Source organism: Pieris brassicae, chromosome 3 (assembly GCF_905147105.1).
Source record: "Pieris brassicae chromosome 3, ilPieBrab1.1, whole genome shotgun sequence".
Taxonomy (NCBI): Eukaryota; Metazoa; Arthropoda; class Insecta; order Lepidoptera; family Pieridae; genus Pieris; species Pieris brassicae.
In genome coordinates, this window is record NC_059667.1 from 16,131,211 (window position 1) to 16,419,568 (window position 288,358).

At 33.1% G+C, this 288,358-nt stretch overlaps 3 protein-coding genes and 1 non-coding gene across 7 annotated transcripts; 2 read left to right on the forward strand and 2 right to left on the reverse strand.

Moving 5' to 3' along the window:
• Positions 1–360: 360 nt before the first annotated feature.
• LOC123707339 (secretory carrier-associated membrane protein 5B) lies at positions 361–7,639 on the reverse strand. The gene is made up of 8 exons (XM_045657331.1): positions 7,430–7,639; positions 7,254–7,355; positions 6,689–6,820; positions 5,011–5,215; positions 3,258–3,522; positions 2,510–2,627; positions 2,056–2,217; positions 361–600 (listed from the first exon to the last, which is right to left on the reverse strand). The coding sequence occupies exons 1-7, from the start codon at positions 7,484–7,486 to the stop codon at positions 2,059–2,061; spliced, it is 1,038 nt and encodes a 345-aa protein (XP_045513287.1). The 5' UTR covers positions 7,487–7,639; the 3' UTR covers positions 361–600; positions 2,056–2,058.
• Positions 7,640–8,686: 1,047 nt separating this feature from the next.
• Positions 8,687–167,180, forward strand: LOC123707716 (furin-like protease 2). 2 transcript variants are annotated; one of them, XM_045658001.1, is made up of 14 exons: positions 8,687–9,005; positions 116,310–116,561; positions 150,024–150,128; positions 158,518–158,688; positions 158,881–159,015; positions 159,118–159,425; positions 159,498–161,294; positions 161,376–161,609; positions 161,848–162,006; positions 162,240–162,379; positions 163,223–163,478; positions 163,712–163,812; positions 164,122–164,285; positions 165,940–167,180. In XM_045658001.1, the coding sequence occupies exons 2-14, from the start codon at positions 116,400–116,402 to the stop codon at positions 166,117–166,119; spliced, it is 3,912 nt and encodes a 1,303-aa protein (XP_045513957.1). In that variant the 5' UTR covers positions 8,687–9,005; positions 116,310–116,399; the 3' UTR covers positions 166,120–167,180. The 2 variants fall into 2 exon arrangements, with proteins under 2 accessions (XP_045513957.1, XP_045513958.1); XM_045658002.1 differs by lacking the exon at positions 8,687–9,005 and adding an exon at positions 99,470–99,518.
• Trnag-gcc lies at positions 111,186–111,256 on the forward strand. Its single transcript has one exon. It is a non-coding gene; the product is annotated as a tRNA-Gly (tRNA).
• Positions 167,181–218,540: 51,360 nt separating the features above from the next.
• On the reverse strand, positions 218,541–222,132 carry LOC123707488 (probable bifunctional methylenetetrahydrofolate dehydrogenase/cyclohydrolase 2). 3 transcript variants are annotated; one of them, XM_045657575.1, is made up of 6 exons: positions 221,970–222,132; positions 221,198–221,295; positions 220,409–220,864; positions 219,897–220,105; positions 219,559–219,681; positions 218,541–219,333 (listed from the first exon to the last, which is right to left on the reverse strand). In XM_045657575.1, exons 2-6 carry the CDS (start codon positions 221,287–221,289, stop codon positions 219,206–219,208), a joined length of 1,008 nt encoding a protein of 335 aa, XP_045513531.1. In that variant the 5' UTR covers positions 221,290–221,295; positions 221,970–222,132; the 3' UTR covers positions 218,541–219,205. The 3 variants fall into 3 exon arrangements, with proteins under 3 accessions (XP_045513531.1, XP_045513533.1, XP_045513532.1); XM_045657577.1 differs by lacking the exon at positions 221,198–221,295 and having other exon boundaries at positions 222,047–222,070; XM_045657576.1 differs by lacking the exon at positions 221,198–221,295 and having other exon boundaries at positions 218,542–219,333; positions 221,970–222,131.
• Between the last annotated feature and the right edge of the window lie 66,226 nt (positions 222,133–288,358).

A 288,358-nucleotide genomic window follows, 5' to 3' on the forward strand; every position in this document is an offset into this window, starting at 1 on the left:
TTAAATAATATATTTTAGATATTAATTCTATAATATGGTTATGCTTCAGAAATGCAGGAATATTTGGGAGTTCTTAAATATTTAAAGCGTCCGTAAGCTCATGTGTTTTAAAACAAATATAGCGATAAGTAATTCCAGTTTTCTTTGCGCAATATATGAAATACTTTATACATTATTAAATAATAGCATAATTAAATACAACAATTGGCAACATATTTCGATAGTTAAAATAATTTTAAATTAAATTGGACAAGCGTGCTTAAAATTGTCTTAAATATAATAACAAGCTTGTCATACATGTTTTTATTACTAACACTCAGATTTAAACAATAGGATGTTGAAGGCCAATCCCAAAACATATCTCAAGATAGTCAACTTGATGATAGATCTTGAACCTAGGCTTGATTCACGTTCTGAATTACGGGCTTCTGCGTGGACTGATGTCTTAAGAAAAAATATAACGTTCACGCCTAGATGACATGAATTTCTACTTTGACACTGGCCACATAATCTTAATACATACTCAGACCGAAACATGTTTTAAATTTACAATTTCATAATTACATTATGTACTTACTCGCCGTGGTCCTTGTCGAAAAACTGAAAATAAAAATTATTAAAGAGCCTTTGAGTCTTTTGTTAACATAGCTTTTACACATTGAAAGAAAACAATTTTTTGATTTTTTAACCGGATTAAAACTATTTGTATTATGATAAACTTATAATTATTTTACATAATTTTAAATTTCATTTTTTATGACGTTTCGCGTGCTTTACAGCGTGCGTAATCACGGTGACCACGCACGGTGACGGAGCCTTTGAGTGCTGAAACTTAGTCTTCGATCTTACTGATATAGTGATTTGAAAAATAAACAAACAAATGTACCTTTTTCTCTCCTCAATCCTCGGAATTAGATTATTATTTTTTAAAGCCTTTAAAGTCCGCTGCTTTATTATGATTGAAGCTTTAACCATTAATTTGAATCCGACGTACATAAAATATAATCATTATTTGAAAGAAGAAGCGCGACTTTGGTTTTTTAATTAGTTGGATCGTTTCAGTGATTTTTTTACAAATTTTAAAATCTGTTTACAATTGACTTACACCAATTTTATTGTAGTTATACATATAAAGTTATTAGACAAACACTAAATGTCAAATGTATTAAAGAAAAGCTGTATAAAAAGGCTTACTAAAAAGTTAACTATTATCTATTTAATAAAAGGGCCTGGGAGTAGTGCTAGACAGGCTACTTCTAATTAATTTGTGATATTTGTTTTAAAATAAGTGTTGTTTGATGATTTGCTATTTTAAAAGAGTACCGAGAGTTTTTTACGCCTGCTTTTTTCTCGGCCTGCCTTATTTGTCGATGAGTAGGGATGTCTATTTATTTAAATTTAATGACGTGGAATAAGTGATACTTGTATCTTATGTTCCACAATAAACATATTTTTTATATTTTTAAGAAAAAAGTAAAATTTGAACTCGAAAAGTTATCTGAATCAAAAGAAAATTCCTTGACTCAGATAAACTTGTATTATTTTTATTAAGCGTTCATACATAATAAGGTATTTTAATCAAGACAACATACCAAGCATATTCAAAATAAATTTAAGATATACATTTACATGAGGTCGTATGGAGTGTAGACTATAGCCAGTAATGTATCCAACTTTGTTTGTCTATGGTGGGATACAACAAGGTAAGGTCTTCTTTAATCACATTATATTTTTTTAAGGTCCTCAGAGGTAAAATATATAATGCGGAAATGTTGGAGAGACTGGGGCAGCGTGTGCCAAATAACCACTCTCGGCGTGGTTATGGCAAATCGATCGCAATTGCTGGCAGTGCCTCGGGCGCGTACGAACTTACTCAGACCATTTACTAGTGTTTAAAATTGCCTAAATATTATTGCTTGCGCACTATTTTATTTGCACAATGGCTGAATTCACAAAAAAATCATTATTTATAATTACTTTTTAGTTTAGTTTTCTATTGTATTGGTATTAAGTTACTGTAAAAATAGGAATTAAGGAAATAAAAAATATATTTACCCGTTAATATCTGTTAGCATTAGCGTTAATCTGAGCGTTGACGGCGGCTGCGGCGGCGTTAGAAGCAGCGGTTTGCACGTGTTGGTTGCGTAAAATTTCCGTCGTGAATTCTGCTTGGGCCTTTGCTAACGACGCTCCCGTTGAACGATAGATACGGTGGACCTGGATTATTTATAATACTTAATATATATGTCACCGTAAAATTGTAAATAACGTTAGTTTGTAATCTATCTAGCGAGATTATCAACTGTCGAAAGATTGTGAACCTCAACGTAATCCTTACAATTTAACGTATTATTCGGTAGATTGTAATCTATCAAAGTGAAACTGTCAAATTACAATCTTAAAATTGTCAACTGTCCGAAGGCTGTCCCTGATTGGTCGGCTTTATAGTAGACATACTTTACATTAGGTGAAATTTTTTATCATTAAAGTATAGAAAATGCAAACTTACTTTAGTGATGAGCAAAATATCAGCTACGACGCAGGTGATAAAGCCAATAGTGACAATGAGAGTGACGATTCCCACGCCCACATTCTCACCAAATGTTTCGAGGCTTACGATCAGTCCACTGAAATATTATAAACATTCAAACATCGTCCCTCATCATAATAACAAAAACAGAGGCGCTACATCAAGATTTTTTTCTAATAGGATTTTTTTAATAATAATTCTCCTTCTTGTATTTTTTTTTGTATTGCATCGCAATTCATGAATCCGTAAGATTAAAAGAAAACAATTTTTTAACCGGATTAAAAATTTTAAATGTTTCCGACGTTTCGCTTGCTTTACAGCGTGCGTGGTCACGGCGACTGAAGACAAAAGGTGTTGAATGTCAAAAGTATCACAGCTGTAGAGAAAGTTGTGTTATCTGTATCATATCATTTCATAACTTTAATCCGGTTAAAAAATTGTTTTGTTTTAATGTGTAAAAGCTATGTGAACCAAAGACAACACTATCCGTAAGATTAGCTTTTCAGTTTTTTGTAATATTTTATTAAGGTTCGTGATTGTATATTTATTACATAATTTGGTTAAGTACTTGCACTTTACCCATCATATTTTTTTTGTCGTTTTTTTTAGTTGGGTTGACTGGAAGAGATCGCCTGCTAGCGATAAGGCCGCCAATTGCAACCCTTATAATTTCTATGCATTACTTTATTTGTTTGTAACAAAGTGTAAATTAATACAAATTACTCACCACGAGCCTCCATTTATTATTCCAATAGATTGTACCAAAGTGATAATTATTTGAAAAAGGAATATAAAGAAGAACACCATAAAATTAAAAGAGGAGTCACTTCTAAAAGCTTTGTATATTGGTCTGTACCAACATATAAAGCTAAATGGTGTTAGAAGAATGAAGTACAGAATTGATAATCCAAAAAGGGTTATTCCTCCCTTAATTCCGGCAATCATCATAGCCATTCCGCCAATTATGTTCAAGGCGAGTACAAGGGAATGAACTGAAATAAAAATATATATGATTGATATTTAAAATATAAATACCATGAATAATTATTAGATCAAATTCAAAATTTTATTAACTTTATTAATGAAAGATATATTATTGAGCTTCAGAATAAAGGATTCTTAGAGCTCATTTTGTACTGGTGTCGATTATAAACATGTCAAAATTATCAGCAATAAAGATTAATTAGCGCAGCTAACACAACTACATCAACCTATCAATCGAATTTATCTATTCCAAAAATTTTCAAATTACAAGAAGGGCTATGATAACAAATCGATACTCTTGTAAAACTTTATTACTATAGATAACAATGATATATGCTGAAACTTATATTGAGTCAATAAAATTGTGATTCAGGCGGTATTTCGGAAGTTGAGCCCACAGTTACTATATTGTTATGCATTAAAGAGTTCAGTATTAGTAAATTATTTTAGAAAGCAGAAGTCAAGAATTCTCATCAACAACAGATTTGGAGCTTCATATTTATCAATATTGTTACGAAGACGAGTTGACTGAAATGTGATTTATGGCCGTTTCAGGACAGGCTCTATAACATATTCGAAAATTGGAATTTGCTCATATATTTTCAGGAGGCTCTAACATTTTTTTTAAGCAGTTTTAGAACATGTGCAGACGAGTGGTACAATTTTCAGGAAACCCGATTTCAGAAATACTTATCTTTAATGAAGGAAAAGTCTAGACCGAATTTTCTAGGTGTGGGACAAGGATGGACTAATACGCGAGAGAGAGAGGAAAGATCGGAACCTTCTCGAAGCCAGACACTCTAGACTGTGCTAGGACTAGGACGGAGCAAAGTGCAAAAGAGTTAAAGAGTACGTTCTAGAATTGTGCAATCGCTACTCAGCAGTAATCCTGCCTAGAGAGTTCTCGAATACACTTCTAGATTATTCCAGGGCTATATAAGGGTGCCGAAACGCGACCAAATAATTCAGACTACGATTCCGAGAAATTAACATAAAAGAGATATAAGTGCGAACAGTGAAGACAAGTAACAAAGTACTGTGTGAAGCGAGCGTAATTGAAGTAACGGTCACTATACCGTATATTGTGTAATTTTCGGCTTTATAGTATAAACAAAATTCTCGTTGCTTTATTTGAAAATAAACCTTAGAAGAGATATATGGCGTTTTCAACCCAATCCCCTAGCTCATAATAAAAATACATATTTAGTTAGAAATAAAGCATCTCAGTGCACAAAATTAGGTCTTTGGTATTGTCTGTCTCTGTCGTAAGTTGTAAATTTGTTTGTAACTTTCTAGTGGACAGAAACAGATACAGTCTCTATCTAGTTTATTTTACTATGATTTTAAAAATAATAACATATTACATTATATACAAAACTACAGGTCTTAAGAGCTTTACACCGAAAGTTTTTTGATTATTTGGACAAATCTAGTTATGTAAATAATAGAAATAACTATAAGAGTTTATCCAAGAAAATCAATAATCAAAAACTTACACATCCACAAGTGATATAGATGCCTCACAATCCTTTGAAATTCTAGTGGAATGTCCACATTTATGTCCTGATAGAAGCAGGGTTGTACTGGACAGAAAGATGGCAATGGAGGCCAGTTATTTCTTCTGCCTGCGGAGCCAGCACGTAATTCAGCCTCACGTCTTGCTAGTTCTTCTGCTTTTCTCTCTAACTCCTCTTGTCGTCTCTGAAATTTTTGGATAAAGAATTTTATTATGATATTATAATTACTATATCAGAGAGATAAATTGAAAATAGGTTGATTTTAACACAATATAGAATTTGTAAATAACATTAACACATATAAATTAATTACGAATTTTCAAATTAGTTATTTACATGAAAAAATCTAGTAATAAGTAATGTCAAAATACAGTCATTTCACCGAACAGGCTCCTATGTAATACTACATACATAAGTATTTAATTAAACCAGTATAAACAAAGCAATATGTAGGATCTACCATAACCGTAAAAGCAAGACTGGCACAATATCATTTAAAATAAGTGTCTATCGAAAGTCAATATGAAGAGCAAGATATGGGCAGACAATATAAAGAGAATAGGACGCACAACTTGGATAAGAGGAGCTTACATTAAAAAAGAATGGAAGGTCTATGTATGGAAGGTATGTAACTTAAATAAATGTTTATAAATATTATACTGGGTGTCAGCAACAAAAGCTTAAGAATAATAATAAAGTGTCCATCATAATAGACACCAGTTAAAAAGACACTATTACAATTAATCTCTATATATATAAAATTCTTGAGTCACAATGTTTCGTTTTCGAAACGTGTTGTGTTTTCGTTTCGGAGGAGTATGGGTGCTCCGAATGGCTTGATCAATGCTTATGATTTTTTATGCATATTCAGTAAGTCTGAGAATTGGATACTGTCTCTTTTTCAAACCCTTAAGAGATAAGGTGTATCCACACCAAAAAAAATATTACAATAATACATACAACCCTTAATTGTCACCCCTCTATAATCAACCCCTATTTTTTTTATTATAGTAGATGGGTATTTTTATGGAACTAAAAAAAATGTTTCTTGGAAACAATATAAACGGCAAAACAATGTTTGCCGGGTCAGCTAGTAAGAGTATAATAGTAATTTTGAAACAGTCTTGCCAATAGTGATTATGATAAAGTATGGGAATCATTAAAATGTGCATTACCTTCAATTCCTTGTGTTGTGCAAGAATATAAGAATTAAATTATTATTCTAATAAAAGCATGCTATTTATTTTTGTGCTAAATTTAGGGTGAGGTTTATGTGCAATTATTTTTTATTCTTTTATAGGTCTCTTTGACAAATTGTCACTTTGAATGTTTTTTAATACTTCTATTGTGCAAAACCACTAGGTGCTATTGTAAAGCAATGCTATATATTTTATAAGTTATTGAAACTCGTCATAATATTGACATCTATAATGATAATATAAAGCTAACAGTAGTTTTGTTGAAAAGTTTATGTATTGAGGACAGATATAACATCATATAATAACATAAATAAACTATAACAATTAAAAAATAAATATAAATTTATTAGAAAGTTATTACTACATAGAATATGGCTATGTTTAATATTCACATTGGATTTGACTAGTAGATGTCATAATGAACATGAATTACTTTAGGGCATTTGCTTATATCATACCTGAAAGTCAGCCGTTGTAAAGTTTGAAGGTGGAGCTTGAGATTGGGTTGCTGGCCCAGGTCTAGTATATTGACCAGTTGCAGGTGGTGAAACAGCTTGCATAATGGCAGGCTGAGTTGGTTGTTGTGGAGGCTAAAAAAGTGTATTCACAAATAACACCTATATCATATGTTATACAAAATTATATTCATTTTAAAATATTTAATATGACTGATCTAAATAGCAATATATCACAGATTCAGTAATGCAGGGCTATATTATACTACATAATACGTAATAGTGAAAATTAAAGGATTAATTTTATATTATAAAGAATATAAAATTAAAAAAAAGTGATGGCTATAATTTATTATACAATAAATCAAATAAATGCTTTATATATATACACGCATCAAATTATAATATTATCCCATATTATTATAACATCATTGTTAAGTCTCTACGAATAAATTATACTTTCTCGTAAATAACTTTCATGTTTTTTACATCACACATCGATGAGCATGAGACTGATTAAATCAGTGTATCAACCCACGAATTTAATAAAAAACTGGAATCTATTTACCGTAGATTGATTTACATTTTGTTGACCATCAAACGGGTTATAGTCGTCAAGCCCTTGAGTGACAGCACTGGTATTCCTAGCAACTTGCTGCACTGCAGGGTCCTAAAATAATATATTTATGATAAATACAAAATAGATAGGTACAATTTCTATAATTTTGTGTCTAGATTACTCACAGCAAAAGGATTGTCAATGGCGGGATCACTAAACGGGTTGTCCTCGAAGTTAGACATATTGTTTAATTTATTTACGCCAGTTTAATTATTTATCAATACGCCCCACAAAAACTAATACTTTAATTTTAAACGAAACAGTTTATTTTTAGAAAAATCTGCGATAAATACAATGAAGTCGCTATGAAAATGACAGTTTGTGATTTGCCGATTGATCATTGAGTTGAGTTTGATGAATGGTGACGAATTGACATTGACAGTGTTGCTTGCTAAAACAGATTACTAATATATTCCTTACCTGTAAAAAGATAGCTTTGTATGATTTCAGATTTTTTCGGTAGTAGTATAATTAAAAATATGTTTAAATAGCACTAGAATGATTTAAAAAACCTTAAATATATAGACATGCCAACATTCGTTTAAAAAAAAACCAAGTCGTCAAGTAAATATATATGTATATAGGTTTTTTCTTGTAGATAGTCCTACGTTTTTTTTTCTTTCTGGTACATACACTTCTTCAAAAATGCTGCAATCTGTTATATTATAAATATGCAGGTACACTGATTCAATTTAATATGCTGTTATTATATTTACAAAGCTGGATCTAAATTGCAAATATATACAAAAAATATTTGATTTATACACTCACCATTTATTTAATTCTAAGTTTTAGGCTTATAAGTCTGTTAATAGTGCCTTAGAATTTTGATGATTGGTCTGACTGGTTGACCGGTTGGTGAGTGTCAATGTTTTTAAATGAATGAAAAAAATCTCTTCTAGTTTTATCCATAAATGGTCTGAACTGTTTCGAGGATAGTATAGCATTTCCGCTTTTTTATTGACTTAGCGAGGACACTGCCGTGCCCCCAGATACTACCTAGTCATCTTGAATTAAAACTTTACTTTTAAAGGGAAGGGAAGGGAAGTTGTGTTAGATTTACAAAAATAAAACAAAAACATTTTCATATTTCCAATAATATTAATGTGATAATATATCTTAAAAAATATCTTGAGAGCAAATATGTTTTGTTTTAAAATAGCAGGAACCCCTGCTCAAAAAGAAATATTTATATTTGTTGTTAATAAAATATTACGTACAAATAAGAAATTGTATTTCTGCACTGTAATTCTTCTGCACATGATAGTTTTATCGCAATAAAACTATCATGTGCAGAAGAATTAGTCTCTTACATTGACACGTTGCCGTTCACTCGGTTGCTAATTTAGATCTTTTGAATCATTGTCAGTGTGTCAGCTGTCTTTGTTCCGAGATGTCAGTTTATTCGGCGAAGCTGTCAAAGTAGGCGGCTGTTTACGTTTTTGTAGTTATTTTGCGATTGTTTCGATCGTTTTACTATAATTTATTGTAAATAGAAAAACTTTTAGTACACAAGTTTCTTAGTGGATTTTAATTGTGATATCTTATTTATTAAATCATGTCAGATGTCAAGGGGTGAAAAAATCTGTGTTTTGTGTTTTATCGTGTGAGTGCCAGATTTTATATTGTTTAGAATTCCATGTGATAAACATACGGTGTATTAATACTTAGTTTATTGGAACCTCTCATCTCTTGATACAGGTAAGTCATTATATTACTTATAAAAATATTATCGTAGCCTGAACTAGTATAGATTTTTATTACTTTAAATAAAAAAATATTAAAAGGTGTTGGTAATTGGAATGTCCAGTTAATGTTTCAAGACTTGCGCAATTTTGTATGAAATTCGTAACGCGTCTCGGTAAGCTTGCTTGCGCGAGCTACGGAACAGCCTGAGGTCGACGTTGAACACTAGGCGAAAGTTGTTGCTCTTGAAAAGGAATAAAAAGTAATGCTCCGAATTACTTAACATCTAGGAACAATTTCTTTTACAGTTATATTTAATTGGTATTAACTACCATGACACTATTAATGTAACACTGATTAAAACTAACCCTTTTTATTATTAGTTGTCTATTTCAAAACTGAGTAAGTACAAAACACTTCTGTGTGTTTATAAGTATATTTTGTAGTTTAAATAGTATCTTTTGGAATCGAATAACCATCAAATATAAAAATACAATGTTTACTATGCTAGTGAGTTTATACCAGTGAAACAATAAAATATCATTTAAAGTTTTGGTTCCATATTCACCAATTTACTTAAACAGGTATGATTAATTATTATATAATATAATGAGCAAAAGTGTAATGTTTTAGCACACCCAACATTTACTTTCACTGCATATTAATTCAGTACTAGGTTGTATTACTTGACCAAAAGTGAAATTGAATGCTAAATTGTATTGTTGGTAGATGTAGACCAGATAGCGATACATGAAAATATTTTATCAACAGTTGTATGCTTTATGGTTGGCTTTTGTTGTTTTTGTCAGTGATCATTATTTAAATCTGCAGTATAAGGTATAAATCATAACATTTTTTATTAAATGTATTTAAGGTGCTTGGTTTACTAATTTTAGGGTATATTCAGAAACAAGACTTAGCATTAAGTGTGACTCCAATATGTCAAGAATGTATTTTGCACTGGTTATTTTGGCTGTGAAATACTCATCTAAGTTTGAATCTTATACTTGTTTGAGCTTGGAGTATAATACTTGCACTTACATTGTAGTGTCAATATGCAGTTAGACCTGTATATATGTATAAGTAAAATATTAATTTTATCAAAAGCTTACCTGTAAAACATAAATAGAACACTAATTTCAGGTTGGATAAACATGTTTAGACAGATTTTGTAGTTAGGATTAATTTTAAAATATATATTGTATCATCAAGCTTATTAAATTTATTATTTAGAACCTAAAAGATAAAAATAAAGTTATTATATATACTTTATATGAATATTGTTTCCTAAAAACAAGTCTTTTATGGGGTGTTAAACTTTTGTATCAATGAATTAAGTTAGTTCACGAGTCAAGAGCTAGCAAATTGTTGTTTGCAAGTAATTTTCACGTTACCAACAAGTTTCAATGTGGGGGTGGGGGAAATGTTTGGTGAAAATATTTCAACCCCCACATCGCATGAAGCAATACTTTTTGTTGTTATATCGTACCTCTAATAGATGGCGCGAGAATAGAAAGAGACTTAAGTAGAGAGGTAAAGACAAATAAATAATATTTCTATTATCTCACAAACTAATCTACACTAATGTTATAAAGAAAAGATTTGAATGTTTGTTTGTTTGCATATCTATAGAAAAAAAGTTAAGGTATCCGTATGAAAACTACGATAATAGAATACGTACGCTGCGGAAACTCTTGAAATTAGAGCAAAGTGATGTAATAGAGTTTTATAGAGGACATCAATATCTACAATAAAGTCCAAGGTGTCATATGTCTATTACATATTTTATAAAATAAATGTTTAACCGTGCGATGCTGGGATGAAACGCTTCAAATGTAAATTGACTATGGCTTGATACTGGTATTATATCAGGATCTTTAATTTTGGCCATTAAATGCATAGGAATATGATCATGATTTAAATATATTATCAAACATTTCGTTATTCATTTTAACGAGCAAGTTTTTCCAATGGTACAGTTTTCGTCAAATACCTTGTATATGTCGGCGTCGCTGTGGCTATGTTAAATTCTATCGGAAATACAAATCTCATCGTGTTAAATGAACTAAAACAGATTAAAGGCAAAAAACGATTGATTGTTAGTCATACATATTATGACCCAATATGTATGACTAACAACTTGTGATTTTGACTTAGAATATTAAATAAAAATTAATCAAGTCTGAAATTTTAACTAAACCAATATTGTCAGTAAATACTTAAACTAACTTCAGTTAGATAATGTTACTACACGGCTACGGAAAAGTCGACATGAACTTGACCAAATTTCATAATTAAGCAGCACCTGCTTCGGTTTAGTTTCTCCATGGACCGTTTTATTGACCGTGACCTATGTTGAGTTACGTTTTGACCCATAAAGCCTTGTAAATAAAAAAAACCTATTTTACATGTAGATATATATAGCGATTATAAACGATTGGTTATTAAAGTACGTGATTAACGTAATGCGGATGTAAGTACCTTTTACGAAACCTTCCTGTTTTAATGTGAAAGGTAACCTTGCCTGAACCTAATTTTCATACATAATCAAGGTTCTAGTTTTTACAATCTATGACCTTAGGTTTATATACGTTTCTCTTGTTACCGCTATTTCTTTACCAAATATTTGAAGACATTGTAAAAACATATATAATTATTTTATTATTCATATACCAGATACCAGTCAACGGTAATAGACAACATTTGTTAACAGGAAGAATTCTACGTTATCTAAGAATACGAATCTTTTTCATTGTTGATTATACTATGTTTTTTATCTTCGTCAAAGTATTAAATGCTCGGCCCCGGTGGTTTATAGAAAGCGATTAAATAATTATGTCGTCATATTTAGTTTATTGCTGCGGCCCGACTGTCCAGGCTATAATCACTGGCAGTTTTCGTTTCGTGCAGATTTACGGGCTTTTCTGACATCACAACTTTGCGAATTGCGCCATTAAAGTTATTTGTGTTGGTTCGACTGTAACTGTAGTAGGTTCGAGTTTATGTAATGATAAAGGGATGTTAATGATGTTTCAATTGCTAGGAAAAATGGAAGTATCTTTCTTCTTCATATTAAGTATAGTGTAGGTTTATTAAATTGTGTTTACACTGTAGTGAAGACAGCTCAGCGAATCTTATAAAGTATATGTTACTTATATTTATAAAGTAGAGACAGACAGTATACACTTGTTCGTGAAATGTACCCATTTGTCTTTATTCTAATCGTGGGACACATTTAAAATTACCTGGAAAATTATTGTTAGAATATGTGTGTCTATTGACTTGGAATATATTTTTCGTAGTTAATTCATATAGGCGAATAAGATATAAGCCGTTTGAAGGCCAGTAAATGGTGATTATTTTATAAATTAATATAACCAATTTTGTAATAAAGCACGTTGAATGCTTTATTACAAAATTCTAAATGGGAATTACACAGGTATTATGCGATGTTAATTAATTTTAGTTATGCGAAACCGTTCCAATAGAAACAAAACTAAAACTAATTAGTAACCTCGAAACTGACTTTATTACGGATGCGCTCGCTTGACCGTAGTAATATTTCTGTTAAAAGAGGAAGGCGGCAAAAATGTTATTGTTTAGTTCTTAAAAAATAATTTTAAATCCCACAAGCATGTATGGGTTTGGTTTCCTATAAGTCACTTTCTGGAGGTCACTTGATACGTCATGTTATTGAGTTCATTTCACCAATCACAATCGAACGCAATGTTTCGTCTTGCGTCTTTTGTTTAATATTCTTAACTTCTTGTGATATAGGATATTATAGAATATTTAAGTTGTTTGCCACTATTTGGTCCATAAACACTTATCTAGGACATTCCATTCCTATTGCATTGTAATATTTCAAAAACTTATTGGAATTTATAAACGAGAGTTATACTTATCTTGCCAAACTTATAATGGGTTGTTGGTAGTGATTGGACTAATTATCATAATAGACAACAGAAATTTAATATATATATATATATTATATTATTAATTGAAACAACAGATACTAACGATATGTTTTGACTAAAGAAAATTTGTAAAAACTGCAATTCTCTTTTATCATAGTACGTATTTATTCATGGCACGTATCATTTAAGTTTAAAGTCTTGTGTATACTTTCAAACAATACATTAATAATTTCCATGAATACCTAGTAAAAGAGTGAAGGATAAAGATATACTTAGAAAAATCATGATGCAAGTTTTGTGAAAATTTAATTCACAAATCAAATTGGTTTTGTTTATTCCAATTTTACTATTAAACTAGTTTTTTTTAATGCGAAATGAAATATTGAAATATATTTTTTACTATAATGTAACGTCTTTACAATTGTTATATTATAGATGTGTTTTTCGATAAAAACACATTCGACTCGATAGTCAAATGTTTTTAAGAAAATAGAGGTTTGGAAATCAGAATTTGATAAACCTCACCAATTAGTTTTCCGGTCTCTAGTCCAGTCTCTAGTTTAGGTTTATATTTTTTAAATGTTTAAATTATTTATGATACATGTATTACTACACTATTAGTGTGTTATGTTATACCACAAAACTTTATAATTATTACGCTTGTGGTAATGAAACCAGTAACGTTTTTAACTATTATTTTTCTTCTTATTCAGAAGCAATTTATTTTCATAGAGCTTAGCCGTCTATCAAACATTTTATTTGTTTTATGAGTCTTAATTCATCGCGACAAAAGTAAACGAACAAAAATTTGTTATTTAATATATTTGAAAAAATCCTTGTACTTAAGATAATACAAAATAAGAAGTTTACGTATGATAGTAATTTTTGAAAGTAAGTTCTTGAAACTATTCTACAAAAATAATTTACTACGTATATTATATAACTTGTCATAGAAAGAATTACTATTTCATAATTATAAACACGAGAGTTATGAACGCATGTTCTATGATAATACCTACTGTATACTTCAATGCAATATCATTATCGTAAATGAATAATTGCTATGACCTCAATTACGACATGCAAATGCATCTCATTATGCTGCGAATCTTATGATAATTATTCATAAAACTTATAAGACACCCGACACACATTCGGCTGTGTGACTGAAGAAAATTCTTTGATCATAGAATCTTATTAGATAGTTTATTGTGTGTTTATTTTATGTTCACAATATATGATCGTAGTAGTAGCATCATGGAAAGTAATTATAATCAAAAACACCAGCAAGTATCTAGTTAGTAACGTGATAGTATCTCTACTATAACTTGGTTAACTGCAAACCCGATAGGCCTCATTTTGTTTGCCACTAATTGGTCCATAAACACTTATCTAGGACGTTCCATTCCTATTTCATTGCCACTCAGAGCCAAATGGGTACAAAACAATTCAAGAGTTATGGACCCATAACTGCTATCAAATTACACTACGTCTCTTCGATGAAAACGAGCAATATTCTCTAGCCCATGTTGAAAAAAACCCACATAATTTTATATTCCGCAGCCCATTTACGAAGGATGCAATATAGGAATTGCATCGAAATTGGTTCGCCTTTATGATGTTATTGTACGTATATTGTTATTATTTTGAACAAAATATAACGGAGATAGCTGCGCGAATGACCTCAGAAACTGGAGCGGAGCGTTGAAACATATCATAAATTCTACAATATAAGGTTTCCCCACAGCTAGTTGCCTTTTCGAGTGAACTTCCTTTCGAGGCTGGGAATATGTTCTTTGTTTTGTTGTGTTTGCGAGTTAGCGACGGCAAATTGTAGGATTACAGAACTCCTAAGTTGCACGGTCAACATTACCGTTGAATCTTCTTAGAAAACGGATTTCGGAGCGCTCTTCTGTTTTTTCATTGGCGTAATGTTTATTTTCTAAATGTGGGGGAAACAAGGCGCTAACAATATAATTTGAATACAGTTTTGTTGTTGTTGTAAATTAGCGGTTTTGTTGTTTTCGCACAGGCATTACTTTCAAATCGCTGACAGTAAGAAGTATTACATTACGTTTAAGAACTTGTTTACGTAAAGTTTGTTTTTAAAAAACAATATTTTAGACGATTGCCGTAGAGTAGTGATTTACGTTTGTTTCCTTTTGGGTATCCGTCGGACTTCCTCCTACTGGCGCCGTGTAAATAAGGTGCCGGCATTTGGTTTGCTGGTTTAAAGGCTGTAAATTGTGCCGCAAAAACTGGCCGGTGACTGCCATACGTTAGCGAGGCCACCGATTCTTACATATTTATGAGATCGCATAAGAAATATCTTAGCGTTGGACAAGTTGGTAACCGTTGCAACATTAACTTAATTTTCTAAACATTTGTGTTTTTGCGATATTGCTAATGTCCTAGATTTATATTGCGTGGTTCTGCTAACAATATTTTAAAGTTACGGAATGACTTAAGTAATTTTATAATTCAATTCGTTCTGCAGAAAGACAGTTTTTCCTTAATATATGTTAAATAAAAATATTGAAGTATATTTGTTTACATTTGCGTGTTTTAAAAGTATTCTTCCGTACAAGAAAGACGTAGGTGTCACGTTGTAGCTGAATTAAAAATAATAATTTATTTCTTTAAAAATGATATGTTGATATAATTGTAATGATATTTTATTATAGCTTAGCATTATGGCTTCGGTTATGTACAAGAAGCACAAAAGTAGTTTTTATTTCTAATTGATTCAGCGGTAACATTTTAAACAACTTTCACTAAAAATATAAATATGAGTAATTAAAATATTAAGCATTTAAAAGTTAAACATAAAATACCCACGTATCGTACTCGAGTGTATAATAATTGTAAAGTTATATTATTACTTCCCGATACAGTGTAAATTCTAGCTGGTTGCCGGAAGCAATACCCACCTTTGTTTCCCTCAATTTATACCGCACGATGGAGGAATGTGGCGGGAATGCCTTGCTGTAATCCTGTTCAACAATTTTGCTGTAAATTGTTTTATTACTCACAGAATTCAATTTGAAATACGTGAATATAGGAAGTATGTAATGATCTTATGTATTTTTCAAGTAATGTCTGGTCATAAAAGGGGCATGCCCAAGTAGGATCCTTGTTAGCGCAGTGTTTTTTCGTCCCAATAGTCGTGTCAAGTCTAACATAACAAGAGCTGATGCTTTGCTGTGTTGAGCATTTTTAATTTGAATAGTGGTTGTGACCGTGATTCTCAATCCTCAGGCTGTACGATCCAACTCCTGCTATACACTTGATTCCTTTAAAAAAATAACTTGCACTGGAAGAGAAGATTAAAAAAAAACGATATAATGTATATTCGTGGTTTGTCTTCTATTCACAAAAATGTTATAATAATAGATGTGGGATAGTCAAAAAGCCTGTTGGAGGCTCAGCTAATCAATAACTTATTTGCAAGAAACGAAGAAGGTATCAAATAGCCATTTCTTCTTTGTAGCTGTATCCTTTTGCTTATTATTATTGTTTAGCTTATTAGTCTCACTCAAAAACCACTGAGAATAAAAAAAATTAATAACTAATTTTGGTTAAATGATAAACATACAAAATACAGTAAACGTTACACTTACGCACTGCGAACATACATTTTAACACTAACTAATGACATCTAATTAAAAGATATTGTACCTAAATCAGATTTTGCCCAAATTTTAGGCAACCCTAGTCATAGATACCACAAATATATGTTCCAATCGGAGTCCCTATTTGAATGTATTATTCTATTATTTACTTGTTTGAATTGCAAATGAATAACCCGCATGTCAAAAGCAAGAGCAATGATTTAGTGTTAATGTACGAGTGTATCATTAAATATGCATTAGCGGTTAAATTATAGCCGCCCATGAATTTGATCACTGTTAAAATAAATGGAAATCGTTTCTTAGGATGTGTCGGTAAGAAGAAATAAGTTGTATTGAATGTCAAATTATTTCGAAATGGTAATTCAAATAAAGCTAATATATACCATACATAAGATGTAGACATTCGGCCAGTCGAAGGAGTTATATAAAAGGAAAACTATGTGTGGTTGTTGAGTAATATTACAAAGAGTACGTATTAACTCACCTTGCGACCGGTTCGTTGGTCGTCGATATTCACGTGACTTAAAGAAACGTGAGCAATGTTGGCCTAGTGGCTTCAGCGTGCGACTCTCACCCCTGAGGTCGTAAGTTCGAACATGGTGAACATGGTGCACACCAATGGACTGTATTTCTATGTGCGCATTTAACATTAGCTCGAACAGTGAAGGAAAACATCGTGACAAAACCGGCTTGCCTTAGACCCAAAAAGTCGACGGCGTGTCAGGTACAGAAGGATGATCACCTACTTGCCTATTTGATTGACAAATGATCATGAAACAGATACAGAAATCTGAGGCCCAGACCTACAAAGGTTGTAGCGCCATTGATTTTTTTTGCAGAAACTTGAATGTGGAGGCATTTTATTTGTCTGTGATAGGTTGCTAGAGTAGGCTTAATCACGCACGGTATAATTTTAAATAACCATACATTTTCATTGGAATAAATTAATTATTATTTGATATTATTGTCATTGCTATATATAATTAATGTATTGGTTTACCCCACGAGAACTTTGGATATATTGGACATGATTTTTCCGCATAAGCTTTTGCCGTACATGTAACAGATGTGTATATTACACAATGGTTTTAAGAAGCAATTATGTTATATGTTATACCCTAATATTATTACTATTTTAAAAATGCAAACGTTGAAACTGAAATCCCTAACACTCATAATCGTATATTCTTCCTAACACTACAAATCCACCTCGAGGTTGCACTAATACCGTATTGTCATAGACAAGACAATAAACGGCTAACAGGACATTTGCCCAGTTCCATTTTAAAGGTTACATAACGTGCACTCGGTGCCTTAACGTCTTACCTAGGTATCCAAGGGATGACAAAGAACATATGACAGTCTAGCCTTCAGCTGATATAGCCTGTCAGAAGCAAATGGTCTCAGTAGGAATACTGACGATGTCGTTTTGAATGCAGTGAAGGTTCTGTTTATAGTTTCCGAGGTTCATCTCGGCATACAAATGACAAGAACTTTCTAATTTCACTACGTAACTGGTGTTTTGATGATAATACACTTACAACGAATATAAATAAATGTAAACAATTGTAATGTATTATATATTTAATGTTACGAAATTGTTTATGCTGGATGACTTCGGTAGCAAAGCGCAAGATAGTTTTTATAGAACAGGGGACAAACGGGCAGGAGGCAAACCTGAAGGGAAGTGATACCGCCGGTTGGTTCGGAAATACTTCAGCTGGTTCGACACAGTGGTGGTCCGCGTCAAGAAGCAGAGAGATCTAATATCTCTACACAACGCCAAGGGATTAAGCCGCTCGGTAAAACATTGCTCGTCGATGATTCGATATTATATAAATAATATAATAAATCATACTAAACATATTCTTCTCTGCGTTAATACAGCATAATTTGTTATGAAATTATTATAATTACTAGTCTAACTCCAAAACCTAGCGTGCGCTAATGTATTTAGGTAATGCAGCCACGCAAGGATACAGTTGAAATCATAGGTTAAATGTCTCAGAAAGTGTTTCAAAGCAGTTTGATGTAGGCACTTAGCGTTTAGCACTGCGTGAAATGTGCAATACGTGTTCGAGTAGGTTTTACGTGACATTTTCGCGACTGTTAATAATTTATTTTGTTAATATTGGACGTGAGTTCAACTGTATAATGAGAGCGCGCAATTATAGTGTTTTTTTTAATTAACGCCTGTTTTATGTGTTGCGAAGGTAATTGAATAATTATTGCATCTATAAAGAGCAGTAATTAAAATTTTCATAGATTTTTAAGTTTCGTAAATTTAATGCATATTTTTATTGAACTGAATTCAGTTTAGAATGTCTTTTAATATGTAATTTATAAATTAAACATCTAAGTGTAGGGAATTACTACATGATTATAAATGGAAAAGACAAAGAATTCAGTTCATTTATACCAACATTCTCTGACGGCAATGGATTTGACAGGAAGTCGGGAGAAATGGAACACAGACATGTTCGAAATAGACTTGTCCGTTTGCAGAAAATGTTATTTTGATTTCATTTTTACCTTAACGTGTTTCCTATCGTGTGCTTTATATAAATAAATTTTTAGTTGAAATAAAGATTCTTTAACGCATTAAGATATCGTTGCAGAGAATTGATTTTGCTGTTTTATTACTGGGCATGGTTAATCTCATGTTGAGAGTTCCTGTCAAGTTTTTTGGAGTCGTGTAGCAATATGTTGGTATCGAGCTGAACGCCATAGGACCTTTAACGTATACCTACTTTGGCGTCCTTTCTTCACTCTCTATAAACATTCTCACGCTATTTAAACAATTAAACCAAGATTCGCGTCCGCGTTACTTTCACTAAGAATTTAATGTGGGAATAAAACCATTAATTTATGAACTGTGCTATAGGTATTACAACAAAAGGAAGTAATAAAAAAAGAAATGTCAGCTTCCACCAAATTCACATTGCTTTTCTCGCCAGTTGAAGCAACTTACCAGTTTTAAACCAGATATGATTCAGTGAATATATACAAGCACGACGCCCATGAATGCTAGTTTCTAAAGAGCAAGAGTATCCTTAATGTCAGCAACATTAACATTGCCACAGACAATTTATTAGGTCACCTAGACGATGAATACGTTAATTTATAAGTAGCATTAAACAAATTTAAGATCTGTCAAACTATGTTTTTCTATGTGAAGTTTGACATTTGACAGTGCTCAAATCAATATTCTGACTTGAAATAAATACGATTTTCCTCCGATTTGACATACGGGAGTCGTATTTAGCGTTAAGCTGCGAATAAATACAAAACATAGCAGGCAGTTGTACTTTTCACGCAAATCATTTGCCTTCCACTAGCTAAAACTAAGCAATTTATAACAATTAGAATTAGCTCAAACATGGGCGAACTGGAGCGTATTGCGGTCGCCGCATTAAATATCTCATTTAGTAAGAGCAGAGGACTGAGGAACTAAGCTAATATCGTCGAGTTAGCGTTATACGATCATTGCGAGCTTTACTCGCTGAATAGCGTTGGATTACTGCTCGTTCTAATGCACTTGAAACTTGTAGTTGCGAATGTACTACCGCAACTGCCTACAGTGTCTAAACGTAAACGCAGTAAGGATAATACAATGTCTAATACAGTCTTAGCTTGGTACGTTGATTTTGCTTTGAGGCTGAATTTCACAACTGCTAGTAGTGAATTCGCTACGCTGATACATTGTAAAATATTATAAGCCTACATTGTAATCCGTTGTAACGTTAATGAGAGTTGTCTAATAGTTCGTAACTTCAGCTTTTATTGTTTTCTACCATAAAGGGACTTTGTTCAAAACAGCTTTCAATTAATTGGCAAATTAAGTTCCATATAGGCTTATTATATGTTAGCTCTGATTAATTCAATATTTTTTGTTAAATTTTGTATCAGGCAAACATTAGTTTAAGAAATGCCTCTGTATTTTCCTTTTAAGGTAATATAATTGATTAGAATCACTTTTCATCAAACATGATATGAATGTTGTGTACACGACGTTGTTTTAATTATCTTTCCATTTTCGTCGCGTTTGTTACCTTTCATTGTCGTATATTCAGAATTTTGTAATACTTCCCTTTTAATCAAACTCATACGCCTGAATTATACAAAGTTTGACGTGTTACAGACAGCCTAATACATGATATTAGCTTTCAGATGGGAGATGTTGATTAAATATTTTTCATAAATTATATTATTTGCCGGCATAATACAGGCAGAACTGCCTATTACCTTTACATTATGCGAAAACGAATTGTGTATTTGGTAATGAATAAGGAAATAGTAATATGTAAGCTATTCGGTAATATATAAACTATTTCGAAAATATAAACAGATAAATTATCTTTGATTTCTCTCGTCCAGCTGTTTAAAAACAGAGCTTCCTCAAAGGCTCTGGCACCCACTAAAATGAGTGTCCATGGGCTGTGATGACGCCCGTTTTGGGCGTCCCGTAGGCTTGTGATTCTCCTTTTTATTTAGCTTTGTCGTTAGAAAAACGAAAATTCTCGTCGTATTTCTAAAAGTACAACGGTATAAATTATTATAAAAGTGTTCTCAATATGACCGCAATTAAGTGTGTGACATTTGCCTGGTTTATTTGGCGATAAAATTGTCGTATGAAGGCGCGACGCCTGTTGTGTACCCTTACGGGTTATCATTATGATTTACTTCCTATGGGCGTATGATATACGTTAATGTATTGTGTACATTTGATAGGACAACGTTACAATTGACACGGGAAATGTGTGAAATTCATAGTCTCGCTTGATGGAGGGTGAAAGATTATATTTTGTCCCGTCGTGATTCACACGGCCTTCCTTCAAAATGTATATTTTTTATTTCGTACTTCTACTCCCAAGTAAAATTATATGTACAAAAAAACTTGCTAAATATATGGCCAAAGATGAAAAAAATATATATACAAAAAGGTTTATACATTTACGAAACTTATGAACAAAATTACGTTTGATAAAATTGAGTATACCTTATTTGGGTGTGTTATGTGATAAGTCTAGGTATGTACCTGAGTATGTATGTGCGCTTTGCTCACGATGCAGATTATTTAGAGCTATAGACAATCTTAATACTTATTTTAAGCATATTTATAAATCTATTGTAAATTTAAGATCCTTTTGACATACGGCGCCATCATATTTGAAATAAATATAGAAAATATATTCAACATTTGTCTTTGGTTTTAAAAACTTGTTTCTTAATAAGTTGTATATATATCGGTAAACTAAAGCACGTACTATATATTTCTTCTTTAAATCAATGCATATTAAATTGAATGCACAGATTATACATTATAATTTATTATTGCAGGTACGTAATGCGTGCACATTGTCTATGTAAACACGACCGTGTGATGTTGACACTAGATGAGAATCGACGCGTGAGAAGAGACGGAAACAATTGCAACTCATTGTGGTACGGTAGGTGATGACATTGTTTTATTTTCGTCACGTACCACTTAATTAAGGTAATCCATGGACCGCGCGTGATCTATTATGAAATGCCGCTTTGGTCAGACTTCTTGTTTGTGACAATTAGTTTAGCTTCCAACTAGAGGACTCTAAGTATATCTGATGATAATAAAAGTCTATCTTTTGTAAAACTACAAGCATTAAACACTCGACCTATATTTTAGTTGTATTTTTAATAACAACAATTTGTTTCGCATATCGGTTACGTGGCTTTAAATTCTTAAATCTTTAAAAAACAATAAAAATCCAGAGATTATAGAATATACTAGAATTGAAAAGATGGTACAAACAATCATATATAGAATCGACCGAGACTTCAAACGGAAGTACTCGAGTCAGGAGCGTCACGACTCACGATGCAACCTACCTTACTAAGCCTATACAATTATAGACAATTTCAAATAATTATATGTAGCAGCTGTAATCATATTATACATACAATGCAGTTATTGATTTTATAACGCAAAAGTAGTTGAATTTATTACACACATAACAATGATCATTATAGCATACGGTTAATTGCTGTGTCTATAAAAATAGAGGCTGTCGAATACACTATGTAGCAAATTCTGCGATTCATAACAGTTATGATGGTCCTTTTCGACATGAAAAACGTATATATAATAAAATAAGAAATTTTAATACACAGCCCTAAGCAAGTTGATTATGCTCACGAGGCGTGCCTAGTTAGAATTGACATTTGATGCCATTCTAAACGATGAGACGGGATAATGCAGAATGAAATCATCCGCAGGCCTTTGTCTATTCGTACCAGAGACAAAGCACTTGACGTCATACGGGCCTGAATGCGTTTATTGAAACTGAATTCAAGTAAATGTGTCATCAAACGGCGTTAAGTTATTTAAACAAAGACTCCTTTATAAATTAAGTTGGAATGATATAATCTATATCAAAAATAGAAATCTAAAAGCTTATATTTGCACTTAACAACTGAATCCGAAATGGCTCGTGAGTCGTGACTAGCGAAGCGTACACGTAATAAAGTAACATTAAGGGAATATTTTTCAAGTGTCAGCCAGTATTGCAATCTTGCTTTCAAAATAAAGCTAGACTGCAATGATAGTGACACTTACCTGCAGTTTGCGCTTTTAGCCCGGTTCAGGGGTTTGAATCGCATCGTTTTAAATCTTCGAGATATGGCCAGAGATTTAACTGAGAAGGCGACTAATGGGTGCTCATTCCTGTTCTATTATATTTATTGTTGCGTTCTCCAGCGTTGTCTTTTGTTTCACGAGAAGCGCAATAACTACCTATGGTATGTGTGGAAAGGATCATGTAAGATGTCGCTATGTCGTTGCATAGTTTGCAATTCGAAATATTTCGACGAATTCTTTAGATTAAAATTTGAATCGAAAGAAAATTGTGGGGGATTTTTCTTCCGTGTTTTACATGGGTTTATGAAAATGCAAATGTTTTAATGGAAGATTCTTATAGGCTTTTGGTGGTAATGCAGTTTTTTTGGCGTACAATTTCTGTTGATTTTGTGTAATCAATGTCAATCTAGAAGATCAGTGGTGATTTATGGCGTAATTTTTTTCTTATGTATAGGTGCAACGAGCCCTTTACCAAAAAGTCAAAAGCGGTCCCGTGAAAGGTTTCATGTAACCATACCTTAACATCCACGGGATTTCGTTTTAACGATAGCCTGCGGGTAAATCTGTGGTTTCGTTAATTCAAAACATGTTCATTTCGTTGGCTTATCGTGAAATATTGTGTTAACGAATTCGTATTTTTCTTTAGGGATTTTCCTTTCTGTACTAATTAAGAGATGAATTTAACGCTGTCACGGTATAACCGTATTTTCGTAGTTATGTTATTAGAACCAAATCCTGTTCAATTTGATAAGAAAAAAAAGCAAACCGTCATTAATAACAAGTTTAGAAGTCACCAATAATGTTAAATAATGTTTGATGTTTGTGGATTTCTACGGCCTTGACATTTTACATAATTTAGTTCTTATTACTTTTAGCATTGTTAAAAAATCTTACATTTATAATTAATAAAAAAACATATTTTTTTTGCCTACGAGACTTCCGTCTGATGCTTGATGTTTATAGTTCGACCCATTTATTTCATTTTTTCAATTCATTAAAAATGCTTCCTGGGAAAGAAAATAATTCTCGGACAACTTGGGCAGTGTACAAAGCACTGCAGGAGACTACTGTAGTTGCTTTTGGACCTATTTTTATTGAAATAGCAACCCTGAGATGTCAGAGCACGCCTGTTAATTCTAAACTGTATAACACATGCAAACGTATTCATGTATCATATAGAGCGTAAGCAACGAAGTATTTCCGTTAGTAAGTTTCCGAGTAGAGGCAAGTTCCGCTATTAAACGCTTGTCAAACATTCCGATAACGTCACGGGTGATGTATCTCGGGGTTATAATGTAACACTTTAGCTTAACTCTATGTCGCAGCTCATGTATGTGATGGATGATACAAAAGTATCTAGGCGTAGTTTCAAGTTTACGGACTTTTACTGACATTGTCTTAACGACTGGCTTGGTGATTGATAATAAAGGCAATGGACGGTTGTCGAGCTGTGTCATAGCGTCACCCGTTCTTTCTTTAAATAATAAATAAGTAGTTTATTTGCAAACAGTGTGGTATATTTAGATCGATTAATTATAAAAACAGATCGGCACAATCAGCAACCTAGTTTTACCATGTAAATATTAATTTTCATATAGTCATATAATAAGAATATTAACATAATGTCATAATAATAAATTAAGTTATTTATAATGTTTGTCAAACTTATGTTCTAAATACTCGCCCACACTGTAAAGGCACCTTTCTTATAAAACATTTATCACCTTCAAAGCATTACACGGCCGCGATCCATATCTTCTAGGAAGATGATTATATAGTTTGCACACAGTTAACAATTTTTTGAATACATCATCATGCAGCATGCTGCCTGCATGCTTATGTGGTGAAAGCATCTTACCCATAAATATAAAACTTATCAACAAATCTATCGATAGACCATCAGTACATCATCACCCAAAAGGGAATTGAATTATGTATTATGAATGTTGGACATCCTGTCCCATCCATTTCATGTATGATTGGTTGACTGTTGGGAATATTATATAATATGTATTTCAATATAATAAACACCTTAGTTTTACCAATAATTTGTATACTCTAATCACGTAGTACTTGGTAAGTTATAAAAACAAACTTACAAGTAGAACGAAGAAAGTACGTTACCCACAAATGGAATTTCAACGTACTCTTTTGCGCTACGCAAGGATTACGTGATTTTTCCGATTATATAAAAATGTACATGCAAATTGTGCAATGGATTACCACAATTTAAATAATTGTACGTGCTAAAGTTCCTGATGCTGTACTCATTAATGTGCATTCAAGCAATATATGAATATTTAAATATTTTTACCAAACTTCATTTTTGTAAACGTGGTTTTAATTTCGTCTATCTTTTTAACCAGGACAGTGTTGGCCTAGTGGCTTTAGCGTGCGACTCTCATACCAGAGACAGGTTAGATACCTGGCTGTATTTCTATTCGCTCGAACGGTGAAGGAAAACATCACGAGGAAACCGGCTTGCTTTATTTCCAAAAAGTTGACGGCGTTTGCCACGCACAGGAGGCTGATCACCTACTTGCCTATTCGATTGACAAATGATCATTGAACAGATACAGAAATTTGAGGCCCAGACCTAAAAATGTAGCGCCACTGATTTATTTCATACCTTTAACAGTTTTGTTTCAAATAAATAATCCAGTTACACTACAAGCCTATCTGGCCTCAGATTGCATTGGTTTCATTGATTATTTTGTTTTACAGATAAGTAGGCTGCACTTGTCGTCGATGCCAATGTAAGACATGTCGGTTTCCTTAGACAGTGAAAAGGGTTTGACCGCAGGTTCTCAAGGTTTATAAGTCGCAAGCCACTATTTTCTAGCTATATATAATCCAGTATATACCTGCAGAATATATACAGAGTCAGAACGGGAATAATCCAACAAATTACGTAATAAATAAGTGAAGCATCTGTACGGTATAGAGATGGAGGATTGTAGCTACCGCATCTTACTGAAAGGTGTTGAGTTGGTCTTTTACAATGAAATTCCTGGGGGCGATACAAAACGGGGCCTCATTACCATTTGGTGATAATGAAACAATATCAGAGCGGATTCTCCTCTGCAAATGACAAATCAATATTATATCATACATCAATATTATTTGTTTCTTTGTATCTTTTATAGACTGTTTACTAATAATTAAATAAATGATTGAGGTTGATTTTGATTACTTAGTACACAAGTTTCTGTACAAAAAGTAATTGATGTGCAAGCTGTGCTTTTGATAAAGTACTACATGGCATCGGTTCACAATTTTATTCAAGCTGTATTCGTAAAAAGATACTGTTAGTACGCGTTCAGTAAACTCTGTTAAGTGATTGCATATAAAGTTGTTTTTATGTTGAAATATAATACTGTGTAATCGCCTTAAACTTTACAAAGCCGTATTAGTTAATACATTGAGGTTGAAAGGTCGCGTGTGACTATAGCGTGAGCAATTTGCCCACAACACTATTATGGCGATCGCCTAATAGCTCCGAATAAAGTGTGCGTTGTATAAAATTGGAAGGTCAGTGTGATATAATCGTGTGTTATTTTGGAGAGGGGCCTATAGGTCCTTTCTAAAGAATATATAGAACCCGTTTAAGACGATCACATTTAATACGATTTCCCGCATAATACGTCACTTTACGCCAGGCTCTGTAACTGGAGACATATTTTCATACATTTCTTAACGCTTAATACGATTCGTCATCCCGTTTAATACGCCCGAGCCCGAGCCGAGAGGTCTAACCGAAGGCGCTGTAACGCGAGCCCCCAGAAAGGACTCCCCCCGCCCGCTCTTGAAGAACCCCAGATACTGCGGGGTTTTCCCGGATATTTTTCCATTGATGACAATGTAGCACCGTACGATTCTAACAATCAATTGAAGATCTTATTGAGAATGTGAATATAACACATAAAACGAGGCCCTAAGTGATAATGACGAAGACGAACATGCACTGCAAAAGTTGAATTATGTTAAAAATCTTTTAATTACTAATGCATCAAAATCTTTCTGTCAAAACAAAATAAATAATTATTTTAAATAATGTAATTATAATAACAATAAGTATTTAATGTTATTCATAAATGTATAATTTAATACCTATATGTACCAAAATTAGAACTTAATACATAATAATATATAGTAAGTATCCCGCATAATACGCTTTCCCGCTTAAGACGCGGTTTTGGTAGGGTCCCTGAGACATCGTCATAAGCGGGTTTTACTGTATATAGTTAATGTTCGATCACAATAAACATAGGTATTTAAGTACTGAGGAACTTAATCGCCTAGTTCTATATATACTACATAATCTTGATAGAATCATTGTTAGCGGTAAGTCGACTCTTAATCTGAGGGTTAAAGGTATACATTTAAATACTTGTTTCGAGGGATTTAATTTGCAACAACAGCTTTTGTTTTCAGTTAAAATATGGCGATAAATAAATGGTTCGCTACTTGTTATTAGTGAGAGCAGTGTTGGCCTAGTGGCTTCAGCGTGCGATGCTCATCCCTGAGGTCGTAGGTTCGATCCCCGGCTGTGCACCAATGGATTTTCTTTCTATGTGCGCTTTTAACATTAGCTCGAACGGTGAAGGAAAACATCGCGAGGACTTGCCTTAGATACAAAAGGTCGACGACTTGTGTCAGGCACAGAAGGCTGATCACCTACTTGCCTATTCAATTTACATATGATCATGAAACAGATATAGAAATCTGAGGCCCTGACCTCAAAAGGTTGTAGCGCCATTGATTTATTTTTATTTTTTTTACTAATTAATAGTGTTACTATTACTGTTAATTAAGCGTTAAACTGAACAAAACATTTTTTCAATTAACAGAAAATGAAGTATCAAAAGTTCGTTCAAAAATTAATTTACATCAAGTCATTGTATTTTGCAATTAACCTGCACTGATTGATTAATTAAAATGAAGTGGTATCGTTCGAAGTAGATTGTAATTTAATAACACAGAGAGTAATATTTTGTAACAGCATGTATCTATATCAAAGATTTATAATAAGATTACCTGTTTTTGAGTTTATCGCGACAGACAAATAGACACGGCGGAAGCCTTTTTTTTATAATATAAAAGTTAGAATCTGTCTCTGTCTAGAACCCAATCATATATCATCGTTAAGGTAGCGTTTTTTTTTTCATTCGAACGTCTTTTCTCTTACTTTGCAAATCCGAAGTTTTAATTTTTCGAGTTAATCTAGCCTATCACTATATATCACTGAGATATTACCCCCTGCAACCTCATAACTTTTTGTTAAAATTGTTAAAGATTTCAAACGAACGAACGATTCCACCAATCAACGTGCGTACTTTGTTTATTAAGAATAATATTTTACTATGTTGGTTTCTAGGCGTTTTTATGTTCCTTGTTGCTGATAGTTTTATATTACTTAACTTACAGTAGTTTCAATGTAGTACGACGAAATAGATTTAATAGATAACATTATTCTATTGGTTTTCAAGATATTTGCCAGTGAAAGGGTTGAGTCATTTTGTCGAAGTGAAATATGCATTTAGTATAATCATGAATAATTTCAGGCGAAGTTAATAAGTATTAATAAGAAATATAATAATTATTATCCCACGATCTACGGACGAAGTTGGGTTTAATTAATGACATAAAAATATTAGCTCCAACATATTTCATAATTAAAACCATCTGATATTGAGTTGTTAAAATAGATCGTAAAGTCAGAAACGAGCAATTTTGTAGTGTAAATAGCTCGTTATATTTTTGTTATACATTTTATGAACCTCTAAAAATGAAATGAGTTCATCTTGTTTAGCGAAATTTGTATTAGTGAAGTTTATTCTTGGCGTTTGCTTTGTATGATTTAATTTCGACATGAAAAAAGTAGGTTAATTTATTCGTTTATTTCGGAGATGTGGTTGACGAAATACCATACTTGAATTAATGTTTATGATGATTGTGTTTGTAAAGTTCGCTATTATTAGATTTAGTAAAATATTATAAAACTTCGATTTCGAATGGGAAGTAAATTATTGTTACGAACGTTAGTTAAAAAGTGATTTTGTAATATTTAATAATGAACCTACGCAGTTTTTGTATCACACACGTAAGCATACGATTAGTTTTTTCTCTTCCTCCGTTATGAATAAATAAATTTTGATTTTATTTGAAATGGTAACAAATATAAACCCACTTTTAAATATTTTTGAATTAACTTAAAACTTAAATAACGTGATTTTTAGTCTCTTGGTGGGGCAGTGGATAGTTGTGATTTCAAATGTATTTATAAGAAACGAAGTTTAAGTCTGTAACAAATGTGATATTATATAGATAAAACATGATATTTTTGACATATTCATTTCAACATATTTTATTTATATTTTTCGGTAGTAATTCCACTTATTTACAATTCACAGCAGGCTTTATTTAATGCAATTTGAATCACAAAACAGAATTCCTTTTAAATGCCATTCAAATTGTTTCAAGCGATATTTCGGAAATGATGATAATTCGGTCGTTTTCAACGTTAACAACACCGTGATTTTATTCATGATTACATATTTGCGTGTAGCTTATGACCACAACACGAGCCATTTCTCAATGGGCTTAGGAATGAGGAAAATTTTAGGCTTTCTTAGAAATAAGAGGTTGTATTATATGAAGTAGAGTGATTTATAAACGGCTAATTAGAAGGTAATATTCAAAACTATTTCTCAAGTTTAATGTGTTAGGTAATTGAGTTGACCTTACAATTTTAGTAGTATTTTTTGCTTATAAGTTGTTTAATGTATGTTAATAATTGATGAAAACGTTAAGCGTATCTTTGCAGGCCTTTCAGGTCAGGCTAATTAAATAGCTATCGGCACTTCAATATACGTAACTCAATTAATTCGGTATGGGATAGCCCATTTTGTTCGATGATTCGCGTGGCTGGTTGCGGATAACCACTATCGAGGGTGGGATAAAGTGGCGTGTTACGCGAGCCTCCGTGACTTGGCGGTACAACACAGCTTGGAGCCAGTCCAACGGCTGATGACGTGTGCACTAAATTGATATTGGCACTTACACGCCATTCAGCATGCGATCGGTTTAAAGTTTTTTCAGGTGTGAAATAACTAACGAAAAAATGCAGAGCAAATTCCGGTTCGAGCTTCGAATTTTTTGCTTCACTGCAAAATAACACAAAAGGAATCTGCAATAATTAGAAGGCCTTCTCGTCAGCAACTGATGTTTTTCAAGGAAATATGCCATTCGTTTTATATTTATAGTTGTTGTTACCTGTAGTAGAAACTAGCATAATTAAGAACCTAGTTCCTAGCGGAAAATAACGCATCAGCGACAATCATTAGTACATGGGTGTATGAAATACTGCTGAAATGAATTGGAGCTCAGCGACTGTAAACAGTTTCGATCGCGATTCACTCTATAGAAGTTTGATGTTGACGTCAGCACGAAATTGATATTGCCACTTAAACGCTGTTCTCGTTGCGGTCACCATTCATAGTTTCAGGGATGGAAAATGTTTCACTGATTGAAAAGTCCGTGGCAGTGACGTTTGGCACTTAATTGAAAGGGGCTCTTCGACATAACTAAAGTCGCGCGTGTGTATACAAAAGGTAGAAATAACATGGTCTACTTCTGTTTTTGAATAAGCGTATTGTTAGGCTAATATAACCGGACGAGATTTCCCATTCGCCAAAACTAATCTATAATTGTATACTATATGTTTGCATTTAGTACATTTATCTATATTAAAATTAGTCGGTGCAACATTCTTGTGTACAACGCATTCGGAATCTATAAACAATTCAGCTAAAATACAGTGTACAAGGAAGGTGTAAACACCTGTCGAATCATGCACTGTAACAGCATACAGACATTGCTGTTAAATTCTAGTAATTTTTTTACCGAATCTAGTTCACCTCGTTCACTTCCTCATCACCCAATGCCATTGTAGACACGTTTTTATTAACATAACGTATGCTCCGCAGATATTTTATGTAATACAGTAATGATGCTTCGTGAGCCGACTGCAAAGGTCACGGTTCGATTGCGCAATTTTTAAGCACGATTCACAGCGTACACTGGTAATCTGCTTCTATTTATAGTACGCTTTAATCGGATTTTCTGTTTTGCTTCCAAGTTTATACTTTCTAGCTGCCATCCTTTTAGCCAGATAAGCGACATTGTTTAAGTTGCGATAAAAATTTAATCAACCGAAAAGTACCATACCATAGTATTTTTCGATTTCTTTTAGCATTTTTTTTAAATTTATACAGCTGTAACTCATTTAAAGACTGAAAATTTTATCAGTTATGCACATTCCATTAGCGAGAATGAATTTATTTTTTTTCATCTTCCGACATTCTTATCAAGCGTCGAAAATTTTAGTAGTAGCCGGGTCATGTTCTGGAGGCTTGCCAACCGGTATAGTTGTGGCAGGTCAGTAAATTAATTTCAACCTGATCCAACCCTCACGGTGGAAAGTGCATATATTCGCTATAAAAATGGGTAAATCATATTCCTCATAGTTATCATAGTTAACTTCTAATGCATAAAATTATCATTGGCACTATTTGGATACAGGGTTTATTGAAAGGGACTGTAATTTATTTCTCGACGTAGTATAATGTTCGTAATGGTCCATATTTACGTAGATAGCCCCGGTCATATATATACTTAAACAATCGCTTATCATTTAATAAGTGCAGTCAATGTACGAACTATTACATAACTATGTCAACACATTCACTGGCTATTAAAAGATATCGGTTATCACGTTATGAAATAATTCATATGTTAAATACGATAGGTAAACTGTGTTGAGTGAATTTGGCTTTTTCAGTCCGAAATACGGCTTACATTTCGTGTGGGATGTAAAGGTCCATTCTCCATAGGGCTGAGTGCACAGTTGATTAGACTCGGCACGCAATCAGCTGCCAGAGGTCGGGCTACCTCAATTCGTTATATTCGCTTTTTGCTTACTCATACCTATGAACACGTAGAAATTCCTTTATTGTCTTTTTTTACAATATGATACGTCAAAATATACGATTCCTGATTCTCATGTAAGATAATGTTATTTTTTGAAGTGAAACTTCTTTATCGGCGTTATATATAAATAAATTTACCGTCTCATTTTTCGGTTACGCGTCATCATTTGTCTTGTCCCTACCACGGTTGATTCAAAGAGTACTTTAGCGGAGTAGGGATAGCATGTCGTTTAACAATGATAGTAATAATTCTATTACAATGAATGAAATTCGGTAATAATCTTAGTAGTAATAAAGTAAAATGAAATATTTGTATTTATGTCTATGATAATAAAAGCCTTTTGTTAAACTTTATCTAATTTAACTTTATTTAACTAAATTCTGTAAAGATGCATATAGTAGATCATTTTTCGAAAAATAAGGTAGTAAAGAAGTTTCACTTCTTACGTGTGTACACTAGTACACGCACACATTTTTTATTTAGATTCTCTTGGGAACTAGAAGAATAGGTTACATAAACTATTTACTTTTCATTCCTCTTTATAAACAGTATGTTATTTTTCATAAAAACGACAATCTCAATTTTAGAAAACAAGGTTTTATCATCAAAATAAAAGAAAAGTCTTTCGCCAATGCATCGCAGCAATAAATAAAAATCCCTGTTCAAACGTAATCAGATTTGAAGTATCAAACGATACAGTTATTAAGTAAACGAGGCATAAGTGCAAATGTCGATTAAAGGCAACAAAGAGATAGGAAAGGGCCAATCAAGTAATTGCACATGGACCGGCGCCAATCGCCTGATACTCGCGAATTTGAACTTCCTATCGGCACTAACTGACTATGCTCGCTTTTGATGGTCTTGTAGACTTGTTAATGTAATAAGCAGTTGCCAATTTGGAACGGAGATAAAAAAAAATGTATCGTAATACGATTCTTTATGTCGCGTCATAATTTACATAAGGAGTGTTGGCCTAGTGGCTTCAGCGTGCGATTCTCATGGGTTAGGTCTAGAGGCGTAATTTTTTTTGGAATCTCGCTGTTGGTATAAAGGTCTCGGCCTGAATGGGCCTCTCTCGTCTGAAAGTCGGACCTCGGCTTGGGCTACGCGGCCAACGAAAAAAACATTCTAAGCGAAATGGTCACCTTTGGCTTTAATCTGTTTGGCCACGAATCTTTGGATCTACGTACTGTTTCCAAGGGAAATTTCGCCACTGCTTGCGCCAAAGATTTTTTTTGGAGACTCAATGTCGCCGTGTCGTTTAGAGCATATGGCATGCTCTAAAACTAACCATAATTTGAAGTCTTAAGGTGTGAGGTCCGGACTAGATGAGGGCTAGTCTTCAGCTCTTATAAAGTCCAGAACGTTGGCTTCAAGCCAGGCTTGGGTAGTTCGTGCCTTGTGGTCAATGAATTCTGGCTTTAACAGCATATTATGCTGTTAAAGCCAAGCCTTTATAGTTCTAACAGAACGAGGCCGCCCCGATCTTTTCTGGTCTTCGACAGACGAAGTGTTGTTGTATCTGTTGATGGTACGATATACGAACTTACGGCTGATACCGAGCTTGAAGTATCTGGAATATGACCGACGGCTCTATACTTTGTGCCAGGCGATCACTGCAATCTTAATTTCTTAAAACACCCCATTTTGATTTGACAATAACCGCATACCACCAATATCGAAGGAAGTATTTGAAATAATGTACGTGTTGCAAATTGAAAATAATTAATAAATTTGGAAAAAAAAATTGAAACAGTATTTATGGCCAGACCATTTAATTGTTGTAATCATTCAGTGATATACAGTTTACGAAATCAGATATGTGATATATAAACATTTATCATTTCGCTTAGAACCTAGACTAGTTTCGATTATTTACAATAAGATGTTCTTTGTTTATTTTCTTAAGTTTGAAATTTTATATTTAAGATGTGTGTACAACGTCTATCGGGTCCACTAGTTTTACATATATTAAGATCAATATTATATTATAAACGAATTTGTTGGGTTTATATCTGACGAAATAAAAAAACATGTTTTAGATTTGTAGGATTTATTTATTTTATTTAAAAGAGAACTAATAAAACACATGTAGTAATGTGTCATAGAAAAAGTTGGCAGATATATTGAAAAATATATTGTATATAGTAATTTATATGTTACGATATTATTTATAACCTTCACATATAGAGTATAATAATGTTTGCATTTATAACTACAATACGCCTTTACACGCATCGCTCTAATAATTTTGTATTAAACGCAATATTAATTTTATGAAATTTATATTGTATAGTTTTGTGGTATAATTTGCGTTAATATTTGTATCGTTTTGTCCTTATATTTTCATATCTCTACAAAAACTTACCGAATATGTCCGATTGGAGTACCCAATTGGAAATAAACCTGATTGTGTTAATTGAATCAAATTATCCTTTTAATACTCGTTGAAATAGTAACTTAAAGCATTTTATCCAACGCATAGAAAACAATATGACAGGCAAGAATTATTACAACTGGATTTACAAAATGTAACAAAAAACAACAAATACATAATTTTTTGAAGAATGTGATTTGACTCATTTGATTTCATAAATTTATTGTTAACCAATTTATATATTTACAGTAAAATTCTATCGTAATTTTAAAGAATTATGTTTCAATTTAATATACATACTAATGTTTGGAAGCGGAATTTAATTTCCAAAGTGCAGCAACAAAGGAGCGGAGCTTAATAAAAATCCTTTAATAAATCTTGTACGTAATGAGTGTTCGAGCGAATATAAGGTCTAGTTGGGTGAGTGGCAGAGCGGGGTCAAGCGTTTTAGTCAGCCATATACCTGAAATACTAAGCAATAAATGTAAGAACTATGAAAGTTTATAAAGTGTTGTAAGTCTTTATAGAGAGTTAAGTTACTTTACCGTACATTTTTGGAAATTACGGGTTTAATATCAGATTGTAACCATGTCACTTTTAAAGTACATTATGAATAGTAATATGGACTATACTTTTTTTTTTGATAAGACCTTGCCTGAAGTCCTCTTTCAGAAAATATGTAATAGAGAATTAGTATATATACTATATATATACTACCAATGGCGCTACGAGGCTTCTTTTAGCCTGGGCCTGATATTTCAGTATCTGTTCTGTGATCACTTCTAATATCAAAGTAGTAATATAAACTTTCTGTGCCTGATACACACCGTCGACTTTTTTGGTCTGAGGCACTGTGTTTTCCTTCACCGTACAAGCGAGACAAAAATTCATTAGTGTACAGCCGGGGAGCATATCTACGACTCCAGGGATCGCACCTTAAAACCTGTTGGTCAACAATGCTCGATAATAAGTATACTGAGTTTATTAAATTAATTAATTAATTCTCGCTCTTAACTTGACTATGTAACAAAGTTAATTTTGAGCACTTAGTTTCTCAATAGAAACCGTTGTTTAAATTTACCACTTACGAACCAATAAGTGTCCGTTAGGGCGTCAAGAGCAGGGTCAAGTGGTTGGCTGAGCTCGCAATATTGAACTACCCTCTTTGATACAACGCGGCTGAGTTCGTATACACGTGTCTGAAACTAGTTAATAGCCGTCTCGTATACCGCTGGGCGCTTAGTCACCACTTGGTGAATTCATTAAGGCAAGTATTGCACAGGTACGGCTGATTGGCCAACGGTAGTTACTGTCTAACCTGCAAATTTTGATAGAGAATATTTGGAATTAAGTGTTCTTTATTTATAATTAGAATGATAAATCGTCTGTGTTAGTCTTATAGCATAACTATTCTCAATCCTGGAGACGTGTTCGAACCCGCATTATATCGTAAGGAAAACGACTTCGACCAACAATTGGTGTTAACACAACACACAACTTGATAAAAATTAATAATATTGCTGAAATGTATGGGCTAAGTGTCCGTTACGTATGTATGTATGTATGTAAGTTATACCGCCGCCCATAGACACTCAAATTGGCAGAGTGTTCGCAATTGCGTTGCCGGAATAAATAGTTCCTATAATAACTAATGATGCATAGGATTAATTAATTTATTTGCCAGTGGCTGTCTGTATGTTGTGTAGACCAAAACTTTGCGGTTTTGATTAGCGCTAAACACAATGACATCACTCAATTATTCGTTTAGTTGAATTATATTGTAATTATTTTCAATCTTTTTAATAAACTTTAGTCCGTGAATAATGTAGGTGTAGTTCATTATTTCTTTAGATATTTTTGATTATAATTAAGCTAAAAAATACGCCAGTGTTGGCAGGAGCTTGAGCTTGTGCCTCGTACACTGAGGTCGCACGTTCCAATCACGACCCGATGGATTTTTCTCTCTAAGTGCGCATTTAACATTCGCTCGTACGGTGATGGAAAATGGTGAGGTAACCGGCATGCCTGTACCAAAATTCGACGACGTAATTCAGGCACGGAAGGCTGATCACCGACTCATACACGAAATAGATGTAGAAATCAGAGGCCCAGACCGAAAAGGTTGTGGCGTCATAATTAATGTGCAAGTATTTTTTTTCACAAAGTATTATCATGATTATTATTTGAACAGTATTCATATGTTATATGTTTTTTTTATGTTAATGCTAGTATATGATCTCATGTGTATATAATCTAATAGCTAGCTAGTTATCTTAGTAACTGAACAGCACTCAGGCCCTTAGCAAATGCTCAGTGATCCCTACATTGCGCTTGGCTTGTCTGAAATCAATCGTCACGTAGTGCATACGACACGAGGACGTAACGGTTGCGTGAATCGATTATTGGAGCGTGAACATCTAGCAGACGTTTCAAGGTTGACCGTTTTACCATCGGGTTATGGTTCTCCCACGGTTTTATATGAGACCTTTGTGCTGTGGAATACCATCCAAATGCTTCAATATGAAATTATGGTCACATACTTGAATGCATTTTATGCTTTAAGTTAGTGGAGTGGCTTCAGCTAGAAGAACAAGATGTCGTTTTTACAGAACATAAGGCAAACGGATAGGAGGCTCACCTGATGTTAAGTGATACCGCCGCCTATGGACACTCAGAATGCCAGATGAAATTCGTTGAAATTTGTTTCTGTATGCTTCGGTTTTATGAGACCTTCGTGCTGTGGCACATAAGTAGGAAGATATGTGTGACCTTTTAAATCCTTAAAGTGAAATTGCTGTCTAAATATTTAATATATTATATGCGTTAAAGTTGGCGAATGGCGGGCTTTAGTTGGAAGATAAAGTCGTAGTTTTTTTTAAATAGGGGGCAAACAGACATGAGGCTGAACCGATTTTAAGTAATACCGATATGTACATATTGACACATACAATACAAGAAGAAATTTGTTAAAATAACTTGATAATTGACACGAGTGTCGTCATGGTACATGGACAGACTAGTACTTAAAATTATAACGGTAGAGAATATAATAGTAATACTATATTGTTTTTAAGTAATACTGAATTCATATTATTAGTAAGATTTCGCAGATTATTACGGCAAAATCTGTTGATTAATGTTAAAGTTATACAATATTGTATTAAATATGAAGCAACACATAAAAAACGTCACTAATTTCATATAATTATAACAAGTTCTTTCCTCGTCGCATTATTATTTATCTTGTATTATTCCATAAAATATTTTCCTGTTTTGCTAATTGGTTTGTTCCTAGAAATAACATATATTACGTGATATATATAGTGCTTGATTGGTTATATATCACAACCATTGTTTTCTGAAAAACGTACTTGAAGGGAGTTCATTCCCTTATTATATTTTAGTTTGTAAAACATAACTTGATTTACTATTAATAGTTTTTTTGATATTCCGTATATTATTCTGATATAATGGGTTCCGTTTTCAACCGAAATCCCAAAAAGGTTACCAATTCGATGTGTTTTTCGTTTAGTAGGTCTGGACGATCGAGGTGTCTAATGATTCAAAATTGCAGAAATCAAAATTTTATTTATTTATTCCACATCAATATGATAAGAATTATAATTATAGTTCCAGCGAAATAGAGGATTGTCTTACAAAACCATATTTTACAAAAATTACAACAGAGTTTTAAAACTGTTCAACACAACACACACACATGTTTTTAAAACTCTTCTTTTATAATGTAAATGTATCTAAAATCATCTTAATAAAGTAACTAAGTCGCTCTCATATCTAAAAATTGTATGTTGTGTCAAATTATCCCGTTGCTTAAAAAAATGCGCCTCGCAATTGTTTCTTTACCCGTGAAAACATAATAAAAACAGTCTCTAAAACTTATGAGTTTCTAGTTAATACGGCTTTTTATATTAGCTTGTTAACGATAATGTATTCTTGATCGACGTCTATATAAACTCTGAAAGATAATGTAATTTGATAACGTACGAGACTGGCTGTATTGAAGGAGTAATTTGAAACGATGAAAGGCGATATTTTATTAAGTAAGAGTGGTATTGTGCATGCTTTATTTAATTCGTGTGAGATACGTTTAATAATTTGGGACAACTCCATCTTTGTTCGTTTGCAAAGCTCTTAATGATTAAAGTGAAATAAGATAAACCATCTCGTTATAATTTTCAAAGAAATAAATGCTCACTTTTTCTCTTGAGAATATTGTGCAGAGGAAACGATTATAACTATACGACACTTCGTTTTGAAAAGCTTGGGCCTTTTACTTAAGTTTTTCTGTAAAGTAACTAAATATACTAATTTAATGGCGTATTTTTATTGGGTTTCTTACTTCACAAACAGGAACAGGTTTTTTATTACAGGCCCAAAGGTATTAAAAAATGTAAATATACATTTTTACTATCAATTGTATTATCTTCTAGGAGAAAAAGAAAAATAGATGTATGGATATGTGGTGTTGGGGGCGGATGCTAAGGGTTTTCTGGACAGCTATGGAAATAAACGTTTTTATTCTAAGCCGATTACAGGTACAAAATTGTCTTTCGACACATTGTTACCAACGCATCCTAATTTTTGGACATGTAACACGCACAGATCCAGAAAGTCTTGAAACTCTCATCGTGACTGAATAGTATAAAAGAGTCCTAATCAAAACGCTGTACAGCTTGGAAGATGGAAATAATTATAATAGAAATTGTAACTTTGCCATTTGAAACGGAAGCGTGAGTATCAACGCAGGAGAACCGTACAAAGCAACACATTCCAATTAGTCTCCTCTATAATTTTGTCAAAGTTACCGGTGCCGTAAATTCGACGTGTAAAGTGCGAACAAATGAAGAGGATGCCTTTCAAAGCATTCACCTCATATCGCAAAGGCGTCAACAGTTTAGCTGATATTGAGGCGGCCCGCATCCCACGTTATATGTACAACTTTATCAATTATCGAGTAATGTGGGGAACTTTCTAAACACCCGAATACTTTACTCGGTTCAGGGCTGACTGCCTTCTCTACAATAGTGGAATATTAGATAATTTTGTGTAGAATTATGTTCAACGTTAGATGGGTTGTGTACGTTGGAGCTTAATGAACGTTAGGACGGTATTGCGAGAGATTTAATATGTCAGATTTCTTCATTACCTAAGTGAAATATTTTGTGTTTGGCAAATCTTTTGAGTGAAATAAACTGTGTTAGCATTACGAGTGGTGAAGAATAGATGTTTAAAAAACTTTATTTAATATTTGTTCTTGACAATTTCTTAAGTATTCCATTAAGGCTTTATAAAGATGGGCACGTATGATGTGTAACTGATTTTATAACCATAACATAAATATAAAGTTGTAACGATTTGTTAAAGTCTGGACCTCAGATCTTTGTATATTTTTCACTATGATTTGTCAATCTAATAGGCTAGAGGTGACCTGTGCGTTACACACACCGTCGATTTTTTCTGTTTTAGGCAAGCCGGTTTCCTTATGATATTTTCCTACACTTTTCAAGCGAATGTTAAATGCGCGCACATAGAAAGTCCATTGTTACACAGCCGGGGATCGACCTCAGTGATGAGAGTCGCCCTCTGAAGCCACTAGGCCAACACTGCTTTATAATAACATACGTGCATCTTTATGGAGATGATTATAAAAATCATCTTTTATTTTTTGTTTTCGATACCCCTAAAAGGTAGTAATATAAGAAATGTTCCACCCATTCCGCACTTTTGGGATTAACGCGGATTGTTCACGAAATCTCTACTTCTTACTTATTAATAGCGAAGTTGGAAACTTGTTCCTATATTTTTCAAGTTGCGGTTTATGTGTTGTTACTTGTACTTTCCTGTCGTGTCTGTATTTTCTTGGATTGCCTTCACAGATTACGATGTGGTTAGTGCCAGCTTCACCTCAGCAAGGAATACGTGTTCTTCTTTATGTTTTTTCTTTAATTTCTAGATCTAGTGGTCTTAGCTGAGTTAATTGGAATGCGCGCAGTTTTAAATTGGATTAAAATCGTTAACTTTCTTATGTCCGAAAGTAATTGGTTACTTTCACTGTCCATTACGTCGATCCCGCGTGATTCGTGAATCTATACAATTATATTGTCTGTTTATATAGGCTTTATTTTAGTACTTTTACTTTCTATATTTAAGATAATATTATTACTTTGAATTCTTGTAATTTTTACGATTGTATTAAGATGCAGCTTTCATAAGTCATCTTATCAGTCAGCGAAGTAAGACAGAGGGCAAAAGATCACGTGGCCGTTCACCACGTGGACCGATCAAGTGAAACACTCATCGTCCACAAAACTATACTCTGTTATAAGAGAGTTCCTGATTGTTTCCTGTGGTATTCGAGATGAAAATGCATTACCTGCCTCTAAAAGTTGTAGCAGTGTGTGGGACTTCACCAGGCTCTCTGCTAATCAGAGACTTGGTGACAGTTGTAGAGGCTCTAGCATGGTTCTCCAGCGTGGACATACACGGTATTTAACGTTCAAAAGCGTAGGATGAATATATTCTCCTATTTAATCCTAATAATTATTATATTATTCGCGCTTCCTCTCTCGTTCTGTTGTCTCCTTCAAGGAGGCACTTCCTTCTTCTTCTAATCTGTAGCATTACTTGCTCGTAGAAGGATATGACTAAATATAAGAGAGGCTCTGGACAGAAACCAGTGGCCGGCCTGGACGCTTAGACATGAGCTACCGACTAAAGAGAGTCTTCAGTTATGGTAAATGACGTTATCAAGTTGATGTAACATAATCACCATTCTGTGCCTTTTAATACGAAACAGTTGTTTCATCGAGAATCGAACCCCGATAACGTCGTGACGGAAGTACGTATACAATACACCTATATAAAGCAAAGTCCTGTTACTGTGTATGTGCTTAAGTTTGAAAAACAGCAAACTATAAATTGCCAGGTGCTGTTAGAATCACATGTGCAGCAATCTGGAGGTGGCCATCGTTAATCAACGTCACTTGGTGGCGGAAAACTCTTTCCTCTCATATTTAAGTTGTGAAATATTGTCTTGGTTCAAGATTTATTAATCATATAAACTATTTAAAACATGTACGTTTTTTTTAATGTAAGCCTCAAATTATTACATGGCAGTATTACAAATACGAGCTAAATTAAATCTATCTATATACCCCAAACAAACTGTAAGTAAATTTGTTATCGAATTATATATAATATCGAAAAGAATAAGGTCTTGCGAAAATTATTGAAAAGCAAACCTAACGTCGACTTATTCAAATAAAGTAATTAAGTCGCGTTTATATCAGACGCAGAATGTTTAAACGCTACCATAAATATGCTGCTATGTATAGGATAATGTGTCGGCAAATGACACGCATTTTAGTGGCTGCGTTGACGGACTTCGAGGAAGGAGAATGTCCTTACTGCGTATATATATGTTAATCCCTTTTCTATTATATTCTATTTCTGAATACTGTAGATAAATCTTGTTAATTTGAGGGAACAGTTTATCGTATAGACGGGATGAACCCATGATAAATTTTGTATTAGCATTTCATTTTTCTATTTCGTCAATATTCCAATGTTTTTCTGCTATTCGGAACGGAGACAAATACAACAAATCAAAAACTATGAAACTCATTCCGGCTCTTCTCAAGATATAAGTGTCCCAACAATCCCCGTTACTCAATGAAACCAATACCTATTTGAAAAAAGTGTTTCCATGGTATGAAATCATACAATCTTCAAATTCAAATTCATTTATTCATATAGGTGTTACCTGCACACTTATGAACGTCAAAAATAGAAATGTATATAATTTTACATTTACTGCCAGTTCTCAAATCAAGGGCGTTGAACGGAAGGGAAGAACTGGTAATAAACTCTCCGCCATTCTTTTAAATCGCCAAGTAGTTTTACACAAGGTTTGTAAGGAGCTGCAACTATTACACCTTGTTCCACATCTTAAGTAATTAATAATAATAAAATAATTTAAAAACGAAGATTTGTCCTCTATCAGCAGGAGGCATGGTGAAATAGAAGTACACAAATCGTAATCATTATCTGTATTGAAAATTAGTAAGATTATGCTTGCTTGTCTTGCGTAACTATTAAAAAAAAGGTTTGTTTCTAATTTTAAGTTCCTTAGTACCTATATATTGTTAAAATTTGTCAAAGACTGAAGTTGGTTATGAGCTATGAACGCGTTGCTAGTATTCTTCGTATATTTAAATAATATTTAACACTATCAATGTTTATATAGACACTATTGTGTTATCTTTCTTTGTTATGAATGATTTCTATTCTACGAATTGGAACGATAGATATATTGTTACTCATGACTACTCATGCGGGAATTACTTTTGAGACGTTCTAGTCTTTTTTAATTCCATTTCCGACACGGGACATACAATTGCCCATGGGTAAAATATTTTTTTTTTAGATATTGATATATCCTATAATACTGTAAAACATTTTGTTGTTTTGTCATCAATAGTTACACGCGACAGTTTTTTTAATAGTAATTTTTTCACATCTTGGGTTATATTATTGCATTTTTATTAGAATCCCTATTTTTTTGAAAATATAATATAGCCTATGTCAGTCAATGAAAAAGCAGCTTTCTGATGGTGAAAGAATTTTCTAAATCGGTCCAGTAGTTTTTGTGTGAAAACATTACAAACATACAAAAACACAAATATTTCCTCTTTATAATATTAGTATAGATATCGAGTTTCGGTTTAGAAGGCAGCAGCTAATTACGTACTTTGGTTACAACTTCCAAAGTAGACACTAGGCAACAGGTTTATTTCTTTGTAACTTAAAGAAATTGGAAATAGTTACTCTTGTTGTTTAAACAATGACATTCATTATTTTGAAATCAATATAAAATAAATAATTGTTTAAATGATATGATTCTAAGAAGCGGTAATAATTAAATAACACATATGTTCGTGGCTCTACGTCCTGTAATTGACATATAATTCAAACTAAATATAGCAAACTTGTGAGCTTATTCCTGTTAATTTCAAGTTACGTTAGTTTGGAACTTGTGCGTGTCGATTGCAGAAATCTCTTGTGAATTGTACCGGCAACTGATAAATATATGATTAGTATTATAATAGATAGATAGATGAATAAATTAATCATGTTTCGTCTCGTTTATTTGCTATGTAAAGAGTGATCAGGTATTTAAAGTTTGTATTAATTTTACAGGGTATGAATGCTTTTATACATTGAGGATACATTACTTATGTTTGGGAGTAGCACTAAAACTTAGATTTTTACATGAATTTTGAACAAATTTACAATTTTAAGATGAATTTTGATTATAAAATTGTCTTGATGTTTCGAATGGTAATCTCTTTTTATTATTTTACTGAGATTTTTTTTTAATTAACGGGGCCAACGGACAGGAAGCTCACCTGATGTGATACCACCGCCCATGGACACTCTCAATGCCAGAGGGCTCGCGAGTGCGTTGCCGGCCTTTTGATAATTGATTGGCTCTTTTCTTCAAGGAGTATAGGAAGATAAAATTGTTTTAGCTTTGAGCTTGTTGCATGTCGCTCTGGATCTTACCTTAGGGGCTAGGCATACACAAGGGAAAAGCAGTTGCTATTGCCATTATTGATCTTTGACATACGTCTTTGAGTCTTCACAGCACGTCATATGTCCGAAGGGAATCAAACACGATAGCCAATCAACACAAGTTAAGTGTTTACGCTTACACACTAAGTAAGCGAAAGTACACGTTTAACAGTTGTTTTTATTTGTCTCCGCACACAGACATTATTTAACATTACGATCTAGCCTAACTTATCACTAAGTAATTTAAGTCTAACCTAATTTACTAAAAAGGATATTTAACATAAGAAGGTGACCAATAACAAACACTACTTACAGTCTCTATTAAGGAGTTCTCTGTACTTGTGTACTGTTGTTTCCACTTACCACTGTTTAGCACTTCCTACTATTCATCTTTAAAATCCATTTTTGTCTAGTTTTTTGTAATTTTTTTTTTTTTTGATTATTAATTGTTTTGTTTAATAATAATGATCTCTACGTGTATGTCATGTTTGCCTGTAATTGCTTGTCACATTAAAAATTGTTTTTTGTGGTTATTTTACCAATGTATCAGTGTACCGAGCGTTGGTAAGCTTTTATATATATATATATATATATATAATACTGACGTGCACTCACACTAATTCAAATGGTTTTGTTTTTAATAATTTGTGTGTGCCGCAGTGGTCTCAGTTACGTCTTAATCTTTGTTTTGTCGTGGGTAGTAACCTTGCTTTGCCTTGTGTTGTACAAAAAATGGTCGGCAGTGACGAGGTATGGAATGCAGTGGTATCCTTCTGTGAGCTTGTTATGCTACAGAAGGAGACAGCAGAACGAGAGAGGGAGCGCTTTAGGACGAATGCTAAGGGTAGAAGACGGGGAGTAAATAGGAGAAGATATGCCCATCTTCTACTTCCTATGTAGTGTGTACTGCACAGTAGGTTTTTGAGTGTAACATGCCGTTGAGGATCCGGTAGAATGCAGTAATGCGGCTTTGTAGGAAGTACTCGAGGTGGTTTTAGTGGGTATTGTTCACTCAGTCTTTGAATAGCCGAGATTTTGGCGTGGGTCGAGTCCCACATATCCTGCAACCTTTGAGGGCAGGGTCAGGGTAATGCGCAAATGCATTTCCACCTGAGATAAAAAAAAGGCCCATGGTGTCAAGAAGTTGAAAAGCCTCGACAATCATGGAGCCCACGAACAAAGTTGGGGCGGGGCTCCAGCAATCTTTTCGATTGTTGTAGTAACGTCCTTTACATTAAGGTCCCAATGGAGGTCGTCATTGCAAATGTACCAGCATAAACAGTATTGGGTATTTTAAAAGTAGTCCATAGGCGGTGGTGTTTCTTATTAGATCGCAAACTTATATAGATTATTACTTATATAGAACCTCCTGACTTATTTAGAACCTCCATTATCCAAAAATACGTAGTATTATTTAATAGCATAATACATTTCGTATATACATAAATACTGTATATTTTAAAGTATGTAAAATTTAATGAATTTCATTATAAGACCGCGGATTTCCGTTGAATATTAAATAGATTTTTTACATAACACGCATTTTGATGAGAATCATTGCGGATTAAATACAAACCGAAACAGAGCTAAATCGGTGACGATAAAGCCGCAGTATGAAAGATTTAAATATTCATGCAGTACTTTTTAATAAATCAGGTAAAATAAACGCCTGGTTTGTAGTTATTTGTATTGTACGTTGTAAGAAGTTTTCACAGCGAAACATTTAACACGTAGATTATTTAAAGTTTTAACCGAAACAAGTAAATTGTCGCTGTAATAGTTTACTAATTAAACGCCTAAAGATTATTATTATATTTGTATATTAATAAGACATAGTGCCTCAGTTTGCATCCATTTCTTAGATAATTTTAATTTTATAGACAAGTAGGTGGACTGTATTGTGTCTGAAACATGTCATCGATATGAGCGTTTGCGGCAGTTTCTCCACGATATTTGCTGTCATCGCAGGAGCAAGTGCAAGCTCATATAGAAAGAAAATTCGCTGCATAGCCCTGATTCGAAGTACGAACTGAGGGATGAGGGTCTAACGCTATAAAAATTAGTTTTATTTAATATAAAATTGTGTGCTAAATGTAAAATTTCTTTTGTCGTTGTGGAAATGCAGAACGTACTTCATTTAAGTTATCTTACGGAATCTTCACCTTGCACTAATTGAATTTAACGACATGTCTCCTATGCACTAACTCAAGCGTTTTGTCATATGAAAGCTTCAAATGCTTGAAATGAACGTTCGCCCGAGGACAATTTGCTCGTAAAAGGCGCTGTGTGCCAATTACAACACTGATTGAGTGCCTGAGTGCATGCGACAGTGATTAAAGCAAATCGGGAAATAGGACATTGGCTCTACGGTGCAGTGTTTATCACAATATGTTTGCCCCCTTGTTATCAATAGCCTTTTGTTACTATTTAACTTCTGGCTGACCTCGTTTCTATCCGACACAATAGACTTGTTTTCTAATAGATTGTGTTTTGTTCAAACTAATATTATTGTCTACCTTAAACTGTGAAATAGTATATATATACTATATAGATATAATTCTTATCATGACAACCACCTAATTTTATAGAAAGTTACAGTATTATCGGTGTGTGTATGATGTCGCATTCTATTATCTATCTATTATTATCTAGGTAGGAAGCAGAAATATTTATGTTTCTATTTTCTTTATGCGCAAACTGTGATGTGCATTCAATGCTATCCGATCCTAACAAATGTTTTGCCAAGAGTCGACTTGAATATACGCGCTAACTGCTCGATTGCTAAGCCACACAGTTTATAGTAAAAAGCTATTATAATGATTATCTGTAGGCGTTTTCATACCCGAAGCTAGAACATAATAGATCGTTTGTATCGAGGATTACCTTGTTTTGTGCTAACCAATATGATGAGTTGTACTTACTGACCTGAAACGCTTCATAGTCGTTCCAATATGATACAATACAGCCAAAGACGTGATAGCACGGGCCACGGCCAAAGCGAACTATCGTATAATTTAACGGTAACTAAACTGGATGAAAGGTAACCTATCTTTCGGTTATTCAGGTATAAAATTGCGATTCGACCCCGATCTCGGTTTTATTGAGCGATAGTCGAACCTAAATTATACCTTCCATTTCATAACGGGTAAAGTTTTTGTTTCATTAATAAGAGATGCTTATTTCCAGCTCAGTTTGAGAGATTAATTTAGCGTTACATAATTTGAAGACTGACTATTGTTATCACTCTTGAGGAAAGTACATGGATGTTACCGTAATGATTTCTTGTAAGAACAAGTTAGCGAAGCCACATGCAAAATTTAACGTATGTTCTCGGTATGAGCTAATTAATCAAGATCGAGCATAGGATCTTAATTAGAAACACCTGAGCTACAGCGAGCTGGTTAATTATCGCGTAATCGAGACCTACTTTACGTTGTGCCTCGCTTAATTAGCGAGACTTGGGGCTAGGTTTTGTCTATAGTTGCTTAGACGAAGGTCAGGCACTTGATTATAGATCTAAGGTTTGAGAATTTAGGAAAATTAATTAGAATAATTAACACTGACATTTTTATGAAATGTAGTTCAGAGTTAATTGAGTTTTATAAATTTGATCGTATGTATTCTTTGCTAATATTTGCAGCTTGTTTCCGCTAAAAAAAAGCAACCTTTTTTTAAGACGGTTTTTGCCGGACACCAACTCTATGTGGAAACAGCCCACCAAAGTATTTCGGAACCAATTGGAAAGCCCCTCGCCCCACTTGCCCTCATTGATTGAGTGTCTATGGGCGGCGGTATTACTTTACGTCAGACAAGCCTCCTGCCCGTTTGTTCCCTGAAAAAAAAAAAAAACATTCGACAGTTCTTAGATTTCTGTCTTTTTTGTAATTTTTGACATCTTGATTAAATGCCGCGTAATTTGATATTTCTAAAAATACAGTATAATGAAGATAAATAATTAACACATTTCAACAGTTTCTTAAACATGTTAAATGATCTCACTAAAGAGGTCGTTGACTCAATTTGTTGACATTGTACAAATGGTAATTAATCTTTGGTAATACCCTGAGATATGACGCTTCAACACAATAGTCTCTTAAGAGCTACTTATAAGGGTTATTACGCTGTCTCTGCTTACACAAAGACTGAAATATTAATTCAAAAAGGATTATCGTAATTTCAAGGGCATAAAATCTTCTTACTAATAATTTTTTTTCAGTAAATTCAAATAGATTTGATTTTAGAAACGAGAACTATGTACACAGCCGAGTTAACAGTTTTCTTTATATAGCATAGTGTAATTTAATCTAATTGCCAGAAGAGCAAATAATTTCTCGTTGCTCTTCAAATAATTGAAGTTTTCTGTAATGCATAGAATGTTAAATATTTTTAAAGTAGCGTTATTAACACTGATAAGCGTATAATTTTATAAGCATTTTTACCAGAGAATCTTGCAGGATCCGTTGTGTTACTTTTCTATTCAGCCGTCGGTGCCTATCTGGCAAGCGGATATTACATCTGAGGCTGCACATGGCACTCTATTGACGTCCACTGGTGTGCTCAGCCAATTATCTACAGCTAAGAGGATTATATAATATTCCCTCCAACTTAATATCTCGCTAGTCAGCTATGCTAAGTAGGTATTATATCTTTTTCACGTTGAATGGAACGTTTTATTGTAGGAAGCGATTCTATGGAATTCATCTTGCAAGTAATGCTGATAGTGTTCGAGCTTAATACTCTGGATTTAATTTCTATTTACGGGGTCTTAAATACGAAGTAGTTTCAGTAATTAATAGTCTTGATGCGACAAATATTTGAATGTATAAAGTTCACGTCTATTAATTTATTAATGATATATTAATAATGCTATGCATATTATATTATTACGAAGATGTTTACGGCGTTGGTGATATGAGTCTGATGCTAGTGGTATTATTAGTGTGTACGTGTGTTTTAATCCATGTAATAATAATAAAAAATCTTGTTACAGGTACTGCTTTGAATATTGTTCACCAATTTAAAGGTTAGGATATATATTTGCTTTCGTTGTATGTTTGTTAAGCTTTAAGATTACTTCAGACAACTGAAGTCACATAAGGTAGATTAAAAATGAAAACTTAATATTGGCAAAATAACAACAAGTTCATAATACTTAACGTTAAGTTATATAACCTCAAATACATTGTCCCTCGGGTCATACTGATTTATAGCTTAATACAAGAGCGCATTGTGAAGAAATAAAGTCTATTTCCGAACCGGTAAGTAGGTAATTGAAGCGGACAGGCCCAATCTCGTGCGGCAATCCCGACGGATGAGAGGTCGATGCAATAAGTGCTGCCATCTATGTCGCGTTAACGCCAAAATAAAATAGAAAGTACGGCTTTGCACCGATTGAAGTCCGACGATTGTCTGGAAATGGTCGAAATTGCCTTTGTATTTTAGGTTTTGTCCGAATCTTCGCTTGAAATGCAATAAATTTATCGGCTTTATATTAAATTTACAACATCATTAAATTATAATTGTTAATTTGGTTACTACTTTAAAACATCAATAAGGATCAAATATTTTTTAATAACTTGAATATATTTTTCTGAAATATGGCTGTTTGTGATTTAAAGTTTAAACGTGATCGTATTGACACGTGTCCAAGAAACGCGTACGAGTGCAGGAGTATCTGGACTTGACTACGAACACATTCTATTATTGAAAATGTTATAGTGTTGTTGTTGCTGCTGGGTGTTGTAGTATAATATAACAGAATTGTCTACGAAGTCTCGCATTCGGCATTATATTATAGAAAAGACTACAAAAAATTACTCTATTTAATCCAATGAAAGTTAAAAATAAAATCCAACACTATCAGGTCCGAAACGACACGGATTTTAATAACATGCGCTTTGAATATTCAGCAGAACCGATGAGGCATCTGACAGTCTTTGCGAATATATTTATAAGTTCTGATGCAATTTTATTATGACCCGTTTTCGGTGACGTAGTTTGCTCAGTGAAAGTGATAGTGAATCAAGTTTGCGAATTTGACACTTCAAGCTATAAGGATTGAACTTGTTGGAAGGAAATTCTTTGTCAAAGAAAACTCTTTTTAACGTATTGAAGCTATGTATTATTATAAACTTATAATTAGTTAAAATTATGTAAAATAATTATAAGTTTATATACATAGCTTCAATTCGTTAAAAAGGCGTTAAGTTATGTTAATAAAAGACAATATTATAATTCTTTGTTATTCAAACTACAAATTGTAAAGTGGGTATGTCGTACGTAGTAAGGTGTCTATGATACATCAAACTTTGAACGGTTTCGATTGGTTATTAAAACAGTGTTATCATTAAAAAGCAATTCAGCAAAAATGAAATCGAACCAATAAAAAAGCAACCCTACATACTATCATTAATTTTCCATTAGCAACTGAAGAGGTACATGCTTCAAATAAATAATTTATGCACTGATATTAACGGCCGGTGCGTGTGCTTCGAGTGGTTTATTTTATCTCAAGTTCCGTGTACATTTTAGTACAAAAACCTTTCACTTTCACTTCGCCTTAGGTGCTTTGGTCCTTGAGTTACTGATTTGGTGTAAGATTATATTGCTAACAGAAACAGCGGTGGCAAACATTTGTTATCGCTTGTGTCCATTTAAAATTGAGAAACCTATATTTATTTGTTAGATATTTAGTTTGAGATTGTGACTAACGGTACACAGATGCTTAATTAAACATTGTCGCAGGAGTCCAAATAGGAATTAATTATGAAATCCCATCCGTCATATCTGTCAGGGTTGACAATCGATGTTCTAATACCAAACGGATCCACTCTGACGCGTGAATCTGACCCAAGGGAAGGCAAGGTAATACATTCCGTTTATTAGGACATGAATATTCGTCCTTTGAGGCCATCGCACAATAGTGTCAGTTAGCTGACACCTTGTTAAGGAACTCCTTTTAGATCTTGTTCTTTGTTGAGATGGGTCGCCGTTGATTTTGTTGCAAACGCCTTTTGCTTCCTTGAGACAAATGAGACGTGTAATATTCAATTTGACAACCCTAGTCCAATGTGATGCATATTTATAGAATTACAACGGTAATTTTTAATATTACGGCTAGTGTTGTATGTTGCGTTTATTTAATAACATAGTATTAATGTTGAGAAAATTACATACGTTTTAGTTATTTTGAGATTGGTTTACATTCAAGGTAAGGCAAGCTGCTGTAATATTGACGAATATTAAAATTAGTATGCCATTTTTTTCATTGTTCGTTCATTCGTTCCAATATTTTGATTTTGGAAAAAACAAAATATTGAAACTATTTAATATTGTATCGTATGTAATTAAATTTGATTCAGCTATTTATAAACAAATGAGTCGGAAATCACTGTAGTCTAGCCGAACAGAGCATATTCAGTAACAATTAAGAACTAAGATTTATAATACTAAATCAGCGGTTGTGTTGTCAATTGATCAACGTCGTGGGCGCCGGTGGTGGGACGTCTCGCCGCAACAAAGGAACGCGTGCGATTTTTCTCCGAGAAATGCAATTAAATCCGACATATTTCAACTTGCACGTACAAGTACCGATGTTGCGGTTTTCATTAATAAAGTTTTCTATTCGATAAGTTGCGATATTAATTTTGAAAGATTTATCGATGCGATAAATGGGAAGTTTTGATGTGTTCGTAATTCATGTCATGTACGACTTTTTTCTTTTGAGATTCAATGGGTGGCGATATACTCCAGATAGTACAAGATTGACACGTAGTCTGGAATACTGGTCGCTCAGTAAACTTCTTAGGTTCGGGACGGAGGCTGGCTTAATTAGCGAGGACTTAACGCACAACGGACCAAATGGGCGTCTAAGTGTGGAAACTAAGTCATCACTATACATATACATAGCACAAGGTTGGCGATTTTCACTTGTTTTTTATATGACATGTACGCTTCCATACTTCTTATGAAGTCATTAGAAATACGGAACCTTGCCTTGGTTATCATATTCAATTTATCGCTAATATTATCCGTAAATGAAAATTTTCTACTATGAAGACGTAATATTTCTTCAATATCTAGCCTTTTGCAAAGTAAAAACGGGCTAAGAGTCATTTTTTACTTTTTGTTAATGCTCAGATGATTTCCGTAGAATTTTCAATTATCGCAACTATTTCTTTAAGATTAGCCTCCGTGAATTGACTCGTTTTACAAGGGAATTCCTAGATCTTACTACTTTAAACATCTTTTTACAGACTCGATTTTAATTACAGTTGCCTTAAAATTCCTTGTGTTTTTAGTTCTTTTATTACAGACACGGAGCTATATATTTTATCTAGAGCTTAGACGTAAATAACGTTTATCAGTTGATATATTCTGATCTAACATATGATTACTGTGTACTTAATAAACTTGTATATATTAATAGAAATTAACTCAACGATATATGATTCCAAATTACTTGTAAAATAAAATATATTACGTTTATAATTTCAGTATTCAGAATTCCGGTTCCGGTTTATCCTTCATGGCACTTTAAATATCATTTCTATAAATATATTTTTGAAATAAAATTTATTGACTAGTAGCATGCGTATTCGTGTTGCATAATTTTGGATATTGGATTGCCCAATAGTTCGCAGAAATGTTGAAAATGTTTGGCAATCGCTCTGATCACTGATGGAATTGTGAGGCAAAAAATCGATTAACCAACGGTATATGTACTTTACGTTAGCGTTTGAAGTTTGAACGCTCAAAGGTGTCGATATTCTGTATTTGATAGACCTGTTGAAAATACCTGTGGGCGTATAGTTGAAAATTTACTATGGTATGTACTGTGAACTCGATATAGATTACTTTCTTGTGTAACTTCCATCTGCAGGGTAAAATAAATATGATTTTAAACTAAATATGAGATCGTAACGTGCTCCAATTGAGAGGCACGTTACTAAATCAAGGCACAGATCTAGGAATAGTAGTTAATGTATTAAGTGAAATGACGTAGCTCGCGGTGTCAAGTTAAAACACAAACACACTGTAAACAAAATTCGTCGTTCCTATACTACTAGAAGAAGTTACTTTTCGCAGTAAGGCCGCCTATTACATCTTTTTTCTTTATTTTTTTCTATTCTTTTCCCGTTTGGTGTTATTGTGATGTTAATAAAGTGTTGTTATTATTATTACACCGTTTCCAAATGGAGTAACGTTGTCTGTGAGAATCGTGTTTGACACTTGTCCTTTTCTATGTAGCACCTATGTAAATACATTCAGTATAATTCATTAAAACATTTCTAGGGTTTTAAGAATTCTTCTTGGTTTAAATATTTAAAAATTTGTTCGAAACTCAGCACACGATAACTTATTACCTAATAGCAACGCTGGAATTTACGAGTGTCGCAAAACGCTCGCATCGCTATGATTTGTTAAGCACACTAGACAACTGACTTGCAGTTTCTTTTGATATTTTTCATGCACTTCAGCATAAATGTGATAATGAAAATTATGATATGCATGATTGATTGTTAGTATAGGTCCACTGAATATCAGTGTTGATGGTGATAGCAACTTAAAGCTGAATTGGGTCTATTTTTGATTTAAGTGACTGTGTTTTTTTTATATGTCAATCTCTTTAATAAAATAAATCTTTTTTCTTTCTTATAGTGGAATATGATAATCGAATTTTAACACACGTTATATGGATCGAAACAGTTGACATATGTTTTTCGTATAGGTCCGAAAAGTTATAAAATCTTTATTCAGTTTCCAGTAGAACACGTACATATTTCGAGAACTAACGTGCTAGGGGTGTGGCAACATATCATTAGCCTTATTATTAATTATTGCTATTACATCAACTTTTCACCAACTAAAACTTCGTTGTAGATAAAATTTGAAGTCTGCATCCATTTACTAAAGAGCAACTGTATAAACACGGTATATTTCAAATTTCATTGGAACCAGTAGATTAATAATTATAACTCGTAATTATTTTTATATTGGCACTCACTGACTGATCATCAAAACTCCAAGGCACTTCTAGCTTCTAGAAGTGCCAAATTTAGTTAGCTAATTACGTAATAACTTAAGGCAGAAGGTCCGTTAAGTAGTGACTGATTAAGTTAACCGACTTGGTATTACATGGATATCACAACTTTTTACGGTAGAAGAACTGCGTTACGAGACTTGTTTTTTTTTACAAGTTATTCTTTTGATAGTATAACCTTTTTTTACGAGCACAAGACATGCTACTTAGAGGAAAGAAAGTAGCGTGTTTCTATTGCATAGAGTTTAAAGTATGCTGAAGTTGTGTGTAAGACATGAGTGTTGAAAGTTTTATTAGTCTACAAATGAGTGCTAGAATGAAAATATACCGATTCATTAATGCCCATATCCTTCAATGTACAACGCTAAATTCATTATCAGATAAATGTACACACCAATATTGATACACGTGCAATAAATAAAGTAATTAGTATGGATTGGTTGCTGGCTTCAATATCGATTTGTTTGTCCACAAATTTCGTTGTGTATCAATTTTTCGGGACGAGCAGCTGATGTATTTGGACGTTTTAAATACTGGGTCCTTACATATTATAATTAAGTCCCCTGGCTGCGTCTTTTTATATGAAAGCAATTGAATTAAAAAGCGCCGGTCGGATTCGTAGTTTTCACCAATAGGTAATGTGGGTTTATTTGGGATGACGGTTTTATGTAAATTGTCTGATTGAGGGGGTCGCAAATAATCTCCCCAAAATACACGAAATGTACGCAGGTGAATCTGCGAGTAAATGTATTATATATTATTTTATGTTAGTTTATAAATGAACGTTTTGAGTTTATTATATTATAACAACATTACGTAAAATCGTTTGTATAATATTATAAGAATGTAGCATATTCACTTAGAATCAGTAAAAACCTAACAAAATATACTATTATTGTTATTCTTGAGGATGCCTCAAGGTTCAATACAAGTTTTTGTTAAAATTAAAAAAAATATCATACTTAAGTCTCTTAGTAGTTGTGTCGTTCCCGGCTTTGTTATTGTTTACATCGATAGAAATATCATATTGTAAGTTATATTAAAATATTTTTAGAGTCACGGCTATCCGGATGGTACACTGAAAAGTTCTTGTTTGTGTATAGAGAAAAAATAATGATTTTTTTTTTGTAAACAGTAAGTAATAAATTTACGTTTGTTTACAGTATCTTTTACAAATTAAATTCCACGCAGCAAATCCATTCAAGCTTTTGAATAATGTAAACGGCGTATTGGCAAACGAATGCTTTATGAGTTCTATTATTTTTTACTGGACATGTCTAAACAATTAATTCGGTTTGTTACGACATTCTGTAATTGTGCTCGGCTGATGAATAGCCCTGCTTTGTTTTGTTAATGTCCGTAGGTTATTGTTATGCGTTTATATGACGTGTTAAACATTTGTATTGTCTTCGATTACGACAGTCAATATTTTTATTAATGGAGTTCGTTAATAAAATCTAAACATTGATAGGTTTTATGCTTAAAAACTACATGAAATAGATGCGCACCGCCACTATGTGGAACCAGCTAACCACTTAGGTTCCTTCAAGAAAAAGCGCTCTAATTCGTAAAAGGCCGGCAACCCCATTGCGAGACTTCTGTCAGTGTGAGTGTTCATGGACGGTATCAAATAAGGTGAGCCGACTGCCCGTTCACCCCCCTGTTCTATAAAAAACTGTTTTTTTTCTGGACGTGAACATAATTGATATATATGTAATAATATTTATTTAATTTAAGCAGGATAGGATAATAAAACAATCTACATATATAACTATTTAATGCTAATTTATCAGTATCGTTGTCATCGTTAACATTTCTATTCACGCGTATAATTACCTCAAACGCATTGCGACAATTTCAATCTAGAGTACAAAGCTTGTTAACAGCTAGTTAAGTCCTCGCCCCGGTCTATTGGTTACTTATGTATGATAAATTGTTATATGTCTGAACAAGAGTTGAATCATATTTGTATTTTAAAAAATCAGACATATTGTATTGCATTTGTTGCTTATTATACAAGTCCGGTTCATTTTATATGCAAAAACGAAAAAAAATTTTTCGAGAGTTATCTAGGGACTTGCGTAACAATAATCTACATAAATTGCTATAGAATCTTAATAGCAATGGAATGCTAAATATTTTTAAAATGTAGCTCATTAAAAATACTATCTTAATAATTAATTACTTTAATTAGATATAAAATAAATGAGTTAGATTAGGATATATTAATACGTGTAACTAAGAAAACTTTATTTCTAATACAACTGTTAATATGTATTTCCTGGTTCATATATATGAATTAGTATAGACGTTTAATCTTACTTATTTACACTTAATTTAGCTCAAGCGTAAATCATACGTATAAGGAATCAAATGAATCGCAAGCGCCATTAAAAGTAACTATGATCTGGTTGCGCTCAGTTTTTGCGTCTCCTAGGAGTGTTCTGTAAGTGGGACATATTGTTTTACATAAGCCGTGTCCTGCTTTCCGAAATTGTGCAAGAACAAGATACAGGTTTTGTAATTTTTATGTAACTGGCCTTCATATTTACGAGTTATTTAGCGATGCGTTTATTGTTGGCGTGTGTATGAGATTTAAGGTATTTCAAATGTTAAATGCAATATTTGGGGTCTTATGTGGTTTTTTTATCAGGTGGTAATCGGTCAAGTGGCCTGATGATAAGTGCGTTGCCGCCCTTTTAATTTAAACTTTACATTTTCCTTGTACACAAAAACTTGGTGATTGTCAATTGTACTCGCCCGCTTCACGTCCTTGATTTTGGAATTCGTAGGAAATGTAAATTTAGATTTTCTAATATTGACTTAACTTATCAATGTGCTTAAATAAAATTTTGATTTGACTGAATGAAATATTTTTAAATAAAACATTTCTTCTTCGGTGTAGATCTTTCTTCTTTGGTGTAGATTTATTAAGCATCTTATATTTAAGCATTTATTATGCATATTAATAAAGCATATTTCAGGTCGTGTAAAGAGAAAATGAACAAATTAATGGGAAAGTCAACAGCCGGTTATATTTTACGCTTCTTCGGTTGTAATCGTAAATTAAATGTGAATAATCTTTTGTTGATGAGCTAGGTCTATATATATATATATATATATCCATAGCTTTCCTAACACTTTTAAATCAAATTTCCTTTAATTTTTATATGTACCAATATCGGAATGCAAATAAGTAAATTATTGTATGTGAATAAAATTGTTATTAAAATAAAATTCTACGTATAGCGTGTTGTTAGTTTTTTGTCATTACATTTTTGCCTATTCAAATGTGAGTTCATACGAACGTGTCAGTCGGGGAATCGATTTTTTATTTATTTACGTTTCCATTTCATCGGAGCGGGAAATAAATCGTTGTGTAAAATATTTTGCTGTTACAACTGTACTACTAATTCATGAATATGTTAGACACGTGTGTGATTTGGTAGACCAAAGATATTGAGATTGTTTTTGTTTAAATGTAGGTAACATACATTGATTGATTACTATCAGCTACCTTCCACTCGCACTGCGTGTATTTCGTGTGTAGTTCATTTACGACTTTATAACAATTGTTATATTATAGTCATTTTGTGTAAAACCATAATTAATTATAAACATCTATGAAATCTGTAACCATTTTCTTTGTCTGCAATTCCACTATCTATTAAAAAAACCGTTCAAGAATCTGTTTTATATTTTATTTATTCGCTTTCATGAATTACCACTTCGAAGGATAGGATAGTTGGGTTATAATCAAGCTTCTATAATGTAGGCTTCAAGTACAACCTCTAGAAACGAGTTTTAATATCATATTTATATTACTTGCGAAAATTTGTTAATTACTTACATAATATTAGTAATAAGCTATCCTAGAAACCCATATACCTACCAATTGGAGCGTTACTATTCAACATATATCAGTATGAACAAACAAAGATTTTAACTAATTCGCAATTATTGTTATACGTTCGGTTTGACGTTTGTTTGTTGGTGCGTAACTATTATAATTGCGATCTGCGGTTAGTGTTGTTTGTACAGATTCAATTGGTATGCTTTTGTGTCGTTTTAGTTGTTACCAGTAATGTACATGTCAGCTTTGACAGTACAGAGTAGAATATCGTATATATTAATGTTCCAATTAATGTCGGGACACATTCGCTGTATCAATCATACAGATTAATTTTATTTTTTGACTACAGACTTCATAACTAACTAAACTGAACTGTTGGTTATAAATACTCAAGGCTAATTTAATATAACGCCACCTTCGACAATTTCCTGATAATCTCATTCGCAAATTGTGTTACCGAGGCACGTAACTACATTTAAAATAATTTATAGTGAATTCTCACGAAAGTATAACACAATAAAAAAGATTGATAGCCATGTCGAAGAATTATGTTTGTTATTAAGAAACATAAAATAATGGGCTGAAACAAGCTGGTTATCCTTCATAGATTTCCATCAGCGTGAAAAGGTATCGTGTACAAAATTGCCTCGTAGGAAACGCTGGCGTAAAAAATGAAAATAAGGCGACATCCGGCCAGGCCGACGGTCATTACGTTAATGCGAGACTAAACTTGATTGATGACAAGCTGTGAATCCTCTGCTCTTCACCTCGTCCCTCCATTGGGGTGGGGGGCATCATTGCGAGCGATGTCTCGGAAACAGCCGGAATTTCCGCGTGTAATATAATCGTCTTATAGCAGTAAACTTTCACCAAATGGTTTAAGTGATCTGCACTTTGATGAGCCGGACAAACATGATTTTATGTGCGGCTGTTAATAAGCTTTATGGTTGGGCATGGGTTAATGCCTTTCTTGAGTTTAGTATCAAATATTTTGTGAAGTCTTTCTGTGTAGAGAAATCTTGATTTCCATTAAATGTTAAGTACTGCGGCGTTGGCGTTGTTTTAATGTTGCGTAATTTAATTTAACAGTAGTTAAACAACATTAAAAAGTGCGTGTGTAATGCCATTAGTATTAATAAACGCACGTTATAAATAATATTATAAAACTACATTATTATTTAATTTGCTTACGTTTTGTTTATACCGGGTCTAGGTCATTTTAGATCTTTGGAAAATCAGTGTTACCTGTTTGTATTCAAATGGTTTGAACTGTCTACGTCATTAACAGGTCAGTTTATCGCTATCCCGGGAATTATCCTAATTAGTACATGAAGTGACGCAGTAATGGAGCATTCGTGTCGCCCTCTATATGGCGACGAATGAGCTTCCGCTGTTCGAATGGAATTGATGTGTTTATTGTGTTGAATAATGGTCAATAATTGTGAATAATGCGTATAAGGTAAGAACGGAGCCATGAACTCTGGTAAAGGTTAACCCGGTGGGACTGATTGACCACTTTACGTTCATAAAAATAAAATAAGAATTGTCACATTTAGGTTGGGTTTAATTTACAGATTTTACTGAAGTATTTCCGAAACAATTAGACTTGGGGTCCTTCAACAAATGCGTTCCAATTCTTAAGGGACTGGCAGCAAACTTATGAGCCTACTGGCAATGAGAGTGACTACGGGCGGTGGTATCACTTCAGAAGAGCCTCATATGACCCCCAGATGACCTCATCTTTGCATGGTAAAAAACAAAGTCATTCTCAGCCTACAGTACGCTTAGATCTAATAAACTATCAGGAAAACCTATTGCCACGCGAATGAGGAGGGGCTGACTAGTTCCAATATAAAAACTTACTAAGTTAAAATGTATTGAATATGCGCAAAGTGGATTCTAGAATGCGATGTAGATGTCCTTGCTCCACTCGCTTGAATGTGATCGGACAGGATATAAATGATCATGTAAATCGCTAGTTATGTAACTGTTATGTGTTTTGACTGTAGTACATTACCTGTTTTATATGTGACTTGTTTATATCTGTTTACAAGAATTTGTTGGTTTTGTAAATCAATTACTTTTGCGACTCTTCGAAGGGAACTCAACCACATCACTGACAGGCTATAGAGTTGATACCCCGAGGAAATCCTGACACGTGACTAACCCTTAACAATCCTGGCGTCGTTCAGCTGTGGCCTAGGTACCAACCATGACGTGGCTCTCGTGGGATATAAAAAATAATTCAATTGTGTTCGTATGGTAGTTATGCGTTGTATTCCAGGGGACGTGATATGGAAAGTTTATTTTCGAAGAACGTCCTGAGACACGTTATATGAGCACAAGGTTGATCTCCTAGTAAAATAAATAAGCTATATATTTACTAAATTAAATAAATTGGGTCAATAGATTATTTATCAGTATTGTGTTTGACCCATATTAGGTGTTTATTCATATAATGTATTAGAACATTCAAACAATTAAATCAAAATACTTCATATATTTCATAGAAACCTTTTCAGTCGAGTAGAAGGACATTTCAAAGAAATATATTTCTCGTACGTATACTCGTCGTAAGAATGTACACCGATAGGAGATACCTTAATTAATTTGTTTGATATTATAAGGTTTTATTAACAGTTGCAAAATACAAGAAATGTTTCTACTGAATTAGTTTTTCCTCGGCAAAAAAGGTCAGGTTTTATTTAATTAGATATCAGCGATGCCCGCCTCCCAACTTGCTATATGTACAAGTAAAAGAGACTGGGGTTTTTCTTGGAAAATTCTTTGTTGGGATTTAACCTTTGTGAAAAAGAATTACGTGTGCCTCTGGTGTTTGAGGAAATGGGTGACGTGATGTGAATAAAACCTCGGATATTCTTTAAGAACAGCAATTTTTATTTTTGGCTCGCAACTGCGATGTCATCTTTGACGACAATGTTTCCCTGCGTTGTGAATAGGTTTCTTGACTAAAACACAGTTTTATTCCTAAATATACAATAAACCTCAATGAGCTTAACAATGTTTTGTAAATTTATTTTTTGCTAAGAGTAAAAAACAGAACGTTCATTTGCGGGTTGTTTTACGTTTGTGATAGATCTTTTTTTCTTTCTCTGTGTCATTTCTCTCTCACAGTTAATAATGTAGTTTTTGTAAAAGCCGGCAAGGCACTTTTTATTTTTACAGAGCAGGAGGCTCATTTGTTGTTAAGTGATACCGCCGCCCATGGACACTCTCAATGCCAATGTTCGCGAGTGCATTGCCGTTCTTTTAAGAATAGGTACGCTCTTTTCTTGAAGGACCCTAAGTCGAATTGGTTCGAAAATACTTCAGTGGGCAGCTGGTTCCATATAGTAGTGGTGCGCGGCAAAAACTGCCTTGAAAAAGGCTCAGTTGTGGAACGGCAGACGTCGAGGTGATATTGAGAGTGTCCATGAACCGCAGTGTAACTTAATATCAGGTAATGTAATTTTAACAATTCTCGGCATTATTTTGTTAATCTTTTAATATAGTTATTAATTGTGTATAATATATATGTAAAATTTTCCTATGTTTGTATTTTCCGATGTATAAACCCGTGTTATATTAACATTTATTATCTGCAATATTTACACAGGACTCGGAAAATGTTATGTGTTTTGTATCAAATTGAATTGTAATTTCGCCAAGTTTATTTCCATATGCGAGTGAGTTAATTCAGATTCCAGACTTGAGGCGTGATTGAACAACAAACAAACCAACAAGTTTGAACAATATTAGCATAGTATAAGGATTTGAAAGTGAAAGGATGAGTGATTTACATCCGCAATTTATTTCCACAGTTCGCGAAATGTTTTCTTATGCGGATAAAGTTTCAATGACTTCCAATTGGGGGACTGTGTGTATCCGTCCGGAATTGTTGAGTTTATTTTATTTCCTTGGATTTTTTATGCAATTTTAATAGATTTCAATGGAATATAAGTCATCGTTTACTCTAATGTTTTATTCAAAATCTTAGTGCAAGCACTTTAATTAAAGTTTAGTTTTTTCTTTTGAAGAATGGGTAAACGGACAGGTCATCAAGATATAATTGTTAATGTCCCATAATTAATAATAACTGTATGTAAAAAAATCTATATAATATATTGATGTAGATTTGGCGTTTTGTTTATAAGAGAGCATTAAATTATAAAATAGCTTATTATTTTAAATTAGATTTGTTTGACATTTGTCTGACATTTTGACCAAAACACTGTGAAATTTATACTTACAGTTTATTACCATATTTTTATAACCGATGTTTGGTTAAATTAATTAAACATACATAATCCTCATATTTCAAATATATGTGGGTCATAATAATGATAAGGAGAATTTGACGGCCGTCGTATTGATTTTGTAAAGCAGTAAAATTTATAGAGTCCCACTGCTATTTGTTGTTCTCCCTTGCCTTTAATAATAAATAATAGGCATTCGTGATTTATTGCTTCTTTGCGTAAGCACGAACTGTTACGAAGTATTCGCATTTCGTCGAGATTTAAACAATAAAATTTGGATCATGTAAATGAAAATAAATATTTACGACTTGAAACGTGTTTACGTAATTTAATATGGAAAATGTTATCGAGGCGCGCAGTACAGTACAGCAGTCTAGTACTATCTACGCGTTGGAATATTCAAGAACAATCGATATAGTTCCATGCCACTATTATGGAATTATAAAATTCAATATTGGCAAAAAGTTCTATTCATAAAGAACTTAAAGTGAAATATTTCTCGATATTCAAATAAGACACTTCAGTGAGACGACGATTTGTAATAACGACACTATCGAGCATAATATTTATGCCAGTAAACTGAAATATTTCAACTTCTCTTACAAATATATTTCGCTAGAGAGATGCACTTTTGCATCGACGAAAATTCTGAGCATTTGAGGGTGCAGTGTCGTTTGGTTGAGCGAGTTCGGGAAATAATACTCCTAAAGCTGGTTATCTATTGTTTTCCTGTATACGAAATGGATAGTATTGATATTGCACGTAAATATTTTATATTGTGTAAATCATGCATAATATTAATAATAGTCCAGATACTTTTATACTTATATACATTTATCATCGCATTCTTTTGCTAAGGGCTCCTCTAGATCTCTGCATTCCTGTCTGCACTGTTCCACTCTTTGCCATGTATCAACTGCTTCCTTAATATTGTCTATCAATCTTTAAAATTATCTCCCTCTTTTTCCTGTACCTTGGGCACCAGTTTAGATTTTTTTTGCTCCACTTTTCTGTTTTTCTGTGCCCCGTCCATTTCACTTAAGTTTTTTTTATTGTAACATCTGCTACCTTAGTTGTTCTTCTAAATGATGTATTCTTTATTTTATCTATTATTTCCTTCCCTATCGATCCATCTATATTTGACACAGCTGTAGCTTTGTATTCTGCGTTTTAGTGGACATATACAGATTCTATCTATAGTTAACGTCTGTTAGTATTATGAAAAAGATTGGTACAAATGTTAAATTAACAATAACATAAAGAAGTATTTCTCGTACAATCCTTATGCTAATTACTAAGTAAAGAAAAGCGTAACCGTCGGACGTTTCATAAATGAACTGAATTAGCAATCCACTCGCGAACAATAGTTAGATAGCGACTCGAATATAATTCATTTTGTCGCAGAATTTATTTCACTTGCGCCATGTATTTGCAAATGTTCCACGATTAGTTTAGTGTCACACTATTGCGGTACGAAGCTTCGGTGAAATTATGTGTTCTGTAACAGTAGGGCTGCGATTCAGAGAGTTGCTGATTTATCGTTCGGCGCGCTGCATTTGTTTGCGTGGATGTCGTTGCTGAAATTTTATTCATTTGTCAATTTTATATTAAGTTATGGAGCACAGTGGCTATATTTTTTGTTATTTAAGCCATTCTTTCATAACTCAGCGTTTCTTAAGGCAGTTTTTGCCAACAATATGTGAAGACAACTGCACATTGAAGTTTATCCGAACCGATAGACTTAGGGTCCTTCTAGAAAAGAGCGTACCAGTTCTTAAAAGGCCGACAACGCACTTGCGAACCTTCGATGTCTGTGACTGTAAAATAAAGATGGCTAGAATGTTTGCACGTAGCTCAATCAATTTTTCATAGATTTATAAGTGATTTTCTAAATCCGCAGTTTGAATCCGACAGAAGTCGCTGACACTCTGGACCATAACATTTTTATAATTTCATAGCATATTTTAGCATTAATTTATTCGCTCTGCTGTACGGATGTGATAATAAACACATCCTTGACCCAGGAAGCGTACAATATTTCTCATATACTTTTAAATAACAATGACATACCGACGCAAATATGTGTCTGCTTTTGTTACAGGTGCCGATTAGCCTTTTGTATCTTTTATGGTTTTGCTAGAGCTAGGATCCTGGCCATTGTTCCGGGCTCTATGTTCTAAATCTACGTTGTATCATTGTTTAATAAAAACACGTTTACGTTATTTATCCATATTTGTTTTACGTGCTTTCTAAGCCATAGAAAAAATAGGTTTGAATGAAAATCGTGAAAATGTAATGTCGTCTGGATACTGTTATAATTTGTGAATGTCATCTATTAGTTGTCACACAACTTGTGGCGTACTGAGTGCCCGCGATGTTTCGTTAACCCCACAGTCAACCATTACGCGGAATTGACTCGCATTTGGTTATGTTACTGTTTGTTTAACTAAATTCAAATCTCTGTTTTCTGTCTCATCTCTAGAGTTAAAATAGTAAAAATCATGAATCATTTTAGCAAGCGACGTTTTTGTATGGAAGTTTATTAAAATAATTAAAATTTAATAAAATTAAAACAAACCAGTGGCGCTGCAACATTTTAGGTCTGGGCCTCAGATTTCTGTATGTCTTTCGTAGCCTATCACACGCCGCCGACTTTTTGGGTCACGATGTTTTATCCGTACGAGCCGGTATTAAATGGGCACGTATAAAGCCATTGATGCACAGATAGGGTTCGAACCTACAACCTCTGGGATGAAAAGTTGAATTCACAAGGTCAACACTGCGAAATATAGTATATGTATAATAATAAAAATAATCAATGGCGCTTCAACCTTTTTTTTAGGTCTGGGCCTCAGATTTCTGTATCTGTTTCATGATAATTTGTTAATCGAGTAGGCAAGTAGGTGTTCATCCTTCTGTGCCTGACATACGCCGTCGACTTTTTGTGTCTAAGGCAAGCCGGTTTCCTCACGATGTTTTCCTTCACCGTTCGATTTAATGTTAAATGCGCACATAGAAAGAAAATCCATTGGTGCACAGCCGGGGATCGAACCTACGACCTCAGGGATGAGAGTCGCACGCTGGAGCCACTAGGCCAACACTGCTCGTATAGTATATCTTTAGTCCTTCAAATATCCGTTGCGCTAACATTAGCGCGGATGGGGCCATCCCCATGGTCTCAGTACCAAACGCATTGAAGTGGAGATCACTGTTGCTATTGAAAGTTTCAGAGTACCAGTATTGTTCTTATGTATCTATTTTTCGTGCATATATCACCACATGTCAGTAATAAAATAGAACATCAGTTCTGTATCGATCAACACTCGAAAAAAATTTGACTAATACATTGTCCAAGTACATAAGAACAAAATGGATGTAATAGCATTGTTAATATATTTGGTTCATTTAGAGAACTGCAGTAAGGTGGTAAGTGGATAAAGTTTGTGGCTGGTTGCTCTAATGTGACCTGCCTTGATAGATACAATGTACTCCTTACCGGCTCACTTATATTTAGTTAGATTTAGTGAGTAATATGTATGTACTAATTGTGCAAATGTAAACTGTTACGAGTAGAATACGGACAATATAATCAGCTATAAACCAATCGTTGAACACAGATTTGCATTCGTAATAATTTTCTTTCATATAATTGTCTGTCATCTTCTGCATCATCGTAATTCTACAAGTTTAAACTATTTCCTTTAACATTGAAAATTACATTTCCATTTATATTAAACGTGAGTTGTGCAGAATTTTTAGCTCGAGTTAGTATTGAAAGAGGAGCGGACAGCTGAGCGATATATCACTCTTATATCGAGTGATTGATGAATAGAGGAATGAAATCCTTCTATTAAATAACATGTCGAATGGCATTGCTTTGTTTTGTTTCTTTTGATATATCGTTAGATTTTGGGCCCCTTGTGTTTGTTGCTTCAGCCATCATACTTTAGTGGTGTTCTTAAACGGTTTTTTTTAATTTTCTGGTAATTCTAGTAATTTTATTTTGACTTCTGTTGACGGGTTGATTTGATATTTGTTAGAAATAAGATCATTAAAAAAATAAAGTCTTATGAAAACACTTTGAAACTGGATAGCTAACTGGATAGCTAACTGGATAACTGGATAACTGGACTTTAATACTTTGCAATATGAGCTTTTAACTAACATAAAATTAGGAGTAGTGGGATTGCTACGCTTACAAAAACTACCTTGGCTTATCTGAGGGTTCATAAATCTAAATTACATTTATGTTATTGGACATTATCGAAACGACAATATATATGTATCATAACTATTGTTAGGTTACATAACTCGTTTGTGAAATTTGTATCAAGTCACCCGCTATATCATTATAGATGCTATTGACATATTTACGCGGCTACACGGGCCCTACGATTTTAGGTTTGTCTGATCAATTTCCTAGGTGAGTCTGAGGTGTGTGTGTCAATGAGGAGAGTGGTATGATGATGGGACCTCGGTCCTACAGAATTATTTTTTTTATCTTGAAATATTTGTGGAAGTTCAGGGAATGTTCAATCGTATGATATATTTATATGAGAAAAATATGTAATATATAATAAAAAACAAAAACATAACCTTAAAACCTTAACTAATTTATTTTACCAATACAATTCGTTTCTAGCTTCAAAACATTCTATGTCTTTTTTGTAATTTATTAGCAATCTTTATGTATTATACACAGCAAAAAGTGATTTAACAGTAACATATGTAGGTGGTACTAAGTTCACCGGGTCATCTACTGTAATATGAAATCGGGGAAAGCTTTATCGGCCTACCAGCCTCACGTGAAATGGATTAAACGATTTGTATGATTGTTGGTAGAACGTAGGCCAATATAGTGCATCAAATCTCTTTCAAAACAAATATATTTATAAAAATCTTCTTAGGTAAACTGAATGCAGGTATGATAATAAATATTTTTAACAGTTTTATTAAAATACAAATAATTCGTAAAAAACAACTAACATTTTTTTTCTTTAGCAACCAGTTTTATGGTTGGGTTGTCTTCGGACATGGGTCACATCGGTTTTTTGACCATTCTGTTCTATCTAGGACAAGTTACACCACCTTTTCTCGAGAGACGAGTTAGACCTGCTTCACAAAACATCAGGTACCTAATAGAGTCATTACAGAATAGTGCGAAGAAAGAGTTTATATATAGACCTGACTTTAGACGTAACAAACCATGCAATACAATTGACATTGCATACTCGTAAATTATAATATATCAATGTTATTAAGAAAATTTTGTGACAACTTATTATGAACAAAATTATCAATGGCGTCCAAACATATGGAATCATATCGTTACATAATATACATCAGAAAATGTATATGAAAGTGATTGTTAAAAAGGCAGAATTTCACGCCGAGATGACCGCATACGAACCCCAAGAATACCTTGTAAGGATGTTCGTAAAGCTGATAGAACTAAGCCCTACATTATCCAGTAAATCCTAACATCAGAGTTCCATACGTGTCGAACTGACGCGGAGCCAAACGGCACTCGAACAAAAACGTATCGGCGATTAAACATGATGAACGATCGGAGTGCCCGCTACACTAACGACCTATCGAATACACCATACTATCTAACTTTCGATGCTTCGTTTAATGGTTGATGATCCTAACATTTGATTGAGTGGTTAATAATAATAGCTGCGATGTATGACATTTTATATATCGATTTACTGGCGTTATTCTAAAATTCTAATACAAATAATTTAATAAGCAAATCGTAGTCTCCGTTTAGAAATAGTGAAAATCTTTTATAAACAGTGCTAAATGTAAAAACATATGTAAATCAAATTACAACATAAATAGCTTAATGGCAAGCAACGAAAACTTAAAAGCAACAGAGTAGCATAAACAAAAAGAAAAACGAATAAGCTCCGGGTATAATATTTTTCTTTCCGACAAAACTCTTAATGAGCTTGGTAAAATAATTGTTGTAACACTACGGGAGTACAGAAGCGAGCAGCATTAATTAAAAACAGCACCTCGGCTCGCGGACTGAGGGAAATGTTTCATAAATAATAACATAAGGCCAGGGTAGGGTCTCGTAACGAAATGAGAGGCGCAAACTTTTGGATATCCCTTTCATAACTTTTCGGGCATCCTTTTTCCCGGCCATTATTTCATTTCGCCTCATTTGACTAAAAGAAAGTCCGCGGTGTCCTAGCAAGTATGTATTTTTCATTTCAAGTATGCATGGAGTTTCGCCCTTCTGGCGTCGTAAATAAAATAACCCTTGTAGTTTACAAGTTACAAATTGAATTTGTCTGGTCGAATCTTAGCGCTGTATGAAACTTGTCCAGAGGAACTATGACAGCCCATTTATAACTGACATTGCTTGTAGGGGAAACACTTCTTCACCCAACATTTCCATAGCGAAATTGAACATTATGAATTGGAATAATTAAAGAGACAATGTATATTCAAAGATTTTGTATAGAAGGTTGCATTATATAATAATGTTTTTCAATTAAGTTGATTGGCGTAACCAAATTTACGTACAATAATAATTGATTGAGGGAAGTATCAATCAAAATAAATTGATCACGGGTAAAACAGGATAATGTGATTGACGAACCTGATGATACATTATGTCATTATATAATTATCGATAACGAGGAACTCTTATCAGTTTTGGCTATCTACTTCTTTATTTGTTCGGACAACCTTATGAATGAATATAAAATCTTATTATTACTTTTTTACATAGTATAAAGTCCCTTAGGCTGTACCCCCTAGATTTTATAATAAATACACTTTCGTGTTTCCACGTGAAAGAATTCGTGCAGGGTATTAAAGGCTGCAAAGGCTGTAGCTCTGCCTGCCATAATAACAATTTTACTAAAGAAAAGCATGAAAATTTTGTTTTGTACCGACGATAATTTTAGTTCAAACAGTGATTTATGATGTGGAAATTAAACAAATTAACCATAATGTATTTTGAGAATTCATTTTGATTTAGTGATAATGATGAGCAATAGATAATTTTTAATTACATTTATAAGTGCAATGTTAAAAAAAACACATATTACACATATACACGGATAAAGTGTAGACAGTAAGTACAAGTGAAAGCGCAAAATTTTTTAAAGAAATAATCTGTGACCGAAAGTGTTTGTGAAAGTCATAACCTCCTTCAGTACTTACTGAAAATCAAAGTGACATACAATATTAAAGGCGATATTGTATATTATTCTGATTTTCAGTTATATTATGCCGAGACATACGCTCATTTAATTATTACTTTAGTAATTTTTTAATTAGTTCTACCGGTCAGATATTAGTGCGCCTTTACACAACAGTGTCTATAGAAATGGAACCGAGCTCACTAAATATTATTTTCAATCCTCCAAGTACTAAATGCTATTCAATATATCTTACTAAAATATGTAGTCTTTTACGATATACTGAACACATATATATATATATAACATGATATTTGGTCTTCAATAATATAAAAAAATTGAACATGCATGTCCAAATTTCTTTTAAATAAGGTGACATGATAATTTTTATTAAATGAATACGATAATCTTTATAAAACCTTATTTTATTGGAATTCTTCTGGGAATACGACATGAAAATTCCACGAATTCATTACAAATAGTCGCCTCTGAATGAAACTAAAATTGTATCTAATATTTCGTCTGAGAAATGCTAAAGCTTTATATGCCTTGGTTTCCATCGTAACGTTCCTAAGACGAATATAGGAAATAGCCTTTTACTTGCGCTATTAAATGTCGAGCTTTAAAGACGAATAATAATGTTATCTTAATTTGTAGAAGCAGATTTCCCGGGAGACTTCTCCGTAAGACTTTACCTAGTTCAAGATGTTTAATGTTAGCGAAGTCGAAATAATTGGCTAGTTACGAAAATTGATTTCATAATTGATAGCATCGCCTCGAGTCGTTTCCTATTCAAAGTTTATTTTATATCTTAACTATGTATATTCTATGTGTGTTTATACATGTCGACCTGTCATGTTTATTACTACTTTTAAACTACAAAGAAACAAAATCACTTTAAAATTACTAAGAATACTAATCTGTGGTAGATTGTATTACATTATTCAACACCAATTAGATAATATTTGTATAGCTCAAATAAAAACAATAATTTTAGCTTTTTCTGTAAATGATGGGCCTCTAAAATACTGGTTTCAAAAAAAAAAATAAGTGACCCAAATCTTTAGTTAGGCAAAATATATGTGTTCGGAAGTCTCACAGCGTCTGATATCGTTAGGATTAGGCTGAAGGACGAGGGAAGCGGTAATAAGGTGATTTTTCTTTTAAAAGCTCCTAACATTTCTTGAGCTCTCTTGCGGGTTATCTTATCTCGATATAATCTTTATTAATTGATGGTACAACTTACCAAACATATAACTGTAGTTAATGCCATAGTGATAGACTGGTCACAATTGTTTTAGATTGCATATGCACTTAAATCTAGGTGAAACCTAATAAAAAGCTTCTAAGGGCCTAGAGATTGATGGCTTCTGACTGAGCGAGTTAGATGCTAATAATATGTAGTGTAAGAAGTTTAATATCTGATGTGATAGAACTACATAATTCAGATTTTAATTATAAAAATTAATCTGTTACAAAATGTAACAAATAGGTAAACATGTTGTGAACAAAATCTTCAAGTTAAATTTAACGCAAATTAAAATCAGTTTTAATACTTACAAAGCGCTGTATATGGTTTATTTTTATCGTATCAAGCCTAGAGCAGCTTAAGTTTGTGCATATTTTAGTATGCAAATTGCTTGTAACGTTGATTTTTTAATTATTTCAAATAATATTTTTTATACTTGCACCCATTTTACTTTTATTGATTGTTTTATATAGTTTTTAGTGAAAAAATTTCGGATATTAAAGGTTAAGAGTACTTTTGACTCAGTTGCTACGATATTGCTGCGAAGTCCTTGTTATACGTACATAGCAATGGCTACGAAGCGCTACAAAGTAACATGTACTTAAATCCCTAATACTTGAATATTTTATATCCATGAAAATGTTATTTCATAAGTTGTAAAGATATGTCTGCACATTTTTATATTTTTTTTTATTGTAACTTATCACAAAAAAAAAAACTAATCAAAAGGAAGAATATTTGATACAGTAACGGTAGTCGTAATTAACCTCAATGTGTTGAGGAAAAAGAGGGTTTTTCGATCCTCTTCCGTTGGCTGGCACCTGTCCGCTGTATATTTGTATTCAAGTTTTTCTAGGTATAATATATAAGTGTAACATAGTCTGTGATATTTAACAAATAATTCTTACACTTACTATCAAAATTACTTGAACGAATTTTCTTTCAATTTTAATGAGACACAATGCATTGTTGACATAAATAAAAACTGTTTCTTCAGAGTTGTAACTAACCACGTTTCTCTTTGCAGGTAAGACATCGTTACTGGTATTGTTTGCAGGCCTCCTCATTATTCGTGAGTTCATTCTATAAACGTCAAAGATACAGCTTTGTGGGTAGACAGCATACAAATCCCGTAACTTGTATTCAATTCCTGCGTTTTGCTCGGATCCAAGAATAGCATTGTGGTAACTGAATATAATTTTGCCGATACTCGATAAGATACCTACCGATGTGAGATTTAAATAAAAAATGTGGAGATGCAATCTCTGCTATCTAAATTATTCAGCTGAAGTCTTCATATTTAAAGGAATTATATATTTATTTATTAACACTTCTTTACATATAATATAAAAAGTGAACATAATAAAATTAAAAGGAGGGCAACTGGCGGCCTTATCGCTTTCAAGCGATCTCTTCCAGGCGACCACTGTGAGAAGAGAATTTTTTTTATTAAATTAGATAAGGTAGACAAGAAGTGCAAAAATACATATTAAAATTGATAGTCTAAAAATCCTAATTTAGTACATTGTTAACGAAACCAAACATTGGAATTTATTGTATATTTAATAGTGTCCGACTGAAGTTCACAAAAGCATTGTATTGTCGGTCACAAATGACAGTTATAATAATTAAATGTATAAAAATATCGTATTATCCAGTTATTTCTAGCTAATTAAATTATTTCTGTTGCACAATAATGCTTTATGAAAACATTTTACAGGGCGTTAAGCTGGCAGCTGTAATTTTACGTGAATAATTACGATAGTGCAGTATCTACGAAAAATTATGCCCAGTTGAAAATAAAGGTTTATTTTTAAGAGAGCATTATTAACCTCATTAAAATTTATCGCGACGATTACGTACGCCGCGTTAATCGTAAAATCGATTAACTTCGCCTATTAATTGCCTCCACTATTAATGCGACCCGTGAACAAACATTGTTCAATTTTAATGATAATTTATGTTACCATAACACTGTCGTTTAAGTAGATTCTAATAAATATTGATATTAACTTTTATAAATCACATATCTAGTGAGCCTTAACTTAAAGTGTGACATCGTTCTTTGGAATCAGATATTTTGTAAAACTCGTACAGCAGTTTTAGACCTACATATAAAAGGTGATGGTAAATTTTTCCACCGTGAAGATTGACACAGGATTTTCTTACAATCGAAGTGTCTTGATTAAATGCTCAGCTTGGTTCTGGATTAATTTTGCCTATGTCTTACGGGACTTTGACAAAATAGTGTATTTAATTTATAGATGGTACGCCTGGGGATATTGGATATTTATGATATAGTTTAGATTGGAATTTTGTTATTAATAACGCAGCACAATGTATTACGTTAATTTACATATTTCAAGGATAACGTTTTGAAATTGACATTTTGAGGAGATTATGAGGTTTTGTATAACACAATTTTCTAATTATTGTAATAAAGTTAGAAATTGATTATATTTTTCCCACTTTTTTAATAGATGGTGCAAGAAGAGATAAGAGCAAGAAGTATCCATTGTAATATTCACAGGTAACACTGAAAATGTTTAGAAATAAAAAACGGCTTATTGTACAAAGTTGGCAATATTTTTATTGTTTTTCGAAGGAATCTCCGTTCCTCTCTAGACATCGTCGCATTTGATGGAACCACTGAAAAAGGTAGTGGGCCCTTTCTTCCTTAGGGGTCTCTTCTGTGGCATTTTCCTACGCTTTAACCGCATCCGTAATGCGAATACCTTGAATTTTATTTTTTTACTTACCCCTTTATTCACCTTAGCTGGCGGATCCTGGGAAGAAAACACCCACTGATTGTCTTTTGATTTCGTCAACTGTGACGATGTCAAATACAGCATTTGAGTCACCGCTGTTGAACTTATTTAACATTTGGCGACACCAGTCCATGCAAAGGTGTTTCTGGTCTTCTCCTATCCTATCCTATCTCCTAATAGGTCACTCTCTTATCTTCCTCTATCATGCGTCGCACAGCACTGATGTTATCTTCAATAGTCGCTGTTAAAGGACGTCCCTCACGTGGATCATCATTGAGATTGCTACGTCCATGCTTTAACTCGTTAAACCAATTGTAAATAGTGCCACGAGATTTGGCTTCATTAAACAATGCTAATCGCAGCCTATCATAGCTTTGTTATTGCGTACATCAAGACCTAAACGAAAGTCCGATTGACCGAAAATTCCGGTTCATTTTCAAGTGTAACAAGAGTTTTAGATTTGCCGCCAATTTGGCAACAAAAACAAATGACAAATGATTGCAATATACTACATTACGTTACCATTTTAGAGTTCTAAAATTGAAATTCAAAAAAGTTTTCATTAGCAATGTTTCTAACTGGCCAGTTCTAAAAATTTTCAGTGTTACCCACGTAATAGTAAAAATTAAACACCATCAGTAGATGGTGCTGCTCATGTATTTCTTAACAGGCTGGCTAAACACATACAATTTTTTACATGCAAATTTTGATACACAAAAAGTTGTTAATCTTATTTAATCATATGGCGGTTTGATGTGACAGTGACGATTTAAGCCTAGAGTGAGTGCAAATTAGATCTGTTACAGCGTCAGCTCTGTCTAATTTACATGCTAATATCAATATATTAATATGTGCATGAATATTCAATATTGTCATACGTTACGAAATTATAATAAAGCCATAAATCATGAACCGATTGACTTGTGATTGGCTTTTATACGAGGTGATAGTTTTTTGTTTTATAAATAAACTTGCTTAGTGTAATCACTTACTAAAGTTTGGCAGAGCGATCAGGCGGTTTTTATGTATTATAAAATGGTAAGAAATGATTAATGCTTTGATGGCTGAGGTTTAAAATAATCTTATAAAAATATTTTAATTTATAAATGTATTTTACGTACAAAAAGTTGTTATTCTCTCAGCTTGGGAGGTTCATTGTTCATTGTACGGCGTTGTCATTATTTCCTTAATTATCGATTCTCAACGTAGTCGATGTCGGGTTATTGACCTTTATTTATTTAAATACAAATTTACAGTAAACTGACGTTTCAGTTCCGTTGAATCTATATAATCAATTTAAAAAATCAAATATCTATATATATGTAATGAATAACTATTTCCCTTGGTCACGGCATCACGCGTGAAGACCGACTTCGCTAATTACTTTTATGTTGTGTTTGTTGTTGTCAGGAGAAGGTTCTTATAAAAGCAAATAGCGCGGAAATAAGAAAATTTAAGAATACCTAACTACCATATTTTTATGTAATAGGAGGCTCACCTGATGTTAAGTGATACCGCCGCCCATGGACACTCACATTGCCAGAAGGATTGCAAGTGCGTTGCCGGCCTTATAAAATTATTAAGTAATCATTAAGAGTAATGCTTCGATCGGAGTTATTATATTGATAAAATACATATAAAATAATTACATTTGCTAATTGTTTGTGGAATTCATGTTGAAAATCCATGTTTTTCACATGACCAGTTATATGTCGCCTATTGCCGTGTCGGAATACCAACAAAACTATTTACATACGCGCCAGAAAAACAATCAAAGAATGTTGTATAGCATATAGCATTTTTAGTTAATTATACCAAATCAACATTCATAGTTAAGACAGGACAACGTCTGTTGGGTCCGCTAGTATGTATAAATACAAATTTTTAACAAATGTTTGTCCCGTTTCAATGTAGAGATATAAGTTTACAATACCCTATTAAATTATTATAGGTAACGTCTTAATCTCAAAAGTCATAATTTTTCCGTGCAATTACTGATTTCAAAAAAAAAACGGTTAATATTATATTGTATTATTCCATGTTAATTGATGATTGTTTAAACAAATTTTAATACAACATGAGACTGCTGTCTAGTTATTAGCTCTGGTTTACACATTAAAGAGTTAGCGTTTTTGAATATGTATGGTGTGGATATGATTCATAGATTGTAGTTTCCAATAGAATAATTTATTTGAGTACAGTCAAAAGTTTATTCTTAAGTTCGACGGGTACTTATTTCTTAAGTCGGTTATTGCTTCGCTAAGCACAAAGTGCAAGTCATAAAACGAACATGCAGGGCTTAGTCGATGTTCCAGCAGCACCCATTTGCTCGCCGAAACACGAATGTTCTCGCTGAAATATTGTAGGAACATTTATTTCTAAATGCAATTTCGCGAAGTCAACGTAACTGCACTAAAAATTTACGTCTTGCGCTAAATCAAATTACGCTAAAGAAATCAAGCTTCTAAAGCTCTTAATCAGTCGAGGATCTCGCAAATTGTGGTCAAAAGGAGCGCAGTTTGTTACTTTGATATTATTTATTTATATTAATAATAATAACCTTAGCTTGATAAATGATACACCTTGATAAAGATTTTAAACATGAAAATGTTACTGTTTTTTTTATTCTTCAGGGAACGTCAAACACTTGTTAGACACTGATATTTTGGTAATAAATCAAACTTTATTAATAAAAGGGAGCCAGTAAGATAGCTGAGATTATAAATGATACATGTTAATTATCGAACAGGGGACAAACGGACAGGAGGCTCGGCTCACCTGATGTTAAGTTATTCCATGGACACTCATAAAGACCCTATGTCGATGGGTTTTTGTTTTTATAAAAATAACGAAATTCTTTATTGTCTTGAACTTTCAAAGTATAGAGCTACAAACAAACAGGCCGGATATCACCCAGCACTTGAATATGTATGGACATGCATACGGAGACTGCGTTCCTTGCGTTGATTTATTCAGATCAATTTCAAGTGGACGCCCGCAATCATGACGTGTGGACAGTAACTAGAATTGCATATCAATGTTGTATACGTTATTTATGTTAACATTGTACTGGCTAGGTGAATTTAATGTTTGGATTCGCAGGTAATTATCGTATGAGTTTTGGGCTCTCATATATATATAAAATTCTCGTGTCACAATGTTCGTTACCATGCTCCTACCAACTTACTAAGCTGCGGTGGCGTTATCTATTTTTTATTAACAGCATTTTTAAGACGTAGAATAATAATATATCTCTATCGCCTAGAGAAGGCTTTTCCAATTGTAAATAATAAAATTATTAAAAATGGCTTTTATTTTGCCAATTGGGAATAAACAAAACTGTACTTCCCAAGATTTCTGTATAATATATATAATACATGTCCCTCATCGATTTAAGTCTCGAAGCTTATCTAAAGTTTCTAAGATTTTATTCTTCTCCATTAATTTATCACTTTGAAATTATAGAATACATTAATCGCAAAGCCTTTCATTAGAGTCAACTTAGTTACGATTTTAGTATCCTTCACCACCATAGTTACAATGATAGGTACACTTGTCACTTCTTCTCCTAGTATATTAATAAAAGAGTCACATACATTAATATATTACAAATGGAAGATTCCCGTAAATAATTTGTAATCCCGTAACAATTATTATTTATTTTCCAAACATTTTTTTCAGTACTTCTATTTTATCGTATGAGTTCCTGACTTAGATTTTATATATATAGTTCCATAATATTTGGTAAAGTATACCTAAATGTGTTTAGTAAAACTTATCCACACATCAGTAACTCAATTTCGATAGCTTTGCCAATACAATCTCCCAAAATGGTTAGATATACAGCGTAATTGTCTATGCAAGCATTGGCTAGGCTATTTATCAAAATCCATACAAATGTAATGGGAGGGTAAACGATTGGTAGTTAGTTTATCAGGATCCAGGTTATATGGTCAGACTAGGAGCCTTGTGGTCGGCTTATCGGATCTTACAGTCGTGTCGGGAACATTGCGGCCCCAAAGAGCTTCCCAACTTCTTATTGGCGGATATTCGAACATGAAGTCGTAAAACGCTGTAAAGCTAACATATTGCTGCTTGAAGATAGAGTTGAGAGAAGTGTTGAACGCAAACGCAACTGAAATTTCAAAGGATTAGATATAATTTAATTTTATTTTAGTTTACGGGTATAGTAGACGTAAAGGTTTTTGAATTTTTTTTTATCAATGAAACTCGTGCATATATCCAATGTGTAAATTTTGTGTTTTTTAACTTCTTATTTTTTAACTTTAACTTTTTATTTTATAGAGATTTACCTATTTGTTTTGTTTCCTAAATAAAGAAATAAAATAGCTGAAGTATATAAGCTTTTAATAGAGCATTAGTACGCAAAATGTGCGTGATTTTTTTATAGCCAGTTTTAAATAAAAAAGCCAACCTTAATAGCAAATCTTATAACTTAACAGAATCATGAAATGGCGATACTTTTTTAGTATTTTAAAAATATTCAGCTGCTTTAGCCTACAACCTCCATCGTCAGCGAAGCTTAATCGTATCCGTCGAAAAGCATATAAATATGTACATACATACTCTTGTATAGTGAAACTAAACGAAACAATCCAGGTACGAAAATACGTTTTCATATACATATAACACTCACCAATGGTGCTTATGATAAGTTGCTAATGTTCATAATAACATTCCCGAATGACATATATCAGAATTCGTCTAACAAGCAAAGTCACGCGATGTGTCGTGTTTGGTGTGAGTTGTGACAGAAACACAGGTGTAATTACAACACCGATCTCGGTCAAAGATAGCTTCCTTGCCAGAAATATTGCTTGTATACTAGAAAGGTAAAGCTTTTATTTTTTTATATCATATAATTTATAAACAGTTGGAACGCGAATACTTAAGCAATTGTTTATTTTATGTCAAAAGTGTCACGCTGTCACGTATTGTCAGTTGTCATTGCAGCGATAGTCAAAGTGTTGCCAGCGTCGCGGTAATGCTATTAGCCCGATTGAATTGAATTGGCTTACAGTGTCATTTTTAATATTATTTTATCATATGATTATATAATGTAATCTAAAAATATTGTATGATAAATTATTATTTTTTCTTTCCATCTTAGTCTTACTTTTTATTTTTAGTATTATAATTATATTCGCTTTCAATCCATCTTTCAAGCCGGCTGGTCACTGAGGAAGATTATGACCAAAACCCTCCAAAGGTAAAAAAAAAACAAAATCAAAACTAAAATTTACCACAAAAATACCTACCCCGACTACCACTACTAACCACCACTACTAAGACTACAACATCAGGAAACCTCTACATATTAACATACAATGTTAAAAATAGCTGGTTCCAACTAGATTCAAGTAGCCCAATCTAAAGAGGACTGGCATTCTTTGGAGGAGGCCTTCACCTACAGAGGAGTTCTTACAGAATGAAGAATAATAGTTGTACCCTATACAAGGATATAAGGAAAAACTAACACAAGTAAATTTAGGATACAAACTTGTGTGATGTAAGTCACAAAACTAATAATTGTATGTAAGTTTACTAACTTAATCTAACTTCTTGTTTTGTAAGCTCTAAGAATTAAAAGCCTTTTTTATTTATTTTAATTATATTTTACTGTAATTCGTAAATCGTTAAACAAGAGAAGTTGACACAAGTGATAAAGAAGGGTGTAAAGTGACACTTAATTTACCGTGTAAAGTGAAGATTTAAGCAATTTTGGCGCATTCAAGTGTGAGAGCGCATAGGGGTGTCAAAGCCTCTTGAAAATAAACTCCTAACGGTTATAGGTTATATTCAGTACTTTAAACTCCGATTTTTTGTTTATTTATGGTATTGATACCGCGTACAGTGGCTTAGTAATTAGTTGTATAGGGCTTGCTTTATTCAATGTGTTAGGTCCGGAGGTCTTGGGTTTCCAGTAAAACAATAAGACGTTTCCAGTAAGTACAGGAAGATGATATGATGAAAGTGTTGCCTTAAAATCTGATAAAGAAAACGACGTATCTATCGATCGATTATATTAATATTAATACAATATTAAAATAACACAACATATTGTGAAAAAAGTGCCCCAATGTGGACGGTGTGATTCCTGATTTTCACAGACGATAGAGAAATAAACATGATTTAGTTTTAAATAAGTAAATTTATACGCCATTGGGGGAATTTAAATAAATTGTTTTTGATAACATCTATTTTTTGTATAATTTGTTTCAAATTTTTGCAAATCACTGCGGTCGACATATATCATGTATTGAAATGGACGTCAACAAATCTTTTATTGTTAGTGCTTCGAAGCCTCATAGCAGTATATGCTGAAGTGTTACGAGTTATATAAAATTTCACTTTGTATAGTTAAATATTTTTTAAAAACCAGCATTCGTTGAGAGCTCGTAGACAGCTCTCTCCACGTCTCGAGGGCACCTCTCGTCTCCTTTTGTATTTCATTTGGTCTTATTCCTCTATAACACTCCTAGACTTCAATTCACCTCTATTTAGCTCTTAAATTATTTTATTAATATCTTGTATTCCGTACATAGATTCAATACGGCTGAGTTGTTTTTATTGTTCTGTAATCGTAGCATATGCACGTACTGCAGCCTCCGAAAGCATAAGGTACAAATTTCGCATTGTGTTGTTACGTATAATAAAGAAAAAGGAAAAGTAAGTCTTTTAGACACACCTTACGCAGAGTTGGAGATGCTCCTGTGACCTATTATCACATGCCCCCACACACTTACTCATCCATTCATTTGCCCCAACACACTTACTCATTCATGACATGCCCCCATACACTTATTCATTCATATGCACCCACACGCTCACTCATGCACTCACGCTAGTTCTAAACAGTTATAAAAAGTACTATTAAGTTTTTTACGGAAGAGCTGGGAACCCTGACTGATACAGCAACCTGTATTTTTTACTTAAATGGGCTCCCAAATGTTACACATTATAATTAATTGTTTTAAATGAATAAACAAATTTTATTTATAATTATCGTAGAGTGAGTAGCATTATTCCGTTCTACGGATTACTCGGATTTAAATAAAGGGACAACTGTTTCTAAATATTGAATCACAATGCAATAGCCATCAGACTGCAAAATATATGATAATTAATCTTTTCAACCATAATAAGACAGCTCCAAAACACTGTATGTTTTGACCTATAAAACTACGGGTTACAAGGATTGATGAGTCCATCGACATACACTCAATTGACACCCGCCTATACTCGCGTGACTACAAAATTCCGCTGTCGAATAAATATTCCATTTTGGTTATCATTAATCTTGCCCAGTGCGGGCAACCCATTCAATTGGCCCGATATTTACATGAGGTAAATTATGAAGTTCGATTACTGTACACCCCGCGTCGATAAGGCACGTGATATATGGTCACCGGTGCGGGTAGTTTAATTTCCTAGTTTTTTATTCATTTCAAAAGCACTTTCGGGAAGTAATCGAATGGAATCGATAAAATCAATACATTTTCATTGATTCAGTTTTTTAACAAACGTTTGTAACTATATATGTTCGATTGAAATTCTTCAGAAGTAATGTTTTAGATCGACATTATACGATTGAATGAAGATGACATTAGCGTGGTGAGATAATCTCTAAAGTAAAAGACAACCTCTTACTTTGTAAATGCACGTTTTTTGTTTAATATATTCAGAATATAACTATGTGTTTAAGACAGTTGACATACTGCACTTAAGATGAGCTTTCAGTTCATGCCTGAAAGTTTGAAGCTTTAATTATTTTACAACTAATTTCACGTGCAACAAACTTAAAACAATATCGTTAAAACTTTTTTAAGTTGGCAACATAAACTATGCTTTATCGCTGTTTGAAATTATTTCAGGCATTAGTGTCGGTTTGGATGTCAGGGGGCACAATTAAAAGTTGCCTGTGGTTACTTACACCTAGCAAGTTACCTCATTAAAACTTCGCTAACAATAATTGCTACACTTTCTTGTGTGTAACGAAATACTACTTACGACTTCACGTAAGGATTGCTGGCCCTTTGAAATTTACTTTTTAATGAGACCATTTTATTTGTCACTTGCAGAATGAATTTGAATTTCGAATTCATTAAGATACGCGCAATGAATACTTAACAGTATTCTTTGTAACGTTCGAACATTATAGTAGCTTTAGAATTACTAAGCTGAAAGCGTCAAGGACACGCAGCTATCCTATGAAAGGCTTCGTACAGTGCTGAGGGCACTAAAGGAATGCAGGTGTTACCACTAAAGCGGCGTAAGCTCGAAGGGTTCATTCTTCTCATTTTTGCGGCGCTCTTAAAAGAAACACCGCGAAAGGATCAGAGAGCGTTGCGGTATAGGGCCACAGGTGGTTGTATTTTTTGTTCCTTACGGTTGTGTTGAGAGTTTAAATGAACGGAAATGGAGGCTGCTCTCCCGTCTGTGTGAGGTTTTTGCGGTGTCTATTTGGTGTTTGGTTTTTTCAGTTTTTATGTACAGTTCCTATTGAAAAACTTGCTTAACTACGCGGTGAAAGTAAGTTTAAATGTGGAGTTAAACGGTTTTGTAAGATTGACGTACGTGTGTAGTACGTAGTCTAAGGTGGTAAAGTTATTGTTACTTTGTATATTTATCTAGTAAGTGATAAATATTACGTAGTCACAGCTCAATTTGTTATAGTGAACACAAGCACAGATATTAATAGACACCGTTTTACTCTAAATCTAATCCGGTATTTAGCAAATTCGGAAAACTGCTATTCCTTAGTTGCACGAAATACATAACTGTGATACATGCTTGCAATGTATTGGATTTTGTTTGGAACTAAATAAAAGTGTTGCTAAAGTTTGTCCACAAAGCAATTTGGGTGAAAGCAAGCGTGCTGAGCCGGCAGTGGAGCGAGTAATCGTTGAGTATGTTTGCTCAGAGCAACTCATACTCGGACACGCGCCAAACTTACTTTGAAACTTATACTTGACCGTTTTCATACTCAACATCGGTGGAACTTAATACAGCCGGGGTAGGGGACGCGCGCGACGGACGTTAATTAGTTGAATTCGGTGATAAATGCTTCAAAGAGATGTCGACGGTAAGTATATTAATGAGATCAAAATAGGCTATTGTGACTTTAATTAAATTAATCTGAAGGGCGAATGGTCTTGGAACTTCAGCGAGGAAGTTGTATAATTTTCATTGAATTGCTGTAGAAAAATTATTCTAGTAGAGATCGAAACGTGTGTGAGTAAGTTATTATTATCTAATAAGAATTGTAATATATTTAAATCTCAATATAACATATATTTTATATCAAAATATGTCTTATCAATAGCGTCCAAAAACCTTGAAAACCTTAAACATTTTTACTTAGAGTTTTGTGCAACGTTTCTTTAAAACATTTTTTCCATTTACATTACTCTTATTTCGGAAAGACTAACGGGCGCGAGTTTTGGCACCAGCAAAGATTTATGTGTGCGGACATCAAATGCACTCATAAACATTCTAACTGCTGTAAAACTTTGCAACGGTTTTATATTTCGAATTTCAGTAAATTTAATTAAATAATATCTAACTTTATTTTAACAAAATAGATTACTCCAGTTCGTGTAAAGCTTACAGTCGAACATTTTTCTACGTTAAAAAACAATTTGTTAACCCTACTCCAATTAAACACTGTTGTAATATCACTTTGTAAGTGTTCACAGTCCGATGTACTTCTACATTTTGGGATTTTTTTGAAAACAGAAGATACTGACTGTATTTGGTAATTCTGAGCAAATAATTAACCATTACGATAAAATGCAAAGGTCTATGATTGCTACCTTGGGTAACACCGGAATTCACATAGCATGACTCCGAATGAACGCTATTAAATTCTACATACTGGTTCCCGTCTCTTAGGTATTAAGCCCAAAATTTACAAAATAATTTATTAACAATTTTGTTAAGAAAAAAGTTGCATCTATACAAAATTTTATTATTTATATGCTAAACTTGTACTTGATAAATACATTATCAAAAGTCAAATCAAGAATCTCTCATCATCAAAGCAAATAAATGGTATGAACACACCAATTTTACATAATTCCAAAGATCGGAATTCAAATTTGCAAAGTTCATCAAAACTTTATGAAATGACCTAAAATTATTAATCTTCCAATAAGCGAAGTCAGCGTTTACATTAGATTGACGTGCAATTAATGAAAAGCTGATTCGGGAAAATGTCCCAAAGATAAGACTTGCGAATTAGGTGTCGGAGTCAAAGATATCTATCGCTCTCATTTATATTTCTAATGTAGACGCTCTAATATAATTAGGAAGATTTTATCGATAATTGCGTCCTTTTTCCTTTTCTATTTTCAACTCCGAGTCGGGTCGGAATTGAATATAAGGTTGCGTGAGATGTGTTTAATTAGATTGTTTGCTAATAAAGTTTATTCTTAGCTTTGTTTCTTGTTTGTATTGTCTGAATCGTTATGTTTTATTCGGTTATGGCGATTTTCCTCTTTCCTGTATAAGTACTTTATGTATATACTTAATATTAGTATTCTCCTTAATGTAGATATCTACTGAAACGATGTACCAGAAAGATAGTATGCCATTTAGATAAATATTATAATTAGTTTTTAGGTGTGTGTGGTTTCGGTCACCTAGTTAAGGAATGTGTAGGAAATTAAACACACTCAGTAGCTAATATTTTATTGGGCGCTAGAAGAACGATCAGTTACCACACACTCTCGCTATACAAAGTGTGGTATACATAAAACTCTACAAATTTCTATAGCCACGACAATACGTTTTAACTCGTGGTATGTTGTGTAACTGTCAAAGTTTCGAATATGCAAAAAAGATAGTAAACATTCATAATTAAACCTCATTTATTCCTTGAAAAAATACTATTTGCAATGCATAAAAGATACTGGCCATATAAATAAAAACAAGAAATTTAATTGGTATAATTTTTAAAGTGAAACATATATTTTTGACAATTTTGGACGAACGCGATGCTAGTAGTGAAATTTGTCTTCAGAAATGAATAAAAAATAAACTCTTCTATCAATCAGCACAAGCGCTGATTAAAATGAAACAATTGGCGATCAATCTCATTCTTATAAACAGGGTTTCATTAAAAACGTATTTAACCGAGCGTCAATGCACCATGATTAAAAAATATAAAGCATTCTCACAGCTATCGTTTATTTATTCGACTCTACAGTTTATGTAGCTCATTTCCCTCAGTTTCGAGCCGTTTCGAGCAGTTTCGAGCAGTTACGATCAAGGTTTTCATTACAAAATTTCCACAACGCTAGTCTTAATTTACCCCTTTATTTCAATCTTGGTACTTAAATAAACCCGCGCGAATGAAACGACTATGTTTCAAAACGTTGAGTTCGTTTGCTCTAGATGTATTTGGAATAATGAAATTTCAAACAAAATTAAAGTAATTTACTTCGATCTCTCTTGATATCTCTTATTATTTACATTTGGTAAGTTTATATGCAACGCTAAGGATGCTAGAGTCTAAATATGTTATATGTTAATGTTTAAATGGCTCATAGTATCAAGATTTAAGGAGTAGCAAACAAATCAACAATTCTAACTTTGTTAGAACTTAATCATTTCTATGTTATATAACTGTACTATGTTTAAAAAAAGGTAGCCTTGGAACCTTTATTTATGTTGAATGTATCTCAAATTAAAGTGACGAAACAATGCTTAATAAGGCTTATACTATGTACCTTTAAGAGTAAGGCAGGTCTTAACATGTTAAAAATATAAACAAGTAGACGCCAAACTATCAAATTGTTATAGATTTTTCATGAATGCTTACTGTTCTAAAAGTTGTCTTTGAATGCTTCCCTTATACAGCAAGATTGTACAAGTTAAAAACTCGTATTTATTCAACTTACGTAACTGAGATGCAAAGTATATTGACGTAATACAATAAATGCAGGATAATATTACTTGACATACATTCAGACTCCTACTTGTTTTATTTATATGATAATGTTTATTTGTAGATTCACTTGGTGAACATGATGACACGACGGCTGTTTATAATATCCGTGACAATAAATAAAAAATAAATCAGTGGCGCTACTAGCTTTTTAGCTCTAGGCCTCAGATTTCTGTATCTGTTTCATAATCATTTGTAAATAAGTAGGTGATCAGACCTCTGTGCCTGACACACGCCGTCGACTTTTTGGGTCTAAGGCAAGCCGGTTTTCTCACGATGATTTCCTTCACCGTTCGAGCGAATTTTAAATGCGCGTATAGAAAGAATGTACATTGGTGCTCAGCGGGGGATCGAACCTAGGACCTCAAGGATGAGAGTTGTTTCGTAAAATTTGCGTAGAATATATAATTTTTGGTTCAATATCAACATTGCACTTAAAAATAGTATTACATTGTCTACAAAGAATAAGAATCATTACAATACCTTTTGACAAAAGGAGCCGTTAAAAATAAATAAGGTATGTCCCCAGACACTGTACTTATAGACAACCTGCCGTTAGGGTACAGTTTAGCTCGTAAGGCGGCGGCCGCTCGTTGTACGACAGTCATTAATGTTGGATGACGGTGTACTTTTGCTATTATTATCTGGAAAGGCGTGAAAAGAACGAGGACCGTCATTAGATCTCGACTATAACCGTAAAGCTGGAGAAACGCTGGTAAAGGGTGACTTTGTCACATTTCAGTGTAATTTGAAAACCTTTAAAGTACAGTGGTCGGGCGTTTTCGATGTAAAATGAAAGTATTTACAAATTGCTAGTTATGAAGAGAAAAAACAGTAAATTAATTTTCTTTTAATTATATTATAAATGAATAAAATACATTGTCGTCGGATAAAAAAGAATTTAACAAAAAGGCATCGCCAGGAATTAATAATTTATTTATTTATTACAAAAACTATATATTTGAACTATGCTGTTACTGTGTTTAAATTTACGTTATGATTACAAAAAGTATCTGATTTAAGGATTAACTTTTAATACTATTTGTAACATTACGTACGCCGTAACTTGAAACAATTGACCCAAATGCAACGACAATTTCAAAAGTGTGTTTTGTATTTTACGTTCACTTTAGTATTTAATTTTTAAAGGCAAGATAGTTTTTCCTCCCAAGCTCACACTTTGTTAAATAAATACGACCTAGTGGAGTACTTCTTAAAACTGTTTAGTTTAAAGTCTAGTCTCTTGAGCGTTTTTTAAAATTATCTTCCCGTTCTCGTTTATTTCACTTTTGCTTGAATTCATTTAGTCTGTGATTTTAAAATCACGTATTTAACAAAAACTCTAGTTTTACTGTTATTAACAATCTACATATAAGGATAAAAAATTGCGCCTTCGACAATTTACACGTCGGTAAGAATTCTTTTGTCGATGTTTTCTATGTATAATTAAGATTTTCATATTTGCTAAAGACGTTAGTGACCGTTGTTATACCTGCAAGTTATCTGTGGAAACAGGTAATGTTTCCTAAAAGTCACCGACAATATCGAGTTACATTAACGAGTGCAATGGCAGTAATTGAGTATCGCATTAATGTCGCGTAATTAGCCGTTTGTCGTATCTAATTGCATTGGCATGCTTCTGAGCGTCGCGGTGATTCATTGCACCTCTTCCTAGTTCACGTTATGCTCTAACGATTCTAATGGCGTTACGATTCTTGATTAAACGGACTCTGGCTTAGGTAAGCTTTCAGCCGAAGCTAAATTAAATATAAATGAGAAATAGTAATCAGTTTATGTTTGTTTCGACTAGAGACGCAAGGACGAGAGAAGTACTTTTTATAGGAGAATGTAATTATATGAATTGATTTTGTTTCTATATAATATATGTAACTTTTCAACCGCTTAACCAATAAGCAACTTGTATGGTTAATGTTATTCCGAATCAATACGTCATCGTGGGCGTAATGTTTTCTATTCGAACCTCTTCTATTGTATTGTTCCTCTGTTAGTAGAATTATTTCTTTATCAAATTTTAGAAATAATAAACTGTAGCAGAAGCTATGTAGTTAGGAAAAATGCTACATTCCGTTCTCCGTAATTTGTTGTTAGTTTGAGTGTCAGAAAACATCGTTATTATCGCACAGTAAAGTATCTCCCTTTAATCTTTGCCCCAATAACGTGTGGTGATAAATTATAACCGACGCGGATGGCTCTCCCATATAGATGCAGTAACGATCCAGAAATTGCTATAGTCATATGTCACTAAGCAAACGAATGTGTTCGTATTGCACGATGTTTTCCGGCGTTATATCACAGATTTTCCTTTGAAATGCTTTTGATTTATCATTTGATTGCGTGAAAATCACACTAGATGAATAGAGAACGATTACTGTTGGTATTTAAAGATATATCCGAAGGCCAATGAAAAAGTCAGGTACCCTTTGTATGTCCCCTCTGCAAGGCTTATTGAGTGAATTATCTATATGTAAACATTATTAATTAACAAAATCATCAGTCAGCAACCGGCGAATGCAACAAAAAAATCTGTAAAGTGATATTTAAAAACCCTTCTATAGACTTTAAACATTTATATAAATGTGTTCTGTATAATCGAATTATGACTTTACCTTTGAGACGGCGGCTGTTTGCATTTCGTCTAACAAACCAAACCGTAGGTTAGTCGAGGGACTTCTAATTGGAGCCTAGTTCAAATTGATCACGTACTAAGCACACTGTTTGGCTATTGTAGTGTGATTACGTTTGCAATTTGAACTTGAGCCAGTAACGTTAGGTCGTTACACGTGGTTTTATAATGAAGACAAGTTTAGGAGGTTGCTGCATTACGTTGACCGCAAATGTTTGTTAAATTTTAATTTGAATGTAATGACGCCGATAAATTTGTGTAGTTTAGCCGGTGTCGTGTCGTGAAGTGCTTGTGTTGTTTTTTGTTAGTTTTGAAGATTATTTGTTTAATCGCTTCCTTTTTGGTCATTTAAGTGTTACAGAGTAAGTTTAATTGCCGTGCAGTCATTAATATTTTAGGTGTTTTTCGTGTTGCTTCTTGATTATTAACAAAATTTCATCATTATTGATGAAAAACTGGGGCTAGCGTATTACCCGAAAGCTCCTGATTTTATTATTGGCAAAACGAATCATAATAAATAGTTATGATAGGGGCCGAACGAGCTTACGAAACAGCTATAAAGGCAGCTCATGGACACCCATGTTAGTGGATGAGATTTCGGTTTTTTAAAGAGATCATGTATATTTTTTTTTAAATTTGGAGGTCGTATTACCCAGTGAACACCTCCACTGGAAGCCGATTCCACATCTCGCTAGTTTGCAATTAGAAAGGTCTAGAAAACCGGTCTGTAGAAATCTTCTAGCCATCGAGGTGAAATCTGGAATTATTTCAAACAATTCATCAGAGCATTCTCCATAACATTAATGTGTCGGAGTGGTACTTAAAGTTATCTACTTAGTACTTACTATTTAAATATCAATGAACAGTCCCAGGATATGTGTCTGATCAATAATCTAAGCTATAACAAAGTAAGACTACTAAGCTGGTTTCCAAAAGAACTCAGGTCCAAAGAACTAATCGTATGACGAAAACGTTGAATCCCACTGTCACCGGCGTAGCTTACATTCTTCAGCATTTCAGTCGGGCTAAAGCGATTCAATTTTAAACGTCAGCTCGTAAGTATGCGGACCATTCCCATACCAAGCTAACTGCAATGAAATGGTCGAGGATTTTCATTTTGGCACACCAGTTGTAAACTAACGGACGCGATCTAGCTGAAATCTGAACGGCCGAAACGCTGATCGTGATTGGACTGGGAAGAAATTGCTATTGTTCCAGTTTTTATTCAGAACGATGTAATCTGGATTTAGATTTACATTTCTTTCATTTAAAGAGTGTGTCTAGAAATATACTTTAGGACTATTTTTTATAACATAGAGGGGAAAACAATCCTATGGGACGCCTCAGAAGGACAGTAATCGCAGCCATTTTATTATTTATGGTGGATTGTCGGTCTACTATATATAATATTTTCAAATAAAATATAAATTAAAACGCCGTGATATGAGATTTCAATGTCAATGGATTTTTTTATATAAAATATCTGTTTGTTCTAACGGTTGGGTATGTTTTTACTTAATTTTGCAGTTTTTGCATTGCACATAAAATGGCCTTGTGAAATACTGTCCTTGGCACTATTTTTAACGAGCGTATTCAATAGCTAGTTATTAAGTATAAGTCTCTTACTATATTTTGTTTTCTATAAACGCACCAGTTTTACTTAGCATCACAATTTTTTTCATAAAAACCTTATAAAAAACTGCTATAAGCAGTAGACGAGAACGCCCATTTACATAGTTTGTCTTCATTTATTTATTTTTCTACTGTTTAGTGTTATTTTGATGTAAATGTATTATTAGACCTCTTAATTATGTTTTACGTAAATCATATAGCTTAGTTTTTCTAAACAATACACTACTTAAAATAGTTTAATAGAGGTTTAACCAAAAACAAACATGTTCTATATCACTGGACAACACAGATATATACTCCACAAACTCGCATTCATTAAACTCATAACATGATTTGGCTTGGACCACGGAATGTATAACCGGTTCCGCAATTAAAAGTTCCATGCGAGGGATATTGCGTTACATTTTGATTTAAAGTTCTCGGATTTGACATGGGCGTGAGTTTTTAGGTGGTGTCGAATTAGATCGGACTTTCGGCAGCTTAATTGGCACTAGTGAATTGGCTTCAGCGAAAAATCTAAAACGAAATGGAATGTTAATAAACCTGTATGGCCCAATATAGGATATTGCTTAGGCTGTCAAAACAAATCAGTGAAATAGGTTACTATGCGCAAGTCTAGATCGGTGTTCTGTGCTTTTCAATTAGAGTTAATAAAAATGCGGACAAAATTCGTAGAATTCATTGCTGGACCTCCGGCTTAAAAAGTTGAATAACAGACGCAGTGAGCAGAATTACGGGGGCTATAAAGTATTTTAAAGTACCTTTATTTATGAAGTCGCAAAAGATGGTCGTAAAAAATAGCAATTAATGACGCGTAATAATATTCCATTGTTCCACTAAAATCTTTAGATTTATTTGAAAATTTTAAACGTGTTTAGGTTTTAATTTTAGTACTCCCAGCATTCAAAATATACTATTTGTTCAAATGTGGCAGAGTGATATCGCGTTCAAATATGCCAACCATTATCGCAGAGTAGTTTGCTTTTAGTAATGTCTGAACTAATGGACTATTGAGCTCAATATGGACCTAATGAAAACAGTAAATGTTCTCTATTTATAATTGTTGAAATGTGTTTCCAAAAATTGCTTTTGACAGTAATGTAGTCACATTTCGGTTGCCAAATAAAATCCTTCTTTTATCAGCATTAAATATTATTGAATTCTTATATATGCACTGCCTCATTTTTCCTTTATTACTACTCATGTGTTATTGCACTTTGATATTAAGTTCTTAATAACTAGATCCTAGGGTTTCCTAATATAAACTCAATGAATGGAAACTGGAATACGTAATGTTACACAAGTGTTTCATGTGTCAAAGTTTTCACTTCACGTCCTCTGCGTTCGGATAATATTTCGGACTTGCTGATATGAGTTTGTTGAGTAAGGCTGTTTCTACTATGATGTAATAATTTACGATTATATATAGAAAATTAAAATACTCGATTTTCTACCCATTAACCCCAAGGTTTATACAATAGTATCATTGAATTTAATTATACTAAGAATATTTCATACTTTATGATATTAATTTGCTCGTACCGTTTTCTTAACAACTTATAATGTTGGAACAACTAAACGAATTAAAAACAATTTTGTAGCTTAATTGACCTATATTTTCTTAAACAAAGCGTTTATTACTTATAAAACCAATAATCTTGAGATAAATATAATAATTTGATAGTGGTAATGCAAACAAGATTAGATCAGTATTTCGCTAAAGTAATATCGAAATATGTAAAAAGGAAATAAATATTGATAATTAATGATTACTAAAGATTATTATATGTATAGTATACGTTGGGCGTGCCACGTGCATGAGTCCTTACAAATCTCGGTTAACACGTATTGAACGTTAAGTTTAAATCTACAATGATGAATGAGGCTTTAGAACTCACGTAGCTTTAGTTTCAGTTAGTGTTATAACATTTTGGGACAATGGTTGAACATTCAACTCTTAACCCCGAGATCGTGTGTTTTTAAGCTTTGACGAATTACGACAAGGGATTGTTTTTAAAATGTGTGACGTCGACTTTTCGTTCAACTAAACAAACCAACTCTACACGTTACATGTTATATGTTAGGCCAGGTTCACTGCACGTTTTTTGCAGTATACGTCTTAACGAATAAATAGAGGCGCATACAGTGTACATAGAACCATTAAAACATCGTTTGTACTGCAAAAAATCGTAAACCGCTTATACGAATTCTCGCCGGATTTGTCAAGCAAATCTCATGAACTTTAAAGTATTCGATTTGCAGTGGCGTATATGGCGAATAGCCGTAGTTTCAACACACTGTTCGTTATAAAACGAAATCAAAATAACGTGCAGGACAATTCCCTGTGAACCTGGCCTTAGGGGCTTTAAAAAAAAAGCGTACCATAAACCGAAAGGTCGGCACCATACCCGCCAGCCCCAGGCCATGCAGGTGTCCATGGGCGGCAGTTATAACTTTATTAAAAGTGAAAAAAAATTTCATTAAAAATCGTCTTGACGAACGAACGAATGAACGAGCGCGTTTCCAGTACATTTTCAAAGGCAACTAATAGAAACATGCTTTGTACAAAGAAACCTTGAGACGTTGTTTTTCTTCGTAGTAAATGAGAAATGCTTCCTTCCCTGTGACATATGACGACGCCGTCCACACTCACCAAGTGGCTGGGAAAAACAAAGAGTTATTTGACAATCTGTTTGCGCTACTTTATGTCTTGAAATTATTTGAGATTACGTATGGTGAGATGTATTCAAAGTGCTTGAGTATAATATTGATGGCGTTATTTATTAAGGACATGTTATGAAAAATTAAATGGAAATCGGATTGTATTGATCAAATATATGTAACTGTTTATTTTTGTTATGTTTGCATTTTAAAGAAATCATAATGTTAAAATTAACTACTTTCAAGTATCAAAGTTGGACACCGTGATTAATTTTGGTCATATTAATGACCATTGACTGTCTTTTGATAATGTGAGTAGTAGGGGTTCATTTTTTTTAAATGTAATAGCAGGCAAACGGTGCAAGAGGCTCACCTGATGTTAAGCGATATCGCCGCCCATGGACACTCACATTGCCAGAAGGTGCCGCAAGTGCGTTGCCGGCCTTTCAAGAATTGGTATGCTATTTTCTTGAAGAACCCTGGAGGAGTAGGAGTCCAATTGGTTCGGAAATACTTCAGTGGGCATCTGGTTCCACATAGTGGTGGTGCGCGGCAAAAACTGCCTTAAAAAAACGCTCAGTTGTGGAACGACGGACGTCGACGTGATACGGATGGTATTTTGGATTTTGCCTTGACGGAACATTGTTAAAACCGCTTCTCACATTCGCTTAAATTGCAGTTGACCGTTTCGGGTTATTGTTTTGACAGTCAATTGTTTTGCGGATACGACACAGTTACCTCTTTCCTCAAGGTCAACAAGCTTGTTGCTCAAACTTTTAGAACATTTGTAAATGGCGTCAACTTTAGCAGACCTCTTTGACGACGATTCCCATTTCAGTATTGGGTTTTTGCACAGCCTTAATGTAAGTTCGAAATTGGGATTTGTCAATTACATCTACATTACTAATTCTTGAGCAGTGTTGGTCTAGTGGCCTCAGCGTGCGACGCTCATCCCTGAGGTCGTAGGTTCGATCCCCGGCTGTGCACCATTGGATTTTCTCTCTATGTGCGCATTTAACATTCGCTTGAACGGTGAAGGAAAACATCGTGAGGAAACCGGCTTGCCTTAGACCCAAAAAAGTCGACGGCGGGCGTCAGGCACAGAAGGCTGATCACCTACTTGCCTAATCAATTTACAAATGATCATGAATCAGAAATCTGAGGCCCTAATAGGTAAATATAATGAAGACAAATAGGTTTTTTTTCTTCTTATTTTTAGTTAGGTCAAAACTTCTAATGAAATATATAGTCAATAGCTGTAATTGTTTGTTTAACTGGCTGATTATTTTATTTTAATTTTTAGATTTATTTTTATTCACATCGCCCTGAGAGGGAATTGTGACGAAACTTATATCATCCTGTTGTGTTATTTTACCTGCATTTTACTGTGGAGAGCGGATGGTGAAAGGGTCTTGACGAGCCGGCCTGTAGGCCCTAGTTGCTCTGATCAAGAAGTTGTATATATCATTAACGGAAGAAATAGCGTGTAGCGCGTTTCGGCGTTGCGTTGTAGGCGCAGATAGTGAGTGTACCATAGACGTTTTTGAATAATATTATGTGTATGTAACATACATTTAGTTCATTGGCTGACCAATGACCTCGGCGTCATTAGGCAGATCGCTTGTATAGGCTTTTATGCTAAGCTAATTCGGCTTAGTGGTGAAGCGTTTTAGCTTGATGTGGAATGGCTTAAGTGCTTATAACGTGACTAGCTAATTATGGTAATGTATTGTGACTGATCGATTTAGTGTAGCTATTCGGTAATAACGTTTAGTGTAAGATATCTATTTATTTACCCGCTAAAATTTGCCCAAAGGAATTATAAAAATATTTTATATTTTTTTATATTGAAAAGCTTGAAAAGATAATATCTGGCATGATGTGAAGGCCATCTTTTAAATATTTTGGTTCAGGGCTGTCTCCTACTCATAGCTTCGCAAAGTTTTAAAATATCTTATCATTAAGATATCGCTTTTTGAATCACATATTCATAGTTTGCATGTGTTTGCCGGTTAAAGGGTGTACGAATAGTTTAGGCAAACCTTTTTTAACTAAATAAATATTATGTTTAAATAAAAACACTACAGTGTTTCTCTAAATAATATTAATATACGCTCGTTCATAATAATGTTTAAAAGTAATTAAATGGCTCTAATAATCCATCCATATGTATATATGTAGGACAGCTATTCCGACAAATGGTAACTGCCGCCCGGGGCGTAGCCAGCGATAACATTTATGTAAAAGCTATGACCTACGGTCGCATAGATCAGTAATTTATGTTATTATCCCGAAGTGGGGTGAGGGTGTAATGCAAATTGCGTGCAAGTGTTTTTATCTGATTTACATATTCATGTACAGTATTTATTTCTACGAAAGCTCTTTGAAGTTATCAAAAACAAATGAGTTGCGGGAATATTGTCTACGCGAATACAACACATTTTAATGGATATAAACGAGAATTTATTATTTAATTGACATGTCAATTGAAGTGGGAGTGCTCCCTACAATTTTAGTTTTGTTTAGTTTTTTCGGTTTTTTTTTTATAATAGACATGGGAAGCATCTACTATTAATGAGAGACATTCATAATATCAGAAGGCATTATGTTTTATTGATATTATTAAGAAATGGGAGCTAAGAATTAGACTTTTAAAATAGTGTTATGAAGTGTGTTAACAGTTAAGCCCTTATCTTGTTATGTAACAGAATATGACACGTAGAATGTTGCTCGCTACTAAACGCTACTACGAGCCATTGACAAGAGGTTGGACGGGTTCAAACATAATGTTGCCAGGTTAAATAGTTCACTATGATTATGATTTGCAGTTGAATAACTATTTATGGTCTAATTTATTTTTTGTCGTGTGTGTTTATTTGTTGTGACATGAAATTAATGAATGATAAGAATGGTAAATTTATTAAATTCTAGTTGTTTCTTATTTATCAAAGAGCTGCGAGACTGAGAGAAAACATTTTTTTTAACCGGATTAAAGCTATTTGTATTATTATTACTTATTACTACTAGTCTTAAAACAAGGTCTTTACCAGGCGTATGTTTGCCATTACCCATTTAAAGGTTACGGGAGTTTCGACATGTCTTATAACATGTCATGGTTCTTAAGAATTGGTAGCCATGCTAACGGATTTGCATACAAGTATGAATAAATTTCTAACTAACTCTGGTTGGAACATAAGTTGTCTTCATTATATTTCCTTAAAACAAAACAAGCTCATGGCTTTAAAATCTACTTGGCTATGCTAATTGATGCAAACTATCTGAAAAGTCAAGTCTAGTCACTCAATTTTGAGACTAATAAATTAATTGTATATATGATCAAGTGAACTGCTAAATTGTCAGTAGGTTAATGTAATAGAAGCAAAGGGTCGGTGCACTCTCATAATTTCAAGTTATTTACCCGGTTTTAAGAGGGGACTCCCGCCGCCTCGTATTGTATGCAAATATATGCTAATATACTTAGCTTTTCATTATACAGCTCTATCACATATTGATACTAAAGACATATATGAGTATATTACTGTAGCTGGTCACCGTGGGAGTACCGGACCAAAAACCCTTAAACTTGACTTTACGTCAGTAGGGCGACTACGATAACAGGGATATTAGAAAGAATAACAAAAGTGGGGACCACGTGTTAATGTATGTGGTATGTCAGTATGTTTTTCTATCTTAATAAATTTACCGAAGTTTAGTGGTATCTAAAATTATTTCTACTAACTTACAAACGATATATACGCAATAATCATGCATTAGTATTTAGTATGTGTTCGCGGCCAAAAGCTTTTTAAACACTTGTTGTTAAGTTCTAAGCTCCACAGATATATAACTATTAATTTATACAGAGGTCTCAAAAAATGCTTGTTGTAAATAATAAAGTGAAAGGAATTTTAGCCAAAAAAACAGAATGATCTTGCAAACAATATTAATGTCATACTAACTACAGGCTAGTACTTCGTTAGACATCCATTAATTTAAGAAAAGCTAAAGTTACAGAAAAATAATGATCGTCTATTATTCGTTATTTGAAAAATTCTTGGAAATCTGCAAACAAGGTATTTCGGTTTGAAGCGGTTGAAACTAGAATTCCGCTGTATAGTGAAAACAATAATTGTGTGGGGTCCACACTAGTTTGCTTGTTTGGAAACTACTCGTTAGGAACTTTTGGGTACCTGTTGTCAAAACTAGAAGGCATCGTTATGGTTGTTCATAAAAGTTTTAGTTATGCCGACTTTAAATCATTGAAATTATATTTATGAACATCGGTGGACGTTTCTTCTCTTTTAAATTTTGTTGTTTTGTCATATAAATATTATTACATTATTTTATTAGAGTAATTAGATCATAAGTTTTGACTACAACTATAAATATCTTAACTGTTTTTATTATTATAACATTAATATTATTAATATGACATTTGTATGCCTTTTTTATATGGCTGATTGTACAGTTTTTTTAATAATTAATTAATCTGAATGTACTACTTTCTTTACAAATAAACGATTTATTTTTATTATTAGAAGAATAATTATCTGTTTAAGATGTCTTTAATTATAATAAAATTATCAAACAATATTTTCTGTTAAATTGTCCACCTCGATTGAACCATTTGTGCGTAATATCGAAGTTTTGATCAAAAATCGCTTTTGTATAAATCTTGGCTCTTGACTTATGAAATAGAATGAGAACAAAGGTATTATAATGAAGTGCTAACGCCATAATTCCCCGTCAAACACAGAACTGTGAGATTGACGTAAAGCTTTCAACCAGGAGCACAAGTCAACGCGCATCGCTTTGTGTGGGGTATTAAATTATAACCGAAATTTGCTCTCGACAAACTGATTTACGTCGATATTCAAATGAACCAGGGAAAGTCTTCGTCAACTGTGATAAGTGCTCGCAAATTACCATTAGATTATCTTAGCGGCAAGATTTTGTGCCGTTTTTACAATAGTGGATTTTTATTCACTTATGTACATAGCTTGTTATCGTAATAATTCCCTCAAATATGGTTTAGTATGGCTGGCTCACACGTCATGGCTGTGAACAGGTGCCGCTGCCGGAAAATGGACTGCGAGGTTTCCGTTCAGTTTTATAATTTAATACAAATAATGAGCGGACCTCCCTCTGGTTCTTTGTCTGGTGGTTTTGGTATCTCCGTCCTTTCCGGTTTCTTCTATTTATGTTTGACGCAGTCATTTTGTATGATGGTTTTATATTTTAAAAAAGTATCGAGAGTGACGCCATCTTTTTATCTCGGCCTACACCCTTTGTCTTCTTTGCCGATGAGTAGGGTATGTCTACGATACCTGTATCTTATATTCCATATTTTATTTTTATTTGGCTAATAAGCTACATCCTAATATACCCCCTTCATTATAAAATAATGTATTTAAATTAGATAACGCTAATTTTAGTTAGTAAATACAACTTAAAGACTTTTAGTACCAATTCTAACAACAAATAAAAATGAATTAAATGTGAAATACAGGCTATACACGGTATACACTTGTCTCCCAGAGAAGACAAGCGACTGCCAAACAATTTGCGACTGAGTACAGTCATCTATTGTAATAATAAATATAAGACCCTAAAACAGAAAGTTGTATGCAATTACTAGACTATTAACACATCGAGCATCGGCTAATCCAATACATAACTGATAATTTAAAATTATTATACACATGTTTGTAACAACGACAAAATCTCTCGCGTCAAGGTAAATATTTGGTCTACACATCACCTGTCATCCAACTGAAAATACTGGAAAAGTGCTTTTGAAGGATGCATATACCGTGCACCCTGGGAATTGAACCCATCGGGGAACTTCCACCCATAACCTAGACCAATACAGGTCTAAATATCAGACGGCCTAAGATTTTAGTAAAAGCTGATATTCTATTAAAACATTTTTTTTTCATGATTTCTATTATAATTTCTATATTTATAGAAGACTGAGCTCCAAGTTTTCGCCTAACATCCTGTTGTCATCTATCGGGTGGCGCAATAGAACGTGCATTTATTAAGTATATGCTACAAAAATAATTACAAAAGGTGTAGTTTAAATAAAATAAATGATGATTAGGTAATTAAATGTAGTTTATTTTTTTAGAACTGAATGACGAATGAGAATGACGACCCCCTCGAAGCCGGCACTCCCCTAAACGCGAACACAGATTTGTGAAATCTCTGTATATACAATATATGAGACATCTATACGTTTTCACCGTCTATTTGGAAGAAATTGAATTACACCTACACGGATTTTATATCTATTAGAGGAGCGTTCAGGGGCTCGGTTGAGGATTTAGATGGCGATAACTTTCTCATTTCCTTCGGGCAACGGACACGACACGTCCGCGTAATCCTGGTTAGAACGTCCTGTTAGCTGTCTGCTTCAAGGGGCTTGATGTACTAGGTTTTATTTGGCTACCTTGCCACAAAATTATTTTACCCAAGTGAATATATTATCGCGATATAAATTCTATATATATTGCAATTATAGTTGGTTTCATGTAGAATTTTGGATTTAAAATCTCAAGGGAATCCTAATGTAGGGTCTAGCGCATTATCTCATTTTATTATGTGTAATAATGTTTTCTTTCTTTCTATTTATTGTCTGACTTTAGTTTCGAAGATTTAAAGACTATATGTGATTAACACTATCATCTAACAAACGTCATATACGTCATATGATCTAAAAGTGTCCTTCTTACGTCAATATAATTTCTACAGAAAAATGTGGCCTTCACCAAGTGTTGATGATTCCGGTGCAACCATGGTATGAAAATAAATATGATTATTGTAAGAGCTCCGGCTGGTACTATCAAGATTATATTCTACTTTAATAAAAAGTATGTACGTAGTGTGAATGATTCTGATTACACATACATAAAAGCGTGTCTCCGGTGACACGCTCCAGATCGCGGTCCGATTGAACCATCAATCTTTTACCTGACATCTACTTAAACATTTATTAGCTCGGCCCGGTTTCCAATTTCACGATTTTTTAATGTGTTCTGTTTTTTTAATTAAAATTATATCTTTGTGAATATCAGTATTAATATTAATGTTTTTCTTTTATTTCAGGTAAATGATTGCAGTCGAGTTTATGTGGTTGTCTACCTAATAAAAAAATTGTTTGAAGGTAAAGCATTTATAAACTTAACCTCTTATTTTTCTTGTCATAAGTTTATTTTTACAGAACAGGAGGCTCATCTGATGTTATTAATAAAGGTTCTTCAATCTGGAAATAGCTGTAAAATTTTAATGAAAAATTATCACAAACTACGTTGTACATAAATAAGCTTTAATTAAAGTAAAAAGGATCGGGATATAAATATTATTTATAAATTAAATAAATAAAGCTTTTATTATTTGACCGTTAGTGACAAATAAATAATTGGTGAGAAAAAACTTTGTAGCCCATTCTGCTCTGTCCTGGGATAGCCTACTCCATCTCATCAGCAGACCATCTACATATTATTTTGTCCATTTTCTTTTTGTAAAACGCCATTTACAAAAAAAAAATTCTTTGGCATTGTCTTTTGCCGTATTTTTGTAGTTCGTCCTGTCGTATATTGTATCTTCAGCATTACCGTTACTTTTTCATACTTTTTCACCGTCGCTGGCCAAGTTTGACGCCCATAAGTTAGATACTGAAACACTGATATGTTATACGATTTGCTTGTTACTGTTATGGAATTGTGTTGTTTTAAATTATACATATATTTTAAGATCGTTGAAGCCCGTGAATTTATCAAGAAAACGGGAATACTTATAGGACATATTGTTACATAATCTATTGCGTACATAAAAAATATTTTTAATAATTAATTAAATAAACGGAAACAGAAGTAAACCGTAAAGTTATATTGGTTACATTGTTGCTGTTTCAAATAGGAAATCACGAGAGCCCGAAGGAATGCCCGTGGCGCTCGCTAAACTTGGCACTTTAATGTGTTTCGGATTAAACAGTTTTACCGCAGCGTGTGATAAACAAGACGTTGCACTTACGACCTAGTCACTCTGTGTTACTACGATATTTGGTATTTATAGCATCTTGGTTTATAATTGATATACTTAACTGAAGAGATTTAGTTATTTAAAAAATGGATAAACCCTATAAATAATAATAATAGAGAAGTGTTGGCCTAGTGGCTACAGCGTACGACCCTCATCCCTGAGGTCGTAGGTTCGAGCGTCAGCTTTGCACCTTCTTAGCTTCTTCCTTTTGACCATTTTGAACTGCTCCAGGGCTGTCCAGGGCTTGTCGTATTGTCTATAGTCAATCGCCAATGTATTACTGATTGGCTTGGTTCTCTTCGTCTTTACTATGTAGAAACATTGCGCCATTATGTGTCTTCTACAAAGTGTGTTGTACTATGCATTGTGTTCCGAAGAGTTGATTGGGTTGCCTCGTTTCATTATTGTAGGAGCCGTATTAACTTCAGATTTCATCCGCATCACCTTGATGGCTGGAAATCTTTTACGGTCCGCTTGACTAGGCATTCTTCATGACTAGGTCTTCCCTGGGTGATACGACGATCATTTGCTTAAAAAAGAGAGCATACAAGGAGTATGTAATGGCCTGGCACCCACTAAAATTAGTGTTCATGCTCTATGACTACCCTGAGGCGTTCCATAGGCATCCCTTTCGTTTCCCTACCGCTGAACTTTATAAAACCAGTTCTGTACTTACAGTTCGACAGCTGTTTATCTTATACACTGTTCTTAAGCAACATTCGCTGTTCTTCTTCGATACCGCTATATTGGACAAACGTCGCAAATATAGCGTTTGTGAAACCCCATCATTTTCTAAATTTTCTCAGCGATCGTTCTCTGTTTCTGGGTTGTTACTTGTATAACAAACTTAACAAAATTTATATCCTAAAACTAAAAAATGTGTAAAGCAAACAGTTCATGCATTTTTACTTACTTTGAACTATGAAAATCTGCTAGATGTATTAAAATATTTTTCACATATGTCCTCAGGCGTGTGCCTGACATACACACACCCTTCTAACACTCACTCACACACGCGTACATTCACATACACATACTTACATACACACACTCTGATACACACACCCAAACATTGACTCATACAATTTTATTTCCACTAACTCCTAACTAGTTGACAGCTTTGTTTTGTTTTACTTTCCTTTTTTAAAACGTTAAATTTGTTTGCCTACCCATATACGTATGTACTTTTTGTTACCACTCAATATGACTTTGCTGTGAATGGAAGCCTGGTTATCCATATAACAGGTTCTTACCTAGTTTGGAAACCAGTCTCCCAATACCTTCTCAACTGTAATCTTATTTATTGTTATATGGGAGAAAATAAATATATGCTGCTATAATTTCTCATTTTGTAAGTAAGACTTCAGTATAATTAGTGTATGAAACGGCCTCAAGGATAACTTATAATAATATTTCATCAATATAGTATATCACTCAATCTTCAATAATAACGTTGTGCCTTTAATCATGAAAGCGCTTATTACGACTGATCTTATCTGAACCAAATTACGCCGACATTTACGTAATAAAAGGCCTGGTACGTAGACAAAGAAAATTTAATCCTGGCTTAAAGCGGGAGACGAAAATCCTTGATAATCCACCTTGTATCGTGTGCTGTGAAACTGCCGCGAAGTATACTAGGTTTATAATTAATTGCCGAGGGAGGCTGGAAAGATCAATTTTCTGGATACAACATTATTTGCGATATTTCTTGAACTACTAAAACGACGAGAAATAAGATTTTTTGTCATAATATTAAATGTGTAAGTAAAGAGAAATGTTGCAAAAAGCTGCTCTTAATATATACCAAAGTTAGTGTACTGTTATTGCATATCACAAGTGACCATTGTTTATGGCTAGTCGCGCGTTGAATTTTAACAACGCTTAAAGCTCCGCCCGTCTAATCCCGCCGCCTCGACACTTTGTGTAAAGTTTTCCATTATTGGAGGCTACTATTCCACTTATTGGGCTACGATATAAATAATACGATTTTTTGCCAAAGGACTAAGTTACGCAACACGTATTTCATATTTTCTTTTTAAGTCGAACAGGACAAACGGGCTGGAAACTCACCTATATAAAGTGCTACCGTTGCTCATGGATTACTATTCATTTAGTAAATGGAAGTAGATAGTATTGCCTTTGGTTAACACAGCTTTAACACATTGAAAGAAAATAATTTTTCGTCGATACCAACTCTGGAGAAATAAATACAGATAACACAACTTTCTCTACAGCTGCGATACTTTTGACATTCAACACCTTTTGTCTTCAGTCACCGCGACCACGCACGCTGTAAAGCAAGCGAAACATCGGAAAAATTTAAATTTAAAATTATGTAAAATTTATATATTATTTAATAAGTTTATAATAATATAAATAGCTTTAATCCGGTTAAAAAATTGTTATCTTTTAAATGGAAGTAGGCTCGCGATTGTCGGTCTTTTAAGAATTCGTACGCTTTGTTCTCGAAGGACCATAAACCCTATTATTTCTTATAAGATATAATCATATGCATTAGTTGCGTTTGTATAATAAATTTTGTTCATTCTAAAACGACGTACATGCCTAATTAGGTCAAGTCCACATGGTAAGTAATTCAGGTTCTACTTTTAAAGTAGAAATTGTGAAAGTTGCCAGCCTTCTTTAAATAACAGCAGTGGCGTAGCAACCTAGATCTAGGCCTCAAATTTCTGTATGAATCGTGATCATATTGATATCTTAATAGAAAAGTCGGTGATGCCTGACGCCGTAGACTTATGTCTTACAGCGAATTTAAAAGCGTACTTTGACAGAAAGTCTATTGGTGCAAAGCCGGCGATCGAAACTACATCCTCGGGGTTAGAATTGGAATTAGGCCAAAAATATTCATTTTATCGTAAACGAGATTAATTTCTCAGAATGTAGTAAAAAATTGAAATGTGTAGAACGACGAGATGGATGTTTTTTAAACAAACGTATTAATAAAAAAATCTTAATTGCTTTAATTTATGAGGGTAGAATTATTATAAATATAACGTTACACCAGAAAAACACGTTTTCCGTTTGAGTTAGTCAGCTTAAGCTAATTCAATTTCAGGTCTGGTATACATCCAGTCCTTTTAATAGCGATCCATAAAGCGAAGAATAATATTACAGTGCAATCATTTGTCTTTCTCGAACCTACATACATATATTCATTTCTGTTCAACACTGCCTTAAGATTGATATGAAATTTAGCCGCCGGTACTGGAATATTTACTGCATTTGGATAAATATCTCGTATAAGACACATTGCTAAGCAACACAACGGCTATGCACTTACGATCCTTCTGACAGTATAAACTTTTAGCATTCGGTGAATCGGCTATTTGCCAATTTGGCTATTTTAAAAAGGGATCTTATATATTATAGCTTTGTGTGTAGTAAGACAGTTAAAAGGAGAGTGCAGTTCACAAACTAGAACAAATGGGAGACGCTCGGATATCGTTACTGCGACTGTTATTGTAACGGATGTAACTTTGGATAAATGTCAACCGTACTTGAATTTACTGCGGCACCCAGCTCGCTTTTATTAGCTCGTTTTGCATACATTACGTTACTCCGATACAACGCGACGTGTATAGCTTCACTTATACAGACAATGTACTTCGAACCGCTACGCTTGCAATTATATTGCCTCTATAAAGACACTACGTGTTACGAGGATTCGTTTGTCTTGAGATATTTTCTACGATATCAATAATACTGTAAATTAAATTTGTATGAATTAGTTTAATTAGAATGAATAGTGCTTGTTAAAAAAAAAGATAAGTATATCATATTCTCGTGCAGACATTGGGTATATGATGCTGTATTGGAACTTTTTAAGTTAAGAGTTGCCGTGTCTTTCGCTACAAAACCTAAAACAGTACCAGTATACCAAAGCTACGAGTTAAAGAAAAAAAGTTAGACTACAAAATAATTTAGTCTCATGTCTGTCAAAGGATAAAGTTATAATGAAGATCAGAAAAACAGGAAATTAAAGATTGTTTAGATAACTTCATACTTTCGAGTTGCATGCAAAGCTTGGCTAAGTTGTGATTGCTTAAAAGAGCTGCACAAACTTCTCCCACTAATTAAAACTTGAGCCTCGAAAAAGAGTATTAAATCAGTGGATGTTAAAACAGTTGCTTCGGTGTAGGGTAACCAGACTGTTCAAAAATTAAACACATTTTCTTGTACTAAATTGAGGAAGTGAGCCCTGCTCCGGTGGCGACTTTGACGTTCTAGAGTTTTATTTTCTCCTATAATTAAACTATGAGTCAGGTTTGTTAAATAATTTTGTATCTGTCATTTACAAGCTGTCAGTAGAATAAAGGCATCTTTTAGCCTCTGTATTCAGTACTCGGTACAACTGGTTCAGAATAAACAATACTGAACTAAATATATATGTATGCCCTATGCTCCTCTGGAGCTTACGAGACTATATTAAGGTAATATAGAGAAAAATCGCTAACGTACACTATGCATTGCAAAGAATATAACTGCTTAGTAAAAACGTTATGTTAAAAATCCAACATAGTATTTAAAATATTTTCGACTGTCTCTCTGAAAGGTAAGATATAAAAAAGTGTTGTCTTTAAATGTATAAAAGTTATGTTAGTAAAAGACAATACTAAGTGAGATATATATTTTATTTGCATAACACAAAAGCATGGCTTCCCCACTTTGAAGCGATAAAGTTGAATAATTTTTACGTTCGATTAGAAATTAAATTACCTTTTAAAAGCTTTCGAGGAGTTCCGCAACTGGAAGTTTGCTGCTCTTGTAATCGCCTGCAGTTCATTAGGTCACTCCGCTTGAGTTTTAATCAATAACTTAGTTATATGATTAAGTTCGAAAAGTACTTAGAACTTAATGTTCGCATAATCGAAGACACTTGCAGGGAATTTTAGTTTGTTTAAATCACATATGTATATGTCGCTGTAACATAGTGTATCAATGTATCTTGTTTTTATTTTGAAAAATAAAAAAAGTCCCTGGACACTGGTGTTATTAATTTTAAAAAAAAGATCAGGAATTGATTTCAATGATGTTAGCGATTAATAGCTACAATGAGCAGTGGTTGCCTAGTTGGTTGTGACTCATACCGAGAGGTCGTAGGTTCGAGTTCAGGCTGTGTACAAGTGGAGATTTCTAACTTATCAAAAAATTAATCGTTAATATTCAAAGTATATACAAGAAGTAACTTTTCCTTGCCTACCATCTACCTCAATGCCATACAGCAAAAGTTCATGCCGTAGGTCTTTTTTTAAAATAATTATTCGGGGATGGGTTTAGATATTAGATATAATCCGATGGAAGGGATAAATATTCACAAAATAGAAAAGATCAGCCAATGTATGATACACAAAATATACGTGTTTCACGTAAAAAAAGAATAAATTGGTGTTCCAACTAAATTGGGCAAACACAAAACGACAATTGATTACAGGAAATGTGTTATACGAGAAACATAGCTAGTTAAATTCACGAACGTTTACAAATTGGTACAGTAACTATGAATTTAATTTGAAGGTACTACAACAATAGTAAATAATGTAATGTAAAAACCGTTTGTAGACTTTGGTCAATCATAACCCCACATTACTCGACATTTCATGAGCCAAAGTAAATATTCTTTTATAGAACTGGTGGAAACGAGCAGGCACCTGATGATAAATGACATATACACCGCAATAAGGCTTGCATTTTGCAGGACTTTTAACTTTACACTCTGTTCTTGAAATATCCTAAGTCGAATAGGTTCGAAATCCTTAGGGGGGGGGGGGGGGGGGTCTTAAGAGTGCCTAAAATATAAATTGTATATATTTAATACTATCTTCTAAAATATCCGGTTGACGAGTTTATTTAGTGAAAGTTAATAAAGGGCGAGCGTATACGTGTACTTTTGTCTCGGATGAACAAATAAATAGCCAATATATCGCCATCATGAACATATTGGTATTAAACGAAGCTTATTATTTTTCCTTTTTATTAACGTCCGTATTTATATACGTATGTCCGTATTTGTATTCGAGCGTAGACAAAGTCAAAATATCTATCTCTGTAAGTTTTTAGTATTGCAAGTATTAAAAAAACCAGGGTTTCAGGTTTCTGTATCTGTTTCGTGTTATTTTGTTTAATAGGCAAGTAGGTAATCAGCCTTCTATGCCTTACACGTGTTTTTTGACTCTAAAGGCATGCTTGCTTGTACGGTAAAGGAAAACAGTACCTCATGATGTTTTACTTCGAAGTGTGTTAAAGATTATAAGGTGGTTTTTTTGCATATTTTTGTATTTAATTACTTGGAAATTAGTTATGCTGCTTTTAAATTTACTATAATTTTTATCTAGTTAGATAAGCGAACATCGTGAAGAACTTGAATGTATATAGAAGTTTATTAAAGTACAGCTGTGATTCGATCGTAGGACCTCATGGTTAAGAGGAACTTTCTTAAGCAATTAGGTCAACAATACTCTAAACTAATCGTTCCTGAGCGTTCCTGGCTAAAAAGTTTTTAAAAACTTACTTAATTCTCATTTTCCCGACACTTTAGGCGGGACAGGCAAATAGAATCACTTGATGCCACCAACAGACCGTACTTATGTATAAAAAATTAACATCTAAGCTATTTTCCAACAGTATAAGGTTGTTTTTCCTTTGGCAGTGGTGAGTGTCTAGTGAACAAGGACTAGTACAATAGCGCCGCCGGGGCGCGACCGTGCTTCAGCATAATAAGCCTTCTTACCAATTCCTTTTAAATGCTGTTCGCCTAAATGCACATTTTAAAAATATATTTTGGCATTTAAAAGACTTACTGCCTGTAGAATTAGACTTGATAAGTATTACTACTAATGTATGTGTACCTTAATGAATTTCTTAATAAACTTTGCGTTGTAATACAATACATTTTGTTAGATTAAAATAAACACCTAAAAGTATTATATATAGTATAAACAATCGTATTATGAGCTTAGAGTGTTGGCCTAGTGGCTCTCACCGTGCGACTCTCATCCATGAGATCGTAGGTTCCATCTCGGCTGTGCACCAATGGACATTCGCTCGAACGGTGAAGGAAAACATCGTGAGGAAACCGGTTTGCCTTGAACCCAAACAGTGAACAGCGTGTGTCAGGCACAGGAAGCCGATGACCTACATGCCTATTAGATTAACAAATGATCATGAAACAGATACAGAAATCTGCGGACGTGACCTAAAAAGCTTGTAGCGCTAATGATTTATTTTATGTGTTTTAAAAAATGAGACACATTTTATCGAACCTATTGTATGTTAGGCATTTTTTGTAATAATATGAAGAAAGAATCCTATGTTTAACTACCAAGGTTCGCTCAGGCTCATAATAACAACTTGGACGTGATTAATGGGCCCCTAATGACCTTTATAAAGGGACAAACAATAGTCGTAAGAGTATCCAACGGATACAAAGAGTGCTAACTGCCAGTCGGACTGTTTTCTCTTTATTTTCGCGAAACTTTTGCACAAAGTTCTCGTACTCTCATCGGAAACAAATTATTTTATCTCTCTGTGATTTTGGCGCTATGAGATTGGCGATATTAATAGTGTCGAAATTAAAAGATTAATTGCGTATAGCTTTAACTGTTTACTATAGAAAATAATTGACAAGAAAACTTAAAAATCTTAAACTACTTCTGATGGTCGTGTTCGTGACGCAGAACAATTTCCTCCACTCCCACTGTCTTCGGTAAGCGTAGCGCCTGTGCAACGGTAAGACCTGTATGGGTCTTGATCGGTCCAGCGGTCCTGGAGATCAAGTGCCCTCCATACTGCCAGACACAAAAAGTTTTTCTAAATTTGCTAGACGTGTTTTACCCATTAGAAAAATGTCATTGGACTTCGGTTTCCTTCCATGTTGATCATGGATATACCTGCTGAATAATTAATTGCTCGATCAAAAGGGAATTGTATTTTTTTTTAATTTTCTTAATGTTTAAAATGGTAAAATTTTAACAATGATAGAAACGTCGTTCATACTTGACAGTTTGAAAGTGTGAATTAGACCGCGCGCACATTTCATTGCCCGACGGGGTCGAACGTGCCAGCGTTCTGTCGTCAATACAAAGTTCTGGTCCAATGAACACATAGTAATGGAGGTTCCTTTTAACCGTATTTTCCTATTGTTATTTTATGATCGCTGCCATTCCAAGCACTTACCTGAACGTCGCTACGTGGTTGACATCGCAATATTTAGTCCGCCCGGAGACGTTTTCTTACTTCATACGGATATTGCTATAAAGACTAGCTTTCATATTGGAAATGTGACACATTTCACGTATATTTCTCTTATTTCCCTTTATCCGATGAGTCGATTGACGGTTTGATGTTTTAGATCTGATCGAACGCGATCTGTAGTATAAAAGAAATGTGGGTTATGATTTACTAGTTATTTTAACATATATCTTAGTATATATATATCTTAATATATATAAATCTCCTGTCACGATGTTTGTCCGCGATGGACTCCTAAACTACTTAACCGATTTTAAATTAAATTGGCACATCGTAAGCAGTCTGGTCCAACTATCAGGAGATAGGATAGCTTAGATCTTCAATTATAGTCGCAATTTTATTTTATTGCAAATTATTTGTCTATAATTACTTGACAGTCACAATTATCTATTAACTCCAAGAGACTCTAACAGATGTCGATACTTTTCGACTGGATTGAGTAAGTAATCAATCTATGGTAAACCGACAAACGTGTCATATAAGCTACCACGTGTTATTGACGCTAAAGTATAAATTAAATTTATTTTGTACCAAACCGTGAAATTCAATTATTTCTACTTTTTTTAATTTTTGGTGTTAGCATAGCCACCCACGTGTTACTTAGACCGAAGTGTAAATCAAATTCAAATTATAGTGACGATAATACAGTGAAACTATTTTTTTGTGTCACGGTATTAAGGGTAGCTAAAGCCACATTAAGGAGAAACGAAGTTCGCGGGGCCAGCTAGTAGTTTATGTATATTGATTAAGTTCCATTATTTCCATACATACAACAATTTACGACTACAACCTGGAGAAGCTCATGATTGGCAACACCGAAGGCAAAAGATCGCGTGGACGTTCGCCAACGAGATAGACTGATCAAAGCCTTCTCGTCATCAAAACTATACACTGTTGTAAAAAAGGGCAAGACGGAAATTGGTGGACGGTAATTGTCCGCGTAAGATTTTACTATACGAGTGTGATACTCAGACATATCACATGAGGTACCCACCCAGATATATTAATTAAACATTAAAAAAATACACAAATATCGGCAAAAAGAACACTCAGCCGATAACTGAATGTTCTCTTATACTAAATACATTAGTTTCTTGTTACAAACAATAAAGACAAACTCGCATTCGATATTAATAATGAAGTACAAATATTTATTCAGCGCTCCGCTCGAAACTGCTCATTTAATTGCAACTCGATTATACAGCATGCACTTATATAATTAATTAAACCGCAGTCGCAACCAAAACTGTAATTAATCCTATTATTAGCGCTCGACGATTGTCGTGTCAACGTTTGCAAACGTCTTATTTGAACTCTGTCACGCTGTCTGAAGTTGTAGCAGTGCTTGCCAACCTTTTTGTTCTAAAATTCTTATGCACCCCCCTATGTAACATAAATAATTTTTTAACGTACAAAAATCGTTAGTGTTCTATTTTCTTAAGAATCTTAAATTATAGGTTTTAGGAAGAATTGTTTTAACTAAACGCTGTGTGTAAAAAAGTGGTTGCCTGGAAGAGATCGCTCGAAAGCGATAAGGCCGCCAGTTTGCCTTCCTTTTGCTTTAATTATGTTCCATTTTTTTTATATTGTAATGTAACGAAGTGTTAATAAATAAATAAATTTTCAAAATCTGATATTCAAATTCCAAATATTAAAAAAAAAACAAATAGCCCTTAACATAATAATCAAATTGATTAACACTCTATAGGTAAGGATATATTACTGCTGCTGTTTGCGCGCTTGTTGCTGCGGCTGTTTAAGGATATATAAGGTTAAGGTATAGGATTGACAACTGGCTTAGTTTTTTTCCAGGCTACGTACTCAACTCAATACTAAATGATTTTAAAAGCTGGACTCGTGGAGCTATCAATTATTTAAACACTTTACACGTGGTTAATACTCGTACTAAGAGACGAATGAGTTATTAAAACAGCGACGCACGCAGACGCTTTTATTTTAGAAAAATGATATAAATATTCTGAAAACATTTATATAAATCTATAATCTATTTCTATACAAAATCTTGTCGACCACGTAGATTGAAATTCGAATTTGGAACAGTAATTTCCTGCTAAAGTGATACTATCTTTTGTTTAACCTTACCTCGACATCTGCAATCTTCGATCAGTGACGTTACGTATTGAGAGATATTCTGGGATCAAGCGGTCTGGAGATGTCGATACAGCTTCAATTCTGTGAAGTATGTTTTATTCATGCCGCGACGGCTCACCGGTTTGTAATTATTAAGCTGTACGGTGAGATTTCGCCTCGAGGGTTCCCGGATATCTTCCAAGTTGATCACGGTTACAGATTTACATTTATCCTAGCACTGATTTATGATGAAAGAATAATTCATTGATCGATCCAAAGAGTGCTTATAACTTTGAACTGTAAACATTAAGTGATCTATATTTCATAAAAAAAAAACATTTTTTCAAATTAAACCGAATTTGCCGAGTGTTGAATGAAGATTAGGTAAAGGTAAAATGTAATGATAAATTTTGTTATTGTATATCAAGCATCGGTGGTTCAGTGGTAGAATGCTCGCCTGCCACGCGGGCGGCCCGGGTTCGATTCCCGGCCGATGCATTCCCTTTTATTTTTTATTTTCGATAATCTATTATGTCTATTAAAAATTGTAATGTAAAGAATTTTGTTTTAACGGTTTTGACTAAGTAATTAATTTTACTGCTGTGTTACGATTCTCTATAATTAGCTATAAACCACCCCGGACTTGTGAAGTAAAAAAATATAGGTACATTTGCAGTGACTACTTATTAGTTCCTTAAATATTATCACAAATCCTGTTCATATACCTACTATATGGAAACTTATTAATAAGGTGCCAACTTTTCTTACTACTCTACTTTCTACAACGGAAGTCAACATAATATTTAAGTTCCTATACTCTGTATGTATTAAATTAATCAGATTACTATTACTATTTTAGTTTAGTATCATTAAATTTAGCGCAATTTGTTATCTCCTCAGTATTAATGAAAACGTCTCTTGGCTGTCAGCTTAATATAACTCAACTCCAAAGCCTTAGTCTTTCTATTAAACGTCCCGTTTACGGATATCCTTGAATAAATTATAATAATTGGTTTATCTACTCGTTAAGGATTTGGAATTAATCCGGTTGGAAGCACTGAGTGTTAAACAATAAATGTTGATAACACCAAACCAGACTTCTTTAGTGAATTTTTTACTCAAAACTAAAGCGCCATTAGCAGTTGACCTAGCAAACTTTTTATCTTTAAATGCGTCTTGACGAAAATTACTGCCTTTTATGTCAAAAATGTTTACACTTAGACATATTTATATTGCTATATCATTATTTTTATGTATATGTGTCCTTGTTTTTATGCCCTTTTGTTGGCAAAGACCTCCTCCCGCCATTCCTGTCCGGCTGTTTCCTTAATTTGGTGTTTCCACCCTCTGTGTCTTTCTCTTTTTCGTTTATTGTTGCATTGCTTATATAACTGTCTAAAAATGACTCCATATTATCACTACTAAATAAGCTAATGGAGCAGTGTTGGCCTAGTGGCTTAAGCGTGCAACTCTCATCCCTGAGGTCGTAGGTTCGATCCCCGGCTGTGCACCAATGGATTTTATTTCTATGTGCGCATTTAACATTAGCTTGAAAGAAAGAAGCAGTGAAGGAAAACTACGTGAGGAAACCGGCCTGCATTAGACCCAAAAAGTCGACGGCGTGTGTCAGGCACCTACTTGCCTATTCGATTTACAATTGATCTTGAAACAGATACAGAAATCTGAGGCCCAGACCTAAAGAGGTTGTAGCGCCATTGGTTTATTTTTTTAAATAAGCCAATGCAAAACTACAGCATTTTTCTGTGCAATAAAGATGTACAAGCCTAAACATTTTCACATTTCAAATAAATATTTTAAAATAAATGAGAAAAAATTAAATATGAACGGAAAAATGGTCCTCTTAATTCTCGGTTAGGGAAGCACAAAGTTACGTACTGCCTTATAAATTATATTTTTATTGATATAAAACTAATAGTATAAACGGAGTGTGTTCAAAGAATAAAAATATCTAAATGGCAACTGTTGTGGGATATTTGAATTGCATTATTCCTTAAGCAGGATCTCCGGACTCATATGGTGAATTGGTCAAATCCGGTCTCAGATTAAACAACAATTTGGCCCGGCTATTCGAGTATGTTCGATTCGAGTTCGTTCGGAGAAATATGCCATAGAATCACTTTGATTTAACTCCACCTCTAAAACCTTTTGGAACTCTTAAATCGGGATTTATTAAATTTGATAAGATTACAAACAATTTAATGGTTTTGACCGATTTTAATGAAGGTAATTGGTAAATTCTTAACGTATTTTCTCCTTTTATAAGGACTGGGTAAAAATGCTATTTTTTTAACGGTTTTATCTAAGTATTTTTTAGGCTGTCGTACGACAATCACGTAAGCTATTCTTAACCAGCTCAGAGTGTTGAAGTAAACAATGCCTCAATGCCGTAGCTTACTTAAGCTCTACAGCGATTTAAAAAAAAATATCCTAATTCTTCAACTATATCCTCAGTTGTACATAGGAGTATATATTTATGTAAAATGTACATCGTAGAGATTTTCAGTTGTGAAACTGAAACCTTCTTAAATTTTTTTGGTAAATGATGTTTCGATTGATAAATTAGTGACACCTAACGCATTGTTACAAATGATACTTTTCATTAGTCATACGCCAATAGATGGCAATAGTTGTGACATACAAACTATGTAAAGCGTGTAGTAAGGGCATGAACAAATTCTTAAGGTTTGCGTGTTTTCTCCTTGTAATTAATAACACACACAATTATGTAAAGACTGATTTTAAATAGATTGTATTATATAAATATAGGTAGATTAGGTATTAAGACGAAAGTAAAAATATAAAAACTTTCCTTATTGTCTTCGATTGATCAATAAAAAGTATGCCTACTAAAATGTACATTTTTCAAATCTGAATAAAAACTGTATTCAAGATAAACGCGGATATGAAATATAATATTCTTTCAATAAAACCGTATAAAAATCCTTTGAATTTCCAATTGAAATTTATGTACGTATATGGGAATGGAATTTTTACTGTTAACGAAATTCGGGCCGTTATTATGTCATAAACATTTCTGCACCTCGACCCAAGCTAATGGATTTATACCTTCGATCGCTTTTAATTAATTTCTCTACCCTTTTAGATTGTGGTTTCTTCGTCAAATATCACACAGATAATTAATGATTTAATAGTAAATACACTATACATGTACGCTTCGTTACTCGATGTTATGAGAAAGCTTTATTTAATAAACCAGTGAAGCGAACATTTGTTTACAAAATAGATAAATTCTTTGATGTTTTAAAAATTAAAAATCTAAATACACTTTAATATAGGATACAAAATTATACATGAATAATATAAATTTTAATGCACCGTTTCGAAACGGGTGAGGGTAACCTACTAAAGTGTTTTGTCTGGCAGAATTTACGAGATGCTCCAGAAGTATTGTTGATGAAGAAGCGGGCATTCCTTGTTTATTTCGTGGAAGCTCTTTGACGTAACCTAACTTAACTCGAAGCAATATTTCCCAGTGCTTTAGATAGACAGCGTTGAAGACAAGCTTATGTGTAATATTTATGTCCTCATATTTGTTAATTCATCCGCTCGTTATTAAATTCCGCAAATATTTTCAACGTTATTTCATTGGAGGATCGTTCTTACAGAAAAGATTTCGTACATTACCATCTATGTATATCACGCAAATTAAATAATGTTAATTTACGCCCGAGATATTCAATATAGCAGTACCTTGTTCGAAGGCGCGTGTAAATTCACTTATATGGTCATAGATCGTAGAGTAATTTACTAAATGGTCGGTAGTTATAGATAGAAGCGAAACTAAATATAAATATATAAAATTGGTTTTTGTTTTGACGACTAAATGGATTGAATACATAAGGGCAAAAAGTTTTCCTCTAGTTTTCCTCACGACGTTTGCTTTCATTGTTCGAGCGAGTGATAATTGCGCACATAGACAGAAAGTCCATTGGTGCACAGCTGTGGTTCAAACCTACGAACTCAGAAATGAAAATCGCAAGCCTGATCCATTGGGCCAATACTGTACTATTCTATTAATGAAAAAGGAAATTTCAATTCATTTCGTGAGTTGTATTAAATTGTAAATGCAGTAAATAAATGTTTGAAATATACTTTCAATAGGTTGCATGTTATTGTTAGTTGGAGATAATTAACTTACATAGGATGGCGTGGCTAGTAAATGATATATAATTTTATAAATATTTTCATATATTCACGGTCAGACCTTTTATACAATGCTGTCGTGGCTTATCTGGATAATCTCGGGATTCCCGCGGATTTTTTTTCGCGTCCGCTTTATTCGTATCTGACGTACGTTAAGCCACTGCAAATATGTTTGTGACCTTTTCCATCCTTAACGTATTAAATTTACCCTTGCAAAGGGTGCGTGACCTAAAATCTAAATTTATGTATCTGTCCTACCCTTTATGTTACATGAGAAGCTATAATTACGAGATTTATACGCGAATATCAATTTTCGTTGTATTTTTTTTTGTAATAACAGATACGTTCAATGTTCAGTTTTTAGCAGTTCTGTTTGAAGCATATCTCCGCTGCTGTGGACCGATCGATCGGTATTGTCAATTGTCACGTACACTACGTGATATATATATGATTTTCATACCCCGTATATAAATAAATAAATGATTGTTTGAAACATTCAATTTTCTTCGTAATTCAAGACCAATCGGTATAAATAAGAAATTTTGTTATTAAATATATTTTTAGGGCATATGGAAGCCGCTTTATTTCTAAAAGCTTAAAAACTTTTAAAGTTTTCGTTATACTTAGTTAAGTTACCTTAAAGTTTCAGTGGGTATATAAATAATTTCCAAAATAATATAATTTTTTATCTATACTAATATTAAGAAGAAAGTTTGGCATTTTGAATTTTATTTAAGCTAAAAATCCCTGGACTGAATAAAAACCAATATTTCATTACCTACTTGAAATCAAGAATATTTCAATACCTGTAAAGTATTTTTCAATTTACAAATGTCGGACATTCTACGTAAATGATGTTACGAATTTAAAAATTTATTAGATATATATTCGTTGTAAAGTAAAATCAGTATATTGGTTAGATTATGAATGTAAGTATGTATCTAATACCTTGACAGGAACTAATAAAATACTAAGAATACTAAGTATACCTTATTTAGTTAAGTAAACTTTTATGATAACAAAAATATATCTTAGTCCATTGAAATGTTACATTTGCTGAACATTTGATAGAGGACGCAATTTTATTTATGGGACATGTAGGGGGGGGTGTCAATACTAGCTTAACCTCAAGTTTGTAGGGTTGGCGATCTTGTCCCCCGGCCGCGTTGTTGGAAAAAGGGGTGAAAACACGTTTTTGGCTATATCTCCTAAACTATCTATCGTACATAAAATTTGTAAATACACATTTTGTAGCAAATCGCTATGCCTACAATTATGTCTATTTAACTTTTTAACTTCGGATCGACATCTACGCGAGTGAACCCCGCGGGGCAGTATAAAGCTAATGCTTAATTTCTTTTTCCAGGCGCTTCAGGGAATGAGAACTAGTAATGAAACAGTGCTAACATAACAAGTGTTCTGTGGTCGCGGTAGCGGCTGATGTGATCGTGTTACAATGATGATGACATGGCGCTGGCTGGCTCTGATAGCCGCGCTTGGTGCATGCTGGTCCCTTCCGGAGACATACTACCACAACCACTTTGCCATCCAAGTTCTAGACGGACCAGAACATGTAGATGACATCGCTATAAGACACGGCTTTGATAATCATGGCCAGGTGAGTTAAAAAAAACTATTAAAATGCTTCTAAGGATTATAATTATAATTAACCTGAAATAGTTTTAAACTTTTATTGTGATTAAAGAATTACATAGAAAAATACATTTACAACGAAAGACATTGTGTCAAAGACACATTACAGTTTTGGAATCATTAACATACTTTAACATTACTAGAAGCGTATTTGTATTCAAACCACAATGTTCGCTAGAAACGAAGTGATCTTGCTTAATATCAGTTAATGCAGCTTATTTCTCGTGTCTGTTGGAAGGCGGCGTCCAATTAAGCCTTCTAGTTGATTAATGGCCATTACTCGCAAAGGTTTACTTTTCAACTACGCCTTTTCACTCGGAAAATCTCGGCATGCATAAGTAATAACTTGAAAGAAATATAGAACGCGATCATTAATTTTAAATGGTGTTGACGAAAGGATCAGTATTCAGAAACGTACCCGAGGGAGTCAAGATTGTTTTAAATATATATATATTTTTTATATTGAAGAAATAGTAAATGTATTTTCCAGTTCTGTAGGGTTGTGACTAAAAGAGATAGTATTTAGAAATTTCGTAACTAGTCTGGCCATAAGTTCTGTAAACAATTGAAAATGAATTTTAATTATTTTCCATTGCGCCATTGCACATATTATTTCGTGTTAATTATCAAATTACAATACGGAATGGGGTGTTAAAGAAAACAAGATTGCAGTGATTGCCTTGCACAAAGTGGGTATGGAGCCTTCGGTCACATTGCAGACATATCAAAAGCTAGGTCGTATGTTCGTATATCCTACTATCAACAGATACAACAACACTGTCAAAGACCGGATAAAATCGGAGTGACCGCGTGCTGATAGAACTACAAAACCTGTTATGCTGTTAAAGCCAGAATTCGTCGAAACCCTATTAGGAAGCAAAAAATCTTATCACGAAAAATGAAGATTTCCGCTAGGAGTCTGTCGTGTATTATAAAACAAGACCTGAAAGCTCGGTGCTTAACGTCAATATACAGAACATGCCGTGGTCATCGTTGCGTCAGTGATGGCTTGGTGTGGTTTGGCGGTGTGGTGTGCGTGTGTCAGACTGGCTGGACTAGGAAGTAACGTCATAACTAACTTTTGTCTGTAAATATTAAAAATCACACATACTTCTCAAATTATCGTTGTTGTCTTGATGGTCATAAAAATCATGTTTAGTAAATACGTTATAATTATTATTATTTAATAAAATACACATTAATTATGAAACGTTTTCTAAACATGTGTAAATTGTCTGTTCAAAATGATTATATTTTGATACTGTAAATGAACCTATGATATATTAGATAATTTTGATAGTAAATGAAATTTACAGATTATACTTTAATTAACGTTAATATAATATGTATGAAATCATTTAGCTCATTTACAAATATATCATCAGTGCGATTTTTTGTTTATTCAATAAAATCTCTTTTTCATAGTAAATAATTTGTATGTTATACTGAAAGGTTTAAATAATATTTCAATTTTGTCAACATACTATTAAGTTCACATATTAGTAAATTATGTATTGCAAAAGAAGGAACATTAATTACATATCTTGCCTGTGTCCGCACTTGGCTACAAAATAGAATAGGTCAAATGCAACGCCCTTTCACCTTTGTATAGAGATATTGCACGATCATCTTTCCTCGACGTCCAATAGGAGCGAATAAAGCTTAATTAACCTGGCAAAGACTGACAATTTTGTAATTATTATATATAAGAAGTGCCTCTTTGAGTATAGTAAACCTGGTTAATGAATCTTGGGTATTGGTTAAGTTAAACCACCACATCATTGTTCGTGTTTAATGTGCTGAAAGGAGACTGCACTATTAGAGTTATTTCTAAAAACAAGAGGGCTTCAACAATTTCACAATTTATTCTCATTCGTGCACTGATCCGAGTTCTGAAATTAGTCTACGGTTTTTCTTGTAAATATATTCATTAGTAGTCGCAGTTTGAGTAACAGATTGAAATTAAACAATAATTCTATGAATTAGTCAAATAAAACGCGTTTTAGAATTGATTACGGACATTCAGTGTGTTTAGCCTTTGATCGCTCAGGCCTATGCATAGTTACTCCCCGTTTAACATATTAATGATGTTTAGTTACACAGCCGGTAGCTCATTAATTATGTTTGTATTTAACTAATGTTGTATTAGGTATTGGAACATTCAAAGATATTCAGTAGCAAATTGAAACTCTTTGTTTAATCAACGCTCTTGACCTGAAGGTTTATTTGATTTAGAGGAATAATTAATATAGATATATCACCACAGACAGAGATAACGCATTACATTTATCTTGATCGCGTAATATTATTTTTAATAAAAAAACAACTGATGATGCCAAAGCAAGCGTCAAAATTATTTCCATTTAAAATACATACTTGTATTTGCCAACGCATTAGTACTTAGTATTAGACGAATGTCTACAAAATGTAAAGAATTTGGAAATAAACAAAGTTTATCGATGAATACAACATCGCTCCCGTTTCGCAAATATATTTGGGACACTTCAAGGAATCGGTATCTCGATCGTAGTCTAAACTAAAAGGCGCTCGAACCTCGACTGGGAATAAACCGAAGGATTTCATGAATCACATTTGAAACATTCCCTGTCGTATTATCTACTGCTCGCTCTTAAAAGTGAAATATTAAACCGTTTGAATAGAGAAACGCCAGATTTCAGATGTTCAGAGTGACTTTGAAAATTAATGATTGAGGACGTATTGATATTTTATGGTGCCTTATTTTTATATAATGCATTTTATTACAATAAATGTATAGTAATACTATAAAAAAATACAAGTTACAATAAGAGAAACATCTTTAAATTGTTAAAAAAATGTTATTGTAAGAGTATTACAACTAAGCCGAACGAAAATATACTAATAATAGGTATATTATCAATTCATCAAAATATAAATAAAGCAATTAAGGAACAATTTTGGAATAATATCGCGCTCGTGTTTGTTTTTAAAGTGAATTTCGCGTTTTATTACATGTAATACATGGAGTCTTGCCTTCTTTAAGCCCAAGGTAGACTATGTAAGTGTTCTGATTTTAAAAATAATCTTGACATCTGGAATACCCTCGCTAAAAGTAAATTTAGTTAAATAAAAAAAAATGAATTAGAAACATGAAAACTAACAGTGTAATATAACGTATCTATTACCATCAAGTTATCTTAAGTCCTTAGAGGTGGGCCATTACCATAACATCTGACTGCTTGCGACTACAGCAGTAATAACTGAAATAGCCAAGCATACATGTTATTTTATATAACGAGGAGTCGACGCTCTATACAAAGTTATTAACGAAGATTGTCTCGTCTTGTAATAGGAGAGATGCTATTACGATCGAATGACATTCTCTTTGTTTGAATTTATATTTTTAATCTTGAAGCAGTTTTGTAATAGGTTATTAATAATAGCAATAAGGGTTTGCCAAAATAAAATAATATTTGTGATGTTTATGATTTTTGTATTACTTTACTTCTGGAAACACCGTTGTTTTAGTTTTATATCATGTATTTATATTAAAAATATTATTACTAAAACCTAGCTTTATCATTATGTCATATGTAGTTTTTTTAAACGTATTCTTATACAGTAATTTTAACATTTCAATACAATTTTCTGTCGTATATTCCCAACTGTGACCAGTCGAAGTAGAAATGACTAGTACAAGAGAAATATAACAAAATAGCAGCTTCAAAAAGGTCCAGCGTACAAATGCAAAAGATTTTCGGATTACATTTCGAGAGTAGCATTATGTGCATCTTTCGACTACATCTCGCTTTTGACCGTAAGAATTCTTTGAAACTCAAAACGCTGAATAGTTCGACTGTTAACTGAATCCATTTAATATATCCAATACTACGATTTCTATAGAAACTTTTAAAGTACGTGACGCGTTTGTCGTAATCATAGTCTCCTTTAGCAGACATTTCTACGTGCCATACGGCGGGTCATCAGCAAACTCCTTTTCCTGTTCAACATAGAAAAATCGTTTTGTACATGAAATGAGTATTATAAATATATTATGAATATCCATAGAGAAAAATCACCTACATCATGAGCAAAACCCACATACACACCTTCACGTAAACGGTCACTTTTACATCGTCACACAATACAACCAAATTAAGTATTACTTAGTGTATGCATGTAAATATATTGAATATTTTTTCCCTTTTGTAAATGTTTGAACCTTTTTGTAAATATTATGTATTCCATATTTATAGTGTAATTGTTTGTTTTTATATATAACTGTTAGCTGTGGATTAGGAATTAAGTAAATAAATTAATATATATATTCGACTATTGAGTACTTTCCAGAAGTAAACGGGCAATGTGTTCAGTGCCGTGTCGTGCATCAAATAGCTTCAATTAACGCAGAGATATTGTATTGTACATAACTTAAAGATCATATGGTCTTAAACGCTTGATGATATGAAATATGTGCTTCACTTCCATATCAAACATTGATGTCTCGAGGCACAAGATTCTGAGAGCTTACCCACACCTCTGTGTTGCTTGAGTGTTGATTTTGGCTGAATTAACCCTCTTGAGCTGTTTCGCTTGTTGGTGTACAGGTACGTTGATTAACATCTCGCGTCGGCACTGTTTGCCTAAGCGCTAAGTGATTATGTAAAGAGGATTCGCTTATTATACAGTTTTGAGGTGCTTATTTGTTTTCCTTTACAATATCCAAGGCGGTATAAGTTGCTACAAAATTATGATTGAAATATTAATTTAAAAAAAAAACATTTTTTTTTTAAAATTAATATTGTGTTGGCCTGGTTTGTTCCTGCGTCTCTCATCCCTGAGGTCGTAGGTTCGATCTGCGGACTTTCTTTTCATCCGCATCTAACATTCACTGAAACGGTGAAGGAAAACATCGTGAGGAAACCGGTTTGTTTGCCTTAGACCCAAAAAGTCGACGGCATTGCCAGGCACAGAATGCTTATCACCTACTTGCCTATTAGATTGACAAATGATGATGCAACAGACCAGAAATCTGAGGACCAGATCTAAAAAAGTTGAAGCGCCACTGAACAAATCTGTTCAACACTGAGCAAATAAAATTAGATGAACATTTTAGAGTTAGCTATTCGTAATAGATATGAGTTTCATATTTCTGCTTATTGGTGTAGATTGTCACAGTACGATATTGTGCGTTTCCTTCAACTTTCGTTTCTCCTCACGTACGCTCGATGCCTCTCTGAGGAGGTTCAGTTTGAACGCTTTGCAAGTGCTGTGTTGTGGGACTGAGAGATATCGTTAACATTAAAAAAAATGTGATATCATATTTACGTTCAATGTTCAATATGAAGTTTGAATCTTTGTACAAAAAATATCACAAATAAGAAATAGTTTATTGGTTTAAATATAAAGACAAACAATAACAAAAAAAATGATAACTCAGTGTGAAAGGTGTCTAAAAGGTACTTTAATATAAATGAATCTGGAAAAATTATTTTACTACATAGAAATCGTTTAAAAGATATAATAAGTCTTACATTAATATGTCACGGATAACAGACAAACTATATTTCTTAATAAGCCTTGGTGGAACTAACAAATCTACGATATACTTACTAAGGGGAAACGAAATTGTATACTGTTGATTATATATATGCGATATCTTAGCCTATTGCAAACGGCTTTAGTGGCGACTCGAAGCGGATAACAGGCAGTTTATCGCTCGTCACATGCAACCGGCTTATTGGATGCTGTACTTGCTTGTGGCCCACATCTCATACTCCAGACTGATGCATCTATGTTTCTGAAGATATTGATCTATTACTCTGCATTGTCCTGCCAATGCACGTACTATTCGCACCAAAAACACACACGTTACGGTTTTTTTTAAAGTTTGTTGAAAATATATAATCTATATATTATCTATCTTTGCTCGCTCAACCGTAACCCGTAAATCTTACAAAAAATTTAAACCTAAAATGTTGCGTACCCAATAACAGTAACCAGAATCTGACCATAAAAACCTTAATCAAAGAATAAATAAAACAATCACTCGAATCTGCCGTTGTCGAGTTTTGAAGTTAGCAACATATTTTGCTATTTATTCTTATTAATATATTATTAGTAGTAATTTTAGGTAGTTTTGGTTCAGCCTGGGCCACCAGGAATAACTAGTTTTGTTTGTTTCCACACATATTCGTTCGTATTCATATTGTAAATATATATATATAATTTAAAAAAAATATTTGGGTTTTGAAAAAATAACAATCGAGTTACATACCGGCTCGGTCTTGTGTTAAAATATTTAATGCATTGTTTTTACAACTAGTTATTTACGTACTTATTAAGTTTTATTAATATTATAGTTATAGCAATATTATGATCGTGGTGATGGCCCACAATTTTACAACAGGAGTGTAATGAAACTGATATCTATGCCTTATATGCAATTTTGCCTTTGCTATTACAGTTCTATGCAATCGAAATCAAGATATGTTTCCACACAATCTGTGCTCTGCGGTTCCATCCACATTAATTTGGTCCTAGCATTATGTTCTTTAGCCTACGCTTTCCTCGGTAAATAGAATTTTAACAGCAAAATATTTGTTAGAGTTGATGTATACGTATTTCTCTTGATGTCTTCTATAAAAGTCTATATGTAATTTTGCTCTATATGTCAATAGTTTTCGCAGCGTACGTGATTTAGGAACTTTTATTGGAAAACCAGAACCCTAACTTTTTTTAAATCATCGTCCTAATAATCATCATTTTCATCGGGGATAACGTAGGGTTCTAATGGTGACATAATTGTTGGAATGGATCCTGTAGTCTTTAATGGAAACAATGAAATCTTTCCTCTTTATAAAATTAGTGTAAAGTGAAAAATGTATCACATTTATCCTTATATAATAATAGCATAATGTCGGTTACCAGCGTGCCTCTTTATATAACCCCTTGGCTTGGCAGCAAAAATGCCAATAAATAAACGTTTGAGTTAATAAAGCAAAATATCTGAGATGTTAACATTTCGACGTAATAAAAATAACATCGGTTTAATTTCAGTTTCACTGAGATTCATTTGCTCTGACATGAATATTCTGATAAATTCTCTGGAATCACACCATGTTTAATTCGACGTATTGAAGCGAAATTTAATTCACTCTTTGCTCAGGGATAAAAAGCCATAAAAAGTTTCGAATGATAATTTGTGTATTGAAAGACATTTTCGTTGGATTTTCATATTTGAGATATGATTAAAGACTGCGGTTGAAGTTCAATGAGAATGAATTTTGTTTTACAATAACATCATCTACATATAAAAGTACATAATAGTTCCATTTTAATTCGTACTTTGTAATGTATTATTGTAAATTAGTTCATCTAAGTACAAACGCCTTAATAAATGAGCACCCGGCGCGAGTTACAATGTTATTTAACTTGAAACAGTAGGTCTGAACCTACCCATTACTTTGCAATAAAGAACTTGCGTCGCCATAATGTAGAGCAATGGCATTTTAAAATAATTATGGAATTAAATAAATGGAAATATTAAAGGGAGTATAAACGATGTAATAAGCGCTTTAGTAAGTTAAATAAATTATTAATTTAATTTAAGTAAGTACACATAAAAAAAAATGTTTTGGGGACTGAATCGAGGTGAAATATTTGTAAACACTATTAGGTAGAAAGATTCTTTTCATTTACGCGATTATTTCTGACGCTGTACCTCTCTGACGCTGTAGTTGCGTACAGCTTGGAACAAAGCTGGCTACACGTATTGTGCTATTGATGCTGTTTTCACGTAGAAACAATAGTACATTTACGACTCACTCATACCACGTGACCTAAACGGTCTGTCGCGCGAATTTAATATCTAGCGTATTGTACAGAGTTTCTGAAGTCAAATTTTGGAAAAAAAGTCGCTGGAAATTTCATTAGTTGTTTATTTATGAAGAAATCCTAAAAAGTATTTCAATAGCATAGGAATTTTTAATAACATTCACATTTCCGATACAAACATCACGTCTTGATTCGAATAATTTAATATTCTTATGAAAACCAGGCAGATGGGAACGTACTCGAATAGCGTTCTGAAAGTGGGTCTAGGATTATTATATTACGTAATACGTATAACGCCGAAACATGTCAAGCAATAAACGCGCAAATGGATCGGATTCTTTGTGTACTGAAAGCCTCGCACAGCAGATGCGCGAAGAAAATTTACATTACATTCTTCATGGGTTTATTATGTGCTCTTTCTTCGTAAATATGATTTCACTGTAGTTAATAAAGTCGTGACATAAACGTCGGGACGGAAGGAAGAGCGGACCTTTCCTTTCCCGAGGGACACAAATGTGGAGAGATTTTAAGAAGATACGAATGCTAATTGAGCTGCAAGCGAACCGAACTAATGGTTAAAATTGCTTATTCAACAAAAATACGCTTTAATGCGGAGAAAGCTTTGTTCTTCGCACAAAATGAGATTTGGACGGAAATATGAGATGGACCGGATAATTTTGCGGGTCGCAAAGTTTGAAACAGTGTACAATTTTTAATTACAAGCTTTGGGCACAGAAGTATGTTGGGGCTTTGAAATAAACTTGTGTCGCTTTAAGGGAAAGGTGGATCGTATAAGTGAAATAGGTATTTCGAAATTAAACTTTTATTTAATTAAACAACGGCGGTTTATAAGCTGCAAATTTTAAAAGCTCGTGTATTTGACTAGATATGGGTTTAATGAAGCTTATTTACATTTTACAACCCGCAGTATCCCTGGCTTTGCAATTTACATGATTGCTTGGGTGAAGCACCACGAGATAATCTTTTATACTCTTTAGCGGGGGAAATTTTTGATGTCAATTTTTGTGTGCGACAATATGATCATCAGTTTCGTCCTTGACTTGTACGTCGAGTCGTACGGTATTCGTGCCCCTAAAACAAGTTAACGGAAGACTTCTACTCATATCCCCAAATTCGTTAGGCACGTCTAAGCGACGCGAAACGCATGAAATTATACGTGATAAGAGCACGTACCCTTAGCTGGGGGCACATTATAACAAAGTATGAAATCTGATTAGCCGCCTCTGAACTAAACAAAGCCTCGGGCGGTGGCGGTTATAATGTCGGAGCGTCGTCTAATTAATCGGATTTGCGGAATGTTGTATTGGTCTGCCAGTTTCCACGTCACTGCAGTGTTCCGTAACTGGTGACGGACGGAAATGTCGTCCGGAATGAGACTCTTATTTGTAGTGCTTGTTTGTTCCGGATTTGAACTAGGTTTATACGTGTACTGTTGCGTTTGTACTGTTTTAGAATTGCTGTTCAGCGATGTGATCTATTGAATGTCAATGATGTTATTAGTTTTGTTGTTACAGCGGAATAGTACAAAACGCTCGTGGGATTTCGTTAATAATAGGTATATTTTTAAATAAATAAACTGCTTTTGTTGACCTTAATAGTATACTTGTTATTTTAGGTAATTAGAATTTATTATTTATTGAATTTACGATTTTAAAACAAATGGTGACTTATACCAGTATACCAGGCTCCAGAAGTTAAAGCACTCCTTATATGGAAATTGTATTCGTTTTTACAACAAACTACCAAGGGAAATTAGAGAATTATCTCTAAATAAATTCAAAGACCTCGTTAAACGTGAATTAATCAATAAAGCTTTTTATAAGTTTGACGAATACTTAAATGATCCTAATCCTTGGGATTGATTTGCTCCAGTTCAAACAATGACTCAATACTTGGCGATTAAAGAGTGGCGGAAAGTTTCTTGCCAGTTCTTCTTACCCGCTCTACGCCCTTGACTTGCGAACTGGTAGTAAATGTAAATTTACAATTAATTTGACTTATTTTTGACGTTCATAAGTGTACTTGTTTACCTATATGAATAAAGATATTTTGAGTTTGAGTTTAAGTATGGTACAGTAGGTACTCTTAGTCAAATGTGCTTATTAGATAGAATTACTTTTAGTAATTTAATGTTACTTATAATTTAAATGATTTTGCAGACAAAACATTTTACAAGTAACCATTTTATTCGATGTAGGCTTTAGAGCTCACGCCTGAAGAAAATTAATCGAGGGGCCCTAAAGATATAAGTGTCCCATCTACCTACTTGGCGTTCAGAAGTTTTGCCTAATTGAATTGAATTTAGGCTCAACCCGGGGTGGCGCGTAACCGTAATTTTTTCTACGAGACTGTCATTTGTTCTTACACCTTTTCCGATCCCTCGGGCAGTTGGGATACCGTGTTCGGACGTGTACTTTAATCTACCCTTGCTTTTTAAAAATAGGGGAAATGTATTAAAATAAATAAATAATAATATATAAAAATAATAAAGCAAACGGGCAGGAGGCTCACCTGATGTTAAGTGATACCGCCGCCCATGGACACTCTCAATGCCAAAGGGCTCGCGAGTGTGTTTATTTAACAATTTCTTGACATTCTAGTTGTCGTTATGAAAATATATCCTTATAGTTTAGTAATATATATATATATATATATATATATATATATATATACTTATAGCTTGTCTTGACCAACTCGACTACTAGGCTATCCAGCCAAATCCAATAAATAATACGCGTGTCTAGTATTCATGCTTATAATCCTTGATTATTACGCCAGGGTATCAAGATAAACGATCCACCCTTCTAATATTAATCCAAGGTTTTAAGGTGGATAAAATGTATTAAGATAATGCCAAGAATGTCGAGGTGAATTCTTGAGATGGGAGAATATGTGTTAATTCAAATTGCTTACCATAATTTCAGCCCCATGATAAAACCGACCACTGAACAGCGTTATTTATTCACACCCCTGTGTAGGGATACCATATATAGGGTTATATACGAACATAATTAGTTTTATGAAGATTTCTTCGAGATGTTCGTTCTAATAAATAGTAGTGTATGTAAAATATTGCTAGCGTAATTACATTTGTTATATGCATTGTTCTTGCTGGTGTAGGGTTGTAGTCCGCGAAAGAGGTTAATGTGGTTTAAGTGCGCTGTGTAACCCAATTCTGTCTGCAACTTTTTAAGTATGTATCCAGTTAAGCAGTGTAAGTTTAGGTCCATATGTTACATTAAGCCCGGGTCCCTTGGGTAGAATGCCTGGTGAACCCCGAGGGCCCATCTTAAGGGCGTGTGAAGGGCTGAGGTATTTTTAGTGTGTAGGGCCTCGCTACCCCTCTTAATAGAGGGATTTGAGTGAAGACCCAGCCCCACAGTCCCCGCGTCAGCTCGACATCCTTGACGCGGGCTTGCGTGCTTTTTTTATTGAAGGGAAAATGCAACCGAAAAAGGCCCATATGTTATGTAAACTTTTACAATAAAAATAAAGAAATTAATAAACTAAATACCTAATTTATTACTAATACTACAGATAATTAACAGTTTCTCTCAATAAAGGTCTCTCTCAAATGACGCAATTTTGATATGTCTCTTGATTTTCTTTTCCCGCCATTCTTATAATAATACAAATGCTTCATGAGTCTACAATGCTTCTCTTTCCAGGATACCTGTTAAGTTCTTTTAATAAATAATATATAAATACATAAAATAAAATTTAATAAATTGCATAAAAAATATTAAATATTTTTTTAATAAATAACGATATGGTAACCCTACGAACTCTAGTATTATGTGAAACAACAGATGCTTAGCTTCGTACGCGTACACGCGACTAATACTTCGTAACGTGATACGCAACAATGTGTTCAGACGCTCTTTATGTATTCAATTGAAATGTGAAAGAAATTACGGATATCGAGATAATATAAAACGGAAATATATAATTTTATGTTTGTAAAAAAGTAGACTAAGAAAAAAAAAACATATTAGGCGTCATTTCGCCTTATGATTTTTTTCTCTGCTTTCAGCTCACGGGGGCAGGTGATGGTTAATTATGACACTTGGTTTGATAATTTTCAATCTAATAGGCGGTGAGGGGGGTACTATCATGTGGCTGACAAACACCGTCAAGGCGAATGTTAATTGCGCAAATAAAAAAAGTACATTGGTGCTTAAGCAGGGTTGAATTAACCTCAGGGATGAGAGACGCACGCTTTAGTCACAAGGCCAATACTGTTTCTCACGCTGATGAACGAGAACTCACGAACGCTAATCATCTACCCATACAAAATCAACCAAACAAACAGAAATTTATCTTGTTGTCCCTCATAAATAAACCAAAATGATTATGTAAATATAGGTAAGTAGGAGCATTACGTGTTTATACTGTAATTAGTTTTTATCGCCTTCGAGTATACGACCGGAACATGCATTGCGTGTAACACGTCAATTATAATTGTGGTCTCGTCAACGTTGCTTTTTGAAAATTATCTGCAAGCTTTAATTATACTAGCTATTGATGCTATCTAAGGCTACTGTATCAATTATTTTAATGTTCTGTCGAAGGTAATTTGATAAATTGATACGATAAAGGGTGGGATAATGACTGCCGTACGTTTTCAAGTATTTAAACAGTTTTTATGTTAGCGCAAAGTTAATCAGTGAAATATTAAAAATTTATTGTATGAGCATTACGATAACACAAACATTGCCTTTGTAGGCTTTCAATCGTTAAACTTTAATATGTTTATTATGTCTGTCGTTTATTCCCCGGTAGAATAAAGAGAGTAAAGAGAGGATAGAAGAGAGAAAGAATAAAGAAACAGAGAGCGATCCCGGAGTCTCTGAAATTTGTAGGATCAATTATTGTAATGTTCTACTACTTGACGTGGTTTTAGGAGATATTTCTCACCCGGTCTCTGGACAAAAGAGATTCTGGTGTGAGTGGAGTCAGGAGATGCGCAAATGCCATTCCACCACGGAAAAAGAAGAATGTTTATTATGACGTCTGATTGATGACAGACAGTGAAGCTAAGAAATAATCAAAACACCCAGACAACCTAACAATTTCGCGTGATTTTATAATGAGGTCCATCTTTCACTTGTTAATTCCTCCTTTTAAAACTTTTGCTGCAGTTTTAATTTACTTTTATTTATAATAAAAAAAACTTGAAGATTTTCCTCTCGCTTATAAACGTAGGTTTTATCATGAAAGTTAAAGAAAATAGTTTCACATCCTCATTCCATCTTCGCCGCAAGAATTCGTCTGAAAAATATTTTGTTCGAGATATACGCTTCACAAATTTGAAGGTTCATTTTATTAAAAACGAGTTTCGCCAAAAAGAGTTTTATTGTGAAGCGTTTATGGCTAAAAGTACTCCGAAATGTAATAACGCAAATTCAAAGCTCTGATTATGTTAATACCACTTAAAATACATAGTAAACACAATAAACGTAAAAGATTCGCTTATACAATCCCGCTAAAGCTCTTCAAACAACGCGAGTCATTACGCTACATCGCTGTCGAGAAACAAAATTTTCTTCAATTTAATTTAGGCGGACTGCCTTTTGGAGACTCTTCGTATACATTCGTTGTGCGGACCTTTCGAATATATTAAATACATTTGGGAGTTTTATACTTTGAAACTTTTTCATATATGTACTTATGAGACTGAATAGGTACGGTATATCACATTAAAGAGGATCCTAAATGCTAAATACACAAAACATTTTTTAAGAAACGTATGTAGAAAAATTTCACAATCATTGGCTGCCACTGTGCAGTTGCTCAAATTTTCAATTCATTGAATTCTTTTGTTCAGTTTTTAGTAATCAATGATGGTTCTCCGCGTTAAAAATTGATCTGCGTCAGCTCCAAAGGTCTATTCTATTCTAGAACTTTGGACTTCTCTTTGTTTACAAATTGTATTTCTAATTTCTGAAGTCTTGTGTAGCGAAAAGTCACGCGGAAGGACGTGCAGAGTCCCCAGGGCATTGTGTCTAACATTAGAGGTTATTTTTGCTTTAGCCCCCCATAATGTGATATTCATTTATTTTATTTCCCGCCGGATGAGCGCGCCGGGCACGCTCGCAGGAAACAAAGCCATTTCCGAGATATACCGGCAGCTTGGGGAGGTGACGCGTGGACTGTTTGTACACGCTTTCATCGTCTTAAATAAACAGATCTTGTTCAGTTACTCTATATTTTGCGATAATGGTTTAATTGAAGCTTAAGACAGTTGATGTTCTAAGAATATTAAGGCTAATGTTATTTATTGATTAAGATTTTAAGCGCCTGAGACAGTTGATACTTTAAACGGACCGATTCTGAAGAAATTTTAACGCCGAGGCGCGTGTGATACGAGCCTTAAATTTCCTCAATACATTTAGGATCGCATAAAGCGCTCGCGTAGAAACGCCTTATTTAAGCTCGGAGGGAACTAGCCCGGCGTCGATTTAGCGCCCCCGAGTGTATTTGACAGGCAAAATGTTTATTGGCCTCCTTTCTTGGAATCTTTTCGCTGAGAATAATTCATGCAATTTGACACAATGCATATTTATTAGGCGGGCCCGCGTAACCTGACGGCGGAAATTTTTGACGTATTTTCCTAAGGAATATCTTGTTTGTTGTTTACCCGCGTATTATATTAGAACTGGTTGCGCTTGGAAAATTGAGGCTGTGTTTGTTAAGAAAATAGCTCTCAATATATGTGGCTTTATGTTTTAATAACTGTTATTATTTATGAAATATTTTTACGTTTATTATTAAACTTAATAGGTATTTTTATAATATAAATTGTCGTAGTAGATAGATGAGTAGATATATGAATGATGTTTTGTTTATTAGCTTTTAAATGCAATAGAATTGAAACATTGTGTTCCTGTTTTATTTCTCTCACTACTTGTATCATTACGAGATTTATGTAAGCCTATATACGAGACAGCTTCAGTCAAAATATATAAATCCTGTAACTATGATGAATCTGACAAATTACGACGGCTATGTCAAACATTTGCCTGAAAGAACATATTTTTAAGCTCACCTTAACTCTGTGTAAACAACTAATCGTTAGTCTTTCTTCCAACTTCGATTTTATTCCCTTTGGAGTAGAGACTCTTGCGCCGTGGGGTTCAAGTTTACAGGCGCTAATTAAAGATGTAAGTTGGCGCCTTGTAAATAGTACCGGTGACCAGAGAGCTGGTGCTTTCTTCGCTCAACGAATAAGTAACGCAATACAGCGAGGAAGCCAGCGTTAAAGTTACACAGTCACAGGAGCCAAACTTTTCAAATTTGTTTTAATTTTCTTTTTGATAATTTTTATTATTACTTTGTAGGTTAAAAAAATGGTAAATACTGTATATTTAGTGATATATTTAGGTTTGAATAAACATTTATTAAAATAAAATAAAAAATCGTGATGAAAGTAATTTTCTGTCTGAAATCCTAAATCAAATATTGTGGAGCTTTTTACCGAACAAAGCAATCGAACTCGCAATGTTTTAATGAAATCGCGTCGTCTTACCTTGCCTCATTCATATTCTAAAGAAGTATTGTAATTATTCACGAGTTCGGTACATAATCAAGTGTGTGTGTGATCATAGTGCTAGCTGCAAGCGGTATAAATGCTTAATTGCAGTTCACAAAGGAAGTTTTTTATAAATCCCATCCTTGAGGTCGAGGATCTTCGATCCCCGGCTGTGCACCAATGGACTTTCTTCCTATGTGCGCATTTAATATTTGCTCGAACGGTGAAGGAACACATCGTGATGAAACCGGCATGCCTTAGACCCAATAATTCGACAGCCTGTCACAGAAGACTGATCACCTACTTGCCTATTAGATTGACAGCTAATCGGCTGATCATGAAACAGATTCAGGAATTTTCGAGGCCCAAACCTACCAGATGTAGTGCCACTGATTTATAATTTTTATTTTATATTTCAAATCACTAGTTTCTCAGAACGACGACTGTCGTGAATTGCGCTTCCATTAAATGTAGAATATCATTATTAGCGACAATAAGCCCATCTGGTTATTGTTGACGCGACGTCACTTAATGTTAAGGACTTATGTACTTTTAAAAGCTCTCGGTTTTTGTATTTTTGGAAGCTTGTAATTGGATTTTCTTATTTACATGTCTGCTTTGTTTAACTAAGCTGAGATTTACCAATGTTTACCAGTTTGTTTAACTGGGATTATTAGGTTTGACTCTAATTCACTCTCATTTTTGTGTATTTTTGGCGAGATTCTTTAGTTGTGTACAATTTCGCGTCCACATATTATAACAAAATATTTAGAAAATAAAATTATGATTTTATTTTTTAGCATAAGAAAGTAGAATTGCCTAGGATTACGCCCTGAAAAGAATGTAGATTCATATTTTGTACATTCCCTTAAATAGTTCAAGGTCTACGATTTCGATCTTCTATTCTAAGTGGTATAAAATTATGCAACAGATTAATTTCAGTGTTAAATGAACTCTTTACGAATACTCATAGCTTCTCTTGCCTCAACCAAATTGTTTATCATCCAACAATTTGCATAGTATTTTCAAAATTCGTTATTAAATTACTACGAGGAAAACAGTTGAAGACGCAAATATATAAAGATTGTAGATATTAAAATTATTTTTAAAAAATGTGTGAATCCAGCTGGGGGATACAACATTTACATAATTTTTCTACTCGCTGGTATGTTTAAGGAAAACTGCATAACGTCTGGGACCCAAAACATACAGTCTGTTGTTTTTGATATTGATGCTCCAATTGTCTCATTTGATTTAATTCAATCACATTAAAATCATCATTCTCATTAAAAGATCGAAGAGACAAAAATCTGTTATTCATACGAATGATATTTATTATCAAAGCAAACGTGGCGTATGTCATCAATACAAAAGATAATGACAATATATGGAAGTTGGAACAGCTATTTACACAGCGTTCGACATATTATAATTTAAGATAACATCACGTATTCGTACGCTCGTCGAGCACATTCAAGCGGTTAGCAATCAATGACAGGCCCCTATAGCCGGCGAGATTATCTTAATGGCAGCGGTGTTGAACACGAATTATGTATTCGTGAGGCACAATCGGACCCAAATGAGAGGCCAATCAGCCTCATGCCATTCGACGGTAAACGGCCATGACGTGATGGCAAACCGAATCGATAATTGTTTGGGTAAATACTTGTCGATTATTTGTATACAACTTAAGTATTTTAAATATCGAATACGCTTTGCTGTAACCATATTGTTTTGATTAGCATGATTTGCGGTTCTAACATGTTTGTATATTTGAACTATGCTCCTCAGCTTAAAATAAACAGTCGAGTTTTCCTTAGCTTAGTTACGGTAACAATGTAATGAGGAACAATGAAGTGATCTATTAAAGTTTTATTATCGCTAGAAGAAATAGGGACTTGACAATCCCCAAAAAAGATTAGAGGCCGTTAAACCTACTTCCTAAACGAATTCGACCGTCCCCAAAAGTTTTTCTATGAAAAGTTTTTACGGCGTCCGCATTAGCATGTGGGCGTTTATGTGCCACATTCCACCGATAAAACTCGGGCTGGGTCTGAAAAGCCGCATACGGGCACTTAATGTGTTAAAGTACGCCCCTATTACTGCCTTTCATAGGGGTCTTTTTGACCGTTTTGTCCTAACTATTTCCAGATAAAGTTTGTTCTTAGTGTTTAATTATCTCTAGAACTAGGTGGTTACTCTGTGTATGTTATAAAAGAACGAGTATTTTTACCTTACTACTCGGCAAAATCTATACTGGTTTATATATTTAATGTTAAGTATAATTGTTTCGGTATATTTATTATCAGTCATCATTTAAGATTTGATATTCATTTTGGCAACGGCATTTTATAATAAGTCTTGGTAAGGAATAGAAAAGTTCGATAAGGTGTATATAAAAAGTAAATAAAAAAGCGAACAAACTATGAACGTAACATTTATGTTGGGAAGCTAATTCAGATTGCGTAGAATACGTTATCTAAATCACTGCGGGTATGACGCCTGAGTTTTATCTCGACTCAACACCTGCCTACCCTTGAATTATGGCCCAACAGTGTCCTAGGCTAAGAGATAACATTATTTTTGATTATTTTGAGATAAAAATTAACACTCAGTTGCATTAATTAACAAGGATTGTATTATTTATGATTTATTATAAAAAAGTATACGTTTCACGGGTTCATGTTTTGCTTAAATGTAATATTATGTTCTTTGTTTTAATTTTATATTAATGAGTTTGCTATGGTATTGGTATTAAGTTACTGTACTGACACTGAAGAAATAAATAAATTTATTAAAAAAACAAAGTAATATTGAAGTATGCCTAAGGCCAGTGTTTCCCAACGTGGGGCGCAATTTAATTGTTAATGAGTGCAATCGAAACGCTGGTCATAACAAAACGTGGAGACTCGTGCAGAATATAAAAATCTCTTTGCAGCAAGGATGTCAACAAAATTAATTAATATTGAAAAGTTAAAATTGGAATTTGATTTCAGTTTTTCAAATGTTTTGGAAATTTAGTTCCTAGTATTTTTTTCCTAAAATCTATCATTTGAGTTTCTTAATTCAAGGTTTTTTTAAAAATTAAATATGTTACGTTGGTGCTTAAGAATTTTAGTAAGATTAAGGCGAGGCATGGCACAAAAACGATTGGGATACATTGCCTTAGGCGATAAGGTGTCATTGAAGAAATTTTTGAGAAAATTGTTTTTTAAATGTAATTCATGGTGTCATCGTGGCATGCTTCATATAGGCTGAATCCAGGTGGTCTCTAACAAGAAAGTTCTTAATCATGTTGGAATGTCGAATCTTATGTAGAACATCAAATAATAGAAAGATAGACCTGGGACACCAGTTGCGTCATGACCGCTATCATCCCTTCAATTAATTATAAAGGGTACAATCCAGGATAAACAACGTGTTGGTAGAAGGAAAAAATCATCGTATTGCGTTTGCAGAAGAGTGACAGAAGACTAACGGCTAACCTGGTAATGGAAAGACACCAAAAGAAGAAGAAGAATTTTGTTAATTCCATGCTTTGTTGTTTATGAAATATCGTCCCTCTTTAATATTCAGCTCTTAGATTTCTTCCTATCGTGAGTGAGTTTTTCACGTGTCTCGCGGACCGGCTTCGGCACACCTGCTCCTTCTCAATATTTATTGTGCTCTGAAGAGAAAGCCACATAATATCCCTTTGTACACAGATTTTTCCTGTAAGGGCACGTTTTAAGGAAAACTTTGATTTGAATATATTTATAGTATTTTAGTTATTTCTTTATATATATATATATATATATATATATATATATATATATATATATATATAGGTTAAGAGGCAATATATATTAACAACAATGCAACGCTTCCTCTAATTCTTTAATAAATTATATAAGTAGCCGTTATCATATTTAAAGACTCTGAGTACCGCCGTGAGTTTATTTCTTTCAAATAGTGTCAATTAATTATTTGTTTAGGTAAAAAAAGTTAATGTTCTGTCTCTCTCTCTAATTTTCACTAATTTATCTCTTTTCATCACAGCGTAAACATAATTTGAGAGAGAAAGACGAAAGAGTAGTTAATTGTGCAATTCTATTTTTTTATTAGGGTTAGTATCTAAAGCATTTAACTTTAGACCTTTCCTTAAGAACTCATTAACCTAACATATTAGAGAAAAGAGAATTCTTTATTTAGTTGTCTTTGTACAATTGTGAATTTTTGCCTAATGTTACGTTTCACGAATGTGATGTTTTTATTATAAAGACGTGTCGGGACTGGAAAAATATTTACGTATGTCGCCGAAACGTGTGCTGATGTATGGACGTAGTTTGCGTTTGAATCGCACTATTTGTTCACGCACATTCTCTATGGTAGTTGTTATGCGGGGGATTGATGACGTAACCTATGGGGTAGAAAATGTAATTCGAGAGGATAGTGTACTCGTATAAGGTAGTAGGTTTTTGAAGTGCAAACTGAAATTTCAAAATAAATATCGACATTCAATTAATAATTAAGGTACATTCAGCATTCACATTTATTCATTACTAGCGGACCGGACAGACGTTGACAGGACAACTATGAATATTAATTTAGAATTGGTATAATAATATATATCGTTTTTGTGCCATGCCTCGCCTTAATCTTACTAAAATTAAGGTACATTCAGCATTCAGATTTATTCATTACTAGCGGACCGGACAGACGTTGACAGGACAACTATGAATTAGTATAATAACTAAAAAATATTTCAGAAACAAAGTATTTATTATTCTTGTGCTTTATGATAAACAACATTTTTTGTTTGTTTTTTCGCGCGTATATAAATAGTTTTGTTGGTATTCATAAGAACCTTCTCCTGACAATAACAAACACAACAAAAAAAGAATTAGCGAAATCGGTCCAGCCGTTCACGCCTGACGCCGTGACCAAGGGGAATAGGGATTCATTTATATATATATATATATACAGTCGTGGTCAACTAATTAGGGACACTCTTTGGTTAAAGCGAATTGTGAATTTATTTTTTATTTTCCAACGAGTCTAAACCATATTCCATATCTCTTACATGTAAGTATAATTAGTCATTTATGTGCCCGATTATACAAACAATAACAACTTCTTGAACATTAAACCTCTTTACAGTATAGCTGATAGATTATCGTAGTGCTATTTGCTCAAATAATGCTGGCTGGCCATTTAATTAGGGACACTGAGATATTGCGTTCTATTTTCAAAATTTGAATCTCAATACTTTTTTACTTCTTCTCTTATTGTTTCGTGGTAGTTTTGGCGGCAATCCCGATATTTATTTTAAGTTTTGAAAATATTTTTAAGAAAAATGGGTAAAAACAAAAGTTGCGATCCAACACTACGAAAAATTATCATGAAGATTGTTTTCGAGCATGGTTGGCCATACCGAAGGATAGCAGAACATTTAATGTGTTCAAAAACTATGGTATACAATGCAGTGCAACATGTCAGACGCAATAACACAGATTTAAATGTGCCCAGAATAAAAAGATCGAGAAAAACAACTCCGCAAGAAGATAGAACGATAACCAGGTTAGCTAAGAAAGATCCGTTTCTAGGCTCTATTTGAATTAAACACGAAGTGTTTGGGACAGACGAAAGAGCTGGTGTCTCAGCGAGGACCGTTCGACGACGTCTGGTAGAAGCAGGGTTGTTCGGAAGAGTGGCTCGCAAAGTACCGTTGTTGAAGAAAGAACATAGAAAAGCTCGTTTGGCGTTTGCACGTAAATATGGACATTGGACCTACGCCCAATGGCAACATGTATTATTCTCTGACGAGACCAAGGTTAATTTGATTCCTTCAGATGGAAGGCAATACGTACGGCGTCCAGTAAAAGCGGAAATGAATCCAAGATTCACAAAAAAGCAGGTGAAACATGGCGGTGGAAACATTAAAATGTGGGGTTCATTTTCTGGACGTGGAGTGGGACCTGTGAGGAAAGTTCAGGGTAACTTAGACCAACATCAATACAAGGCAATATTGGAGTAAACGATGCTTCCCTATGCTGAGGAGCATCTCCCTATTATATGGATGTTTCAGCATGATAAAGACCCGAAACATACCGTCCGTTCAATCAAGTCGTTTCTTACCAGTCAGTCAGTATCGGTGCTAGATTGGCCAGCAAATAGCCCGGACCTTAACCCAATCGAGCACCTTTGGCACGAAATCAAGAAAAAAGTAGCCACTTATCGTACCACAACTTTAGATGAACTTAATGAAGCTTTTTGTGAGGCATGGGCAAACATTCCTGTCGAAACATGCCAGAAACTGATAATGTCTATGCCACATCGGTGTCAAGCGGTAATTACTAACAAAGGTTTTGCTACTGGGTACTGATTTTACACGTAATAAAATGGAGCTGTTAAAGATATTATAATACTGCAGATTATTAGTTTTGTTTAACTCTATTTTTCATTATAGTTTACTGTCCTTAATTAAATGTCCAGCTACAGAATTATACCTTAAAATTGAATACATATTCAACCTTTGATATTAAATACTTTTTTCTATTTATTTATTCTTTTATTTACAGCCATTTAAAGCATAATAATTGGACCAAATTATGCAAATAATAGTTACTGAGAAATCAATAGGGTTTTATATTTGTATGTACATAACCGGTTATTGTTCTTCACTATCTTGCATGTCCCTAATTAGTTGACCACGACTGTATATGGATGTGAACTGTACCAGCCATATAAAAATAGGCATGCAAATGTCATAATAATAAGATCAGTTAATTTATAAAGGTTGTCAAAACTTATGGTTTAAATACTCTCCGCGCGGGAGATTAAAGCCTTTAAATCTTTAAGAATTTATTTTCTTAAAATGACTAAATTACATATCAGAAAATACATCTTAATGTAGGTAATTCATATAACGTATTGTACACTTATGAATGATAAAATGAGTTTAAATTTAAATTTACTGTCAGTTATCAAATCGAGGACGTAGAACGGACGAGAAGAACTGCCGAAATGTTCCAGTTCCAGTTTCACTGTTTCAAATCGCGTAGGTTTTTTTATATAAAATGTTTGTAAGCACTCTGAAACCATTAGTTACATCATGCTCCTCATCACTTGTCAAAATTTCAAAAGTGTTTGTAATACAGATTGATATTTGAATGATAAAAAATCTTCCGCTAGATATTTGTCAAACGCTAAAGCCTTACAGGTTTCCATAATATATCGAAGGATTTAAAAACATCTTACATATACTTTATTAAGGGATAATTTTCACGCTTTTACACTGCTTTACAATTCTTTACTGTTTAGTTTTATTATGGTTGCCTGGAAGAGGTCGCTTAGAAACGATATAATATTATAAATGTGCAATAAAGTGTATTTTATAAATAATATCGATTATACGATTATATGTCAAATTATATGTCCAGTAATGTATCCTTTAATTTGTGATTTCTAAATCTAATCACTCTACTAATAACTGTAATGACTACAGCATCCATTTGCAATCAGAATTATTGTTTGCATCCAATCGCGTTCTATGCACATAATACCATTTTGCCTTTAAAATCGCGTTATCAAAACTCAGGATTTTCCTAATTAAACTGGAGTTTGCTTTAAAGTTTCTTTATAAGAAAGCGAAGGCACTATTAAGAGGTGCAGGCATAATGAACAGTGAAACAATGAAGGTTTTCAGTTTCACCCTTGGTACACTTTTCTTAATGGATTTCAAATTTTAATAATTGCTTATGAAAAGGTGATTCATTCATTCTAACAAAGGTTTAAATCGTTGACTTTTAAAAAGATGGTAGAAATTTGAAAAATAACCTATATACTTCAATACTGACTAAGAAAATGTAGCTTAGGGAACCTGGCCAGCTCTAAGACCTTAGTGTTTGCATATATATGTATATTTTTATGGGTGCAAACGGACAGGAGGCTCACTTGATGTTAAGTTACTGCCGTCCATGGACATTCAATGGGCTCGTGAGTACGTTGCCGGCCTTTAAAGAATTGCTACGCTCTTTTTGTGGTGTGTGTGGGCAAAATCTGGCTTAAAAAACGACGGACATCGAGGTGATAAGGCTAGGATTTTGTATTCTGCCTCGACGTCCGATGATGAAGCTGCAGGATTGAATTTAATCAGAACAACTCCTCTAAACACTTTACAGCGTACTTGCAACGCTAAAGGATGAAGCTCCTTGGAAAGGGATTGGTCGTCAACGATTCAAACCGCTCTTTGTTAACATATCGTTGCAACATTGATATGCAGAAGAATCAGGGTCGGAGATAGGACACAGCCTTGTGGGATCCTAGCGATCTCGGGTGTAAGGCCAAGTATCGACCTTGATGCTCCGATCGGCCAGAAAGCTGGAGATCCAGTCGCATAATTTCTCAGGAAGGCTGTATAAAATTTACATCAGTCTGGGAATATTTTATGATGTAATCGTTTTCATTTCGCTAAGTACACTAACTGCTCCCGGCTCGGCTAAAGGCGCCCGCTTTTAATAAATGAATACATGAGGATGGAGTTTAAAATTACTTTCACGTTGACGTGGCTATTTAGTTTATTGTCTATTGTTTTAACAGTGGCAAATTCAAATTATGTGTGCTTTTGTGTGGAGCACACATAATGAGTGCTACGAGACTAAGTTTTTTTGTCAAAATTATGAGTAATATGATATTTTATGGGATTAAATTTATAAAATATCATAATAGGAACTCGTGTTTTTAAATACTAATTTCATAAGTAAGACTAACGGATACTCAGTCTTTCCCTCCGATAACAGTTATGGAGGCTGTCAACTGTCGTACTGTCGCACCCTGTGCGCTTCAATGTCTCTTTATCTGTGTTCGCAACCATTTTCTTGTAAGGCAAAGAAACTATCGTGAAGATAATGATATTCTGGTTAGTAAGAAATAAAACGATTTTTAATAATAGTTGTGTACTTCATGAACCATATCTTAAATCTTAATACTTATTAGGTAATTTCCTATTGTTTTTGTTGATAAAACTATACAGCTAATTTCATAGTCGCGTGCAAATGTATATGCTATTTGGACAAACGTTACATAATATTTCAATATTCCTTGCTCCTAATGCTTCGGAACATTAAGCTCAGATTATCGAAGTCTTAGCCGAAGTACTGCGCTCAAATAGTACCAACTATATGCCGTTCATAGAAGATAAGCGATTTTCAAGTTAGATAGAATGATTACAGATCACACAACACTAGACAAATTTGTATTAGATCAACTCAAAAATTGAATGTGAGCAACAGTTATATACGTACAAATGGCGGCAAAACTTGATTTACACAGAAGTGGAGGATTTATTGGCTTTTATTATATAAAATTACACAAACACACATAATCACTGTACCATTCCCACAGTATACGTATTTATTTATCACCATTTAAGTTACAGAAGAGCTCCCCTGGCACAAGTAATTTGGATTAACTTATACATTGAATTTAATTTTATTAATTATTACGAAATTAAATGCAGTACTCACAAAGATACGGTACTATATATAATCAAGTAAATAAAAAATAGGCTTTCGTATGACGGTAACGCCGCAATTATATTTCCAGACTCAGAAGTTTTCCATCAATCATCGCCAATGTTCTAAAAATTCTTGCCTTCATTAGAAAATTTGGTTAGCAGTTGCAAATTGCGTTATTTATAGCTAAAATCCTCAAAGCTTTGAATGATAAATTGCAGCTAAAACACTTTTCAAATTCAAACATTTTCATTTGTATTTCCAAATTGCACTTTTATTTCTGTCCGTTCGGACTTTGATCGGATTTGGTACTTTTACAATACTAGGAATTTGCCGAGCGTTCGTTGCACCTGCGCTACCTTTTTTCTATGGCTTTCGTTATTCATGGTTAATACCAGCCTTTGAATATATTACAACGTGGTCACATTTACGTACTTTTATTTGATTTTTTACTACAGAGTTCTTAAATTAAGTGTACGTTTTTTTAAAAGAAATCTGTTTATTTAGGTTTTAATATCTGTAAAATAAAGTATATTGGCAATAGGATAAAGCGCCACCATTAACCCTAAATATCTCTATTACGAGAATATTGTATAATATTAATTGTAATATTCAATTATAGTATTAAAATCAATATTTGATCACGAAAATATATTATATTCTAATTCGAAACACCTTGGTAATTAATTGTCTTTTACAATTCTTTATTTTACCCGCTCTAACAAGTAGTAGACGTGTAATGTAGAAATACAACACCGTAGGTGCTTGAAAGGAACTCAATGGTAACATAAACTGAAATTGTACCCTACGTTTTAATCCAACGAGCAAAAGAGAACTTTGTGTGTTTGAGAGCTTTTCAAGCACTGGTTGAGGTAAATAGTTACTCTTCGCTCGAGACCTTAAAACATTTTACACTGGCTCACGATATCAATTGTATAGGACTGAGATATTTCCATTAAAATACTAAAATAGTAGTTGTATATAAAATAATACAAGACTATTCTGGGCGAGTTAGTGTCTACTGTCTCTACGCCGTAGACGTATACAAAGCTCGTAGCAACCGTAGCTTACAATTCCGCCGTTAAATAATTATTACTTTATTTGATATTTCAGAAATGGTATAATTAATTAGATATTAAACACAATAAAAGTTCTAATTATATATATATATATAAAATGAAAATATCGTTTCATGGTTTTCAGTTTTAAATTTTTAACTCGACAAGCGCTAGTAGGATAACCTATTTATGTAGAAATATAAATTCGAGCGTCACTATTTATTTGTCAAATATTTGCAAAAAATCAAAACAACGAAGTGGAATACATCGTTTTTGTTTGTTTTTCAAGCTTGGTTGGAGGCTTGTTTTGCTTTCGGGTCGTCAATTTTTTATAGAACGGAATATTGTATAAAATTGTAATGTATATAAAGTGTTGTTTTATTTTATATACTAGCTGTGCCTTGCTGTTTCTAGCATTAAATAAGTCGTAGCCGAATATAAGATATATATATATATATATATATATATATATATATATATATATATATATATATATATATATATATATTACAGCCTCAATTAATGGACTATCTAACACAAGGCCCTCTCTCTCTACGCCCTTGACTTGCGAACTGGTAGTAAATGTAAATTAACAATTAATTTAACTTCTTTTTGACGTTCATAAGTGTACTTGTTTACCTATATGAATAAAAATATTTTGAGTTTGAGTTTGAACAATATTCTTTCCATTCGAACAAGTACGTCCCGAAATTATAACTTTAACCAAACAAACTCCTCTTCTTTAATATTAAGTATTGATGTAAAACCGTTTACTTGCTTGGTTATTACTATCTTAATTGTAATATTGAGAGATAATGAAACACAACTATACACTTTTTAGAAAATGATGTTGTCTATGACTATACATATTTATTTATTTATTAAAGTATACCATATCATACATAGTACTAAATCTACTGCATATTTTACAAAATCTTCCATCTAAAATGTATGACATATGAAGGAAACAGAAGTGTTTAAAAAAAAATTAAAAATACAACAAAAATATATACAAGATAAAATTTTATTAGACCTAGAGTAAGGGACGAAAATTTTAGGGTCACTGCTCTGTATATGATTATTTAGCAGTTTATATAAGAAGGTTAAACCGGCTAAAGTTCTTCGATCGTACAGTGATATCATGATCAGTTTTAAAGTCGCTGATGGTACGGGTGTCTAGGTTAAAATCCTCTGCTTATAAAAGTTAGTTGAAGATATATACATACAAGGTCAGCATACGGTCGACATCACAAATATGTAATCAGCAGAATATGCAGTTGCATTTAAGTAAAGCGAGGCTCATAACAAGAGGGTTTTGTCTAAACTAAACACAAAGAGCATTTAATTCAGCTCGGTTTGTGAGGCAGGTAACAAATAATTCCGCTTAGTAACTGTTGGACTAGTCGAGTAACTATTACGAATTGCGATCGTTTGAATGAGTGAGATGGTATGCACCTGCTTTCACTACGCAGGGCACTAAGTGTATGTATTAAGTATTGTATGTAGATTTTTATTGGGAATTAGTTTTATTATTGAAAGACTCAATTCTATGTTGTAGTGAAACTTCTTTATCGGCGTTGGAAAAAAAATTACCGACACATTTTTCGGTTAAGCGCCATCTTTTTCTTGTCCCTACCACGGTTGATTCGAAAAGATTCGAAGCCATTAATATCAAAATATATAATGACGATAACAATGATAGTAATAATTCTATTACAATTAATGAAATTCTGTAATAATCTTAGTAGTAATGAGGTAAAATGAAATAATTGTATTATTTGTATTCATGTCTATGATAATAAAAGCCTTTTGTTAAACTTTATCTAATTTAACTTCATTTAAACAATTTCTGTAAAGCTGCATATAGTAGATAATTTTTCGAAAAATAAGGTCATAAAGAAGTTTCACTTCTTACGCGTGTACACTAGTACATACACACATTTTTTAAAGTATAAATTGGCTCATTATTTTGTTTCTGTAAGTAAATTTGGCAGTTGTGTGGTTGTTAACAAAATAAATAAGCTGCCTACTGAAGTAGGTATTTCCAAACCAATTCAAATTCAAATTTTCTAAAAACAACTTGTGTCCATGGGCGGCCATTACTTAATATCAAACCCTACCCCCGTTTGCCATCTGTTCTATAAAAAAATATTATTATTATTACCTTGTTAAAAAGTTGTATAAAACTAGATCTCATTAATATATTTGTGAATGTATGTATATTAAGTTACTTATTTCCCTAAGACACTTAGAAATTCAAGTAACAATTTATAATTAATTGCTTTCTCCAAGCACATTTTCAACGTTAAACAGTAAAATTCCTTAGATATTCGCGCAATTTTCTTGTAATCATTTTTAGTACATTCCTTTTGCTGATAATATGAACAAAGTTCGCTTGCTGACAAGGGTCCAAATCAGAGATATTAATTTGTAGGGTGCGTTGTAAATTAACCGTCGTGAGTTAGTACGCAGCCGAGTTACCCTGGGTAATTTGTAAGACCGGCAAGCAATAATTTTCGACTCCGGGTACCGTGCGCCCGGATTAAAGTAATACCCGGATTAGCTGTGCGTGTGTTGCTTTAAAAAAAGGGTAATTGCAATGTCTATGCTATATGATTCGAAAATGTGTATTTGAAATTGGAATTTTGTATTGAACGTTTTAGTTTGAAAACAATTTGCAATAACGATTGATGAAGTGATTGTTGCGCGTTCAATTTATTTTCATCTGTTATTACGGTTAAAAATAGCTCATCGCGGAATGGATTTCAAGTTTGAATAGCGATTCGTCCCTTCATAACCAGTGGCCGTAATTTCATAGGCGGTAGAACTTAGTTGCCACTATTGGCAATGCTGTATTATTTTATTATAAGTTATGTTATGGGTTCTTAACATTAAATAAAACAAACATATTAGGATATTTATAGAAGGAACCTCAAACAATTAAACTAGAAAAATACAAAACTAAAATATATTAAAGTAAATCTTATCATTAACTTAACTAAATAGATGTGGGCGCCAGGAGGATTTTGGTTTATCCTACCAAACCTATTATATGTGGTAATCTTTACCACATAAACAAATTTGGTAATTTGTCATTCAATAATGAACATCTACTGTGAGGGCGTTTTCCGAAGCTAAAAAGGAAGAAAACATTTCAGAAAGCTTCACAACAAAATAAAACCAAATCTTAAAATAATAATTAGAATAAACCTACCCCTCAACACAGTTATTTCCGAAATAAGTCAAAATTATACATCACACCAGGTACAATTTTTTCTCCCCACCCTCATCCTATTATAGTTATTAACAAAACCCTACCACAACCTACTTTGAATGTGCTATTATTATTGAATTATAATTATGCTATAAAATTGTGGTAACAACATTAGACTTAAGCATTTGGTTATAACTTTAATAGGAAAAACGCAATTTCAGAAAAGAGGCATAAAATTATGACTTCATTTACATTTATTTAAATGTACCTTAACTACGCTGGTTGAAGCACCCTTTGCACATTCAACACACGAGTCGTATGTTAACTATGAATAGGTGAATAAAAAAATGAATAACATAAAACGGTGGGATATGTAAAGCCAAGAGATAAAGCCAATTTTGTTCAGACTTCAGGAACACATGGTTTTCAAGTGGAGTTGTAAACTTGGCTAGCGGCTATATATTTAATGTTTGCTGTGCTTTATATATAATAAAGCGTAAACCATGCCTCCTGCTGATAGAGGATATTGGACAATCTGAGACAAATCTTGGTTTTTAATTTATTTTATTATTATTTATTACTTAAGATGTCATGTGCAACATGGTGTAATGGTTGCAGCTCCCTACAAACGTTGTATAAAACAAAATATTTGGCGATTAAAAAGTGTGGCGGAGTTATTACAAACTAGAGGATTATATTCAAGATAAGAATGCTTGGAAACATCCTGCTCCATTGGACAATTATAGAGCCTTGACTAAATCAAATTGGTTGCTGATCTTATATATTTTTTATTATTTTATAATACTACAAATTGTTATTATTTTATTTTTATCTCACACCCTGTTTTATTGTTTTTTTTATTACTCTTTAATGTATAATATTTATATGTTTAATATTTCTACGGTTTTGATATTTCTATATATGAGAGTAACAAGTATACTAACAATTCAATCATTGACCTCGACAGTAGTTTTATCTAGGAGTACATTGTCTTCACATATAATAATTATTTAACTAATGTATACAGATATTGTAAATCCTATTTTAAAAGAGTAAGTGTGGAGTTTCTTATCCATTTTTCTCCACGTTTTGTAAGGGACAACTAGAATAATCTTTATATTTTATTTAACGTTCAAAAGTACAATACTATATTAATTAATGTTTAATTTTTTTGTTAATTTAGGTGGTCTAATTCTAATAAATGATTTGATTTGAGAGTTTATTGCCAGTTCCTCTCTTCGGATATTACGCCCTTGATTTGAGAACTGGCAGTAAATGTAAAATTAGAAGCATTTAATGTAATTTTGACGTTCATAAGTGTACATTGTGTTACTTACCTATAATATATGTATTGCTAAGGATAGGGATAAGGATAGATATAAGGAGGAAGCTATATCTCTTACATGCATTTTGAATATTAGTAAAAGTATAGGCTAATTAAACTTTAAATAGTAATAACAATGTAATATGAAAGCTAATACGATTTGGAACTAATTAAAGTTAGTACGACTTAATAATATTATTTATATAATAATTCATATTTTAATAATACAGTTATGAAAGCGACTATGTGGTTACACGTGCAGCTGACCTAATATATGAGGACTACACGTGTCTAGTGATCGATCACTTCACAAAATATTTATTAGTCGATTCAGTTGAAATCAGTTTTTTTACTTTGTATTTTATCTTGTTAATGGTGCAATTGGGAACTAAGGTAATGCTTTCTAATTATGGCTGGCACCAATTATGATTAACACGTGCTAATACGGTGAAGGAAACCATCCATCCATGCAGGGTCCTTCAAGAAAAGAGCGTACCAGTTCTTAAAAGACCGCTCAACTTGCCAAACGCCAATCACTTAACATCAGGTGAGCCTCCTGCCCGTTTGCTCGCTATTCTGTAAGAAAACGAAATCTACGTTCCTATAAATAATTACTATTTGAAGCTATAATAGTTATACTCTTGTCTATCATCAGCTAAGGTAGCAAGAGACAGGTAGAATTTTAGAATGCTTTTGTGACCCCTAATGTCCTTAATATGACGGTGAAGGTGTACAGTTAATAGGACTGTTATAGCGTGTTACACACACTAAGAGAAAACTTCCTTTGCGTTGCTGAAGGCGTCCTTCTACTATTCAACTTAAATACTTTGGTATTACGAATATTGTATTCTCCAAATAGTTGTGATTTTATAGCATCAATGAAAGCGTAGTAAAATGAAGACCAGTGCTGCGTAAATTCTCAGGTCAACGAGCAATGCGCTAGTTTATTTCTTTCATTCACCCGTGAACCACAGAGTAGAGCTAGTGATGTCATACATCCTAATGTTGGTTACTGCCGTGTGTAGCTATTTAGAAGCAGTGGCGGATTTACTAGCAGTCTAAATAGGATTTTTGGAAATATTTTTTTTTGCTATCTCATAGAAATCAAACATTATAACGTTTTTTGATGTTTTCCAGGTAGAGTCTGCAACCAGGTAGAGTTTGCCGATAACTTTTAACTCTCACTTGTCATTGTACATTTGGTGTAGCAAACTACCATATTCTAGAGTAAAACAGCTAGTACGCCGCCCCATAACCAGTAATCCAGATCTGCGCTCTCAGCTCACGCTTTGTAAAAGTGAAAAGAGTGAAATTGCAGAAAATGCACTTCCCTCTTCCCTTCACCCCCTATCAACTTATTCAACTCAGTCCTACTACTGGTTGGCAGCTTCAAAATTTTACATTAACAGTATAGGTTAATGTAAAATTTTCTGCTCAAAAATCAAAACAAAAAATTGTTTGATTATAAAAATAATCTAGGACGTAACAATTGTAGAGGCGAGGGCGGTACATATTTCACAGTACCTCTAGTCCACTCTACCTTGAAAATTTGTAAATCTGTCACTGTTAAGAAGCTACTGAAAAGCAACTGTATTAGTGTCGTTCTAAATGTATAATTACTATTTACATAAACTGATTTTATAGTAAATTTTGAAATTCAATATCTGAAACTATTCCCCTTATAGTTAAGTTCATAGCTACAAGTTTTTATTGAACCGAAAAAAAATATTGTCCTACAAGTGATATATTATATTATATAGATCTTACCATAAGTAAACATAATATACACTACTCGATCCAGTTCAGATTTTTACCTTATATTTTATTTAAAGTCTTGTTATTCCGGGCCCACATCATTGATGTATTTACACTTGCACTAATGAAGGAATGTCGTATATAACATCAAGGGCCAGAACTAGTCTGTTGCTGTTGTCAGCAACAAAGTCGTTGCGCCTACTGAATGCTGTCACAGACACTATCGAGATCTTTATATCTTCGCAGAGTGAATTCACAATAGCGATATTGTGTAGCCTATGTATTTATTATTTAATACGATATATCTTAATTTCGACATTATCGTGCTGTACTAAAATCGGTGATTAACTATTGTTAATTGTGTTACATGTACTTATCTTTTCTTCGTCTTTCCAGGTATCTTAAATTAAAACCAGCACACAATGCCACTCTATAATTACAATTGCGATTTATATCAGTATTGACTGTAAATCTATAACAATAACCATTTTGCATCTTTATCAGTAGAAACAGCTATTCTGAAAAATACCTCCATTGTTGTGGGTATAACGATATTACGTCAATAAGTCGGCGCCCTGAGCTTGGTCTGAGAGAATCGGATCCAGCACAATCTAATTTATTAATAGCAAATAAAAGCTTTGTAATATAGTCCGATGCGCCTCGATGTTGTTCCCTATGATTGGTGGATATCAGAGCCAATTGTTCTCCTCTATTGAATTTCCACTTTTCCAATGAACTCAGGCGTTCAGACGTTTTTCATTACGATAGTAATGAGTACAATACCTTCTGGGAGAATGCAAGAAAACTTGTTTTGTTTTAATTATAATGCCTTGAGATAGAAAATCCTTAATGGAAAAATATATCGTGAAAGGTCATTGAACTTATGTTCAACATTATGATTTACAATTACATAACCGAGTCGACATGTCTTTTTATTAGTGCTATCACGATTATATTTGTACGCAAATTTAAAGAAAACAAAACAACGAAAATACGCAGAAACAGACAAAACGGTATCTTAGATATATAAAAATAAATCAGTGGCGCTACAACCTTTTAGGTCTGGGCCTCAGATTTCTGTATCGACTACGGTATGCCGGTTTCCATACGATTTACCTTTATCTTATGATCGTGTGTTTAACACAAACTCAAAAATATACATAAGTAGTCAATATTTCATGAAATACCTTAATAATTTAATTTGTTCTATTTCAGATTGGATCGTTAAAGGGATTCTACCTATTTTCACATCACAAGGTGCATAAGAGATCTCTGGAGCCCAGTCATGAACATCACAAGAAGCTTAACGACGAACCACAGGTATAAATATAATTAATTATATAAAGCTATGAAGGTTCTTTGTCCAATTAAGTTATACATTTTTTTAATGTAAGCATCAAAGATAGTCTTTTGTAGTCGCATTTATCATTTCTTAAGGTCTTGTTAGTGACGTCGCATAATTTCCGGTAATTCAGCACCTGGGTGATGGTAAGACTTGTAAGGACTTTGATCGTTCCAGCGAGTACTCTGGTCACAATAGATTGTTATGGGTTTTTAACATGAAATAAAACAAATTAGCACATATTAGGATATTTATAAAATCCTACCTAGAACCTCAAACAATTAAACTAGAAAAATACAAAACTAAAATATATTAAACTAAATCTTATCATTAACTTAACTAAATAGATGTGGGCGCCAGGAGGATTTTGGTTTATCCTACCAAACCTATTATATGTGGTAACGTTTATCACATAAACAAATTTGTTAATTTATCATTCAATAATGAACATCTAATTTGAGGGCGTTTCCCAAAGCTGAAAAGGAAGAAAACATTTCAGATAGCTTTACAACAAACTAAAACCAAATCTTAAAAGAATAATTAGAAAAAACAAACCCCTCAACACACTTATTTCCGAAATAATTCAAAATTATACATCACACCAGATACAATTTATGTCTTTAAAGTGTCGAAAACACGGCTATCACCGCCCATGCCTCTCGTTTTCTCCCTGCGCTCATCCTATTATAAGATTTTTCTATATTTTTTGGAACTCTACGTGCATGTACCTAAAAAACTACTACGATAGTAACTAAGTGTCGAAAGACAATAAGAAAGAGGAACGTAAATAATATAGACATATAATGTATCAAAATCGACCAAGTTTTTCTTTTTTGCAACGAAATGGTTTAATGCTAGCAGTATGTGGGATATATGTAAAACAAATATCGTTCGGTATCTCATTTCAGCTCAGATATTATTGGGCCCGATAGTAATAAACATTTATGAGATGATACTTCGAAACAGAAATGCCTCAGACTTGAATAAAATCATAATATCAAAGTTTCACGACATCAAAGTGACGATTCCTATTCTGACATTTTGCTTTTCTAGATTTGACCCCACGTTAGTAAAGGCACTTGTTTCCTAATGAATGTTTGCCACAGAATTCTGGAAATGATTATCTGTAATATTTGAAGATACCTTGCCTCGAAAACTCTTTCGTGTTACTAAAACTTTAGTGTTAGCGAAATTCAAGTTAGTGATTTCAGTAAATAACTATAATTATCTGACGGTACAAAATAATAATTTGGCGACTTCATCTTTAGATTGATATTGTAATATAGTCTTACTATGTTAGTTGGAAGAGATTAATAGAGAGCTATAACTATAGCGAGACAGGTCAAATCTAAGTGTAATTCAAAGCAATTACGGCGTGATGGAGTAGCAAATGGCATTACGCAGTGCATTGCCTTCAATTAAGGCTACAAGGATAATACCGCGGCCTGACCGCCAAATGAGCATTGCACTTGTGGCTAAGTGCGACCCGGTTATTATATTTATAACTAGAAATATTGTTCTGATGTTAGGCAAGGATCCAGCAACGTTACTGTTGTCTAACGATGTCTGTCTGTCTTGGCTAAATGCGTTTTAGTGATCCATGTCTACCAAAATTATCTGTCAAGCTTTGGGTTGTATCGGGACGAAACTTATATATACCGTGCTTATAGTTAATGAAAGAATTGTTAAAATAAAATTTCCGATTTTTATCTCACCTATAAATATTACGTATTTAACGTTGACAAAGAAATAAAATCATGGCGAAAAGTAACGTATGTCTTCTTTATAAAGGAAAGAAGGTGGATATATCATATTAAGGAAACATCAGGTATATATGGCAGACAATGGCACAGCGCTGACAGAAATGGCGGGATTTAGAGGAGGCATTTGCCAAACATGGGCACACAGATATTTAGAAAGAAGAAAGATGATAGAAATATAAATGTGTATAAGTGTAAAAGTAACTGATTAAATATGAGTTATTCCTTAAAAATGTTTCAGAGATATAGATGAAAGAGTACATAATAGTACTTATTTTTTTCTTTTTAATTATTTAAACAGCCTTTATATAGTATATAGTATATACATAAAAATATATTTTAACTTCTGGCATCAGAGAGCACATTAACTGAGCAAAACTTTTAGTTGAGAATGTCTATCAATGACGTGTCGGATATAAAACGTCCAGTTACAATAGTTCAGCGATCGGATTGCAAAGACGAAAAGTTCGGCCCGCGCCATACCGATTTTCTTTTGTCCGATAACTTTGTAAACCTTTGTGCGGACCGACAATGTTGACTAACGCTTAGTTTCCGATGCGCTTTTTAAATGTCGAATTCAGTTGTCTAGAATTTCCAATCTCTTCCAGTTTTATGAACTTTGACGTAAAGATTAGGAGGTAACAATCCGAATGTATTTTAAAGTTCTTGTTGAAGCTTATGTATAAAGCATTATTTAACTTTTATACACATCACAGTACATTGAAAAACAAAATATTTCCGATGAACCAGTAGTTCCTGATATAAGCGCGTTAAAAAAAAGACTCTTTAGCTTTTAAATAAAATGGAACAGAAATGAATGTTGACCTGTTGTACCATGCAGTTGAAATAATTGTTTCGCTTGGTATGGAATTCAAAATTGTAAATTAATTCTATTGTTATTGGTATACGGGAAACATTATCGATGTATTAAAAAATAATTGACCAGGATTTCTTTAGGGTACAGTGTAACAAAATCTTTACCGACTTGGCTATGCCAACCGACTAATAAAACTAACGTTCCATTGCCAGCCTTTCTCATGTTGATCAGTACCACCCTCACTACATCATATACATGTCTCATCCCGCTTTGAAACTAGTTTTCACCGGTTTTTAGTTAGAATTCGTTAAATTTCTCATTCTGTACAAAACACCCGGTTTTTCTAGTATGGAATAAATAATGTATTCGAAAGTGTTTTATTTCTTGAATTATAAGGTTTATAATATATCTATTGATTTCTATTGGTTTGAGGCCGTGTTAAATGAATAAATGTGATTAAAGTGTAAGATCTAGTTGATATAGTTCTTAACCTTCAAGCGGGCGCGCGGTCTTTTGTAACGGGAGCAGGCGCGCGTAACCGAAAAGACCTATGGGATGAATAAGAGAAATATATTATAATTGTATTTAAGTCTGATTTGTCAACAAAAGTAATTAAAATTATGAAAAAGGAACATATTTTTCAAGTCCTGTCGGAAAAGACATTTTCCTCGAAAGCCAACCATCATCTCATCAATTACAACGTACTCCCACTGGATATGGCAAAAGAGATATGTAAACATATAATCTTCCCTTATTGGCGAAGCTTTTTCAAGAGTACCACGAGCTTATTGCGTAGTAGCCGCAACCGCCATGAATTCACTAGAAATTTTACTCTTTTCCCTGATATTATAGTAGGAACAATAGCTGTGCCTGTCCCATCACTTGAATATAAATCATCGATATTGGCGTGTGATGTCTTCAAGGATCCCACTATGTACCGTAATTCGAAAAGTACTCGAATTTCCACCGCGTCTGTCGGTTTCTAGTCACGCATTCTCTTATATGATGGCGTTTTTTTTTGAATAAATTCGTTGGTATATCTAACAACTTTTTCAATAATATTCTCTTAAATGAATAAACTCCAGGCTATGGCAAACTACCATTTCTACGGGCCCGCTTCAGTTCAAAATACTCTCATCTTCCGTGAGAATATTTTGAACTTGACGCCTCACTCTGTTATTGTTATATTTTTACCTACTTTATCGCGCCCTGTAAAACAGCTACTTATTTCTGAAATTGACAAATCATTCTCTTCTGAGGCCGAGTGGTTTGATTCCTCAGCTGATCGAGGTTCCTCTGCAACGATGTGGTCGGAACTTTCAGAGGCTTGGTCGCTGAGCTCTGATTCACTCTTTTCTTCGCCTTTTGTTAGTAATTCCCCGAGTATTGCACTTTGTGGTAACCTAACTAACACTGACTTAACATAAACTGGATAGCTTCAAACTTATAGCAAGGAATTGGCCGTGCGTCTGTGACACAACTTCTTTTATAATTTATTACCTACTCCGTCGCGACAATCCTACCAGGGCAGATGGTGGAACATCTGGTGGTCAATTCATAACAATTCATATAAAACCGAACCAGTCAAATGAGGCACCTGGGCACTTATAGCAAGATTCTTAAGAATATGTTTCATAAAAATATTAAGAATTTAATTAAATATATATTAAAAGGTAACAAAGTATATTGTTTTGGTTTTTTAATATAACAAGCCACATGCTTGTATTTTTACTTAATTTAATTAAAACCAGCCTAACAAAATAATTGTCTAATAGTTAGACGTAATGTGGAAGTTTTTAACTAAAGGGGTTAAACTAAACGAAATTCGTTAACAGCATGTGAGTACAAAAACCTTTGTTGTTTACGAAATTTAAATAAAGGCGTTGCCGTCGCTTGTTCTATAACAGTGTAAACGAGCCATTGTGGGTACCATTGTCCCCGTCCCTTAAACCTTTTCTTTCAGTGTTAGTGATGGGCCGTATTAGTTTAGGACCATCTCAAATTATGGATAAATTTTTACACACACAACTATAAAGAAAACATGTTATAACTTAGTTAAGATAATATTGTTTTAGGCTATTGTTAAACGAAAGTATATAGATGTTAAATGTTTTAAATTGTGGCTTATGTCAGGGTAGAATTAATTTGTTCCTCATAAAGTATTGAATGTCTCGGACTTTATACGGCGAAACCTACAGCGGCTTTGAAACAAAACACTGCGAGATATGAGCGGTACGCCGTGATTAAGACGAAATGCTAAACTTCATAAATATTTGGGAATTACCACTGTCGAGGAAGACAGTATAAGATCAACCGAACACCACAAACGGAGCCTTCAGCACAGCGTCAATCCTCAAGCTTCGAGACTCTTCGAAAATGTTTCAGGTGAGAAGGGCGAGACTTGCCGCAGTTTGATAGTTATGGAGAGAAAACAAATTATTGGATTTGCATTCACTAATTGCCTCAAAATAATCATGGCATTAAATCTGATAAAAGCCAAAGACTCTTTGTAGATAGGTATAAATAAAGTAATAAAAAAAGGATGTAGCTAGTAACTAGATATAAACCATATTAAACATGGAAAATATGATGTTCTTTCACTTCAAAATCCAAAGTAGAATTTATAAATACACAAACTAAATATAAAGACAATACCTTTTTTTCATTATTAGATTGCTCATTTTTTTTTAATAAATCCATTTCATATCACAGTATTCGAATAAAACCCTTTTTGTATTTAATTGATTATATGTATTAAGTTGTGAGTATACCTATGATGTGAGATTGTATGTTTCCTTAGTAACCATTATTCTCCGTGGGAAAATGACGTAACCATGGCAACGAACGGGCCTCTATTTTGTAATAAGGCCGATTAAGGATTAAGCTAAATAAATCTTGTTCGTTATTCGCCGTTTTTCATACAGCATAAATATTAACTATATTTGACCCCGGCGTTTGCTCAGCTGGACGCGCTAACAAGCGACGGCAAAACAATATGCCCGGGTTTTGTTTATGTAAAAAGTTTATCTGGGAAAGATAAATCGGCGTACGTTTAGTTGGAGAATCTAAAATATTTGCATTTAAAGTTTTATTTTAGTTGGAAACGGGCGATTTGTGTATACGGAAATCCCTGAAGTATAAACAGTTTCTTGGAATAGAAATATTTTTAAAATAAAATTCGCAGAATATTTACGATTTTAACTTGTATCTGATTGTCTAAAGTAAATTAAAAATATCGCCACCAATCATTATACCTGCAATTTGCTAATGATCCTGGCCGCCATTTTGTCATCATGACGCGATCAGTTATTGCATGTGAACTCAGAATATGCACTTTTATTTTTGTTTTACGTTATTTGGTCCGGCTATCCCACTATTTATATTATTTTCGATTTATTGAAACAAATTATGAGTGAAATATGTCTGCCTATGTCACAATGAAAGGTTACGAGTACTTCATACATGTAATTCAATAAGATGAACTTTTTTAATCAATCAAATACCGATCTATTAGAACAATTCAATTGTAATTTATGAAGTTTAGTCAGTTTGAAAGTCATCTCCGAAAACTGAATAACGTATATAACGTATCTCTGTTACGGGTATTTATTATATTTAAATACATAAATAGTGTTTATGTAACAGGAGACTGGCATCACCATCTGTTTGGTTGAATTTGGGAGCTTCAAGTACAGAGAGTTCAATCCCTGGGGAAACAAAATCAGTCTTGGAAATCAAACACCTGCGAAATACGCGTGATTTTTTGAATATTATTATTACTGTTTATAGATTGTCAATTAAATAACAATGGGAACGAATATTTTTATTCCTTTATATTACACACCCATATCATTTTTATGTTAAAATATGTCCTTCATCTTAGATTTCTCTTATAAAGCCAGACAAAATAGGAATAAAAGCGAGGCGAGGGATTTTATTAAATTACTGTATTATTATTTATTTTCTGAAGTTACCCAGAGGGCAGAGACTAAACGGGACATAGGCGATTTACACGTAGTCGTAATAAATACTGATTTTTCGTATATTGGTTAAATTTTACCGAGCCATATCCGCCACTTTCGCTATCAATAACGTAAAAAAAATCCCTAAATATTTAAGGGTTATACAAATTAAATATTTATTACTCGTCAACATAATTAAAACAGTTGAATGTTTAAAACTAAACAAAGGAATCTATTTGACAGAAGTTTAAATTTCGAACAAGTTTCAAAGGAAATTAACTTTAAGTAGTCAGAAGTTGGGAAATGACTAAATTTTTGCAACTTACCTCGTTGCTTAAAAATTATTTTCCCTCGCAATGAAATACATAGCAGCATGTCGGCCTTTCTCATGCTAATACGAGTTCGTGCTATTTTCTCGCTGTCTGTTGCTTTCCAACAACTGTGAAATTGCTCCGTCCGAACCGTACATAAAATGTCTTGTTTAGCGAGAGCGCAAAGAATTGTTCCAGTTTACCCGCTGTTCTTATAGATACGGTTCTAGGTATACAATTATAAGTTATTGTTATTTAAATAAATTTTGCGATTTTTATCGCCTTGCATTTTCAATATGGGATATAATTTTAACGTCTGTGTGTGTGTGTGTGATAATTGATACGAAATACTTTTTGATATCTACTTTGTCGGCATTAGGTATTGCTATTAGTCAAAATAATCAAGTTATAAATGACGCCTTTACTAGATTAAGATTATTCGTACATTTCATAGCAATAAGGCATCCTCTACCTATCTTATTGTATAAAATAAATTATAATAGGATGTATAATTTTTAATTATTTCGGAAATAACTTGTTGAGGGGTATGTTTTTTCTAATTATTATTTTAAGATTTGGTTTTATTTTGTTGTGAAGCTATCTGAAATGCGTTCTTCCTTATTAGCTCCGACGTCCGACGTTCCACGACTGAGCGTTTCTCAAGGCAATTTTTGCCGCGCACCACCGCTATGTGGAACCAGCTGCCCACTGAAGTATTTCCGAACCAATTCGACTTAGGGTCCTTCAAGAAAAGAGCGTACAAATTCTTAAAAGGCCGGCAACGCACTCGCGAGCCCTCTGGCATTGAGAGTGTCCATGGGCGGCGGTATCACTTAACATCAGGTGAGCCTCCTGCCCGTTTGCCCCCTATTTTATAAAAAAAAAAAAAAAAAATAGCTTCGGGAAATGCCCTCAAATTAGATGTTCATTATTAAATGATAAATTAACAAATTTCTTTATGTGGTGTAAACATTACCACATATAATAGGTTCGGTAGGATAAACCAAAATCCTCCTAGCGGCCACATCTATTTAGTTAAGTTAATGATAAGATTTAGTTTAATATATTTTAGTTTTGTATTTTTCTAGTTTAATTGTTTGAGTTTTAGTTTAATTGCATGAAAGTCATGAATATCCTAATATGTTCTAATTTGTTTTATTTAATGTTAAAAACCCGTAACAAAATAAATCAGTGGCGCGACAACCTTTTTAGGCCTGTGCCTCAGATTTCTGTATCTGTTTCACGATCATTTGTCACTCTAATAGGCAAGAATGATCGGTGATAGGTGATCAGCCTCCTGTGCCTGACACACGTCGACTTTTTGGGTCTAAGGCAAGGCGGTTTCCTCACTATGTTTGTCTTTCCCCGTTCGTTATATCTAATGTATACCTAGCTTAACAATGCCAAATAATGTTCATGTGATCCTTACGTTACTTCTTTTTACGTTAATAAGGCTTCTCTAATATACTTCTATGTTTCAAATATGCTGCATATTTGACTGTATTGTTTGTTATTAGGTGCGGTGGTTTGAGCAACAACGAGAGAGACGTAGAGTTAAAAGAGATTATAAGCCGTATGAAGGTCTATGGTCTCAAGTAGCGAGGCGACCAGCATCACATCGTACACGACATCGTGCTATAACACCATCCCTTTTCCCTGATCCATTGTTCAAAGAACAGTGGTATTTAGTAAGTTTTTTAATACGTTTTCTGGTAATAATTAAGTCTTGAAAATTTATTAGTGGTTTATAATTTCAAAGAAAATATTCAAAAGCCAAGTCTTGAAAATGTATATAATTTTAAACCTATTTAAAATGAATGCCAGATTTTTAGTATCTATTCCAACTTGCAACATTTACTTGATTGAAAATTTGTCTTTAGAATGGCGGAGCAAAGGATGGATTAGACATGAATGTAGCACCGGCGTGGCAAAAAGGTTATACAGGGAAAGGGGTAGTGGTCTCCATTCTGGACGATGGCATTCAAACTAATCATCCGGATCTTAAGCAGAATTATGTGAGTTCTTTAAATACGGTTGAATTTATTTTGAATACTGCTATTAATGTCTAATGTATAACTCCTTTTCCATATTTGCTAGCTAAATTTATAATGTTTTAGGACGCTCTTGCATCAACTGATATCAACGGTAATGACGATGACCCCATGCCTCAAGATAATGGAGATAACAAACACGGTACTCGATGCGCAGGGGAAGTAGCAGCAGTTGCTTATAACCAATACTGCGGTGTTGGTATAGCTTACAACGCAAGTATAGGCGGTGTTAGAATGTTAGACGGTATTGTCAATGACGCTGTAGAAGCCAGAGCTCTAGGTTTAAATCCTGATCACATTGACATCTACAGTGCCTCATGGGGCCCTGAAGATGATGGCAAAACCGTTGATGGTCCAGGACCTCTTGCAAGAAGGTATAATTTTAAATATTCTTAAAGCATAATAAAAGAGAAATGACATATTAAATGTGTGACCTATGTTTACAGAGCATTTATCTATGGCGTGACAAGCGGCAGAAGGGGCAAGGGAAGCATATTTGTTTGGGCTTCCGGCAACGGAGGCCGGCATACAGATTCCTGTAACTGTGATGGATATACAAACAGTATATTTACTTTATCAATATCTAGTGCTACTCAGGGTGGTTATAAGCCATGGTATTTAGAAGAGTGTTCATCTACATTAGCCACTACATACAGTTCAGGAACTCCTGGTCATGACAAGAGTGTTGCTACGGTTGACATGGATGCCAGATTGCGACCAGATCGTATCTGTACTGTAGAACATACCGGTACATCTGCTTCAGCGCCATTAGCGGCTGGTATATGCGCGTTAGCTTTAGAAGCAAATCCAGACTTAACATGGAGAGATATGCAATATCTTGTAGTTATGACATCTAAACCTCAACCACTTGAGAAAGAAAGTGGTTGGATTGTTAATGGAATAAAAAGAAAAGTAAGTCACAAATTTGGTTATGGCTTAATGGATGCTTCTGAAATGGTAAATTTAGCAGAACAGTGGATATCGGTCCCACCACAACATATTTGTAAATCACAAGAAATAAACGAAGACAAAGCAATAGATTCTTCCTATGGATACACTTTAAAAGCACATATGGACGTTACGGGGTGCAGTGGAACTGTAAATGAAGTTCGATTTTTAGAACATGTGCAGTGCAAGATATCTTTGAGATTTTTCCCTAGGGGTAACTTGCGTATCCTACTCACATCTCCTATGGGTACAACATCGACGTTATTATTTGAACGACCTCGAGATGTAGTAAGTTCTAATTTTGATGATTGGCCTTTCTTAAGTGTACATTTCTGGGGTGAGCGAGCAGAAGGTAGATGGACCCTTCAAATTGTAAACGCTGGTAATAGACATGTTAACCAGCCTGGTATTTTAAAGAAATGGCAGTTAATATTCTATGGAACTAATGTTGATCCTGTACGATTAAGTACGAAACGACCGTCGGCTTTGGGTCCTCCTTTCGGTTTCCCAACTGGAGTAGATGGCTACGATACAGTCGGGGATTCTTTTTATAATACTGACGCGTTTACCAATTACCAGAACTTCCCTTCATTATTTGCTGCTGGATCAGATCCAGAAAAAGCAATAGCCCGTCTTGACGGACATAATATCCCTTCAACGCATGGGGAGAATGTCCTCGCTGATAGTAATGATAAGCGTGTCATGCATGACTGTGATCCCGAATGCGATGCCCAAGGATGCTATGGAAAAGGACCTACACAATGTATCGCCTGCAAGCACTATAGACTTGACGATGCTTGTGTTTCTCGATGCCCACCCAGAAGTTTTGCAAACCAAGGAGGAGTGTGCTGGCCATGTCACGAGTCTTGTGAAACTTGCATTGGACCTGGACAAGATTCTTGTTTGACTTGTGCACCCGCACATTTATTGGTTGCAGATTTAGCCGTCTGTTTGCAACAATGCCCTGACGGATACTATGAAGATAGTGATGCATCTGTTTGTCGTGCATGCGCTATGCATTGTTCGACATGTTCTGATAGAGCCGATGCTTGCATCTCATGTGAACATCACCTTGTTTTATTCAATGGTACTTGTGTTGCGTCTTGTCCACCCACATCATATGAAACTGAAGATTATTCTTGCGCTAATTGTCATATGTCGTGCGACACATGTATGGGACCAGGACCAGTTCAGTGCATAACTTGTCATCCATCAAATTACATCCTCGACGGACGCTGCGTTAACTCTTGCCCGAGTGGATATTACGCTGATAAAAAACGGAAAGAATGTTTAAAGTGAGTTTAACTTAAATTACTTAATGTCAATAGTAATATCAAAATGTTTATAAATAAAACATTATTTACTTTTTCTTGTAGATGTCCAGTTGGTTGTTCCAATTGCTTAAGTTCATTTTGCTTAAGTTGCGACACTAATTGGGAATTAAATAAAAAGGGTAAATGTCTCCCCGTCGGTAATGATCGTTGCAGTGCTGGTGAATTTTCTTCTAGCAACATTTGTCAAAACTGTAATGAAGCGTGTGATACGTGCTATGGCGAAGACGAAAAGAATTGCTTAACTTGCCCCGCGCCAAATCTCTTGCAGAACTACAAGTAAGATTAAATACTTTATTAAAAACATAACAAGTACATGTAATTTCTTCCATATACATTAAATTTGTTAGCATTCATGTCAAATTTACGTCACTTTTAATTTGCACGTCAAAAATAGGACCGCATGCCACAATAACCTCTGCCTAGTCTAAATCAAACTTGATTCCCACTGTCTAACGGATTCAATCAATATACTATCGGCGTTTTAAGAATTTTTTGTCCTAACAATTTTTTTTAGATGCGTGTCAGAATGTGGCCATGGGTACTATCCAGAAGCGGGTAGATGTGCGAAATGCGTTCATGGGTGTTCCCAATGTGCATCAAGACTTAATTGCACTAGCTGCGAAGGATCCTTGCGATTACAATCAGGTGCTTGTCGGACTTCGTGCGCTGAAGGGTAAGAAATATATTAAAAGTTGAAAAATATTTTCATAAAGGAGTAAATATAGAAAATATATTACAAGGCAATCAAATATCAATCATTCAAAGATATTGGTGTTTCTTTGTGAGAGCCGTACGATATCAATTCAATTTAGCTACATGTACATATGAAAATTCTGTATGTATCCTTTTTATATTGAATGCCAAGCTTTAGGACGAGGTAAACTAAAACCCAATATATTATGGCAGATACTACGCGGACCGTGGAGTATGTTCTAAGTGCTACCTGTCATGTCGAACCTGTAGCGGTCCAAGACGGGATCAGTGCGCTTCTTGCCCGTCTGGGTGGAGGCTAGCAGCTGGAGAATGTTACCCTGAGTGCCCACAAGGTATTTAACATGTCTATATAAATAGTAAAGTCTATTTTCGGATATAGACTAAACTACGACTTCGTATGTTTTTTTATAAACAAAGTATGGAGGTGGATTTTTTATAAACTACTAGCTGCCCCCGCGAACTTCGTTTCTCCTTAATGTGGTTTTAGTTAGCCTTAATACCGGGACACGAAAGAATAATTTCACTGTATTATCGTCACTATAATTTGAATTTGATTTACACTTCGGTCTAAGTAACACGTGGTTGGCTATGCTAACACCAAAAATTAAAAAGTAGAAATAATTGAATTTCACGGTATTTCGTTTACTACAAAATAAATTTAATTTATACTTTAGCCCCAATAACACGTGGTAATCATGATATTGAATTGTAGCTTATATGACACATTTGTCGGTTTACCATAGCAGTGCTATCTATTGATTACTTACTCAATCCAGTCCAAAAGTATCGACATCTGTTATAATCTTTTGGAGTTAACAGATAATTGTGACTGTAAATTAATTATAGACAAATAATTTGCAATAAAATAAAATTGCGACTATAATTAAAGATCTAAGTTATCCTATCTCTTAAGTTGGACCAGACTGCTCACGGTGAGCCAATTTAATTTAAAATCGGTTATGTAGTTTAGGAGTCCATCGCGGACAAACATCGTGACAGGAGATTTATATATATTAAGATTTTGCTTGTTATTGAAATGTAATTTTAAAGTAACTACTAAACAGAAAGTTATGATCTCTGATTTGGGAAAAAAATTATTTATTAAAAAAAATTAATTATAATGTGTAATAGAAATAATTTGCAACTTTATTAATTTAAGTGACATGTATTACCAGGTTTCTATAAAACAGAAGACGGTTGCCGCCACTGCCACCACTATTGCCGTGAATGTGATGGCTCTGGGCCACTCCATTGCAAATCGTGTCCCACTGGCTTTATGTTAGATGGCGGTCTTTGTATGGAGTGTCTCGGCTCACAGTACTACGACAAAAGCAGTGGAACGTGTCATAGCTGTCACGATTCGTGTAGAACGTGTTCTGGGCCGGGACAGTTCAGTTGTACCGGGTGCTCGCGACCTTTGAGGTTTGACAGGTCAGAATTTCCGTGTAATTTACTGTACATTATATTTTGTTATCAAGTGTTTTGAAATATAAAACATGGATTTGTCTATGCCACATTAAAATATTCCTTTGTTTGCTGTGACTTTAACTTTAAGGTAAATAAAAACACGTGATAAACTTTAATTATGCTATCTAAGACAGCATTTTGATTTTTTTTTCTTGCTATATAATTAAAAATGAAACGATGTCACTTGTTGGTTATAGATTAAACAACCAATGTGTACCGTGTTGTTCTGAGTCTAATCAAGCTGCTAACTCAACCCCCGCATCGACACCAGACTGCTGTCACTGTCATCCTGACACTGGTAAGAAAAAACATGTGTTATTAAAAAATATTACATAACTCGCCATTGTGAATGTAAACGTCAACAAGAGTCTGTGACGCAACTTCGCGGTTCCGTTAAAAACGATTTGTATAAACACTCGCCAGACAATAAACAAAATACTACACACAATGACTAAACCAAAGTAACAAACAAAATAAAACTAAAGCATGAATGTACCCCTACATATATTCACGTTATACGCGTGTGTTAAACGTGTTTAAATAAAATTGATTTTGAAAACAGGGTAAATTCATAATTATTAGGCAATTATGTTAATTACACGTTCAGGTGACTGTATAAACTCATCCGTGGCGGGAAAACGGCGTATAGCAGAGTGGGGTGCCCTACAAAGCTCCAAAGATATACCAGCAAAAACACCTCTCAATCCAGGAATGATGTTGCTGGTATTTATCGCTGCTGGAACTATTGTGGTCGGGCTTATGGCTGTACAGGTAATTGTTCATTTGTTTTTAACGATGTGGAGTCCAAATTACATGAGATCTTGTAAATAAATATTTCGAAAACTAGTAATAAATTTTTTTACTGTAATAAATATATATTGAATATCTTTTATAAATTAAAGTATTTTTAATATATAAAAAAATCAGTGGCGCAACAACTTTATTACGTCTGTTAATCTAGTAGGTGAAAAGTAGGTGATCAGCCTCCTGTGCCTGAAACACGTCGTCGACTTTTTCGGTCTAAGGCAAGCCTCCTCCAAGTTTCCTCACGATGTTTGCCTTCACCGTTCGAGCGACTGTTAAATTCGCATATAGAAAGAAAGTCCATTGGTGCACAGCCAGGGATCGAACCTACGACCGCAGGAATGAGGGTCATACGCTGAAGCCACTAAGCCATCACTGCTCTTTATTTTTAAAAAAATAAAGAGCAGCTTTAAAATATTAAAAAAAAAAATACTCGTCGATCACACTCCGCTTTCGGTTTTTTCAGTTCGATTTTTTAATCCGTTATCGTGCATTTGGTTATGGTATGCTCTGGCATTGGCCTGAGTTGGATTTCTGGAGAAAGAATACATTAAAAACCTCACCTAACAATTAGTAAAATATACGATATGAATCTGTATCACTGAGGGATTATGCTTGTTTTTAATTAGTACTAAACAGACTAAGCAACATTATGAGTATAAGTTATTAATAATTATGAAAACCTGACTAGTAAACGTAAAAAGCCCTCACGTGAAAGCATATCTTCGTTAATATGCTTCCATAAAGCTTCAGGCTTCAAAATTGAAAATCCCCCGAGTAGATTATAACGCATTTATCTCAGTTTGCGTGATGTCTGTCATTTCTTGCTTTCCATCTCATTTAGTGATTACAACTCTCCCTGGTCTCAAAGGGATACACGTCTATTTGTAACTTTTTAACATTCTTCCTGATAAAACATGTTTATGCAAGATTCTATTTTTTGGAGGTTTTGTTCAATTGTCCTGTGTTTCCCTAAGCCGATGTCTTCATAAAAAATATTGCGTAAAGTATGTCTAATTACTCAAGAACTGGATTGATTTCATAAAATCGAAAGTTCTAATGATTCAATAAACTTGACATTTGGTGTAATATTTCAAAATAGAATTATATTGTTAACATAGCTTTTACACATTAAGAAAACACTTTTTAAACGAATTAAAGCTATGTATTATTATTATAAACTTATAATTATTTACATAATTTTAAATTTAAATTTTTCCGACGTTTCGCGTGCTTTACAGCATGCGTTGTCACGGTGACTGAAGACAAAAGGTGTTGAATGTCAAAAGTATCACAGCTGTAGAGAAAGTTGTGTTATCTGTATTTATTTCCCGGAGTTGGTATCGACTAAAAGATGACGGGTTTTTGCAGAAATGACTCACTTACTCACTGACTTGGGGTTTTGATAATTTTAGGCCGTCTTCTTTATTGAAATTGGGGTGTTTTTTTTATTTCAATGGCTTCGCGTATCAATCTTGGGAAGAATCTTTTTTCCTTCGCAATTACTTTCGATTGGTCAAACCGTATGTAGTGATTAGGACTATCTAGTCTGTGTTCACAGACTGCTGATTTTGTGTGTCGTCTATGTCTTATGTCCGCAATACAATAAATTTTTTTTCAGTTGAAGTGGACGAAGCGGCAACGTCGCGACAGCAAGCAGGGGGCGATTTATTCGCCGCTCGCTTGCAGTGATGACGGTGACGTCACGGTCTTTGCGTCCAGTACTGCCGTCCCAGTGTGCGAGCGGGACAGCGAATGTCTCGATCACGAACAGGAATCACTTCTAGAACATTCCACATAGCGCGCGCTGTGATGTTAGCTGTAAGTTATATTTTAGAAACAGCTGGCTATCAATTAATGTTTGCATAACGTATGCAATAGTGACAGTTCAAACTCAGTTTTGTCTGACATCTGACAGAGTGACACAGAATATTAAGTAACAATTCGAAGGACTGAGTGAATGATTTGGGTTTAGATTCAGCTTTATAATGCACGAAAAGTTAGTTTCTGTAGCTAATGATCCTCTTCGATTTTATCAATTTATAAAACTGTTATTCTAGGCCAGTTGTTTCGCATAGTTTTTTGTGTCATATGTATCTACAGCTATCAACTGTCAGCGCTAAGGTACCTACTAACGTCAGAGATTTAACAATTGACATTGAAATGTCATCACTCGAATATATTTTTACCGAACCTTCCTTTACATTATAATGTTTGAATCTAGATAGAATATGAATACCAATTAGGCCAATATAAGTACTCAAATATAGATAGGATGAAAAACTGTGTACAGGTAGAAAATTAATATTTTGATAATCCTCTGAGTGATGACGTAACAAATTTAATGGAAATAAGATGTTATATTTTATTCGTAATTAGGTGTAAATTGTTAATGAACAAAATGTTCTAAGCGACAGGGCATTGCCCTCTGCCGTCTACAATGTGATATAAGCGCTTAAGAGGTGAATACGTATAATCACTACTGTTATTATTAAAAAGTTGAAATATATTTAAAATACTGTCAAATACAAACAGAGTTAATTGTCATTTCCGATAGTCAATCCTCATTGTAATGCGAAATTTGAAGAGCACTTGCTCACTAGTTCAGAAAACTATTAATCAATATTTAAAAAAGAAATGTTATTTCTAAAACCTCAAAGTTAATACAGGAATATAATATAGTTTGAACACAGAACAAACAAACAAGTCACAAACATAAGTTCCGAACTCGCACACAAAACGGTGTCAAACATTGCAGATACGAAAATTCGCTTGCGGTCAAACTTTGGGGGCAGTAAATTTAAATTATGGCCCGCACCGAATCTGCTTACTGTGTCTTGTACCCTCAAGTCAATAGTTAAACACCAGAAACTACGCAACTTTGTTAGGCAAGATTCCACACTGGACGGACTTGGTGCCTTTGGAGCCCCACAATTGATGTCAATCTATTTAACAGCTATGCAATATTTTTGCCTTACCTTTTGAGCTAGAATTTCCAAAATTTATTCAAATAATAAATCGATTTTAAATTCCCAATCTGTTTGTTGCTCTCCGTTGGTTTTCACATACAGTTTTATATTATAGAAGTCCAAGCTATGAAGTTTTTTAAGAATCTAAACTGTATACGATCTATCTAATATTGGACCTTTGTTGTTCGTTGTGCAAAAGTTTTTAATTAACTTTGCACAATATTATAATTGACATTAATACAAGTAGATTGTCATTGTAGCGGTCTAATATTTAATTAAACTATTATTCATTAATTGGTCTTCAATGGGGCCCCTAAATTAATGAAGGGTCGTGTCGACACTTGATAACTTAGACATAGTTTACACAAGAACGGTTCACGTAACAGTGACTCTAGAGTTTATATTTTGTGTTGCCAACTTAACGGATAAATTCGAAATAATCAGACAAATAAATTAATAAGAAATTTAATTAGAATTGAACGTTAAAATATAAAAATATATAGTTATAATAAAGAAATTACTTACATGAAATAAGCTATAGGAATGAACATGTACTCATTTAAAACAGACACGAAAAATATTACAATTTGTCGATGGGGACACGACTATTTGGAATTAATGAAAATAATACTGTTGACATTTTAATGATAACAGCAGTCAATGAATATTAATTAAACACGGTATCTGATACTATATTAATAACAATATCATGCCATATCGATGCCAGATACGTATTTCGCTCTATAGTGACGCAATTAAAATAATTATAAGGATTCGTAGGAAATAGGACCAATAGTTACCATACCGTACAATATCCGTACATTCCGTACATTAAGAAACATTTTGTCGCTTAAATTCTGGAATGTTTCTTCACTAGATTTTTTTGCACTTATTTAGGGGCGTGTCTTTTAATATCCAAATGATGTGATGTTGCGAATACATAGACAGTCCAGTATGATCGGACTTTTCTATTAGATTCTGTAACCTTTTGTTGTAAGTAGGAAAACAAGCTTTCGCTTTTTAGAATGTTGAAGATTTAATATGGGTTTTTCTCAGTTAAGTTTTATCTTTTTACGCGTCTATGTCTCAAAATTTTTCTAAGTCTTTTATACCAGGTATTGTTACCATTTACATTTACCATCACAAATTAGATAGGTCGTTAAAATTATATTACCTATAAATAATCAATTGGTAAAATTTATATGTAGGAAATTTATTTTCTTGTTTGGGACTATTTGTGTACTTATTTAATCGGAAATCTTGACATCTGATTTATATTTTTTACAAAATATGCATAATCTTTTATAGTTAGAAAAATTTCATATCAATTTTCAATTTAATTTTTATGTGTGTACGTTTTTTTACTTTGTTTTAGTGATTATTTTTAATTAAATTGTATTTTTGTATGAAATGTTTCGTGGAATTCGTATTTATAATTAAAAAATATGTCAAAATGCTTGTTTTTTTTACGCGTCCTTTACCTATAGATATACCTATTTTATTTCTAGAAGTGTTCGTTATTATTAATACGTCAGTAAACAGATCTTTAGATACTAGGATAAGCTAAAATCTAATTTTCGAAATTTTAAATATAGCCTTGGTTTGTTTTGTCATATTGATTTTTTTTTTGCAAGTAACACGAAATGATAAGGAACTTACATTTATATGAACACAAAAAAACATGTATACGTTTAAAAATAAAGCATCTAAATATAAATAACCTGACATAAGGAAAAAAAGGAAAAAGGCGTTTATACTTTACATATGACGTGTCTACAACTGAAGATTGTGGCCACAGAAACGTCTACGCCTCCAAGCGTGTCATCTCTACAACTTTGAATATGAAATTAAGTACATTGACTATTTAGAAGCGTAACTAAAACTTTGACTGGAAGTGGAACCGACACACGCGAGGATGGTGAAAATACAATCGTTGGCAAAATGACGTGTGCTTTGTCTACGAGTGCTTGACGAAAGATATTGACCAATCACAATCGAACGAAACGCGCCATCGCTTTGTCGTTCGTACAGACGGCTCTTGAGTATTTTTTCCTTTAATAGTTAAAACACTGAAAATACCTAAACCTGAAATAAATTAGCTAAGTGTAGCAATGAATGCAGTTGTAAGTTGCACTAACTTCCTCGGTTTCTTAAGAAGTTTCCAGTGCTCCTGAGAAATTATTGCGCCGTGTATGTAAATAACTGCGTCTTAAAACTTTATACTGTTGTTTAAGATAACATTTAAATATATTTACAATTATGTTAGGAATTATGATAAGTGCACTGGCGGTATTGTATCGTAAGTATCTTTTTGTATTAAGTCCGAGTGGGGGCTGGAGTCAGGACTTTTCATCGCCTTTTATTACAGATGTCTCCTAAATATCATGTCTCTGTTTTGGGAAGAAATTAGCTCGTGCCTTAGTTACTACATTGCGCCAGAACTGTTAGTTATTTTAAATACAAATATAAAATCGCTAATTAATGCGATGAATCATAACGGTTTCATTCATAAACAATAAAATTGGGTATTTTCCACGTTTCCATTTCCATGTCACAATATAATTTTATAAGACCAAAGTAAAAGCCTTTGTAACACAAAAATATAGAGAAAATGGATAAAGATAAGAGCTGTCACTAAAGTTTCAGATTTTAGAGTAGAAGTTAAAGCGAACTTTTGCTCAAAAACTGATATGGCATTGGGCTGGCCATGTAGCGAGAATGTCTTGCAGAAGGTGGACCAAACGAGTTATCCAATGGAAAGGACCACCAGGCAAGAGGCTGGAGAGACCCTTAGATCGCTAGGAAGTTGATCTGAAAAGATCAGTTGGCGTAAACCATAGCACAAGACAAAGACAAAAGTGGGCATCTTTGGAGGAGGCCTTTACCAAAACCGGGGTTCCTGTTAATTCATAAATAAATAATATATATATTAATTACTAACGTAATCTAAGCTAACCTACTAATGAAAATCAATATTTTAATAGGTAACTGAAATATAGAATATAGCAACTACCAACTATTGTAAAACAGGAAATAAAAAGGCTCATTATTTTGTCAAGTTTATAAACATATATCTTTCTTTCTAGTCATATTATATGAGAAAGGGCTAAATAGAAAACAAATACAACTAAAAAGGTAAGTTTACAGACCATTCAATCCAAACGGTTTATGTTAATATGCCTGAAACGATTAGAAGTATAAAATGTATAGGTTGCAAATTCCCAACTCTCAAAATGTTCCGATATCCAAGCAATTGTTTCACGAGCGGTGAATCCAATTTACTAAATTCATTCTTCTATTATTCTTTCAATCAAAGCCGTAAAGCCTCAAACAACTGTATTTTTCTTTCCATGATGGATACCGGTTTATTGAAGATCTTATTTTATTTCAGATTTGAATCAAAACATTCGTTTTACGTTTTACGCAATTTTTTGCTACTAATAATCAATACAAAAGGTTATTTTGGGATGCTTTTGTAAGGCAAGTCTATATTTTATCAGATGTTAATCAGTCTCTTTTTATACAATACGTATGTTGTATACAAAATGTAGGATTTAAAAATATAGAATTAGCCCTTTATTTACTGTCCTTCTCGTTTGAAAAGATAAATTAAGGACCCTGACGGGCTCTGACCACCAGAGCGGTAAATTTTTAGTAAGGTTTTCTATAAACGAACGTAAAATACAATGCGTTTTATAAATAATTTTTAATATGCATTATATTAACGTAAGAAAGATGTAGGTACCTATCTAACTGGATATGTTATATTATAACATTACTATAATTAAATGAATGAAGGTGGGCTGGCGAATAGCGATATCTTGAAAACCGTTAAATGTACATATTAAATCTCTTTTATAATTTCTTTTGCTATGCAAAGTATTTACTTTAAAATATTATACATTGTATATTTGAAGCATACAAAACTAAAGTATTCATTAACCCAGATTCTAAGTTAAGAAGTTGTTACGTTCTCAGCTTTCCTTAGAGGTTTTCGCCTGGCAGGTAACCTTCGCACAAATAAACAAAAAGAATAATTCGGAAATGTTTTCAATTCATTCTCTCACGGGTTAATTACCTAAATTAAAATGTTGGACGCTTTGTGCTTTTTGTGGCTTAATGGCCACTGAAAAAAATGTATTTTCGTTTACACTCAACATTTATTTTCTTTATGGAAGATTTCTAATTAAAATTTTAATTAGTGAATGCTGAAAGTAGTGATATTTTATTTTTATAGTACAAAACAAAAAGTCAACGGTGTAGTCTCTTTTCACCTCTGAAAATGTTGTAAAGATAAAATATTTAATTTTAATTTGAGTTTTTTCAAAAATGCGCGCTGGCTGGTAAAATTTAAGGTTCTTTCGAAAATGTGTAAACTAGAACATAACTGATAGTGTTCACCGTTATAACCAATATGTGAATTTAACGACTATTAATTGTTTGACTATTAATTCACACTGGCATGTTAATGTTAATTCACATCTTAATTTATTGTTGGCGTGCTACAAAATCGAATTCAACGCTATTGGAGAGGAAATACAGGCATTGCGTGTTTAAGCTTTCATTTTAATTGAAAACCTCTGGTTCCAAATACAAAACTACCTGCTATGACGAATGAAATCTACTTTTTAAAACTTTTTCTACGATTACTGAGAACTGTAGAAATTTAAATTTGGAATGCATCAAGATATTTTCCAGTTTAAATATCACATTTTGAATGTCATTAACAAACTATACTTTTTAAAATTTAAAAAGAAGCTTCTGTTAATTTTTTTTGGGGACTACACCGCAGATTCATAAGACTTGCTTTAAAATTCAGTAGATAATATTCTCAAATAAAAAAGTTTTATTTTCTGCTAGAGTTTAGCCAAACGTATCGCTTGGGTCACATAAATTAAATTATGTATCGGCGTCGTTTGACAAGCGTCGTCCAGGGACGAACTTATTGAATTTATTTACATACACAAGTAGCGATAATGGTGATATATGGCTCATCGGTATCGGTATATGTTGAGTAAGTAAAAGGGCGGAATTTAATATTGAAAAGGGTTTTTGAAATTATGGAATTGATGGAAAAATGTAAGTTGAATATTTATTATTTATATGTTAAAATGCTTTCGTTAATAGAAGCACACACAATTTCGGGCTGTGTTTGTGTTAGTTATTAATAATAGTACATCGAATTAACGTAGAATATGATTTCGTAGAATTCAATTCTTTCAAAGCTATATGTTATATTCGCTAATTTAAAATATTGGTGTTCACTTTTTATTACTTTATATATATAAAGGTGTATAACTTAAGATATAAAACCAGTGTTGGCCCTGGGGCTTCAGCATGCCAATCTCATACCTGAGGTCGTAGGTTCGCTCCCCGGCTGGGCAACAATGGACTATCTCTTTATGTGCGCATCTAACATTAAGAAAACAGGCATGTTCCCAAAAATCAACGACAGGTGTCTGAGAGAAATAAAAATTAAAATAAGCAAATGCAATCTGAATCCAAGACCCATGTAGGGTTGCAGCACCACTGAATTATTAAAACGAAAATTATTATGAGACAACATTATATGAAACACACACAAATATTTTTGTTCATAGTAAATTGTATTATGCATTTAGTACGTAGTAAAATACATTACATGATAAGGTGTTTTCTCCTCTAGAGATGTCATTTTGACTCCAATTTCACAATAAATCACAGTCTAAAAAAAAATCATCGAGAAAAAAAAACAGATTAAGTTAAGTGCCAAAATATCTATTTTTCTGAATTATAACGTTTGACTACGATTTACGAAATAAAAACAAACTATTGTTTTCTAACTCTCAACGTACCAGCATGTATCGAGTATAAGTTAGAATTTCCTACATATTAAAAACTATATATTTATTTACTAAAAAAATATGTAATATATCAAGGCCCGTTTATCTCTAATTACATAAATATCTATAATTAATGAACCTACCACTGACAGTGATGAGGGTCCTTTAAAATCTGTTTGACGGACTCCTGGTATTTTGTTTTGTACCTTTTTATTTGTTCTGACTCAATATACGATATTAATAAACATTATATAGATATTGTTCAAGAAAATAAAAGATAAAATAATGAAGAAAACTAACTAAGATGTTACAATAAAAGTAATTAGATTGGGTAGGCTATGGCGAGAGGAACAGAAAATTGGAGCAAGAAACAGGTGAGCAAGGTGAAATAAAAAGAGGAAGAAAGAAACTAGATAGACCAGGTTAAGGAAACAGCACGCGATACATGGAAGAGAATCGCACCTAGCAGACAGTAATGGTGGTATTTGTAGGAAGCCAAAACGGGCACACAGATATCTAAAAATAATGAGATGATATCTGAAATAAAAGGCTTTTATTTTTTTTATAATACTTCGCACCTTCAAATTGTGCATTAAAATCGACGGCCTTTAACAAGTAGTGAAAACTTCTTCTTTTAGTGCCTCTCCATTACTGGAGGTTGGCATTCTCTTGAAGCGTGTCATGTCCTGGGCCAGATGCAGCAACTCTTCCGCAGTTGCACCTTCCACTCTCTAACTTTGCGAAGCCATGATTTCTTCCTTCTACCAATACGCCGTCTACTCTGGACTTGACCCATTATAATTAATTGAAGGACTTGGTAGTGGTCATGGCGCAACACGGCCCAGGTACGCAACTTTCCGTTGTTTAAGTGAAAACTTACATAATATATGCCAATTCATATACCTTCTTAGTACATACAATATTGACTAGAAGTTTTGCGCTCGTCCAATGTATGTTAGTATGTTATACTTGTAGGTCAAAGTGAAGAGAACCTTTTTTTGTTAATAATTAATCAAGTAGTTAGTCTACGGCGTAGCACCAATAATATATATAATACTTATATTCCATTCAATTTTCTATTATGAAATAAAATTATACTTAACTTGGGAAGTTACGTATAGCGCAGATGTTTAAAATTACTTTTTAACACAATTATTATGACTTTGATAAAGTTTCTCAATATTCTCAGTCTTTCAAAGTACATAAACAATAATTCTGTAATATTTTAATGTACAATCTTGAAATGAATTAACATATTTGTCTGTTCATACGATAATTCTGAGGATTTTCATAAAATGCAGAAATGTTGCAGCGCTGTATTAGCCGGCTACCGTCTTAATGCAGCTTAAGAACGTTTGCTCTTTCGCTGCATCTGTCTACCGACTTTCCAATAAAACTATTCTTTATATTTTAGACCTTATGTTGAGTGCAAGAAGGACTCTGTGACAGAAAATGAAGTACGGTTTCTTAGAGAGTATTCAGTAAGTCGCATTCTGTTTTAGCCATTCTTTTGAACGACGCTTCGTTTTATGAATCCCACAGGTATCTTACCTTAAGCTGAATACAAATTAAAATCAAGCTTTTGCATATTAAGAGGAGAGAGAATAAACAGGTGTTCTTCATTCCTTGGTATTGTTTATGTCAGTTTGCTCTTTGTATTGTCTGTGAAAGCGCATTCATGTATTGTTATAAAACCTTTTTTTTAAATATGCATTCATTACGTTAATGTACGCTCATAATAGTTTGTTTAGTTTGAGTGAATGTTCTACTTTTAAACAAAGCCTTGATGAAAATGAAAACTGAATATAATTACGTCGAAATTATTTCAAAGCAAAATTCGTACCGACAAGTCCTGGCTTAATAAGTTAATAGTTATGCTACACTATATATATATATGCTTATGCTGTATATGAAGATAATTTTGCTAGTAAGAGGTGCATCATTATCACATTAAACCCACGAAAAATTAAAGGGGCACTGATCGTGTGTACGATGGTTTGGTTTTGTTTGATTGTAAAATTCACCACGCAACACCGCCGGACATTTACAACACAACACGACAATCTTCTCAATCAAATTTGTTGAATATATTATATTCGTTATAGGTATATATAGGTATATACCTATATGTATATTATGTAATAAACAAATTGTATCTGGGTCTTGTTTTTTTAAATAACGATTTTAACTATCACTATCAGACAAACCATAATTGTGACCACAAAAGTTTATTTTTTTACATCTACACTTATTTATGAATACTAGAAATGAAAAATCCTATAGTCTTGAGGACATTTATTTGAGACCGTTAGCAAAGAAGTCAGCGGGTCTGATAGTTGAAAGTGCTCACCGCCGCACATGGACGCCTGTAACGCCAGGAGTCATATTGCTGGCGTTTTAGGATATGGCACGCTCTATTAGAAGTTAATATTAAGAGACTAATAAAAAAACGTGTATGTATTTATGTACACGCGTTAGAAGTTGTACTTCTTTGGCGTTACAAGATAGACATCTTTTCAAAAAATTTATTCTACGTTTGTAGAAAAAACGACATTAACAATGGAAAAAACTAAAATGTTGACTATAGCTAACTTCAGGGTGTCGGTTTTTGTGACGGTGTGCGCGCGCATCGTAAAAATTTACTACATTTTTCCCTAGAGCGGCAAAAGAAGTATAACTTCAAAAAATGTCGCTTACATTTTTTAATAGAACCTTTTTAGAACCTCAGACATAATTTGTAAATCTAATAGGCAAGTAGGTAGGCTAAGTAGTCTCTTGTTTATGACGCACGCCGGTCGACTTTTTAGGTCTAAGGCATAACGCTTTTCTCACAGTTCGAGCGAATGTTAAATGCGCACATAGAAAGAAAATCCATTGGTGTACAGCCGGGGATCGAACCAACGACCTCAGGGATGAAGTGGCAACCTGAAGCCACTAGGCCAACACTGCTCTAATAGACTAATAAACTGGTTTATACTCATATAATTAGGTCGTCGTCGTAGTATAAGGTCTTTAATATAACTTAAAGACAATTCTCAAGTGATTAAAACTTGCTTGTACAGTGTATGCTTAAAGGACATTTAACGTAATTTCTTTAAAATATACAATTATGCAAATCAAATCAACGTAATTACAAATATGTATGTCAAATCGGCCACAGTGTTTGATCAGCTTATATAATAATAATATTTTTATATGCACGTGATGTTAAAATGTGATACGTCAGCGAGGAAACTTTTAAACACTGTATAGAAGAGTTGAGTTGAGAGGTGTTTATAAGCAGACAGGTATTTTTATCGATAAGAGTTATCGGTTTATAGGTTTTCTAAATGGCATTTGTCATAACATAAGCGACGCTAATATAGACTCCACAAGGGCGATCCTGTGATTTAACATCAGGTGCCACCTGCCCGTTTGTCTGTAAAAAAAATACAGACTTGAAAAAATTAATTTACAATTAAAGTATCGCAATACAGCGACGAAATGCTGCCAGCGCGTAAGGTACATAGCCACAGGGCCCAAACTTTTTAAATTTGTTTTAATTTTCTTTTTCTTTTTTTTTATTACTATGTAGGGTTAAGAAAATTGTAAAAGCTGTATATTTGATTGTCATATTATGGTTTTAATAAACGATGTTTATATTAACAGTTTAACATATTGCCAATAGTTTCATGTAAACGTTAGTTGTTGACAGGTAAAATATGGTTAAGCCCGCATTCAAAGTTAGCAAGAAAACCGTGTATAACTATGATAAACTATTCATTGTCTTCATTAGGTTCTAAAACAATAGAGGCTCTGTGGGAAGATGAATATCGTTCTTGTATGTGACGTGTTCAAGATAATACTTAGACTAGCCGGCTATGGTCTTAGGCTTACACTTGTAATTGTGTGCCTGTGTTGTCATATATAATTTACGTTTAATACGTGATATATTATTATATGCGTTTTTAGAGTTAAATTGTACAAAAGATTTGAAAAAATTATACACAGATTAATTTTCATTCTGTGGGTTTCAATGTTATGAAGGCAAATGTAAGTCTTCAGACAAAATGCTGAGTTCTTTTACTTATTTAAAATAAATTATTCTATTAAAATTGTAAACTTGTCTTAATCATCTATGTATGTAATATAAATACAATAATAGCGTTTTCAAATTTAGAATGTCTATAGTTTTATAGAAATATTAAAGAAAAATAGTTATATTTTTAGCTCTGTACTGGTAAATTTATTAGGTTGATAAAGTGTAAGTTATATGATTGGTTACTAATAAAATCTTCAACGGTATTTTCTATTCATATCACAGTTTTCAAAGTAACTAAATATTAAATTCTTGTAGACGGAAGTTTTATTAACTCGTAAAACTTTACAAACATTAAACTCCGAGTTGGACCAATAATAACTGCGCTAGTGTAGACTGTGTTACAAAAGGCGCCAACTTTAAACTTCATAGTTCTCGGTACTGTGATAGATTCATATTTTATTTCTCGATTTTACGATCTATAGGTTGGAACATAAGGCTTCATCCATACTATGTTTCTTCTCATCTGATTCAGAGTCGAGACATTACGCTAAGTGCAAGTATGGTAACAAACAATACTTTTTCTGATTTTCGTCCCATCTTGATTCTGCCTTTTCTATCCAAGGTAATTGAACGCCTTTTACTACATGAGCAGATAAATGTTTTCTCAACAAAAAATGCATTGTTAATCCACTTCAGTCTGGGTTTCGACCCGGACATAGCATGACTACTGCGCTAGTCAGAGTTGCCGATAATTTTCGCGAAGGCATGGACCACAAACAACACACAATTCTCACACTGCTAGATTTCAGCAACGCTTTTAATACAATAAACTTCGAATTTCTAATGTGGTTGCTTAGCTCTATTAATATTTCTTCTCATGGTGTTTAGTGGTTCTCTAACTAGATAAATCGGGGCCACGAGTGCATTACGACAAGCGATTGCATGTCTCAGTGGAGTTTGAATCTGGCGTTCTGCAAGGCGGCATACTTTATTTGCTTGCTATTAATATTAACTCCTTAACTTTCCATCTTTCAACTAATTTTCATTTATACGCTGATGATCTTCAAATTGCCAGTTGCTCGACTTTTCATTTAATTATGTCAATTATTGTATTATGTTTCTGCAACGAAATGGTTATAAATAAATACTATTAGTTTTTGTTTCACAATAAAGCAGGATGTAAATGTTTAATTAGAGTTCACGTCAAAGAGTACAATTAGTTATTCATTAGCGCTTGTATTATACAAGCGGAATAATATGTCAATTGTCATATAAGACATGCAGACTAGACAGTTGACATGTGTATTATGATGTGTAATTATATATTTCCCTTGTTCGAGCAGTAATGCGATAATCTAATTATCGTATTAATTGATGTTTAGTGTAATCAATGAAGTAAGCAGCTAGTTATATCATCAAAGGTTCAATTATCGTCTGATAGACTGAGCATGAGTCACATGCTTAGGTTTATTAACTGCCGTATTAATTTATTTAATTTAGTCTAAATGTCGACAGTTCTGGCGTCTCCATTCTGCTATATATATATATATGTTGTGTGTATACCTGGTCCAGCCATAAGTTATGTTACAAATGAAAAATATTATTTTCGAATCGGACACGACTCATGGATTTACGCACTGTTTGCAAGGGAAATTTCGACACTGCTTGCTTCAAAGATTTTTAAAAGAACCAATCGCCGTGTCGTTTAGAGTAGGCCATGTCGTCTAAAACTGACCACAGGGTTCAAGATCCTATTGGAATCTCCACAGCATATTTATATAAAGTGTATGCTGAGAGGTCCCACAACATCATCCAAGACTGTGGAAGAAGTTTTCTACTTCACTTTGGCTGAAGTTTTTACTCCTTTTTCATAAAAAAACCCTACGAAACCATCACTGACGCAGGATAATAACCACCAGACCAACTTCAGATCAGACCTGTCAGCGTACAATTTATCATTTTGCTTATGTAGTGTTACTCAATCCTGAAAAAAAATTCATCGATAAAGATGATACTTCTGTGCTTTTCACCTGTGTATCGATCGATCCACTCTCTTTGATTGTAAAGATTGATTTAGGGCATGCCCTGTAAACCGACGTTAAGCACCGAGCTTCAAGTCTTATTTTATAATACACAACAGAGTCCCAACGGGAATCTTCATTTCTCGCGATAAGATATTGCTTCTTAATGGGGTTCCGACAAATTTTGGCTTCAATAGCATTAACAGCCTTTGTAGTTCTAACACAGCACGCGGCGTCACTGATCTTTTCTGGTCTTCGACCGACGAAGTGTTGTTGTGTGTTGATTATTGATATACGAACATAGGGCTGATAACAAGCTTTTGATGTGCCTGGAATGTGACCGCGCCATACCCACTTTGTGCAAGGTGTAAAAAGGTGTAAAAAATTATAAGTTTTTAATAATAATACATAGCTTCCATCCGTTCAAAAAGTGTTTTTCTTAATCCTGTAGATAATAAATAATTTTCTCTTTTTTCATATTCGTCTAAGCTGCTAGCACACTGTACCTTCCAACAGCGGCAATGATACTGGACCCGACAATTTTCTATGCAAGTTTGATGTAGTTCACTCAATATCCCTAGTTCTAATGTCCGATCAAAGAAACTCATTATTTTGATCGGTATGGCTATTGCAAGATCGGCTCATAGAGTAAGGGCTCAGTGATCAGTGACTCATTTGAATACCCGCTTATGTTGCAATCTCGGGATAGAACGGTACACAAATTAACGTTGCATTTGGCAACATTGGTCGCTATGCGCGTTACAACAGGTTGCGAGTTACAAAATACCAGTGCTAAATGTGCCGCCTTCAGACTACTACTGTATATATATTATGGGCACTAGCTTAATCTGTGGTATTGTTCTATAATTACCAGTTACTATACATAAATGCTATGCTGGACTTCGTGTTACTATTCTGAATACCATCTAAATTGAAATTGATTAGTTTCTATTGTATTAGGGTAACAAACGAAGTTAAGTTTCTGTCCCGACTCACGGGTGTAAACGGTGTGTTTGAGCATGTTTCGGAATTGCTGTTTACGAAAAGCTAAGATGTTTTGTATCGGCGAAGATGTTTTAGTTTGCAAAAATTTTGTATTTCCTTTTTGTTTTTGTGGCTGAAAATTTTGCGTCAGTACAGCTCAAAATCTGAGGACATCGTTGTTAAAGCTCACTATACGTATAAATCACTCTTTATAAATGTAACAGACTGGCTAATAGTCTGGGGGCTTAGTCAAGATACGTTAACATTAGGGCATGTAGAAAGTCGAAAACTAAATTTGTATGAAAATGACAGTTCGTGTCGTTGTATACATGGAACAACAACAGTTAAAACAGGGAAAGAAGTAACAAGTATGTTTTAACTTGATAGTAAAAGAATATTAATTTGATTTTCAACCTACCCTACTTTTAATTCCCATTCTATCTTATGATTCCTATCAATATCATGTTGGATTTTGCAGACGGCGATGTTGTGCAAGTGCCCCGATAATGGACTTTTGGTTATGCAAAATTTGTTACTGTTGATCTCAATATATTTTAATATTTGTTTACTTTGATTATGCTAACTGTAATTTTTCACCAAATATATCCATTATATATCTATTTTTATTAGTTATTTCATAAAACCTTGCGTCGTGGTATATTGTATTACTTTCTTATTGATTTATCATTGCTATGAAATTCTTAATAATTTTCTGGTCAGAGACACCTTCAATAGATACACTTTGTATTCACATCCACATCCTGCCCACGTTTGTGTTTTCAATCCTCAGGTTGTACAACGTACACTGATGTTTTTTTAGTAAAATGTGCCAAAAAGTGCAGTTGACAATTATTCGGTGGATGACGGAAAAAAATATTTCTAGACCATTTCATCAGGTTTGTCAAATGATGAAAGCAACCTGTTCTACTATTACGCTAGAAATCATTCACAAGTGAACATCAGATTGGTAAAAAGAAAAGATAGTCTATGTTTGTGTCTTAGCGTGTCTAAATTTTCTAATGCTCAAAATAATAAATCTAGTTTTTAATTTATACTAAACTAACAAGTTGCTCCAATCCTTTTACAATTAGCCCCAATTACGGGGTAACACTAACTGTTTTCTAAACAATTTTACAAGTTTTATCAAGATTTTATTTTAAATTGAGAGTTAAATACTAGCTTATCCGAACGGAATTCGAATTCAAATAACAGATTAAAAACTTCCTTCATTTTTTAAATGAAGACTTCAGTCTTGCCACCAAAAAGAGTAGCAAAGGCTGTATTTTTTTCGAAAACGTCAACTTTTTCAAAAACCGAGAGACTACATAAAACATACATATTTTATTGAACTACAACCTCCTCTTCCCGCAGGGACCTTCATATAAAATAATAACCTGTACATAGTAGATATGTTCAAACATTCATGGAAATGTCATTAAACTATAACACTATAAACATAACTATCTCTGTAATAGAACCAAATTAAATTGTGTTATTTATTAACTGGTCAATCATCAATATTCTTGTTTAATATAAATAATAATATTGTTTTCTTTATAAAATAAAACAGAAACCGTTAAAGTCTGTTATTAAAATTGAAATTCCTTAAACGTCGTAAGTTTTAAATTGTTACACAGGAAATTACTTAACAATTTAACAGATAAAAAATATAAACTTTTTGTATAATTACATTCAAATGACAAAAGAATAAAGAAGGGACGCCGAGCTTTAAATATAATTTTGCAAACTTAGTTAAATTATTAAATCAACGCAATTACGCGTTGTTCGGAATTTTGGTTTGAGCGAATTGAGTTTATATTTCACATAAGACTGCAGTATTTTAAAAATAAACATATATTGTTCTTTTCTTAGAGTTGAAAAGAAGTAAACGTGTGCCATCTCTTCCCAAAGGGAGGCTACCAGATCCTCGACTACTAGCCCGCAATTACTGAGGTCAAGATGTTGTATATCTCGTTGGAAACATTTTAATAGCGCGATTTCTTTTTTCACTGCGACGCGGTAATTTCATATCTTAACCCCTATTATTTTATACATTAGTAAACATTATATACCATGTTTACCATATTTTGGATTTTAAAGTCTTATATAATATTTTAATAGTAGCAGTGCTGGCCTAGTGGCTTCAGCGTGTAACTCTCATCACTGAGGTCGTAGGTTCGATCCCCGGCTGTGCAATGGATATTCTTTCTATGTGCGCATTTAACATTAGCTCGAACGGTGAAGGAAAACATCGAGGAAACCGGCTTGCCTTAGACCCAAAAAATCGACGGTGTGTGTCAGGCACAGAAGGCTGATCACCTACTTGACTATTCAATTCACAAACGATCATGAAACAGATACAGAAATCTGAGGCCCAGACCTAAAAGGTTGTAGCGCCATTGATTTTTTAAATAATATTTTAATACTCATACCTAATAGTAAATACATTATAGTACATGACATTCCGTTAAATAATGTAGAATTTATAGTCTACTTTTTTGAATTAGTTTAATTATTATTTTATCATTAATGGTATAATTATTCTAAAAATGGCAACGCATAAATAAAAAGTTATCCCCGAGTCATTCCCCAAATGTTTTAGTAAACCCATTTTTCGTTACGGGTTAACGAATCGGCCGACTACACAATGGCCGACTTGTGGGGTACAATGCCGCTTTTTCAAATATTTATCATTCAATTCCCGCCGCTACTTTCATCTATGCAGCTATATATTTTTGAAAGGCATACTAAAACTTGGTACATTTAAAACGAAACGCGAAAACAAGGTTTTTATTTCGTTTTTAGTAACGAGAATAATATAAACTTAACGAAGCTTTTTATAGTAGTTTTACAAGTCATATAATATTGTATCAGTTTTACTTTGATGCTCATTTTACCCTTTTACACACAAATTTCCAAAATGCTTAATATTATTTCAAACTGATCTCTTAAAATAACTTCATTTTATACATTATCCAGAACAGTTAAATTAATATAAAGTTGGGTTATAGTTACCCGAAATAGCTAAATGCAGTCAATCTAAGTTAATAAGAGGGACCGTACCTCAGGCATCCAGGGTCAGCGAGACTTCAGTAATTAAGCTCCAACTCGACCAATTTGCTGTTAAACAGAACAGGTGCTTCACAATTAGTTTTGTTTTGTTTTGATTAATGTACCCTTAATGCCTTTATGAAAGTCTTGTTTTATCCAATTAAAATTATAATCGAAAGTTTTCTTAAGACTGGGAAAGCAAAGTTCTCTCAAGGATTCAAGATTGGTTGTAATATCGCTATATAAGGTAAGCGTAGCTTTTAATATTATAATTAACAATTATTATTGGTCATTTTTAAATAGGTACACCAGCAACTGCAGCCCATAGACACCCTTGTTATTATTTTATACTATAATACCCACGAAAAAGCCAAAAACCTAAGTTAAACAGTCCCCGTCACTGTAAAATTATAATGTTGTTTTATAACACTATAAGTATTAATTCCTTTAATAAACGAATCTATTGTATCTATATGTAGTATGGATAAACAAATTGTTTTTAATTTAAAATTAAAATTATGTAAAATAATTATAAGTTTATAATAATACAAATAGCTTTAATCCCGTTAAAAAATTGTTTTCTTTCAATTAGTATGTATTTTTTTTAAACAAACTCAACCGGGGCTTGAGAAACGATGTTATAATGCAATGTCTTTTTATAGATAGCGAACATATATTTTATTATACTGATATTCTATTAATGTCCTTTACGTCAACATGGTAATTATTATTTTATTATGAAAGAGTTCATTTTGTTCAACAAAAGCCATCCTTTTAATGTCTGTATTTAGGTTTAGTCCGCATAAATAATATTCTTGTCTCGGAAGAACAATCTAGATAGGGGTTTATCTGAAAGTGACTCAAGATAACAGCTCTGAGGAGATCCGCACTAATTTGAATTAAATTTTCTCGGATTACGACAACGTCCACTAGATTACACCGGATCCATCGTTTTACATAACGTTTCGCAAATTTTGCACTTTTCTTAAACGACCTTAGAGGTTTCAACATTTTGTTGGTATAATGGTGTTGATATACGAATATTCGGGTTTATTATTATAATCTTCTATTCTTTGCCGAAAATATTGAGGCGATATTTGGAAATCAGCATAAATATAAATTTATCATAAAAAAAATTGTACATGATTATATCACATGAGTTTAATGTTCAGGGCGTGTTCTCAAAGAAGCATAAACTGAATGAAGTTATATGCACCGAATGACAATTATTAATAGTCTAAATATATATAAGAATCAATATACTTGTTGTATGAACTTTAAGGCAAAAACTCTAAGAAGTATAACTTTGATAAGACATTACCTTGTAATTTAGATTCATTGACAAAAAGTTGTGATTTACGACGGCAGAATAAAAGCACTGCACTATAGGTTTATTAAAAATTTAAAAGTGGAAAGCACACATTTCCCAATATAAAAATTTAAGATTTTTTTATCAAAACGATGAAGCGAAATGTGGCGGAAAACACTTTTTCTACGCTCCCACTTAATTGAAAGCCCAAACTAAGGTCACTTAATAGGCGTTTCCTAAATGAGGAAATTATGCAAACAGCTAAATTTCCATTATGAGAAGTGTATAATAAAAAAAAAATTTCCTCCATAACTTCTCGCTGTGTAATGTAATTAAGGCACCAAAAGTTAGAAAATTAAACACGATGCTAGGCTTGGCCAAATTACGATGATTAGAATAGGAGTCAATAGTTGAAATTCATTATTATAATTTTCTTCTGAAATTTTGTCTAATTTTTATTTACTAAATTAATTTATTCTGTTTTAAATACTTTTTAATACTCCAATGTAAGGGGTAACTAGTTAAAAAATAATTATCATACATTGTTTTAAAAAATTAAAATAAATTTTTATTTCCTCCTGAGTTATTTATTGATAATGTTTAATATACAATTATCAATTTAATTTTTATAAATTTAATAAATATTATTAAAAACAAAATTAAAACAACAACGTTTAAATACGTTGGCAGTGTAACTTAAGCTGGCAGCATTTCCTTGCTATATTGCGATACTTATTCGATGAGCCAGGAAAGCACCAGCTCTGAGGTCACGTGTACTATCTACCAGGCGCCAACTTAAATCTATAAGCACCTGTGCACTTGAACCCCCCGACCCAAAACACTACTCCAAAGGGACCAAAACAAATTTGGAGGAACGACTCTTATTTGTGCAGTTTATTATTTTTTGCCCGCTCTGAAGCCGACCGAGATTTTCTGGTTGAACGAAGGAGGTGAGACGGGGCAAACGTATCACAACACAAGCCCATCCCATTTTCCAAGGAATCAACGACATTCGGCCGCTTGTCGTCGACTCTTGCGATGCCTGTCGGCTCCTAAATTGCTGGAACATTGACGGAGGCAAGAGAGCGGCGTGTAATGTCGTTGAGCGTGGCGTGGCGGGAAAAACAACCTGCACTCTACTTAACTTAACTAACTAATTAAGTTACTTAACTTTTTTTAGTTACTTATATTTATCATTATTGTAAATGAGGAGCGGATAGTTATCATATAGAAAACAGTACACTTATTTATATACAAGACAAGCAATGAATAAAAATACAACAAAATCTTTTTTGGCTCGTTTTACGATGTATGCTTGCTTTGCACAGAATACAATGTAAGACTATGTGTCGTATAAATAAATTAATATTCTACAATATGAGGTGTACTTGATAAATAAATGTAATGCATAAATTTACCCGATAGATGGCTCTTAAACTAAATAGAACATTAAGTTGCAATATTAAACTAGATACATTATTTAATATCTCTATGATTTATTAAGCGGCGTGTTTGAAGATGGATGTTACTAATCGCTTTCACAAAACTTTGCTAACTTCACGAAAATTTTAAGGTATCCACTAACTTTGTAATTTATTAATTTGCAAGTTAAATTTTCTATCTACGTTGTTTATGTTATAATTAAAAGAAGACTGAGTATGTAATTAGACTTTCGTTTCAATTATTAGTACCACGATATTTTTTTTATGTTTAATCACTGTCTGTCAGAGCGACAATTATCAGTTCACACTTTGACACGCATAAATGTATGTTAAGTGACAGTAACAGCGCAGTAGAGGTCTGTGGAGTGTGGCAGCTATAATAACTGTCATGTCTACTCAGCACATTATAAATATTGAAGAAGATAATTTGTAAGTTGACAAAAACTGCCTTGAAAACACTCAGTTGTGAAGCGACGGTCGTCGAGATGATACTGGTGAAATTTCGTGTTCTGCCTCGACGTCCGATGATGAAACTCAGCTACAGGTAGTACCCCAAAAAACTCTTCTGAAAACTCTCCGTGGTACGCACAAACGTCTGTCTTCTTGAGGTTAAATTGGACTAGATTTAGTCTACCTCAGTCCGAGATTCTACGTAGTAGAGTTACGACTTCAGATACGAGTTCCGGTACTCATCGACAACTGCCTAAGAACTACCTGGCCGGCCAGTGTAAAGAGTATCATGAGTGCTGTCGTCAGCATAACAACGAAGGTTGTTAAGTTGCGTACCTTTAGTTTAGAAGTTCACCATCTGAACGATCCCGACGAAAGCCGGCATATTATCATATTGATAATCGCTAATCAGCTGGTGGCCCTATAGATGCGATCCGGCCCGATCGACATATGAATCATCCAAGGAAGATTGTGCTTTGCGTATATCACGTTGCCGGCATCGAAAAATTACACCCTGAAATGGTCGGTAGTGATCTCGGTCGGTCATCCATAGTCGAGTTGAACGCGATTGATTTATGAAAACTAAAGTTTTTTATTTTTCGTTTTTCCAGCTTTGGAGTTAAGTAAATAAATACTCTTTTATTTTTTTAGAAACTGTGTACCTTGTTTATATTCTGGTCAGTAAAGATGCTCTGACGTTGATTCGGTATTAAATAAGTAAAGAAAAGTAAGGGATCTTCGATTGATAAACACGAGTAAGGATCGACGGTTTGTTGAAATGGGCTAGACTTGTGAAAATTGTGTTTACGTGTCTCGAATGAGGCAAATAAACGTAAATTCTGCTGAATTTCTGATTAAGGAAAAATGCTACGTAAAGGTGATGTTTGTCACTATAATCATATATCAAATATTTTATAACATCTTCTTATCTTTAACATCTTTGTATATTAACGTATGCTGTATATGATTAAAGAAAGAATAAATCAGTCTTATTACACTCAATACTGCTTTATTACTTGAAATTTGATCTTACTACTTACTTAACATTTTTTTATATAACAGACAGGGTGATAAAGATAATAATAATAATAATTAAAGGCTCGTTTCCGGCCTTTTAGGAATTGACACGGTCTTTTCTTAAAATACCCTAAGTTGAATTTGTTCAGAGATACTTAATTGGGCAGTTGGTTTCACTGCCAGCCAGTGGTGAAGCGTGGCAAAACTGCCTTAAGAAACGCTCTGTTGTGGAACGATGGACGTCGAGTTGATATGGATGGTATTTTGTTTTCTGCCTTAACGTTAGATGATGAAACTATATACTAAAAATTATAACAGTTATACGCTCAAAAGTTCAACATGAGGAGTATCATAGTGGTTAGTCATAATAGATTATTTCATTTTGCCATTCTGTTAAGGCTAATAAGAGACATAAAGATTTTTAACGGTTACTAATATTCATAAAGTATACTTCACATACCAATTAATACTTTTGTTTAATAATAAGTTTATAAAATGTGATAAGGTTCATTCTTAATGTAATACCAAACTGGTTTTCTAATAACTGAGATGCCGATTTGGTACGTAATACACATTTCAGAATATTCTAGACAGTTCATCCATTCTAGTGTCATAGAGCAAAAAACACTCATATAATATAATAATAATAAGTTTTCCACCAAAACGCCCTATAACTTAGGAAACGTTAAATGTCAAACCAGTCACTATAGCTGACTGCAGTAATCATAGACAACATCTTTACATGTCAGGAAACCAATGCCGAGATCACAGATAACACACATTTTAATGACGTCATTACAGAGTTTCATTTCAGTTTTAAAAATCGAATAAAAATTCTTCTTTCGCGTTTTAAAAATAATAATGAGGTTTTTAGTTGCTTTATTTGTAAGAGAAAATTACTACCAAACCATGTAACTCTTACTATGACAGGCCGATAGTCATTATTAAAGTCTTTTGGCTATTCAATTAACTAGATGTTTGAAATAATTTTATTTAAGTGAAACTTCTTTATCGGCGTTGGAAAAAAAATTACCGTCACAGCCTTCGGTTACGCGTCACTTTTTTTTCATTACGCGCCATCTTTTTCTTGTCCCTACCACGGTTGATTCGAAGAGTACTTTCTCCAGCGGAGTAGGGGTAGCGTCGTAGGGATGTCATTTAACAATCGATAGTAATAATTCTATTACATTTATGAAATTCTTTAATAAACTTAATCTAATTTAACTTTATTTCTGTAAAGTTGCATATGGTAGATCATTTTTCGAAAGTTAAGATCATAAAGAAGTTTCACTTCTTACGTGTGTACTAGACACGCACACATATTTTATATATTCGACAAATTGCTCTAAAATAGCTATAGACAATGAAAACACGACTTAAGTCTTATGTTTTCTAAAAGCTGAACATATATGTAAGTGTGCTCGCATTAAATTATAAAGTCTCATGACACGCCGCCCTAATAGCTTTCGTCTTTTTACGAGGAAACTCCTATCTTTTGAGGCTGGATGTTATTTTAATTAAGGCTGAGTTTTGTAACGTTCAAGTTTTGTATGTTATACATCTTAGAACTTTGTTAAACTTAGCTCTGAGTTTGAGCTTTAAGGTTGATGAAAAGGAGATTTTCTGTAGCCTTTTCTCAATATATTCGCTATTTTTAAATAAAAAAAACTTGTCATATAATTCTTATACGCATCAAGAACATTTTTATATACTAATTATGCACATACATTCTTTTAAAAAAAATTATGTACATTTTGATGTATCTCTCACATACGTTGTTGCTTATAAATATGTATTAATCTGATAAATATGTTTTCTCTGTCAAATATTTTTAATTATTATATACGTCAGAGCAATGGCGTTACTGTCAGCTGCCATAAACACAGCTGGTAATATTGGGAAATCAAATATATTAAGACGAAAAGTTTAATCGTAACGTAGCAACTTTTTCACAAAGGAAAATACTGGAAAACTGTGCCAACTGTGCTAGGAGTACTGTTTCTTTAGCCATAATTTGCATTAAATATAAAGTATAACGATTTTCATTTATTTCTTTTCTAATGGAAACAGACAGTAAACTTATAGTGTCGTAACATATATTTTTATATACATACGTAAAAAAGAAATCGGCTATAAAATAACAGCTAGTAAAATGGTGACTGTAAATTTTATTTCTATTATTAAATAATTAATATTTTTAAAGATATTTTATTTTTAGACTTTTATTTGTTACGCAGTACTTTATTTCGTTCCATAGGCACGCAGTCAATTTTCACAGGTGTTGATCGAAATGAAGAGTGGTTAGGGGGATTCATCTATCATATTCAGTTTGACACGCACATGTGTTCTGTGGATTGAACAGTTTCTCTTCGCATATCTAGAGTGTAAGCTGGAAGCTATAGCGGGTAGGGCGTAAAAAAATTTTAAGAATCGAATTGTACTCCAATTTTCCAAATGGTCCTTGTTTTAAGATTATAATTTGAATATTCTTGAATTTTAATTGTGACTTTATTTTGTTATATAGATAAGACAGCGCTAATTAACCATACATGTCCTTTCGACTTTTAAGGAAATTAAAATTTTATATATCGGACTAATTATAACGGATAACATTTGTTGTTGTTAAGTTGTTAATTTCAGATTCGTTGAAATAATGATATCGCAGAAGAAATGGGAGAGAAGATAAGTGATGTTGGCAAACGAACGAACAAACAAGGAGATGGACATGATGAGACGGTTGAGCCTGGGCCTCCGCCGAGCATTAAAGAAGCTCTGGTAGCAGCTAGACTATTGGAAAAATACTTTCTTTATCACCAAGATGCCTCAATATCGCAAGATATGAATAAAATAAGTAAACATTTTGTTGTATAAATTGCTGGTGCAGCAGAAGACATAATATAAAAATAACAAACTATTCACAATAGCATTCAAATAAGATTCTTTTTTATGTGCATAATTACTAACACTAGTCTGAAATAAACTTTTTATTTTTCTAATTCTAACTTTTCTTTTCTGAATTTAACGATAACTCTCTGTAACGCTATAAAATGTACCTTCAGTGTCATTATATAGATACACTATATTCTTATTGTCCTACTTTTTTTAGTTACTCAGTACATTCTGTCTAATTTCAAAGCCAGGATCAGGGATTCACATTTGAATAATTTAATAGATTAAACATATGTTAAATTTACCTGCAACATAAGTTAAGCAAGATTGTATTCACTTGCATACAAAAAGCGCAGACAACATTACGTATAATATTGGAATTTTTAAAAATATATTTTTCCGATTCCCTGTAACTTGGAGAGCGCTGTCGATCTATCGCGGTTTGTTTAACGGTAATCTTTCATGGGGCCTGTCAGGATTTAGATTTAAATTATGGACCTTTCATACCGTACCGGACTACGGAATAATATTGATATTATCTGTTTTCTTAATGTCTTTTCAAGATATATTTTATATATTGACTGTATACAATGTCGAACTGGCACGTGATTATCCTAGTATAAATACGTAGAACTACTATAAGAACTGGCAATACACTTAATACTTACTATATAAGGTTACATTTCCAATAGATGACATTAAAAGAGAGCACAGTAAAATGAATACAGACATAAATAGATAATGAAGATAATATTGCAGCACCGCGCGTGAAATTACAAAATTTTAATAAAACATTTCGTCAGTTAGAGAGCATTAAACATTCAATTGAATTTTGAGTCTAATAGCATTTATGCATTTTTTTTATAGAATAGGGGCAAACTTGTAGGAGGTTCACCTGATGTTAAGTGATACCGTACATTCTCAATGACTGATTGCTGTTTTTTTAAGAATTAGTACGCTCTTTCTTAAAGGACCCTAAGTCGAAATGTTTCCGTAGTAGTTCAGTTGGAAGGTAGTTCCAAGAAGTGGGGAACGGCAAAAACTGCCTTAAAAAACGCTCCGTTGTGGAATGACAGACGTGGAGCGGGTGAAATTTCGTATTCTGCCTCGACGCCATTTATGCATATACATCTCTGGTCAAGATTGAATATTTTATATAACGATAGTAATCAAACCATCAGGGATTAAGTGAGTAAGATCGATGGCGTATGTTAGGTACAGAAGGATGATACTACTTACCTATGAAGATGTTTTTTATCAAGAAACAAATACAGAAATCTAAGGCTGTTGAAGCGACACTGTTCGTATTAGATATTTATGCATCTATTTTAATAACCGATTATGGTCTTACGTACGACAAACCCTAAAGAGCAAAGATTGCTAAAAGACTTCTAAATATCACTGTAATAGGTTTTCCCATTCTAGCCTTAAGCTATGAAATAGTAGTGGTTATCAAGCTAGACCAGCCAGCTTGGGCTGAAAGTGCGTTGTAAATCTTTCGTTGTTTTTGCCCCTTGGCGACACTTAATAACCTAAATAAGATATTTTTCTTCTTATTAAACATGCTCATGCCTACGACTTCGTCCGCATTCAATATGATGTTGTTATATTCGGAAGAAACTTTCTGGCGACTTAACATTTCTATTTGTAATTGTAATGAAATAATAAACATTGTTCTTGAACACATAACAAGCTATAAAAATAATGGATAATTTCACAAAAGTTTATTTAAGATAATGGTCTATTTGAAATATAAGTTTCGGTAAAAAAGAGAAACATAAGACGTCTGTTATTATTGAATTAAAAAATTCAATTCACAATTATTATATTCGCAAAAAACCGTTCACCTTTTTTAGATTTTTCAAAGAATTTCAAAGTCAATTTAGCTGAAATGGAAAAAGAATATTGTCTGAGTCATTAGCGTCATTGCTAATTACTTTTTAATCCTTTCAATCCATAATTAGCTTAAAATTACATTATTCACAAAGTCCAATGTTAAAGTGTCATTAATTTTACGGTTAATTAGCAGCCTTGGAGGGAGCAAAATGGAACGATTTCATGATTTCGAACAAAAATAATCAAAGCCTATTAAATAGGTTTCTTTGAATCAGTACAATTTTATTTTGTGTCATTTATACTCTATTTAAAGAAGGGACTTCAGAAAATTTATAAGTTAGTTTTCATCACACGAAAGTAAAACGTATTAAGTACGTAGTAATGGTCAAGTCGCCTTTATGTACTCATAACTATTACAACTAAATTACCATTAATATATATTTAATGATATAATTTTAAAAAATTGTACTTTACCCGAGTTCCATGAAAAATAATAATTTAATAGAACCACTGTCAAATCTATTCCATGCATAATAATCCTATGGAGAATACATATATATATATATATATACACATACATATATGGGTATATGACATATGAGGCCAACATTATAGTTTAAAATTGAAGAATATGCAAATTGCTCTCACAGAATCAATTTAAATATACTATGTTCTATGATAAATATATAGAAAAAATAATTTATAATAGACGCAGCCTTTTATATTTTATTTTTGCGATCATATATCGGCATTTACATGGAAATACAGTGATAAAAGATTTGTGCAAAGTTGTACGAAGAAGACTGCGACTGCGAAGACTTGTAGAGTAAATACGTAAGATTACTAAAAAATCAAATTAATTAAATTTTACTAGTACATAATATATAGACAAATTAAATCAAAATATAATTTATATAGGAAACTCAACGAGAAATCTAATATAATTTACTTGTTTAGATAACAATGGCAGCTAATTTGTGTAACAATACGTGTCATTGTTTTCGATTACAATATTAAACCTTTTCAATAATTAAGGGATTCTTGCCAGCACATTATAAGCCTTTATTCAGGCGTTTATTGAGCGGTTTAATCGTTTAAGACTAAAAACTATTTTCCGATGTGAAATTATAATACATCCATTACAGAGATTAACTTTTTATAATTACATACTATAAAAATTTATACGAATTAATAGCGTATATAAAACTTTCAATGATTTTTCTAACCATAATATTCACTCTGTACGTCAGTCGATTTTGGTTAAAGAAGGTCTTACAATATACATACAAGGTAATAATTTGACACCAATATTTGTAAATAGAAAAAAAATGTCTATAATGTTTTAATGTAATATATAATGGGCTGTGTCATAATTATAAAAACTGATACATTTATAGTATAGAGTGTTATTTCTTAAAGATTAAAAAGAACATATATTATCACTTTGGAACGCTCAGTATGTTGTAAAGTTAACGTATTAAGTGAATAAGGCTGTGAAGCGATCTCAGGCTTTCACTAAATAATTTCTATATTGACCCTTTTGTTAGAAAGGTTTTTAATTAAATGTAGAGTGAGGTATTTGAAATGGTTTTAATTAGTTTTGCGTGTATGGAATGTTTATTAACTATCATACATACTGTGGCAAGTTCTAACTTTATATATAACTTTTTCAATTGTATTTATTTACTGTACAGTACAAGTGGTACAGTAGTTAGACAGATGTACAGCCTGCATGACATATGTTGATGACAAAAAAAACCGTAAGAGTACTTAGTCCATAGCGCATAAGACTTAATTTTTTGATGTATGTATCTCATCGTTTAAAAACGTGTGGACTTTAAAATCCTTTTCAATAAATATATTTATATTCCTTGATCCACGTATTAGGAATCTGGTCACGTGACTCAATCGCCTCTCTCTTCAGACAGTAGACACACATGCTTCAATATGTTCATACATTGAGCTATTTGTTTATGCAACATTAAAATTATTAATAATAAAATAGAATTCGATAATGTATTTTTCCGCCCTTGCGTCAGTGGGAATTAATAGTGCTTAAAATATAAGGTTACAATTTTCTTTTTCATAATAATGCTTATAATCAGACATTGTCTACAATTCCATTTCCAGAGTAGTCACAGGTATCTTTTACTTGATACCAGATGGAGAAACCCAGATTGATCAATTGTAATGTACAATATGTACATATAACGAATAAACACATTTTTATTTTACAAAAATCTGCGCTTACAAATTTTTACCGGTAGCTGTTTAGTTAGAAACTGTAGGCCACACACTGTAGGGTACATCAAGAAACGCGTTATCTTCGACTGATTCCTAAAATACGATTTTTTCTTAGTAAAACAGACTTCTTCGAATGTTATTGACGTTAATATTTTTTATATTTGAAACAAAAACTAGCACAATCTATTTTGCATTAAGCTACGTCCCGTATGAGCGTTCATAAAGCGAACAAAGAATTTTGTATTCTAATTTTTGTATTTTATTTCTCATATTCTAAAAAGAATTATACAAGCCGAAGAATACAATGCGTGCGCTAGTAAAGAGCCGTACATTAAAATCATTTTAGAATTATGTTTAGGGTGGATGTCTACCACAGACACTTTTCTTTCAGCAAACCCACAAAAGAATTGTTGAATAATAGCTGACAGGGATATGAGAAAATACTTTAAGAGACATTCATGTTCATATAAAGGCAAAGAATGCATGGTTTCGACATTAAAAGAAATTTATTTATAAAGAAAACGGCTGTAAGTTCGCATCAGTTAATTTAACATAAGATATTGTATCTACTAATGTTTACTATAAGAAAAACAAAATTAAAACAAATTCGAGTGAAATAGTAATAAATTAATAGTTTAACTCCTTTGATTATAGTGACTATAGAAGCTTTTCGACACTAATTTAACTAAAACATTATACTGTTTTATTAAGATAATGCCATATAGAAAAACATAAACAGGGATATATATGAAGCGTAGCAGTTACGTAGTAGCTACGAGCTGTAGGTTATATTTAATATGTTAAATAAAATTAATAAACTAGACGGTATAAATTATTTTGAAAAATCATATAAAGTCTACATGTGTATAACATATGTTTAGTGTATATCCGTTATATATGCATAATATAAAAAAGTCTGTGCCTAAATCATATAATTTAAAGTGAAGTTTTAAAAAATTGAAGCTCTCAAGATTGTCTTAAGATTTTTATCTTTAAAACTTAGTGGGCCGTTCATTAAAATACCTGAGTTATTGCGGAACGATGGCTGCAATTTGTCACCGAGATAAAAGTCTACGTGAGATGAATTGTCTTAAACAGCGTTCGTCTTTTTGAATAATTAGGGTCACACCTTTGCTACGAGGGGAGTTTAATGGTCATTTCCCCTTCTTTTGTTCTCCTCAATAGCGAGGGTCCCTCGCGCTTACCTTTATGTTTCTGTTGATGTAAGAATGTTAGTTGTTTTAATATAAATATACCCCATTCTTCAACATTTTCTTTTTAGCTGCATATTCTCCTGTATAGATTACGAATATTTATTTGCATTCGAAATCGCCAATTCATTTTTCAATAATGAAAGGTTACCTTTAGGTTAACATCGTATGGCAACTACGGTTCAGAAGATGATCCCTCATTTACACTCCAACTTACTATAACGATATTAAGAAATGTTACGTGTATTAATTATATATATACTTGATATAAATGTCGTATAATTTGAAATTCGAATAATATCAATCAATCTTTTACGCTAAGACAATTTCAATTTCATGAGGAACCGTTGCAAACTGTCTGCATTCCATACAGATAATTGAAACGAACAAGCTACTAAATGATCCTGACTTCAATAGCCATTAAAAGGATAGTCTTCAACATTAGTTATTCTGTAAAAATATACATAATGTAGTCCAAAGCAATGAATAAATTGACTGGGTTCGTTACTAGGATTGAGTGTGCCTTGTAACGCCGCCGGGCGATGCAAATGATTTTAAAGCTCACTCGAGTTCATTCGATTTCAGCATTTCAGCAACCTACACTGAAATACGAATATTTTCTGACATGCTGAATTCTGCATATGGTATGATTGAATTGTTTAGATCAGATTGTGAGGAATTTGCGAATTACTATATTCGTCATTATTAAAATACATGTGTAACCGAACTATACTTGTAAACATTTTTACCATTAAGAATGATTACTCAGCCCTTGCTGTTTTCTACCGCTGCCAGACCTCTTTAACTTTTTACTCTTTTACCATACAACCCGTAACAATAGTCATAGTTGTGGCAGCGCGATTAACCTATTTACTTAGACAACACACACTTCCCTGCTCACTACCGTGTCCGACAGGGCTGAGTTTAAATGTGGCACTTGAGCAGATTTTCTTGTTTAATGATTGTATTATCATTTATTAGGAGACGCCAATACAATAATTACTGCATTTGACAGGTCGACATAGTCGACTTTCCATGAAATTTGTAATGTTTACTGCGCTACCTAGGCGTATCTATTCGAACGATGCACGTTGCGTCCGTTTAGTTGCAAATATCAGTTCCTTTTTCATACAATATCGTATATCTATAACGATAGCTTATCGTTATTGTTTTACGCATATACAAAGGATTTCGGTAGTCTTAGGTAGGAATTCTCTACAATATTTATTTATTAATAGTCTCATGCTTATAACAATTATTTTAAGATTGTAATACAATTAAATATAAGAAAGTTACCTACTTCGAGCAATATAATTCAGTTAAGGTACTAAGAAATACTTGTGCACAGTGCAACAGTGTCAGGCCAGTTTATTTAAATTAAGTTGAACAACAACTTAACAACATTGTGTATAAATAATTAAAAACCGATGTTCTGAATAATCCTCGTAGGGCAGGTTAAAACATTTCGCTTATTGAAAATTTATTAATTTATTTTTGTCTAAAATCACTCGAACGGTGAATAAATACTCCGTGAGGAAAGCGGCTTGACTTGCTGACACAAAAAGTCGAATGCGTGTATCAGGCACAGGAGGCTGATAAACCTGCGTGCCAATTAGATTGGCAGATGATCATAAAACAGATACAGAAATCTAGAGCTCAGACCCAAGAAAGTTGTAGCGCCACTGGTTTATTTATTATTTTACAAAACAATAAAAAGAAATCGAAATGATTAATAAAAGAGACCAACTCTAAATGTTTAAATAAGGTATTCAACGAACGAAAGCCTTTTTACTTTATAAGTAATAATATATTTCCAATAGAATCCGATTGACAACGTAGGAATGTGATATTTAAAACAGACATGGAACGTGGGGTGAGAATTTAAAATAAAAGATGGTGGCGTGATTCGTTAGATGGTCAACGGATCTAAGGAACGAGACGTGTGTGTGTCTGTTTTGAACTGGAGGCAGTTGACCAAATACAACGAAAGAAATCGTACCATTTTTTAAGTTTTATATTCCTCCTGAAGCGTTATGCCTCATACTTAATGTATTAAATAAAAACATATATATCAGTGAAAATTTATGTGTGTGAAATTTACCCCAAGGGTTATGCTTATGTTGACAAATTTCTAAAATGCGGTTAGAATTACATTAGCGAATAGAAAATCCATTCACAAATGTAATGTACTATCTGAAACTTCAATAAAAGTTATGTATTATTCACGAGCACTTTGTAATAGTTACATAACATTTCAATAGGAAATTTTAATAAAAAAAGCAATCGAGTTAAAGCAAATTTTTAAATGAAAGCAAAAGGTCTATTGGCACCAATCGCTTGCCTATTTGAGAACTAAAATAAAAGTTATACTCGGATTTAGTCCTTAAACTTGGGTACCAGCCAATACAATCTCATTGAAACTTCATCGTACTGAAAACTGGGAACGATTTCATATAACGAACTCTAAACTAAAATGAGGACCGTGTTCATTTAATTATTATATGGATATTTTGAAGATCGCTTTTTAATGAATAGTAGTGATGTTCATCCTGCTGCTTTGTTAGTGCACGTATGTAATATCAGTCAATTTCTCGCTAAATCTAATTAATTCGGATGAATATTTAAATATAAATGATTTATATAAAACAAACTGATAATACTAAATTGTGCGGTCAATATAACCGATATCTAACTTCAAAAATAAAGGATCATTTTATGAATTAAGTAATTTAGAATAAAAGATTCTCACCAAATTGTGAATTAATTATATTAAATCCAATTTCCGATCGTTGATTTCTATTTATCACTGGCATCTTTTTGTTTTATTATGTTATTTGAATTATCTTTTAACACTAAGAAAGAGATTTTTGAACATTTCAATATACATTCTGCTTGTAATGTATATTGAGGTCAAAAGTCAATTACGCTAGAGAGACAAGAGAGGATGTTTTATTGTTTTGTTAATTAGTTTGTATTAAAGCCATATGAATCTGTTTTATAACTTCCTTTTTAGATAAGTTACGTACCGTAACGTAACGTAAGTAAACTACCAATACGTTTTTTATAAAATAGACAAACAAGCCTACGGGACGCCCAAAAAAGGGTAGTCATTAGTGGGTGCGTTGCCGGTCTTTGAGGAAGAGGTACACTCTTAGTTTGTTAACAAAAGTTGGAAGTCGTATCCCCCACCGGGATTCGATTCTACAGTTCGCTAGTTCGCAAAAGAAAATGCGTTGTGAAACGGATTGCGGAAGACTTCCAGCCATTAAGGTGATGTTGATGAAATTTTGAATTGACACAGCTAGTACGGTGTTGAAAAAAGGCAGGAGGGATCAACCCAAAAAAATCTTTATAACACTCGCTGTAGTGCAATTTATAGAAAACGCAAAGTGACGCAATGTTTCTGCTTAGAGAGAGAATCAACTAACTCAGATAATTGTGGAATTGGATTTCTTCCGATATGCCAACCTCAAAAATACTGAGGCTGTGTGAAGTAGTAAGGAGAGGCCTTCAAATTGAGGAAATAAAGGATCTTTCTTGGCAGAAAACGGACAAACCTGAGTCTTTGTAGGGTTAAAATTAATTCTTAATTAAATTTCAAATTTTATCTTTAAATCACAAATCCACCTTATAAGTCATATCGAACTACTCAATTTTTTAAATACAAAAAATTATAAATAATCACCTCAACCCATGACTTCTTCTTTTCGTTTTTATAACTCCATATCCACACCGCAGTTGGAGGATGGGGCAGGCACATTTCTGTATCTAATTTGATATTTTTCTTTATATATAGTGTTGAGTTTTAGAATATGCTAGTATCCTTGCGGTAACTTCCAATCCCACACGTAAGTATTTATGCACAAATATATACAATAATTTCGCAGCGTTACTAACCATTTCATAGAATAAACATATAATTTTATCTTGTTTTAAAAAACTAGATAAAAGTACGTTTTAAAAAGAAAATCCTCGCCAATTTTACAGTCCAAACGTAATATTCATACATCGTAATTACACACGAAAATTTTACAATACCGGAATCGCTATAATAACGGCATTTTAAGTCTTTCAAAATAATAATAAGCTATAGCCGCGGTTGAGCCGTTTCGCAAAAATTGTGCCAAATTACGCAAATTAAGAAACAGCTTGCTCTCATGGCTGGTATTTAAAAGTTTTCGCCGTTTTCAGTTACATTAACGGTTATACCTCAGCTTAACTGGTGTAATTTTGAAGGCAATTTCGCGTACGCTGACAGTAGTTGATGTTCACGAAAGATGTTTTAGGTGTGTAGGCGTTTCAGCAGCTAAGAAGTATTTTAGGCGTAAAATAATTATGAATTTGAATTTGTCTCTTTCGTTACCTATTATTTATGTAATGAAGAAAAAATAGTTTCAATATCGTTATGTTCGAATTTTGTAATGCTTGCGTTGGGTAATTTCCTATATAAACAATTCTAAAGCGTTTTTTATTATTACGTAACCACTATATGCGATAACGCAGACTTTTAGTGCAAACTGGAACATAAACCCAAGAATCAGACTTGCCTATGTCAGAACCTTTCCATTTGTCACAATTTGATTTGAGTGAGTGTTGTAAAACGCCACTGAATATTGTCTAAGTATAAAAAGATCAGTTATTTACATTGAAATTAGTCATTCGTGTCTCTGTCGAAGAGCCTTTTGCTGATCAATGATTTTGTTAAAAAAATAATAATTTATGAACCAGTATCGTAGGTTGTAACGTTTCTTTTCCATTAACGTATAAGCCTTAAGTAAACGTGACAAAACATGTTTAAGCTAATAATGCTTTAATGTTTATACATAAGAGCGAAACTCACTAAGTTACTTAAAAAGCTCCTCAACTTTCAGTTTCGTGCACACATCCTTTACACATTACTAAAACAGAAATATCCCTATTATAAAGTTTTCGTGTGAACGTTCTTTATTGCCGCAAGTTTTTACATCCTGCAATAAACACTATAATGTGGACGAGGTTTTATCGTGGCATTAAAAGTTCCTTAGTTTTTTTAATTATACCGTTTATTGCTATATTTAATTTTATACGATACCTTTTAGTCAAATGTTATAGTAGAATTAATATCAAAACTTATGTATTATAGGATAATTTTATTCCTCGATATAAACGCGGGGTTGATTTATCCATATGTGTTTGCGGTACAGATATGGTTATAAAGATTAACGTGTTTTATTGTTATCTTATATTGCAGTTTACAATTTTAGTAGAATAGTCGCATTCGTAAGGCAACGCTTGACAAACCAGAAAGTCAAATTTCAGGGTTCAATTTTAGTAAAAAGCTGATCTTAGTAGCCACAGCAGTTATAAAAAATTATTAGTAAAATGGTAAATACCCAACCCCATCAGTATATACTGACACTGACGACTAATACTGACAGTATGACTGATGAAAATAATAATATAAGAATATATATTAAAACAAAAGACTCCCCCTACAAAGGTAATCACCGCGCAATGATTTATATGAAACATTCTTATGATTTATTTTCCTAAATTTAGTAACCCGTGAAACTACTTACAGCTATCGCAGCTGGATACACCCAACTCGAAGCATCACCACAACTTAGTTCGAGCCACCTGCTGTGATAATATTTACTTGAATATTGCGTTTCTGTGTTACGGGAAATAAGAAAAATAAAACGAAACGAATAGTACAACGTTTATTCTTGTAATATTCTTATAAGGATATATTCAGTTAAAGCTGTAATACCAAAGACTAATATCGGAGAATGCAAGGAACTGAAAAGGGTTTTAAAATAAACTTAAAGACAGAAAATAGTTTTTATAAACAAAGTAAAGTAAATGAAATGTTGGGAGTGTAATATTTATTTAAAATTCAGATTTACTTATTCCTCTAAATCGAACAGATTATAAGTGAACTAAACAAATGTTTTATTAGATTTAAAAGTTGGTTGTGTGCCTTTGAATGAAGCCCACGTGCTCCAGTCATATTTTATTTAGCCCTGTATATAAAATAGATTTTACGTTTCCTGTTCTCTTTATTAAAACGCAATAAAAAAACATTGAGTACATTCTATGTGTATTGTATTTATATTAATAGAATAATTTAATATTTTATCCCTTATTTAGGTATTTACAAACAAATAAAGTTTTATGCTTTTTTTTATTTTTAGCCAGTTTTTACAGTTTTAATTTACCATATATGTACGCTGTAGATAACATCTAGGTGTTGTTTGTTTGTCTTGTTTTATATATGCGTAATAAAATATAACAACCGTATAGAAAGGACCCAGGGGAAGAAGGAGAAAAGGGCGCCTCAAAAAAAGGTGGATAAAAGAAATAGAAGCGGTAACAGGAAGCGAATGGAGTAAAAAAGTCATGGACAGAGTCAGTTGGAAAAGCTGGAAGAGGTTTACCCGCGAAGGGGTTCCGATCGACGGTACTGAATTTTACTGAGATATAGGATAACAAGATAAATAAAATAATGTGTAAAAAATCTAAGCTGTATATTATCTGTTTTGTCATGATTGGAAATTGAACCGGCTCTATTATTATTATGAATAAAATATAAAGTTATTGGAAACTAGATCTCTTAATATAGAAAGCACAGAATTAAAAGTAAAAATCTTTATTTAATAAAGTTCATTCAGACTTTAATTAACACAAGGCGAAATTAGACTAACAAGTGGCAATCACGAGGCACTCGATCTAAACAGGTGTCAAGCTGTTATCAGCACAAAGAAATAAATCACTTCGTAAAGAGCAATTAAATGGCTCAGAAATAGAGCCTTCACAATGACTCGAATGATAAGAAGCCGTCAAGAAGTTTAGAAACACTTCAAACTTGTTGAAGTTTGTTCTTGAGGGAAATGAAATTGTGTTTTCAGACTATCTTGAGAAGTGCTTGTGAATTTTGTTATCATTTTCGGGAAGCTGTGTTATTAATATATTTATTACTTGTGTGTCCCGGCTTCACGATTGGGAATAGGTTTTATAATATATATATACTATAGCCTATGTAATGTAGGATTCTATTGGTGAAATAATTGTTCAAACGGGGCGAGTAGTTTTGGAGCCTCTTCAATGCAAACAAACTCTCAAAACTTTCCTCGTTATAATATTATGTAGAAGCGAGATGTATTGTATGTGTTTGTTCAGTATCAGTATGTATTGTATGTATGTTTTTTTCCAGAAATCGAACGCAAGACAAAAGACTAAGAAACAGACCTGGCAAAAGAAAGCTAAAACTATATTTTATTAAAAAACTTTATTTCTTTAAGCTAATCGACTCTCGTGTCTTATTATTAAGTTTTGTGAGTTTTAGTTATAAGATAGAGTTTCACTAATTATTTAAAGATATCTTATTAATACCGCATCTGAGTTTCATTATCGGATATACAAAATACCATCGGTATCACTTCGACGTCCGTCGATCCAGAACTGAGCGCTTTCTAAGGCAGTTTTTGCCACGCACCACCACTATGTGGAACCAGCTGCCCACTGAAGTATTTCCGAACCAATTCAACTTAGGGTCCTTCAAGAAAACAGCGTACCAATTCTGGAAAGGCCGGCAACGCACTTGCGCACCTTCTGGTAATGTGAGTGTCCACGTCCTGCCCGTTTGACTTCTATTACATAAAAAAACTAAAGTATAACATTAAGGCTTAGGTTATCTGTGAACGCCTAATTTATTAAAAAATACAGACATTTTATCCTAGTATTCAGTCCCTATAATTCAGAATTCATGCATATTAATGAATTCACTGCGTCCTTAGACTAATACCGGCTTATCAAATAGTCTAAGAGCAATTGGTTCTAATAGAAATGCGCACACACTGTTCTGATAAATTGAACCCGTGGAACCTAATTTGGAATATTCAAATACCATCAGCAGATGAACATTGAAAGTCCATTAGTACCACGTTTTGGGCATTGGTTTGTCCATACGTTAATTGATCGATGTTGCAGTCAGCTAAAAATTACTGACTATAATCTCACTGTTTTAAATATGTTTAAGTATTTATTATATGTAAAACAGATACAGCAAACAAGTACAAATCTGAGGCCCAGATGAAGGGTTGTAACGACATCGGCTTTTTAGCGTAATGCTATTGTAAATATTGCACAATCAGGTGTTTAGATGTTTCATTGTCTGCTAATATCCTGAAGAAATAAAAAAGATAGCTCGGAATGATCTGAAAATAGGAGGGAAGATGAGAGACAAATGGAAGAATTTGGAGGAGGCCTTCCCGCCGTTGGAGGTCGGTATTAAGATATAATAATATTAACTGAATGCAATCCATATTATAGAGCTCAAATATAGGCTATGTTTATATATATTTTTTCTGAAAAGTATTCCTATAATTATCCTGTCTTTGGGACATATTCTCTGACTTACATCTGAATCTGACGTTATAGATAATGCAGACATATAGAAAAAAAAACACGTCAAAAAGGTAACGTTTTCCTTTTGAAGACAGGTAAAAAGGCGAACCTCGTAGTATGCGTGTATTTTCTTATTAAGTAATCTTTAAAATATATTGTAATTTCTTGTCATAAGAACTATCTAATCCATTTCGTACACATTATATCAACAGATTAATATTAAACATTTTATCAATAATAAACATAATAAAGTCTTAAATATATTACTTATTACTCGGCAAAGAAATAAACTACTAATTCACAAATTGCTTATATAAAGTATTTCGTTTTAATTTGTAGGTGATTAGTACGTGTCGTAATGAAACAGTGATGTGTCCTGACAAGGACAGTTGTAAACGTTATCGTCATGAAACAATAATTTGTTCTGAAAAGAACAGTTAATTGGCGTTATCGTTAGACCACGATATCGAACTGTTCTGTTTTTTTTTATTTTTTTTGAATGGAATCTCGCTGTTGGCCTTAAGGGCCTTTACAGCTCAGCTCGGGCTATTTTGGCGAGCGTAGCATTCGCCTAACGACGTGGTAGCGGTCTGGAGTCTGTCCACAATGACACCTCTATCTTTGTGGTTGGTATAGAGAGCGGTGTCATCTAGGGATGTCGCCGGTATACAGCGTGAACAGAATGGGCGAGAGGACTGAGCCCTGAGGGACTCCGGCCATGATGGGGCGAGGAGATGATAACGTTCCTTCTACGCGATAGCGCATTGAGCGGTCGGACAAGAAGTCGTGTACGATACGCACGAGTCTTAGTGGCACATTAAGGTGGTAGAGCTTGTAAACCAAGCCGTTGTGCCAGACCTTGTCGAAAGCTTTCGCTATGTCGAAGAAGAGCGCACCCGTGGCTCTCGGTTTCAGGGAGCTATTCATCCCGGAGAGGATGTGCTCCGTGATTCGATGGACTTGATGAACGCACGAGTGGGCCGGCCTGAAGCCAAACTGCTCATCGGGAATGAGCCCCTTATCTAGGGCAAAGTCTAGGAGGCGCTTTTTAAGTACCTTCTCGTAAAGCTTGCTAAGCGTATTGAGAAGGCTGATAGGGCGGTAACTGGTGGGGTTGTTACGGGGTTTGCCTGGTTTGTGAATACCAATGACAATGGCCTCTATCCACTGCGCCGGGAAGGTGCAGTTTTCAAGGAGGCAATTGAAAATGGACACTAGTAGGCATATCAGATGGGGCGGGAGGCATCGGAGGACCTTGTTCGAGATGGCGTCGAGACCTGGAGATTTACAAGGCAGTGAACTCTTTATTAGAGTTTTGACCTCGGCGATCGACGTAGGAGGGAGCCGCGCGGGAGGGAGGGGCAGTGCTACGATGCGTTCGACCTCGCGGTTCACGTGTTCGACGTGCGCCGGGTCGCTATGATCGAGATACGGGGTGCACTGCTCCACTAGGTTGACGGCTAAGCACTCGGCTTTTTCGTCGTCGTCGAATGCGTCAGGCAGATTTGGACGCTTGAGAGGGGGCATGGACGCCACCGTGTCGGTTTTAAGGGAACGCGCGAGAGACCAATAGGCCGTGTGCGAAGGTGACAATTCGCTGGTAAGACGGTCCCAGCGTTCGTTTCTAATTTCCCGCATGCGCTCTTTGACTCGGCGTTGCGAGGCGCGGAGTGCTCTGCGGTTTTCGTCGGTCGGTGCTCTGGCGAAGGCGCGAGTCGCCGCGTTCTTCTCGGTCAACAGACGCCTCGCGTCCGGGGGAAGTTCCCAGCTTTGAGCGAACTCATCTGGGACCTTCCGGGACGACTCGGCGACCTTGGTCTGAATGTGATTGGTGACCGAGGAGATCGCGTCTAACGCGTGAGCGGACGAGACTAAATTGTCGGGGACATTTGGGAGGGCAGAGGTGTCGGCGGGCTTGAGGGCCTCGTCTAACTTTTGCCAGTCGACAATGGACTTGAACCTTTTCTCTCGAGTGTTAGGAGGACCTAATTCAAAGTGAACCGGGAAGTGATCCGAGTCTAACTCGTGTAACGTCTCTACGCTTCGCGGCTGTAGTGCCACGTTACGTAAAACCGCTACGTCTATGACGTCCGTTGAGAGAAGGCCGTTGCCTGTTATGCCACGGCGAGTCGGTTGTATGGGGGCAATGACGTTGAAATTGAGCACGTCTATAAGCCTATTGAGGGCTAACCCATTAGGGTTCTGTTTGAGCTATTCCAGTCCCCGTGTTTGCTATTGAGATCCCCGACTAATAAGACCGAGGGGCCCATCGCAAACAGGGTTCTGAGATCGCTCTCTAGTATGTCCTTGGCGGGAGGGAGGTACACCGATGCGATAATAATCGGCTGATGGCCGGTCATGGCTACGCGCAACACAGAGCACTCTATGTTGGTAAGGGAGGGCGGGTCTAACGGCGAGCAGTGAAGCGCTCGTCTATAATAAATGAGCGTACCGCCTTTCGCCGTAGGTCGGTCGTTTCGCACTACGTTGTAATTCGCGAATCTGGGCGAACTGTTCTGAGAAGAACACGTTCGTACCCTTCGACGGTTGCGCGCAGAAAAGGACAACTTTTTGCCGCGCCTCGATTTTATCGTCTACGCACCCTTCGCATCTTGGTACCACATGTTACCACTAGTGGCCAGTGTAGGATAATTTTTGTATATAAATCTACAGTTTTTAAAAATTAAACACATTCCACATTCCATCTTCACCTCTTCTCAACGAATTATTAGGAAGTTTTATTTTAACCAAATAAGGACCAATCAACATAAACCAAACTACCCTAAAAACTCTTGCCAAAAAACGGCCATTGATTTCAGGTAATTTAATGATATACGTTATATATTACGATAAGTTAATAATACTTTGTCATGTCTGACCGTATACATATAATCTTGTAAATTAATACGCGTGAAGTGAATTATGTTTTGTTTTACTTTTCGATGAATTAATTAAAACCGACGAAGATATAGTCGGCAAAAAAAGACAAGATTATTTTTGTTACTTTTTTCCCCAGACATGATCAATTACATTGAGGTCAGGACTTCGAGCTGGCTATTGTACTCTTACATGTACGTCACGAATACAGCGCGAAGATTATAACGTCGTCATCGTTATAAAAATCTAATCTTTTTAAAGAGTTTATATGTTTAAATCAACATTGTTCAACTTGACTCATTATTCACCAAAGACGGCCACTTTGATTAAATCGTTATTAAAACTTTAACATAATTTAATGACTTTTATTAAATTTGTATGGCTATAAAAGAAGTCAGATATTGTCATATTGTAGTAATTTTATCTATTTATGTATTTTATACAATCAAGATATCTATCTTTAAGATAGATAGATCCATATCTATGGATGTTTTCTAACCATGATAGTTGAGTCGGGTTTATCGCCTGAGTACATGTTTAGATGTACGTCGTTACTTGATTGTCTAGTAACTAAATAGACGTTTGTTACACAAATTGATATCAATAATGCCTTTGATGTGGCTTCAAAGCTATTACGAGTGAATTGAAATTTATATAATTGATTGAAATAATCCAACACGCGGTTTCGCCTGTGACATGTCTTGTGCAAGGAATTTAAAGATGGAGTTGAATTATCCTATTGGCAATTAATAACAAACAAACTTTATTCATAACTACAAAAAAAAATGTAACAAAATTGATCCAACGCTAGTCCCTATCATGTTCATCATCGGACGTCGAGGCAGAATACGAAATTCTACCCGTATCGCTTCGACGTCCGTCGTTCCACAACTAAGCGTTATTTAAGGCAATTTTTTCCGCGCGCCATCTCTATGTGCAACCAGCTACCCACTGAAGTATTTCTGAATCAATTTGACTTAGGGTCCTTAATAAAAAGGTCTACCAATTCCTAAAGTCCCGGCAACGCACTCGCACAACGCCCTGTGGAGTTGAGTGCATGAGTGGCGGGCGGTTTTATTTAATTTACTGACTGTTCGCATTTTTCCATTAAAAAAACTAGGGAGTTGTTGATAATACCCCTGTGTTGTAGATGACTAGATTACAGTTATTCCGTGGTAATTATTGTAATAAATAAAACTTTGACATTTATATACTTAGATAAAAAAATATTCTTTCAGCTTAAATAATTTACTAAAAAAATAATTTAAGCCAATTTGAATAAGGTTTCATTTCATTTAATTATCTTTAATATTCTACAATTCTTTTCTACGAATATTTGAAAGGGCCAGATTATTTTTTTATGGATTGACAGTCTTTTGATTTCATTCAAAGCGATATGTAAGAACATTTACTTCATAAAAAGGTCAAACCAAAATTAGCTAATTCTGACATATCACTCAATTATCTCCAATGAATATCATTATGATTTAATTCTATTATTTATTTTATTTTCCTATCTTTCTCTCTATCTATATTTCGTAAAATGATTAACCTTTGTCCTGCCATTTCTTAATTGACCTACTCCACAGAGTATGGTGCATATATATTATCTTTTCTACGTAGTTGATAGAATCTGGGGGCGGAAGTGCTAAATTACCTTTAACAACATACGGCATTATAGTTCCTCAGTTATCACCTGGATTAATGAATATATTAAAGTATATTTTTGTGAATAAAGAACAAGTCGTAAGTCGTAGCAAATTAGTTAACTTAACAGCGACGTCGGTTGTCTTTCCATAGATACTAACACGTTATGAAACACGAAACTTTCAGGATCAGATAATTCCCGCCAAATTATTATGTTACACGTGATAAATTAAGTAATAATTGCCACCGTCGATAATAATTGGGATGCTGTCACATGAAACGACGCTTTGAGCGGTGCCAACGTAATCTGTGGAACAATTGACAGAATAATTATTGACATTGTTTGCTTATACGAATTATGCCAAATTGAAGATAAGGCATTACGTTACATTAATTAATAGGTCTTGAAAATTATACGATTTAATTATGTTTGAATGTTTCATCTGAATATTACGTCGTATGATTAAAATATTGCTTATCAACCGTCTTCACAATCCAAAGAAGAGGTTATCAATTCAACGTGATTTTTTTATTAACATTATTAATATGGAGTTTTTTTAAATTTATTTGAATTATTATTACTATGAAGGTTAAAGTATTTTTAATAATTGTGATATAAGGAGAAATCAATGTTGGCAATATCATCTGCGGCTTGTTAAGGGAAAAGTAAGTGATTCCATTCATTTACTTAACATTTACATATAAATAATATTAATTTAGAAAATATACAATTAAGTACAGTACACTGTAACTGTCAACCACAAAGATTAGTAGTTGTACTAAATATGAGTGGGGGGGAACTTGTTTATGGGAATGACTCATCTATTTCCTTGATCATTATTATTTATAGTCAAGTTATCAGCCTTCTGAACAACTTGACGTATTCCGAATCCTGCCGGACTTTTCACGATGTTTACCTTCCCGTTATGTGTTAATTGCGTAGAGATCTATAAATACAGTCAAGTCAACCCACGACACAAGAGTCGCACTGTGCACTGTGCTGTATACAAATGAAATATCCCTTTAGAATTTATTCTCTTAGTGAATATTTTAAGAGCACCTTTTACTTCTGAGTGACATGACGCATTACAGGAATAATAAACATCTGCTGTAGAAATGCACTTAGAACGTAAATTTCTGGTGTTGGGTTAAAATGCTGAAAGTTGATGCATTTTGAAAGCCAAAAGCTCTTAAAGCGTCTTACTAATATGTTCTGCAAATATACGTTCAGTATATAGTATAGTTATAATACCTATACAGCATCTACAATGTGTTCTGTGGTATTTCTTTTGTTTGCTAAAGCAGGGTTGGCCTAGTAGCTTCAGCGAATCTCATCTCTGAGGTCGTAGATTCGATCCCCGGCTGTGCATTAATGGAATTTCTTTCTATGTGCACATTTAACATTCGCTCGAACGGTGAAGGAAAACATCGAGCCAAATAGTCGACGGCGTCTCTCAGACACAAGCGGCTGATCGTCTACTTGTCTATTAGATTAACAAATCATGAACAGATTCAGAAATCTGAGGCAATTAAAATAGGTGTGAGCTTTTTGAACGGATTAAAGCTATATATTATTATTAAAAACTTATAATTATTTACATAATTCTACATTTTAAATTTTTTCCGACGTTTCGCGTGCTTTTTTATTTACATAATTCTCAGCGTACGTGGTCACCGTGACCTTAGAATTTTATAAATAATTATAAGTTTTTAATAATAATACATAGCTTTAATCCGTTCAAAAAGTGTTTTTCTTAATGTGTAAAAGCTATTTTAACAAAAGACATATAATATAGTATATATAGTATAGGTGTGAGCTGTCAAAATGCCGTAGTGGTATATTTAGTTCGCATTTATACTTGTCACTGAATCTTAAACAGTAGAATTCCCCCGCCTGGCCCGGGTTCTATATTGTGGTACACATCAACCCAACCAAGTCTTTTGGCACTCATTTTATTAATAGTACATTAGCTGGCCTTTAGGGAAAGAGACCATAAAAATGATTACACAATGTAAGGTATGTATCTTGGAAAGATCTCCTCTAATAATATTACTACATACATACATTAGAGTCTAGGATAAACTCTGTTTAAATATCAAACGATAATGGAATAAAAATGGTGAAATGCGTTTTAACTTTTCTCTATAAAGTAGCGCACATCTAAAACAATAATAAAAGTGGCACAGTTCTTCAGAAACAGTTTTATTTTAACGTAAAAGCTTCTTTACGATTCCACTCCAGAAGGCTTTTATTCTCGAAAATTATCTTTTTGACGAGCGAATACTGTCTCAAGGATTTTATTAGTAGCATGAAATTTTTACAACGACTGCCAAGTCTTACCCCTATCGACCATTTTGGTAACAACGATGTGTCTGTTTACCAAAAATAAAATATATGGTAAGTTGTCTTTATTTTAGATTTTAATTATCCGTGTAGATAGGTCGACTTCTATCGTCGAGGTATCGTGTCTAAATATGGATGTAGGTTACGCACAAGGTGTAGATATACAGGTCCTGGCTAACTAAGTCAGCGTAGCTCCTTCCAGAAGCACAGAAGTCTCCTAGGCACTTCGCAGGCTTCACGCTCACCACCCCGAGGATTTCTGTACGTTGGTTAGCCACAGCCTTGCATTCCAGGACTACGTGGGTGACTGCTTCTTCTGCGCTGAAACATTCTCTGCTACGTGTAGATATACTAAATTATTTCAAAGATATTGGGATTGATTTCTGGCCAACAAAATTCGACTTGAAAAGCACAGAAGGCTTTGTGACCTTTGAGAAAAGCAGTGTTGTGGTCCTTTGTTACGCCCGTTGAACAGACGGCTCATCTGATGTTATGTGATACGCCTATGGACACTCATAAAACGTACGTTCAAAATGTTTAAAAACAGATTCAGTAACTCGAAGTCGTGTGCACGAGCTAGTATACAATATTTTCATAAAATCGCGAGTAAAATAAAATTTTATACCTCGATGAAATATATATTGTATTTCGATTCAATGTTTTTTGTGTAATTTTTTCAATTGTATTTGGTTTTTGGAGATACGGTACTGTTTTTTTTCTAATAAAAAGAATTCCTAGTTTGGACATAAAAGTTCAACAATCAACTATGCTTCAACAAATTTTGTTATTGTTTGTGTATATTTTAAATTAACTTATAATATCTATGTGAGTTAATTATATAGAGCAGTGTTGGCCTTGTTGTTTTAGCGTTCGCCTCCAAAAAACGATTGGCCCCACAATGACATAAAATTAAATATATTTTTGTTTAGATTAGCTATTATAATTTAAATAGTTGATACGTATTTTATAATCCATTTTTATTTATAAAGTAGCACTTTAACTTATTTTTCTTTATGATATGAATATAGAAATCCAGGATTTTAAAGTATATTTTTATTAAACGTCACGAAAATTGAATGAAAAAATTTAATTCGTTTTTAAGGTCAAATTTTACACTATACGATTATCAAAAAGCCTTAAAAAGTTCGTTTATATACGTTTAAAAAAATATTTGGTTCAACCCTTGTATAAAAGGAAATAATGGAAATATGGTTCCAGACAAAATATTGATCCAATCATATTATATTATGTATCTATTCGCTTATTGAATCACTAGGGCTGTCGCAACAATACACCTATACAATTTCTAACAAACATGGAATTCGCGCATATGAGGATATGATATTAACTGAATATTACACAGCGGAGCGTGTAATTTCGCACAAATGTGTCGCACGGTACGTGCCCTTTGAGATATTGACTTCCTGCCTCAACTTAGGTACATGTCAATTGAATTGCTACTATTATTTGGAGTAGTATCGTTAGTTGTATTAACGGTAATATATCATATATTATATAATAATTCAGCTTCGGTTTGGTTTCCTTCAAAGAACACACACAGACACTAATTAGAGATTTAAGTAGGTGCTTACCAATATGTCAAATTTACTAAAGTTTGTTTTAAATTTACAATATTTTTTATGTTTGATTAGTGAGTAGTAATTAAACAAACGTGGGACACGTTAGACGATTTCAGGTAAAAACTCCTTCGGTGCTTAACTACCAACGGATTTTGACTTTGGACATGCAACAGGTCCACAAAACGATAAGCAGCAACTTAAGAAAAACTTGTTATTTTTGCAGAGTGGAGGGCACCAGACTACTTACTGCAACGAACAAATTAAGGCTTACGTCTTACCATTACCCTGGCGGTGAGGGTTACCGAAATGGGGGGCAAGAAATTATGAGGCGACACTGACACCACCTTTAGAAACAAAGAGAAGAAAAAGTCCCAGTAGTACAAATTTAACCAAAGTAAGAAAGAGATTTTTAGCTAACAATTGGTATAGACCACTATAGAGTGAAATTATTTGAATAGATTAAGTGACCGTAAAAATACAGTGTAAACTCCATGTAACGTCTTTCAATTTAACGTCAATATTTAAAGCGTCGTAATCAATTGGATTTGGTTGGTTTAGCTTATCTTCCATACATTGATACACTCTACATTACACCGTTATGTACGTTCTTTTGTCACTTTATTATCCAACCCGCAATAAATTCGCCAGTCGGCATCATGTATACGAACTTTCAAAGAAATTCGTTCTTTTGTTTATAATTGTTGACTATATGGATTATCTATACGTTGTTCTTCTCTCCATTTTACGACAACTCTCTATAACGCCATCAGTGTCGTTATATATGGATATATAAGTATAAGTGCGGCTGCATTTAAAGAGATTTTATAATTTTGAGTCTCAGTAATTAGCCGTACTAATTAAACTAACATTCCTTATGACTCGACTAAATAACAAGTAATTTCTTTTTTTTTGCTTTTGCTAATTGCTATATAATGTATTTAAAAGATTATTCTTAACCTAGCGACTCTGTTGAAACTAATTGCATTTTACACAATATTTTATTCGCTAATGACCTGGGATTATTTCGAAATTTGCAAAATGAGTGTACTTTACGAGTACTGTAGTATCCACAATCATTAGAATGCATAATTTAAGCATATTCCGCACTAATGACGAAATCGTTCTACTGTGAGAGTGAAGTATGAACGTGTGAATTGAATACAAAATAGACCTTCAAAAGCTTAGCTTGTACGTAAACTATTTGCTGATACAATTTTAAAAATATGTTTGATTTTTATAACATTTTCATTTAAAACTAGAATCAAGCACAGGACTTTAAGTTTGTTCTGGCTGTAGTGGGTTACGACCAGCTACGCCTTAGATGAAAGCTAGCTGTGTCAGTGTATTTATTTAAGATACTTACGGGTCGGCTTCATAATCTGGATATAATGGAGAGACTGGGTCTACGGGTACCAAGTACAAACCTGAGGCTTCCGTCAAAACCTTTGGATGTACCGCGTGCACATTCCAACTTGGTTATTAAAGCGCCACTCACGCGAGCTATACAAATAATAAACAAAATTTCTATTGAGGTGGACCTATTTGTTTGTACACTGTCTGAGTTCACAAGAGTTGCTTGCTATATTGTTAGTTATAATATTTAGGTATACATATATATTTTTTAATGGTTTTTTTTTGTAATCGGTGTGGGTATTATTTTGACGTTTTGTTTTTTGTTTGTTTATGTTTTAGTTGTAACTGTTAAGGTAAAATAATGATGTGGAATGAATAAATAAATAAATAAGACTACCTACTAGAATATACTATAAAAGGAAAGGAAACTGGGCCATTTTAAAGCGAAAATCAGCCAATCAAAAGTTGCTTCGCCCTATATACCAAAAAGAGGTAGAAATACCACTATTTGGACATGGTAACACAGTAAAGTTTTGAAAGAGTATAGAAGGGGAAGGGATTATGTCATAAGCCAAGCTAAGTCCTCCTTTGTGGAAAAGAATATAAAAAAAAATATGCAAGCTTTACATCGTATAAAACAAAATCGATTTCCACCTTCTATACTCCTAAATCTTTAAAACTACAATTTCCTGCTTCTACTCGAAAGTACACACAAAATCGCGACCCAAAGTTAAGCATTAAGAAACTTAACAAGTACAAAACTTTATAACATTCGCATGGGTATTAAAACTTTAACGATAATGAATTATCAAGTAACGTTATTATTGAAAACTCATTTTCACGTAACATCAAAGAAGTCGAATTTAACTCTGTATAAAGCCTTCATACGCAACGAAATTGCTTTCAAAAACAATGAAAATTGGCAGGCCATTTATTAAATAAAGCATACATTAAGCGAGTGAGTGATATTGCGAAAAGTAGCGACAGTTGCTGAAACTGGCAAATGCAGGAAAACCCAATACGAAGCTCACTTGTATAGTATTGCTGCCCGGGGAATATAGTGCTGAAGGGCACAAGTTAGATACTATAAGCGTTTAAAATTTAGATTAAAACCGCCAATGTACGATACATTTCTAGAATGATTACAGAGGCAAATGCGTGGTGAGTTCTGTTAACAATTATTATTTCAACACATAACTACGTTCGTAGTAGTGTCGTTTAGTACCTAGTATTATGATCAAATCATAACTTTTAGAGAACAAAAACTAAAGAAAGCACTCAAGCCGATTTTTGACAAGAAATCTTTTTTCATTATTAGACTTATTAGTAGTCTTATGTGTGATGTCCTAAATCTTATAATTTTTACACACCTTGTATCGTCTTTTGTTAACATAGCTTTTACAAAATGAAAGAAAACACTTTTTTACAGGATTGAAGCTATGTATTATTTATTATAAACTTATAATTATTTTACATAATTTTAATGTTTTTTTTTTCGACGTTTGGCCTGCTTTACAGCGTGCGTGGTCACGGTGGCTGAAGACAAAAGGTGTTGTATGTCAAAAAGTATCACAGCTGTAGAGAAAATTGTAGGTATTATCTGTATTTATTTCCCCGGAGTATCATCGAGTATTTCGACATCATCGACTAAAAGATGACGGGTTTTGCAGAAAAGAAATAAAAGAAAAGTGTTTTCTTTAACACACTTTACCGTCCTGGGTTTCGAAACCAATATATATGTTTATTTCCTAGGCCACGTATAAACCGTAGGTACATACTTACAAACGATTATAAGTCGATCTTGAACTCGTATAAAAACGCCACTTCTCATAACATATAGAACGTTAATACATACGACATCAATATATAACAAGCATTACGAACGCAATAAGCTACCATACGAGAATGCAGATATAAAAACGGTAAGTACCAACATTGAAACAGTGTTCTACCAACATGAAACGATATTGAAGCATTGAAACACAGTTAATTCAGAATTTATGACACATTAAATATACAAAGACCTTCACGGTTACTAGAGATTAAATGCTCCAAAATAAATTATAAGTTTATAATGTAACATCTAAAGAGAGGTTTTTTGTTTTTAGGACAAATTTCATGCACGATATTAGTGTGGGAATGGATGCCTAACAAACTAAAAGTATGAGTAGGAGGTCTATTTGGGTGCAGCCAATCTTCCACAATTAATCTATTTTCTAAACAAAATACTATTCCAGCTCTAACTAACTTTGTCTTAATGTCAAACATTCTGCAGCAATTAATCTGGAACACATCAAATATTGTGCGGAACTTCGTGTACACTATATGTAATATTATATTATTTTCACTACCACTTGCCACCACTCACTTAAATGTAACTAATTATAACAAAGAGGGATACATTAAACAGTTTTCATACATTTAAATCATACGTACCAGCCTGTCTAGCTAATTACAGGAATGTTATCCTTATTTTCGTCTATATAAGAGCGACAGTCGCTTGATATATTTAAAGGGTAATGGCAGAACTTTATTAAGGTCGTATTTTGTCCGACAATTTATTTTTGCTCTACGTTTCATTTGTAAAGACATCCCTCATAATTAAATAGGGTCCCTACATGTTTGCGTAATCTGAATAAGTACACTTTACAACCTAAGAGTAACGTTTGCCTAAGAGTAATAATCACTTAACTATTCTAATAGATAGCCCCTTAATATAACTTCTTGGATTGTAAAACGTCACGACGATGTCTGTCATTCCAGAATAATGTTTTAAGGCCTATTTTCGCATACTACCTGGGGAACTAGATGCTTATAATTTTTCTAATAAAATCAACTATTACGGTTTACTGATATTTTAAAGTAAATAAATATTATAAGAGCCATTAATAACGGTATATGTACATCGTTTTAATTGTAAATTAAAATCCTTTTATTTCCTTCGTATCAAAATGTTCAGTGTTATATTCCAGTTACAGATAAGATTCGCAAACCATAACCACTTTCTTATCGTTGAATTTTTATTAATTATTTGATAAATTACAGAAAAAGTAAAATTATAAGTAGGTTTCACAATTGCATTAATACAGTCCTATTCCATTTTTTTTATGAAATAGATATAGACGTACCGAGTGATTAAACAACAATCAATTTATACTTACCATAGAGTAGTGTAGAGTATTTATTCAAATTTGAAACCAAAAATTATTTTTAAGGACTTTCATTATTCAATCGATAGTACTGCACAAGCACATTTTTTTTTGATAAAAACCAGTAAAGAGAATAGCGCGTTTTACGAAACAAAATTTTTTTTATAATATAATACTGGGTGTATTATATTATAAAAAAAATCGTTAAAATTATTTTCATAACCTTCATAAAAACCTTAAAGCCCATACGGACAATTCGGTAGGCACAATAAGACAATTAGGGTCAGTAAGTAATGTGACCACGTAGGGACCCTTCGTTTACATCGGACAAAAGGTCAGACTAATAAGATTGTATACTTTGATCTAGGTGGGTAATTGAATTCACGAAAATCTAAATGAGATTTTTTTATTATAAAAGATTACGTTTTTTTTTAATTTAATGAGATGAGGTAATTTGGATCAGGCTTCTGTATCTTCAATGCCTAACCTAGCCTAATGTTTTTTATGAAAATAGCTTCGTAACCATGACAACTAACTTTAGACGCTTATCAGTTAATAATAATGATAATTTATTTACTTAAGCAGATAATAAGGCCATATATAGCTATTATTGTGTTAGTTACAATAGTGGCCTAAATATTATATTAGTAAGTTAGCTTTAAAGTATATGCAGTAATTAAATTACGTCCCCGCACGTCACCTCAACAAAACCACACACACAGTTACCACGTCACATGCAGCCCATTGCAAAGTCCTATATAATAAAGCCTTCCTGCTATTACCGCGAGCATGCTCTTAGTGCTCCTCCGCACAGAATTACAGCTTGCGCGTGGTGGCGTAAAAACAGTCCACACCTGTACAACCAAACATTGTAGACACTAAAATAGCGTGGGATAGCGCCCCATCAACATCCTGAACGCATAATTGGATTGAACAAAAAACTAAATTAAGCCACGAGGATTTTTATTACGCGATTTATATACGGTTGTCAATTAATATTATGCCATTTTATTCCAGAAAAGTAAACGTATTTTTAAAATACAATTTATTAGTAAGTATACTTCGGAATGTAAAATAATGATTTTTAATTTTCTGACATTCCTCGTATGAACGATAAGAACTGCCAATAAACTCCAGTACATAATAAATAACGCCAGACCTAAAAAGTAAAGGAAACGTGAAAAACGAATGATTACAAAACCGTTTCAAATAATTTATTGATAATTGCTTGCTCCATATTTCAAATTGATTTCAGTCGAAACATAAATACGTAGAAAATTGTTTAATTAAGCGCGCTGACTAATGAACTAGCTTGATACTTTAGTTTACAGTTAAAAGGACTTTGTGTAATAACCAATCACCTTTATTTTATTTCTAATTCTGTAATTTATAAAAACTAGGTATCAAATTGCGAAATATTTTTTACTCTAAAATTAAAATTACTCATAAGGTTTTTGAGTCTTACAACTATATTCATACTATTCTAATCCGAACTGTCATCGTATGCGTACATGAATGCATCACCATGACTTGATGAGCATGAGATGATGAGCTTATCGATATTTTTTAATTAGGGTTAAATAAATAAAAGTAACTGCTAATTTTATAAAGTTTATTGTAAACACAAGATAATTAATGTTAAATTAAATGTCTTAAACAGAAGTCAAATATCTATATAATATCAATTTTAAATTTAACGCAATCAAAGGCGCGATACATTTTTGGCCCAAAAGCTAAAGTAAGGAACAATTTTAATATTTCTTATGATAGACATAAATCAATACATTGATTTCTATTTCAAGACAAAAGTAAAATCCACGATAAAAATATCGAATAAAAAACATTAAAAATAGGAATGTACGATGTCTTTTATGATAGACAAAACAAAGATATTTAATTTTTTATTTCTTAGTTAATACTTATTCTAGTGTGATGTAAATAGAGATTTCACCTGATCACACAGTTATAACGAACCTACACCATAAATATAATACTTTCAAACCTTAAAACTAATAAGGCACTGACGGTTATAATCTTAACAATCAAAGCATTTTAGCCTCTAAAGCTATATTAATAAGGATTTGTATCTAACAGTTTTTGTGAATAATTATTTTAGTCATATTGGAAGTCAAATTTACAGATACCGGAAAAACTAATGATTCAATTGTTTTTCATCACTATTGGTAAGATTACAATCGGAAGACGATTAACAATGATACTGTAAGTACATTAAAAGCAATCAATAAACGCAGTTGTCTTTTATGGGGGCAGTCTCAGAGGCACTTTTCAGTTCAATGTCTTAGCATCTTGAATCCTCTGTGCGGCTTGGAATGTGTTATGCATCAGCATTGCAACTGTCATAGGACCCACTCCTCCAGGCACTGGAGTTATTGCACCAGCGATTTTGACAACCTCTGTGAGAAAAGTTGCTATTTTTACACGGATTTTTGTATAGTCGGTAAAATACTAACTTTCATACGTTGTTCATAAAACACACTGAATGTTATACTCACACTACTTATATGAATTCAAGATAAATTTTTAAAGAAATGTTGTATGTATAAATGTTCAAATATTCGTATGTATGTTCAAAATGTCATATCGTAAATAAGAGATCTTTCTCGAAAAAAGTGACTTACCGTCATAATCGACATCGCCGACTAGCTTTGTCTTTCCCTGTTCATCAGTAATTCTTGAAATCCCTACATCTATGACCGTAGCACCAGGCTTTATCATATCAGCTTGAATGAGTTTTGGTACACCTATTGTAAAAAACATTACATTTGTATCTTTTTAATTAAACCAACATCGGATTTATGGTCAATTCTTAATAAATGTGTTTAATACAAGATTTACTTGTAAACTTTGTACAATTTTAGATTTAATAATAATTCTAGGCAATAACAATAGATTTGAAATTGTTCCAGAACAGTCTAATGTATAGATCGGATTACAAAGAATACGTTAAAAAGCTTACCGGTCGCAGTTATCACAATGTCAGCGTTCCTACAAAACGTAACTAATTGTTCACGTGGCGTGTATCGGTGGCAAATAGTCACTGTGGCATCCATACCTAGACCGCTGTCATGATTTCTGTCACTATGCAACATCATAGCTATTGGCATTCCTACATTCTTTGAGCGCCCTACTACGACAGCGTTACGCCCTAATGTATCGATTTTAAACCTAAAAGAATTTCAAGCATGTGAACATTCTGTTATTACTGAATGTAACTGTTTGTGATGCCTTTAATATTGGGTTGAGGTTGTAATTTTTTTTTTAAATGCTGTTCTTACTTTAGATAATGTAAAGAATAAAAAAGTATTTAAATAGTGTTGATATTGTCATTGTTATATTAATGTAACAAAATGTGTGGCGAATTGTATATATGGCAGTATAATTAAATTTCTTATCTAATCTCTAAATGTCCTTAAACATTCTATAATATATACAAATTTTAGTGTAATATGTAAAATTGAAAAAACTTACCGTTTTAACATCTCAATTACAGCCAAGGCAGTAGCAGGGACCATGGTGGGCATATCTAAACAGAGCTGTCCAACATTTATTATATGAAATCCATCAACATCCTTCTCAGGAGCCACAGCATTGCATATTTTCCTTTCATCCATTGCACCAGGTAAAGGTAATTGCACCAGTATACCATCCACAGCTTCATCCCTATTTAGTACATCAATTTTTGCAAGTAGTTCTTCCTGACTTAATGTCTCATCATACTTGATTGTTTCTGCAGCAATGCCCACAGCTAAGGCTGCTTGAATTTTGTTTCTCACATATGTCTGGCTAGCTGGATCATCACCAACAATAATACAGCGTAAAGAGGGAGCTCTGTTACCTAGGCTTACCCAATTCTCTATTTTAACTTTCAATTCTTCTTTAATATCACTGGCAAGGCGTTTACCATCAAGGATACGGGCCATAATGCTGTAACAATACCAAAAATAACTTTTTTTCTCCTAATAGATATTGGAAAAAAGTCGTGAGCATTGATATATTTTATATAGATAATCATGGTTGCTCACAAAATCTTTTAAATCAAACACATTAATTCACCACTCATAAGTAATAAAGCATCTGGTGCATCTCTACCTATATAGCACATTAATGTATGTATAGCTAGTGCAATAACAAACCATTGTAAATATCAAATTCAGCTAAGCATTTTTACTTTCTTTTTTTTATAACTACTTAAGCTTGATTAAATTAAATATAAGAAAGAAGCACACAACAGGTATTAAATATATTACATAGATTTACCTGGGAAAACCCATTGAATCAATATATGTGTGACTTCTCATTGTGGCTTTCAAACTTGTACTGATTATGCGTAAACATAATGTTAGCCTCATCACTTACTGTTGACGTACATAGTTCATTAGGTCAATCACTTGATAAAAATTAATATGATGAAAAAGAACAGAAACAGAACCAATATTTTCAGATTTAAGCAGTTTCAGCTTGATTATAAAATATTAACAGTAAAGGTTAATAGTTTAGCATATCAGTATGGTACACCACAAAATATAAACCTTGATAGTAGAATCCACAAAATACTGGTCTCAACAGTGTCAAAAGAGCATGAGACCAATTATTTAGCTCAATAAAAAATATATATTCATTTATGAAGATAAATATTTAAAACGATGACCTGTGTATTTCCTAATTCATTAAGTTTGTATACCATATAGTAATTATTTTTCTATCTCACATCTATTCACAATATCTGTCAGTAGATATATAATATTTAATAGATGGAATTAAGCAACGTTAATGTTTTCATAACTATTATATGACAATGGTAATAATTATATATACTACTCGATTTTCCTTTAAATTGCAAATCTTGAGTTTTCGTAACAAATTGCTTATAGCCTTGTTTTACGTAAATACTTCATTCTTAGTATTATTCCATGATAATCTGGCATAGCCCATTTTAGTAATATTCCCTAATATTATGTTTAGACCAATACGATAACTGCTGGTCTAATGATAACCTATAAAGTATATTTTTAATTACGGAACTACTCACATGTGCTTTTTTAGGAAGCGACGAAACAAAATTATTGAACACTATTTAGCTATGGACGTTTATGGAAATGAAATTACTTTTATGAATACTTGCCAACTTTCTTTTAGTTATCAAGTTTTCCAACTTTTCACCCGACACTGTATACAATATGAACAGTGACATTTGCAAATTGACATTTGTGATGCGATATTTTACGTTCCGTTCTATGAAAGTACGACTATAACTACGTAATATATAATATTCACGCCTTAATGTAAATAGAGAATTGTAATGTTATAAATTATAAGTCATAGTATAAGTTTTTAAATATATATATATATATATATATATATATATATATATATATATATATATATATACTAAAATTAAAAGAAGTTAGTACAATACACGATTATATTGTTCTTAAATGGAAAAAATATATAAAATGTATATGTTTAGTAAATAAGTACTACACTAGTACTTAGTTTAAAAATAAATAATAAAAACTAAAGACGTCATATTTGACCCAAATAGTGTGTTTAAGTCTGAGAAACAACGATTCATATAATGAGTAACTATTACCAAGTCATTCGAATTGTAATTATTATTATTATTAATTGTTATTATTATTAAGATGACGCCGTAATATTAAAAAAAACTATTTAATTATCAAATAGGTTTATTCATTTATCAAATTAGTAGTTAAAGTAGACAAATGGGAAAGTTAAGACAATATAAACGTTGCTTTATGACTTATACGAGAGTTACAACTAAAATCACTAAGTAAGAATATGTTTTTATTGCATTCACTTGTGGACAGTATCATGAGAGACATTGAACTATACCGCTATCAAACTTGCGTCAGAGCCGCGCCCTATGACGTTTTATAGATAATTTTATTTTCCGACATCGCAGGGGGTTTGATAAACGTGAATAACATATTTATAACTTTTACACTGCATGATAGTACAATTATTTTCAATTTAGATTGTACAATTTGTGTTTGTAAAGTGTTAGTGTATTTCCTCTATTTTAGGTAGGAACTTTTATTTTGTTACAACAAGAACCTATCATTTAGTCCTACTTTAGTAATTATTGTTTTCTTTTATCACAAATTTATACATCACAGTTTGAAAAATTATGATATAATATTGTTCTAATAACCCTTCCTAGTTTGTTAAACTTTGAACTTTTAGATATACTTTATGGCAGTTCAAAGACGCACATCGATATTTTAATTCCTGTTTAGATCATTATTCACATTTATTAATCTACAAAACTCACAATTTACTTATTATTGGGCATAGCGAAATTTTGTAAATGATTAACGAACCTCTTAATTAAAACCAAGTTTATGAGTATTGTAGCCCAGTTAGCTAAGCATTTGATCTTGCATTAATTATAGGTAAACATTTAATTACAGCACAATTAGAGTCGGCGGGGTCTTAATTCAGAATAGTCTGAGCGCTTTTGAATAAAAATATGATGGCTTATATTATTGAGATATTATCATATTATAGTAAGACGACTGAATTAGTTTTCACTACTCGTAGTTCTAAGATTTTACCTCGACCTTACCTTTAGACTTTACCTCGTCTCGCGCTAAGGCGCTAGATGTTTGTTTATTTAGTACGTTCTACTTATTATTATAATCTATTCATCCCGATCTACAACAAGCAAAAATATCTGCAGAGTTCTAGTGCTAATTATAGTACTAGGTACTGTATTTCGGGCTCGAAAATTAAATATTAAACCACTAGTGGAGCTGCGTTTACTTATGCGAAATTTGTTTTTGTCATATTTTATCCTTACATTCAGTGAAATTAATTAGATTTGCGATGGCAAAGCACGTTCAAGCCACCAACACAGACTTTGATCCTTCAAATTTAATTACATCTTTTATACTTTTTTGAGTGAGCCTGGTTGAAGGTTGCGAAAACACAGCTAAGCAGCTCTGACAATCTATTTAAAGTTGCAATCACGTATATTCGTAATTTATTATAATAACAAACTTTATATATCAAACCATTAATTAATGTTTTATAACAATACTTTGTTGAAAGTTATGTTATTAGAATTATGTTTTGCTTTTAAGATAAACTATAACGGAGAATTTAAATAATCAGTGTCTGTCATGAGTGAATATATTCATTTTAAATATGTTGATGACATAAATATACTTTTTCTAAACATATTATGTGTTGTTTTTAAAAATCTGTTCCATTCTTAGAGGAATTTAAGAAATCCAATTTTGCATTTAATTTATTAATCAAGGGTATATATGTATCCAACAATTTTACTATTTATAAATGCGTAACATAGTAACACTGAAAGACTTCAATGAAACGACTGAGAGCCGTCTATTGAATTTTAACCTTAACATACAAACTAATGAAGCGAATTTACTGGTTACTAAGACCTATTTGATATTAGGTAAATCGTCTAAAATATACGTAGAAAAAGTAACATCTTTAACCTTAAATTGAATAACGCCGTATATGTTATATTCATTACTAACATAAAACTCGTGGTCACTAGCTTTGTTGGCGATATTTCGTGGCGCACAACTAAGCGGTTTTTAATGTCATCCGCCCATGAAGTAATAAATGCTCTATTTTGCAGTGTGGAATCTTTTGGGAACTGAACGCTTACTCAGCGGTACTCAGATCGTAGACGTTTATGCTTTTAAATTTTCTCTATGGGTCTCAAAATTCGTGTACTCTAACGCGTGTATTTTTGTGTGTTTGCTTAAAGTGTGTGATATATTTTGATTATTTACGAAAATACTTAATAAATACTATAAGTATTATATCACAACAGTTATATTATGCTACGACACGCTGTCGTGGGTTTCGTAATAAGATTGTGGAATACTAGGCGGAGTATGGGACACTCAGATACACTTATTTTTTATTATATTTCGTTCTATAAAAGATATATTTAAAGCTACCGTAAACTATACGTAACAGCCTTAATTTTTAGCGAATTATTCAGTAGCTATTCTATGGTCATAGATCGTTTAAAATAAGATCGAATGACTTGATATTATATATAATTCATGTTATGTAATAGTAAAAGAAAAATACTAGATAATGGCCAAAAATGTAAAAATCTGGAGGCAATATACAGTGTAAACTGTTTATAACGAATTTCAACCGAGTTTTTTTTCTATATAGAGAGTTTTTGTCAGACGGAGGGAAGAGAAAAAAACTTATCCTATTTATCGCACGTTTCAAACAAACTTTTTCGTTAACACATAACACTTTTCTTTTACTGCCCATCTTGACAGTTTCAAAGTTTGTTTACAACTGATAATACACCTCAAAAGGTTAATTTACTAAACTTACCTTAGCTTATTATAAAAACAATGAAACTTAAGTATGTTGTTGATGTCTAAATAATATGAAAATATTTCTTTGTAATAGAGAATGACTGTTGCGTTATAAAAAGTGTATTAATGTATGAGTTTTGTGTTAAACCACACAAATTTAACTCATTTTTACGTCAGAGTTTTTTCGTTGTAACGAATGACGTTATAAAGAGTTTACACTATATATATATATATATATATATTATATAATACCTAGATTGAACACATCTGTAAAATTGTTAAAATATGGTTTTTATGGAGCATTTCTAAAATTCCTTCTCAAATTACATCCGAAATATTGTTTCTTAGTTAAAAATTCTTCTGATCACAAATTTTTAAGATCCAATTAATATGATCCAACGATCAAAAACGTTAATTAGTTCAGAGTTGAAGTCAATTGTAACTTTATAAAGCAATGATAAACGGAAATTCTATTAATTGAACCATAAACTTCGACAGTTTTTTGTCTCTTCCAAGTTTTCTTAATTAGTCAGTTCTGAAGTTTTTTATGGAGTGCTTGTTAAGCTGTTGCTATGCTCAGATCAAAGAATATTTATTTTTAATTCGATTGCTGACACCTTTAATTCATCTTGCGTAATTGATTACTCTACAAAATAGCTAATGCCTGTGCATCGTTCGTGTGGAATATAAGGTGCGTATATTGACAGAAGACATACATATTTCATTATCTATGCCAATTGTACAAACTTCTACCGATTCCGGGGTACCTACTTAAGATTACAGAGGACGGTGTCATCATCGTCATTATGTAATGTCGAGTACAATGAACAAGCCTATCTAAATTAATATAAATATTTTCTAAAAAAACCATCTCCGGGTATAGATTTGATAACAATTTGATATTTCACAGTAAACTCGTGTGCTCAAATTCCAGTTTCGTCGTAATTTCTGGGAATTTAACTTTTGGGAAACCACATTGTACCTGACATTTTATGGATAAAACCGCACGTCAAAATGCAAGCTACGTATTTCGGAATACTTTTGAGATCACACGATAATTGCGTTGGAATTAGCTGGTATATTTTACCTCGATTTCGAGCGTACATTTTTTGCACATTTGTTTGCATACAACTTTCACGTGATAAATCTTTGATATTGTGAATTAAGATTCAAATTATAAAAGTATTACCGTGACTCTTAAGTAAAAAGGAAATAAATCCATAGCTTGCAGGTATATAAGGTTTGGTACCATGAACTTGATAGATACTTAAGTTTCTTGGAAGATCTTTAAGAGCCAGATCGCCTTTGGCTAAGATTGAAATACCTCTCAAAGTCATCGGGTATAATTTTTGAATTTTGTTCCTTGTATCATATAATAAGTAAATATACTTCAGTAGATAAACGTACATGCGTGCCTATAAACATTCGAACGTTTAGAAAGAATATCAATCACTATGACAGTCTATATTTTTTTAAATATTATAATATATATATCATTATTAGAAATTAGTTTTATTTCAGATTAATTTTGCTTTACAAGTATTTTGTACAAAATAAGCCTTTTCTTTTAATAGTGTTATAAAGATGTAGTGGCCTATTATTACTTGAAATGTAACTTAATATTTTATTGATAGTCAAAAGCAATTTCGTGTACTACAATATTCCGAGTTCAGACACGCAAAGGTTATTTCTCTAAGCCCCTTACAATTGTTCGGTACTTCATGGACGGTCGTTGGGTATATATATTTTTTGTTGTTGTATGCTGAACGATTTTACTGTCCTTTTTATCAACTATGCGTTTATAAATACGGATATCTGTACCTATATTATAACTTGAAGGTTTTTGGGTTGTTGTTCGGGCTGAAAGATAATTAAAGACAAGTCAAGAAAATATTTTTTATATTCTTGAATTTGTACAAATTATACTAATCATTAAGTATAAATGAATAAGCATTATCCGTTCAAAGCGGCTACTACAAAATTCATATGAAATATTCGTCAATATGGTCAAACAAGAACACTATCCTATTTCAGTGAAATCAATAAGGATTCCAGGTAAACTAGATGCTTTCGTAGTGAACCTACAAACCGTCCATTCAATCTTGGCTAACCAATATGCCACTGCCCTAACCAAATTTTGAATACCAAAATCGACATTCATATTTCGTCTTCGTATATCGGACTGAAATAATAACTACAGTACTGCTTTTGTGAATATCCTGCAAATATATTTCGGTATAAAAATTAGCTGAATATAATCTTAAATGAGTTTGTGGTTGTGAATCTAAGAGTACGAAATAATCTTTAGATGAGAACATGGATAAAATACAATTTATCGAATTCAAATAGGTTTAATTATAAGAATTGCAGTAATTGAAATCGATTGCATAATATACTTAATTAGTAATACAATTCCTTATATGGTCACTGCATGAACCGTGCGTGCCGAACGGGATGTGAAAGTTCATTGTAGGATTGTAATACGAAAGTCGAAACGATTGTGCGCTTCGTTCGATTGTGATTGGTCAACAGAATCTAATATGATGCGTGAGGTTTTGAGTCCGTTAGTTCAATCAACGCTTAAATTTCGACGCGAGACGCTCTCAACGTTCAAATGAAACTCAACGTTTCGTCTTGCGTCTGTAATTTTATATTCTTACCCCTTAGAACAGTTTAAAGTTGTATCTTAAACATATAAACTACCCTTATGTTTACTAGAAACTTGTATGGACATAGTAACTAGTTGCAAACCTTAATTACTACATACGTTTAAATCTCAATACTACCTAAATCATTACATGAGTTTGTCCCTGTGTCACATATGTTAATGTATATAAAATTATCAATTATAAAGTCTTAATAAAACTAAAATCGCAAACGCGTAAAAAACACATACGTCTCGTGAATATTACGTAATTAGAAATGGTTTAATCCAAATCGAATAGGCGAGAAATGGAATGATATTAAATTTTTAATCGAGATAACTTTGAAAATTTAATTTCCGTTATACGTCGCAAGTTAAAATTTAAAGAAAAATTAAAGAATACTTTTCTTTTATTATATGGTTTTGTATTATTAAAATAAAGATTTAGATGTTTTAATTAAGAAATTATTTCTATTTACATATATATATTAGGGTATCAACATATGAAGCAGCAGGAAAGAGGGCAGATATACTAATTATTAAATAGTAGGGCAGACTAATAATTGCTGTTGTATGAATATTTGTTTGTGAAACATTGTCTAATATACCTATTATGCCGATTTGCTCTAAAAACCACTAGGTCCATATTAAATAAAATAAATAAATAAAGTCAAGGTAATAACGAATTAAGATATAAAATATATCTATTAAGAACTATCTTATAAATATATAAGAAAAAATTGTATCCAATAATCCTTATATTAATTTGCTTCATATGACACGTATTTGCGTAAACATCAACATTAGGTGTTTTTATTCCATTCAATTACATCACTGTATTTAATAATTCCGTATGTAATGAGGTATGATGAATAATTCTAATTTTACGTTCGACGAAAACCTGTTTTAACTAATTGATCAGCTGGCGCAGCGTGGATATGAAACCAGATTTAATGAACGAACGAATGAATGCCTATTCATTCGTGAATGTACTCGTAACGAATTACATTCACTTCAACAACTTTTCGCAAAGGTTTAATACTGTTTTTGTTTACACTTTGTAAACTCCGCTTGATCAAATCATTCAGTATTTTTGATTCGAAAAATACTGAACGTATGTTTTTCGATCTTTTGATATGCTTTTATGGCGATTAAAATATTTTAATTTGTTATGTTCGAAGATCGGTTAGATTTCGTACTTTTAAGCACTTACCGAGGGTAAACAAAAAAAAACATTAAAAGGTAAGGTATGTTACCAGGGTAGGAACCCACTCGTGAGTGGAAACACTACATTTATATATTTTACCTGCGACGCTCATACCTGCATCTTTTAACCATCCTATATCTTATATCTTTATATATATATATATATATTTGTTCCAGAACATTCAAAGTATTAACAATAAACAACACATTTTAGAAGCATTCATTGAACAAACCCCTATTTTCAACGCAATATGTATATCAGAGACATGGTTAACAAAGGAAAAACTCAGTATGATTCAATTCAGCGGGTATAACATCGCAGCGTCACTGTAGAAGTACGCGCGGAGGTGGTGGCGTCTGCATCCTACTCCAAGACCATTTCGAGTATATTGTAAGAAACGATATTACCAATATGTCCATAGATTATATACTAGAATTATGTGCAATAGAATTACCTAAGTAAAATATATTATTATTAACGATTTATTGGAATAAGAGAGAAGAAGTTATATTTCATAGTCAATTAAATATTATCTTGATTATATAAACACTAAGTATTCCAAATGTAATGTAATTATAGGCGGAGATCTCAACATAAACATATTAGATACCAATATAAAAACTAGTCAATTCCTAGATTTAATGTTAGAATTTAAATATACTCAACATGTAAAAAAACCCACACGTACTACTCAAACCACATCAACATGCTTAGACTTAATATTCACTAACTTTCACCTAAATAAAACATCCACAACTGTAGAAGATTTGGGTTTTTCCGATCATAACGCAACCATAATAAACATCACCATACCAAAAATGTCCATCACACATGAGACATTCTACACATATAAAAGATCATTTAGCGATGGAAACATATTAAAATTTAAGTCCGCGTTAATTACTGTAGATTGGAACAATATTATAACAACAGATCATAATATTAACGATAACTATAAATTATTTCAAGATACGCTTATTAATGTACTAAATAAAAGCATACCAATACGAAGAATAAAAATAAAAAATATTCATAAGAAACATTGGTTGACGAAAAGCATAAAAATATCCTGCAAAAATAAAAGATTATTAAAAATACTTACACTAAATGCAAATAACGCAATAATAACAAACTATTATAAAAAATATGAAAAAATGTTTAAAAAAGCTGTAAATACGGCAAAAAAGCTACAATACATTAACAAAATGAACAAATCCAATAATAAAGTAAAAACAACGTGGAGTATAATTAATGAATGCACCAATAAAACATTAAAAAAAGAGCGAAATAATCTAAAACTACAAACAAATAATAAAATAATTTCCGAACCCAAACAAGTAGCTAACATTTTCAACAACTTTTTTGCATCTATCGGCGAAGAAAGCCAAATTCAAACAAGTAGACCAAAATGTAATCCCGTACTTTCTCTTTCCGAAAACACAATGTTTCTCAGACCTGTAGACCCTTATGAAATAAATATTTTAATAAAAATCTTAAAAACAAAAATAGCCACGGTATTGACCCACCAAAATTACTTAGGAAATGTGCAGACGAACTCACTCTACCATTCTACAAATTGATAAATCAATCCTTCGAGGAAGGTGTTTTTCCTGATCAACTCAAAATAGCAATAGTGAAGCCCATACATAAGAAAAACGACAAAACAGAGTAATTATCGTCCAATAGCTCTATTACCGACTGCATCAAAGATATTTGAGAAAACAATGTGTAATCGGGTGTACGCCTTCTGCGAGAAATATGGGATATTCAATGAATGTCAAAATGGTTTTCGAAAAAACAGGTCAACAACTTTAGCAGTATATAAATTCATACAGGAAGCTCTTAATATAACAAATAATAAAGAATACGCAATCGGTCTGCTCCTAGACATGACTAAAGCCTACGACAAGGTACAATATGAAATATTGTTAAATAAACTCTATGGGATAGGTATCCGCGGAAAAACTAACGAATGGTTCAAGTCCTATCTTGAAAGCAGAAAACAATTAGTAGAAATAGAATTTTATAATAATGAAACAAAAATTCTCCAAAATTACCGCTCTGACAGTAAAACAATAAAAGCCTCAATACCACAAGGAAGCGTTATTGGGTGCCTTCTTTTTCTCATTTATTTAAACGACCTTCCAAAAACCATAGAAGGACCTGGTCCATGTGTTTTATTCGCTGATGATATTTCGATTATAGCCCCCTGTCATGATATCACTAACATACACTCTACACTCAATAATATTCTAGCAAAAACTATAACCTGGATGAATGCACACAATCTTGAAATCAATTTTGAAAAAACCAAAACAATAGCATTCCACCCCCGTCAAAAAAAGCCACTTTCTCTAAATTTCTAGTTCAAATTTCTTTCTCTAACAAGTTAACGAATTTTCATTACTAGGTATAACAATAGACACAAACATAAACTGGAAATCACACATACAAAAAATAAAATCAAAACTATCAAAATTTTTATATGCTTTCCGGGAAATTAAAAAGACTACGGACCTGAAAACCGCTCTAACTACCTACTACGCCTATGCGCATGCATGGCTAAACTACGGTGTAATAATGTGGGGAAATACCACCGACGCACCAGCACTATTCACAACACAAAAAAAGTTAATTCGGATCATAGTTAACATAGAACAAACAGACAGCTGCAAACCACATTTCATAAAACTAAACATTATCACTCTACCCTCATTATACATATTGGAAATCTGTAAATTTGCCCATACACACAAAGAATTTTACACCACACGCGAAGACATACAGACAAGATATACACTTCGACACAAAAAAAGCCTAAACCTACCATCTTCCCGATTACAAATACATGCATCAAGCCCACTAGTCAGGTCAATCAAAATTTATTATAAACTACCTGAGACACTAAGAAATGAAAAAAAGATACATTATTTACAAACAAACTAAAAAAAACTTCTTATACGTAAATGTTATTATAGCGTTAATGAGTACCTAGAAGATAAAAATATAGCTTAATTTCATGATTATTAATCCCTAAATATTCAAAATTAAATTTAAAAAAAAATGTTATTCTATGTAATTGGTACTAGCCTGGAGTGAGAAGTTTTATGTGCTATTTTGTTGCTATTAGTTATGTTATATAGGTTTTGTAATGCCTGCTTTTGCTGTGCCCTAACAGGGTCCATAATATTGTACCTAGCTTTAAGCCTCTTAAACATCTTTTGTAACGTTATGGAATGCAAATAAATACATGAATATATATATAGATATATATATATATATATATATATATATATATATATATATCTTTATTTTCAGTACTGCATTATTCCCTGGAACAAGAAACAAATGAACGCAGGCGTTGAGGCGTTGGCGACCTAACAATGGTAGCCGAAGTATAATGGTACAGAACAGTGAAGAACAGAGTTGAGTTGAAGTTGACAGATTAACATATTAACAGGTCACACCTTGTCTCTAATGTTAATCTGTCAACGACGACGATTGTCGAGAGATACAGCAATAGAGGCTGATTTTATTTTTATTTATTTTATTTCAGCTATATTAAATACTATTGTGACGAACTGACCAATTTTATATAGACCAATATAAGAATGTTCCAAATTTAAAAAATCGTTTTAACATAAAAACGCATCTCAGTATTATACAGTCAGTGAAAAGTTTACGTGAATTTAAATCAGTATTTTTTGTTCGGACTTTTTTAAACTGCGGCGAATGAAAATGTGCGAATCGAAACAACCATTTCAATTTTTTTGCTAAAAATTCAAAATTCTATCCGATGTTTTAAGGCGTAGGTAGTTGGAGCGACTTTGAGTAAATTTTTCTATTTTTATTTTAGTCCTCGTCAAATTGTTTGTTTGTGATTTAGAGTAACGAACATGGCATAAAGCCGGGAAGTAATTATGTAGTTCTATTTTATAATAATCATGGCAGTTTGTTTATTAGTTCAATGGCTTTTGGTTGAGTTTGTGAGTAGAAAACAAACTTGCTTATTAACCACCACCTGGTGGAGTACTTGGACAATTTATTATTAATAAAACAAATTACGGTTGGCGTCTTGGCAAATAGTCTCTAAAACTAACTTTTGGCCCCATTATCACATCCATACGATAACAAGCATTTTTACAAAATATAACTGGGGATTTTTTGCTATTCAATGATAACAATGTTACTATAAATATGAAAAAAAGTGTTATCGTCATATAAAATACTTATTTATAGTGAGGAAAAAATATGATGAAATTTAATTAAACACTTTATTATTACGTTCTAATCTATTTAACAACATTTTAAACATTTATTAAAATGTAGATATCAAAACTGTTTATATTAAATTCTGATCTAAGAGCTGTGTTTTTCTAGACTAGTCGAACGATTCTTAACCATGAAGTTGTGTGTTCGAAACATCAGTCCACCATTAGATTTTCTGTTGAAGGACATGTCCTAAAGACAGCCTAAAATTAGAAAGTCTATGTCAAGCACGGAAGGCTGATAGCCAACTTGCTTATTTAAAAAATACACCATTGTTTGATAAAAAAGTCACGTGGTAATACGTAAAAGTGTATCTTTAATCTCAGCAGATGAAGACAGAGACATTCGTATAAAAATAATTAAAAGCTGCCCGACTAATGTAAGATTTACACCGTCGCCATTTTGACCGGACAACGAAAAGGATGCCAAAGTAACTTATTATTTATGCTATCCCGATTTCTGTCCAAAAGATATGTGTTTACTTAATATCCTCTCATTTCTTGCAGAGTTTTCTTGTGGATTTTTGGGTCAAATAAGGTTCTTAATGTCAAAAACAAAGTTTACACACGAAGGTGACACATTCTTCTGCAGTACCTTTTAAATTATTAACAAATATTTTCACTTTTCTTATTATTATCATTTTACGGTTTATATACATATTAAAATCACTAAAGGATGAATTAATTTCTTTTGTTTATAAATTTTTCGTCGCCTCCCTAATCTAATATAACCACTACGACCGCAAAGTCCATTAATGTTTTTAAATATCTAAATCTAAATACAACAAAACAAAAATGTATTAAACAAAATTCCTCCACGCTCCATCGGTTCCTTTAAAGAGAGAAATAAGGTATTTATAGAAATAAAACTTGTATGACAAAAGTTCGAGCTACTTAGCTTGACAGGAGGAACTCAAGAATGGAATAAAAGTTTAAGTTGACAAGTGTTGAACAAGTCTTTTATAACTTGTGATATTTGGATTTTACTATTATATCAATACTTTGTATTATATGCAGATTAGTCATAACTAGGTGCCACAATACGAACTATTACGATAAAACTTTTATTTGGAAAATGTCGAGAGAAGAGAGAAGTACTGAAGTATTTCCGAACCAATTCGACTTAGGGTCCTGAACAGAGCGTATCAATTGCGTGCGTGAGCGTGGGCCACCTGCCCGTTTACACCCTGTTCTATATAAAAATCTTCATTGTTCGAGCGTATGTTAAATGCGCACATACAAGAAAGTCAAGTGGTGCGAAGCCGGGGTTCGAACCAACAACCTCAGGCATGAAGGTCAGCCTCACTCGCACGCTAAAAGGTAAAATGTAGGGAATCTCTGAGAGATAATTTCAAGGAAATTAATTACCTTTCCCTCGCAATATATCTATGAAAATAGTGATAAGTTTACTAGAATAGAACACAGGCACAATGTTAATACTCGGAACAAACGCAGGCTACAATTTCCCCGTACTAGATTTATTATTTATTATCTAAAGTTAATAATTCTTTTTTGGGAAAAGGGATACTCTTCTTTAATAAAATTCCAGAGGCTCTTTTATCTCTGCCTTTTAATAATTAAAGAAACGTTAAGTAAGAAGGCTTCATACAAAGTTAACGATTATTTAGTTGTTAAAAGGGCCTGAGACTAGTGCTTGACAAGCTACTTCTAATTAATTTGCGATATTTGTTTTAAAATGATGATTTTATATTTTAAAAGAGTACCGAGTTTTTTACGGCAGGTTTTTTCTCTCGGCCTACATCCTCTGTCTTCTTTGCCGATGAGTAGGGATGTCTACCTATTCAAATTTAATGGCGTGGAATAAGTGATACTTGTATCTTATGTTCCATAATAAACATATTTTTTTAGAAGCAACTAGGCCAACATTAAATAAAAAGCTTACATTTTCTTAAGACATTAATAGATTAAACTAGATTATACATTATTATTACTTTATTTCGTTTATTTTTTAATTTAGAATGAAAATTTCATAGCATAAAATAACTAATTATCTATATAAAAGTTTCATCAGCGAGGTAGCATTAAAAGTAAGAGATTAGTTTGATATCGTTCACGATTAAGTCACGAGTCGGAAGCATGCCAAGATTTCTGAAGCTTCACTCTAATTAAACTACGTTAATTGCATAACATATAAACTGTTGTAGCCATATGAACAATGGTCGGGTTATGACTGTTGCCAAGTACAATCGCACTCCTAATGTCTTCGGTAAAGGACATTTACTAGTAATTGTATGGTTATGCTCGGTTTTGGCAGACGCCGGTATCTTGAATGTGCCGTTTGGGATTTTTGTTGGATAAGCAGTAAGCATATATGAGTATACTACTGCTCTGTGTATGACATAAGTTTTGGTCCTCCTAAGTATTTTAAAGAGTAATTTTTCTTTATAGTTAAGTAGATGCCAACATGTCAGTTTTCCATATACTTAACTCTCTCAAAGAATGGAACAAATAGATAAATTTACTTAAGTATTGCAAGGGTAATTTGTCGTTTATAAGCAGATAAGCAGGTGATAAGCAGTAAGTATATATGAATGCTGCTCTGTGTATGACATAAGTTCTGTGGTCATCCTAAGTATATTAAGAAGCAATTTTTCCTAATAGGTAAGTAGGTGCCAAGATGTCAGTTTTCCATACGCTCAACTCTCCAAGAATTGAAGAAATAGATTTCCTTTGGTTGGGGATTTGCATGTGTAATTTGCAAGTGTCATTAACCAAATATATCTACAAAATAGAAAGATAAAGTTGGTCACATTTTGTGTTCGAATCAACGTGTAGTCTATGTTTGACTTCTCATGATTTATACAAGGCTAAGCATAATTCTTTAATCACGTGGTACGATTTAAATTCCAAACTTTTCTATATCTAGTTTCTATACCCAAAGATAACGTTGTTGTATTCAGTTGCGATGTTCTATGCGTCATATATGAATCACGTTATTTACATCTGAAATCTTATAAAAATATAAGAATCTGAGTCTTAACGTTAAAACGTAATTAAATCTATTATGATATTGTTTTTACCATAGAAATATAAAACAACGAATTTAATGAGTTGCTTAAGATTAATATTAAATCTGAAACGTTTTATGTCTACCTAAAAGATTATAAGAAATTAATAACCTAATTTTTAAATCAACGAACTTTAGGCTTTGAAATAATCTAATAAAAATCACAAGCACTAATTAATAATTTGTGACGAAAATTTCTAATTTACCCTAAAACTAATACATTATTTTGTATTAATTAAACCATTTTAAACAGTGATTTGTTTTCACGTTAGGTACACTGTAAGCACAATTTGATGAAGTAAGACTAGAGAATTTTTTTTATAATATACTAGCTGACCCGGAAAACGTCGTTTTTCCATGTATATTATTTCCAGTAAACATTTATTTTTCTTTTTTTTTCAGGAACAATTTAGGTATGTTTGTATGTATTTTTGTATGCTGCATCATAAAAAATAAAAATATTTTTTTGGGGTGGACATTTCACCACATTTTCTTATCACTTAGAGGTTTGAAAGATAAAGTAGCCGATGCTCGGACTTACTGAATATGTATAAAAAATTCATAAGCATCTGTCGAGCCGTTTCGGAGGGGTATGGGAACAAACATTGTGACACGAGAATTTTATATATTTATTGATTAATCCTACATGTGTATAGTTAAAATAGAATTATATATTTTAGTTTTCCACTGTCATACTTTGAAAATAAGTTAAGTCCGTCAGTTAATTGTCAGGTTAGCGCTAAGAAAAGTTCAAAGAGCCTTCTCGTGTATTAGATCGTTCGATCGACTTCTTAAGAAGATTAACGACGTCTCAAGTACTTCAAATAGATAGTGTTATTAAGAATTAGGTTGTGGCCGTAGTATACTTTATAATCTGCCACAAAAGTCTTTACCTCTAGCTTATATTATATAAATGTTAGTAAAAGACGTGCCACTTGTAACAATTTAAAGTATCAATCATTATTTGTTTTAATGCATTTTACAAAAAATAAATATTTACATACATATGTACATTTATGTATATGTACTCAGTAAATAATTTTATTTGTTGTTCTGTGGCTTCGTCATTCAACTCTCATCCCTGAGGTTTAAACATCTGCTTTGCGAATATACTTTCTGTCTTAATAAACATTTAACAGTGGTATGGTATAAAAAACATAGTGATGAAAGCGGTATGCCTTCATGAGGAAACGGTGTACGTCTGGCTCAGGATGTTTGACGTGTCGACTTTTTGCGTCTGTGGCTGATCACCCACTTGCTTATTAGAAAATACCAATGATAACGAAACAGATTTACAAATCTGCAGCCCCGACCTATCCAGTCAAAGTCAAAGTCAAAATTATTTATTCGTATAGGTAACACAATGTACTCATATGAACAAAAAAGAAATATATAACAAATGCTTCTAATTTTACATTTACTTCCAGTACTCAAATCAAGAACGGAAAGGAAGAACTGGCAATAAAATCTCCACCTGTAGTGCCACTGTTTTCTTTTTTAATACCTATAATTTTAATACACGTAATTATATTTACATCTCATTCTTGTCTCTGGCTGTTGTCTGTACGTAAATAAAAAAATGTTTCTAATGTAAAGTTGACAATATTCATGGTATTTACCAGATTTTTTCAGATTTCCTATTGTTCTGAATAAGAACTAATTGTTGTAATATTTTGAAACAACAATTGTTATGTTTTACCTTTTTAACTCCTTAATGATATTAGTAAAAGGAAAGGCTTTTACAGTATTATCTTTAAAAGCTTATTAAAGCTAATAGCAGAACGCTTTTAGAACTTTGAGAGTATTTTAATAGTTTAAATGATAAGGAAAATGTCGTAATGATTTTGATGTTTTGGAGAATGTCAGAATCTTCTGATTCTAACAGTAAGTTTAAGAAGCTGGTTTAATTTGATCCAATCGATTTTGGTCTTTTTCACCAACAGACGTAAAATAGAAAAGATTAGTTGCTTAAAACCATTATAGCGGAATTAATCATGCAGAAGTATATATTTATTATGAATTACGAATAGTCAATGTATCAAGCTACGTGTAAGTGTAAAACACCTTCTTCTGTATCCCAAGCAAGAGAAAATCTTGTTATTATTGGGAAATCCACAAAAGATCCATAATAAGGGCATCCAAGAGAAGGCAATAGGAAGAGGGTAAGAGAGTACATCAAGTAAAAAGATGGGCAGATGGTCTGTCGAAGAAATAGATAAGGCTAGCCCAGGACAGCGCAGAATGGGCTAGAATAAAGGAGTCCTAGGAAAACCTAATATCATATAAATAATTAACTAAATAATTTTAATTATTTGGTTTTTAATAAAAGCGTTATTTATTTATTTACAATAAAAGAATTAAATGTTAGGTAAAGAATATGAATTGAATGTATGGTTATACTTGACCTCTCTGAAGTATCCCAGACCTTTGTAAATAGCATTCGGATTTCATTGAATTCAAAAACGTATGGTACGGATTTGGCTTAAACGTATTGTTCGATGAAGCACCTTAAATGTCTGCCATTTTTCTATTTTTATTAGGTACCAGTATATTGTGTCAATTGTAGGTACTGCTTTATTACCTACTAGACAACTCAAATATTGGTGCCACATTAAAACATAGACAAGAACTAACTGTCAAATAATCAATTCGATTTTCAAATAGCCATTGTATGTAAATTCTATGAATGCCGTGTTAGTTACCATAGTTACGATGTTTTTAGCCTGTAAAATATAATTTTGTTCCCCAATATGGGATAGCATTGTTACAATTTCTACGCCTGTATTTACACACATTGCAACAGGTTTAATACATGCGAAAATTTCCTGGTACTTCCAATAACGATTCCTATATCTATCCCAATTCCAATAATGAGTTTGTTTTCGACATAAGCGCTACGGATATTAAAAGAATACTTTAGACTTGCATACGAAAAGGTTAGTGGCTTCTAATCTGTCATAATAGGGATAGTGAATATATGCGTTATGCGAAATGTAACGAATCTCATGAATTATTAAGCGTTACTCTACATGAACTGAGAATTTAATTTCAGATTTGTCCGTCCGACTGTTGACACACCATTCATTTGGGAAGTGGCTATGTTAGAATCAACCGTGCATTCGTTGCCGAAATTATGAATGTTTGCAGCGAGATTTATTTTATTTGAGAATTAAAAATCTTTAAGGGAATCTTTAACCTAACGACTAGTTAAGTTATATAACAATATTTTAGTAAATAATTCTAATTATACAATAAAGCGTTAACAAAATGTACAGATCGCACACTTGAAGTCAATATTGAGCCTTTTAGATTTTACTACACTCATGAATTGTATTTTATGATTCTCGTTTCCGATAATGTCCAATAATAAAAGCGAAATTTTGATTTGTAAACCCTTAGATAAGCCAAATAAGTCAGTTATAAGCTCATATTTTAAGCCATTAAAGTCAGTTGTTACCCAGCTTCAAAAAACTGTTTTATTTGAACATATCCATACAACAAACGCCACGAAACTTAGGTTCTATACTTATTCAATGCAAACGAGCTATAATTTTGAAAATCCAATTCCATATTTTGTACTTGTATACTCCTAGATACAAGTACAAAATATGGAATTGGATCAAGTACCCGGCACTTGATACAGTCGTGCTAATACGATACGTTGTGTCGTCTAATATAAACCACAAAAAAACAACTATCAAACTTCTTTAATTTGTACTATTTGGAAACTAAAATTATAGAGAATGTTTTTCTTTAAAAAAAATACCAATTACTCTTCTCAGGGCTCACCATATATGCGAATAAAGACGGAATGCTTCACGGACCCATGCGACTTCTTCAATACAGAGTGAGTTGTCTGCTGCAATATTGCGGCCTACTCGATTGTAAGGAAGTTGCATGGACCTTTTTGTTCTCATGTCATTTGTAGACGTGTATATTCTATAAAATATTTTCATAAGTATAAAAAGCAAAATAAAAAAATATTGTGTCATTTGTAGACTATGTGTGCGTACAGCAACAGCAGCAAGGATTTTCATTTTCTAGAAAATATAAGGTAAAACTAAGCGATTATCATAATTGATTCGGAATAAATCAGATAGTCAGCAATACGTCTAAGATACAAAGATTCGTACGACACAATCAGATACATGCATTATGCATGCCCACAGATGCTGAACTCGGCAATATTTGAGTTGACCCCCAACTTTCTTCACGATAAACATTCCATCCAAATCCAAACGGATTGGTTTCTTATGTTTCTAAAATATGCAGAATAATATAAAACTGTTTATTTGTATAGTTATTAATAAAATTTTGAAATGTATATTATTCCCTTGTTTAAAATAAGGGAAACCTCATACATTGATGTATATGATACGTTTTACACGGAAATAATACCTGTTAGTTCAATTCATACAATAATTTACGTACACGTTTATTATTATATATATACGAGTGTTTGTGTGGCACCAAGTATATATTACTTTATTTTAGAGTACTCAAGTACAAACTCGGATACTTTTAGTAAGTATTGGTAATAGTCTTAATTGGTCGAATAATTGGTACGTTAGTTGATACATCGAAGATAATGTATGGAATTGGCTTTTATACTTTTTAATGACTTTTTTAAACAAAGGAGGTTATCAATTCGACATGTAACTTTTTTATTTTAATATATAAAACAAATAACATTAGTGTATATATTATGTTAATATCCATTCTATTTCGATTGTTTATTCATTCAAAGCAAGCGCTAAAGTCGTTATACTGTACAACGAGATAATTTAATATATTTTTAAATTTGGTTATTTTTATAAAAGCACCTTTGTAAAGTACAAAGTCCCTAAAGCACCAATTGCAAGCATGATATCACCACGACCAAGTTTGAGTGACCCCGGACGAAAAAATGCTCCTAACCAACGACTAAAAATACGAAATAAATACATAAGAATGTTAGGTCTAAACGTCGCATGCGTGCTTCAAGTTTCAGTTAAACTATCATTAAATCTTTACTACTAAAAATACGGGGTACTTTTAAATTCTTCTAAATAAGTCCCGATGATGCAATCACCGTAGCATATGACAAATTAAAAGCCGCCCGCGCGGCAAAGCAGAATCATATTCAGATAAAGAACCGCCTTCGCCGGGAATTACGTGGACTGATAAGCTTCCAGCCTGCCCTTCATTGACGCACTAGTCGCGGGTAACCCCTATTGCGGCCGAGCTACACTTGCTAAAACAGCATGGGCTGAACTGTCAAGGCCCTTAAGGCTAACAACGAAATTCTATTAAAAAATACACGAGTTTTAAAACGACTTTTTTCGTACCAACCCTGATTTACTGATGGAACTTAACTAAGAGATGGTCAATGTTTCGTGGAATCTAATCATAAATAGGTCCGTAATAAACGTAGGTGGTTAAAAGTGTTCGAAAATTCACTTTTGGTTTAATTCCATTATGTGCTGGACACGTCAATGGATGTTATAAATTGAATTGAAACTGGAGTAGCGGCGACAATGTAACCGATTCGAACGCGCCCAATCAATTGTAGAACACGCAAAACCTTTTAGCTAATGCAGTTGATATTATATTTTCATTTGTGCTTGATTTATAGATTTCAAAATTTAATAAAAATTAAGATTTGTTTGATTAACTCAGTACTTCTCCAGAAGTTAAAGAAATAATTAGTATTTCATGCAATCTACGTCAATAATTGTATATTTTTAAATTGTGTTACGTGTGTTCTATCAGATGGTTTTAAAGCCTATACATTCCATACATATACATGCAGTCCATGGGTTCATATTTTGGGTTTACTAAGCTTCCTGTTACATTATAAAAGAAAAACTTTAAACAATATTTATACGATAATTACAGGAAATCAGGTATTTCGTTTCGCATACCTATTTATCCAAATTGTTAACTAACTAACTCTCTAATTCAAAGAATAATGGAAAAATTTATGGGAGATATCAAACAATTGAAATTTATTGACATAAATAATAGAATGTGCCTTTTGTATTCGCATACCAAACGTTCCGTAGTACGTGCAATAAGATTCTCACAGCTTGTTAACAGGCAGTGGAAATGTTTAGTATTTTTTGGTGTATCCTTTTTTAATATAACTTTAACAGCATACGTAACAAGCTGTTGCACCAATTGGAACGGAATGTATTTCCAAACCAATATAAGAAGAAAAAATAAACTTCAAATTGACAAGCTTCCGACTTTTTGGAAGTCGTTTTAAAAAATATTATTACTTAAGTGAGTTTTAATTTTTTACAAAAAAATATTTTTAACAATAATATAAATAATTTAAATTTTGTACATTATTGAAAGTGAATAACATAATTAAAAAAGTCATGGTGATATTGTAAAAAAATATCTATGTGATTGGAATGGATGAATTTATGAACTTGCAAGACTACTAATTAGTAATAAATAAATAAATTTATTACCTGTATATCATACTGTGGTGATATTCAGTGGACTCGAGGAGGTATACAGGGCCAATCAGAGCGGATGTCAACAGCACTTAGAAATTATTTGTGTAATCGTCATTTAACTAAGTACCTGCCTATTGTTAGCCTAAATACGGAGCTGGAGTTTTATGGACGTGTTTTGAAAAGGGACTTTTTATCAGGACCTTTTTCCTAACATTCATTCTTCGCCTATTCTATGGAGTTTTTTTATGTTCTAATCTAGTGGTTATATGGAAAAACAAACTCAGAAACAGGTTAATATACTTGATGACCGTTTGATTTTGTTATGTGTAGTTTTTTAATATTCGATTATCCTTACTCATGACTTTTTTTAAGTTGCTAGATGCTAATTGAACTTACAATAGATGAAATTTAACTTTAACACGATTGTTCACTGTTTAACACTTTTGGGACCAGTTTCAAGATTTCAAATAAAACTTTTTTTAATTGCAGATTAAATTTGGATTGATTCCTACCTTCTGTGCCTGACGCACGCCGTTAACTTTTTAGGTCTAAGGCAAGCCGGTTTCCTCATTATTTTTTCCTTCACCGTTCGAGCTAATGTTAAATGCGCACATAGAAAGAAAATTCATTGGTGCACAGCCGGGGATCGAACCTATGACCTCAGGGATGAGAGTCGCACGCTGAAGCCACTAGGCCAACACTTCTGTTCTGCCACAACTTAACAGAAAAAAAATGAATTTGGAACCATATAACTAATCCATTGCCTATACTTTTTTCATATTTACTGTCATAATCAGTGCGTATTTAAAACGATGCAAATTTTCTTTTTACCGTTTTATTAATGTTATTGGATCTGAGTACGTGATTGAAGATGGTAGTATATGTTTCAAATTATGGAATACCTATCAGATCAGGCTCGAGAAGATAACCCACTCCTTTCTTATACGGAAATTGTATTTGTCTTTACAACAAACTCCTAAGAGAAACTAGAGAATTATCAGTGAATAAATTCGAAAGTCTTGTTAAACGTAAATTAATCAACAAAGCTTTTTATTGAAATGATCGTTATCCCTGGAATTGATTTGCCCTAGTTCAAATAATTTTTATAACTCAAAACTTGGCGATTAAAAATAGTGACGGATATTTTCTTCTCATCTTTTCTGTTGACGTTCATAAGTGTACTTGGTTACCTATACGAATAAAGTTATTCTGAGTTTGATTTTGTGTTCTACATATTTTTAATGTCAGGATCTAATTCCATTAAATTGAATGGCACTCGATGATACGAATGAATAAACGAGCATACTCGTAATGCAATATCGCTCGTCAAAGCGGTCATCAATCATTGATGAAAATTAATTAGCTAATCGTAATCGCTCGTGTGATACTACGCTTATTTACTCAGTATGTATTGATTCACTTGGATCGGGCGTAAATTTTATAGCAATTACGTTATACAAAATATGGATTAATTTCATCACTCGCCTCGATATGCTTGAAAAGGTTGTACCAAAGTGCTTTTGTCGCCCATAATTTGATTTGCCATGTGAAAATCGTATGACTGGTTAATATAGATATTCTCAGAATAATAGTAGGTATAATACCTTGACTATACATTTTATCTATTCCGAACTAGAAAGTTTTTTTTTATTTCTTTAGTGTATATAAAATATCTCATGCGTATTATTAAATATGTAGTTCATTGAATTTTTTTCCAATGTGTCTTTTAATAACTAGAAGTCGATTCGATGAAATTTTTTACATAAACATTTTCCTCGAAGCTGACAGATCTAAATAAAACAAATTGTCAGTTTTTTAACCCTTTATCGAATTAAGAAGTGAAAATCCAATGACTGGTTAATACAGATATTCTCAGAATAAAATTAGGTACAATACCCCTTCGTCTATATATTTTATGAATTCCGAATTACAACGTATTTTCTATTTCTTTAGTGTATAAAAAATATCAAATGCGTATTAATATGTTTTTTCAATTACTGGACATGGATTATTTTTATTAAATTTTTGATGTAGCTATTTTCCTGACATCAGACACTTGAAATACAACAATAGATCAGTTTAATTCATTTTTTAATCTTAATTGAAAAGGATTGTATACCAAACAGTTAAGTCATGTTTTCATTTTATATTCATTTATTATATTATAAATTAAAATTATATTACAAGAAAATTCTTTAAATGAATTCAGTCATCAGTCAATTGTACAATATGACATAAATGTATATACGCCCTACCTTTCTAAGTATTTATGAAATAAAATATAAGATAATCTCTTATATTAATTATATTGCTCAGTTAAGTAGCTCGAATATATTTCGATAATACGTTATTGGAAGGAGCAATAAAAGGCCGCTCAATGAATAAAAGATATGACGAAAATAGGACAGCAGGTGTCTCGTCAGATTTATAGGGATAACAATAAAAATCATGATAAGATGATTGCGTTATAGAGTCCTCAAAAGCTTTTTTGAGTTATATATACCTTTTTTATATGTTACAAGAGGCAAAAGGGCAGGAGTCTCACCGGATGTTAAATGATACCACCGCCCATGGACACTCACTGCCCGAAGGTTCGCAAGTACGCTTTCGACTTTTTGAGGTAACTTAGTATTAAATATGTCTGTGTCATCTTTATTTGGTTGTATAGCTAGTGTGTGAAAAAAAATAGTAACGGAAAGTTTATATATTCTTCGTCCGTCGAACCGGAATGACGACAACAATTCGTTGTTTTTATCTTCAAAAGAATATTATTTAAATTTCCTTTGAACACATGATACATTTTTATTCATATATAGCCTATTGCGGTTATGAAATAATGTATTTCAGAAAATAAAGGCGTATTATTTTCGTCTGTTTATCTATTCTGTGTTTTTTGTTATTTTATGGTCGATATTATATGTAGGTGTAACCTTTTTTTAGCCTACCTTTTTAGTAGCGTCATATGGAACATTCCTTGCCTTGACGTTGCATTCACAATTACAGAAAAGGAAAACTGTTTTTTAAATTTTTCTCCCAGTAAAAATCTTCGTCAGAGTTCAATGAATAAAAAAAATAACTCGGATTGATGCCTTCTTCGGGTTTTGCGCTTAGCAACATATTTTGGGATTCATTTTTATTTATATAGATTTACCTGAAAATGTTATTTAAACATTTAAATAAACTCACAAGCTTTGTTTAATGAAAATTTAATTTTGCGTATGATATTATTACGGTTTATATTATTTGTTCCATTATCATAATATCTGTATTGAAATCAATTTATCGTATTTAATAATTGAACATGTATAAATAACATGATTTAGAGATTGCATCCACAATCACCATAACTTTTTGTAATTGTCTCGTAAAGACCCCATCGAACTTAGAAGAGTCGGTAATAATAATAATCAATTACAAATATATTTTAAAATATGTAATTAAATAATTGAAGAAATAATATTATTCCATGTACTAAAGCCGCGAGTTTGTCAGGGCAAAAAGTTTAAATGAATTACTTTGTCGGTGTCTGGCCGAGACAACTGTGCAAACTACTTGGGCGTTTTTGCTAATTTATATTGAGCGGAATAAAGTTTGATTTATTTATGTCACTTCGTTCTTCTACTTCGTTCGTGTGGAAAGAAGAAATTCTAAGGGTAACTCTCTGTACAAAGTAAACGCTGTAAACGTATGTCACGGGTACTTCTGTGTACTCACGTGTATGTCACTATCGTATTGGATTCTTAATTAGTTTACAATAACGTCTCGATTTCAAAATAACCCCTGTGGGTTAAATACAAAATGCAGGTAGTGATTTTTTTCTATGTATGCCACTCAACTATATATATGATCAAGTATAAGTATGACCTAAGAAGTTTTGGAATTTAGATTTATCATCGACTCTGTCCTTTTACTTTTTTTAATCCATAATCTCATAGTTTTTAGAATAAGGTGTAAGGATTTTATCTACCAGACTGCTAGATTTGTGACGAATAGGGAGCGATGCTTGTTTCCAAGAAGACGTTTCAAAACGATCGTTTAAAATGGATTCCTAAGAAGTTTTTAAATATTATCCAAATCAGGTAATAGAATGGTTTCACAATGGGCAAAAGTGAAGTACATAAAGTAAGTTAGGAATAAAAAGATTGAGATTAAAATGAACAGGACTGATTAATTCAGAAGTCGGTGAGGTAGATCTTTAAATTTTGGTATCGATCTATTAACGTTTATCAATATTAAAAGCTTTATTCTTTAAAAGCTTCTTTGGAAATGGATGCTCCTTTTTAATTATTATTTTTATGTTTGGGGCTAAGATATTTTTTATTATGCTGACGGTGTCCAAATATAGATAGATATGTAATGTAGATATTTAAATTTAAAATTGGTCTAATTATATTACTTAAAAACTGATTAACATTACAAAGATTTTATAGTACCTACATTTGCGTTACCGCTTAGAAAACTATCATCAAGATACTAGACTAAATACTTAATTTTAAATTTTATATACAAGAATTTATGCCGAGACGAAGATAAAAATAGCCGAACATAGAGGATCTCCTTGTTGACAATCAACTTCTGAAGGGTTCGTAACTTTTGTATGTTAATGTTAATTTTAATGGCCCTTGTAACACTGTAAAAGATAGTTATATATTTCTAAATTTGTTTTAAAAAGTCTTCTAGGTCAGCAAGGTGTCACAGCTAATTGAATTAAATGCATTTTTGACGTCAATATTCAGGAACACAAAATGTTTCGTTAATAAAAAGAGTACCCGGTGTTTGGAGCACTGGGATGTGTTGACGAAAGATCTGCAAGTGTATCCAGGGTGTCAGGAGACAAACATCGTTTGTTCTGCTATATTTGTTAAGCTTTTAGTCCTTTTCGAATTGTGTAATCGGACCTAAAAAGGCAATTATTTTTTGTGATTTCGAGTCAGCGATATGTTATCATTGGACTGTGCATGCAAGAAACAATAAAGAAAAGTAACTGCTTTTTCTCATGAGTCTGTATCGGTTTCTGTAATGCAAAAGTAATGTATGAGTCCCCACGTACATTACCTGTGTTGAACTCGAAATTTTAAGAAAAAAAAGTTTGGTGTTGCGTGTCTGTGCTGTTATAAAAGGAACGTAACCACTGCCAACGTCCAATGGTGGTGGTTCGTCATCGTTCCACAACTAAACGTTTTATAAGGCAGTTTTTGCTGCGCACCACCGCTGTGTGAAATCAGCTACTCACTGAAGTATTTTCTAACCGATTCGACTTATGGTGTTTCAAGAAAAGAGCGTACCGATTCTTAAATCCTGCCTGTTTGCCCCCTATTCTATAGAAGAATGTTAACAATAGTCCCCGTTGTATCCCTCTTGAATCACCCTGTTTAATAAACTGCATAAAAACTGATGCATAACCCGTTTTATGCATACCAGCACTGGCTTTGGGATATTGAAACGCTTACAATTGATAATATAATTTCCAATCGCATAGCGCAGGAAGACATTGTAAGGAAACCGGTACGTATTAAACCCAAAAACTGAATTAAAAGATAACGATGTTATTCTTTAAAAATATCTCTTTTACACGTAACGATTGTCCGCAAAACCAGTTTCAGAAAATACCGTACAGTAAGTAATAAATAATCTAATAATTTGAAATTAGAATTTTAGACAAGTTAATAACAATAAGATAATCAGAAGACTTTAAATTCTTTCAAGGTTCCTAGATAGTTAAACTATTTTTAAAATATAATAACAATTCCTACGTCCAGAGTAAAAGCTGGGAATGTAGCTTACTAAAGGATAATAAACGTGGTCTTGACGCGTTAAGGGACCTCGTGAGGCCGTTAAACGATGTTTATTTGTTGTACGTGACCTATAAACCTCTTTTGTAATTTCCGTTATGGGGTAAAGAATTTTTATTGTGAATAATGAGATAAGTAGACGCTTTATGACTCCCGTGTCATATAGTGGCTGATAAGCTTATTGATCATGACTATGTCGGGAAAAGATTAACACATTCAAGAAAAGATTACCAAAAGGATATGTTGCATTTTCACACAGGATCCTTGGTCAGAATGTGATATGCTAAATATATATGAAAGATTAAGAAAAACACTTTTTGAACGGATTGAAGCTACGTATTATTATTAAAAACTTATAATTATTTACATAATTCTAAATTTTTTTTCCGACGATTCGCGTGGTTTTCAGCGTGTGTGGTCACGGTGACTGACCAAAAGTGTTTTGCTTAATGTGTAAAAGCTTTGTTAACAAAAGAAAATAATATATGAAAGATATTACACACCAAGCATATTACTAGGGCTGTGTGACAGCATCGAAGCAGTGTGGTGACTTCACTCGTGGCTGGTTTTCAAAGAAGACGGATGTTTTCGTAAAAATAGATGGAAAAGTTTTAAATAAAATATATGTTTAAAAAAAATACTAATGGACATGCATTGTCCATGGGCTTAAAATAATATCCAATCCAATACTAAATACCTGGAGTATGATGTAAGTACCAAAAAAAAAACAGATATGGGGAGTCAATTGGACGCGTAGTTAGGTTTATATATGTTCATGCGTAGCTCTTCTCTCTCATTACAAATTATACCTAAGGATCAACTGCCAAACACATCTATCTTGCTACTTATAATAAAATAATATTATATAATATAAATGTATAGTGTAATAACTAATTTATTTCTCTAAGTAACACAAAGTCAATGCAAAAAAATGTTATTTACATTTAAATGTCAATACTTTTTAGTGAAATTTGAAGTCTACGAAGTTGTTTAAGTTTTACAGTATACCCTTCTGCTTGCAACGTAGTAATAGCTGCATACATAATTCATAAATAGAACGCTTAATAAATCTGTTTTTATAAAAGCAAGTAGAGCACAGTTCGCGTGTCTAGATCATTTAGAATGAAGCCCTGTGACTTGCGAGACATAATTCAATTATTGCGTGATGTAAGAAGCTTTCAGTAATATGTTTAAGTGGAAATAAAGGAACTCTTTAATACTATTATAAATTCCTGTGAAATATACCAAGTATATTACAGCAGTGTCCGTATACTTCAAAGTAGACTGCAAGTACAGTTTAAGCCGATTTTTGGTAGTTCGAAATTTAAATTTTAGAAAACACTTTACAGCATGTGTTGTGTAGCTCGTCGTTATACAGTGCAATACCTATAGGGATAAATGAATTTTGATTCTAAAAATAAGTAAATAACTAAGACCTTTTTTCTTTTATATTGTTATAGTTTTAAATCAAAATTAACATTAATTTAATTGATATTTCGCATTTATGTCCTCTAGTAGGTTGTGACCCCTGATTGGTATGTACTAACGAAAACTCGATAATTTCCTTGCCGGTAAGTCTAAGTCTCTTAAGGTAGAAAACCTAAAGCTGCCCTGAGCATTTATTGGAGGTTTGAGAAGGCTAAAGCATCATTTGATATTAATCTTAATAATAAAGTTTTTAACGTTTCTTCGTAACACTGTCATTCGTTGCTAGTAATAATAACAAAGTATTCCACTTCAGTCTAATAAAAAGCCATATAACATTGTTACACAATAAAAACATTTCCTAAATAAAACAATATTGTACACAGCGGTCCCTTAAGAAATTATACCCGAGCCCTTTGCGAGCTGATTCAATTACATCACCGACTAGAGGATCGCGAAGCCAATACTCTAACTTAAATTGGAATTTAATTTTGATTATCTTTATTCTTAAAACAATAATTTAGACGAAGATTAGAATCTCGTCATTTTGTTACGCATATATTTTATTTACAAATAAAACAGAATATTCACATACTGGACTGTATTTGGCCGTTTCGTTTACTTAATATATTAATGTATTGTAGTAAGTATGGTAAGCCAACCTGGCATTTATAAATTTATTATTTGCCCTGTTAAACAGCTAAAACTTACACATGTTAAGAGTGCGACTCAGCCAATGCAATTATTATTATTATTCGCGTGCAATAACCATACATACGTTGCCACATTTGTGAAAAAATAAACATTTGCATTTTAAATCGGACTGTAATGATTAAACGCAACTGGTTTATGAATATTACAAATGACAGTCTATTTTTACAGAACTATACTACTAGGACCATAGTTACAAAAGGTTTGAACAGCCAAAATAGAAACAAAACCACAATACATAATGACAAAGCTTAAAACGTTCAAAACAATGCGTGGTAATGTCATCCATTCGCTGAACACGGATATTTGATTCCAACACTTCAGCCCAATCCAATTAAATCGGCTTTTGTTGGCATTTGATGTCCATCAATATGGAATTCAGTTTATATATAAAAGGCATGCTATGCGAAAACAATCGTTGCTTAGTTTTGACGTATCCCTCAATATCCATCAAAGAAAAATATACATAATCAACTTGCCTTGATAATTTGTATATTAAATTGAACTTAACGATTTTATTATTAATATCTTATCTATCTGGAGTTCCTGGGTTTTATTTAGGCTTCCCGAGTTTTAAATTTCACATTGGAAATGTTCTTACGTTTAATAATAACTTTTAAATCGATGTATTTTTACCTTAATATTATCCACGGGTTTTGTGAAATGGTTCATCCTAATTTTGTAGTGTCATAGAAGCCTTGTATAGTGCATCAGTTTTCACGCCCCTCACGGTTAAAAATCCATCCAATTCACTAATCTAACTCTGCGTTTACGAAAAGTAAATTCCTTTTGAGTGATATTTTAGAAAATCAAATTTTCACCTGCCTGTCTGTCAAGTAACTGTGAAGTCGTAAAGATAGACAATAATACATTCTTCCACGAATATTTATCTGCAAGATGCTGACCCACAATCTAAGTTACAGCCCAGCTGTGGGGTTATAAGTTATGTAGGGTGAGTGAGTAGTAGAGAATTGTATGGGCCTTTGTGGTTCAAGTTAAAGAAAGTCGGAATTACACATAACCAAGATCTAATGTAAAGACGAGCCGCTCATACAGTGATTTTCTATAATGTATTATCACAACTCCGTAAACCTAAGTCGTGAATTAAAAGGTCATTCACCCCTTTAAATTAATTTAAATAGGGAAACAGTCTTGCTAAAGATGGTCATTATATGTTCTCAGGCCGATAATTTCAGTTTATCCCAAAACGCAGGTCATTGAACTTGTTAGTTGTCTAATTGGTTTGACTGCTTTCAAACACCAACGCTCATTTAAAAAAGGCATGAATAAAGTACAATAGAGTAAGAGCCCACGAGGGCCAGAACTTATTTTATAAAAGCTAAAGGTTTCCCTGTTTGTCTTAACACAGGAATAATGAACCAGCGACTATGGAGTTTGCATTGTGGTTACTTGGGCTTAAGTATCAAAGGTAATAAAGGTGTGTGAGTCTAAATAGTATAATTTCAGATATAGTAACTCTCATTTAAGTTATAATTTCGTTTAAGATGACTTATGACTTGTACCGCAGATGAAGTCCCGACGGACAGACGAGGCGAGTACCAACCAACTGCACAACGGTTAATTAAATTCGGTCCACCAACGGACCGCAACATAAAACTATGCCGAATGAACTAGTTTAATACTATTATTAAATTTTATTACTCTTCGCGGCTGCTTCGGGTGGCTGTTTAATTTTAATTTTAAAATTTCCCGGATAAAACGACATTTTATCTAAAATTGTTGAAAGTGGCGAGAGAAAAAATTGTTTTTCAATTAGTCGTGGCTGCGATTTTGTCACTATTTCTTGTATTTTTATGCAATTAAATGCACAATAATAGCTTTTTTCACAATTAATTAAATTTAAACACTTTAATGTTAAAAAGTAAAAGCGTAGCATGGAGTACGTTTCATCGTGAGCATTGGTTCAGCACGTAACAGTCGGACGCGCCTGACCATGCGATATTTCGGTGGTGTTGCAGACATTTCTGCTATTGACTTATAGAATAGAGAGTGAGCCTGTGGCCATGCGGCATGCACACATTTGGCTGAATCTTGTTGCTTTGGGATTTTTCGCATTGAAATCTCTTAATTATTTCTCATTGCAGGAAGACTGAGAAAGTCTCATATACCTCATGAGAATAAGGAAACCTTCCTTAAAAGGCCAGCTTCGCATTCGTGGGCGTAATTGAGGCTGTCCATTGGTCCGTTCTCCCCCCGCTTTATAAAAGAAAATGTTTTTAGGTAATATTCAAGAAATTGAGCAGTATACAGGAGGCTCGAAAGTGCCACTTTCAAACATTAAGCTCGCTCGTACTCGAAGGCTTACGTACATCTAAAAGATTGCATGCTAATGCATTAATTATTTTCTGGCAACATTAAAACTCTCATAAAACCCCGTTAATATAATTTTAGCTAACTGTAATTAGTACTACTAACTTTGCAAATTAATATTAACCAAATGCCAAATAAAAATAAATAGGCTTATATGCAAACGCTTAATGTAAACATAACGAAAAGCTTCTAATTTATAAGGCCGAGAGTACTATAAGACAATGTCTTATTAGGTTATTCATTACAGTTTACCACATCATACATAGTACTAAATCTACGTTATATGTTACAAACTGGTATATGTTAATTAAGGTAAACATTAATTATAAAAAATATATACTAGTAAAAATAAAAATACCAGAAATTTTGGTTAAGCACTAAAAACAATAAAAAAAATTATCAGCAAAACAGCGGATTAAGGTTATAATTGTTTGTTGTTCTAAAAATTAAAATATATCTTAAATAAAATAATCAGAAACAGTTCTTACAAAAATTCGCATATTTTATAAATATTTAAAGGTTGATAAAATACCTCGTATCAACGATTAAGTTAAGCCTGTTCTTGATGAGGGATCGACGTGGGATGCAAAATGGGTACATGTCAGAAGCTGGGTGTTTTCCCTGAGATAACAACTTTCAATGGTGTGCCGAGATAAGTTTGATGTTTCGTAAAATATGTAATAGTTTGGTATTGGTTAGGCGTAATGATAAAGTTGAAAGAACTTTAATTGCAGCGACCTCTGATCAAAATATGTCAATAAAATGAAAAGACCGATTTTATATTTAAAAACCTTTAAATGAGATTCTCTTTAACGTTTTCTTTACCTTTTTAGCAAATCACACTATAGCCTTGTTGTATTAAAGATTATTATAAGATACACAAATCTTATCTTATTTAAATTCATTTTAGTTACACAATAAACACTTATGAACGTAAGTATGCAATATTTCTGAATTAACTTAAATATGAACGGACGAGAAGAATCCTAGCGATATTCTTCTCCTAAAACTTTTATCGCCAAGTTTTCGATGTAATAAACTACAACGATAACACCATGTCCTTCATGACAGCTTGTTAATTAATTATCTTAATGAAAACATCAACAAAACTTAGGATATTTCTTATCAATTGACGTATCTGTTTTGAAAATAGGAATCTTTATTGTTATAACAATACAGAACAGACCAATTAAATATAAGCTGGCGGTTTTACTACCACTGGTTTAAAAATAACTATCAGCACCTAAAATATACTTTTAAAAATACAAAACTAAAGCAACACAACTAAATGCTACACCGAAATGGAGTCATACTCTGTCTCGCTATAATCTAAACACAGTAAAATAATAATTTAAGAGCTGGTCACAGGTTAAAAATTCTAACCAAGTAAAAAATATTCTAGTGAATGCTTTATTGAATATTGGGACTAAATAAGTTTTAGAAAATCATATACACATTCTACGAGTGTTTCATAGTCTCGGATCTGTATTATGTATTTTATACACAGGTGCCACACAGTGAGAACCTGTGTCTCACGATAAAGGGCGATGGAGAGGTATCTAAATTTAGATATACGGCTAAGAATTTAGACATTAAGAAAACATCTCCGGTGCGCTCAAGCTTCAGAAGAGATGACTTACGTGTCAACACCTGGAAGTAGTTTCATGGGAATAAGGGACTGGCAAATGTGAGGTAAACAGTTTTATTTGTTTCATCAATTTTTAAGTGATATTTAAAAAATATAAGTTTTCGTGTTATTATGTGTTTATTCAAATCGAGAATGTTTCAACCTCTAAAATATAACAAATAATGATTTTAAATTATATATGTCGGAGAAATAGCAATTCTACCGGCTGCCTTTGTCATATATCTCTCAAGGCTTATAGATTAACAGCGTCAAAGCCGAATCAGTTCGGGGCCATTAGTACTCGCAATTTGTTCGATTTGCCAATGTTACTTGAGCTATAAATTGGTGACTGTTTGGTGAATTATTATTAATATATAGTTCTACTATAATTATCTTGCACCTACCATAAATATATATCGAGACACATGTATTCTTGTCAGAAAAATTATAAATAATTCTCTCCACACTAACCTAACATTCTTCAAACCGCAACGTGTGACTCATAAAAGTATGTGTCGAACCACATCTTGCATTACGTAATATACGTATGAACTACATCAAAAAAATATTTATAATATATGACCCACAAATATTAAACAAAATATGACTTCTTTCAATTCATTCAAATTGAAGCTAAGTGAATATGTTAGAAACAATTACTTATAAATTCATTTTTTGCAATTACTTTTTAATTGGTGAAATAAAGTCTTTATACCGTAATCAATGTAATTTATTAGCACTTTAGAACTTAGAATCTTAAATACTGCCGTTTGACTAGGTAGTCTGTACGATAACGAGTACACGTAATGTTACGAAACTTGTTTATCATAAATTCCGGCAGTGGTGTGTATGTACCTTAGATTGCTTCTGACCCCGTACTTCGATCTCTTCGGTAAGCTTTAGGCAGCTTTAGCAAGGTCTCCGAATCTCGCAGAGACGTGCTTGCGGTAACTGTGGAAAATATCCCATTTTCAGGCAGAGCTACGGTCAAGCCGGAGCCGAGCTCTCAATTCCATTTAGACCAACAGCGATATTCCAGCGATTTTCCGTCAAAACCCGGGTTCTACTCCATCAATGTTCTTATAACTTAATTAGTAAGTATATATTTTTAGTTATTTATAGGACCCATACAATCTAGCCTATCAGACAGATCTGTGGCGGAGAAGGGACTTTATTTACTTAAAAGGCTCTGCGCCTTCCGCTGGCCCGGGCGATAACTAAACCGGAAATATGCTCATGATATTATTGGCTAGTCGGGGCCCAGTGACATATTTGACATTTTTAGTCCAAATTTTTTCAGCTACGATCTGTTCTCAAGCAATATGTCGGATAGCTCATCCTAATGCCAGTCTCGAGCTCCAGATCGCACCTGGCTCATTCGAAAGTCAGACAGTTAAATACTATATAATTACAATTAATTGAGTATTCAATAGGTCGTATAACCGTTAAACCATGTACTTACTATTCATTAATCTAAAATTCTGTTTTACATGTTAACTCCATTAATATATTATTTGAATGGTTAACTCTCAGTATTTATTAAATACACTTATAAATTTTAAACAACTCTATGAATTGGTATCGCATATTTATGGTTTAAAGGATAGCTGTACAGTATCTTTAACAAAAAAACACCTGACGAGAGAGAATATAAAACGAAAAACAAAACTGTAGATGTCAAACCATCCAAACCAATCAAAGGGTCGCGACATGATTTGTTCCATATGACCAATCACAATCAAACGAAGCGCTCGTCTTTAGTCTTAATAGAAATTAGTCGCCACAAATGAATAGGAATAGGTAAGTGATAATTGAGCACAAAGACTTTCTGTTTATGTGCTGCTATACGCGGACGCGTACTTGCGTATGTGACAAAACAAAGGAGTAGGAAACAGACTTTGGAAAATTAAACCCAGACCGAATAGGTAGTGACGCGACTGATTATTAATTTCTATAAGATATACGATAAATCAAAATACAGACATATAGACCATATGCACATTTGATGCGATAGGAAGTCTATGTGCAGAACTGAACGTTACTTAAGGCCATTTCTGCCGCGTATCACCAGTATGTGGAACCAGCTGCCCACTGAAGTATTTCAGAACCAATTCGACTTAGGGTCCTTCAAGAAAAGAGTTCCTGGCAGTGCGAATGTCCTGCCCGTTTGCCTCATGTAAAAAAAAACATTTAACACTTACTTGCACAGCCGGGATGCAAACCTACTTCTCTAGTATCTCAGGGTTTTGAGTGCACGAGGAACCACTAAGCCAACACGGTTCTATTAATTACCAACCTACGTAATGAATTGTAAATAATGATCAAGCGATAAAAGTTTAGTTCGATGTTAATGTTCATTACATTTCTGGACAAACAAAAACTAATGATTTGTAAAACACAAACATTACTAACTGAATTATAACTTATGTTGATTAAAATAGACGCAAAATATATTCTCTACCATGATCAATAGATTGTGGATAAAAATAAACGATTTTTTTTACGAAATCACTGAACTTTTATTTTAATTGATATAATTTTTTTAAGTAACTGTTTAAGTTGCTATCTCTAAAGATAAATATCCCAGGAGGTCCAACTTACTCAGATAACCTGCATAAATAGACACACAGTTTACTACGTTGGAATACAGCCAGGCCAAAACTACTTAGTTTAAAACTGCTACCTGCCCCTCATGAATACAGCCTCCGTGGAATCAAGAAGTAACTCACAATAAATAACATTGATGTAGGTATCTTTATAGGAGGTACGTTTTAATGAACTCAATATTACATTTGTAACTATTTTACGATATAGTACAAAAACGTATTATTTTTTGTAGGAATCCTCGAAAATGCATTTCGTTTTCAAGCATAGACAAAGTGTGGGTAATATGAGTGAAAAAGTAAATAATTACTGTTAAAGTAATCACCAAATAAGAATATCAGAGACACCCCATCCCCCCTATAGTGATTACGCATTACTTGGCGCAGTGGCAGATGTGGTCAGCGAGAAGCTTTGATGACACATATAACAAAACAATGTTTGGTGATAATTTTTCTCCGTCTATAAAGAGTTCCTCGAGGTCGAGACTAGACGGCAATTTTTGTCTATTTAGAACTAACGTAGGAAAGGGTGTGCGCAATTACTGTACGTAACTTAGAACATCTAGTAGAACAACTTTAGACTTATTGAATTTATTGAATGACAATAAAATCCTATGTATATACTTTGTATACGTACGTACTATAATATTTTCTTCGTACATCAGGGTTGGTACAGCGAACAGACATAATTTGAGGCTAGTTTACGATGTACGTAACAATTGTGAAAAATTTCCCAACCCTATCTCTTGCCAAGGAATTCTGTATAGAATTGACGGGATGTGCGCTGATAAAATTAAACTGGCAGCGAACAAAAGGGTGGGTCACTGACTTTTTAATTTTTAGATAAAAATTCAACAAAACTTTTAAAATTTTCGGGATAATGAAGTTCATTATAGCGGATAGAGGGTTGTTGAGGTTTTTATAAAATATTTGTATTTATACTGCATCGTATACAAATACGCATTTGTTAGGAATTAAATTTTCATGGAATATTAATAAATATCACTAAACGATGATTTGATACACCTAAACGATGTATCAAAACAATGAATTTTCAAAAACAATTATCATAAATATTTATACCTGTTTGAATTTCTAAAAACGGTGTGTTCCATAGATTGACCACTATTGACGATTACTCGCCACACTAGGCTAATATAATTATTAAACATTTACGAAAGACATAATATAACAAATAACATTTAAATTTTAAAACATATAATTCACTATTAGTGTCCGTTTATTAAGATTACTTAACATTTGGAACTAACAAGATTTGTTTTGTAAGAACGCTGATTGTGAATGTTCTCTCCTAAGAGACTTGGTCGAACTTGTAAAGCAATATAACAACGTATTATTTATATATACCTAGTCCAGCCATAAGTTCTGTTACAAATGAATGTGCAATTTTTAATGAAGTAATGATATATATTTTAAGATTAATACCTAAATATTTATTAAAGTCTCAGCAAAAAATAAAAATATTTTCTATTAAAAGGTCACCTTTGGCTTTTATTCAGGCCTCTGTTGGGCCACGATTCATGGATTAACGCACTGTTTTGAAGGGAAGTTTTGACACTTCTTGCTTTAAAGGTTTTTAAGAGACTTAACGTCTCCGTGTAGTTTAAAGCAGGCCATGTCCTCTAAAACTGACCATAACTTGAAGTCTAAAGGGTCGAGGTCTGGGCTGATAAGGGCCTTTTCTCAGCTCTTAGTCTAGCTAGCCGTTTTACTTTATAAGTTAATTCCAGAACGTTGGTTTCAAGCCAGGCTTGGGTAGTTCGTGCTTTGTGACCAGGTGCAGAATCCTGGATAAAAGTCCAGGGTATATTTTTAAAATCCTCCTACATTTTTGACACGACTCGCTCGATAGACGAAGTCGTTGTTGTATCTACGGATAGTACGATACCCAAACATACGGTTGATACCAAGCTTTTGAAGTGTCTGAAATATGAACGACGGCTCCATACCCTTCTTATGCAAGGCGATCACTGCATTCCTAATTTCGTTAATATCGCATTCCACATTGTAATTGATAATGAACATGTGAAAATATGTGAAATGGCGAGAATTAGATTTTCTAAAAAAGTTTTTATGTAACAGTATTTATTGCCAGACTTTTTATAGGCTTTTTTCATTACAGATTGTTATAGTAATTTAAAAAAAAACTTAAAAAGTGCTTTTTTGTAAACACATATTATTATTACACATATTTGCAAATATTTCAAATATAGATTTTATATTATTCTTTTTAAAAATAAATACCGATCAAAGGTGCTATAAAAATAAGTGAAGTTGTAAAAAAAAGACATCTTTTATTATCACACTATCACTGAACACAGCGATAGCTAGGGCTGTCTCAAAAATGTATGTTTACGTAACCGTACTAAAGCGGTCCAATTCCTATTCAAATGATTATTGTCGACGTTATTTTGACCATTTACCGTCATTTGTTACAATAGCTAATATTTACATAATAAAAGGCAATATACATAACGTTTTTGTAAAAGTATTTTTTATTTTATTTTGTTTATCAATCAATAAACCAATTTCAATAGCAGTAGTCTAGTGGCTTCAGCATTCAACTCTCATCATTTAGGTCGTAGGTTTGAGCTTCGACTGAGCACCTATGGTCTTTCTTTCTATGAGCGCATTTTACTTTCGTTCAGAAGAAGGAAAACATCGTGGGGAAACCGGATTGCCTTAGACCTAAAAATTCGACGGTGTTCGTCAGGTACAGAAGGCTGATCACCTACTTGCCTATTAAAGTAACAAATAATCATGAAACAGAAAAAAAAGGTTGAGACGGCATTGATTAATTATGTGACACATATATGTGTTATTTTTTGTATTTCCGTGATGAAATCATCATGATGATTTCTTTCTCAGCAAAAGATAACTTAGGATTCAATCTAAGAAGCCGCACGCTCATTCTAAAGATTAACACAACTAAAATCATAAGATAATTTATCCAATAAACGTAAAATTATTAAGTTGATATAATTCGGCCTTATAATTTTATATTCAAACTTCATTTTGTTTGAATTCTTTTAGCTGTAAATATTCTACAGCTAAGTTTGCGGTTGTCACCTGACAAGTCCTTTAAGTGCGTCTTTCATAATTCTCTTTTATATCTGATCCTCTTGTTGCTAGATAATACTTTTGTATTTTTGAAATTAAGAGCTCGGATGCTCATGATTCTTTCTAAATGTGAATGAGAATATCATTATAATATAGTAATAATTATGCTAAACGCAAGGGCTCAACAAAGGAAAATATCTGTCACTATCAGAGCGTTTTGAGACTTTCACAAAATAGACAATGGAGTACTTTAGTTAAAAGGGGGCAATTAGACTCACTTAGTTTTTATAACCCAATCCTATCTAAAAGTAATCAGCTGAGGTAACAACTGATGTTCCGTGAATCGTGTCAAATTTCGAATTTTTAATAATATAATTTATTTAAGGACAATTTTTAAAAGAATATATTTCATAACTACTCAGCTAATAACAACCGGTTTTGTTTATCTAAATTATCAATTAATTTTGAACAATTAATTTTTTGTTGTAAATAGGTTAATATGAGAAACTTATCAAATTTAAAAATCTAAAATTTATAAATATAGGACAAGCAATACCAAGACAAATAACGTTACAAAATGAATCTATCTTTAATGCTACGCGGTAGCGCTTTGACATTGTTGTTACTCTTATTAATTATCTTAATCCAGACTTTCCAAGTGAGATGGAATCACAAAATATTATTCTATAACAACCAAATAATAGGTCAAAATACTTCATATGTTCACACTAACACATACCTATGTTTTAATTAATATTAAAGTTATATAATATACGTTAAATAAAGAAAATATAGAAGTATTTCACGACGAAGTGGAAACTCTCGAGGTAGTAGGTCGGTGTTTACACTAATTGCGTCGACTGCGCCTCAGAATTTAACACAGAAACCTAGCATAGTTTAGAAACGTTTATGAATAAGTCTGTTGTTTATAGTTTATGCAACTTGTACTTTGAGTTAAATATTATTGAAAAAGGATTTTTTTTTCTGTGAAGCTACGTTTGGCGGAGTAGACTGAAGTTCCTAAATTACACGCTATCGCTTTTGTTTCCTTGTGCCTTGCGTCCAGAATCCAGGTTGGGAATAGATATTATGCTACGTATACACTTATACTTATACGGGCAGCGATGAGAGGAAACCGCATCAAATCCAATATGTGTGTCCTATCTACACAGGGTTGTTACAGAAAAAAAAATCTTACAAACAGGGGGATCTCAACTATATTTCAAAAACCTTTACTAATTAATTTAAATTGTGATTAATTTTCAATAAAATGATCAAAATCTCCTCAATTACGTTATATATTTGTGATAATAATAGGCAACAATAAATTATCATTATTAGTAATACAAAAAACCTAAATTTTAGTTAGTTAATCGCCCAAATTGTATCATTTAATATATTATATTTACTAACCAGGGCCTATTTTTCAGATAAAAGTGCGTTTAAAACATAAACCTAAAGCTATCTATTCAATAAACAGGATTATTACCATGCGTAAACCTCACTTAACGTCACTTTAATCCGAAAGTTATTAGGGTTCGCAATCAGGCCTGTCCAACATATTAGAAATTAAGTCTTTCATATTACCCTTCTGACTAATAGACTCAAACCTGGGACCCTTCGATAGACCCTTATTGATGTGCAATCGGTTGAAACTATCACGATTTAACTTGGTTTAATATGGATGTCACTAATCTAACGTTCAGATTAAATTCGTCCGAGTAAACGTTAGTCAATTCATTTATTTTGAAACATTTGACTACGGTTTTTAGTTAAAACGTACTTTTTAGACATAACAGCAGGAGGCTCACCTGATGTTAAGTAATACCGTCTCCATTAGACACTCAGATTGCCCGAGGGAGTGTGTTGCCTGCCTTTGAAGAATTCGTTCGTTTAACATATAAATGTATGGATTTTTATATACGTTTTGACTTTCAATCCGATTTTTTATCTATGTCCTGTCGTAATCTTCACGATGTTGACGTACGAGCAAGGCAAAGTGTTCATCAAAGAAGTATACATTGTTGCACAAGGTTTGAGAAGAACCTGTGGGTATATAAGCATTCATAACTACGTTAACGACTTTTTTTCTCTTTCTATTTGGTATAAGTGATACTTCCTTCTTTCAGTTGGGAATAAAAAATTGATCTGCAAAGTTTGATAATTTTTTTGTTCGTACTATAGTGTAGAGATTTTGTGAGAGAGAGCTTGAGAGGACCCAAAAAAGCTGGATAGAAGAAATAGAAGTGGTAGAAAGTGAATGGAGAAAGAAAGCCAGAGACAGAGTCAGTTGGGAAAAGCTGGGGGAGGCCTTTACCTCTGAAGGTTTCGATCGACGGTACTGAATTTAGCTAAGATATGGGACATATAGCATGGACATTAAACGAGTTTTATTATTATTATTATAAACGTTTTGTCTCGGCACTTCAAATGGGTCATCAGCATACAGAATATCCATAGATGCCATTAAAAAAAATATACGTTAAAAATAATGTTAAATGAAAAAATGGAGTCATAATTAAACCGCAGTTTCTCTTGTCAGTTTAATATCTCGTTTGTTTTAAAACAGAAACATCAAATTCGCGAAAAACACGATTGTCCTACTTTTGTCCGGCACTTTTTTACCAATTACTACAACATTAAGAATTTCCCATCGCAGTTTTTCCTATATTAAGACATCAATCTTCAAAGAAATAGTAAAGCCATTTGGCCAGAATCCAAGTAAAAACAATAAAACTAAAGTCTTTGAGAAAATAAGGGAACTTTCAGAATTCGTCCGAAAGTCGCCCTTCGAGTTTTATTCTATTTTTGTGTCTCGCTAATAAATGACCTCCATTAAAATAAGGATGCATATTGCAATACGTTACGTTAGTCAAAATTTTTCAAAACGCTTTTAATGCGTTTGGATAAAATGCATTTGCTAAAGTTCCATACTAAAATAAAAATTATCTAGGGCAATATATTTCAGAAGCGTACCTATATTGCATGAAAAATGTATGTTCGTTGAATCATCAACGTCTAATTAAAAACGTATTTATATAAGATACAGAATTATTTTGATATTTTGAAGTGTTATATCAAAATATACTTGATTCATTTTTATTAAAAAAACCTTCAAACGGAGGCCTTCAAAACCGATCATAAACATATATTACACCTTCATTTTAAATAATATTTTCGTTTTAATATTTTCTTATTCCGTTTTTTGAATCGGCTACTTTTTTGAATTAATTTTGCAAAGGCTTAGTCATAATATACATAAACAACAAATATTATTTAGTTACCAATAGAGTGTAGTTGTACAATGTTTGACGTCCTGTCCTTCTACTATTCAAGTGTATTATTGAGTAATTCAAACACACAACAAAAGTTAATGATGCTTATAGAGGATGCATTCCAAGATGCTTGAACTAAGGCATGATTTATCAAACTTCCGCAAAACAATCAAGAATTATAAGAATAAATTGTTTACAGTGAGTAGAACCACAGCCACTAGGTACATATAAATCTTTAACGATAAAATAAAACGAGTAACATACAAAGTATAAAAACATACCTAGAGGCAAAACATTAAGCGAAAATATAACTATAAAGATACACTTTGCAACAATGTTTATTGAAAAATAAGCTTTATGCCTTTAACATAAAGTTGTTATATGAATGTTATTATTTCAAGTTCTAGAGCCTAAATATAATTTGTCGCTAGAGTAGACACTGGTTGCAGTCCCTCAGTCTCAGAGCAATTAGTTGGTGGCATTTATTTTTGTGACGTTGCCATCTGATACAGAATTATTCTTATAAAATGTTAAGCCCTTTGATTTTTAGTATATATTTTGAAGTAATTTTATTTAAGTGGAAAACTAAAAAGAATATGAATGAAGCTTTCTATAGCATTACAAATAAGCGTCTTTAATTGTATGTATGACATGCATAAATCGCTTATCTAAAAATTTATTCAACAATTAGGTATTTTTCATATAAAATCTATGATCAGCCACAGTCTTGCAAAAAAAATCATGGGATATTTATAATATTATATTGTAAAATCAATATCGTTTGGACTCGAATTTGAGTAGCTGGCAAGAAGCTTAAATTGTGTTTACAGTCTAGTTAATACCAATTATTATTTTTATATAATAAATTTAAGGTTTATATTACTAGACATTATTAATTTACAAAATATTTGTAAGATAATCAAAAAATAATAAAGGCAAAAATATTCTGTTTTGACAATATTTTCGTCACAAAGCTGACTTTATGAAGTACGATATTGACATTGTCCTTGTGTGAGTGAATTTTATTAATCGTCTCTAGCCGCCGAATAGTAATAATTAATATGGACTAGATAAATTTGTCTCGAATCAATAATATATTTCAGCCCTAGAGGACTAAAGGGTGACTTTTCACGGTTCAGTTGGCGGTCATTATACGGAGACTATATATAATTTTTAGTCAACGCAAATATAACTTTAAAAAATGTTTACTATGAAATATAAGATACAGATAACACTTAGGTGTTCCATAAGTGATTTTTTTCAATCAACTGTCTCTAATCTGTGTCAAAATATGACGTCTTCGTGCTGTTGTAAAACATTTATATTTAGTTGTGTATAAGAAACCAGTACCTACATTTGTGTAGGCCGAAAATTATATTTCACAGACTATAAAAGTTTGTAAGCGAACCGGTGTGTACACAAGATTTCTTGATTTACTATGAAAAATTGTCCGCAGTAATTTACTGTATCACTGAAACATATTTAAAAATTAATTTTATTTCTGTAAAGTTGAGATAAGTTGGTAGTGGATTCGCGATTCAGTGAGTTTTATATTTTCCGCTCTGCTTATAGTTTAATATGATCAGCCGTCAGGAAGAGTATAAAATAGATTTTAAAATTTATAAAGTAATAATTTTTAACTGTTTTTAAATTATTTAAATGTGTATTTTATTTTTCATAAATGTTACACACGATTTAAGTCTCATTATATCAAGAAAGTCGTATTTCCAAGGCTAGGATGGAACTTCTTAAATACGGATAACCACCTCAAAGATGACTTATAGGGTAAAATTCAGAAACGAGACTGAGCGCGAACTATGATCTTTTTGACGGGATGGGAAATGACAGTCACAGTTATGACACGTGGTACCATGGCTATGGGATTTTGGTCAAATGCTTGTCCTATATCAAACAATTAACATTAATTATTACTAATTGGTTTTGTTTTCATAGTAAATATGTATAATATTCAAATGCTTAAGTAAATTTTCGTATCTTTAAGTTTTGGATTAAGTGTTAAATTGCTATAGTCTAAATATTATTAACTAAATTAAATTAATAGTTTTTATTAGTAGCGTCGTGGTCGCTCAGCTGGTGACCTCCTTGTATACCTTACACATAGGTGGGCAGAGGCAATTGAGTCCAAGGGGGAGGCGCTGGCGGTAAGTTTGGACATAGCGAAAGCCTTCGATCGGGTGTGGCACAGAGCATTGCTCTCGATGCTTCCAGCCTATGGGCTCCCCGAGAAATTATGCAACTGGATTTCCAGCTTTCTCGCTGATCGGAGCATTAAGGTCGTCATCGACGGAGCATGCTCCGACCTTAAACCCGTCAATGCTGGTGTCCCACAAGGCTGTGTCCTATCCCCGACCCTGTTTATTCTGCATATTAATGATATGTTGCAACTTAGCAACCTTCATTGCTATGCGGACGACAGCACTGGAGATACTTTTTACACAGGCCGGGCAGGTATTTCTCGGGCTGTTGTTGATGAGTGCCGGAACAAACTTGTGTCTGAAGTCGAAACTCTTTTACATGGAGTCTCGGGCTGGGGTAACGACACACAACGGCAAGAAGACACAAGTGTGCGCGTTTTCCGCAAAAAAAACTGCCTTTGTCGCTACTCCCCTCTTTGAAGGCACTCTCCTTAAAGCCTCAGCTAACATCGGAATATTGGGCATTGACATATCGAATAACGTCCAGTTTCGCGGTCATTTGGAAGGGAAGGCTAAATTAGCCTCCAAAAAGCTTGGTGTGCTCAGCAAGGCGAGACGGTACTTCACTCCGGGCCACCGCTTGCAACTCTATAAAGCGCAAATTCGGCCCCACATGGAATACTGTTCTCACCTCTGGGCGGGAGCTCCCCAGTACCAGCTCCTTCCACTAGACCGTATTCAATGAAGAGCGGTTCGAATCGTCGACGACCAATCACTTTCCGTGCGGCTTGATCCCTTGGCGTTGCGTAGAGATGTTGGGTCCCTCTGCATCTTCTACCGCATTTACCATGGGGAGTGTTCAGAAGAGTTGTTCGGTCTAATACCCGCAGCTGAGTTTCATTATCGGACGTCAAGGCAAAATACAAAATACCATCCGTATCACCTCGACGTCCGTCGTTCCACAACTGAGCGTTTTCTAAGGCAGTTTTTGCCGCGCACCACCACTATGTGGAACCAGCTGCCCACTGAAGTATTTCCGAACCAATTCGACTTAGGGTCCTTCAAGAAAAGAGCGTACCAATTCTTGAAAGGCCGGCAACGCACTTGCGAGCCTTCTGGTAATGTGAGTGTCCATGGGCGGCGGTATCGCTTCACATCAGGTGAGCCTCTTGCCCGTTTGCCTGCTATTACATAAAAAAAAAAAATAATAATAAATTTTATAACTGGAAATATCCGGTACGCCCTTATTTTAAAGATCTTTTTTAAATTGCATTGTAATAATCCGAATTTACAATAAAAAAATATAAATCAAACTAGTAGTATGCCAGAAAGCAATGGAAAGAAGCGTACTTTAAAGGTCGGCAACGCACTCGCAAGGCCTTTGGCATTGAGAGGGGCTCCTCCTTGGACTCCATGGGCGGCAGTATCACTTAACATCAGGTGAGCCTCCTGCCCGTTTGCGCCCTGTTTTATAAGAAAAAAAAAATTAAAACAAGAAAACTACATAAAATTAAAAGAAAAAAAATAAGACGAAAAACAAAAGTGATGCCTTACAATATGCCCTAAAACAGAAGCAATGGGCGGGGCTTATAGCAAGATACACACATTAAAGGTGGACTTTAAAGACAACTGTATGGAAAAGACCAAGGGGAAGAAGTAGAAGAGGGCGCCCCATAAAAAGGTGGATATAAGAAGTAGAAGCGGTAACAGGAAGCGAATGGAGAAAGAAAGCCAAGGACAAGGTCAGTTGGAAAAAGCTGGAGGAGGCCTTTACCCGCGTAGGGGTTCCGATCGACGGTACTGAATTTAGCTAAGATATAGGATATATAGGTTAACTAGATAAATGAAATAATGTATATTATCTTTTTGTCACGATTGGAAATTAAACGGGCTTTATTATTAACTGTTTTATTTCTTGTATTGGTTCAATGCTTTTTTAAAATCGAGGATTCCGATAAAAGAAGGCATCAGTAAGAACATTAAACATTATCGGATCAATTGTTTTATCGTGTTCAAAGTTTTCGCGCCACACTATCGATCTAGTATAGTACTGCATGCTATCATTACGGGTAGGTGAGATAAATAATTTCCCGATTGCGGGTGACGTGTGCTATTTATTCGGCAAATTGAATGAGGATTCGAGTGCCAACCAAATAATTTATCAACAAAATGCGTTACATTACGGAGCCTCTATAAAAAATTGCACACTAGTGATTTTAAATGCTTGTTTATTTTGCGCATATGCTGTAAACAGTTTTATGTGAATGACAGTATAATTATTAAGCCTTTATTCGTATTAATATTGTAAATACACTATAATCTATTGTAATTACAAAACAGTATTGGAATAAATTGTCAAAATATATTGTAATTAAAAAAGGGGGATTGTTTTTTGGATACATATTTAGAATTACCGCCGTGCCGCATTAGTAGACACCATTCAACAAGATCGCTTCACCAACGGATGAGTTATGTATGAACATACAATAAAATACTACAATCGATTTTTACATTTTATTCTTAAGGAAGAAATTAATTATTATTCGAGAATGATTATGATTATTAAGGAATTTAATTTCGAATTTTAAACCTCATTTGTGGTATTTTTGTTTAATGCCACTTAGAAAACTTGAAAAAAGAATGTCTTTAAACGAGTGACAGATTTTAAATCATTAATTCTCCTATCAAGTTTAGTGTTTGTTTAATTTTATGCACATTGAATTAACATGAATGCTGTCTTCAACGCCAAGCAGGCATTATTGACATAATTATTGAACAGTTTACACCTATTCACTGGAGCGTAACGTAGGAGCAAATGCATATTAACCGGCTGCACTTCAGCCATGCATTCTGTATTGAGTACGCGTCATCAAATAGCAAGCATTGCTTAGAGATTTCTACGAATACGTATTAATGCGTAATTTTTGTCTGATAAATTTATCAGCGTTTCGAAATATTTAGATTTGAACATACATGACTGATGTATGAAATGTAGAGAATAAATGAACTGAAAATATTACATTTTTACTAACAGCAAATATGCTATATTTGATTTATTTGAATTACAAACAAAATCGTTTTACTTTAAATATTACCAAAAAAATTTTACTCATAAATGCAGGCAACAAAGACCAATCGAGTGCCTATATCGAACTTATTTGGTTATTAAATAAATATTGTTTTGTTTAATATATTGCATTTGTTTTATTATATATGTATTTATTCTAACATAGAAATAAGATACCCAATAAGCCCTTATATACTCCTCTCGATATATATATCCGATACTAAGACAAACCGAACCTGATATTACATAATGATCCTATATCATACAATACTAGAAAATCATTATACTACAGTGATACACGCATATATCTATTTATGATCTAAGTGTATACAATACTTGTAACAAAGAATTAATACTATTTACAATAAAGTTCTAGCATTCCTCTCGAACGCATTGTGTTAACCTTGTTATAAAAAGAGACAATTCATGACCTGAGTAAGATAAATTTATTAGTTATTACAATTATATTTAGAACCTGTCATCTGCATTTTAAAGCGATTAAATATTTCACCATATTGTTGTCAACCTTTCACTTGTTTATTTTCGTAGAAGTAACAAAGTAACTTGGTTGAATATTAATTGAAGATGCAAACTTTGCGAATTCCTCGAACAATTCGGTGCTCCCTGGTTGCCAGGAATGTAATTAGAATTGTTTTCGGACAGCTTAGAATTCTGCTAATTTAAGATTTTAGTACTAGCTTGTACGTATTTGGTATGCTTAAGTTATTATCAACTGTGAATAGGGGCTAACTGTACTGCTTTTAATTTATAAGCAGCCAGCAATTGTAGGTTAGGTTAGTTTAGGTTAAAATGATCACATATCGCACACTTGTTTACTGATGAACACATACCATATATTATTTCGTATATTAAAATGTTATTATGTTTGAAAAATCTCAAAGATTACCATCGGATATAATTAGGTCCCTAAATTATATTATTCTCTTCAAGAACTTGAAATCAATTTTTTATTCATAAGTAAATCCTCATACAGTATTAAATGTTTTAAATACCTTCTTTTTACTTTGAAAATATTTGATAATTAATTTACGAATAAGTTAGTAGTTTCTATGTATTACACATAATATTTCCAATTGAACATAAATTCCAAGTGTATTTCCAATAATGATCAAGTTAAAAACTTTAATGGAATTGCCAAGAAACATTAAACATTCGCCTTACGTTCTGTAAACAAGTTTGCCAAATGAAAGGACCATAAAATCGGTGTCCCAATAAATTATTAAATTGAAACTATGGCCTAATAAACTTGATATATGGACGGGCTAATTTTGCTAAAAGCATTTCGAAAAATTCATTGTTTAAACTGACATTTTGCTTCAGTTTAACGTCGTCTTTTAATTATGTGACTTGCAAAGTTGGAGCTTTTAGAATAATTACAGTGAACATAGATAATAAAATAATCTAATTCTTGTTTTTGTTAAGAAAATCTAATTTGTGTAATCATTATGAAATTTGTTTTGCCGTAAATAAATATAAAATCATAAATAAGATTGTCTCTTTAATGACTTCAGTAAGAATGTATTTATAAGCTCTTATATCACGTTTTGTGTTCATTTTATTTACACATTTAAACAAGATTCAACTTAATTATTACTAAAACATAAACATAACAATATCTAGTTGTAAAGAGAATATTTTAGAAAATATGTCAATTGACGTGCTTATGTAAAGCATATGAAATCATTTCTTACTTTTAAATAGTACTTGCTAGAAGTTGTGACTTCAATACTTCTTATTAAAAATTAGGGTATTTTCATGTTATTTGCCGAGTGAAAACTGAACGAAGTGCTTGAACTAAATTTTATATATTTGTCTCATTTATATTTAGTACATCAATAAGAGTAAAGAAAGTTGTCTCTTGTTTGTCTACCACTAAGTATCAAAGAGATCTGGGTCAACGAAGATGAAGAATAATGAAAAGACCTAGTTAAAGAAGCAGCAGTTAAAGACTTTAGAAATTAAGATGCCTTTTGTCCGGTTTTATTTAGACATTTTCGCTATCCGACAAAACACGTAGCGTGCACGGAAAAATGCAACAGCAGCTTTGTTGGGCGAATTGAATTAAAAATGGCGTCGCTAAAATCCTCTGTTTTTCGCCCAGCACGCGCGAATGCCCGCAAATGGACAATTAGCCGCTTTCGTGTCACCCTTTAGCGATTTAAAACGAAAATATTGTAATTTCAATTAGTCATAAGCTTTACCCACAGTTCAATGGAAATTACGTGTTGAGGGAATGAATGTTTAAACAAGTAATGTAAGCTTAGCTAAGCAGTAACAAGCCTGTTGATAAATGAAATTGATTTATTTGTCCTATTGAAATTCAAGTAAATTAAAAACAAAACTTAAAAAAGGTAAAGTTAATAATTTAGACATTGCGAATGTAAATAGTATATATCTAGAAAGAAAATGTGATATTCATAAAAAAATGGTCTATGATTAGTAGGATAATGTATGTGTATATATCATTGTTTGTTTAATATGTATTGGATTCGTAAAATGATATCAGTTGTACGAGTAAAGTATGCTAACAAAGGGAAATTCAAATGTAATACAACCATATCACGTATAGAGGCTCCGGTCTTCCGGTTTCTTTATTCAAAACGCCGTGGACTGTAACCAACAAAGGCCCAGTCAGATAAAAATAATATGTACAACCCCTATATTGAACAGTTCTATAGATCTCATTTAGATACCAACTTTCCAATTCTCAAACGCAAAAAGGAAATTGAAAAACCCTAATAAACGTAGTCAAGCAATAAAATCACCGAGTGCTAGAATATTTACGCCAATCGATACTCCATTACGAATTCCCGTATAATGATGTATCTTTTTATGTATTGATATACGAATCGAGATATGAAAAGGGTCGAACCGCCCCACTTATGCTATCCGATTGATATTACCAAAGAAATTGCTATTCGAAAAGGAATCGAGTTGACTCTATTCTTTGAAGCCCATGAATTTGCATTAGTTTCAAGTATGCTGTTTGCAAAATTGTTTCGAAATTTGCGATAGTTCTTATTACAATGTGGTAAGGTTAGGAGTTGCGTGTTTTAACACTAAGGTTAGTTGGACGATGGAAAAGTGGATGCCTTCAGGCGTTTAGGATACGATGCATCAAATCGTCTACTTTTGCACACATGATAACATTGTTTGCATAGTTCTAGCATTTGTTGACATGTTTAGTTTTGTATGAGCTTTTTACCTTGGGGTTTTTTTTAAGTTTAACTTAAACATGCTTAAAAATATAATTGGCTATATGTGATTTATTGTTTTATTTACATTATATTTAAAAATTAGCACATCCATTGCACAATTGCAAAACGTTTATTATGTTTAACCGTCGCGTAGAATTAATTCTATAAGTGATACAAAAACTTTAAGTCAAGCCCATTAGGAACTTTATACATAAAGTGAGCAGGAAGTATTAAAACAAGGCTAAAAAAGTTGTTTCTTGGCCTCAAATTTCGGTATCTATTAAGTCATATTTGTTAAATAGGCAAACAGGTGATTATGAAGCCTGTGCTTGACACTAGCTGTCAACTTTTACTTCTAATGTGTATCATATTCCTTACAGTTTTACTTCAGCAAATAAGTCATTATTACTCAAATCAAACATTTATTTATTTTTTATATTTACCAATCAATGGATGCTGGTGTTCATCGAACAGGTACAGAGTCGCAAGCTGAGGTCAACACTGTTAAAAACATACACCTGTGCCTATATAATATGAAGTTACATGCATCGATAATTTCTTTACGGGAGTTTTTAGACTTTAGCCAGCCAGAAGTCAAGAATTGTAATTATTAAATCACAACGTACACAACCTGGAGCATTCTAGTAAATTGCCTTGTATCTTCCTTTAATAAAAGCCAACACAGGGTGTTTGCGTTGTGAGTCAGGTAACAAGCTTGTTAAATCCAAAGTGATATAGAATATCCTCTTTTGTTCGCTTAAGAAAGTTCTAGTGTTTTTTAGCGGACGTCTTTATTATTTAAGAATTAGTTGCACTTCTATTGTTTTCGTAGCATATACCGTACGTAAAGTGAGATGATAACGGACGATAATTACTATTTCATAGATAATTTTTGAGGCAAGTAGGTGATCAGTGCAGCAACGTGGCGTGGTCAGAATAAGCCACGGATTTGATTTCGAGATAATCTTTTAAAGTTATTTATTTAATTAAGTTTTAAATCTTTAATTATCCGTAAGGAGGGTTAAAAAAACTACGACAAGGTGTTTTTAATTGATATTAGCTACCGCGGAATATGCTTAAGGAGTATTAAGAATATCCATAGCGCTAAATCACCTGCATCACGAGTACACCCCACATATACCGCCTCATGTACATACATATTTCCTTTTGAACCTTTTTGTGTATGTGGTATGGATATAGCTTTGGTATAATTGTTTTATATTATATATAAATTATGTTATTTGTAGGATTACGAAATAAATATAAAAAGAAATGCGAGGGTCTGCTTGATTATTTACTTATTATAATGTTTTATTTTAAAGCCCTCAAGGTCTAGTAATCTCCAAAGAGTACACCAAAAAGGCAAGGTTAGCGTAGTACGGGATGAATTGTAAATGTGACCGCGCGCAGACAATTGTAACATTGCATAATGTATGAAACAGACAGCGCTCAGGGCATTCGACACGGCACTGCTAAATATTTTCCACGGGAAAAATATAATTTTCTCCGCTCTTAAATAATTTGGCTCACGGGTGTGAGCTTAATTTAAAATACTTTGTGTTTATTCCGCATGTTAACATATTTTGGCAGGATCGTTAAAACATTTCTATAATTGAAAAATTCGTTCTATAATTAAATTTTGTGTATTTCAACTTTATGAAATAGGGCAACTATTTATCTAATAATATTAATAGAAATAAAAAAAACGATAACCATCTTTTAGCAATTGGAATACAAAACTTTTATCTCGAGACTCATTTACAAAATGCCAGAATTTTCTAATAAAGGACATATGTTCACATAAAATATACTCACATAATAGTATGGTATCATCTATTAAAACGTGTAATTTTAAAGGGAAATAAAAATATAATAACGTCCAAGGATGCCATTAAGATTCCCTTACCAAGTGCCTACGCATTCAATGTTTTATCAAATAATATGGATAACTCAAACCTCTCGGGGCCTGATGTCTGAGTTTCTGATGTTTTCCATTAGTGCGGTGACGTTATCCTTAGCTCGTGATTTGTATAGTCGTTGTTTTCATTATTAATTTAAAGGTTAAACAAAACAAAAACAGCACTCCTTTATTACAGCGTTATAAAGTAATACTCATTGGTTAAATTATTTACTGTACTGCTCGTGCAATCGAAAATATTTTCATGAGTTGGGTGTAAGATTCACTTAAGAGGTACTGGAGAGATTCATTTATTAAAATACACCACATGTGTAATGCATTTTCTATAGTATAAGTTACAATCTATCTATTCTAAAACACGTGACAATTACGTTGAACATAAATTTTACAATAAATAAAACCATTACACTTACAATTTTATTGTTTACTAGTAATTTTAGGTAAAGGAAAGGCGCTAAAATGCTTAATGCTTTCATTGGTCAGCCCACTTCTGAATATATCAAGCTCTGGATAAATAGTTTATATTCCTTTATATTCACAAAGAATTAGAATTAGAGTTGACTGAACTCCTGAAGATTGGTTTCTACAGAGGAAATTTGGATAATTACAGATAATGGAGAGATAATATCGATACTAGACACGTGTTCATACAAAGAAATCTATAATTCTAATTTATCTTTAACAACACACTTTCAGGCATAATATGTCGATATACTGTATGGAATGTTACGGAACGCACCTCGTACCGTAAATGGTAGAAGTGAAGTGCCAAAGTGTCCAAACCTAAACCAATCAATTACTGAAAGAAAACGTCACTAATAAAAACATAATTAAAACCCATATAGCGTAAGTGAATTGAGTACACATTTAGTAAACAATGCGACAAGAAACTTTCTCACTAAAAACTGAAAAATTGAAACCGCAACTGTCAAGCCATGTAAAGACGAAAAGAAAAACGGAAATATTACAAACTTACACAATACACGGGTGAAATGTTATACCGTTAATAATTTAGTTTGTATGTTTTTGTCGCATTTCTGCGAATAATGGAACTATTCTAAAGTTAGATTGAGTTCTCGTAACTGTTTACAAGTGTTTTGTTCTATTTTTGTTTTGCAAATGATTAGTAAACTGTAGCCGCTACGCTTGAAAAAATATATAACTTTGTACAACAATGTAAAACTAAATAAATACTACTAGTATTGTAGTATTTATTTAGTTTTACACTATTAATACTTTATTCGATACATACTATTTGGAAATAATGCCAGGTGGTATATATTCTTACAAACTTATTTAGAAAACCGCTCTAAGTGGAAGAGTTCTAAACACATTCTTGCTTATGACCGATATACCTTATCAGTACCAAGATGCAGTAGTCAGGAACTTTTAAGATTATAAATGATCCTCTTTTTTGAACAAATAGGTGTCCATTAAATAAACAAATAGTCAGAATCGGGGTGATTAGTTATAAAAATTGCGATTAGCGGCCTAAAGTGTATAATCATTCATGAAAGAAGTCTTTATGCTTTGGTTTTTAAGGTTGAGATTTCGTATCTATCCTGTAATAGTATAGGTCTAAATAAGTATACCGCTCTTAAAACACCAACACGTAAAACTGGTTAAAATTGTAGATCCTCTTTTGTCGTTCCGACATTAAACTAAACTAAGATCGAGACCAGTCAGGTCTCTCAAATCGTTATTTTATTGTACCTCAAAAAAATGGTATGAATAAAGCTAAGGTATAATAGATAATAGATTTCAAGATGGTATTGGAGGATTAGTACCGTAGCGTCAAAATGATTAGCTACCATATTATAATTGTGTCATTTTTTTACTAAATAAAACAAACTCTCAGTATAATTATAGTATAGGTGTAAGTTTCTGTCAGAATTAGATTTTAAAGATAGCTTCAATAGTTTAAGAGTAAATTATACTATAAACTCAAATCTCAAATCTCTTTTGGCTTATAAATTTAGTGTAAATTAAATTATTTTATTCCAATAATGCGTATATAAAGATTAATCTAATTTAATTTAAAATGGGATTCTATATATTTCCAAACCACTTTAATAAAAGCTAAAATATATTTTATTTGAAAACCGAAGTATTTTAAGTATTAATTCAAAGACAAACACCGCAAGCTCTCCAGTAAAGTCTATCTTAATTTACCGAACATTGGAAATAAAAATAGATATTCCAAGACGTGCTTTAAGATAAGGTTATTTTAAGATGTTAGGATATCTCCAGTTTGATTTTCTTCTGCAGATTTACTACTGTTTTTCTTTTGCAATGCTTACGAAGAAGGTATTAGATTAGTTAGAAAAATATTTTGATTTCTTTGGAGTTTTGTTCGCTTCATTAAATATAGTCCCTGTATACATAATAGATTTCGGTGCAAGCGCTGTTTTGCTAATATTGCTAGATCTATAAATACTTTGTTAGTCATAGTGATTCCATATTAAAAGTAGTTTATCAAAAAGACAGTTTGGGCCCATTGGAAATCAGCGTTGCTACTAACGTCAACTTTAAGCGGACTGCCACCCATGGACACTGCCATTGCCAGAGGCCGGCCTTTTAAGAATTGGAACGTGGGGCCTTCGAATTGGGTGGGAAATACTGAAGAACTTAAGCTGTAAAACGATAGCCGTCGAGGTGATGCGAGTCGTATTCTGCCTTGACCATTAATCCGAACAACTCCTCTGAAAACTCTCCATGGTAAATGCCGGGGGTTCGCTCTTGAGGAGCCCGGAAACGCAGGTCTTGAATGGGCCAAACGGGTATTTCAGAGGTGTGTGAAGGGCTAAGATGTTTTGAATGGGGCATTAATAGTATCCAGTTTTGTAATAAACGAACACGAATTTTCAATGAATGGGGGGGGGGGGTTGTTATTTTAAAATTTATACTTACATATTTATTATAGTTTCAGTAAAAATATAAAAATATTCTATTCGAAATGGCCACCTTTGACTTTTATACATATAATGAACACTGAAAATATGTGAATGAAAGAAAAATGATGATGATATGAATCGAAATAATATAGGAGTTCCAAATTCAAAATAATTAAAAAGTTGAAAAGGGAATAGTTTTTATGTTATATTATTTATAGCCAGACTACTTATATATTAACAACAACTAGGGACCCTACATCAGTTTTATAAACAAACCAAAGCTAAAATGTAAGTCGGGATTATTAAGTTGTACATTCTTTTTTCGTTTCATCCTAACGATACGAAAAGTTTCCCTTTGAGAGAAAAACTTTTTCGTCACATCAACGTAATAAAACACTTTGCAGTTACGCATATTTTTATATCAATATGGATAAAAGTTTGCTAAATAACATTGTGTTTTGTAATTTGGTTTAATATTAAAAAAAATGATTAAAACTTTGTTTGTATATATTTCTGAATTATACTAACTTTATGACAATAAAAAATGACTTTATGACCTTATTTTTCGAATAATGATCTGCTATATGCCACTTGGAAATTGGTTAAATAAAGTTAAATTAGATAATGTTCAACTAGGCTTTTATTGTCATAGATAGAAATTCAAATCATATAATTATTTCATTTTACCTTATTACTAAGATTATTACAGAATTTCATTAATTTTAAAGAAATTTTACTATCATTGTTACAGTTATTATATATTTTTGTGGTTAATGGCTTTGAATCAACCGTTAAAGATGGCTCGTAACGGACAAATGTGACGCGTAATCCAAAACTGTGACGGTAAAAATTTTTTCAACGCCGACAAAGAAGTTTTACTTCAAAAATATTGACAAGTGGACATTACAACCGACTTTTTCGCACCACATTGGTGTAAATCCCGAGACTAACATCTACAACGCTCAGACTTTAAAAAATACACATATTTCTTGTATCCTACCTAACTTTTGTGCAAAGAATTCGTCAAACTAAGTGATCTCAAAAATGACAAATGGTGTTTCAAGCACACATGACGCTCTTAAAGCATACATACAGCGCTTTAAAAACAAAACAAGCATTGTCTAAAAGATTAATGGCAAGCGACTTTAAGTGATAAACTTTAAGAGCACTGACCATAAACATCTCCAAAATACTTATTATCTTACGACTAACTCATAATTTGAAAATATCAGAAATACATTTATGTATTTACTTAAAGCTTTCCAACGCTCGTTACTCACATTACTACATAAAGACAAATAATACAAGATTTTATGTGACTAGATTCTTAAATTCTAAAAATTAGAGGAACATTAATTTCAAAGTGTGACTATGGATATCCACCACCTAGAACAGAATGCTCAATTGGTGAGTTTTAGTCAAAACACGTTCTTCTGAAAGGAATACGTTCTTTTGAATCGCTTTCTATTTTGCACCCGTTAAGTTTTTGATCAATACTAGGATTTTAAAAAGTCCTTCCAAAGTGTCACATTATCAAGCGGTATCAAGTTCATTTTTTTATGTTCCTGTTAATATGATATCTTTCTGTGCTCTGTTGGTGAGTGCTCTTCTAACTTCTCAGACACACTATAGCGAGTATTATAAATTTAAATTTCACATTAAGAAGCCGGTCTAATGATTTATTATTCATAATTGATAAATGAACATTGATAACCTCTCCAACTGCCCCCTTTGTGGTAATTGTATAAATTTATAATCCAGAGATCCAAAATTAAACAAAGCAATTATGCAGACATAAATCTGCATAATTTGTTATTTATATATTATTGTTTTACCTAATGCATATATCATCATTACCATTTGATATTTACAACGACTGAATAATAAATAGTTTGTGATTTAGTGCGAATATTAAAGCGTGTTCGATAAATCGTGGTAGTTTATTTGCTAATATTATGGTGAATTAATACTCAAATTGGCAATAGCAATTTGGCTTTTAAACAATTTTCCGACGTTTTAAATATAACAGAACAGCGATATACTTAACACTTGCTAGATGCAAATGTTGTTATTTTGATCAGATTTTGTATATATCAAAAATTTGGACAATTTTTTTGAGGATGGAAAAATCTATAAAAGAACCGTTTTGGGACTTTATAAAACAAAAAATCCTTAATTCGTTTCTGAAACTTAATTATAACTCTGGCCGATTTATTTACAAAATCAATACTGTTTTTGTACCTTTAAACATAACCAACCTTAACATATTGTGAAATTGCTAATATTAAAAAAATAATACAGATTAAATGCTATACAAACTAATCCATACGCAGTGTATGTAAAAGGATCCAGTGAACGAGATTCGATTACCACGAGTATCACATACGTCGCTCGAAAGAAGATAGATGGCGTGCTCGTCGCTTATCTCGCCCGTTCGTTTTGACGTTATCCTCGCCTAAGTTGCTTCGCACACGGGCGACATTTTTCGAACATGTTGCTCTATTTAAATTATTTTGTAAATCAAATGGAACATACAATCATATGTCAAGATGCAAATTCAAAATTGGCGCGAAATATGACTCTAACATAGTGTCAAAACACAATATGTTTTTGGCAATACATCTTTGTACAATTCGCCTAAGAATCTGTATTACTCCGAGTACAAAGACACCAATTCGTAAAAAGGATAAAAGCATTCTGCGAACTTAACGTAAGTCAGCAAGTGAATATAACATTCAATTTTAAATAAGTTATGTTTTCGGTAACAGTCACTGAATAGCCATTTATAAAGTCTAGATAAACTTTGTCTAAGCTAATAAAAGAGTTGCGGTCTAATTATAAAACGCATAACTGTAACTGCGGTAATTGAAACAGAACGATCTTTTTCCTAGAGATATTTACCATTTTGATTTATTTAAGAAATTTTACAAAAGGCATGTTGGAAAACAAATTCTACATTAGGATAGTATAAATAAGAAAGTATTATCATATTAGTGTGGCTGGTGTGTGACCGGTCTAAACGAAGCCCGCATTCATAGAGATTTTTAATTTTTTCATACAAAGTTGGGAACATCTCAAATATGAACGTTTTCAACATATTTTAATGGTATGTGTTAATTACACTTGTAATTATGCTAAGTAATAAGAAATTATTTACATTGGCGCTCCGCCGCAGGTATTGATTATTTCAGTTTACGAATATATCTATATATATATATAAAATTCTCATGTCACAATGTTCGTTCATACTCCTCCGAAACGGCTCGACCGATGCTTATGATTTTTTTAAAGCATACTCAGTAAGTCTGAAACTCGGCTACTATCTATATTGCAAACTCCTAAGTGACAAGGGGTGTCCACCGCAATTTTTTTTCATACACAAATACATACAACCCCTAATTCTCGCCCCTCTATGATCAACCCCTATTTTTAAATATAGTAGGTAGTTATTTTTATTGAACTAAAACTTTTTTTCCTATAAAAACATGGCAAAACGACGTTTGCCGGGTCAGCTAGTAGTTTATAATAATTCAGCGTCATTTATTGAAACATTCATCCATCTTTACAAAATATACACACATTTACAATTTTATACGTAAACAACTATGAATAAATAAATTATGTATATAATTTTCTTTTCAAGGAACTTTTATAGAGTACAGGCCTCCTCCTATTGGCCCCATCTCTCACTCGTCAGCCCAATTTGCAAAAGGGTGATCTCTCTTTTTTATTTCCTGGTGGCAATTTCCAGCTTCTTACCCTCTTTGTCCATCTGCCATTGTTCATGCGAGCGGTGTGTCCCGCCTATTTCCACTTAAGTTTTTTGTAATTAATTAATTACAACAACAAAAAATTCTAATTAGTCACTAGTAATCGTTTGCATTTAATTATCAGCAATCCAACTTAACGTCATCAGCTTTAGAAGGATTTAGTTCATAGGTTTAAACTTCCAAAATCTTACATTAATGAAAATAGTTTAGTGGGTTTAAACCACCAATGAGTCTTGCCATCAGAGTTTCGCTTTTAAACGTTAGACTTAAGTCAGTCTCGAGAAGAATGTCCATTTTGTGTCTATGATCTTCACGATGGCTATGTCACTGTTTGAGTGAATTAAAAATACACGTAACAAAATAATTGGCGCATAGCTGGAGGTCGACCACGGATTTCTTTATATATTTATCTTCTCGCGTTCATCAAAGGTAAATAATTGAAAATATATTTTTATTTATTTCTCAACTTACTTTGAGAACGAAATAAACACGTTTAATTGTTCTTTTTACTTTCGTCTTGATTTTCAATGAGAGTTTTAACAATTCCAAAACGGAATATTTTATGTCACGGTATACCTATTACGAAATAGTACTTCCTTTGTCAGTGAACAATTATATAACTAACGAAAGTAATAAAAATATTTTGTCTTATTAAATTGTGTATTAGTTTTAAAAGTAAATATTTATGAATTTAATTGTTCATACTGAATAACATTACACTAATATAATAAAGTGTTTACAATATTCTTAACTAACATAGTAATAATACTAATTAATAAATAGAAAACTATAATCAATTTAAAAAGTATTAAAAAAGCGCTGGTAGCATTTCCTCCAATAAATAGTAGTTATATATTATACACTGACACCACACCGAGTTTTGCATAACGAACATAAAAAATTACTAGTCCAGACGTTCTTTTATATCATATACACATTTGTAAACGATTCTCACAGTTTGTTCCCTAATTAAACTATTCTGTTAAATCCTTAGAGCCTGCAACATCCTGGTACATGCTTCGTATACTGGGGCTAACTAATAAACTGGAACATACAAGTAATACGTTTTTTTAGTTGAGTAGATGATCACATTCTATTCGAACATTAAACAATTTTTGCTTCGCTGAGATTCAACCACTATACTATACGCAGGAATGTAAATGTTTTGCTCTGCTAAGTACTCATTACGTTAATCTCGTCTGTTGGTCTGAGCAAATAAAATATTAACGCGGAGAATTAAATTTACAAAATCATAACCTACAAAATTAAAAATTTTATCTGAAATGGACGTGCTATAGTTTCGTTTAATTGTTATTGGCCTAAAGTCATATCGTAATTTTCTGCTGTGATCGTCTGTGATTGGATGTGTGATTACTGTTGACCAATCGCGACTAATCTTAACCCGCCATCTTTACTCTATTATGTAGTTAAGTACTCCAATGGATAAATTTGTATAAGTTAAGAATACAAAATGTAATATTGTATATATAAAAACGGAATATATGAATTTTTATCAGACCAGCTCTTCAATACAATGGATGATCAAAAAGATGGACGTGAAAGTTAAACACTGAATTGATTAGAGTGATTTTTAATGGAAACAAATTATAAGTTGGGTTCATTTTGATTTTGCATCGTCTATGCTCTGTTGAAGATTATAATATTTTATATTGTCTATCCTTACAAGTTATCATCTCTCTCCCTCTCTCAGCCATGTGTGCCTCACGCTCGCCGTCGACTTTTTGGGTCTAAGGCAAGCCGGTTTCCTCGATGTTTTCCTTCACCGTTCGAGCTAATGTTAAATGCGCACATAGAAAGAAAATCCGTTATTCCAACCAACGCTGTAGCCACTAGGCCAACATTGCTCTGTATGTGTTATATACAAGACGATTAATATTTTTTACGTTAATAATATCAATTCAAAATATGAATTGTATCCTTAAAATTCATTAAGTCCCTCATAATCTTAATTTTTAAAACATACAATTCAATCTCATACCTAATATTATGTAAAAATAGTAATCATAAAAACATTACAAAAGATTTTAAATATTATATTTAATAATTTATTTATTAAATAATTAATAATATTATAATCAGTTACGTCCATTAATTTCACACTCTACCTGCGTTTAAGTATTTGTCTCAATTTAAATGAAATACGGTTTATATAAATAAAAGATAAAAGCACCAAAATCGACATTGATTGATAGATGTACAGTCATCAGCTCTTGGGAAATTAACACAACGGGAGCGGGACAGAAATACTTTTTCATGTGGACCTACTTGAGTGGACACTGGACAGTGGCTCTCTCCTAGATTGGTCACTAATGACTTTCCTTAATGTAATTTATCTTGACTAAATAAATTGCTCCAACATTGTAAAGTTGTTTTTATCTTTAGATAGATTCTATGGTATATGCTTATTATTATTTAAGACGCATTGTAGACGCGTTGTGTGTGTATTTGTACGCGTTCAGTCTTTTGAACTTTCATAGATTTTTTGGTTTTACAAATACTGGTTTCATGCTTTTGTCATAGCTCACTCTTGCTTCAATTTTTTTTTATTTTTATTTTAATTAAAGCATCGCCGGCTAAAAGACTATGATAATCCGAGGGATCACTTGTCAACCCTTTCATTCGACGATTCACAGAAATTTTAGCAACCAAGCTTTTCCTTTAGGATTGATTACTGGCTCGTTTTAATAAAAATATCAAGGACACGACTTGAATTAATATTTGCGGGTATTTTTATGCGAATTCCTATTTAGGTCGTTGCGAAAGTTACATAAGTTTTAATAATATCTAAATTATTTTTTATTTTCAAAAGTAATTTTGAACTAAACGTTATCTCGCTCTTTTTGAGATGCTTTATTGTTTTTGACATGACAACGTCTTATAATTCGATGGAGCCCGCTGCACGCACGAAAACACATGACTCATGCGGCGTTAGCTCGCTCTGAGACGTTCCATTTAAGGCTTGAAGTTGAAGAACTTGAAGAAGAAGTGAGAGCGCGGAACGAGCGACAAAGAGGCAGAATCGGCCTCCGCGTTCGGCAGCGTTTGTCATTTTGTATTGTATATGTATCTTTCATTTGCCAGAGATATTACTTCTAAATTATAAAAAAATATTAAAAAATGTATTTATTTATCCACACAAAATATTCATCAGTATTTTCTTACGACGTTGTCACGTTCAACTATCGTCAGTAAACCGACTTTACAGACGGCCGATTTTTTTATTTGTTAATGTTCCAGCTGCTTTGGCGCCAACAGGCATCGCTAGAGATGATTCCTTCAAGGATGGGTTGGACTTTAGTTTGTTCTACTTGTGTGGACACGTTAGCCCTACGTTAGTCTCACCTCCTACAGACACAAAAGCTGGTGCGGTCGCAGAGCAGGCGGAAAATAATAAACGGCTCAAAATACGTCTTTCTTCCAACTTTGATTTTGTTATCTTTGGTGTAGTGACTTATCTTTGGTGTAGAGCTGTGGGGTTCAAATACACAGGCGCTATTAAAGTTGGCGCCTGGTTGAAAGTACTTTTCACTCCAGAGCTGGTGCTTTCATTGCTCAACGAATAAGTATCTAAATACACTGGTATACTGCCAGTAAACTATTTTAAATCTGTTGCAATTTTCTATTTATTATTATTACAATGAAGGTTAAGACAAAAAATTAAATAATATGTATTTGTGTGATAGAAATAAACCTCTTTAACCCTGCTTTGAGAAAAATACAGCAAAATGGTAGTCCTAAAATAAATGAGTAAAATAAAACCAACATCATGGCTTAGCACGTAACAAATAAGACATTAAGTTGAAGATAAACCAAATTCGTAGCAAAGTTGTAAGTATCGGTTAATTCTTTATATAATGGCAACAGGATAGAAGAACCTCTATTGGTAATCATGGATTTATACCTAACATACCTTACTATTAAAAATATTTAATTCGTAGACGTTTATTTACGATATGAAAACGAGTGTTGCCAACTCTACACTTACAACGGCACACTGATACATTGGTAAATACAAAATTTAATGTGACAAGCAAATAAGCAAACATAATATACACAAAAAGGTAAATGAAACTATACAGAAATTGGTTAAATAAAGTTTGACAAAATCCTTTTATTATCATAGACATGAATACAAATAATACAATTATTTCATTTTACCTTATTACTACTAAGATTATTACAGAATTTTATTATTTGTAATAGAAGTGTGAGGGTAGCAATTTTGTATATCCGGACTAAGCTAGTTTATCAGTTTGCTCATTATATCGGTGAGTTTTGGCAAAAAATCGTTTTTCTAACAGGACAATAGGATGATGGGATGCCTGGGGTATCTAGAAAATACACGAACTTTAAATTAAAAAAAATCACTTTTATTATTTATAAGGAAACTTTTTTTTTATGTAATAGGAGGCAAACGGGCCGGAGGCTCATCTGATGTTAAGTGATACCACCCATGGACACTCACATTGCCAGAAGGCTCGCAAGTGCGTTGCCAGCCTTTCAAGAATTGGTACGCTTTTTTCCTGAAGGACCCTAAGTCAAATTGGTTCGGAAATACTTCAGTGGGTTGTTGGTTCCTCATAGTATCTATCAATAAGAAGGAGTGTAACATCACATTATCCGATAAAAAATTCATAGAATGATTGCCTACTAATTTAACGATAGAGGTTATATGTTATGTTATGTTACATTAAAACTACTAAAGTTTGAATGTTTGCTAAGTTAGTATCTAGTACTTTTGAAAACTTCTTGAGAATATTTTTTTCCTAATTATATTTAGGTAAAAAGTAGACGCAAACTTGAGTCAAATCTCACTATTTCCGATGTAAAAAATACAGCTAGGAAATAATATTGGTTATTTTACGCTATTCTGATAGGTTTGTCATAACAAAAATCGGCAATCGAAATAATGTCTACTCAGGGTAGAGTTCCCACTTAGCTGCGAATTTCCCTTGAATAAAATAAGCATTTAATCGATAATATATGCACTTTTTAAGTGCCTTAATTATAGCTAAAGGCATATGTAGTTTGGTGATTTCTTTTTAAACATCAGAAATACAACAACAGAAACGGATGGATCAATAAAAGTGTATATAAAATAATAATGCACACAACAAAAGCTGATATTTCTCATACCTTGACTATGTAGATGTGCGCGCACATAACCCGGAAGTATTTATTGCGTGAGATGGTGCGCTGTGTGACTTATTTTTGGTATGGTTAATGATTTATGTATATAATAATCATGTAACATTAATTAAAATAATATTTTTAAAATGTTACCTTTTTTTTACCCTATGATAATATATTTATATTACCTTACTTACTAATATCTATTGATACACACATAAGACTACTAATACACTATAAGATACTTTTTTGCTGAAACACCCTTAACACCTAAACGACTCACACACGGTAAAGATGAATACTTTAATAATTTGATTAATTAATACTCGTTCGTTTACTTAATTTTTTCCTGGAAAATAGCATTTTTTTTATAACTCCCTGCAAACGGGCAGGAGGCTAACCTAAAGATAAGTGATACCGGGCCCTTAGTCACTCACATTGCCACAAGGCTCGAGAATGCGATACCTTATATGTCTTCACACAGTAGCTTACGACAGCTAACACTATGTTAACAATACAGAAGAATGTTAATATGAACATAATCATTAATACATATATTAATTTGAATTAAAAAACTTATCACTTACATTAATTAGATTGGAATTCTCTGACTGGTAAAAAATAATGTTACATAAAAACTTTTCATTTTTTCAACTTCTTAATTATTTTGAATTTGGAACACGTATATTATTAAAAAAAACTTATTTCGATTTTGCGCCGTCGGTCATATACCAGACACTTCAAAAGCTTGGTATCAGCTGTATGTTTGTATATCGTACTATCAACATATACAACAACACTTCTCCTGTCAAAAACCAGAAACGATCGTGGTAGACGCATGCTGTTAGAATTACAAAGGCTGTTATGCCCGCCTTCCACTGCGAGCGGAACAGGCCCATTCCGGACTCCGCTACGCTCGTAACGAGACTAATAAATATGTAGGTATATATTTAAATAATATTACATTACTTCATTAAAAATGCATTTTCTACTCTTCTTCGACTAGGTATATTACAGGGTATTTTAAAGTATAACATTCCTAGTGTACCATTACGTTATAATAAATATCAACGTAAATCACGTATATAGAGTAGAATTATCGGTCATCTAGAACCTAAGAATAACATTATATTATTTAAATACAATTTAGTTTTTTGCGATTTCCAATTGCTACAAGGTAAGGAAAACTAAACATGTTTAGTTTTCCTTAAGAAAACAATCTCTCGTTACTATAAGCTATTGTTCGTCACTACACAGGGCATCAATATTAAACTACTCAGAGGTTGTAATGTTTAACAACATGCGGTAAACGAGTCCCAAAGGCCGTATAGAGGGGCTCGCTAAGCGGTTTTTGATGTCACACACCGTATGAGGTGCCGTAAACAGTGTCCCTATGTTGCAATGGACCTACATTTTACTCAGTTTTCACTACTTTAGTTTGAAATATAAGCTTTATCTCGTTTCAACCCCAAGAAGACTAAAGTATGGAATGTGTTTGATACATTGTTTGATTTAAAGCAATACCCGATACAATTATTTATAACACTTCAAGAGCTGTCAAAATTTTACTTTGTATGTAAATTATAGGTTAAATTGTACTTGTCTTAGTAAAATTAGGATTAAATGGCCACATTTAGGATTATCAATGGACCGCAATTCAAAATTTCGAAAGAGAAGAGAAACGAACCTAAGAATTATATACAAATAGCTTACGTAGTAGGTTTCCTTTATTGAATAAAAAATGTATAGATATCGAAAAGTCCTACGTTTTAACACCAGTAATCAATATATTTCTGCACAAACATTTTAATTTAATAACTGTGTATTTCCTATAAATAAAACGATGATAGGCAAATCGAAAGGGGCAAAAAGCTAATACAAACAGTACTATAATCGCATTTAGGGGGGCATGTGCAAACATTTCCGTCAAAATTATCGTAGATTGATCATATTTCCGTATCCAACGGTGTGTGAAGACCATCGCAATCAGTGAAATCAGTCTTTCGAGCCCCCAGCGATTCGATTATTAATTGATATACACAATCCCCCGTTTCAATATTTCAAATTGTGTTAGGCGAATTCAATTTTTTTCTGCTAATTGAAAACGTTGGGCATAGACGATAAAAGTGAGGTCTTTTGAGTAGATATTGGCCACTCAGTCGTGACATTCCATTTTCAAACCGTCAACGAATATTTTAAAATAACACTGCAGGTTCTCGGACGTATTATAGCGTTTACATAAATATTAGTGGCCGGCTTATATATATGAGCACAACGTTTTACAACTGACAAAAACATTTACAACGAACCTAAAGAGACATTGTGCAGTTTATACTTTTTCCTTTTAAAATATTCGAGCCACAAAGAGATGGCACACGACGATAGCCTAAGCTAACTTGGCTCGTATCCTAGTTTTTACAATGTAAATAAGGCAGAATCTAGGAACAAAAAGCACATTCGCCACAAT

Bases quoted from the DNA above. Each gene is read 5' to 3' on its own strand.
- LOC123707339 (XM_045657331.1), bottom strand. From the start codon at position 7,486: ATGTCTAACTTCGAGGACAACCCGTTTAGTGATCCCGCCATTGACAAT. The intron at 7,356-7,429 runs GTGAGTAATCTA...ATATTATTTTAG, and splicing joins CCATTGACAATCCTTTTGCT to GACCCTGCAGTGCAGCAAGT. The intron at 3,523-5,010 runs GTAAGTTTTTGA...TTTTTATTTCAG, and splicing joins TCTATATCACTTGTGGATGT to TTCATTCCCTTGTACTCGCC.
- LOC123707716 (XM_045658001.1), top strand. From the start codon at position 116,400: ATGATGATGACATGGCGCTGGCTGGCTCTGATAGCCGCGCTTGGTGCA. The intron at 161,610-161,847 runs GTAAGATTAAAT...AATTTTTTTTAG, and splicing joins AATCTCTTGCAGAACTACAA to ATGCGTGTCAGAATGTGGCC. The intron at 164,286-165,939 runs GTAATTGTTCAT...ATTTTTTTTCAG, and splicing joins TCGGGCTTATGGCTGTACAG to TTGAAGTGGACGAAGCGGCA.
- LOC123707488 (XM_045657575.1), bottom strand. From the start codon at position 221,289: ATGAGGCTAACATTATGTTTACGCATAATCAGTACAAGTTTGAAAGCC. The intron at 219,682-219,896 runs GTAAGCTTTTTA...TTTTTACAATAG, and splicing joins CATTGTGATAACTGCGACCG to GTGTACCAAAACTCATTCAA. The intron at 219,334-219,558 runs GTAAGTCACTTT...CTTTTCTCACAG, and splicing joins CGGCGATGTCGATTATGACG to AGGTTGTCAAAATCGCTGGT.